Here is a 282,957-nt window from a genome sequence, read left to right on the forward strand (position 1 = left end):
CACGTCTAAACAAGGACAAATCTCTGGGGATATGGTGCGGTCAATGGGGAACAGCCCCGGAATTCTTTTGTGGCGTTCAGTGGCAAACCCGTGGTCCTTGCTACCTTGGGGTCCCGTTAGACAAAAGTTGTAACACGACCTCCTTGTGGTCGGAGCGATTACAAAACATTAGGACACATGCTTCGACCTGGAAAAAACAAGATCTCTCAATGTTTCAACGAGCTTCTGTGTGCAATGTTTTTCTGGCCGCTAAGCTGATTTACCTCTTGCAAGTCCTGCAATGCTCCCGCAAAATTATACATCGTTGTCATCGCATATTTGCCACCACAATATGGTGTTCAACGTTCGAAAGGATGCGAAGACAAAACCTGTTCAAGAAAGTCAAGGACGGCGGACTAGGCTTACAGCATCTCTACATCAAGCAACTCGTCATGAGACTGTTTTTTTATAGGCAGAGTTCACACCCGATTCTGGAAACCATCAAGCGGGCCCTTGCGTACAACTACATTCCCGATATATATGTTGGGTTCCACGAAGAAAGTCTACGCTTAAGCGGGTTCTACAAAGAGGTTGTCGAGAGCCTAAACTTCTTGAAGGCTAGATTCAGCTTAGAGTACCTCTTTTCTGTCGCCAAGAAAACGTTGGTAGCTCATCTTCTCGATGTACTCTTTCCTGTGCCCATCTACCGTCAAATCCCCTCCGGATGGCACGGCACGGATGTATTGTGCAGAGTCAGGAAGATGCCGGTCAAGCCCAACATGAAGTCATTTTTCTTTAAATTACACACGTCCACACTGCCCGTGAAAGCTTGGCTTCAACAGAAGGGATTCTGTGTTCCGTGGTCCGTGAATTGCAGATTTTGCAACACGCCCGAGACTGTCGATCACCTTTTTCTGGACTGCACAGAAGCTTTATTCTTTTGGGATGACTTACAGTTCAAAGTCCTTAAGCGCCGTCTTTCGCTTAATCCTCACACTATCCGCTTCCTCCCATTACGCCCCGGTGAAAATGTGATATACGATATCGTTCTTCTTGTCGCCATGTACTGTTTGTGGAAGCTTCGTATGGCCGATAGGAACGAAGAGCCCTTGTGTCCTCCTATGAAATATTTCAAAGCCGAACTACTGCAGGTAAAGTTAGCTTGTACTCAGCTCTTAGAAGTGCCTGAGTGGTTAGATACAGTCTGCGAAAGGCTGAATGTTTTGTAGAAATTGTGTTATTAACGTGTCCGGTATAGAGGAGAAACATCGTATTCTCTCTCTGTGATTTTGTCGTATTGTGTATGGTATTGTGAGGTATTGAGTCGACGTGACTCAGAGTAGTAAGCTCTGAAAAATAAAGGTGGAAAAGAAAAAAAAGTTAAAGCTATTTTCGAGTGTTACAGAATGGAATGGTACTCACACGATGTGTTCATAAGGGAACACTGATTATGTCTTTCCTATACCCATGTATACCATGCCGTAGATGCAGATGGTAGGTCAGCAATGCTAGATGTAGACATTAGGGGGGAACTTTGGAGGTTTTTAGTCGTATATGCTCCAAATGATAAGAATCAACGCTGTGCGTTCTTCGAATCGACCAGACAATATTTTGATGACCAATATAACATGGTGTTTCTGGGAGATTTTAATTGCGTCCTCTCAGCGAGTGACAGAACCACATTCCGAAATCTTGAAGATGATAGTGCCGAGTGTCTGCAATACATTGTAGAAACTCATAATTTGATTGATGCTGCAGAATATAGTACACAAGACACAATTAAATACACACATTTTCAAAGGAACTCACACGCTAGATTGGATCGCATATACTATTCCGCTAACAAACTCAGAGAGGTGATGAAATACCAAGTCTTCCCAGTCCACTTCAGCGATCATTGTCTCGTAGTGGCAACAATTGGAAATCCCGAAACGGCAAAACGCACTCCAAAGACGTGGAAGCTATGGAAAATGAATTCGAAGCTTTTACAGGACTCTGTTTTTGATGATTACATACGACGAAAGCTTGCACGTCTTGCCGAGAACCCCTTAGGCTGGGCCGAAAAGTGGGAAATCTTCAAGCAGGAGGTTAGAGGTTACGCGATTGAGAGGAGTAATATAATAGCATATCAAGGAATGTGTGAAGAAACCAAATTGAAAGAAGCTCATCGCAGTCTGGTACAGCTTGAGGCGAAAAACCCAGGCACATGTTTTGACGATATAAAGGAAATCGAGCTCCGGCTCGACCTTTTCAGCGAACATAGGTATGAAGGCGCAAGAGTTAGATGTCGAACAAAGAGATATCTGCCGGATAAAACGCCAAACAAAAGCTATTTGGCAACAGAGAGGAAGCAGACGCGTAGTAGGCGCATTGAAAGTTTAGAGCACGGGGGTAAAGTAGTGGGTGACTCTGAGAAAGTGAGGGAGATATTCGTCGATTACTATAAGAGTTTGTTTGGACAAACAGCACGAAAAGTTGACAAGGGTTTGATAAATAGGTGCATTGCAACCATGCCAAAGCTAAGTGAGGAGGAGAAAGAAATGTTAGGGTCGGACATTGCAGCAACAGAAATACAGTGTGCAATCAAAGAGTTAGCTTTCAACCGCACTCCCGGGCCGGATGGCTTGGGAGCAGAGTTCTACAAGAAGTACGTAGAGCTGCTCACGCCTGTTTTACTTAATCTTTATGCAGAAGCGGAGGAAAAGGGCATTTTTTCTCTTAGTTTTCGGAGGTCGCACACTGTATTAATCCCGAAGAAAATAGCTGAGGGGTCCACTCCGAAAGTGACTGACTATAGGCCTATTACCCTATGCAATGTGGACTACAAAATTTTCGCTAAAGTGCTTGCTGCACGTCTGCAATTTGTGTTGCCCCATCTAGTAGGGGAACATCAAACGTGTGCCATCAAGAATAGAAGAATACAAACCAATATACATATAGTTCGTACGGTGCTGGACTGGTGCAGATATGAGGGTGGGCATGTGGCGATGCTACAGTTGGATCTTTCGAAAGCTTTCGATAGAGTTTGTCATACATACCTGTTCGCATTGCTGCGTCATGTCAACATGGGAGATAGGTTTGTAAATCGCATCCAGTTGTGCTACAAACTAGTTGCAACGAGCCTTGTGGTGAATAGATTCATTGCCACCCCGATTGCGCTTGGAGCTTCGGTCCGGCAAGGTTGTCCTTTATCGCCTTTACTTTTCGATTTGTACTTAGAACCGTTGTGTAGACACGTAATCTGTCAGTATGACGTTCATGGCTTTCAGCTGGGTGGTGTTGAAGTTAAAGTTGTGGCGTATGCAGATGACGTTGCGTTCTTGGTGAAAGATAAGAGAAGTGTCCAAAAAATAATGGAGCAGGTCGACTTGTTTTGTGCAGCTTCTGGAGCTCAAGTAAACAAAGAGAAGTCTTTAGGAGTATGGTGTGGGCTTTGGGGTTCAACTCCAGAAATATTTTGCGATATCAAGTGGCAGACGAGCAACCCGGACTACCTGGGGGTGCCATTACACGCAAGTAGAAACACAAACAGGATGTGGTCAGAAAGAATTGATAAGATGAAAAAGCATGCATTCACTTGGAGAGGCAAGGAACTGTCAATATTCCAGCAGGCTTCAGTTTGCAATGTGTTTTTGGTGGCGAAAATGGTATACATTTTGCAAGTACTTCAGTGTTCCCGTAAAATCGTACATGCATGCCATCGCGTGTTTGCCACCACGATATGGTGCTCAACATTTGAAAGAATGCGCCGAGAAAACCTTTTCAAGAAAGTCAAGGATGGAGGTTTAGGTCTACAGCACTTGTTTGTAAAGCAGCTAATCATGAGAATCTGGTTTTATAGGCAGTCTGTGCACCCCCTATTAGACGCCGTGAAGAGAGCAGTAGCCTACAACTATATGCCTGATATATATGTTGGCTTCCACGAGCATGGCTTGCAGTTGACAGGGTTTTATCAGGAGGTCGTGGACTGCGTCAACTTTCTAAAAGTCAGGTTTACCCCAGATTACCTCTTTTCGGTTTCAAAGAAAGTGTTGGCAGCCCATTTGATAGATACCTTGTTTCCCGTGCCAATTTACAGGCAAATTCCGTCTGAGTGGCCTGGAGCGGACGTTTTACACAGGGTCAAACGCATGCACATAAAGCCGAATATGAAAACATGTCCGTTTTGTTGCTTTCTACTACATGCAGTTGAAAAAATAGCTCAATGGAGTCCACCATATGTGTAGAATACACTAAATAAACGAAAAGAGTGCGGTCGTGGCCGAGTGGTTAAGGCGATGGACTAGAAATCCATTGGGGTTCCCCCGCACACGTTCGAATCCTGTCGACCGCGTCAGAGTTTAGATGCTCATGTCCGTTTTGTTGCTTTCTACTACATGCAGTTGAAAAAATGGCTCAATGGAGTCCACCATATCTGTAGAATACACTAAATAAACGAAAAGAGTGCGGTCGTGGCCGAGTGGTTAAGGCTATGGACTAGAAATCCATTGGGGCACAGGTTCGAATCCTGTCGACCGCGTCACAGTTGAGGCGCTCATGTCCGTTTCGTTGCTTTGTACTACATGCAGTTGAAAAAATAGCTCAATGGAGTCCACCATATCTGTAGAGTACACTAAATAAACGAAAACAGTGCGGTCGTGGCCGAGTGGTTAAGGGGATGGACTAGAAATCCATTGGGGTTCCCCGCGCAGGTTCGAATCCTGTCGACCGCGTCAGAGTTGAGACGCTCATGTCCGTTTTGTTGCTTTCTACTACATGCAGTTGAAAAAATAGCTCAATGGAATCCACCAAATCTGTAGAATACACTAAATAAACGAAAAGAGTGCAGTGGTGGCCGAGTGGTTAAGGCGATGGACTCGCAATCCATTAATCCATTGGGGTTCCACCACACAGGTTCGAATCTTGTCGACCGCTTCAGAGTTGAGACGCTCATGTCCGTTTTGTTGCTTTCTACTACGTGCAGTTGAAAAAATAGCTCAATGGAGTCCACCATATGTGTAGAATGCACTAAATAAACGAAAAGAGTGCGGTCGTGGCCGAGTGGTTAAGGCGATGGACTAGAAATCCATTGGAGTTCCCCCGCACAGGTTCGAATCCTGTCGACCGCGTCAGAGTTGAGACGCTCATGTCCGTTTTGTTGCTTTCTACTACATGCAGTTGAAAAAATAGCTCAATGGAGTCCACCATATGTGTAGAATGCACTAAATAAACGAAAAGAGTGCGGTCGTGGCCGAGTGGTTAAGGCGATGGACTAGAAATCCATTGGGGTTCCCCGCGCAGGTTCGAATCCTGTCGACCGCGTCAGAGTTGAGACGCTCATGTCCGTTTTGTTGCTTTCTACTACATGCAGTTGAAAAAATAGCTCAATGGATCCACCAAATCTGTAGAATACACTAAATAAACGAAAAGAGTGCAGTGGTGGCCGAGTGGTTAAGGCGATGGACTCGCAATCCATTGGGGTTCCACCACACAGGTTCGAATCTTGTCGACCGCTTCAGAGTTGAGACGCTCATGTCCGTTTTGTTGCTTTCTACTACGTGCAGTTGAAAAAATGGCTCAATGGAGTCCACCATATCTGTAGAATACACTAAATAAACGAAAAGAGTGCGGTCGTGGCCGAGTGGTTAAGGCGATGGACTAGAAATCCATTGGGGTTCCCCCAGCACAGGTTCGAATCTTGTCGACCGCTTCAGAGTTGAGACGCTCATGTCCGTTTTGTTGCTTTCTACTACGTGCAGTTGAAAAAATGGCTCAATGGAGTCCACCATATCTGTAGAATACACTAAATAAACGAAAAGAGTGCGGTCGTGGCCGAGTGGTTAAGGCGATGGACTAGAAATCCATTGGAGTTCCCCCGCACAGGTTCGAATCCTGTCGACCGCGTCAGAGTTGAGACGCTCATGTCCGTTTTGTTGCTTTCTACTACATGCAGTTGAAAAAATAGCTCAATGGAGTCCACCATATGTGTAGAATACACTAAATAAACGAAAAGAGTGCGGTCGTGGCCGAGTGGTTAAGGCGATGGACTAGAAATCCATTGGGGTTCCCCCGCATACGTTCGAATCCTGTCGACCGCGTCAGAGTTTAGATGCTCATGTCCGTTTTGTTGCTTTCTACTACATGCAGTTGAAAAAATGGCTCAATGGAATCCACCATATCTGTAGAATACACTAAATAAACGAAAAGAGTGCGGTGGTGGCCGAGTGGTTCATTCTACTTCCGGCTGTTGTGCTAGCAGGACGTAGGAAGGATGAGCTCCGAGCGAGCGTTGCTTACGGCTAACCCTAGCCGGGATATCACCGTCGATTCTGCAGGAAAGGCTTCGACCGAGAACTACAGAATGTTACTTTCTACATTGCTCACGGGTAACATATCCTTGAACACCATCTTCTTGCATGCGGACCCAAGTGGCAGGCCTTATCGCGCAGACGATTTTGCGGATGGAGTGTTGGGAATTATTGATAAAGAAGACGTGGCCCAGTTCGGAGCATATATCTACAATCATGTCTGGGCATTGACATTGCATTCAAGATTGCCAAAAGAAAAGCTTGTCACAAAGGGCGAAATTGTCGTGAAGAACAAGAAATGTGTAATCTTGGACCCGAACAAAAAGGAGGTCGACATATCGCTGCACTGGCTTCCCATGCATGTGCCGAACGACGCCGTGGTTAATGTTTTCAACACCTTCGGTAAAACTGACCAGATTGAGAGAGAGAAATGGAGGTCAACTGCCTTCTCGGGAGCAGAGACAACGACACGCAGGCTCAAGTTAGTGTTGCACAATGGAATCTCAGTTGAAACGATTCCGCATATGACAAAAATCATGGGCTGTCAAGTTCTGATAGATATCCCTGGCAGACCGCCACTATGCCTGCGGTGCAAAAGAGTCGGCCATCTCAGGAGGCAATGCAAGGCGCGTGGTGTAAATCCTGCAAGAGATTCGGTCACGAGCAAGAGGACTGCGTCAGTACGTATGCATCCAAGACGAGAGCCCAAGGCGTGGACGCTGGGGCAGGGGATATGATGGACGTGGATGATTGTACTCAAGCAGGAGAAAGGTCGGGGGACAGCAACGGAACGCGGCACCAACTGCCTCTTCAGCAAAACAGTTTTTCTGCTCACAAAGAAGATGAAGACAATGCCATGCCAGGTGGAATGAACGACGCAGACGGGCCAACGGAGTACGTGCAGCCGAGGGAAGGGGCGGAGAGCAAAGGTAGCCTTTCGGCAGTACAGGAGACAACAGAACCAAAAGACAGGGAGGACCCCGAAATCAGGCGAGGAAAAACAACGGATAGGGAGGTCCCCTCGCAGCCCATCAACTTAGAGTCACAAGAGTACAGAGAAGCCGGCCATGCGCAAGCAGTTGCAGACACCGGAACTGAAGAGCCCCCAGAAAGCGGGAGACCAGACCGAAAATGGAAAGACACGGTTAGCAACTGGAAGAAATCGAGGTATTCACCAGCACCCCTCGTCACTCCGGAAGAAAGAAGACGGCTCCAAAAAGACCAGAAGAAGAAAACATGAAAAGGAAAAACACGCTGAAAATAGCCACCATTAATGCTAACAGCCTACTTCGGAAGGAAAGAAAGGACAGCTTCATCAGCTTAGTGCTCAGCGAGAGATTTGACATTGTTTGTGTTCAAGAAACAAAAATATCATCAAGGGAGCAAGAAATCGAAATGGTCAAAGCCTTCCAAAAGTGGTTCTTTACCTTTCACGCTACTGGTGTCAGCGGGAGTGCGGGTACCGCCGTAATGGTGAAAAGAGACAGTGAGGCAACTATAGTTGACTATGAGCTAGAGCAAAATGGGAGGGTCGTCAGTGTAGACTGTGTGTGGGGCGGAGAAATTGTGCGGCTAATAAGTGTGTACGCTCCAAACGAAACTGCGGAACGCAGGGCCTTCTTCGAAACTAGTGTGGACCACTTCTTGGACACAGACAGCAAAGTAATAATTGCGGGGGATTTCAACTGCGTCACTCGGAAAGAAGATAGCACATATAAAAGAGAGAAGAAGGACTGCAGTGCGACGGAGCTTAAAAAGCTACTGCGTAATCAGGACTTGCACGACGTAGCTATCGGGAACGACACAGCGCTGAAGTTCACGCACTGGCAGGGCATGTCACACGCTAGATTGGACAGAATCTATATACCCGGAGAGTGGGCGTCGCGCCAAGCGGGCTACAATGTCATGCCGGTAGCTTTCACGGACCATGCTTGTGTGAGTGTCCTGTTGAGTTTTGATAATCAAGGGCCGAACCAGTCCCGCAACACAACATGGAAGCTGAATGAGAACGTCCTTGAAGACGACAAGTTTACTGGTGAGATAAGGAGTATGATAGGCGCTTTGCATGAGCGCGGGGCAAACGCCCCAGCGTGGGAATTTTTCAAGGAAGAAGTGCGAGCGAAGGCTATTGAATACAGTCAAAGACGAGCAGAAGAGAAAAGGCAGGAAATGAAGGCCTTAATGAAAAGTCTGCTCATCATTGTAAAAGAGGAGGAGAAAAGTCCTGGGACATTCACAGAGGACATTAAACAAATCAAAAATATGATAACAGAGAGGCTACGGGAAAGGTTTGCTGGCGCCCAGGTGCGTAGCCGAATACAAACTGTAGAACGGGACGAAGTGCCGACCAAGGTGTTCTTGGCACACGAAAGGGAGAAAGTAAAAAAGAACGAGGTCACGACACTAATGTATAATGGAATTGTAGTGGAAGGAGCAGAAGCTGTTGAGGAAGCGTTTCATGAACACTACAGAAGGCTGTTTAACTCTACGCAAGACGGGCCACTAAAGCCCACTGCCCTCTTTCGGAACGTTCCGACACTAACAGACGAAGACCATTCCTCGGGCGAAGGGAAGATAACAAAAAAGGAAATTCGCAGCGTAATCCGAAAGCTGTCCAAGAACAAAGCGCCCGGCCCAGACGGCCTCGGGTCAGCCTTCTATAAGAAATTCGAAGAGGAGTTGAGTGCTGTCCTGGAGGTAGTTTTTGAAGACATCAAAATTCGTCAGCTAATAACCCCTACCATGAGGAAAAGTCATACTATCCTGATACCGAAGAGGGGGAGCTCGGAAGAAGTGCCCTCTACGTCGGACTTTCGTCCCATTTCATTGTTATGCACTGACTACAAGATACTCGCAAAGGTTCTAGCGCGGCGATTGGACAGCGTTCTGTGGAAAGTAATAGGAGCGCACCAAACCTACGGAATAAAGAAGAGGTCCATCGCCACCGACATACATGTGATGCGCACTATTGTCGAGGCAGCAAAATCGGCGGGCGCTAGGACAGCAGTGTTTCAGGCCGATCTTAAACAGGCCTTCGACAGGATGCGTCAACAGTTCCTATTTCAGCTTCTGAGCCACGTGAACATAGGGCAAGACCTGAAAGCGTGGATTACTATCTGTTATCGGGACATCACCGCTCAGCTACTTATCAACGGAAGGATAGGCCTTCGCTTCCCCATAAGGAACTCAGTGCGGCAAGGTTGCCCCATGTCTCCGACGCTCTTCGCTCTTTACCTGGAGCCGCTATGCCGCGCGATTGTAAACAATCAAGAGATCAAGGGTCTCACACTAGCCAAGGAAGAACTGAAAGTGCTCGCCTTCGCCGACGACCTTGCAATCATCTGCAACGACCAGAAGCAGGTCTCGGCCGCTCTAGAAACAGTTCATGACTTCTGCGAGTCATCAGGGGCTTTGCTAAACCTGAAGAAGTCGAAGGGTACCTGGCTAGGCGACTGGGACACGCAGCCTCACATCTACATGGGGATCCAGTGCACTCAAGTGATAGGGAGGTACCTTGGGGTTTTTCTGGATGATACCTCAGCGGCGGTAGAAAAATGGCAGCTAAAGTTGCAGTCAGTTAACGGGAGGTTGCAACCGTACAAAGGAAGATACCTTTCTATTCTTCACCGCAGCTTCATCTGCAACGCAGTCCTATATCCGTCCATCCTCTATTCGGCCCAAGTCATCCCCATCGACTCCGGGACTATGCAGCGTTTCCATAGAATCTGTGCTACTTTTCTGTGGGATTCAAAGTTCGAAAAGATGCGCCGTACGAACATTTTTTGGCCGCTGCAGGCGGGTGGTCTAAATGTCGTAAACCTCGGTATCAAGGTACAAGTGCAGCGTTTTTTCTACTTTAGGGACATCAAAGCGCCGGTACTGCGAGAGGCGCTGCAAATTCTCGGAGCGAGGTCACTGTGCAAGTGGGTGATAAGTACCGCAGTTCCTTCCCTGGGAGCACCCGAGTCACAATTCTACAAAGAAGTGGCCAACAGCATCAGGTTCTTTCTTGAAAGATACTCGTGGGAGCACCTAACAGTGGTGAAAAAGAAGACACTCTACTGGGATACGGTGATGAGCGTGTTTCCCCCTCCGCTCTACCGGCAAAGTTTCGCCGCATCCGACGGACAAGACGTGTTGAAGCGGGTCGCAAAGCTTCCGATGCCGACGGGCACGAAATATTTCTTCGTGAGATTCCACACCGAAGTGCTCCCCGTCAAGAAATGGATGGAAGCCAAAGGCTTCTTTGTGCCATTAGAAGGAAATTGCCACATATGCGGGACAGCGGAAACCCTGAGGCACGTTTTCTACGAGTGCAGAAATGCAGTGCTCTTCTGGTCGGACCTCCGAGCTTCGCTGCTACTTGGCGATGACATTTCGTATGAAAGCCTAAAATTCCTAAAGTTTGTGAACAAGCAGCATGAAGAGTTCATGAGCGTGGTGACTGCTACAGCTCTACAGGCCCTTTGGAAAGCAAGGACGGCCAGAGTGGAATGCGATGCGAAAGCAAAACCACCAGTTACCTATATGAAGGAAAAGCTGATGTGGACGATATCACTGATCGGAACAAAAAAACTCCGTGAAGAAGAGAAATGGAAAGAACTTGCATCCGTAATCATGGCTCTGGAACCAAAACATTTCGGCCGTCACCCGAAACTGCGAGGTAATCAGGGTCTTTCAAACAGCTGCCGCTCATGAAGAGATGGGAAGACAGGGCGACGTCTAGTACTTAGGTTTTAGCAGGCAGTGCACTAGTCGTGCACAGCACTTTTATACTTCTTCAAATCCTTGCCTTCATGTCAATAAAGGTTTTACATAAAAAAAAAAGAAAAAAAAAGGTGGCCGAGTGGTTAAGGCGATGGACTCGCAATCCATTGGGGTTCCACCACACAGGTTCGAATCTTGTCGACCGCTTCAGAGTTGAGACGCTCATGTCCGTTTTGTTGCTTTCTACTACGTGCAGTTGAAAAAATGGCTTAATGGAGTCCACCATATCTGTAGAATACACTAAATAAACGAAAAGAGTGCGGTCGTGGCCGAGTGGTTAAGGCGATGGACTAGAAATCCATTGGGGTTCCCCCGCACAGGTTCGAATCCTGTCGACCGCGTCAGAGTTGAGACGCTCATGTCCGTTTTGTTGCTTTCTACTACATGCAGTTGAAAAAATAGCTCAATGGAGTCCACCATATCTGTAGAATACACTAAGTAAACGAAAAGAGTGCGGTCGTGGCCGAGTGGTTAAGGCGATGGACTCGAAATCCATTGGGGTTCCCCCGCACAGGTTCGAATCTTGTCGACCGCATCAGAGTTGAGACGCTCATGTCCGTTTTGTTGCTTTCTACTACGTGCAGTTGAAAAAATGGCTCAATGGAGTCCACCATATCTGTAGAATACACTAAATAAACGAAAAGAGTGCGGTCGTGGCGATTCTACTTCCGGCAGCGTTAGCGATCGGTCGCAGAAACGATGAGCTCCGTGGGAGCGGCGAATATGGCTAGGCCTAGTTGCCGTCAAGTTGCACTGGATGCCGAGAAATATCCCGGACGTCTCAGTTGTTAGGGCGTTATCAGCGTTTGGTGCAGTAAAGGATATCGTTCGCCAGAAATGGAAGTCGTCATTCTTCGAGGGCGTGGAATCTACTACAAGAGAAATAGTTTTTGAAGTCAAAGATAAAGTGTCTGTGGACGATATCCCGCACCTGATGTTCATCGACGGTTGTCAGGTTCTGTTGGACGTACAAGGTCGCGCTCCGCTTTGCCTACGTTGCAAGATGGCGGGCCACATCAGGAAGTCCTGCAATACGCCCTGGTGTAAAAAATGTAAGAGATTCGGGCACGACGAAGAGGAGTGTGTATCGACGTATGCGTCACGTGTAAAGCGGACGGACGAGCCAGCCAGGGAGATGTTCGCCGACCGCACAGATGACGTCACAATGGTGGAAGCCTGCGAGAACGAAAGGGAAGGAACAAAGGAGGCCTTTCACAACGCTGATCGCCCAGAGGAGTCGACCGTTGGCAAAGGAGATATGCACGGCCAGGACGCCCCCAAAGACTATGACCCGGCAGCAAGAAGGAAAGAGAGAAGTTCCTCAGTTGATGGCAGCGATGACGAACTTCTTAAACAGGATATGCGAATGACTACTGCTGCAGCAAAGAGACTCAGACAGACAGATTCAACAGGTTTTCCTCCATTAACGCCGCAGGAAAGTGCTGGTTCCTGCCTCAACGACATCAATTTTGGAACTCTTTAATGTGACTTGGCATGCACTCAGCTGATCGTCCGCTATGGCAATGGAGATAAGTATGAACCGCTCTTGGCTTTTATTGATTGACGCGGCCGTTCCATGAGAGGCACATCAATCAGTGTAGGGACGATAAATGTGAGGGGACTCAACTCAAGAAAGAAACAGTATCAACTTAAACGTTATCTTCAAGACCACGACGATATTGATGTGCTAGCAGTTCAGGAAACGAAGATCTGCTCTGAAGAAAAGACGACGGAATTGATATCGTATGTGTTTGCATCTGACTTCGATGTTGTCGTCAGCCACGCGGTTGGGTGTTCGGCCGGAACTTTGCTGTGTTTAAGAAAGAGACAAAACATGCTTCCGCTGCAGTACTCTACTGATGATCAAGGTCGAATAGCGAAATTAGACGCCCTTGTAGACAACGAGATATGGCGCTTTATCGGTGTGTATGCGCCCAACGACATGTTAGAAACGGTCGCTTTTTTCAACTCCGTGGGTGACGTAGCAGAGGAAGTGGACAACACAGTTCTGCTGGGCGACTTCAACTGTACGTTAAGCGATAACGATCGGAATAGAATCAAAAACACTGCCGACAAGAGCGAAGTAGCCTTGAAAGCTTTAATAACAAATTGCAGCATGACGGATGCATTTGAGTGTATGAAAGGAACGCCTCCCGTATTTACACACTTTCAAGGGAATTCCCACGGCAGATTAGATAGAGTATACATATCAACACTGTGCAAGAAGAAGTTCACGAGATACGGTGTGAGGCCTGCATATTTTAGTGACCACTGTTTAGTAAAGGCGACCCTCGGTCAAGACAGAAAGATGGCCAGAAGCGATGGATGGTCGTTGTGGAAGATGAATGTGAGTATACTCGATGATGAGAGCTTCGTTGGATTGGTAAAGGATGAGATTGCAGGACTCATAACAACTGACAGAACGTGGAGCTCAGCGTGGGATCTCTTTAAACAACGTGTACGTTTTATAGCAATCGAGAGGAGCAGTGTGCTGGCATACCGTGAAAAATGGCGAGAGGAAGAACTAAAGAAGAACCTGAGCATTATTATCAAGGCTGAGTCCAAAAACCCGGGATCGTTAAGTAAAGAAATGGAGGACACAAAATGTGAGCTGGAACTAATCAATCAAACGAGATATGAGGGGGCAAGAATACGGTCCAGATCCAGACAATATTTACCGGACGAGTTGCCCAGTAAGAGACACGTCCGACATGAGCTGGAACATGTCGGGTGAAAGCTATAGAAGAGATTGAACAGGAGGGGGCAATAATTAGTGATGAAGGAATGATACAAAAATGTTTCTACGAGTACTTCGAAAATTTGATTGGGAAACCAAGGAAACCGCAACCGAACGTCGCTGAGATAACGCAGTGGGCGGATGTGGCCAAGTTGACAGAGGAGGAAAAAAGAACACTGGGTGCTCCGCTTGAGCTAGCTGAGATAAAACTTGCGATACAATCACTCGGGAAAAACAAGACGCCTGGTCCTGATGGCTGAGTGGGGGAGTTCTATCAGATGTTTGCTGACTTCATCGCTCCCGTTTTGTTAGAAGTGTACAAGGAGTCAGAAAGACAAGGCACCTTCCCTGCATCTTTTCGGCGTTCTCACACAGTTTTCATCCCTAAGAAGATACCCGCGGGGATTGTCCCTCAAGTGACAGATTTTAGACCAATCACCCTATGCAACCTGGATTACAAGCTATTTGCGAAAGTACTCGCGGCTCGTCTACAGAAGAGTAATATGGGATCAGCTCAAGAAGCCGGCAAGTCACACAGTCGCCTGGACGCCATTAATTAGCAATTAGAGCTAATTGGGACCCCCCACATTAATCAGGACCCACCAGGGAGTCATCACACTAATTGGGGAGCATCTAGGAATAGGGGAGCGCAGAACGATGCGACTGCTCCATCCGAGAGGCAGGCAGAAACTGACTCGTAATGGTTTTTTTCTCCTGTATAAAGCCCCGCAGCTGCATCCCCTAGCGGGTACTTACTCAACTAATCTCACAACAAAATTATTAAAAATCACGCTAGCGCTACTCCGGTTCCCAAGGTAGAAGATGATAGAAAATGCCGGGGGATGCCCGGACAACAGCAACCAGCACCCGACGTGCACGGGCACGAAAATCGCAAACAAAGCGGGAAGAAAGCTGGCGAAAGCATTAGTTGCACAACAAATCACCTCACCACAGTAGGAGCGCAGACCGATGCGACTGCTCTCCATGACAGCCAGCCAGAAATTGAGCGAGCGCGGGGAGCGCACGTCTGCTTTCCGCGACAGCCAGGGAGAAACTGACTGGGGCGCCGCTCCGCGGCCGCTACGCATACACGCTCCTAGCGCCCTCTGGAGCGACCACCTCCGAGAGGCTAAGAGTGAAGAGCATTCCTGCGCCCCCTGCTGGCCGTTCTCATTGGTCGTGACGTCATCCTATTGTCTCAGGGCTACGCTGTTTTTTTCCACTAATGCTCCTTTGGTCAATCTACAATGAAGCCACAGTATGACGTCATCATGCACCTGCGTGGCTCAAGGACGCGTACGCTCGAGACAGGGGACCTATTATTTATTGAATCACTATCCCATGATTATTTCCTTTATTTTTCTATAACGATTGAATAGGAAACTATTGCAGAAGAGCACCATGCATGAAAGCTGATCGTAGGAATTCCAAAGTCTTACTAAATGAGACTTGCAAATGAACAAAATATCCTAACACGTAACTCCATCAACGACAAATAAGAGGACTAGGCACTCAACAAATCAACACAGAGTACGGGTAACCAGGAGCGCAGAACTCAGGGCAGCACTATCGTCAAGACAACAATGTTCATGTCAGGACACGTTCATGCATGTCAGGACACGTCAGGACAAATCGTACGACTGCTTGGCAACAGAGGAAAACAAACACTTGAACAGAGTGAAAAAGGCACTCACCATCATTTTTCCCGTTCACAGCATCCCCTCATTGTAAATCCGCTCGTCACAAAATCCACTTGCATCGTCGAACACCATTCACCAGTGACGAACCACACATCCGCACCCCATCAGAGGCAGACAGAACCCCACCGAAGCTACGCTTTTCCACTGACGACCAACGCCAGGAGCAGAATTTGCGTGTCGAGACCCGTCAGTGTCCAAGAGAGAAGTGAATCCTTGCGCCCCCTGCAGGCCGTTCTCATTGGTCGTGACGTCATCCTATTGTCTCAGGGCTACACAGTTTTTTTCCACTAACGCTCCTCTAGACAAGGTCAACCTGGAACAATAGTCTCTCGGTATGACGTCATCATGCAGGTGCGTGGCTCAAGGACGCGTACGCTCTATGATATACTATCCCTAGATTATTTCCTTTATTCTACTATAATGATTGCATAGGGAACTATTCCAGAAAAACACCATAGACAAGAGGAGATTGTAGCATTTCATTCCCAAAGTCTTACTGTACAGGAAAAAAATGGTTCAGCAAGACATAAAGTCACACACCTGTCCCAATCGCGGTTACTCTCTGAACTAAATGAATCGCAAAATTATTAAGAATAGCTCTACTCCCATTCAAGGCAGCACTATCGTCAAGAATATTCCTTGTACAAAAAGAAAAAAACTACATGTAGAAGGAAAGCATGTCAGAACAAGCCCAGGCATGTCAGCACATGTTTGTCAGACAAGGGGGGGGGGGGGAAAGCGAAAAGAAACAAAGAAGGAAACCAGCATCAAACTATTTCTAAGCACACGCACTCCTCTTATTCAAAAACAGTGCTCATCATAAATCTGCCCAGGACAATACACACTATTTTTCGGTTGCCACACTTTTTTCCAGTAACGGTCAATGCATTGCTACAGACTGCGTGACGTCATCACATCCTGTCTGAAGAAGAAGACACCGGCAAAGACTCCTATTATTTATTGAATCGCAAGATTATTTCCTTTGTCCTACTCTTAATGACATTGATTCTCTCATTAAAATTCAACAAAAAAGCACCCCGCATATTAACGATTTTCACCCCAAAGGCTCATCATGGTCATTAGAATTACAGTAAACTGTCACTGCTCTTTTAAAATAATAAGTGAGACCACTCAACATCACCTCCAGGCTTATGTAATACATGACCCTTTCTATGCTCATACATTCGTTGTCTGAGGCTACACCTGCGAGCAAAAAAGGCGCGAAAGCCGGGGGCAAAGTTCCATTCGCGCATTGCGAGCAAAAAGGCGCGAAAGCACAAGACAGAACGCCTTTACGGGAACACGATGGCATTCCTATACTATATTAATGATTATTGCATTGCAGTTTAGAAAAACTACAACTAAACTATAATTTTAGGAGCCCATTAAAATTCTACTTTCTATGGAAACTATAATTGCCCTATTACTTGGATCGCTATTAATGAAGCGCTCCAATTTTTTCTCTCTTCCCATTTCAGCTTTGTCATGCAGGGAAGCAGACTCATATCCAAAATAATTAATTTACACTGAGGGTGCAGTGCTTCAGGAATTCCTATCCTGCGCTCAGATGCAAGCATTTCTTCACGGATACCTTTAACAGCTGACTTCCTCAACATATCGAACACCCAACAAAATCAAACAAACAATCAGAGAAACCCTCTTCTCAGCTGTACCATGCGACTGTCTTCTTCGTAAAATCGGTGATCTGAGGAAGAGAGCAGCGAAAAATTGCGCGCACTTGTGCTTGACTTAAAAAACCTGAAGCATATGCCAATAAACCAAGAAAAAGGCACTCATGTCTGGTATCTGATAGTGCCACATACACAGACGCATTGCCCTTGCGTAAAGAAAGCACAGGACAGGGATACACAAATATCCTTAGGTGAGCAGGGAAAAGGCTTAAGACATCAGGTCACCACACATCGCCACGCGGCTAGCACAACATGACACCAACAACATACTAGCGGCGGGAAGAACTGCAACACTGCTAAACAAGTCCAGACATGCCACGATGACGTCACAAATCAGGGGAAAAAGCACACGCATGCACGCACAGAGGACAACGCATTAAACACACGGAGCGCTCTGGAATAATCGTAGCGTTACCGCACATCGCTACGAAGCTCAACGTCTAACACAAGACGGCAGCAACAAGATATTAGCGAAGGGTAAAAATTGCAACACTACTGAACAAGTCTAGACATGCGACATCGAATGCGAAAACACTGGTGATCGGGGAAAAGGCCTAAGCCTGCGGCGGATCATCATAGAGCATACACAACTTCATTTTTCTATTTTGCGTAAACTAAACGCGGTCTGCTTGGAAAACGACGTACAAATTTCCTTAGGGAGCAGAGAAATATATAAATTTGTACTCCGTGCTCAGATACCAGCATTTCTGCTCAAAAACCTGCAAAATTAAGCTCTGCTTACTTCGTCAAGATATCGAACACCCTACAAAATCAAACAAACAACCCCACTTCCACTGGTAGAACACTATTCAGCTTTTACGCAGGAGGCTTTCTTCTACATAAAAAGTAGAGAAAATAAGAAAAGAGCAGCGAAATATTACACGCACTTTTGCTCGCATAGCTATAAGAGAAAAAAATAAATAAAAGAACGACGCACACGCTAATAAACCGTGACAAAGACACCCTTTTCTGCTATCAGATAATTATTGCATAATGCTAAATACTCATTTGCATTGGCCCTGCGTGAAGAAAGCACAGGACAGGGATACACAATCTATCTTAACAGAAAGTCACTTCTACTCGAACAGCTTAATACCATAAAGTCTGAATTTTTGCAAAGAAAATAAAGCCTGAACAGCGCTACGAAGGTGACAGACACATACTAACAAACAAACAGACACTTCTTCGAGTCTGTATTATCTTTTAAAAAATAACGAAAGCACACATAAAAAAAAATCAAATCGGCTAGGTAGCCTACCAGACGTTGCGCCTTAAAGTTGGCTGCACGCAATGCGCGGAAGCATGCTGTGAAGCCAACTTGCGGTTTTGCTGGATGCACATGAAGTTCGATTCCAATTGGAAATCGCGCTAAGGACGTGCCAAACGTGGACTTTTCGGAAGATTAATCCCAATACCTGGAATTCTGTTCATTTTAGCGGGAATGCTGGCGCTTGTGCTCCATTATTCGAAATTTTTGAATATTCGAATTTCTCGATTATCAAATTTTCGAATACGAATAGGGTTCGAATATCAACAATATTCGAACAATATTCGAAATTTCGAATATTCGCACACCTCTAGTGAATACTGACACTCAACGATATATAACAAAAAACAAACAAATTCCATTCTCATGAACTCTCCTCTGCCGAGCGGCTTTCTCCTGATCTACCTGGATGCTGACTTTTCCCCCCCTCACCTACATTCTGAGTAAAAGCAGTGACAGAAGAAAAGATCCGCGAAAAATTACACGCATTTGTGTCACAGGACAGGGATACACAAATTTCCTTAAGTGAGCAGGGAAAAGGCTTAAGTCGTACCGCTCAGGAATAATCGGAGAATCACCGCTTATCGCTACGCGGCTAGCGCTTGAACAGCGCTACGAACGTGACACAAACAAACAAACAAACAAACAAACAAACAAACAAACAAACAAACAAACAAACAAACAAACAAACAAACAAACAAACAAACAAACAAACAAACAAACAAACAAACAAACAAACAAACAAACAAACAAACAAACAAACAAACAAACAAACAAACAAACAAACAAACAAACAAACAAACAAACAAACAAACAAACAAACAAACAAACAAACAAACAAACAAACAAAAAACAAACAAACAAACACTTCTATTCATTTCTATTGATAAAGGCGTAAACCACACTACAAGAACAAAGCACGCTGCTTCAGGAAAGCGTATCAAATGCATCGCAACAGGACCGGCTCTCATAAAATAGCCTGCCCAAAACGAAGACTTCACCAGGTTCGCGAGGTAATTCCATTAAAAACGCTCTCGCTCTATCCTACAGATAGCAATGCAAGCGCTGCTACCCTTATTTTTTAAAGGTCAGCTATGCCGATATCCCAAATAGTCGAAACGGTTGTGATATTCTAAAAGCCCACATCCAGCTGTCCCCAAAATACACCTTCATTCTCTCAGTTCGGTACAGTACCATGTCAAAAAAATAGGTAATTCATTCCGAAACACACATGGGCGCAGCCATTTTTATGACGTAAATGCGCCCGAACGGGCATTGTGACGTGTACGCGCCTTCGTACTTGTCAGTGGATTTCAGCTACGGCTTCTCGCGGCTTCACGTATCTGTGCTTGAAGATGGCGGACAGCCGGGTTCCACCGTTCCGCGATAAGTAAACAGTGCAGCAGCTGCGAACTCATTCGCGAACCAACCTCTGTGCGATGTTGTGACTGGAATTCGTCGTTTGTGTTTTGTGAGCACGTACAATTTGTATCAAGGCGCGTCTGCGTTAGCCCCTTTACAGCACTTGCCCATTGTAGAGGCTGACGTTTCGACAGCCGTGTCAGCAAGAAAATGCCGACAGCGTTTTATTACTGCAGGAAAATTGTGCTATGTATTTGAGAAACCGCATACTGCTATGGGACAAGTTTTACGTACGATTTATCAATGTGCAACAGCGTCGACGACGGTATGTAACGACGAAAGACATAAAATGAAATACAAATCACATTTTAAACTTTTTGTGAGTTTCTGTGCATTTTCCAGAAGCTTTCTTTGAATCACGCACTCCCATGTCACGCTGCGTTGTGTGGTACGCTACAAACTACTGCATTTTATGTCTAACATCTGGATATTGTTTGTAATGAACACCGTCGCACAAAAACATGCACACGAAAGCTCCAGTAGCCATGTGGTTGCACACTATGCAGACGCAAAAGAAGTACCAGAGCACATATTGCCACTTAGAAATGTGGTGCCTGAAGAGTTAGGGCATAGCATAGATCCTAGAAATCAGGTGCACCTTATCCTTCTGTAGAGTGCGCTTTCAATTCACAACTCAGCCCATGGGGTGTAAAAGTACTAAAGGCAATTATGTGACTTGTCGTCGTGGGTGACATCACTGGCCAGCCTCGGGATTAATTCCGTGCTCAGGAATTATTGTACAAATCACTTTGTATGTAGGACGTGATAAGCAATATGTAAGTTGCAACCTTGTCTGCAGCATTCTCAATGGCCTCTTACCTTTACAGTGAGAGACACGTTACCAAACCATTTAAAAAGGGCAGTGTAACTTGAGTTTTTAATTTATAAAAATATAAGTATACAATATGTAATATGAAATAAAAAATAACATTTATAAAAATAATTTATAAAAAATAAATAAAAAGGCTTCATGGAAGCAATCCGTTAGCATACCCATTGCACATGAAGCACAATTATATATGCTTGGACATCATCTAATTAATCTTCTGAACCATATGTGTGGCTGCATACGAAATTTTTTATGCGCATCCTCTACCTTCCTATTCCTACATGTGCACACGAATAACAGTGCATATATATGAAGTGGCAAAAAGCAACGCTAGACTCTACCATCATTGTGCCCCTTTAACTTTTCCACATTTATGTCTGGTGAACAGGGAATATCTCACTAGAAAAGAAGACATTTGCGCATTGTTTGGCAAGCAAATAAATATATTTATTTACATTTTCCATAAATCAACAATGTTGTGACCTGGTGCAAATATTAATGTCAACAAGTAAAGTACTTGCAAATTATTCCTATGTGCTCAAATGCAGATATGACAATTCTGTTTTTGTACCTCAGCACAGTACAGTTTCAAAATTAACAAACTGCACAGCATCAGCAATCTTAAAGTATCTCAAGAGGGGAATCACATAAAGCTCCAATAATAGACTGTGCAAACAAAGCTAAAAAAAAAAAAAGTACTTCAAGAAAAATCTGAATAATCGGTTGCCGTTGTGATATGTACTACTATGCACAGTTCATTAATGGAACATGTTACCTCATTGCATTGCCTCCATGTCAGCTCTAGAACAGGCAGCTTTTTAGGTCGCTCTTTTCGTGTTTTTCTATTGTCTTTTTTTCTTTTCTGTTTTTGCATTAGCAAGCATGGCCATAGTGAATCACAAGCAACCAAGGGCAGTATGAGACATCTACAATGAGACTGCTAGCTCTAAACTGATATATTTATTAGCAGACTCTGGAATATACACATATGCTGCTAAGAAAATGACAATTTAACCAATAGAATAACAGACAAGAAAAAGGGTTATATATCTTCCCCTCTCCTCATTCTATTTCACACGCAGCCCTAGTATCATTCTGAGTGTGTCCGTGCGTTCCCTTTGAGATAACGTATCTCTGACAGAAGCAAATCCAACAGCGGACTGCTTACGGATGCAACTATCTTGGATTTCTCTAACCACTTGTTATTTAACCGCTGCCTTGAGCTGTGTGTTCTGGAAATTTAGGCAGCATCCAGAGCCCCTGCTGTGTTGCCATGTTTCTCGAGAGCCTGTGTTTCACTATGGCTCTCAGATACAAACTACCCAATTTCAACACAGTAGAAAACACAGATTTGTAAATAGCATCTGTTGATTGCACCGTACATACCCCCCACATAAAGGATCATAGTGGATACTACATCTTGTGCGATAATGTCAGGAACACAAAAAATATAGATTTTAAACCACTCTTACGTCGTAGTAGTAGTATTTGTGTGAAGCTGCGCAATTCCTGTCCTGCAAATCATTTCAACCATATGTTTCATCTGCCAGCGTGATGATCCCCTGAAAAGCAATTCACACTTGGCGGGAACTACCGGTTCTGAAACCTATCCCTGACATGTGTAGCCATCAGGGAGGAAACCCAAGGGCTGCGGTGGAAAAGACAAACACACACGGGCTATGTTCTCTCTGTGTATCAGCTGCTCTGGCTAGGTTTCTATTCACGCTTAATGGCCGTAGCAGTATTGCATGAAGACCACTGCTAAGTTGTGTTGAGAAACACCACTTTATGTTTGCCATGTCTAAATGAAACGTACCTGACCAGATCCAAATTAACCGTTCTGAGTCTGGAACACACAAAGAGAAAAACGCAACACACGCCACAACATTAACAGATAGCAAATGAGCTGTAGTGAGCTCCACCTTGGGACAAAGTCAACAAGTAATTCACCAAAAGTCAATGAGCGCCTGAAATGTAACATCTCCAGTGGCATAGCCCGACCTCAAAGGTAGGGGGGGGGGGAGCTCGATACGAAAACTCCCCCCCTCGCTGATCCTGTGTCGACAACACACACATACTTGTGCACACTTCAAACTGAGGATTAAAAAAAGGGAACGAAATAGTTGATTTAGACGTTCACAGTACGATTACATGTATAGGCTGTCATGACCAATGAAGTGGTGTCACGAGATTGGAAGTATTTTGAAAAGCTCATACTTTGAAAACCATTCAAGAATGCTTCTTAGATAGACGCCAAAAACTGCAAGAACTTTCGGGATAGGGACACTGGTCCCCCCCCCTCCCCATATATTATGTTCTCGGATTTGCACGATTTGTGTGGGTCGGTCCGTGGCAGGTAGGGGGGGCTCGAGCCCCCCCTAGCCCCGCCATGGCTACACCACTGAACATCTCTGACTGGTAGCAGGATGGCCCACGTTCAATTCCTGGTGCTAGCACTGACTGGCTTTTTCATGAATTATTTGTTTGAAGTTTCGATGTGCTTGAGAACCATTCGTCAACCATTGTATCCTCATGAGGTGATGAGGGTTTGTCATCCCAAAGAGACTCCCTTTCTGGCATGTGTCCTTATGGATGCTCATCACTGCAGAAAAAAAGAAAGAAAGAAAGGAAAAGCATTTAATGACAAGAAATGGATAGTCGCATTTACTGCATAATGATTGTGCACAACAGAAAGAATACTTTTGCACAGAAGGCTGTACTTCTTGATGTCTAACATCAAGTTACAAAATTCCAGAATATATGACATGTTGTAAGGTAGAGAATAAGTAGAGTTATTGAGTTGTCGAGTTGAGTTGAGGGGGCAGTTGTACCCCCTTTTTATTTTATTATATATGATTATATAATTATCTTTATGTCTGTACCACCCCTCGCTCTCTACATTACAACATGTTTTATATATTCTGGGATTTTGTAACTTCATGTTAGACATTAACAAGAGCAGCCTTGTGCACGAAAGTCTCGTCTCATTAAAATTTAGATGCTCTCAACAGTCTTCTTTCTGTTGTGAATCTCTATCGCAGCATACCTGCACATTGCTGTTCTACGTACTGTGACTTTGCAGTAAGAGTATGGACTTTGGGTAAAAAGACTACACAGCACTGCTCAGGTATTTTTGCCTATCGAACAGTATGTATGTATGCAGTATGCACACAGTATTTGTGCACCGGAACCACTAAAAATGTAGTGAATGTGGCATTGCCCACGGTAATGCACCAAGTTGAACACAATTATTGTAGAATCCAGGTATTTTAGCTTACATGACAAGCCAGTACCACACCAGTATCCAGTGTGAAGTTGTGACAAATAAATAGTTTCCATTTTTCTTAGCTCTCAGAAAACAGACAGTGAATTAATAAGAGTAGACAATGCTAACATGAATTCTGGGCTATTCTTCAGATGAAGATTCACAGATAGTAAAGGCACCTTCCTCAATGGACGTTGATGACACTGAAAATTCTAAAATGTTATCAGAGGCGACATCAGCTTCGGTGTGTCAAAGAATTGTATGTCCAACAGTAATCCAGCTAACAGTAACAAAAATGTGCAAAAGACAAATTAACTGAACTAATGTAACGTACCTTCTATATCAGACAGTAAAGCTTGTAACACCCCATCCACAGGAACCAGTGTCCAGACACAAAAGTGCTTGAACTGGGAGATAGCAGCTAATCGGAATTGCGATCTGTTTTCCACCCTCGAAGCACAGGTTGTAACTTTGAGGGCAGATTTAAAAGTGGTGTCAAAATGTCTGCATGCGAATGCACATGAAAAGTTGAACATAGATGAATACTCAAATTATAACATCACATTGTCATACCTGTTGGTGGAGGTGGATTGCAACTAACGTGTCAGCAATTTCTTCATGACCAGATGCAAGCCAGATCGTGCTTCATTTCCGCCTTCAGCGTGCACCTGTGATAATTCAGAAGTTAGATTATCAATGGTACTATTGTGTTGTTAATCGTGGTTATATCAGAGTAAGCGCAGTGGGACAGCTGCACAATCGATTCATTAAGCTTGCTATTTTTTTATATCTGAACCTCGACTTACCATTTTTTGCTCTCGTTTTTTGCCTTGATCCTCCGTGGCACGTTCAAAATGTTATGCGTCGGGCACCTCGGATTTTCATCAGACGATTTCGTGCCAAGATTCCAAATTGCCTCTGGAGTCGCGCGTAACCTATGATAACATTCGTGGACGAAATCCTTGCAGTGGAAATTAGCAGGCACCACTGTCAGCCAAGAGCTTCGCACTGCTTGGTCTTTTGGCAGCTTATAATAGGTAACACTTGAATGCACCGATGAATTGTTCTAACAGCGTAGCACTCTCGCATCTTCGACAACTTCGCCGTGGCATATTTACGAATCATATCGCTCCAGCCCATAAAAGGCAAGGTCAGAACAAGGAAGTGCACTTTCCAAACGACGCTGTGCCAAAAAAAAAAAAACATTCACATGCTTTGTTTCCGGCTTAGCAACAACATAACAGCTGTTCGCTTATGTACGATGCACAGAGGAGGAAACGAAAGAAGCCAAGCAGCCAAGCCAAGAGTCCATGCCAAGCCAAAGACAGATAAACCGAGAGCAGTGACGTCGGTGCGCCCGTGCGCAGGGTTTGCCGACGGTCTGACGGCCGGGCGTGGGAACTAAAAAAACTGTTTTCTAAAAAACTGCTAACAGTTGGAGCAAGATATTTCGCACACATATTCAGTGTTCGGTAATGAACACGCAGCGCGAGTATCGCTCAGTTCTGCGGCACTTCAAAATCGGCATATCTGACCTTTAAGCCACTATTCCACGCAATAGTACATAAATGTATCACTCGTGTCACATGAAAAGGCACACACAAAGAACTTACTTGTCAAGTGGGATCCCTGGTTCAGGAAAGCGCGCGCGCCCGCGCGCACACATACACAGACACACACTCACATTTTCACACTCACAAACACAAAGTCTATTCTCACAACCACATAAATTCATATTATTCCTCAGGTCAATAATTATCCTACCATCGTCAAAAGATGGATCACTCTTGTATGCGATCGCAAAGCAATAGGTCCTCGTTCCGGATGTAATAGGAAAACAACAACAACAACTTTATTTTCGGCCTTGGAGAGTGGGGAGTTTCATCGCAACAGGCGATGCTCTACCCCAGTGCTTGGTGGAATGGGGGGAATAAAATAAACAGACTTCTTCCCAAGGATAATAGGGTAATAGGATATCGCCAAGGTAATAGGATATCGCCACTCGGCCGACGCGAACCAAAAAAGAAAGAAAGGAATGCGCGTTCGCTATACCTCCACAAAGAAAACGGTGCCGTGCTTGTACGCAGCGCTCATCATACAGGAGTGAATTGTCTTCTTCGTTTTCCTTTTATTTTCTTGCACCCATATATTTTGCAAGAATACTATAGAGCAGAACGGACAAATGTGAACATCATTCGCTACACACTGTAGCTCTCATCATTTTTAAACCAAACCACTTAACATGTGTTCATAGGTCTTCACTAAATAGGTGAGCCGATAATGACTCAAAATGAAATGAAATCCAATAAAATAATCATTCCAGCATCGCTGGCTGCAAGCTTGGGTACCCTGCTTGGGTCTGCTGGCGCTGGAATAAAAGATTTATCGCGAGGGCACTACAATGGTGAGCTCTGCTGAAATTCGAATATTCGAAAATTTCGAATAATGGAGCACAAGCGCCAGCATTCCCGCTAAAATGAACAGAATTCCAGGTATTGGGATTAATCTTGTGAAAATTCCACGTTTGGCACGTCCTTAGCGCGATTTCCAATTGGAATCGCGATCTCAGTTGTCTCGCGACGTAAACACCCAATTATTATTATTGGAATCGGACTTCATGTGCATCCAGCAAAACCGCAAGTTGGCTTCACAGCGTGCTTTTGCGCATTGCGTGCAGCCAACTTTAAGGCACAACGTCTGGTAGGCTACCTAACCGATTAGATTTTTTTATGTGTGCTTTCGTTATTTTTTTTAAAGATAATACAGACTCGAAGAAGTGTTTGTTTGTTTGTTAGTATGTGTCTGTCACCTTCGTAGCGCTGTTCAGGCTTTATTTTCATTGCAAAAATTCAGACTTTATGGTATTAAGCTGTTCGAGTAGAAGTGACTCTCCGTGCTCGCTTAAGATAGATTGTGTATCCCTGTCCTGTGCTTTCTTCACGCAGGGCCAATGCAAATGAGTATTTAGCATTATGCAATAATTATCTGATAGCAGAAATGGGTGTCTTTGTCACAGTTTATTAGCGTGTGCGTCGTTCTTTTATTTATTTTTTTCTCTTATAGCTATGAGAGCAAAAGTGCGTGTAATATTTCGCTGCTCTTTTCTTATTTTCTCTACTTTTTATGTAGAAGAAAGCCTCCTGCGTAAAAGCTGAATAGTGTTCTACCAGTGGAAGTGGAGTTGTTTGTTTGATTTTGTTGGGTGTTCGATATCTTGACGAAGTAAGCAGAGCTTAATTTTGCAGGTTTTTGAGCAGAAATGCTGGTATCTGAGCACGGAGTACAAATTTATATATTTCTCTGCTCCCTAAGAAAATGTGTACGTCGTTTTCCAAGCAGACCCCGTTTAGTTTACGCAAAATACAAAAATGAAGTTGTGTATGCTCTATGATGATCCGCCGCAGGCTTAGGCCTTTTCCCCGATCACCAGTGTTTTCGCATTCGATGTCGCATGTCTAGACTTGTTGTTGCGCTAGACGATGTTGCATGTCTAGACACTAGTGTTGCAATTTTTACCCTTCGCTAATATCTTGTTGCTGCCGTCTTGTGTTAGACGTTGAGCTTCGTAGCGATGTGTGGTAACGCTACGATTATTCCAGAGCGCTCCGTGTGTTTAATGCGTTGTCCTCTGTGCGTGCATGCGTGTGCTTTTTCCCCTGATTTGTGACGTCATCGTGGCATGTCTGGACTTGTTTAGCAGTGTTGCAGTTCTTACCGCCGCTAGTATGTTGTTGGTGTCGTGTTGTGCTAGCCGCGTGGCGATGTGTGGTGACCTGAGGTCTTAAAGGGACAGTCGCATCGACCACAGATCGATTCCGAAACCACAGTGAAATGAGATTCCCCGTCCTTCACTGACCATGACTCCGAAAGTCCCGTTCCGATCGACGGAATACTTTTTGCATAATTCGTGTGTAAGCGGCGCTACAGCAGACGACGGAAGCGGGCGTCAAGCGGAACTCCCTGCTGAGAATCTTTAGCAACGTCACATGGAATCTGACCAATAAGAACGCGGCGAGCCAGAGGAGTCCCCGCGGCTTGCAGCTTGCATGAGCAAGGTCAGGGAGACGAAGGCGAAGGCACATACGGAGATGGCGGACTCGGAACGCGGAAGTGGCGAATCGTGCTGTTCAAATGCCTTTAGTAATAGCTCCCGTGACGAATATGCATGTTTGATGACGGCCAATATTCGACGGATCCGCTTATTCTGCAAGTCGCTGGTGATGTACGTGCCGCAGCTGCGTTAGCGCAACAGAACGAGCCTCAGGACCACTGCTTTAGGTACGTTCATGATCGGAGTGCTCAATACTTAGTCCCGTGACATTCACACTACGACGCAGGAAACAATCCAAGTGTTTGTGCGGCGTCTGTGTTCCTCAGGAACTGGATGAGTACCTATATGCTGCAGTGCTGGTGAAGTGGTAGAGTTGTGCAATGACGGCACGCACCACACGCACGCATCACACTTTGTTGCCAGCTCCCTGTCATCGGCCAGAACTTCTAGTGGTGTATCTACCGCAGTATTGCAGCGACGATCACAGTCTTCGCCTACTGTGCCCACGATAGATAGGCACGTCGAGCAATCCTTATTTTCGTAGTTGTCGTTGTTTGCACACACGACGAATGCCCCATGAAAGTTACGAAGGCTCTAACCAACTGTGCAACTCAAGGGCCGGGTTAGAATTAGAATGATTGTCAGGAAATTACTATGCTACGTGTTTAGGAAAGTGTCCTTTCTTTTTACAGCTACGTCAGGTTCACTGCTTATTGTGTGTTTACAAGCTGAGTTTGGAGATTCCTTGGACCGAAAAACAGACGACAGATACCTGGGTGTGTCGTCCGCATGATTCGCCAACGTTTTTCCATCCTGGTCCTATCAGGACTATCATCTTTAGTGTGCCTCATTTCCTGTTCACACCTACACCATAATAGACTTGCCCAATTGAGAAGTGTGAAACAGAATCTGTGTTACCACAGTAATCCCGAGAAGTGCAAAGGAATAGGCAGGAGCAATAAACTACCTGGCCATAAGTGACAGTTATACTTTTAATGATAGTGTAATGCTTCTTGTCGTTGGCAGTATTATAGCTTGTGAGGGATATAAGACGTGAAATAATTTCAGGTAACGTTTCATAACTCACTAATGGTACAGTTACACCTCATTATCATAGTAAGTGATACATCTGTCTGGGAATGTCCAAAATTTGTCATTCCCACGGAAGATTGTTCTGCCTTGATACAGCAAAACAAATTTTGATACCTGCCATTGATCCAATTTTTTAGCACCACTGTCTTGAAAACAGCTTTCAAGACTGTAACTTCAGAGATCCTTGGCAGAGCATTACCTCTTGTCTATGTATTATAATAATTATTATAATGACAGGCAATAAGCTACGCAAATGTGAATAAATCTTTGTGTTGACTGAGTGTTGTCCATTCAAGAGCCATTGCACAAGTCCACATCCAACTCTTCACGCACAGATATTTATTATTTGCTATGCACAGACAGTTATCAGCGTGCACCACACTGGCAATGTCCCTTGGGATCTGAAGCGGGGACTCACAAAAATAAAAAATAAAATAAACGGTTTTGTAAGTACTTCAATTGCAATGAAAACGGGACGATTGGACAGTAAATTGGACGGTTTCATTATAACAGTGGTACACAGGAAAAAAAACTCGGGGTGTTGGGGGGGATCTGGATCGATCTCTGGGCATAACCAAGTGTAAAATTTTAGAAGGGCTAGTACATCCTGAAATGGCCCTCATGCCTCAGACCCCACTACTCGATTAATGCACCTCCCTTTTACAGTAAGAGGCCTCTTATTATCTACGGCATATCCTATCAAAGCTCACAGGACAGCAAATTTGGCCAATGCTTATGTGACAGTGCCTCGTAGAACATGCAGGTTTTCTGTTGAATTGACACTACATCTCTGGTAGCCCCTTTAATGTCTGGAGGTAGGTGCATCATTTTACATTTAACCAGCAGTAATGTATAGCATTGCAAAAAAGGAAACAAGGGCTTAATCTCAACGCTGCATCAGCATCATTCATCATCCCATAATAGCGTTGTTGTTGTCAGCCTCTGCACAAAGATTTGGGTGGACCTGAAACGGACCTTTTTTTTTTCTTTTCATTTCCTGCTGTCAAGTTATTTTGTCTTGGCATGTAGCTGTGAGATGTCAGTAGAAGCCATGAAGTCATTCTCTTTACTTCTTGAACTTGGATGAAGAAAGCACTGTTCTGGAAGATCCTAATTTGTCAGAGGCGTCGTAAAGGCATTAGTGTAAAAACCAGGTCTCTCAGCAAAATTGCCGTGCACACACGTACATTGTTTGATGCCGTTTCATGGATGGATGGGACTTGATCAGCAGCACCTGGTCCTTCTATAACACAGAACGTCAAAAGTGCACCTCAAGTTGGCTATACGACAACCGCAAAAACCGCCGCCCTACAGCACACAAACAGTTCACAAACAGAGAGATAAAAGGTAACTGGGAAGTGGGTTATGGCGCTTATGTTACGGACAGAGGTACTGTTTGTATAGTGCCTGTTTCTAACACCAGCACACAAACAGCGTCAGTTCTTCCTTTTAGTGATCGGGGTTCATAGTTTGCGAATTGTTCTGTGTCCAAAAATTGTAAACACATTATATGTATTTAAGTAATATACGTACCACTTCCGCTTGACCCTGTCCAACTGCCTGCAGCTGTAACACACATGAAAACCAATCATGTCTACCACATTCCACAAAAGTTACAGGTTCAGTAACAGTGAAAGTTTCATGATAACGCGTCCGACAACGAGAAAAGTCAATCACGTTCATATGAATGACATCACTTGAACTTGTTTATTGTATTTTATTTATCTAGTTATTAATCATAGGTTAGGGGATACCTTACGTTGTACCGATTTCGTCTTTTGCTGCTAAGTTACTCACGCGCAAGAGTGACAGACCCGATTGGGAAACTACATAGACATTGTGACTTACTGTCGAAGTTGCTGGCTCGCTTTGTTCGTGGAACACTGTCGGAACGGCGTCAAGTTTCAATTCGTTCCTTTTTTGTGTCAATCCAAGTTACACTTCCATGATGTTCTCATCCAGGTACACATTATCGGTGAAATGCGAGGAGCATACACGGACAGCATGAACACTCCTTGCTTCATCTGGATACCCGCTAGTGATGTAGCTGCTTCCAACTTTCGCTTCGTCTGGGGTCGGGCTGTAGCTGTATCCTTGCCGTGCGAAATCAAACATCGAGGTTTTCGAAGGAAGTTTTCCTGGAGTGGGGAACGCTGCGTCGGTTTCCAAACGACATCCCACGCGAAGGATGCAAGCGTAGCGATAGTATCCGAGTCACTAGAAAGTGTCACATGTGAATACGGGCGACGTGCCGGAAAAAAACAAAGCAGCCCCAGACTTGGCGGCAGACGACAGCGTCCTTCACAGCGGATTAGCCAGATTCGACCTTGCGTCACGCGATGTTGTTGGCGCTGGCGCTTTCGAGGATCAAAACGAAACCGGATCTTTTAAATTCGATTCCTCATCACCCGGTCCGTTTTGGAAGGAGAAAATTTGGCAAATAGCTCGTGGTAGTGTACCGAATTCATTGGTATTGGATTCGTAACCACGGTTCCGGATGCGACAGTCCCTTTAAGCCTTTTCCCTGCTCACCTAAGGATATTTGTGTATCCCTGTCCTGTGCTTTCTTTACACAAGGGCAATGCGTCTGTGTATGCGGCACTATCAGATACCAGACATGAGTGTCTTTTTCTTGGTTTATTGGCATATGCTTCAGGTTTTTTAAGTCAAGCACAAGTGCGCGCAATTTTTCGCTGCTCTCTTCCTCAGATCACCGATTTTACGAAGAAGACAGTCGCATGGTACAGCTGAGAAGAGGGTTTCTCTGATTGCTTGTTTGTTTGATTTTGTTGGGTGTTCGATATGTTGAGGAAGTCAGCTGTTAAAGGTATCCGTGAAGAAATGCTTGCATCTGAGCGCAGGATAGGAATTCCTGAAGCACGGCACCCTCAGTGTAAATTAATTATTTTGGCTATGAGTCTGCTTCCCTGCATGACAAGGCTGAAATGGGAAGAGAGAAAAAATTGGAGCGCTTCATTAATAGCGATCCAAGTAATAGGGCAATTATAGTTTCCATAGAAAGTAGAATTTTAATGGGCTCCTAAAATTATAGTTTAGTTGTAGTTTTTCTAAACTGCAATGCAATAATCATTAATATAGTATAGGAATGCTATCGTGTTCTCGTAAAGGCGTTCTGCCTTGTGCTTTCGCGCCTTTTCGCTCGCAATGCGCGAATGGAACTTTGCCCCCGGCTTTCGCGCCTTTTTTGCTCGCAGGTGTAGCCTCAGACAACGAATGTATGAGCATAGAAAGGGTCATGTATTACATAAGCCTGGAGGTGATGTTGGGTGGTCTCACTTATTATTTTAAAAGAGCAGTGGCAGTTTACTGTAATTCTAATGACCATGATGAGCCTTTGGGGTGAAAATCGTTAATATGCGGGGTGCTTTTTTGTTGAATTTTAATGAGAGAATCAATGTCATTAAGAGTAGGACAAAGGAAATAATCTTGCGATTCAATAAATAATAGGAGTCTTTGCCGGTGTCTTCTTCTTCAGACAGGATGTGATGACGTCACGCAGTGTGTAGCAATGCATTGACCGTTACTGGAAAAAAGTGTGGCAACCAAAAAATAGTGTGTATTGTCCTGGGCAGATTTATGATGAGCACTGTTTTTGAATAAGAGGAGTGCGTGCTCTTAGAAATAGTTTGATGCTGGTTTCCTTCTTTGTTTCTTTTCGCTTTTCCCCCCCTTGTCTGACAAACATGTGCTGACATGCCTGGGCTTGTTCTGACATGCTTTCCTTCTACATGTAGTTTTTTCTTTTTGTACAAGGAATATTCTTGACGATAGTGCTGCCTTGAATGGGAGTAGAGCTATTCTTAATAATTTTGCGATTCATTTAGTTCAGAGAGTAACCGCGAGGGGGACAGGTGTGTGACTTTATGTCTTGCTGAACCATTTTTTTTTCCTGTACAGTAAGACTTTGGGAATGAAATGCTACAATCTCCTCTTGTCTATGGTGTTTTTCTGCAATAGTTCCCTATGCAATCATTATAGTAGAATAAAGGAAATAATCTAGGGATAGTGATTCAATAAATAACAGGTGCCCTGTCTAGAGCGTACGCGTCCTTGAGCCATGCACCTGCATGATGACGTCATACCGAGAGACTATTGTTTCAGGTTGACCTTGTCTAGAGGAGCATTAGTGGAAAAAAACTGTGTAGCCCTGAGACAATAGGATGACGTCACGACCAATGAGAACGGCCTGCAGGGGGCGCAAGGATTCACTTCTCTCTTGGACACTGACGGGTCTCGACACGCAAATTCTGCTCCTGGCGTTGGTCGTCAGTGGAAGAGCGTAGCTTCGGTGGGGTTCTGTCTGCCTCTGATGGGGTGCGGATGTGTGGTTCGTCACTGGTGAATGGTGTTCGACGATGCAAGTGGATTTTGTGACGAGCGGGTTTACAATGAGGGAATGCTGTGAACGGGAAAAATGATGGTGAGTGCCTTTTTCACTCTGTTCAAGTGTTTGTTTTCCTCTGTTGCCAAGCAGTCGTACGATTTGTCCTGACGTGTCCTGACATGCCACGATATGCATGCTTTCCTTTGTTGACGCTTAGTATTTTTTTCTCTTTTGACAAGGAACATTGTTGTCTTGACGATAGTGCTCCCCTGAGTTCTGCGCTCCTGGTCACCCGTACTCTGTGTTGATTTGTTGAGTGCCTAGTCCTCTTATTTGTCGTTGATGGAGTTACGTGTTAGGATATTTTGTTCTTTTGCAAGTCTCATTTAGTAAGACTTTGGAATTCCTACGATCAGCTTTCATGCATGGTGCTCTTCTGCAATAGTTTCCTATTCAATCGTTATAGAATAATAAAAGAAATAATCATGGGATAGTGATTCAATAAATAATAGGTCCCCTGTCTAGAGCGTACGCGTCCTTGAGCCTCGCAGGTGCATGATGACGTCATACTGTGGCTTCATTGTAGATTGACCAAAGGAGCATTAGTGGAAAAAAACAGGGTAGCCCTAAGACAATAGGATGACGTCACGACCAATGAGAACGGCCAGAAGGAGGCGCAGGAATGCTCTTCTCTCTTAGCCTCACGACCAATGAGAACGGCCAGCAGGGGGCGCAGGAATGCTCTTCACTCTTAGCCTCTCGGAGGTGGTCGCCCCAGAGGGCGCTAGGAGCGCGTATGCGTAGCGGCCGCGGAGCGGCGCTCCAGTCAGTTTCTCTCCGGCTGTCGCAGAAAGCAGACGTGCGCTCTCCGCGCACGCTCAGTTTCTGGCTGGTTGTCACGGAGAGCAGTCGCATGGGTCTGCGCTCCTGCTGTGGTGAGGTGATTTGTTGTGTAACTAATGCTTTTGCCAACTTTGTTCCCGCTTTGTTTGCGATTTTCGTGCCCGTGCACGTCGGGTGCTGGTTGCTGTTGTCCGGGCATCCCTGGCATTTTCTATCATCTTCTGCCTTGGGAACGGGAGTATCGCTGGCGTGATTATTAATAATTTTGTTGTAAGATTAGTTGAGAAAGTAACCGCTAGGGGATGCAGCTGCGGGGCTTTATACAGGAGAAAAACCATTACGAGTCAGTTCTCTGCCTGCCTCTCGGATGGAGCAGTCGCATGGTTCTGCGCTCCTGTTCTGGTGGGCTCATTTGTTGTGTAACTAATTGTTTTTTCTTGTTAGCTAATGATGGTTTGCATACTCTTGCTTTCCCAGCCTCTGTATTACGAGTGTTTTTCTCCTTGCATGTCCAGAGCTGTCCTAACTTGCCCAGACATGCCATGATGACGTCACAGCTGACGTCACAGGATGTGCGGAACTGGTGCTGCGATGCTTTGCAACCTGCCTCTGTGCTCCGTCGCCCAGCGACGGTCAGCGACCGTTCCGGGCCGCTTTCTTCAAGATGACGTCGTTGATCTTCAACTAAACTCCTTCTTTCCACTCTATTTCTATCTTTTCATTTTATTTTCTACCTATTTTTTATTTTTTATCAGCTCAAGTAGCCGGCAACTCACACAGTGGTCTGGACACGTCCTAGATGCTCCCCAATTAGTGTAATGACTCATTGGATGATGCTGATTAATGTGTGGGGGTCCGAATTAGCTCTAATTGCTAATTAATGGCGTCCAGGCGACTGTGTGACTTGCCGGCTTCTTGAGCTGATCCCATACTACTCAGAAGGTGATTCCGATCCTGATAGGTCAGCATCAAACGTGCGCAATCAGAGGCAGGAGCATTCAGACCAACGTGCATGTGTTGCGAACAGTCGTCGACGTGTGTGCCCAAGAAGGAGATCAGGCGGCAGTGCTTCAAGGAGACCTCTCGAAAGCTTTTGATAAGGTTTGCCACGACTTCTTATTTTCCATATTGAACTTGATGAACCTGGGCCAAGAGTTTATAGACCGTGTGCGTCTGTGTTATAGAGACGCGTCAACGAAGCTTGTTCTCAACAAAACCTGTTCAGAAAGCATTATTCTCCGTTCATCAGTGAGGCAGGGATGTCCGTTGTCGCCTCTATTGTTCAATCTTTATATAGAACCACTGTGTAGAAGGATTATTAGCAACCCCAGCATAGAAGGGTTTCATCTCGGCACCTGCGAGGTGAAAGTGTTGGGCTATGCAGATGATCTAACTTTTGTTGTTTCCGAGAAAAAAAGTGTTGTTGGTGTCATAAACGAGATTGAACAATACTGCAAGTTATCGGGTGCTAGCCTCAACAGGAACAAATCTGTCGGAATGTGGGTAGGTCAATGGGGGACAACCCCCGAAGTATTTCAAGGCGTCAAGTGGCAGTGCGTACCAGGGAACTACTTAGGTGTCTCACTACATGGGGGCAGAAGCATCAGTGGCACATGGACGAAACTTTGTGGGAAAGTGAGAACGCATGCCAACATATGGAAAGCACGGGAGCTTTCCATCTTCCAAAGAGCAGAAGTATGCAACACGTTCTTGGTCGCCAGGGTTGTATACTGGTTGCAAGTGCTACACTGCATGCGAAGCAATATACAACATTTTCATCGTGTGTTCGCTACGCTTATCTGGAAGTCGAGCTTCGAGGCAATGCGAAGAGATAATCTCTTCAGATCGGTCCGTAAAGGGGGCGTAGGCCTCCTACATTTGTTTGTGATGAAACTAAGTATGAGACTGTTCTTTTTTCGAAAATGCAATCATCCGGTGATTAGAACCATGCTACAGAACATTGGTCACGTCTATCTTCCTGATATTGTGGTGTCGAGTGTAGGTCGAATGTTTACTGTGTCCCCCTTCTATGTGGAAGTAATCCAGAGCATGCGAGTTTTACTGGTAAGGTTTTCACGTGAATGCATCTTCAATGTGTCCAAATCTAGGCTGAAGGCTGATCTTGTAGACGCGCTTTTTCCAGTGCCACTTTACCGAGGTATTCCGGAAGACTCAACAGGATCTGATATCCTGTGCAGAGTCAAAAAAATGCCCATCAAAGCCAGAATCAAAACATTTTTCTTCAAGCTGCACACAAATACTTTGCCAGTAAAGACGTGGTTAGCGGCTAAAGGGATATTTGTGCCCTGGTCTACTAACTGTAGATATTGTAACGAGGCCGAAACGATTGAACACGTGTTTATACATTGTACCGAGGCGCAGTTTTTATGGGATGACTTAAGCAGGGCTGTTGACAAGCGAATCCGTCTCAATCCGCATACCATAAGATATTTGCCACTTGCTGACAAGCATGGACCCAGGTATGATGTATTGTGTGTGTTGGCAATGTTCAGCTTATGGAAAGTTCTAATAGCTGGTAGGAACGAAGAACATAGGAATCCGCCAATGGTGTATTTAGCGGAGGAATTGCTGCAAACACAGCGGTTTGCTGAGCACGCAGGTGACGTGCCCGAGTGGCTGCAACTTTTCTGTTCTAAAGTGGCTCCGAGACGGGGTTCACTCTTTTAACTGTTTTAATACTGTTTGACATGTATGTACTGTGATCAATAAAGAATATCTGAAGAAAAAAAAAAGTGCGGTCGTGGCCGAGTGGTTAAGGCTATGGACTAGAAATCCATTGGGGCACAGGTTCGAATCCTGTCGACCGCGTCACAGTTGAGGCGCTCATGTCCGTTTCGTTGCTTTCTACTACATGCAGTTGAAAAAATAGCTCAATGGAGTCCACCATATCTGTAGAGTACACTAAATAAACGAAAAGAGTGCGGTCGTGGCCGAGTGGTTAAGGCGATGGACTAGAAATCCATTGGGGTTCCCCCGCACAGGTTCGAATCCTGTCGACCGCGTCAGAGTTGAGACGCTCATGTCCGTTTTGTTGCTTTCTACTACATGCAGTTGAAAAAATAGCTCAATGGAGTCCACCATATCTGTAGAATACACTAAGTAAACGAAAAGAGTGCGGTCGTGGCCGAGTGGTTAAGGCGATGGACTCGAAATCCATTGGGGTACCCCCAGCACAGCTTCGGATCCTGTCGACCGCGTCAGAGTTGAGACGCTCATGTCCGTTTTGTTGCTTTCTACTACATGCAGTTGAAAAAATAGCTCAATGGAGTCCACCATATGTGTAGAATACACTAAATAAACAAAAAGAGTGCGGTCGTGGCCGAGTGGTTAAGGCGATGGACTAGAAATCCATTGGAGTTCCCCCGCACAGCTTCGAATCCTGTCGACCGCGTCAGAGTTGAGACGCTCATGTCCGTTTTGTTGCATTCTACTACATGCAGTTGAAAAAATAGCTCAGTGGAGTCCATCATATCTGTAGAATACACTAAATAAACGGAAAGAGTGCGGTCGTGGCCGAGTGGTTAAGGCGATGGACTAGAAATCCATTGGGGTTCCCCGCGCAGGTTCGAATCCTGTCGACCGCGTCAGAGTTGAGACGCTCATGTCCGTTTTGTTGCTTTCTACTACATGCAGTTGAAAAAATAGCTCAATGGAATCCACCATATCTGTAGAATACACTAAATAAACGAAAAGAGTGCGGTGGTGGCCGAGTGGTTCATTCTACTTCCGGCTGTTGTGCTAGCAGGACGTAGGAAGGATGAGCTCCGAGCGAGCGTTGCTTACGGCTAACCCTAGCCGGGATATCACCGTCGATTCTGCAGGAAAGGCTTCGACCGAGAACTACAGAATGTTACTTTCTACATTGCCCACGGGTAACATATCCTTGAACACCATCTTCTTGCATGCGGACCCAAGTGGCAGGCCTTATCGCGCAGACGATTTTGCGGATGGAGTGTTGGGAATTATTGATAAAGAAGACGTGGCCCAGTTCGGAGCATACATCTACAATCATGTCTGGGCATTGACATCGCATTCAAGATTGCCAAAAGAAAAGCTTGTCACAAAGGGCGAAATTGTCGTGAAGAACAAGAAATGTGTAATCTTGGACCCGAACAAAAAGGAGGTCGACATATCGCTGCACTGGCTTCCCATGCATGTGCCGAACGACGCCGTGGTTAATGTTTTCAACACCTTCGGTAAAACTGACCAGATTGAGAGAGAGAAATGGAGGTCAACTGCCTTCTCGGGAGCAGAGACAACGACACGCAGGCTCAAGTTAGTGTTGCACAATGGAATCTCAGTTGAAACGATTCCGCATATGACAAAAATCATGGGCTGTCAAGTTCTGATAGATATCCCTGGCAGACCGCCACTATGCCTGCGGTGCAAAAGAGTCGGCCATCTCAGGAGGCAATGCAAGGCGCGTGGTGTAAATCCTGCAAGAGATTCGGTCACGGGCAAGAGGACTGCGTCAGTACGTATGCATCCAAGACGAGAGCCCAAGGCGTGGACGCTGGGGCAGGGGATATGATGGACGTGGATGATTGTACTCAAGCAGGAGAAAGGTCGGGGGACAGCAACGGAACGCGGCACCAACTGCCTCTTCAGCAAAACAGTTTTTCTGCTCACAAAGAAGATGAAGACAATGCCATGCCAGGTGGAATGAACGACGCAGACGGGCCAACGGAGTACGTGCAGCCGAGGGAAGGGGCGGAGAGCAAAGGTAGCCTCTCGGCAGTACAGGAGACAACAGAACCAAAAGACAGGGAGGACCCCGAAATCAGGCGAGGAAAAACAACGGATAGGGAGGTCCCCTCGCAGCCCATCAACTTAGAGTCACAAGAGTACAGAGAAGCCGGCCATGCGCAAGCAGTTGCAGACACCGGAACTGAAGAGCCCCCAGAAAGCGGGAGACCAGACCGAAAATGGAAAGACACGGTTAGCAACTGGAAGAAATCGAGGTATTCACCAGCACCCCTCGTCACTCCGGAAGAAAGAAGACGGCTCCAAAAAGACCAGAAGAAGAAAACATGAAAAGGAAAAACACGCTGAAAATAGCCACCATTAATGCTAACAGCCTACTTCGGAAGGAAAGAAAGGACAGCTTCATCAGCTTAGTGCTCAGCGAGAGATTTGACATTGTTTGTGTTCAAGAAACAAAAATATCATAAAGGGAGCAAGAAATCGAAATGGTCAAAGCCTTCCAAAAGTGGTTCTTTACCTTTCACGCTACTGGTGTCAGCGGGAGTGCGGGTACCGCCGTAATGGTGAAAAGAGACAGTGAGGCAACTATAGTTGACTATGAGCTAGAGCAAAATGGGAGGGTCGTCAGTGTAGACTGTGTGTGGGGCGGAGAAATTGTGCGGCTAATAAGTGTGTACGCTCCAAACGAAACTGCGGAACGCAGGGCCTTCTTCGAAACTAGTGTGGACCACTTCTTGGACACAGACAGCAAAGTAATAATTGCGGGGGATTTCAACTGCGTCACTCGGAAAGAAGATAGCACATATAAAAGAGAGAAGAAGGACTGCAGTGCGACGGAGCTTAAAAAGCTACTGCGTAATCAGGACTTGCACGACGTAGCTATCGGGAACGACACAGCGCTGAAGTTCACGCACTGGCAGGGCATGTCACACGCTAGATTGGACAGAATCTATATACCCGGAGAGTGGGCGTCGCGCCAAGCGGGCTACAATGTCATGCCGGTAGCATTCACGGACCATGCTTGTGTGAGTGTCCTGTTGAGTTTTGATAATCAAGGGCCGAACCAGTCCCGCAACACAACATGGAAGCTGAATGAGAACGTCCTTGAAGACGACAAGTTTACTGGTGAGATAAGGAGTATGATAGGCGCTTTGCATGAGCGCGGGGCAAACGCCCCAGCGTGGGAATTTTTCAAGGAAGAAGTGCGAGCGAAGGCTATTGAATACAGTCAAAGACGAGCAGAAGAGAAAAGGCAGGAAATGAAGGCCTTAATGAAAAGTCTGCTCATCATTGTAAAAGAGGAGGAGAAAAGTCCTGGGACATTCACAGAGGACATTAAACAAATCAAAAATATGATAACAGAGAGGCTACGGGAAAGGTTTGCTGGCGCCCAGGTGCGTAGCCGAATACAAACTGTAGAACGGGACGAAGTGCCGACCAAGGTGTTCTTGGCACACGAAAGGGAGAAAGTAAAAAAGAACGAGGTCACGACACTAATGTATAATGGAATTGTAGTGGAAGGAGCAGAAGCTGTTGAGGAAGCGTTTCATGAACACTACAGAAGGCTGTTTAACTCTACGCAAGACGGGCCACTAAAGCCCACTGCCCTCTTTCGGAACGTTCCGACACTAACAGACGAAGACCATTCCTCGGGCGAAGGGAAGATAACAAAAAAGGAAATTCGCAGCGTAATCCGAAAGCTGTCCAAGAACAAAGCGCCCGGCCCAGACGGCCTCAGGTCAGCCTTCTATAAGAAATTCGAAGAGGAGTTGAGTGCTGTCCTGGAGGTAGTTTTTGAAGACATCAAAATTCGTCAGCTAATGACCCCTACCATGAGGAAAAGTCATACTATCCTGATACCGAAGAGGGGGAGCTCGGAAGAAGTGCCCTCTACGTCGGACTTTCGTCCCATTTCATTGTTATGCACTGACTACAAGATACTCGCAAAGGTTCTAGCGCGGCGATTGGACAGCGTTCTGTGGAAAGTAATAGGAGCGCACCAAACCTACGGAATAAAGAAGAGGTCCATCGCCACCAACCTACATGTGATGCGCACTATTGTCGAGGCAGCAAAATCGGCGGGCGCTAGGACAGCAGTGTTTCAGGCCGATCTTAAACAGGCCTTCGACAGGATGCGTCAACAGTTCCTATTTCAGCTTCTGAGCCACGTGAACATAGGGCAAGACCTGAAAGCGTGGATTACTATCTGTTATCGGGACATCACCGCTCAGCTACTTATCAACGGAAGGATAGGCCTTCGCTTCCCCATAAGGAACTCAGTGCGGCAAGGTTGCCCCATGTCTCCGACGCTCTTCGCTCTTTACCTGGAGCCGCTATGCCGCGCGATTGTAAACAATCAAGAGATCAAGGGTCTCACACTAGCCAAGGAAGAACTGAAAGTGCTCGCCTTCGCCGACGACCTTGCAATCATCTGCAACGACCAGAAGCAGGTCTCGGCCGCTCTAGAAACAGTTCATGACTTCTGCGAGTCATCAGGGGCTTTGCTAAACCTGAAGAAGTCGAAGGGTACCTGGCTAGGCGACTGGGACACGCAGCCTCACATCTACATGGGGATCCAGTGCACTCAAGTGATAGGGAGGTACCTTGGGGTTTTTCTGGATGATACCTCAGCGGCGGTAGAAAAATGGCAGCTAAAGTTGCAGTCAGTTAACGGGAGGTTGCAACCGTACAAAGGAAGATACCTTTCTATTCTTCACCGCAGCTTCATCTGCAACACAGTCCTATATCCGTCCATCGTCTATTCGGCCCAAGTCATCCCCATCGACTCCGGGACTATGCAGCGTTTCCATAGAATCTGTGCTACTTTTCTGTGGGATTCAAAGTTCGAAAAGATGCGCCGTACGAACATTTTTTGGCCGCTGCAGGCGGGTGGTCTAAATGTCGTAAACCTCGGTATCAAGGTACAAGTGCAGCGTTTTTTCTACTTTAGGGACATCAAAGCGCCGGTACTGCGAGAGGCGCTGCAAATTCTCGGAGCGAGGTCACTGTGCAAGTGGGTGATAAGTACCGCAGTTCCTTCCCTGGGAGCACCCGAGTCACAATTCTACAAAGAAGTGGCCAACAGCATCAGGTTCTTTCTTGAAAGATACTCGTGGGAGCACCTAACAGTGGTGAAAAAGAAGACACTCTACTGGGATACGGTGATGAGCGTGTTTCCCCCTCCGCTCTACCGGCAAAGTTTCGCCGCATCCGACGGACAAGACGTGTTGAAGCGGGTCGCAAAGCTTCCGATGCCGACGGGCACGAAAGATTTCTTCGTGAGATTCCACACCGAAGTGCTCCCCGTCAAGAAATGGATGGAAGCCAAAGGCTTCTTTGTGCCATTAGAAGGAAATTGCCACATATGCGGGACAGCGGAAACCCTGAGGCACGTTTTCTACGAGTGCAGAAATGCAGTGCTCTTCTGGTCGGACCTCCGAGCTTCGCTGCTACTTGGCGATGACATTTCGTATGAAAGCCTAAAATTCCTAAAGTTTGTGAACAAGCAGCATGAAGAGTTCATGAGCGTGGTGACTGCTACAGCTCTACAGGCCCTTTGGAAAGCAAGGACGGCCAGAGTGGAATGCGATGCGAAAGCAAAACCACCAGTTACCTATATGAAGGAAAAGCTGATGTGGACGATATCACTGATCGGAACAAAAAAACTCCGTGAAGAAGAGAAATGGAAAGAACTTGCATCCGTAATCATGGCTCTGGAACCAAAACATTTCGGCCGTCACCCGAAACTGCGAGGTAATCAGGGTCTTTCAAACAGCTGCCGCTCATGAAGAGATGGGAAGACAGGGCGACGTCTAGTACTTAGGTTTTAGCAGGCAGTGCACTAGTCGTGCACAGCACTTTTATACTTCTTCAAATCCTTGCCTTCATGTCAATAAAGGTTTTACATAAAAAAAAAAAAAAGGTGGCCGAGTGGTTAAGGCGATGGACTCGCAATCCATTGGGGTTCCACCACACAGGTTCGAATCCTGTCGACCGCGTCAGAGTTGAGACGCTCATGTCCGTTTTGTTGCTTTCTACTACATGCAGTTGAAAAAATAGCTCAATGGAGTCCACCATATGTGTAGAATACACTAAATAAACGAAAAGAGTGCGGTCGTGTTCGAGTGGTTAAGGCGATGGACTAGAAATCCATTGGGGTTCCCCCGCACACGTTCGAATCCTGTCGACCGCGTCAGAGTTTAGATGCTCATGTCCGTTTTGTTGCTTTCTACTACATGCAGTTGAAAAAATGGCTCAATGGAGTCCACCATATCTGTAGAATACACTAAATAAACGAAAAGAGTGCGGTCGTGGCCGAGTGGTTAAGGCTATGGACTAGAAATCCATTGGGGCACAGGTTCGAATCCTGTCGACCGCGTCACAGTTGAGGCGCTCATGTCCGTTTTGTTGCTTTCTACTACATGCAGTTGAAAAAATAGCTCAATGGAGTCCACCATATCTGTAGAGTACACTAAATAAACGAAAAGAGTGCGGTCGTGGCCGAGTGGTTAAGGCGATGGACTAGAAATCCATTGGGGTTCCCCCGCACAGGTTCGAATCCTGTCAACCGCGTCAGAGTTGAGACGCTCATGTCCGTTTTGTTGCTTTCTACTACATGCAGTTGAAAAAATAGCTCAATGGAGTCCACCATATCTGTAGAATACACTAAGTAAAAGAAAAGAGTGCGGTCGTGGCCGAGTGGTTAAGGCGATGGACTCGAAATCCATTGGGGTTCCCCCGCACAGGTTCGAATCTTGTCGACCGCTTCAGAGTTGAGACGCTCATGTCCGTTTTGTTGCTTTCTACTACATGCAGTTGAAAAAATAGCTCAATTGAGTCCACCATATCTGTAGAATACACTAAATAAACGAAATGAGTGCGGTCGTGGCCGAGTGGTTAAGGCGATGGACTCGAAATCCATTGGGGTTCCCCCGCACAGGTTCGAATCTTGTCGACCGCATCAGAGTTGAGACGCTCATGTCCGTTTTGTTGCTTTCTACTACGTGCAGTTGAAAAAATGGCTCAATGGAGTCCACCATATCTGTAGAATACACTAAATAAACGAAAAGAGTGCGGTCGTGGCGATTCTACTTCCGGCAGCGTTAGCGATCGGTCGCAGAAACGATGAGCTCCGTGGGAGCGGCGAATATGGCTAGGCCTAGTTGCCGTCAAGTTGCACTGGATGCCGAGAAATATCCCGGACGTCTCAGTTGTTAGGGCGTTATCAGCGTTTGGTGCAGTAAAGGATATCGTTCGCCAGAAATGGAAGTCGTCATTCTTCGAGGGCGTGGAATCTACTACAAGAGAAATAGTTTTTGAAGTCAAAGATAAAGTGTCTGTGGACGATATCCCGCACCTGATGTTCATCGACGGTTGTCACCCTTACAAAAATCGATATTGAGTTTCTTGTATGATCTTGATGAGTTTGTAATGAGTCAACAGAAACTCATCAGACACTCAACGTTTAATGTGATTCCACATTACGTTCCTATCAGGAACTCCATTGAGTTTTGACATTAATTTTTCTCATGAAAAATTTCCATATTTTTTCTGCAGAGTTTTTAATGTATGAAATCATCAGGACATACCACTCGTGCTGTTCAAGACAAATATCCTTGAACTGACCGTTGATATGTTTTTATACTAATAACGGTGCAGTGCGGTGACATTTACCATGTCTCACACCAGCCGCAGATACCAGGAGGGGGACGGGCGATAACGTAGTTTTATACATGGGATTTTCCTCTGTCCCCTCTCCCACTACGCGCTCCGACAAAGAAACCATCCCATATCCCCCTTAAAAAAAAAATAAAAAAAATAAAAAAATAAACGAAAAAATAAAAAATAAATAAATAAAATAAAATAAAGAATAATAGTAATAAATAAATAAGAGAGAGGGAGATAAAGCCAGTCTCTGGGTCCGACCTTGGCTAGTGCTACTGTGCTACTAAAACTTACAAGAACAGTCTATAAGAAAGAAGCTGCGCTCACGTACGGGGTATAGCTGCAAGACGTCTTTCTCTTCTGTCCTAAACTGAGTACACGAGCTGCGCGCGCCATACGCATTTGGATCTAGCAGATAGCAACCCTTGTTTGATGCAGAATTCACTGCCTGCTGTCAAAAAAAAAAAAAAAAAGAGAGAAATAAGAAAAAAAGGTCTCCACAGTGCTCCGGCTGGCCCTGACCCCTCGGGTAATCAGACAATATACTACAGCCGACTAAGTCACAAGTCTCGTGAGGAGTAGAAAAATCGCGGGAAAGTGAGTCTTCGCTCCTCCGTCGAACATGGAAGTTCGAAAATATCCTTATCTTTGTCGGATTCGCAACACTTCTGTCACTCGCACGGCCTGTAGCTTGACCTCGAGCTTGTAGTCTGTGTTTAGTTCGAATCGGTACAGTACAAACACCATTATAATGACACTGCTTGTATCTTCTCATTTTTGGCATTTTACCAGCAACATGCAGAACACATTAGAAGAAACAACACACAATAGCGACTTTGCTATTAATTAGCGGGCTTCAGTTGTCCAAGCATACAGTTTTTATTTGAAAGCTTTGAAGGATATTTCGGCGTATGAAAAATAGGCAAAAATGCTGAGAGGGAAAGTAGTCGGGTAAAAGATCACGAAATTCGCACAGCACCGGATAGTTCGTTCTCTTCGTCTTACGCACATTTCGACATCCAACGTATTTACTGATAATTAAAGTGCATAATCATTTATAAATTAATTTTTTAGGCTACGACATGTTTAATTATAATAATAATTATTATTATTACATTAATGGCAACAGTAAGATGCTGATATTATATGGATTATAAAAGGTGTTGTCTTGTAGCGCCCCCCTCGCTATGTCGGAAAATGTCACTGTATCCTCGGCCTGTGTTCCCGTTTGGTATGTCTTCCGCCGTTGCACGTGTGTTTTTACGCTTCGTTATTTTGCTATAATTTAATGATTTTACACGTCCTGCGCGTGTTACTTGTGTCATTTGGAAGGAAGGAACCGCTGGCTATAATCGAACTGCTATGGTAAGTGTTCATACTGCTGGAAGCAAGTTTGTGTACCTGAATTGAGCCATAACTTCCCGCTTTGTGTGTAACGTATCACAGGTGAGGAAAAAGTTACGGAACGAAGTCATGCGAGATACGCTAAACAGGGTGCACGAGGCGACACGGAGGAAGCGTTAAAAGTAACGAAAGCCACAAAAAGCCCGCTGAGCAGCTTTGGAAAAGACGAAAGGTACGTTTTGCACCACTGTGTCGTAATTGCACGAAAACATGCATTGTTGAGCTTTCTCTGTGTGACGCTACGGTGTGTTCCTGTTTTGTTTTTATAGCATGCTCGCATAATTCCTGTTGTAGCATAATTTCTGCGCTAGAGATAATTTGACACGGAATGTTGTTTAATGCCCCAGGCCTCCGGATAAGCGAGACATGACTACATTCTTATGCTTCACGTTCGATGTCTACCAGATATTTATCTCCTGATTTTTCAGACTGCATTGGTATGTTGTGGAAGCCACGAAAATTACGAAGAGCCCCGAGTCGTTCAAGGGGGTGGCAACAGCCGAGGATTAAAAGGTAATGTGTCTCATCTTGGAAATAGCAGTAATTATATATAATTGGGTTTGGTTAGACTCTGCTTTACTGACACTGTTCATCAACATGGCATGCTTTGAGAAAGTAAGGTTGTACCACCATCACATGGGGATCTCAACGCCATCAAACACATTGTCTTTATCGCTGGCCAATTTCATGCTGCCATACTGTGCTTTACAAATGGCTTCAGTTCAAGGAAGCGGCTGGAAGAAGCTGCAGCAGCTCTGTGGGTACTGTGATCATATTAGTGTAGAAATTATTAGGTATACACTAACGTAATGTTGCTTGAGCTTTTATTTTGTGCTAAGGAGCATTTCCATGTTTCGACTCTGCGAGACAGTTGAGAACTTTCGGGTAATGGCCTTATCGTCCATAAAGCACACACTTCAAGATGTGTTGTCAACAGTTTCGACACGAAATATAGCTCCACTGGTGTCTACACGTCTGACCCCTTTACAGATATTGCAATTTTACTGCTGTAGTTTTTTTTTTTTTATGTAAATCAGACTATAGGGCAGCTAATATATGGAGCCATTTTTCACTTCATGTTTGACTAAAGTTGAAGCAACCATAGACAGTCTTTGTGCAGCACCACATAACTCCCTTAGTTCAATGATGTTCAACGGCCATCGACTTGATGTCTGCTCATCCTTGCCAGTGTGGAATGAGTATTTGAACAGATTTTATATTGAAGTGCCTAAGTTATTTCAGTAACATAGATCGCTTTTATGGTTGAGAATTTCCAATCTTTACTGGCAAAAGTTAGTGTCACGACTAAATGGGAATTGAAGCTGTAATGCAAATGTGTATAATAATTTTTTAAACTTATTTATTCGCTGTAGTGGTGAATATCAGTGCAGGTGCTCTTGTCGAAAAAGCAATTTTAGGCAGATTGTACTGCAAAGGTTACAAAACCTGTTCTCCGTTTAAGAACATAGGTAAATGGTCAAATGCGAATAAATTGCTCTGAAAGTTATGAATGTTGTGAAAGAAGCTATGAATCCAACAGGGGTCAGTGCACTAACCGGCAGGTGCTTTGGTGGATTGGGGTATTGCACACAACACATTTGTCTGAAATCATAACTCGTTGTGAACAACAGTGTGTAAAATTTCCATCTGCTGCAAGATTGCAAGGGCAGCTGGCCATTTCCAATATTGTTGTTCACACGTGCTGTGTATGCTGAAATCGTGATTTTACTGATGGTTCCGCATGCTACCTTTTCAGATCAGGTGATGAAAATATGAAAAATGATTTGAGAAGAATATGTAGTGCTTTACAAGCAATTATGACATTATTCAAGAGCACCGATATTTTCACCAATATACGCACTGTATTGTTGCCTTTGCTCACAGTTTCAACTTCGAAAATAGAGATAGGAATATCAGGGAAACAGCCAGCTGACATTATTAATTGTCGGTTTCTTTGAGTCTGAGCTTAATTTCTTTTGAGGTGGCTTCCTTATATTTGGTGGCCAAAATAGGCCACCGTGGGCCACATGCGCACCATGTGTTTGTGATACCCTCGTTCTACTGTATTGGAGTTCTTGCTTGTGATATGTTGCATTAAGTTTGTGTACTATGGTACTTATCAATTTGCAACTTTTTGTCGTTTTACAGACTGTGTGTAGCAAGTTCGACAACACCGTTATTCAGCTGAAGAACAGTTTGTCCTCGATGGTGTAAAGAGAGCTCAAATAAATGTTCTGTGGTGGTATATTTTTGTGGTTTTGTAGTGCAAACACTCTTGTATAATACTGCAGGAGCACGTCAAAAACTCTACACGCACATCAGGTACCTATCAGAAATTCAGTGCCCAATTTTCAACAAAAACACCTCATAAATTCAACAGAAACTGTCAAGAAACACATTATAAACTCTACAGTAACTGTCAAGAAACATGCCAGAAACTCAACAGAAATGTACTCATCAGATACTAATCAGAAACGCGGTGGCCAATTTTCAACAGAAATACATCAGAAACTCATTAAAAAAGTCATCAGAAATTCTGATGAGTGTGATGTCAAAAGTCATTGACTTTTCTTTAGAAACTCATTAAGATTTTTTGTAAGGGCAGGTTCTGTTGGACGTACAAGGTCGCGCTCCGCTTTGCCTACGTTGCAAGATGGCGGGCCACATCAGGAAGTCCTGCAATACGCCCTGGTGTAAAAAATGTAAGAGATTCGGGCACGACGAAGAGGAGTGTGTATCGACGTATGCGTCACGTGTAAAGCGGACGGACGAGCCAGCCAGGGAGATGTTCGCCGACCGCACAGATGACGTCACAATGGTGGAAGCCTGCGAGAACGAAAGGGAAGGAACAAAGGAGGCCTTTCACAACGCTGATCGCCCAGAGGAGTCGACCGTTGGCAAAGGAGATGTGCACGGCCAGGACGCCCCGAAAGACTATGACCCGGCAGCAAGAAGGAAAGAGAGAAGTTCCTCAGTTGATGGCAGCGATGACGAACTTCTTAAACAGGATATGCGAATGACTACTGCTGCAGCAAAGAGACTCAGACAGACAGATTCAACAGGTTTTCCTCCATTAACGCCGCAGGAAAGTGCTGGTTCCTGCCTCAACGACATCAATTTTGGAACTCTTTAATGTGACTTGGCATGCACTCAGCTGATCGTCCGCTATGGCAATGGAGATAAGTATGAACCGCTCTTGGCTTTTATTGATTGACGCGGCCGTTCCATGAGAGGCACATCAATCAGTGTAGGGACGATAAATGTGAGGGGACTCAACTCAAGAAAGAAACAGTATCAACTTAAACGTTATCTTCAAGACCACGACGATATTGATGTGCTAGCAGTTCAGGAAACGAAGATCTGCTCTGAAGAAAAGACGACGGAATTGATATCGTATGTGTTTGCATCTGACTTCGATGTTGTCGTCAGCCACGCGGTTGGGTGTTCGGCCGGAACTTTGCTGTGTTTAAGAAAGAGACAAAACATGCTTCCGCTGCAGTACTCTACTGATGATCAAGGTCGAATAGCGAAATTAGACGCCCTTGTAGACAACGAGATATGGCGCTTTATCGGTGTGTATGCGCCCAACGACATGTTAGAAAGGGTCGCTTTTTTCAACTCCGTGGGTGACGTAGCAGAGGAAGTGGACAACACAGTTCTGCTGGGCGACTTCAACTGTACGTTAAGCGATAACGATCGGAATAGAATCAAAAACACTGCCGACAAGAGCGAAGTAGCCTTGAAAGCTTTAATAACAAATTGCAGCATGACGGATGCATTTGAGTGTATGAAAGGAACGCCTCCCGTATTTACACACTTTCAAGGGAATTCCCACGGCAGATTAGATAGAGTATACATATCAACACTGTGCAAGAAGAAGTTCACGAGATACGGTGTGAGGCCTGCATATTTTAGTGACCACTGTTTAGTAAAGGCGACCCTCGGTCAAGACAGAAAGATGGCCAGAAGCGATGGATGGTCGTTGTGGAAGATGAATGTGAGTATACTCGATGATGAGAGCTTCGTTGGATTGGTAAAGGATGAGATTGCAGGACTCATAACAACTGACAGAACGTGGAGCTCAGCGTGGGATCTCTTTAAACAACGTGTACGTTTTATAGCAATCGAGAGGAGCAGTGTGCTGGCATACCGTGAAAAATGGCGAGAGGAAGAACTAAAGAAGAACCTGAGCATTATTATCAAGGCTGAGTCCAAAAACCCGGGATCGTTAAGTAAAGAAATGGAGGACACAAAATGTGAGCTGGAACTAATCAATCAAACGAGATATGAGGGGGCAAGAATACGGTCCAGATCCAGACAATATTTACCGGACGAGTTGCCCAGTAAGAGACACGTCCGACATGAGCTGGAACATGTCGGGTGAAAGCTATAGAAGAGATTGAACAGGAGGGGGCAATAATTAGTGATGAAGGAATGATACAAAAATGTTTCTACGAGTACTTCGAAAATTTGATTGGGAAACCAAGGAAACCGCAACCGAACGTCGCTGAGATAACGCAGTGGGCGGATGTGGCCAAGTTGACAGAGGAGGAAAAAAGAACACTGGGTGCTCCGCTTGAGCTAGCTGAGATAAAACTTGCGATACAATCACTCGGGAAAAACAAGACGCCTGGTCCTGATGGCTGAGTGGGGGAGTTCTATCAGATGTTTGCTGACTTCATCGCTCCCGTTTTGTTAGAAGTGTACAAGGAGTCAGAAAGACAAGGCACCTTCCCTGCATCTTTTCGGCGTTCTCACACAGTTTTCATCCCTAAGAAGATACCCGCGGGGATTGTCCCTCAAGTGACAGATTTTAGACCAATCACCCTATGCAACCTGGATTACAAGCTATTTGCGAAAGTACTCGCGGCTCGTCTACAGAAGAGTAATATGGGATCAGCTCAAGAAGCCGGCAAGTCACACAGTCGCCTGGACGCCATTAATTAGCAATTAGAGCTAATTGGGACCCCCCACATTAATCAGGACCCACCAGGGAGTCATCACACTAATTGGGGAGCATCTAGGAATTGTCCAGACCACTGTGTGAGTTGCCGGCTACTTGAGCTGATAAAAAATAAAAAAATAGGTAAAAATAAAATGAAAAGATAGAAATAGAGTGGAGAGAAGGAGTTTAGTTGAACATCAACGACGTCATCTTGAAGAAAGCGGCCCGGAACGGCCGCTGACCGTCGCTGGGCGACGGAGCACAGAGGCAGGTTGCAAAGCATCGCAGCACCAGTTCCGGACATCCTGTGACGTCAGCTGTGGCGTCATCATGACATGTCTGGGCAGGTTAGGACAGCTCTGGACATGCAAGGAGAAAAACACTCGTAATACAGAGGCTGGGAAAGCAAGAGTGTGCAAACCATCAATAGCTAACAAGAAAATAGAATTAGTTACACAACAAACGATCCCACCACAACAGGACCGCAGAACGATGCGACTGCTCCATCCGAGAGGCAGGCAGAAACTGACTCGTAATGGTTTTTTTCTCCTGTATAAAGCCCCGCAGCTGCATCCCCTAGCGGGTACTTACTCAACTAATCTCACAACAAAATTATTAAAAATCACGCTAGCGCTACTCCGGTTCCCAAGGTAGAAGATGATAGAAAATGCCGGGGGATGCCCGGACAACAGCAACCAGCACCCGACGTGCACGGGCACGAAAATCGCAAACAAAGCGGGAAGAAAGCTGGCGAAAGCATTAGTTGCACAACAAATCACCTCACCACAGTAGGAGCGCAGACCGATGCGACTGCTCTCCATGACAGCCAGCCAGAAATTGAGCGAGCGCGGGGAGCGCACGTCTGCTTTCCGCGACAGCCAGGGAGAAACTGACTGGGGCGCCGCTCCGCGGCCGCTACGCATACACGCTCCTAGCGCCCTCTGGAGCGACCACCTCCGAGAGGCTAAGAGTGAAGAGCATTCCTGCGCCCCCTGCTGGCCGTTCTCATTGGTCGTGACGTCATCCTATTGTCTCAGGGCTACGCTGTTTTTTTCCACTAATGCTCCTTTGGTCAAGCCACAGTATGACGTCATCATGCACCTGCGTGGCTCAAGGACGCGTACGCTCGAGACAGGGGACCTATTATTTATTGAATCACTATCCCATGATTATTTCCTTTATTTTTCTATAACGATTGAATAGGAAACTATTGCAGAAGAGCACCATGCATGAAAGCTGATCGTAGGAATTCCAAAGTCTTACTAAATGAGACTTGCAAATGAACAAAATATCCTAACACGTAACTCCATCAACGACAAATAAGAGGACTAGGCACTCAACAAATCAACACAGAGTACGGGTAACCAGGAGCGCAGAACTCAGGGCAGCACTATCGTCAAGACAACAATGTTCCTTGTCAAAAGAGAAAAAAATACTAAGCGTCAACAAAGGAAAGCATGCATATCGGGGGCATGTCAGGACACGTCAGGACAAATCGTACGACTGCTTGGCAACAGAGGAAAACAAACACTTGAACAGAGTGAAAAAGGCACTCACCATCATTTTTCCCGTTCACAGCATCCCCTCATTGTAAATCCGCTCGTCACAAAATCCACTTGCATCGTCGAACACCATTCACCAGTGACGAACCACACATCCGCACCCCATCAGAGGCAGACAGAACCCCACCGAAGCTACGCTCTTCCACTGACGACCAACGCCAGGAGCAGAATTTGCGTGTCGAGACCCGTCAGTGTCCAAGAGAGAAGTGAATCCTTGCGCCCCCTGCAGGCCGTTCTCATTGGTCGTGACGTCATCCTATTGTCTCAGGGCTACACAGTTTTTTTCCACTAACGCTCCTCTAGACAAGGTCAACCTGGAACAATAGTCTCTCGGTATGACGTCATCATGCAGGTGCGTGGCTCAAGGACGCGTACGCTCTATGATATACTATCCCTAGATTATTTCCTTTATTCTACTATAATGATTGCATAGGGAACTATTCCAGAAAAACACCATAGACAAGAGGAGATTGTAGCATTTCATTCCCAAAGTCTTACTGTACAGGAAAAAAATGGTTCAGCAAGACATAAAGTCACACACCTGTCCCAATCGCGGTTACTCTCTGAACTAAATGAATCGCAAAATTATTAAGAATAGCTCTACTCCCATTCAAGGCAGCACTATCGTCAAGAATATTCCTTGTACAAAAAGAAAAAAACTGCATGTAGAAGGAAAGCATGTCAGAACAAGCCCAGGCATGTCAGCACATGTTTGTCAGACAAGGGGGGGGGGAAAGCGAAAAGAAACAAAGAAGGAAACCAGCATCAAACTATTTCTAAGCACACGCACTCCTCTTATTCAAAAACAGTGCTCATCATAAATCTGCCCAGGACAATACACACTATTTTTCGGTTGCCACACTTTTTTCCAGTAACGGTCAATGCATTGCTACAGACTGCGTGACGTCATCACATCCTGTCTGAAGAAGAAGACACCGGCAAAGACTCCTATTATTTATTGAATCGCAAGATTATTTCCTTTGTCCTACTCTTAATGACATTGATTCTCTCATTAAAATTCAACAAAAAAGCACCCCGCATATTAACGATTTTCACCCCAAAGGCTCATCATGGTCATTAGAATTACAGTAAACTGTCACTGCTCTTTTAAAATAATAAGTGAGACCACTCAACATCACCTCCAGGCTTATGTAATACATGACCCTTTCTATGCTCATACATTCGTTGTCTGAGGCTACACCTGCGAGCAAAAAAGGCGCGAAAGCCGGGGGCAAAGTTCCATTCGCGCATTGCGAGCAAAAAGGCGCGAAAGCACAAGACAGAACGCCTTTACGGGAACACGATGGCATTCCTATACTATATTAATGATTATTGCATTGCAGTTTAGAAAAACTACAACTAAACTATAATTTTAGGAGCCCATTAAAATTCTACTTTCTATGGAAACTATAATTGCCCTATTACTTGGATCGCTATTAATGAAGCGCTCCAATTTTTTCTCTCTTCCCATTTCAGCTTTGTCATGCAGGGAAGCAGACTCATATCCAAAATAATTAATTTACACTGAGGGTGCAGTGCTTCAGGAATTCCTATCCTGCGCTCAGATGCAAGCATTTCTTCACGGATACCTTTAACAGCTGACTTCCTCAACATATCGAACACCCAACAAAATCAAACAAACAATCAGAGAAACCCTCTTCTCAGCTGTACCATGCGACTGTCTTCTTCGTAAAATCGGTGATCTGAGGAAGAGAGCAGCGAAAAATTGCGCGCACTTGTGCTTGACTTAAAAAACCTGAAGCATATGCCAATAAACCAAGAAAAAGGCACTCATGTCTGGTATCTGATAGTGCCACATACACAGACGCATTGCCCTTGCGTAAAGAAAGCACAGGACAGGGATACACAAATATCCTTAGGTGAGCAGGGAAAAGGCTTAAGACATCAGGTCACCACACATCGCCACGCGGCTAGCACAACATGACACCAACAACATACTAGCGGCGGGAAGAACTGCAACACTGCTAAACAAGTCCAGACATGCCACGATGATGTCACAAATCAGGGGAAAAAGCACACGCATGCACGCACAGAGGACAACGCATTAAACACACGGAGCGCTCTGGAATAATCGTAGCGTTACCGCACATCGCTACGAAGCTCAACGTCTAACACAAGACGGCAGCAACAAGATATTAGCGAAGGGTAAAAATTGCAACACTACTGAACAAGTCTAGACATGCGACATCGAATGCGAAAACACTGGTGATCGGGGAAAAGGCCTAAGCCTGCGGCGGATCATCATAGAGCATACACAACTTCATTTTTCTATTTTGCGTAAACTAAACGCGGTCTGCTTGGAAAACGACGTACAAATTTCCTTAGGGAGCAGAGAAATATATAAATTTGTACTCCGTGCTCAGATACCAGCATTTCTGCTCAAAAACCTGCAAAATTAAGCTCTGCTTACTTCGTCAAGATATCGAACACCCTACAAAATCAAACAAACAACCCCACTTCCACTGGTAGAACACTATTCAGCTTTTACGCAGGAGGCTTTCTTCTACATAAAAAGTAGAGAAAATAAGAAAAGAGCAGCGAAATATTACACGCACTTTTGCTCGCATAGCTATAAGAGAAAAAAATAAATAAAAGAACGACGCACACGCTAATAAACCGTGACAAAGACACCCTTTTCTGCTATCAGATAATTATTGCATAATGCTAAATACTCATTTGCATTGGCCCTGCGTGAAGAAAGCACAGGACAGGGATACACAATCTATCTTAACAGAAAGTCACTTCTACTCGAACAGCTTAATACCATAAAGTCTGAATTTTTGCAAAGAAAATAAAGCCTGAACAGCGCTACGAAGGTGACAGACACATACTAACAAACAAACAGACACTTCTTCGAGTCTGTATTATCTTTTAAAAAATAACGAAAGCACACATAAAAAAAAATCAAATCGGCTAGGTAGCCTACCAGACGTTGCGCCTTAAAGTTGGCTGCACGCAATGCGCGGAAGCATGCTGTGAAGCCAACTTGCGGTTTTGCTGGATGCACATGAAGTTCGATTCCAATTGGAAATCGCGCTAAGGACGTGCCAAACGTGGACTTTTCGGAAGATTAATCCCAATACCTGGAATTCTGTTCATTTTAGCGGGAATGCTGGCGCTTGTGCTCCATTATTCGAAATTTTTGAATATTCGAATTTCTCGATTATCAAATTTTCGAATACGAATAGGGTTCGAATATCAACAATATTCGAACAATATTCGAAATTTCGAATATTCGCACACCTCTAGTGAATACTGACACTCAACGATATATAACAAAAAACAAACAAATTCCATTCTCATGAACTCTCCTCTGCCGAGCGGCTTTCTCCTGATCTACCTGGATGCTGACTTTTCCCCCCCTCACCTACATTCTGAGTAAAAGCAGTGACAGAAGAAAAGATCCGCGAAAAATTACACGCATTTGTGTCACAGGACAGGGATACACAAATTTCCTTAAGTGAGCAGGGAAAAGGCTTAAGTCGTACCGCTCAGGAATAATCGGAGAATCACCGCTTATCGCTACGCGGCTAGCGCTTGAACAGCGCTACGAACGTGACAGAAACAAACAAACAAACAAACAAACAAACAAACAAACAAACAAACAAACAAACAAACAAACAAACAAACAAACAAACAAACAAACAAACAAACAAACAAACAAACAAACAAACAAACAAACAAACAAACAAACAAACAAACAAACAAACAAACAAACAAACAAACACTTCTATTCATTTCTATTGATAAAGGCGTAAACCACACTACAAGAACAAAGCACGCTGCTTCAGGAAAGCGTATCAAATGCATCGCAACAGGACCGGCTCTCATAAAATAGCCTGCCCAAAACGAAGACTTCACCAGGTTCGCGAGGTAATTCCATTAAAAACGCTCTCGCTCTATCCTACAGATAGCAATGCAAGCGCTGCTACCCTTATTTTTTAAAGGTCAGCTATGCCGATATCCCAAATAGTCGAAACGGTTGTGATATTCTAAAAGCCCACATCCAGCTGTCCCCAAAATACACCTTCATTCTCTCAGTTCGGTACAGTACCATGTCAAAAAAATAGGTAATTCATTCCGAAACACACATGGGCGCAGCCATTTTTATGACGTAAATGCGCCCGAACGGGCATTGTGACGTGTACGCGCCTTCGTACTTGTCAGTGGATTTCAGCTACGGCTTCTCGCGGCTTCACGTATCTGTGCTTGAAGATGGCGGACAGCCGGGTTCCACCGTTCCGCGATAAGTAAACAGTGCAGCAGCTGCGAACTCATTCGCGAACCAACCTCTGTGCGATGTTGTGACTGGAATTCGTCGTTTGTGTTTTGTGAGCACGTACAATTTGTATCAAGTCGCGTCTGCGTTAGCCCCTTTACAGCACTTGCCCATTGTAGAGGCTGACGTTTCGACAGCCGTGTCAGCAAGAAAATGCCGACAGCGTTTTATTACTGCAGGAAAATTGTGCTATGTATTTGAGAAACCGCATACTGCTATGGGACAAGTTTTACGTACGATTTATCAATGTGCAACAGCGTCGACGACGGTATGTAACGACGAAAGACGTAAAATGAAATACAAATCACATTTTAAACTTTTTGTGAGTTTCTGTGCATTTTCCAGAAGCTTTCTTTGAATCACGCACTCCCATGTCACGCTGCGTTGTGTGGTACGCTACAAACTACTGCATTTTATGTCTAACATCTGGATATTGTTTGTAATGAACACCGTCGCACAAAAACATGCACACGAAAGCTCCAGTAGCCATGTGGTTGCACACTATGCAGACGCAAAAGAAGTACCAGAGCACATATTGCCACTTAGAAATGTGGTGCCTGAAGAGTTAGGGCATAGCATAGATCCTAGAAATCAGGTGCACCTTATCCTTCTGTAGAGTGCGCTTTCAATTCACAACTCAGCCCATGGGGTGTAAAAGTACTAAAGGCAATTATGTGACTTGTCGTCGTGGGTGACATCACTGGCCAGCCTCGGGATTAATTCCGTGCTCAGGAATTATTGTACAAATCACTTTGTATGTAGGACGTGATAAGCAATATGTAAGTTGCAACCTTGTCTGCAGCATTCTCAATGGCCTCTTACCTTTACAGTGAGAGACACGTTACCAAACCATTTAAAAAGGGCAGTGTAACTTGAGTTTTTAATTTATAAAAATATAAGTATACAATATGTAATATGAAATAAAAAATAACATTTATAAAAATAATTTATAAAAAATAAATAAAAAGGCTTCATGGAAGCAATCCGTTAGCATACCCATTGCACATGAAGCACAATTATATATGCTTGGACATCATCTAATTAATCTTCTGAACCATATGTGTGGCTGCATACGAAATTTTTTATGCGCATCCTCTACCTTCCTATTCCTACATGTGCACACGAATAACAGTGCATATATATGAAGTGGCAAAAAGCAACGCTAGACTCTACCATCATTGTGCCCCTTTAACTTTTCCACATTTATGTCTGGTGAACAGGGAATATCTCACTAGAAAAGAAGACATTTGCGCATCGTTTGGCAAGCAAATAAATATATTTATTTACATTTTCCATAAATCAACAATGTTGTGACCTGGTGCAAATATTAATGTCAACAAGTAAAGTACTTGCAAATTATTCCTATGTGCTCAAATGCAGATATGACAATTCTGTTTTTGTACCTCAGCACAGTACAGTTTCAAAATTAACAAACTGCACAGCATCAGCAATCTTAAAGTATCTCAAGAGGGGAATCACATAAAGCTCCAATAATAGACTGTGCGAACAAAGCTAAAAAAAAAAAGTACTTCAAGAAAAATCTGAATAATCGGTTGCCGTTGTGATATGTACTACTATCCCCAAGAACACAATCACCTCCTAGGTACGTCCGAGGAAAGTCATCAGCGGACAGGGATAACATCCCCAGGACTTCTCTACCAGGTCCTCAATTTGTTAGAAATGTGACAAAGTGAGACTCCCCGTCATATCCTCAGGACCTCCTATGGGAGCTACCAAATGATGCGGCTAGTACAGTTCTGGGAGCAAGCAGATACCAATTAGTGAATTATTTATTTTGGGAAGTGAGGGCACATTTGTAGCACCCAGTCAGCGTGTGTGTGCTTTTTATATATTTTCAACCTCGGTCACCAGCTATCATTCGTGGTTTCTCATCTGTATTCCGTTCAGCGTATTTCTCACCACAAACAATGAGTGTCACAGTTTAAAAGGCAAAAAGAAGAGAGATATATAAAAGGCCCCTAGGTCACTAAAACCTGCGAAACCACTTAGAAAGGCATATGATCTGTATTGGCATCGGAGCGGAAGACCAGCCACACAGACTGGCTCCCTCTAACGTTTCACACGGACTAAACTAAGGCTACGTAGATGCGAACTCTAGAGCAATATGATGAAAGGCATATGATGCAGCAGCATTTCCTTTCCAAGACAGAACAGATACAAGTTATTGCTTGTCTTCCGAACTTCAGCAGATTCGGGAGTCCTCTTCGCATCTCAGTCAAAACAAAGGGTGAGGTATCTAAGTTTAACTTGATTTCGCACATAACCAACAATGAAGTGAGAAATTCCTTGGAGTATTAAATCGCTATTAAGGTAGTGTCCGTGTTTCTTACTGCTTTGGTTTGATGCATGCATAGTAAGCGAAGCTTGGGCAGTGAAACGCTATTATTTTTTGTCTCTTCGGAAATAAAAGGCTCCGCGCAACCTCCTGCCAGAGACCCTTTGCGGACACTCATGCAACAAGACCGCAGTGAAAGGTCTAGCAAACTGTATTTTAGTGCACGTCAAACGCTGCACATGGACGGATTCCGACGATCGGTATTTGAGCCCCTATATCTCTTTTTATTTTATATTTTTGTTCGTTTTTTTAAATTTATGCATGAGCACTCCTTCTTTGATTGTATTGGGTAATGAGAAATAAATCGGGAAGTTGATTACTGGCTAGCAGGTATTAAAATGCACAACGGAGTCTTAAAATAATTTACTTCTCCTGTGCTTGACCTCCGGTTGACGACCGCAGGATGTACGCAAATGACAATCACTGGAAGCTCCTATGATGACAGCCTGTGGACCTCCTCCGTTCATCCCATCACGGACGAGGACGTGATGACACTTTGAGGACATCCTGAGGACCGCGTGTGTTCTTGGGGATGCACAGTTCATTAATGGAACATGTTACCTCATTGCATTGCCTCCATGTCAGCTCTAGAACAGGCAGCTTTTTAGGTCGCTCTTTTCGTGTTTTTCTATTGTCTTTTTTTCTTTTCTGTTTTTGCATTAGCAAGCATGGCCATAGTGAATCACAAGCAACCAAGGGCAGTATGAGACATCTACAATGAGACTGCTAGCTCTAAACTGATATATTTATTAGCAGACTCTGGAATATACACATATGCTGCTAAGAAAATGACAATTTAACCAATAGAATAACAGACAAGAAAAAGGGTTATATATCTTCCCCTCTCCTCATTCTATTTCACACGCAGCCCTAGTATCATTCTGAGTGTGTCCGTGCGTTCCCTTTGAGATAACGTATCTCTGACAGAAGCAAATCCAACAGCGGACTGCTTACGGATGCAACTATCTTGGATTTCTCTAACCACTTGTCATTTAACCGCTGCCTTGAGCTGTGTGTTCTGGAAATTTAGGCAGCATCCAGAGCCCCTGCTGTGTTGCCATGTTTCTCGAGAGCCTGTGTTTCACTATGGCTCTCAGATACAAACTACCCAATTTCAACACAGTAGAAAACACAGATTTGTAAATAGCATCTGTTGATTGCACCGTACATACCCCCCACATAAAGGATCATAGTGGATACTACATCTTGTGCGATAATGTCAGGAACACAAAAAATATAGATTTTAAACCACTCTTACGTCGTAGTAGTAGTATTTGTGTGAAGCTGCGCAATTCCTGTCCTGCAAATAATTTCAACCATATGTTTCACCTGCCAGCGTGATGATCCCCTGAAAAGCAATTCACACTTGGCGGGAACTACCGGTTCTGAAACCTATCCCTGACATGTGTAGCCATCAGGGAGGAAACCCAAGGGCTGCGGTGGAAAAGACAAACACACACGGGCTATGTTCTCTCTGTGTATCAGCTGCTCTGGCTAGGTTTCTATTCACGCTTAATGGCCGTAGCAGTATTGCATGAAGACCACTGCTAAGTTGTGTTGAGAAACACCACTTTATGTTTGCCATGTCTAAATGAAACGTACCTGACCAGATCCAAATTAACCGTTCTGAGTCTGGAACACACAAAGAGAAAAACGCAACACACGCCACAACATTAACAGATAGCAAATGAGCTGTAGTGAGCTCCACCTTGGGACAAAGTCAACAAGTAATTCACCAAAAGTCAATGAGCGCCTGAAATGTAACATCTCCAGTGGCATAGCCCGACCTCAAAGGTAGGGGGGGGGGCTCGATACGAAAACTCCCCCCCCCCTCGCTGATCCTGTGTCGACAACACACACATACTTGTGCACACTTCAAACTGAGGATTAAAAAAAGGGAACGAAATAGTTGATTTAGACGTTCACAGTACGATTACATGTATAGGCTGTCATGACCAATGAAGTGGTGTCACGAGATTGTATTTTGGAAAGCTCATACTTTGAAAACCATTCAAGAATGCTTCTTAGATAGACGCCAAAAACTGCAAGAACTTTCGCGATAGGGACACTGGTCCCCCCCCCCTCCCCATATATTATGTTCTCGGATTTGCACGATTTGTGTGGGTCGGTCCGTGGCAGGTAGGGGGGGCTCGAGCCCCCCCTAGCCCCGCCGTGGCTACACCACTGAACATCTCTGACTGGTAGCAGGATGGCCCACGTTCAATTCCTGGTGCTAGCACTGACTGGCTTTTTCATGAATTATTTGTTTGAAGTTTCGATGTGCTTGAGAACCATTCGTCAACCATTGTATCCTCATGAGGTGATGAGGGTTTGTCATCCCAAAGAGACTCCCTTTCTGGCATGTGTCCTTATGGATGCTCATCACTGCAGAAAAAAAGAAAGAAAGAAAGGAAAAGCATTTAATGATAAGAAATGGATAGTCGCATTTACTGCATAATGATTGTGCACAACAGAAAGAATACTTTTGCACAGAAGGCTGTACTTCTTGATGTCTAACATCAAGTTACAAAATTCCAGAATATATGACATGTTGTAAGGTAGAGAATAAGTAGAGTTATTGAGTTGTCGAGTTGAGTTGAGGGGGCAGTTGTACCCCCTTTTTATTTTATTATATATGATTATATAATTATCTTTATGTCTGTACCACCCCTCGCTCTCTACATTACAACATGTTTTATATATTCTGGGATTTTGTAACTTCATGTTAGACATTAACAAGAGCAGCCTTGTGCACGAAAGTCTCGTCTCATTAAAATTTAGATGCTCTCAACAGTCTTCTTTCTGTTGTGAATCTCTATCGCAGCATACCTGCACATTGCTGTTCTACGTACTGTGACTTTGCAGTAAGAGTATGGACTTTGGGTAAAAAGACTACACAGCACTGCTCAGGTATTTTTGCCTATCGAACAGTATGTATGTATGCAGTATGCACACAGTATTTGTGCACCGCAACCACTAAAAATGTAGTGAATGTGGCATTGCCCACGGTAATGCACCAAGTTGAACACAATTATTGTAGAATCCAGGTATTTTAGCTTACATGACAAGCCAGTACCACACCAGTATCCAGTGTGAAGTTGTGACAAATAAATAGTTTCCATTTTTCTTAGCTCTCAGAAAACAGACAGTGAATTAATAAGAGTAGACAATGCTAACATGAATTCTGGGCTATTCTTCAGATGAAGATTCACAGATAGTAAAGGCACCTTCCTCAATGGACGTTGATGACACTGAAAATTCTAAAATGTTATCAGAGGCGACATCAGCTTCGGTGTGTCAAAGGATTGTATGTCCAACAGTAATCCAGCTAACAGTAACAAAAATGTGCAAAAGACAAATTAACTGAACTAATGTAACGTACCTTCTATATCAGACAGTAAAGCTTGTAACACCCCATCCACAGGAACCAGTGTCCAGACACAAAAGTGCTTGAACTGGGAGATAGCAGCTAATCGGAATGGCGATCTTTGTTTTCCACCCTCGAAGCACAGGTTGTAACTTTGAGGGCAGATTTAAAAGTGGTGTCAAAATGTCTGCATGCGAATGCGCATGAAAAGTTGAACATAGATGAATACTCAAATTATAACATCACATTGTCATACCTGTTGGTGGAGGTGGATTGCAACTAACGTGTCAGCAATTTCTTCATGACCAGATGCAAGCCAGATCATGCTTCATTTCCGCCTTCAGCGTGCACCTGTGATAATTCAGAAGTTAGATTATCAATAGTACTATTGTGTTGTTAATCGTGGTTATATCAGAGTAAGCGCAGTGGGACAGCTGCACAATCGATTCATTAAGCTTGCTATTTTTTTATATCTGAACCTCGACTTACCATTTTTTGCTCTCGTTTTTTGCCTTGATCCTCCGTGGCACGTTCAAAATGTTATGCGTCGGGCACCTCGGATTTTCATCAGACGATTTCGTGCCAAGATTCCAAATTGCCTCTGGAGTCGCGCGTAACCTATGATAACATTCGTGGACGAAATCCTTGCAGTGGAAATTAGCAGGCACCACTGTCAGCCAAGAGCTTCGCACTGCTTGGTCTTTTGGCAGCTTATAATAGGTAACACTTGAATGCACCGATGAATTGTTCTAACAGCGTAGTACTCTCGCATCTTCGACAACTTCGCCGTGGCATATTTACGAATCATATCGCTCCAGCCCATAAAAGGCAAGGTCAGAACAAGGAAGTGCACTTTCCAAACGACGCTGTGCCAAAAAAAAAAAAACATTCACATGCTTTGTTTCCGGCTTAGCAACAACATAACAGCTGTTCGCTTATGTACGATGCACAGAGGAGGAAACGAAAGAAGCCAAGCAGCCAAGCCAAGAGTCCATGCCAAGCCAAAGACAGATAAACCGAGAGCAGTGACGTCGGTGCGCCCGTGCGCAGGGTTTGCCGACGGTCTGACGGCCGGGCGTGGGAACTAAAAAAACTGTTTTCTAAAAAACTGCTAACAGTTGGAGCAAGATATTTCGCACACATATTCAGTGTTCGGTAATGAACACGCAGCGCGAGTATCGCTCAGTTCTGCGGCACTTCAAAATCGGCATATCTGACCTTTAAGCCACTATTCCACGCAATAGTACATAAATGTATCACTCGTGTCACATGAAAAGGCACACACAAAGAACTTACTTGTCAAGTGGGATCCCTGGTTCAGGAAAGCGCGCGCGCCTGCGCGCACACATACACAGACACACACTCACATTTTCACACTCACAAACACAAAGTCTATTCTCACAACCACATAAATTCATATTATTCCTCAGGTCAATAATTATCCTACCATCGTCAAAAGATGGATCACTCTTGTATGCGATCGCAAAGCAATAGGTCCTCGTTCCGGATGTAATAGGAAAACAACAACAACAACTTTATTTTCGGCCTTGGAGAGTGGGGAGTTTCATCGCAACAGGCGATGCTCTACCCCAGTGCTTGGTGGAATGGGGGGAATAAAATAAACAGACTTCTTCCCAAGGATAATAGGGTAATAGGATATCGCCAAGGTAATAGGATATCGCCACTCGGCCGACGCGAACCAAAAAAGAAAGAAAGGAATGCGCGTTCGCTATACCTCCACAAAGAAAACGGTGCCGTGCTTGTACGCAGCGCTCATCATACAGGAGTGAATTGTCTTCTTCGTTTTCCTTTTATTTTCTTGCACCCATATATTTTGCAAGAATACTATAGAGCAGAACGGACAAATGTGAACATCATTCGCTACACACTGTAGCTCTCATCATTTTTAAACCAAACCACTTAACATGTGTTCATAGGTCTTCACTAAATAGGTGAGCCGATAATGACTCAAAATGAAATGAAATCAAATAAAATAATCATTCCAGCATCGCTGGCTGCAAGCTTGGGTACCCTGCTTGGGTCTGCTGGCGCTGGAATAAAAGATTTATCGCGAGGGCACTACAATGGTGAGCTCTGCTGAAATTCGAATATTCGAAAATTTCGAATAATGGAGCACAAGCGCCAGCATTCCCGCTAAAATGAACAGAATTCCAGGTATTGGGATTAATCTTGTGAAAATTCCACGTTTGGCACGTCCTTAGCGCGATTTCCAATTGGAATCGGACTTCATGTGCATCCAGCAAAACCGCAAGTTGGCTTCACAGCGTGCTTTTGCGCATTGCGTGCAGCCAACTTTAAGGCACAACGTCTGGTAGGCTACCTAACCGATTAGATTTTTTTATGTGTGCTTTCGTTATTTTTTTTAAAGATAATACAGACTCGAAGAAGTGTTTGTTTGTTTGTTAGTATGTGTCTGTCACCTTCGTAGCGCTGTTCAGGCTTTATTTTCATTGCAAAAATTCAGACTTTATGGTATTAAGCTGTTCGAGTAGAAGTGACTCTCCGTGCTCGCTTAAGATAGATTGTGTATCCCTGTCCTGTGCTTTCTTCACGCAGGGCCAATGCAAATGAGTATTTAGCATTATGCAATAATTATCTGATAGCAGAAATGGGTGTCTTTGTCACAGTTTATTAGCGTGTGCGTCGTTCTTTTATTTATTTTTTTCTCTTATAGCTATGAGAGCAAAAGTGTGTGTAATATTTCGCTGCTCTTTTCTTATTTTCTCTACTTTTTATGTAGAAGAAAGCCTCCTGCGTAAAAGCTGAATAGTGTTCTACCAGTGGAAGTGGAGTTGTTTGTTTGATTTTGTTGGGTGTTCGATATCTTGACGAAGTAAGCAGAGCTTAATTTTGCAGGTTTTTGAGCAGAAATGCTGGTATCTGAGCACGGAGTACAAATTTATATATTTCTCTGCTCCCTAAGAGAATGTGTACGTCGTTTTCCAAGCAGACCGCGTTTAGTTTACGCAAAATACAAAAATGAAGTTGTGTATGCTCTATGATGATCCGCCGCAGGCTTAGGCCTTTTCCCCGATCACCAGTGTTTTCGCATCCGATGTCGCATGTCTAGACTTGTTGTTGCGCTAGACGATGTTGCATGTCTAGACACTAGTGTTGCAATTTTTACCCTTCGCTAATATCTTGTTGCTGCCGTCTTGTGTTAGACGTTGAGCTTCGTAGCGATGTGTGGTAACGCTACGATTATTCCAGAGCGCTCCGTGTGTTTAATGCGTTGTCCTCTGTGCGTGCATGCGTGTGCTTTTTCCCCTGATTTGTGACGTCATCGTGGCATGTCTGGACTTGTTTAGCAGTGTTGCAGTTCTTACCGCCGCTAGTATGTTGTTGGTGTCGTGTTGTGCTAGCCGCGTGGCGATGTGTGGTGACCTGAGGTCTTAAAGGGACAGTCGCATCGACCACAGATCGATTCCGAAACCACAGTGAAATGAGATTCCCCGTCCTTCACTGACCATGACTCCGAAAGTCCCGTTCCGATCGACGGAATACTTTTTGCATAATTCGTGTGTAAGCGGCGCTACAGCAGACGACGGAAGCGGGCGTCAAGCGGAACTCCCTGCTGAGAATCTTTAGCAACGTCACATGGAATCTGACCAATAAGAACGCGGCGAGCCAGAGGAGTCCCCGCGGCTTGCAGCTTGCATGAGCAAGGTCAGGGAGACGAAGGCGAAGGCACATACGGAGATGGCGGACTCGGAACGCGGAAGTGGCGAATCGTGCTGTTCAAATGCCTTTAGTAATAGCTCCCGTGACGAATATGCATGTTTGATGACGGCCAATATTCGACGGATCCGCTTATTCTGCAAGTCGCTGGTGATGTACGTGCCGCAGCTGCGTTAGCGCAACAGAACGAGCCTCAGGACCACTGCTTTAGGTACGTTCATGATCGGAGTGCTCAATACTTAGTCCCGTGACATTCACACTACGACGCAGGAAACAATCCAAGTGTTTGTGCGGCGTCTGTGTTCCTCAGGAACTGGATGAGTACCTATATGCTGCAGTGCTGGTGAAGTGGTAGAGTTGTGCAATGACGGCACGCACCACACGCACGCATCACACTTTGTTGCCAGCTCCCTGTCATCGGCCAGAACTTCTAGTGGTGTATCTACCGCAGTATTGCAGCGACGATCACAGTCTTCGCCTACTGTGCCCACGATAGATAGGCACGTCGAGCAATCCTTATTTTCGTAGTTGTCGTTGTTTGCACACACGACGAATGCCCCATGAAAGTTACGAAGGCTCTAACCAACTGTGCAACTCAAGGGCCGGGTTAGAATTAGAATGATTGTCAGGAAATTACTATGCTACGTGTTTAGGAAAGTGTCCTTTCTTTTTACAGCTACGTCAGGTTCACTGCTTATTGTGTGTTTACAAGCTGAGTTTGGAGATTCCTTGGACCGAAAAACAGACGACAGATACCTGGGTGTGTCGTCCGCATGATTCGCCAACGTTTTTCCATCCTGGTCCTATCAGGACTATCATCTTTAGTGTGCCTCATTTCCTGTTCACACCTACACCATAATAGACTTGCCCAATTGAGAAGTGTGAAACAGAATCTGTGTTACCACAGTAATCCCGAGAAGTGCAAAGGAATAGGCAGGAGCAATAAACTACCTGGCCATAAGTGACAGTTATACTTTTAATGATAGTGTAATGCTTCTTGTCGTTGGCAGTATTATAGCTTGTGAGGGATATAAGACGTGAAATAATTTCAGGTAACGTTTCATAACTCACTAATGGTACAGTTACACCTCATTATCATAGTAAGTGATACATCTGTCTGGGAATGTCCAAAATTTGTCATTCCCACGGAAGATTGTTCTGCCTTGATACAGCAAAACAAATTTTGATACCTGCCATTGATCCAATTTTTTAGCACCACTGTCTTGAAAACAGCTTTCAAGACTGTAACTTCAGAGATCCTTGGCAGAGCATTACCTCTTGTCTATGTATTATAATAATTATTATAATGACAGGCAATAAGCTACGCAAATGTGAATAAATCTTTGTGTTGACTGAGTGTTGTCCATTCAAGAGCCATTGCACAAGTCCACATCCAACTCTTCACGCACAGATATTTATTATTTGCTATGCACAGACAGTTATCAGCGTGCACCACACTGGCAATGTCCCTTGGGATCTGAAGCGGGGACTCACAAAAATAAAAAATAAAATAAACGGTTTTGTAAGTACTTCAATTGCAATGAAAACGGGACGATTGGACAGTAACTTGGACGGTTTCATTATAACAGTGGTACACAGGAAAAAAAACTCGGGGTGTTGGGGGGGATCTGGATCGATCTCTGGGCATAACCAAGTGTAAAATTTTAGAAGGGCTAGTACATCCTGAAATGGCCCTCATGCCTCAGACCCCACTACTCGATTAATGCACCTCCCTTTTACAGTAAGAGGCCTCTTACTATCTACGGCATATCCTATCAAAGCTCACAGGACAGCAAATTTGGCCAATGCTTATGTGACAGTGCCTCGTAGAACATGCAGGTTTTCTGTTGAATTGACACTACATCTCTGGTAGCCCCTTTAATGTCTGGAGGTAGGTGCATCATTTTACATTTAACCAGCAGTAATGTATAGCATTGCAAAAAAGGAAACAAGGGCTTAATCTCAACGCTGCATCAGCATCATTCATCATCCCATAATAGCGTTGTTGTTGTCAGCCTCTGCACAAAGATTTGGGTGGACCTGAAACGGACCTTTTTTTTTTCTGTTCATTTCCTGCTGTCAAGTTATTTTGTCTTGGCATGTAGCTGTGAGATGTCAGTAGAAGCCATGAAGTCATTCTCTTTACTTCTTGAACTTGGATGAAGAAAGCACTGTTCTGGAAGATCCTAATTTGTCAGAGGCGTCGTAAAGGCATTAGTGTAAAAACCAGGTCTCTCAGCAAAATTGCCGTGCACACACGTACATTGTTTGATGCCGTTTCATGGATGGATGGGACTTGATCAGCAGCACCTGGTCCTTCTATAACACAGAACGTCAAAAGTGCACCTCAAGTTGGCTATACGACAACCGCAAAAACCGCCGCCCTACAGCACACAAACAGTTCACAAACAGAGAGATAAAAGGTAACTGGGAAGTGGGTTATGGCGCTTATGTTACGGACAGAGGTACTGTTTGTATAGTGCCTGTTTCTAACACCAGCACACAAACAGCGTCAGTTCTTCCTTTTAGTGATCGGGGTTCATAGTTTGCGAATTGTTCTGTGTCCAAAAATTGTAAACACATTATATGTATTTAAGTAATATACGTACCACTTCCGCTTGACCCTGTCCAACTGCCTGCAGCTGTAACACACATGAAAACCAATCATGTCTACCACATTCCACAAAAGTCACAGGTTCAGTAACAGTGAAAGTTTCATGATAACGCGTCCGACAACGAGAAAAGTCAATCACGTTCATATGAATGACATCACTTGAACTTGTTTATTGTATTTTATTTATCTAGTTATTAATCATAGGTTAGGGGATACCTTACGTTGTACCGATTTCGTCTTTTGCTGCTAAGTTACTCACGCGCAAGAGTGACAGACCCGATTGGGAAACTACATAGACATTGTGACTTACTGTCGAAGTTGCTGGCTCGCTTTGTTCGTGGAACACTGTCGGAACGGCGTCAAGTTTCAATTCGTTCCTTTTTTGTGTCAATCCAAGTTACACTTCCATGATGTTCTCATCCAGGTACACATTATCGGTGAAATGCGAGGAGCATACACGGACAGCATGAACACTCCTTGCTTCATCTGGATACCCGCTAGTGATGTAGCTGCTTCCAACTTTCGCTTCGTCTGGGGTCGGGCTGTAGCTGTATCCTTGCCGTGCGAAATCAAACATCGAGGTTTTCGAAGGAAGTTTTCCTGGAGTGGGGAACGCTGCGTCGGTTTCCAAACGACATCCCACGCGAAGGATGCAAGCGTAGCGATAGTATCCGAGTCACTAGAAAGTGTCACATGTGAATACGGGCGACGTGCCGGAAAAAAACAAAGCAGCCCCAGACTTGGCGGCAGACGACAGCGTCCTTCACAGCGGATTAGCCAGATTCGACCTTGCGTCACGCGATGTTGTTGGCGCTGGCGCTTTCGAGGATCAAAACGAAACCGGATCTTTTAAATTCGATTCCTCATCACCCGGTCCGTTTTGGAAGGAGAAAATTTGGCAAATAGCTCGTGGTAGTGTACCGAATTCATTGGTATTGGATTCGTAACCACGGTTCCGGATGCGACAGTCCCTTTAAGCCTTTTCCCTGCTCACCTAAGGATATTTGTGTATCCCTGTCCTGTGCTTTCTTTACACAAGGGCAATGCGTCTGTGTATGCGGCACTATCAGATACCAGACATGAGTGTCTTTTTCTTGGTTTATTGGCATACGCTTCAGGTTTTTTAAGTCAAGCACAAGTGCGCGCAATTTTTCGCTGCTCTCTTCCTCAGATCACCGATTTTACGAAGAAGACAGTCGCATGGTACAGCTGAGAAGAGGGTTTCTCTGATTGCTTGTTTGTTTGATTTTGTTGGGTGTTCGATATGTTGAGGAAGTCAGCTGTTAAAGGTATCCGTGAAGAAACGCTTGCATCTGAGCGCAGGATAGGAATTCCTGAAGCACGGCACCCTCAGTGTAAATTAATTATTTTGGATATGAGTCTGCTTCCCTGCATGACAAGGCTGAAATGGGAAGAGAGAAAAAATTGGAGCGCTTCATTAATAGCGATCCAAGTAATAGGGCAATTATAGTTTCCATAGAAAGTAGAATTTTAATGGGCTCCTAAAATTATAGTTTAGTTGTAGTTTTTCTAAACTGCAATGCAATAATCATTAATATAGTATAGGAATGCTATCGTGTTCCCGTAAAGGCGTTCTGCCTTGTGCTTTCGCGCCTTTTCGCTCGCAATGCGCGAATGGAACTTTGCCCCCGGCTTTCGCGCCTTTTTTGCTCGCAGGTGTAGCCTCAGACAACGAATGTATGAGCATAGAAAGGGTCATGTATTACATAAGCCTGGAGGTGATGTTGGGTGGTCTCGATTATTATTTTAAAAGAGCAGTGGCAGTTTACTGTAATTCTAATGACCATGATGAGCCTTTGGGGTGAAAATCGTTAATATGCGGGGTGCTTTTTTGTTGAATTTTAATGAGAGAATCAATGTCATTAAGAGTAGGACAAAGGAAATAATCTTGCGATTCAATAAATAATAGGAGTCTTTGCCGGTGTCTTCTTCTTCAGACAGGATGTGATGACGTCACGCAGTCTGTAGCAATGCATTGACCGTTACTGGAAAAAAGTGTGGCAACCGAAAAATAGTGTGTATTGTCCTGGGCAGATTTATGATGAGCACTGTTTTTGAATAAGAGGAGTGCGTGCTCTTAGAAATAGTTTGATGCTGGTTTCCTTCTTTGTTTCTTTTCGCTTTTCCCCCCCTTGTCTGACAAACATGTGCTGACATGCCTGGGCTTGTTCTGACATGCTTTCCTTCTACATGTAGTTTTTTCTTTTTGTACAAGGAATATTCTTGACGATAGTGCTGCCTTGAATGGGAGTAGAGCTATTCTTAATAATTTTGCGATTCATTTAGTTCAGAGAGTAACCGCGAGGGGGACAGGTGTGTGACTTTATGTCTTGCTGAACCATTTTTTTTTCCTGTACAGTAAGACTTTGGGAATGAAATGCTACAATCTCCTCTTGTCTATGGTGTTTTTCTGCAATAGTTCCCTATGCAATCATTATAGTAGAATAAAGGAAATAATCTAGGGATAGTGATTCAATAAATAACAGGTGCCCTGTCTAGAGCGTACGCGTCCTTGAGCCATGCACCTGCATGATGACGTCATACCGAGAGACTATTGTTTCAGGTTGACCTTGTCTAGAGGAGCATTAGTGGAAAAAAACTGTGTAGCCCTGAGACAATAGGATGACGTCACGACCAATGAGAACGGCCTGCAGGGGGCGCAAGGATTCACTTCTCTCTTGGACACTGACGGGTCTCGACACGCAAATTCTGCTCCTGGCGTTGGTCGTCAGTGGAAGAGCGTAGCTTCGGTGGGGTTCTGTCTGCCTCTGATGGGGTGCGGATGTGTGGTTCGTCACTGGTGAATGGTGTTCGACGATGCAAGTGGATTTTGTGACGAGCGGATTTACAATGAGGGAATGCTGTGAACGGGAAAAATGATGGTGAGTGCCTTTTTCACTCTGTTCAAGTGTTTGTTTTCCTCCGTTGCCCAGCAGTCGTACGATTTGTCCTGACGTGTCCTGACATGCCACGATATGCATGCTTTCCTTTGTTGACGCTTAGTATTTTTTTCTCTTTTGACAAGGAACATTGTTGTCTTGACGATAGTGCTCCCCTGAGTTCTGCGCTCCTGGTCACCCGTACTCTGTGTTGATTTGTTGAGTGCCTAGTCCTCTTATTTGTCGTTGATGGAGTTACGTGTTAGGATATTTTGTTCTTTTGCAAGTCTCATTTAGTAAGACTTTGGAATTCCTACGATCAGCTTTCATGCATGGTGCTCTTCTGCAATAGTTTCCTATTCAATCGTTATAGAATAATAAAAGAAATAATCATGGGATAGTGATTCAATAAATAATAGGTCCCCTGTCTAGAGCGTACGCGTCCTTGAGCCTCGCAGGTGCATGATAGTAGTAATGTATCAGCTCAAGAAGCCGGCAAGACACATCTTCGTCTGGACGCCATTAATTAGCAATTAGAGCTAATTGGGACCCCCCACATTAATCAGGACCCTCCAGAGAGTCATTACACTAATTGGGGACCATCTAAGACACGTCCAGACGAAGATGTGAGTTGCCGGCTACTTGAGCTGATAAAAAATAAAAAATAGGTAGAAAATAAAATGAAAAGATAGAAATAGAGTGGAGAGAAACAATTTATTCGAAAATCAACGATGCCGCGGCGAAGAAACGGCTCCGGGGTGACCAGTGCTTGTTGACGTCGGGTAGTTGCAGAGATCGACGACAGGTGGCCACTTAGTTGCAAGGCATCACACCAGATGGCGCCACCATCATAGCTCTAGAGGAGAGAGACAGAGAACAAGATACTAGCGGCAGGTAAAAATGACAGCACTGCTAAACAAGTCTAGGCATGCGAGAGAAAAGGTCTAACCGCTACTGCTACACAGAAAACAGTACACATCGGGGGAAAAAGGCTTACGGGGGGGCGATCGCTTAGGCCTAACCCCAACACTACGCAGCTAACACAAGGCGGGAACCACACATCGCTAAACATGCGAGAAAAGGCTTAACACGAGCGCGGTCACCGCTAAACACGGCAAACATACGAGTAAAGAGGCTTACGGGGGCGATCGCTTAGCCCTAACCACAACACTATGCAGCTAACACAAGGCGGGAACCACACATCGCTAAACATGCGTCAACAGGCTTGGACACCGCAAAACAAGTCTAAACATGCGAGAAAAGGCTTAACACGAGCGCGGTCACCGCTAAACACGGCAAACATACGAGAAAAGGAGCGCGTCAAATCACTCACTCACCTTTTCCCCCGCGGCAACTTCCAGGCAGAAACTGAGCGAGCGCGCGGAGCGCACGTCCGCCTTCCGCGACGGTCCGAGAGAAACTGAGAGAGGCGACGCGCAGCGGCCGCTATGGATGCGCGCGCGCCCTCTGCTCCACCCGTCCGCGCATGCGCGCGCGCGCGCTGCTAGCTCCCTCTGCGCCGGCCGCGGGTGTTTTCGGTTTCGGCTCTCTGCTGCGCGCGCGCGCGCTCCTAGCGGCGACGGGTGGCTTTTCAGTTTCGCTTTCATTCTCCGTTCTTTGCGCGCGCGCGCGTTTATCTCTATAAAGGCAGCGCGCACCGCGCTCGCGTCATCACTACGTGAAGATGTTCAGCTACCACTCTTTACAAAATTGTTCCCGTACCCACGCTTCTTGGGAAGAAGTGGAGAAGGAATGTTTCAACGGCGAAAGTCCCCGCAACGAGCTCGTCATCACTGCTTTTCGCTACGTGATAGACATGGTAGGCTTTGGCAATATAGGAGAGATCTCGCTGGGGCCGCTGCAGGAGATGGTGCGTCGAATTTACGCCCGTTACAAGAACGTCTGCATAACGGTTCCTGACGGACCCCTGGGACTGATGAGCGAATTTGTGAGCTTGGCCAACGCAGAATTCAACTACATCGCTGCAAACATCGTGGACCTTCTCGTCGTGCCATCGCTCATATTAAGCACGCCCTACGGAAGCAGCGACATTTGCAAGCAGTCTACATCGTCAACTTTGTCACTGATTTATTGAAATACCGATTGGTTATTGACATGCAACGCATTAAACAGACCGAATAACTTTGACGAGACTCTGCGTGTTCTTTCACTGAAACATCTTTATTGAATACATACAAAGGACTTGGTCGATAGATGCCTGCACCCTCCCTGACTTGCCTCAAGAGAAAGGATATGGGGTATCTTCATCGCAGCGTCGTCATTGCGCGGGTCACTGCGTCAGCACGATGACGGAATGGTAATTCTTTTCGTACACCCATTCCGCTACCACACTGCCACGATGTCCCGTGCTGCTCCTGTCTGCGAGAGAGAGAGAGAGAGAGAGGGATGTCTCGACTAGAACTTTTATTCTCGATTACATGCGCGTGCAGCTCTTTGTTCCGCGGTTACTCGATGCCTGACGTCGACGGTCTCGGGCTCTCTTCCGGGTTTTCCGGTGCTGCACAAAGAGGGAGTACTATCGTAATCCTATACGCGTCAAAACACTAGGAAAGCTTACCGTATTCGCAGCTCCCATAAGGGAAGGAGTGTACGGCATCCACGAGATAGCGTTTGTCGTCGTAGGGGACCAAGCTCTTCTTGAGTCTCGAAATGGTGTACATCGTTTGCTTTATACTCTGGATGGTGCACTGCTTCTGAGAGACCGCCTTTTCATTGAACAGAGAATCTCGGTACACTTCGTGCAATAAATGTTTCCTCACCACGTCTTTCTTAACTCCTTTGGCTCTCGCGATCTGTTTGTGTGTCCCAGCCAAGAGAATGCTGTACATTTTCGCTCGGATGGCTACGACTTCCTGAATAACTCCGCCTCCCGTCTCGTCTTTGAAGTACCCCATCTGATTCGCGTGCTCGTCGTTGAAAAGTGGGTGGTCCGGCGGATAGGAAGACAGATCTAACTCACTCTCAATCTTCATCAGCTGCTCTTCCAGGCTTTCACACGTGAGAGAAAAAATTACGCTGTCCGTGTCGCTATAGATCAATTGCACTGGACATGTCAAGCGAGAAAAGAGCGACTCGTAGATGAAGCTGTACATTCGGACTTTGGATATTTCAAGAATGGCAAAGCCCACGTAAAGGGGGTGCGTGCATTTGATGCGGCGTTGTTTCATCTCGTACAAGATGCACTTATCACTCAGAATGTGAAAATGCTGACTGTCGACGGAGCTAGCTTTTCGGAGCGCGCTTTCTTTGTCGTAGGCTAGGGCATACTTTTTCATCCGTCTCACATTTTGTATCGACTTACCGAACGTGCTGTTCGACATGGTTTTGTACAGAAGTCGCTCGAATTTCGTGCTCGCGGCATTCCTCAACGCGACGTTTCTCTGCACGAAGGTTCGCAAAAAGTTGTCTTGGCGGAACGAGAGGATGCTGTGAACACGTTTTATTTTCATGCCCAACCTCACGTACAGAGCGAGCAGTGCATAATGAACGACGTAGCATTCTTTGTCGTAGCACGTCAGCAAGAGTTTCGTTGTGGAAGGGGCGTTCAGCGCCAACGCATCTTTCAGGTGGCGTTGGTAGGGGGAGAGTTCGTTCTCGTCCACGCACCTGTGTTCGGGTGCCAGGGGAAAATCCCTAGTGAGCGCGTGCAGTTCTTCGGGATATGACAAGTCTACCACGTACACGTAACCCACTTCCGAATCGTGAGGAATGTTGAGAAAATCGATCTCGCTCCACCTCGAAGGATCGACCCACTCAAAACCACCTGTCGGGAGATGGAAAGTCATCGCGTACGGGTACAAACTGTTCACTCGAGGTACTGGATAAAAGTCTTTTCTTGCTGGGGATCGTAATCGTCGCACCACTCGTGATTAGCCCGACAGTATCTGTGGAAGCTGTTACAAATGCCTCCCCTGATTCCCTTCTCGATCGTTTCGTACATCTCGCGATCGCTCATGAGCTCGAGTTTGACTTTGGTGAGCTTCAGAGCGCTGCTCCACGCGTAACTGGCGAGGGACACTGTGCGTAGGATATCTAACCCATCCGTCTCTAGCGCAATCTTCCTGAAATACAGTACGACGTCGCAGAGCTGACAGGCGTCGAGCGTGACGTAGAGACGCGTGTAACCGCCGAGGTTCTTACATTCGAACAATTCGAAAATCTCGAGGGCGTACTGATAGTCCTCGTCCGTGATCTCTTGGTCGTTCAGGTCGCTTTTGAAAGCTTCCTTTGGCGGTAGTGCGGGCAAATTGTACGCTTCGAAACTGTCGACGAAGGTGTACGGGTAAATGCCCTTCCTGAGGAGGCGTCGGAAACGGTCACCAAACATTTGACGGGTACAATGAAACGCGCTTTCACCACCGCTGGCGAGCAGGGTTTCCACCAGGTTCGACAAGGAGAGGTTGAAAAACTGCGTGGTATCGCGGAAATGGAGATCGCCAATGTTGAACCCTCTTATCTTTTCCGAGCTCGAAGCTAAGATCCACGGCTCGCCCAGATTTAGAACGTGCATGTGGCGGAGAAGGGAGCTCAAATCGTACTGCAGGTTGTGCACGCACACGACGAGTTCTTTGGTATTACGACACGTAAGGTTACACGTATCACACAGCGTCGCGACAAAATTCGAAGAACCGGACTCTACGAAGCGGGTGTGGTCGTGATGCGATACCTTCCGCGTATGTCGGTTAAATTCGATTCCACAAAATTCGCAGTGTGTAGCGCTCGCGTGCCGAAAGTGGTCTTCCATACTCATGACCAACGGCGTGGGACAACTGTTCAACCTATCGATTTGATCACTAAATCGCTTGAGCGAGAGCAAGCATTTCTCTGCCGCGTTGGGTCCCAAATAGCCATCTACGTCCATTATTTTCCCATCACAACTTCTCACTAGCACAATGCTGTACGAGCTCATCCTGTGCACACTCGAGGCGTCCTTCACGAGCGCGTTTTTTTCCAAAACGCTCTCCGTGTCCAACACCGCGAAATAGGGGTAGGGATGCATGTACTGTATCTTGTTGAAGGAGACACACTCCCCCGCTTTTGGCATTTCGAGAATCACTTCGTTTACGTCTCGACACAGACGTTCGTGTTGCTGCAATGCCTCTCTCGTTCCGTAACCGGACGTGCATTTCTCGCAATAAAAGTAGTCACTTCGTCCCACGAAAGTGCTAAATTTTCGGATCCCATAGAAATGCTCCCTAACCTCGAGCAGGTGGACTTTATCCTTATAGAGCGTGCAGGGAACCCGTCCGGTAGATATCGAACTCGTCTGCTCGTCGAACACGTAGATGTAGACGGAGATTTTGTTTTTTCTCTCCCACAGGGTAATGTCTTCGTAAGTGACTGGGAAGCAGGGCGGCCAGTACGTTACGCGCGTCTCCGGATGGGAAGGATTCATGTACTTGTGGTATCTTACATGCAGGTTTGGTTTGCTCCTCAAAGGATGTAAGAGTGCCAGCACGCTATACTTGAAACACTCGTTTTCGTGATTCGGCGGAAGTTTGACGTTTGTGAGAGTCTTTGTTTTTCTCTTTAGCAGCTCGGGAAGCTCGATCGTGCATCCTATCCGCTTCGGTTTTAAGCGCGTTAGTTTTAAGTCGACACATTGGACGTCGTTCGAGGTGAAACCAGACCCTTCTCTCGCATAGTTTTCAACGCGTTGCGAGGACTCTGCGATGGCAGCATTTATCGCGCCTTCGATTTCTTGGCGGTTATGAACGACTCTCATGTGAAGGTTCACGTGAAGGAGATGCGAAGTCAACCCGTCGGCTCCGTCCTTAACCATGAGCGCCTTCGAGCACAGACAAAATTTGAAAGGCATGGGATAAGCTTCGAGGACGCGCGTGATTACTGGAGCTATGCTCGGTAGATAGAGTCGCAAATCGTCGACGTTGTCGTCGTGCGGGGAACAGAGAAGCGTGTACCTAGTAGCCGTTCCGTCAAATGCCTCGTCTGTGACAAAAAAAGGAAGGAATCGTCTCTCCGTGACGGAGGGATGATTCTCTACGACGTGTTCTCTCAATTCAACGATTCTACGACCCTGGACAGGCTCAGCTTCGTTTCGAAATTCTGGGCTTGCATCTGGTGATTCATCTCGAACCCTACCAGACAGAGGAATGAAATCTGCATACGACTGATCCCCTTCCCACATGAGCAATTCGTCGTCGTCGTCGTCCGTTTCAGGTATTACGAAAGGCGGACTACTGACTCTGTCGTCGTCGTCGTCATCTGAAAGGACGACTGGGCTATTACCGAGATTCTCTATTCTAGCTTCGTGCTCTCTTTCTACGGCCACGAGCATGGCATCGATGGGGTCGTACTGACATACGAGACAGCGCGGCACTGCGGTCAAACAAAATCAGTACGAGATTCCCCCTCACGAAACAATGCTCACTTTTCCCTTCAGTTGAGGAACGCTTGAGATTGATGATGATGATGAGAGAGGATGGGATGAGTCCCTGTGGTCAGTGTCATGCGGTGACAGCGGCTATTGGTTCCTGAAAAACAATGTCATACATAGAATACACTCTCACAGCAGAGACGGTCAACTTACATTTTGGTCCACGAAACGACTCACGTCGTGGATGGATGGATGGATGGATGGATGCCCCTCGTGGGCTGTCGATCAATCGTCGTAGCACCAGCGCACCTTTTATAGTCGCTACACCGCTCTCCTCCTCCTCGCATTGCGACGGTGTCGTCTGTACTTTGACCACCCCGCCTTCCGTCTTTCGCGCCTTTTTGCGATGTCGCATATGACAATGATACTATCGACGTTGAATAAAACATTACACTAATTTCTAGCTAACACTCTGGGACGACTTGTACATGACGACGAGAAGACCCAGAGTGGGATTCGAACCCAGGATCCTTCTACACTGGGCGCGACACACTAACCACCAATCTAATTTGTACTGCGTGACGTTTTTCGTATTGCGGGGTTCGTGTCTACACACGTCACAACATGTTCAAACACGTCCAAACATGTTCAGACATGTTCAGTGACGTCACAACATGTTCAAACACGTCCAAACATGTTCAGACACGTTCAATGACGTCATAAGAGGAAGAGAGAGGAACGAGTGTGTCCAGGGGCGACTTCGACGGTTCGCCGCCCGTGTCCGAACATGTTCAAACATGTTCAAACACGTCTTAACATGCCCAAACACGTTCAATGACGTCATAGAGAGTGAGAGGCAAAGCTTTACTATAAATGTCGAAGCGAATGGCCGATCGTCATTCCATCATGATCAGCTTGGTAGATCCTCGTAAGTAATACCCATGACGTCATCATCATCGCCGAAATGTTTGAAGAGTTTCGTTTCCAGTGTACAACACTTTTGCTGCGCGTGAAGTCGGTTTTTTCCCGCCTCACATATTTCGGGAGATTGGCAGGGCCCGCTTCTTCTGCACCAATTGCGGTGGATTGTGGTCCAAAGGTACGCTTCCTCGTTTTTTTTTTGTTTTTTTTTTAATACGTTCTATAATCGTTCACATTTTTTTTTCCAGAGCAAAAGCATTGGACGGACCGATTGATTCGCCCGTTTCTCGGCTGTCGGACGGTACCGTTCGACGTACGTTGCGAAGGACTTCGACTATTGAAGGAAGATGGAGAAGATGGACCATCAGTGTCACTCTGTGACTGAAGAAGATTGTACGTGCGTGTGTGTTTGAGATATAAAAACATGCGTTTCTCACACTCCTTTCGTTGCAGATTACGAATGGCTACTGACGGGAGATCTACCCCTGGTCCTAACCTTCAAGCCTCCTCCAAAGACCTTCTTTTTGCGAATCGGCGATCAACTGACTACCTGTCGCTGCGGTGGGCTCTGGTCGAGAAACCCCAGCCATTGGTTAGACTCGAGCCTTCGTCCGTATTTGGGCTGCCTTCCCGGCTACGAAACCAAAGCTGGAGCCTAATTCGTGTGTAACGAGAAATAAAAAAAGGTTGTCTACTCTCATTCCGTCTCAGTCATGATGACGCCCGAGCAGAGGTTTGCCACCTTTGTGCAAACACGAATGTATCGGGACTTGCTGCGATTACGCGATTATATTCACGGCGATAGCTGCGAGGGAGACTTTCGCTCGATTCTCAAGACGATACCCTTACGTCTGTTCACCGTCAGTGGGAAGATTGCAAAGAAAATGAAGCGTTTCGTAGATTACAAGCTCGAGCTGTTGGAAAAGTATAGACGAGGAGAGACAGTCGACCCGTGTCTCATCAACGCGGGTTTCAACCGACCTATCGTCCGTCGCTACTGGCTTCTCCACACATCCCTCGACGTCACGGTGCAGACCGGCGACGACGGCGGTGAGCGTCGGGTCAGCACGTTGGAAGATCGTCTCGCAAGGGTCTTGTGTATGTCGTGAATAAATAAATAGTCTATTTTTACGAAACGAGTTCGCTCACGAGGAGACGTTTTATTGTTTCGTCATTCTCTTCGAGGTTACAGGAAAACATGGATACACAACTTTTCAAGCTGTAGCGTTTCGACATGCGCGTGGCTACGTAGATACAAAAAAGCCCGCAGTAAGGCGAAAAAGGTGATTGAATACACTTGTCGTTATACTCGTCCACTACAGGTAAAGTCCTTCGAAGGTTTGCTTCGATGGGGGGAAGTCCGTAGCTGTCGAAAAACACGGCAGACCCGTCGTAGTTTTTCAGGTAGAGCACCCAGTGCTGCCCGCGTCTTCTTTGCTCTTCCGTATTGATGATTAAATAACCGGGCTTGCGTAAAACGAAGGCTTCGTTTGAAGCGCAAATGCCTCTCAGCATGGAGGAAGCGAGGGGGTTCAGGGACACGAGTTCCAAGATGTCGCTCTCGTACATCATTTTTTTTTTTTTTTTATGGGAAGGTGACCGTACGGTCCTTGTCGACGTACATGAGCTTGGGACACTCGGAAATCAAGAGGACGGTGACCGCGTGTGGAAGGGCTTTAGCGAAGCGTAATTGCAGGCGAACGTTTCCTTTTCGCCACTCGTTCAAATGCGAAGGAGAAGAACACTTGTCCACGTCCAAGTTAAAGTAGAGGAGGAACCCGTTCGTTTTAAATCGCTCGTAGCTATACTTGAAATGTTTCTCTCCCAGTTCTTGCAAGAAGTTAAAGTAGGGAATTTTGACGAGGTCGTTCTGAAAGTCGTACTCGGCTCGCACTTGCTGGCCGTCCACGGAGAGCATCGAATGAGACAGGTCGTAATGACGGAATTTGTAGGGGTTCGATTGGATGTCGCCGAGAAAGTCGGACGTGGCGAGCAGGGCGACGCATAATTTGGAAGGCACCCTTTCGGGGAAAACGTTTTCAAAGTGAGCGTCCAAGCTCCCGGCACTCAAGCTCCGCACCTTGGTTTCCAATCCGCGTAACACGTAGATGGCCGGCGTGGTCTGAAGCCGCCGCTCGTATTCCAAAAACAGGGAAGGTGCCAGCGTCACCTTTTTCAAGTGTAACGTCATTTCTTTAATGTCCACCTCGTAATTGTACGTTTTCTTGTCTTTGGGGACCGATACGAGTTTAAATTCGTCGTTGTTTAACAGGAAAACGACACGAATTTCGACGGCAGGTACCATCAGGCGCGGCTGTTGAAACAGGTCGGTATTGATCTGACCGACCAGGTTAAAGTATTTTCCACCCTTCGTCGCTTCGTAACGTAACCGCGAGACGAGACGTCGTAATCGTCCTTTAAATGTTCGTCGTCCTCGACATAAAGTCCAGCCGCGTGCACTGTTTCTTGAGCCGCGGGCGTGGAATGAAGCACGACGTCCAAAATACTCCTGTAGGCGTACAACTCGTTGGAACTGACGAGCTTGTTGTTCGCATAAACGGTGACCGTCTTAAACATGCCGCTCAACAGGTGGTTTATTGGGAAAACGACATCTTTCTCGTCCATTTCTTCCCCGTCGTCGCGAACAATGCGCACGGTCAAAGACACGAAACTGCCGTAGAGATCCAAGTGTGCCCTTTGCAAATTTTGAATACAAAACTCGATCACGGAATTATTTACTCCGTTGACCGGATAAAAAAGTTGGTACGAAGTATCTTCCACGCCGTATTGAATGGAAGGGGGTTCGAATATCATCACGTCACTCGTTAGACAGATCGGCGTCTGTATTTTTCCTTTCGTTGACGTCATGACGGAGCGCGCGCAGCGGATGTGTGACCTTCACGGCGTACCAAAGATATCTGCAGGTGCGTCGTGTGTCGGCGCCTTTTGTTGTCGTTTGCGGCGTTTCTTTCCATTGTTGTTGTTTCCAGAGCCCTCCATGGAATCCAGCACGTCTCTCCCCGTTGCTATGGCCGTCTTTTTTACTGCGCGCGATATTCCTTCGCCATCGGCCAAATTCCGCGCCAAGCGCTTCAACGTTCTCTTGGCGATCGGTTTTATTTGCTGCCAGATGGGAACGATAAACTTGGATATGTTGCTCAACACACCGCCCCCTCGTTGGAAAAGGGGTCCCGTGTACACGGTAATTATTTTGGGGGAATTACGGTACATATTTGAAATGCAACGTTAGATTGGTTCTGCCTTTGGACCGCAACGGCAAACGTCTTCCCGTTTCGTCCGCGAGAACGATCGTCACTGAAGGAATTTCGAATTGAGACAGGTTAAAATACTGGATGTTATCTAACGTGTAGGTGACGACGTGCTTGTCTTTCTCGTAATAAAAGGGTAGTATTTTTAATATCGGTTTTTTCCCGCTCCCCACGTACGTGGGTTCCACGATATCCGTGTACACGATTATGTTGTGAAACGGGGGTTCCAGGAGTACCTCGACGGAGCTCGTGGCATCCTCATCCCCCGTGAACACGGTACGCGATTCGAAGCCCAAAAGCACGGCCAGGTACTCGGAAAGTCTTAGGGTGGAGGTGCCCTCGGAAAGCCGAATTTTACATTTCTGTTCGGTTCCGTCGAAGCTGAAGCGCGCGCGTTCGCCTACGCGCTGATTAATCGCATTTAGAAGTGCTTGCGGCGTCGCATAATAGCCGGGAGGCAGATGTACTTGCAAAGATCGAGGAATTTTCGTCTTGATCGTGAAAGAAAATTGACGCGCTACGGGGAGAGAGACGCGTAGCGTTTCTTCGTGTCCCTCGACGGGTGTGAGATGTAGCAGCTTGACAAAGGGTTCCGGTACGTGCAACCCTTTCGGTGTTTTCAGAGAGTACACGTTATCCGCGAATTCTAGCGAGGCGTCCAGCTTGTGCGTCTGGAAATACTTGTTGAGTGTGTTCCGTAGGGACGTGGTTTCCGAATTCAGAGTGACGTCGCCGAAAGCGACGGGTGCGGCGTGCTCCAATAAGATGGAGGTGGCTTCGCGTTCGCTCAATTTGGGGGGTTTCACCGCACGACCTGCTTCGCGGGACGCTAGCGAGGCGTCGAGCGCCTGTGCGAGCCGAGGGTCCAATTCCACGGCTTTCACGTCCACGGGTAAGACGAAGTCGTATCGCGATTTATTGTACGCGAAAGAAACGTCGAATTCCGAAAGGGCTTTTCCCAAATCCCTCTCGAGATCCGAGGTGACACGAAAAGTTCTGCCGGCTTCCACCGTGTCCTCGAAAGAAACCTCGATTTTCGCATCTTGCCTTTCGTACCCGATATTTAAAAAATCGTTACTTATGCTGAGATCCATCAGACCGACTTTATACCGATTCGAGAGCTGAAGCGGGCCATCGAAAGCTACCGTGAAGGCGTTGAGTTTATTCGAGGGAAACTTATCCATGCTGGCGTTCGAGAGCAGGTGGACGTAGATGTCTGACATCATTTCCCAATCTTGACCACGTCGCTGCTCGGAACCCAACTGTCGTGTTCTTTGTCGTAACCGAACCAGCGAACCAAGGAGAAGCTCTGACCGTTCACCTGCTTCTTCCTCAGCACTTTCGTTACTGGCCAAGGCTGATTGGCGTCTCGGGTTACGACGAGTACCTCCTCCGGGTAGAAAGATCCGTCCACTTCCTTACCCCGGTAATCTTCCAGGTGTACGACGGGAGGAGAGGTGTCTCTCAGGCGGGAGACGGTGAAAATCTGAGGCGACCAACTCCCTTCCGAGCTCTTATGAAAACCTTTTCTGTGAAGTAGGACCCTCACTTTATCCCCCAGTTTGAGCTTCTTTTTCACGGAGGGTACGACGGGCTTCCCATTTATCTTATTGAACAGCTCCAATTCGTTTTCGGGCGTGACTTCGGACGGGCTGATGCCCAAAGTCCTGTGTTTGGTGGTGGTGTAGACGCGCACGATCTTGGGAAGCGCGGAAACGAAGTGGTATTTTCCCGTTACTCTAAAATAACGGAATATTCTGTCGCGTAAAGTGCGTATGACGCGCTCTGCCTGCGACGCTTTGATTACTGGAGAGAAGGTAGAATACATCTGTACCTTCTTTCGTGAGAGATACTCCTTGACGGTCTTGTTGTAGAATTCCCCGCCTCTGTCGCAAAAGATGCGTGTAGGTACGTTACCTCCCCGAAAAAGTCTTATCATGGCCCTTTTCATTTCGGCGGGGCGCTTCGTCTTTAGCGGGAGGGTGCGCAGAAAGCGGGAGAGGGAATCGATTGCCACGAGAATGTAGCGGTAGCCACCGTTGAATCTCTTGTATTTTGAAAAATCGGCGAGGTCCATTTGCCACACGTCGTTGATCTTGAGCGCGATGATGCGTCTCCTATTAAACTTTCTTCTGACCGGATGGTGGAGCGTGTAGGCATCCAGCTTTCTGAGAATGGCGAGAGCCTTCTTTTTGCTCAAGTGATGCGCTTTTCTATAGCGTTCCACACCCCCCAAACCACCCTCTGGTTTCTCATATCCCTCCATAAGTCGTCCACGCAATGGAGGCCTGCTGCTGCTGCTGTTGTTGAGGCTCGCGAGATTTGGGTAGAGAAATCAGACGCAATAGTTTCGAGATTTTGGGGAACCAGGAAGGTTTCTTTCCCGTCTTACGTTGCAACAAATAATTGACGAGTTCGTAAACGGAGGAGTGTCTGATGGGCTTGCCCGACACGGAGACACAACCCTCGCGATCCCAGGAAAGAACCTTCTTTAATTCCGAGACGACCCTTTCCGCTTCCTCTTCGTCCACCTCTGGAGAGAGGAGCGAATAGTCAAAGTCATTTGTAGCGTCGGACGCCTTGTTTTTATTGTCGTAGGGGTCAAATCCGTACTGCTTGAGTATGCGATACAGTGCTTGCAGTATGAGTTTCACTTTGACGTCGTCACTCTCCTTCGAAGAAAGAATGTTTCCGATGGAGGAGGAGGTGGTCACTTCAATTCTCTTGGCCATTGGCGAAAAGGTTCAACACGGCGGAAAGCAGGAGAGGAACCACCGACGAAAGCACGCCCTGTCCTCGCTGCTGAGACAGATAGCGCTTCAAACGTTGCGGATTCTTGTGAATTTTTTTGTAGGCGAGCCGTCGTAAAAAGCGTTTGTGCTTCTTCAAACGCGCGAACGTATCTGGAGCTAGAGCCACCTTTCCGTTCAATACATTGAGGCAAATTTCGGAGAGGTGTTTCATGTCGGACGAGGACGAACGTCTCAAGACGTCGCGGCGGCGTGGAGGGGGTAGAGTGGAGAGTACTTTGAGTAATGTGAGGTGAGGGCGGAGATTCATTTCGGAGCGTAGATATATTGACGTTCTCCCGGAAAGATATTGCTACGCAACCTGTGATCCTCGTGCGTGTAGTTGTGAAGATCCACGAGTAAATATGCGTGGGGCGACGACATCGCTTGTTTATATGCGTCCAGAAAATACTCCAATCTTTTTCTGCCAAATAGCTGTTGGCCGAAATGTTCCATCTGGTGCACGCTGCGCACGGTGCGCCACAGGACGACGTAACTGGCGTTGTAGGATATTGTTCTAAAATGGCTACTGTCGAAAAAGATGTTTTGAACGAGTAAGAAGATCGAGGCGTTGGCGTGGTGAGAACCCCGAATGAAAAGATCGGTCACCTCCTTCAAGGAAACGGCGTCGGTCATGTGATCGTCGACGACGATCAGCGTAGCGCGCGACGTGTCCCACTCTCGCGGTAGCTCCTTGGTAAATTTTACGGAGTCCCCGAATTCGTCCTGCATGCTCGGCGAAGCATATTTCTGCACGTAGAATATTTGTGACGGAGGCTTGTCTACCACGTCGTTCAGGTTCCTCAACACGTTAGCAACGAAAGTAGATTTGCCGCACATGGAGGGGCCGCTTAAGATACAGCGAAAGGGATGACGGAAACGAAAAGGTTCGGGGGAAGACATGTTGCGTGCGTACACGTTGCACGAAGAAAAAGAAGAGACTGAGACTCGAAGAGAAATGTATCGCTTTTATTTACACATCCTCGTCGTCGTCCTCTACATCGGAACTGCGTTCCCAATACAGATTGTCCAGGCTAAAGTTGGACTTCTTTTTCGCCAGTCTGTCCGCCGCTAAGATGCGGTCGAGCGTCTTCATCTTGTCCTGACACATTTCTTGACGCGCTTGCAACCATTCCAGGCGGTGGACTTGAAAGGCTTCCTCCACGATGCCGCGAATAAATTCGCGAAGTTCTTCGTTTTTTGTCTTTTCCTTGCGACGACGAGAAGCGCAGGAGAATAAACCACACATGGCGTTTTTCACGTATCGGTCAGAATGATGACTCGAGCGCGGTGCGCGCTGCCTTTATAGAGATAAACGCGCGCGCGCAAAGAACGGAGAATGAAAGCGAAACTGAAAAGCCACCCGTCGCCGCTAGGAGCGCGCGCGCAGCAGAGAGCCGAAACCGAAAACACCCGCGGCCGGCACAGAGGGAGCTAGCAGCGCGCGCGTGCATGCGCGGACGGGTGGAGCAGAGGGCGCGCGCGCATCCATAGCAGCCGCTGCGCGTCGCCTCTCTCAGTTTCTCTCGGACCGTCGCGGAATACGGACGTGCGCTCCGCGCGCTCGCTCAGTTTCTGGCTGCCTCTCGTAGAGAGCAGACGTGTGTGTTCTCCGCGCTCGCTCAGTTTCTGCCTGGAAGTTGCCGCGGGGGAAAAGGTGAGTGATTTGACGCGCTTCTTTTCTCGTATGTTTGCCGTGTTTAGCGGTGACCGCGCTCGTGCTAAGCCTTTTCTCGCATGTTTAGACTTGTTTTGCGGTGTCCAAGCCTGTTGACGCATGTTTAGCGATGTGTGGTTCCCGCCTTGTGTTAGCTGCGTAGTGTTGAGGTTATGCCCAAGCGCGCTCCTTTTCTCGTATGTTTGCCGTGTTTAGCGGTGACCGCGCTCGTGTTAAGCCTTTTCTCGCATGTTTAGCGATGTGTGGTTCCCGCCTTGTGTTAGCTGCGTAGTGTTGAGGTTAGGCCTAAGCGATCGTCCCCCCGTAAGCCTTTTTCCCCCGATGTGTACTGTTTTCTGTGTAGCAGTAGCGGTTAGACCTTTTCTCTCGCATGCCTAGACTTGTTTAGCAGTGCTGTCATTTTTACCTGCCGCTAGTATCTTGTTCTCTGTCTCTCTCCTCTAGAGCTATGATGGTGGCGCCATCTGGTGTGATGCCTTGCAACTAAGTGGCCACCTGTCGTCGATCTCTGCAACTACCCGACGTCAACAAGCACTGGTCACCCCGGAGCCGTTTCTTCGCCGCGGCATCGTTGATTTTCGAATAAATTGTTTCTCTCCACTCTATTTCTATCTTTTCATTTTATTTTCTACCTATTTTTTATTTTTTATCAGCTCAAGTAGCCGGCAACTCACATCTTCGTCTGGACGTGTCTTAGATGGTCCCCAATTAGTGTAATGACTCTCTGGAGGGTCCTGATTAATGTGGGGGGTCCCAATTAGCTCTAATTGCTAATTAATGGCGTCCAGACGAAGATGTGTCTTGCCGGCTTCTTGAGCTGATACATTACTACTCATGATGACGTCATACTGTGGCTTCATTGTAGATTGACCAAAGGAGCATTAGTGGAAAAAAACAGGGTAGCCCTAAGACAATAGGATGACGTCACGACCAATGAGAACGGCCAGAAGGAGGCGCAGGAATGCTCTTCTCTCTTAGCCTCACGACCAATGAGAACGGCCAGCAGGGGGCGCAGGAATGCTCTTCACTCTTAGCCTCTCGGAGGTGGTCGCCCCAGAGGGCGCTAGGAGCGCGTATGCGTAGCGGCCGCGGAGCGGCGCTCCAGTCAGTTTCTCTCCGGCTGTCGCAGAAAGCAGACGTGCGCTCTCCGCGCGCGCTCAGTTTCTGGCTGGTTGTCACGGAGAGCAGTCGCATGGGTCTGCGCTCCTGCTGTGGTGAGGTGATTTGTTGTGTAACTAATGCTTTTGCCAACTTTGTTCCCGCTTTGTTTGCGATTTTCGTGCCCGTGCACGTCGGGTGCTGGTTGCTGTTGTCCGGGCATCCCTGGCATTTTCTATCATCTTCTGCCTTGGGAACGGGAGTATCGCTGGCGTGATTATTAATAATTTTGTTGTAAGATTAGTTGAGAAAGTAACCGCTAGGGGATGCAGCTGCGGCACTTTATACAGGAGAAAAACCATTACGAGTCAGTTCTCTGCCTGCCTCTCGGATGGAGCAGACGCATGGTTCTGCGCTCCTGTTCTGGTGGGCTCATTTGTTGTGTAACTAATTGTTTTTTCTTGTTAGCTAATGATGGTTTGCATACTCTTGCTTTCCCAGCCTCTGTATTACGAGTGTTTTTCTCCTTGCATGTCCAGAGCTGTCCTAACTTGCCCAGACATGCCATGATGACGTCACAGCTGACGTCACAGGATGTGCGGAACTGGTGCTGCGATGCTTTGCAACCTGCCTCTGTGCTCCGTCGCCCAGCGACGGTCAGCGACCGTTCCGGGCCGCTTTCTTCAAGATGACGTCGTTGATCTTCAACTAAACTCCTTCTCTCCACTCTATTTCTATCTTTTCATTTTATTTTCTACCTATTTTTTATTTTTTATCAGCTCAAGTAGCCGGCAACTCACACAGTGGTCTGGACACGTCCTAGATGCTCCCCAATTAGTGTAATGACTCATTGGATGATGCTGATTAATGTGTGGGGGTCCCAATTAGCTCTAATTGCTAATTAATGGCGTCCAGGCGACTGTGTGACTTGCCGGCTTCTTGAGCTGATCCCATACTACTCAGAAGGTGATTCCGATCCTGATAGGTCAGCATCAAACGTGCGCAATCAGAGGCAGGAGCATTCAGACCAACGTGCATGTGTTGCGAACAGTCGTCGACGTGTGTGCCCAAGAAGGAGATCAGGCGGCAGTGCTTCAAGGAGACCTCTCGAAAGCTTTTGATAAGGTTTGCCACGACTTCTTATTTTCCATATTGAACTTGATGAACCTGGGCCAAGAGTTTATAGACCGTGTGCGTCTGTGTTATAGAGACGCGTCAACGAAGCTTGTTCTCAACAAAACCTGTTCAGAAAGCATTATTCTCCGTTCATCAGTGAGGCAGGGATGTCCGTTGTCGCCTCTATTGTTCAATCTTTATATAGAACCACTGTGTAGAAGGATTATTAGCAACCCCAGCATAGAAGGGTTTCATCTCGGCACCTGCGAGGTGAAAGTGTTGGGCTATGCAGATGATCTAACTTTTGTTGTTTCCCAGAAAAAAGTGTTGTTGGTGTCATAAACGAGATTGAACAATACTGCAAGCTATCGGGTGCTAGCCTCAACAGGAACAAATCTGTCGGAATGTGGGTAGGTCAATGGGGGACAACCCCCGAAGAATTTCAAGGCATCAAGTGGCAGTGCGTACCAGGGAACTACTTAGGTGTCCCACTACAGGGGGGCAGAAGCATCAGTGGCACATGGACGAAACTTTGTGGGAAAGTGAGAACGCATGCCAACATATGGAAAGCACGGGAGCTTTCCATCTTCCAAAGAGCAGAAGTATGCAACACGTTCTTGGTCGCCAGGGCTGTATACTGGTTGCAAGTGCTACACTGCATGCGAAGCAATATACAACATTTTCATCGTGTGTTCGCTATGCTTATCTGGAAGTCGAGCTTCGAGGCAATGCGAAGAGATAATCTATTCAGATCGGTCCGTAAAGAGGGCGTAGGCCTCCTACATTTGTTTGTGATGAAACTAAGTATGAGACTGTTCTTTTTTCGAAAATGGTGATTAGAACCATGCTACAGAACATTTGTCATGTCTATCTTCCTGATATTGTGGTGTCGAGTGTAGGTCGAATGTTTACTGTGTCCCCCTTCTATGTGGAAGTAATCCAGAGCATGCGATTTTTACTGGCAAGGTTTTCACGTGAATACATCTTCAATCTGTCCAAATCTAGGCTGAAGGCTGATCTTGTAGACGCGCTTTTTCCAGTGCCACTTTACCGAGATATTCCGGAAGACTCAACAGGATCTGATATCCTGTGCAGAGTCAAAAAAATGCCCATCAAAGCCAGAATCAAAACATTTTTCTTCAAGCTGCACACAAACACTTTGCCAGTAAAGACGTGGTTAGCGGCTAAAGGGATATTTGTGCCCTGGTCTACTAACTGTAGATATTGTAACGAGGCTGGAACTATTGAACACGTGTTTATACATTGTACCGAGGCGCAGTTTTAATGGGATGACGTAAGCAGGGCTGTTGATAAGCGAATCCGTCTCAATCCGCATACCATAAGATATTTGCCACTTGCTGACAAGCATGGACCCAGGTATGATATATCGTGTGTGTTGGCAATGTTCAGCTTATGGAAAGTTGTAATAGCTGGTAGGAACGAAGAACATAGGAAGCCGCCTATGGTGTATTTAGCGGAGGAATTGCTTCAAACACAGCGGTTTGCTGAGCACGCAGGTGACGTGCCCGAGTGGCTGCAACTCTTCTGTTCTAAAGTGGCTCCGAGACGGGGTTCACTCTTTTAACTGTTTTAATACTGTTTGAGATGTGTATACTGTGATTAATAAAGAATATCTGGAAAAAAAAGGAAAAAAAGAAAGTGCGGTCGTGGCCGAGTGGTTAAGGCGATGGACTAGAAATCCATTGGGGTTCCCCCGCACAGGTTCGAATCCTGTCGACCGCGTCAGAGTTGAGACGCTCATGTCCGTTTTGTTGCTTTCTACTACATGCAGTTGAAAAAATAGCTCAATGGAGTCCCCCATATCTGTAGAATACACTAAATAAACGAAAAGAGTGCGGTCGTGGCCGAGTGGCTAAGGCGATGGACTAGAAATCCATTGGGGTTCCCCCGCACAGGTTCGAATCCTGTCGACCGCGTCAGAGTTGAGACGCTCATGTCCGTTTTGTTGCTTTCTACTACATGCAATTGAAAAAATAGCTCAATGGAGTCCACCATATCTGTAGAATACACTAAATAAACGAAAAGAGTGCGGTCGTGGCCGATCAACTTGGAAGACTTCGGAAAGAGAGGGAAAAGGGGACGATGGTGCTGGATCTACAAATCAACTGCCGCTGATCTGCAATGAGGACAGCGGACGATGTGCAGATAGTGGCCGAAATGATCTGAAATGGAAGGACGCCATCTCAAACTTAAGGAAATCGAGGTACACACCTGCCCCGCTAATAACCCCAGAAGAACGAAGGCAACGACTTCAGCTTCTCAAAGGCCAAAAGTAAGCATCTTATTTAAGACCATGCACCATGAAAGCCAAGTTAAAGATAGCGACGTTGAACGTAGGCAGTCTGATACGGAAAGAAAGGAAAGCCTGGCTGAAGACTGCAATTTTTAAAAACAGCCTCGACATAATTTGCATACAAGAAACAAAGATATCGTCGAAGTAGCAAGAGGTCGAGTTTGTAGAATATTTTAAACAGCAATTCATCGTGTTGCATGCATCGGCTGTAAATGGAAGCGCAGGGACAGGGATCATGATCAAAAAGAGAAGCGGTGTCACCGTCATCGATTATGAATTGGAGCAGAACGGGCGTGTGGTGTGTGTGGACTGCGTTTGGAATGAAGAGATCATACGCGTGATAAGCATATATGCCCCGAATGAAGATAACGAACGGAAACTTTTCTTCGAAACCAGCGTGTCTCATTTTCTAGACACAAGAAGTAAACTGATAATAGCCGGAGACTCCAACTGTTTCTGCCGACCTCAAGATTGCACCTACAAAAATCTGAAGAAGCAGAACAGCGTGAAAGAGCTAAAAAGGTTGCTGCAGGAACATGACCTTCAAGATGTAGCAATTGGAAATGAAGATGCCGCGGCAAAATTTACGCACTGGCAAGGCAGCTCACATGCCAGGCTGGACCGTATCTACCTCTCCTGTGAAATTAAGCTGCGCACAACCATGTACAGAGTCGTACCAATGGCTTTCACAGATCACGGATTAGTAATCGCTTATCTTAAATGGGACAACAAGGGCAATCGGCACCGCAACTTACCCTGGAAGCTAAACGAAAAAATTCTCGAAGATGAAAAGTTCAAGAAGGAGATAAGGGACCTGATTAACAGTATGAAGGGGGATGGAGTGAACGCCGCTTCCTGGGAAATCTTCAAGGAGCAAGTGCGGCTGAAGGCCATTGAGCGCTCAGAAGCAAGAGCTTTTGAAACCAGAAGCGAAATGAAAACATTATATGGAAGCCTGATGACGATATTAAAAGAAGAGGAGGCATGTCCTGGAAGATTTACAGCAGATATTAAAGAAATCAAGAAGCGCATACTGGAGCGGATGCGGGAGCGCTACGTCGGAGCACAGATACGAAGCCGTGTGGAAGTCATTCAACGCGATGAAGCACCAAGTAAAGTATTTCACGCACGTGAACGGGAAAGAGTTATGAAGGATGAGATAAAAAGCTTAAAGACAGAAAGTGGACTATTGAAGGGCAGTGAGGCGGTGGAGGTAGCACTGTACAACCACTACAAAGACCTGTTCGAGAAGCAGGATAACGCACCAGGATTGAATGCAGAACTCTTCAAGCACATGCCAAAGCTCACAGATGCTGACAGAGAAAAAGTGGACGGGAGAATAACGCAAAGTGAGATCAGCCGTGTGATCAAAAAGCTTCCAAGAAACAAAGCTCCGGGTCCTGACGGCCTAGGCTCAGCGTTCTACAAGGCTTTCCAGGAAGATCTAACGCCGATCCTCGAAACAGTCTTCGAGGACATTAAATGCCGGCAGTTGATGCCACCGTCCATGCGGAAGAGCCATACCGTGCTAATACCGAAAAAGTCGACTCCGGACGGCGCCTTCTCAGCGTCAGATCTGCGCCCTATAAGTTTACTGTGCACAGATTATAAAATCCTGACTAGGGTGCTCGCTCGACGACTTGACAGTCTACTCGACAAGATCATCGGTGGACATCAGAGCTACGGAGTCAAGGGTCGAACAATCGCGGTCAACCTCCATACCATGAGAACGGCATGCGAAATAGCAAGAGTGACGGGTTGCCCGTTGCCTGCCTTCCAAGTAGACTTAAGACAGGCATTCGACCGAGTGTGCCACGAGTTTTTGTTCCACCTCTTACAGTGGATCGGCGTAGGAGGAAACCTGGAGCAGTGGATTCGAATCTGCTACACAGAGATCTCAGCACAGCTGATTGTAAACGGGAACATAGGGCGAAGGTTCGCCGTCAACAGTTCCGTTCGGCAAGGTTGTCCAATGTCACCGGCCTTGTTTTCACTTTACCTCGAGCCACTCTGTCGCCTGATTATGAACAACAAAGAAATCAGCGGACTCAATCTAGCCCAACAGGAGATCAAGGTCCTGGCGTACGCAGACGACGTGGCTATCATCTGCATGGATGAAGAACATGTGAAGAGTGCGCTGCAAACGTTGCTATCCTTCTGTGAAGCATCAGGAGCTAAAATAAACACTGCGAAGTCGAAAGTCTCCCTGCTGGGAGAGTGGCAAAGCAAGCCCACAAACATCATGGGTATTGAGTGCTCGCCGGAGCTGGGAAAGTACCTGGGAGTGAACATGGACACGACAAATGAGGATTCTGGACCATGGCCAGTAAAGCTCAACGCGCTACACGGGAAATTGCAGTCTTACAATGGAAGAGAGTTATCCCTGCTACACCGAAGCCATATATGCAACAGAGTCCTTTATCCTACTGTGCTGTACACGGCCCAGGTTGTTCATGTCGATACGAAGACTGTGCAGCGCTCCCACAGAATCTGCGCCACATATCTATGGAAATCTACTTTCGAGCGCATGCGTAGGACGAATCTGTTTCTGCCCCTGCAGGCTGGAGGACCTAATTTGGTGAACTTGGAGATAAAACTGAAAGTTCAGCGCTTTATATACTTCCGCGATCAGCGCGCACCGGAGCTTCGAGCTGGGCTACGAAAGCTGGGCACGCGGAACCTGATAAAGTGGATTGCAACCACCGAAGCTTCTATAGGAGTAGCAGGCGGTCTGACGTTCTACATGGACATCGAGCACAGCATAGACTTCTTCCTGGAGAAATTCTCGTGGGAATACCTTGCAACGGTTAAAAAGAAGACGCTCTATTGGGACACTGTTACCAGTTCCTTCCCGCCACCTCTCTACAGGCAGCAGTATACAGCGCTCAGTCAGCAAGATGTGCTAAAGAGGGTCCGGAAATTGCCTGTTCCCACCGGAACCAAGGATTTTTATATCCGGTTTCACATTGAAGTGCTCCCAGCAAACCAGTGGCTTAGGGACAAAGGCTTCTTCGTGCCTCAGAACGCAAGATGCGATGTATGTGGCCAAGAGGAGACAATTCGTCACATAGTTTATGAATGCAGGAACGCCATACTTTTTTGGAGCGACTTGAGGGCAACTCTGCGTGTGAATGAAGTTTTTACGTACCAAAGCCTGAAGTTCCTTGTCTTTGCAGACACCAACTACATTGAAACGCTAAGTGTGATAGCAATGGCAGGGCTACAAGCTCTTTGGAAAGCAAGAACAGCACGCGTTCAATGCGATGTTCGCCGAAAGTCATCCGAGAAAATATTCAGACGATTGAGACCATTGACATCTCTGATCATAAGGGAGTTTTAGTTGAATTGACAAAAGTGGGTTTTCCAGGCTCCCGACACCCCTGGCGCATGAACACCAAATTACTGCAGTGTCCAGAAATTCATGCGGACATACAGACCTTAATTGAGAGAGCGGTCCGGGGGAGTGACAGTACATTTGCTTGGTGGGTAAAACTCAAAGATGACATCAGGAACTGTCTGAGAGCCTGGGGCCGGAAAAAGGCCCATGAGAAGCGTGCTTTGACATGCAGACTTCAGGCACATCTGCGCCAACTTCAACAAACTGGCACTGGGTTTCTTTCCGGTGTGACATTTTCTTCTGCCAACGATCACCTGGCACTCCTGAGGGAGGAGCGGTGGGAGGCAGTAAGGTATTTGGCGGCGGAAAATAAAATTGAGAAGGAAGCCTGGTGCTCCTGAAGGCTCCTCTCCAAACATCTTTCTTCAGCTCAGCCACCAATGGAGGCTCTAATGAAAAACGGCAGCAGAATCACTGGTCAGAGACAAATAGCTGAAATGGTCAGAGAGTTCTTCTCAGACTTGTACGGGGGAGACCTCACAGAGTCGGACTGTTTCAGTTCCGATTACACCCGCAGGGGAGTTGAACTGAACTGCGAGGAGGTTGTTCAGGTTGTCCGTAGCCTGAAAAACAGAAAAGCACCTGGACCCGATGGGTTGCCTGCTGAGTTCTACAAGCAGTATTGGAACCTCCTGGGTCCCTCTCTGGTTAAGGTGCTTAATTACTCTCTAAAACAGGGATCACTACCAGACGAGTTTATGGAGGGAACCGTTACTTTGTTATGCAAGGACCCCCAGCGAAAGGAGCAGTTGGGAGCCTGGAGGCCGATAACACTTTTAAACGTAGACTACAAAATTCTAGCAAAGGCTCTAGTAAAGAGGCTACAAAAAAACATGAAAAACTGGATATCGCCATTTCAGGGGGCAGCAGTCGGTGGTCGAAAAATACAGGACAAACTTTGGGAAATCAGGGATGTAATACAGTGGTTAGCGGAGAGGGACGTACGAAGTATTTTAATGGCATTTGATCAAGAAAAGGCCTTTGATAGGTTGAAACATGCGTTTTTGAGGGAAACGCTAGAACAAGTCGAAGCAGAAAATGAAATAGTAAGCACTATAGGAGCGATGTATAGAGGATGCAAGAGCAGGTTGCTCATCAACGGTTGTCTAGCGAAGGAATTTACTATTCGAAGAAGTGTAAGGCAGGGTTGCCCTCTTTCTCCTCTTTTGTACGTCCTGGCATTTGATCGCCTCTTGCGAGAACTTTATCAGTGTTCATCAATCAAGGGAGTGGGAATACCTGGCTCAGCACAGACAAAGACAATAGTCGCCTATGCAGACGACTTGTCAATGATTGTTCAGAGCGAAAAGGACGTGGAGAACACATTGCAGGTTTTAGAAGAATATGGGACAAGAAGTGGAGCGAAAATTAACAAAGAGAAATCGAAAATGCTGTACATGGGGGGCGAGTACCCAAGGAGAGATCTAGGGCTCAGAGTTGTTGATGAAGTAAAAATTTTAGGTATCCTATTTGATAAGCATGGAGCGTCTTGCAAGAATTGGTCCTACTTGAAGGCAGCAGTCGAAAAGATTATGAACGATCACGACGAGCCTGCAATGTCACTGATGGCTAGAGCACAGGTCATTAAAGCGATCGTGGTGCCAAAGTACACATACTTGTTCTCGGTCATTCACCCATCTCGGGATGTATGCCGAGGAATAGAGAAATGTTGTTTTAGCTTCATTTGGAGTGGAAAGACTCAGTGGGTGGCTCAAGAAAGATTAAAGCTTCCAATAGAGGATGGTGGCCTGCAAATTCCGGACTTTCGACATTTAGCACAGGCATACGCGGTACATGGAGCTTACAGGATGCTAACTCAGGAAGGTTCCGGGAAACTTTTATCGAGGTTTTGGCTGGGCACTAACATAAAACTTTTTAGGCAAGAAAGCATTGATCATAGAGTCCCAATGTCTGAAAACCAGCCAAGACTATACAAAGTAGCGAAACAGGCTCTTGTACAGCTTAAAAAGTTGAACAATAATAAGGACTATGGCGATTGCAAGGTCGTGGAAATCTACAAAGACTTGAGGAAAGAATTTGTTGAGAACTCCTCTTCCCAGATAACACGAGAGGGATGGAGAAGACTGAATAGCTTCTGGTTGGATAGTAAAAGGAAATCGCTGTTGTGGAGAATAGGGCATGGAGTACTACCTGTGAAAGACAGATTCTATTTATGGGGTAAGACCAGTAGACGGAACTGCGCGCTTTGTAGTCGCACAGAAACAGTAAAACATGCAATTTTTGAGTGTAAAGTGCCTGCATACCTGTGGTTATGCTTCAAAAAATATTTTGGATTAAGTAGTCTTACGTTTGAACAAGCTGTGGGGATCCATATCGGGCAAGTAGTTAAGAAGCAGCAGAGCTTCTATCTATTGGTCGCCGCAGAAATTGTCTATCAAGTGTGGCTTAATAGGTGTAGGGTTGTTCATGGAGGTGATTGTTGGAGCAAGGCGAAATTTAGAAATATTGTGAGCTATTATGTCCGCATGTGGCTTGGGAGGGAAAGGTTACCTTTGGGGCAGCGAAATTTCTTCAAACAGTGGCAGTGCAAAGGCTTCAGAGTGGTGGACGGGATCATCAAGTTCCACTTCAGCGAGTAAGTATGAATGAAATTATGTTTCCCGAGCATTTGAAAGCTTTCCAGGGGAGGGAATTGGTAAGATATGCGGGGCGGTTTAAATGTGAAGCACAGTGGTGTTGGCACTCCTCGAGAGCATACGATGGGATGCTGCACTTCAGTACGATAGCAATGTGGCAATGTTTTAGAACTTGTCTCAGTTGTTGACTCAAGGATAGAAATAGGCGAGATACGAATAACAAGTGTGGTAACAAGCGGGATAAATGGTTAAGGAAAGCTTAGGAAGATGAGTACACAATCTTCTGTGGCTCATCTCATAGAGTCAACAATACAAGTCATCCGTGGAATACCTCAAACATACGCTCATGTGGACGATATCCCTAATTGGGACAAATAACTTGCGAGACGAGGAAAAATGGACTGAGCTAGCCCCTACGATAAAGCGACTTGAACCAAGGACATTCGGGTGCAAAATAAAACTGTAAGGCCGACAGTGGAACAGACAGGACGGAATGTGGGCAAGCATGTACGAGGCGGTGATTTTAGTGATGTAGTACAAAAGGGATGTACGAAATAGTGGTTTTATAGAAACGCAATAAAAAAAAAGTGCGGTCGTGGCCGAGTGGTTAAGGCGATGGACTAGAAATACATTGGGGTTCCCCCGCACAGGTTCGAATCCTGTCGATCGCGTCAGAGTTGAGACGCTCATGTCCGTTTTGTTGCTTTCTACTACATGCAGTTGAAAAAATAGCTCAATGGAGTCCACCATATCTGTAGAATACACTAAATAAACGAAAAGAGTGCGGTCGTGGCCGAGTGGTTAAGGCGATGGACTAGAAATCCATTGGGGTTCCCCCGCACAGGTTCCAATCCTGTTGACCGCATCAGAGTTGAGACGCTCATGTCCGTTTTGTTGCTTTCTACTACATGCAGTTGAAAAAATAGCTCAATGGAGTCCATCATATCTGTAGAATACACGAAATGAACGAAAAGAGTGCGGTCGTGGCCGAGTGGTTAAGGCGATGGACTAGAAATCCATTGGGGTTCCCCCGCACAGGTTCCAATCCTGTTGACCGCATCAGAGTTGAGACGCTCATGTCCGTTTTGTTGCTTTCTACTACATGCAGTTGAAAAAATAGCTCAATGGAGTCCATCATATCTGTAGAATACACGAAATGAACGAAAAGAGTGCGGTCGTGGCCGAGTGGTTAAGGCGATGGACTAGAAATCCATTGGGGTTCTCCCGCACAGGTTCGAATCCTGTCGACCGCGTCATTGTTAAGACGCTCATGTCCGTTTTGTTGCTTTCTACTACAAGCAGTTGAAAAAATAGCTCAATGGAGTCCACCATATCTGTAGAATACACTAAATTAGCAAAAAGAGTGCGGTCGTGGTTAAGGCGATGGACTCGAAATCTATTGAGGTTCCCCCGCACAGGTTCGAATCCTGTCGACCGCGTCAGAGTTGAGACGTTCATGTCCGTTTTGTTGCTTTCTACTACATGCAGTTGAAAAATAGCTCAATGGAGTCCACCATATCTGTAGAATACACTAAGTAAACGAAAAGAGTGCGGTTGTGGCCGAGTGCGATTCTACTTCCTGCCACGCTAGCGTGCGGACGTGGAACGATGGGCTCCGTCGGAGCTGCGACAACAACGGCTAACCCTAGCCGGGACCACGGTACAGACTCTGCTGCCAAAGATTCTACAAACGGATACCGCCTGATTCTACCGACGCTTCCAACAGGTAGCACATTGCTCAACACCCTTTTTTTGCACGCGGACCCATCTGGCAGGCCGTACAAGGCGGACGATTTTGCAGAAGGTGTGTTGTCGGTCATTGAGAAAGAGGACGTGGCACAGTTTGGGGCGTACATGTACAACCACGTGTGGGCATTAACACTTCACACGAGGCTGGCCAAGGACAAGTTGGTGCAGAAGAAAGAAATCGTGGTTAAGCGAAAAAAATGTGTTATCTTGGACCCCAACAAAAAGCACCTTGAAATGTCTCTGCATTGGCTTCCAATGTACGTATCCGATAATGCCGTGAGAAATGTTCTCTGCGCATTTGGCAAAGTGGAAGAGATAGAAAGGGAAAAGTGGAAATCAACGGCGTTCGCGGGCGCGGAGACGACGACACGAAAGGTGAAATTGACTCTTCGCGACGGGCTGACAGTAGACGCTATTCCACACATAATCAACATCCTTGGAGGTCAAGTGCTCATCGACATACCAGGAAGATCGCCACTGTGCCTGCGTTGCAAGAAGGTGGGACACTTAAGGAAGCAGTGCAACTCACCGTGGTGTCGGTCGTGTCGAAGGTTCGGTCATGAGACAGAAGACTGCATTAGCACGTACGCGTCGAAAACAAAGGCTTCGGTAGAAGACACAATTGCTGGTGATCTTATGGACGTGAATGAGATGTCAGTGGCCAGCAGCGTCAAAGCGGCGGAGGACGGCGGTGCATCTCATGCAGAAGTTACAGCCGGCAAGCAACAGAAGGACCAGCTGCAAGCAACAGGGAACGAAAAGGATCGAGGTCAACCTCGGACCGATTCCGTCTGTACTCATGAAGACGCTCTCTCAAGTACGCCGCATTCCAACGACTCAGGAGACATGGCCATCGACCAGACCGGTGGTAACTACTCGGAAAACGGCAGGCGTTTCTTGGAGGGAAAAAATAAGGTGGTGCCACGAATAGAGCACGACCATGAAAATGACGTCGCCCAACCAAGTAGTGAGATGACTCCGTCGGACGTCGGCGCTGGAAGAAATGAATTAAAATGGAAAGAGGTCGGGGCCAGTCATAGGAAATCTAGGTACACGCCAGCTCCGGTCATCACACCTGAAGAAAGAAGGCGTCGCCTCAAAAAGGACCATTCGGTGTAAGTGATCGAAGTATAAAATCATTAGCGATAATGAAAAGTACGACACTCAAGATTGCTACTTTGAACGTAAACAGTCTAGTGAGGAGAGAAAGGAAAGAGTGGCTTAGAACTGTTCTGCGAGAGGAAAACATTGATATAATCTGCCTGCAGGAGACCAAAATTTCGAGCCCCGAGGAAGAGATTGAATTTGCTGATGTCTTCAAAAAGTCGTATCTTGTGTTTCAAGCATGCGGAGTAAATAGAAGCGCTGGCATGGCCGTGATGATAAGGAAATCTCAAAACATTGTTGTCATCGACTGCGACCTTGAGCAAAATGGGCGCCTAGTATCTGTTGACATGATGTGGGACGCTGAAGTTCTGAGGGTGATAAGTCTGTATGCACCCAATGAGTCCGCAGAGCGCAAGCTCTTTTTCGACACCAGTGTAAAACAGTTTGCCAACACATCGAGTACACTAATTATGGCGGGAGACTTTAACTGCGTGGAGCGCCAGTCAGACAGCACCTACAGGAAGGAAATTAAAGACAGCAGCGTATCCGTCCTTAAAAGGATAATCGAGGAAAATAATTTGGAAGACGTGGCGACCGGAAAACTATGTGATAAGATCAGATTCACTCATTGGCAAGGTACATCCCATGCCAGGTTGGATCGCATATATTGCTCCGGTGAAGTGAACCCAAGCATTGCGGAGTACCAAGCTAAGCCACTCTTCTTCACCGACCACGCTTTAGTAACGGCGCTGCTAAATGCAAACAGGACGTCGAACGTCAGAAAATGCCAATTGCCATGGAAGATGAATGAAAGTATATTAAGAGATGAAAACTTCGTGTCCGAATTGAAGCTTAGGATTGGTGATCTACGCAAGACGCACATGAATGCTCCGGCTTGGGAAACGTTTAAAGGAGCATAGAAATCATTTGGAACATATATTTTTTCACCGCTTGATATGAACATACTACCTTCATAAACTGTTACGGAAAATATTTCCTTCGAAAAGCGCGAATTTCCCGAGAAAATTAGTTTGGAAGAATGCGCTCTGCGGCGACAGTCTCCCCCAAGCCGAGTCTGGCGTGTGGTGACGTCAGGCGTCCGAGCACTTCATTGGCTGCCGGAAGCGTCCGCTCCCCGCCAGAATCGTCTGCTAGCTCAGGAATCGTGGCAACTTACCGACTGAGACGCTGGTGCTATTTATTTGCGTTTGACATTCACTTGCGTTCTTACAAGATTTGTCTCGTAAGTTTTGCATAAAACAAGACTGCGGGCAGTGTAAAAGGTGTAGCCAGGCCTCTGTGTTGCGGTGACGGCCCGGGTTGAGGTGGATCGTACGCGGTTGTGATTTCTGTTCCGATTGTGCTGAGGTGTCGTTCATTAGTGAACAGTATTGTGCCTGTGTGTGCAGCATATATATATATATATATATATATATATATATATGTGATACGACTAAATACGTTCCTGTCAGTTGGAGATTTATTCCATGTGCCAGTGTTGTATTCTGCGTGTGACCATTCAAAAAAGAAAATGATTATTTGACCATGTATTTTGGGGTTTCCCACAGATCGCTAGCAGATGAACTTTACTAACTTTATTTTGGTATTCATGTTGTAGTGTTTGTGGAGACGTTACGCTCCTGGTATCACTAAGATATGGTAAGCGCAATGTTACACAGCTATGCGTTCATCGGTCCGCTCTTTCGCCTCAGAGATGCCAGTGTCCATGCGGTTCAGAGCCCATAGTGTTGACCACAACACGGAGAAGTCATGATGGTCGGCAACATCTTCAAGTGAAAACACTGGTCACTGCGCCGCGTCTTCATGACTATGCATTTGTAAATAAGAAGAAGCACTATATTTCAATCCGAATGTTCGTTCACACTTAGCAGCATCACTTACCAGCCTCCGGTACATTCGTGTGGCGAAATCGAAGCTCGAGGAACTTAGCCTCCAACTCCATAAAACGTTTCGTCGAGAAGAGCAGACGTGTCGCCTAAAGAGTTCAATTCATCACCTGTCCTTCGCACGGCGTCCGATGAGCAACAACGCTTCCTTCCCGGTCGGCTTGCCAGCGCGCGCCGGAGAAATCGCAAAAAATAAAGAAAAAGACGGCGCGGTCACATGACGTCAGCGGCTGACAGCCGAGTGAGGGGGCATTTCTGCCGCGAGATTCAAAGCTCCCTCGCGCTCCAGGATTGCGCGCTACGCTCAAACTTTTTGTGCGAATATGTATCACAGGGCTCAGAATCATAATTTCTACTTCTCCCGTCATATTTTATTCCGATCATTTCCATGCTCCTTTAAAGAAGCAGTTCGGGAAAAAGCGATTGAGTACGGGCAGAAAAAGGCCAAGGAAAGAAAGAATGAAATGAAAGCTCTACTGGGGAGTCTTGTAACCATCGTAAGAGAAGAAGAAAAAACGCCCGGGATGTTTGCAGAAGACGTGAAAGAAATTAAGAAGAAAATACATGAACAAATGCGTGCGAAGTGGCGAGGGGCACAGGTTCGCAGTCGTCTGCAAGTCATCGAAAGGGATGAAATTCCCACAAGGGTCTTTTCTTTGCGAGAACGAGAAAGAAGGTGTCAAAACAAAATAGAGAGAGTTCGCACTGAAAGCACGGATCAGAAGGGGACTGGGGCAGTAGCTGATGCTTTCTATCAGCACTATCGTGAGCTGTTTGGAAAAGGAGAGACGTCACACGCTGAAACCGGAGACATATTCAAGAACGTTCCAAAGGTGGGCCCGGAAGACAGGGAGAAAGGGACAGGAAAAATCAAACAGAAGGAAATTAGAGCCGCCATAAGAAAGTTGTCTCGAAATAAGGCACCTGGTCCAGATGGGCTTGGCGCTGCTTTTTACAAAACTTTTGAAGAAGATCTCTCTTATATCCTGGAAGACGTGTTTGACGATATCAGAACAAGAGGAATGATGACCCCATCTATGAGAAGATGCCACACGGTACTCATCCCAAAGAAGACCAAGGAGGCGGGAATACCCAGTACATCAGACTATCGCCCAATAAGCCTTTTATGTGTGGACTACAAGATTCTCGCAAAGGTGCTAGCAAGACGGTTGGACTCTGTGTTATGGAGGGTAGTAGGAAACCACCAGGCCTACGGAATCAAAGGAAGGAAGATCACTGACAATCTCCACATCATGAGGACTGCGTGCGAGGTAGCGAAAACTACTGGGACACCTCTAGCCGTCTTCCAGGCTGATCTCAGTCAGGCTTTTGACCGCGTAAGTCATGAATTTCTTGATGACCTCCTGCGCTGGATTGATGTCGGAAAGGACCTGCTCGAGTGGGTGAAGATCTGCTATAAAGGCATATCTTCGCAACTCATTATCAACGGAAAAATTGGAGCTAGGTTCCCAGTTGAAAAGTCCGTCCGGCAGGGCTGCCCTATGTCACCGGTTCTCTTTGCCGTATATATTGAGCCGCTATGTCGTGCAATTATCAACAATGAAAAAATCGAGGGCCTGCAGTTGGCGCAGACAGAAGTGAAGCTGCTGGCTTACGCTGACGATGTGGCATTTATCTGCACTAGCAGGGAGGGACTGGAGGAGGCTTTTGCTGTCTTGCAATTGTTTTGCGTCTGCTCGGGAGCCAAACTAAATGTGAAGAAGTCTCAAGGCACGTGTTTGGGAGACTGGGACGACAGGTCAACAGTGTTCATGCAGATGAAATGCACGTCAGAAGTTGGAACTTATCTAGGAGTCAATCTGGACTGGTGCACTCCGGACGCCACGAAGTGGCAGCGGAAGATTAACTCCCTTCACGCAAAGCAAAAGCCCTACATGGGAAGAGGTACATCACTAATTAACCGAAGCTATATATGCAACACCGTGCTGTTCCCAGCGGTTTTGTACTCTGCACAGGCAACCACCATCGACACACTGTCAATGCGTCGATTTGAAAGGATATGCGCCGTCTTCTTGTGGCAATCCAAGTTCGAGAGGATGCTTCGGTCAAACCTGTTCTGGCCTCTCGAAGCAGGAGGTTTGAGCCTGGTCAACCTGGCAATCAAGATCAAGGTTCAAAGGTTCATGTTCTTTAGAGATGAGGCAAGGTCAGAACTCAGGGTCGCCATGCAGACGCTGGGAGCGCACCATCTCCTGCCATGGATCGTCACCACAGAAGACGGGGTGAATAATCATCGAGTCTTGGGCTTCTATAAGGAGGTTAATCAAAGTGTCCAGTTCTTCACAGAAAGGTTTTCGTGGGAATACCTCTCAAGCGTGAAAAGGAAAACGCTTTACTGGGACACGATATCCAGTACATTTGCTCCTCCACTATATCGCCAATTAGGCGGGAACACGGTAAGGATGGATACATTGAAGCGAATTCGCCAGCTGCCAGTAGCTACGGGGACAAAGGACTTCTTTGTCCGTTTCCATTGTGAAGTCCTCCCAGTGAGAAAGTGGATGATGGGGAAAGGCTTCTTTGTGCCGAACAATGGGAAATGCGATGTCTGTGGCCACGACGAAACACTAAGGCATGTTTTCTCCGATTGCAGAACGGCGCTGCTCTTCTGGAGTGACCTCCGTGTGTCGCTGGAGATTACGGCGGACTTCACGTACGAAAACCTCAAATTTCTTATGTTCACCAATGACCCAAGCGCCGAACTTCTCAGTGTGATCGCAATGACAGGACTACACGCGTTGTGGAAGGCACGCACAGCACGAGTCGAGTGCGACGTAAGAGCGGCGCCACCGGTTACGTACCTGAAAGAGAAGTTACTGTGGACGGCATCACTAGCTGGGCACAACAAGCTAAAGGACGAGCATCGCTGGATCAGGCTCGCCAACATCGTCAGAAACCTCAAACCAGAGACATTTGGAACCGTGTGCAAGCTACTGATGATAAACAAAGCGTCTCGAGAGTGATTGGAAAATTCTACAGCGCGCAACACGGAATATGTCTAGTGATGTAACTTTGATGCATACAATATATGTAGCACATCTTAGGGAATGAGGGCCCTCACCCACTAACTGACGTACCCAATGATGTCGCAGTGCTGATCGTGGGCTTTGGCTTTTTGGAGTGAAGCTCCCTACCCCGCCACAATGGGGAGTGTTGCGATGAACTTAGGTGGAAAAGAAGGGCCAAAGTAGGCCTAGTTTTGACTGCGTTTTTATCGAACTGTGACGAGAAACAATATGTTTTCGAACATTTGTTGCCAATAAAAAAAAAAAAAAGAAAAAAAGCGGTTGTGGCCGAGTGGTTAAGGCAATGGACTAGAAATCCATTGGGGTTCCCCCGCACAGGTTCGAATCCTGTCGACCGCGTCAGAGTTGAGACGCCCATGTCCGTTTTGTTGCTTTGTACTACATGCAATTGAAAAAATAGCTCAGTGGAGCCCATCATTTCTGTAGAATACACTAAATAAACGAGAAGGGTGCGGTAGTGGCCGAGTGGTTAAGGCGATGGACTTGAAATCCATTGGGGTTCCCCCGCACAGGTTCGAATCCTGTCGACCGCGTCAGAGTTGAGACGCTCGTGTCCATTTTGTTGCTTTCTACTACATGCAGTTGAAAAAACAGCTCAATGGAGTCCACCATATCTGTAGAATACACTAAATAAGCGAAAAGAGTGCGGTCGTGGCCGGGGATTCTGCTTCCGGCTGTGAAAGTGTACGGACGCAGGAAAATGAGCTCCACGGGGGCGGGTGTTACGGCTAGGCCTAGCCGGGTGAACGACGTACAGGCAAGTGCTCAGGATACCTCCGAATATCGTCTTATTATGCCAACTGTACCAGCCGGAAAACTGTCCTATAACACGATTTTCCTACACGCGGACCCACGAGGAAGACCCTACAACGTGCACCACTTCGGTGATGCATTACGTGATAAAGTCAAGAAGGAAGACGTCGCAGGCTTCGGTGTATACCAATTCAACCATGTGTGGACGCTAAGCTTTCATCATGGCGTGGCGAAGGACAAGCTACTTGCACTAAAAGAACGGCAGGTAAAAGGGAAAGTGTGCAAGATCATCGACCCGAATGCGAAAAGTGTTTGTGTCAAGATACACTGGATCTCGAGGAATATTCCTGACGAGGATGTGAGGCGTGCGTTGTCAGTCTACGGTAAAGTAAAAGAGGTGAGTCGGCAAAAATGGAGAACTTCGTTCTTTGAAGGCATTGAGTCGACTACGAGGGAAGTAACGCTAGAAATGAAGGAAAATATTACTGTAGATGACATGCCTCATTTGACGTTTATTGCGGGTTGCCAAGTCCTTTTAGAAGTTCAAGGTCGTCCCCCATTGTGCTTACGCTGTAAGCAGGCAGGGCACATTAGGAAGGCATGCAACACACCATGGTGCAGGAAATGCAGGCGATTCGGCCATGAAGAAGACGAGTGTGTCACTACCTACGCGTCGAGGACTAGGGAGCCAGATGAACCAGGGAGGGAGATGTTCACGGATGGCTCAGAAAGTGACATGGTGGTGGACGCTTTGACAGAGGAAAAGCAGGAGGAAAAAATCGTGTTGAGGACACGGAGGCTCCGAATGGAGCACATGAATGCACTGATAAGAGAGAGAAAGAAAAAGGCAACGTGGGCAATCAAGTGGTGGACATTAAAGTGTCTGGTGAAAACGCCCGCGTCAGTGAAGCACAGATCGTGAAAACCAAAGGACGAGGGATTATCCCAGTTTCCAAAAGACTAAAGCAGGACAACCCTACTCCGCTTTCTGTTTTGACACCGCAAGAAACCGGGGCAACGTCCTTAGATGACGTGCCATTCGGGATGACTTAAAAGCCAAGTAACGTAACGCCGAAGGCACGACTGCGTACAGCGAACAAGCTAATTATTAACTCCACTTCAAGACAGAACTTCAACTAGGTAAGAACACTTTTCAATGACTGGAAAACCTATTCAAGTTGCTACCTTAAATGTAAGGGGACTAAACTCCCGAAAGAAGCAATATCAGCTTAAACGCTACCTGCAAAACTACCCCAACATTGATCTACTCGCCATTCAAGAGACAAAAATAAGCACAGAAGAAGGCACTGCAGAACTAATGTCAAATGTGTTCGCAAAGGAATTCGACGTTGTCGTTAGCCACGCAGTCGGGCACTCAGCAGGAACGTTACTCTGTTTACGGAAAAAGCCAAACATGATCCCGATTCACCATGCAACCGATAATCAAGGAAGAGCAGCGAAGCTTGATGTCCTCATTGATAATGAAATGTGGCGCTTTATCGCCGTGTATGCCCCAAATAACGTACAAGAAAGAATTACGTTCTTCGAGGCCTTGAACAGTTATGTAGACGGATGCAATAACATAGTTTTGGTTGGCGATTTTAACTGCACCTTAATGGATAAAGACAGAAGCAAAGTAGGGCAGTGCGCCGATAAAAGCGGGGAAGCCCTCCTGGCCTTAACAGTGAACAACAGCATGATAGATGCATATGAAAGAACGGCAAGCAAGGCCCAACGATATACGCATTTCCAAAATGGCACAAATGCTAGGTTGGACCGGGTGTACACAACAGCGAAATCTACGAAGACTGTGACGAAGTATGAAGTGCACGCGGCATATTTCACGGATCATTGTTTAGTAAAGGTAACTCTAGGAAATCAAGACCATTCAACATCCAAGCGGCAAGGATGGACGTTGTGGAAGTTGAACGTCAAGCTGTTAGAAGACCAACCATTTATTGGCGCAGTTAAAGACGAGATAGCAGAGCTAATATCAAGCAAGGAGTCTTGGGTTTCATCTTGGGAACAGTTTAAACAACGTGTTCGGTTTATTGCGATAGAAAGAAGCAGTGTGCTAGCATATCATGAAAAAAGGAGAGAGAACGAATTAAAGAAGCAGCTAAGCAACGTCATGAAACTGGAGTGTGAAAATCCCGGCACGTACTATAAGGAGATGGAAGATTTCAAGTATGAACTGGAAATTGTAAACCATACAAAGTACGAAGGAGCACGAATACGGTCTAGATCTCAGCAGTATTTGCCGGATAAGGTACCGAACAAAGCATATTTTCGACAGGAATTGGACCACGTGAAAAGAAAGGCAATACAGGAAATCCAAAAAAATGGAATTGTTCTACACGAGGAATCGGAGATACATAAATGCTTCGAAGAATATTATGCGGACTTAATAGGCAAGGAAAATAAAATGCTACCCAAAGCAGCAAGCAAAAGAATGTGTAATCTGCCACAACTGACAGGGGAAGACCAACAGACATTAGACAGGCCGCTTGATCTGGAAGAAATAAAGGAAGCCGTGGTGTCCCTAGGAAGAAACAAGACACCAGGCCCAGACGGACTAGGTGGTGAATTTTACCAGATGTTCGGCGATTTTTTATCTCCTGTACTTCTGCAAGTTTTCAAGGAAGCTGAAGAAGAAGGGGTGCTCCCCAGATCGTTTAGACATTCGCATACTATACTAATACCTAAGAAGATTTCAGAAGGAGCGGTGCCACAAGTCACAGATTATAGGCCAATTACGTTGTGCAATGCGGACTATAAAATCTACGCGAAAGTGCTGGCAGCTAGGTTGCAGAAGGTTATCCCAAACCTTGTTGGGGACCACCAGATGTGCGCGATCAAAGGCAGAAATATTCAAGCAAACATTCATGTTATGCGAACAGTGTTGGACATATGTACGCAAGAAGGAGATCAAGCAGCAGTGTTGCAGGCCGACCTTATGAAAGCTTTCGACAGGGTCAGACATGATTTTCTGTTTAATACGCTTCACCAAATGAACATTGGGAGACGTTTCATTGATCGTGTTAGATTGTGCTACAAAGAAGTGGCAACAAAGTTGGTGATCAATAATATGTGTACACGCGCGATTCAGCTGCGTTCATCTGTTCGCCAGGGATGTCCGTTATCACCCCTACTCTTTGACCTTTATATAGAGCCGTTATGTCGCAACGTTCTACATAATACGAACATCAGAGGCTTTAATTTGGAAAACTGTGAAGTGAAAGTCCTAGGGTACGCGGATGACCTGACGTTTGTAGTTTCAGATAAGAACAGTGTTCAACACGTGGTCAAGGAAATTGAAGAATACTGTGAATTATCAGGAGCATCCCTAAACAAAGAAAAGTCGATAGGAATATGGGCCGGTCAATGGGGAACAACACCGGAAGAGTTTATGGGCATAAAGTGGCAATGCAAACCAACCGTTTATTTGGGGGTCCCACTGCAAGAATCTAGAAACACCAACAGGATATGGACAGAATTGTGTAGAAAAGTAAGAACACATGCGAATATATGTAAAGGAAGGGAACTGTCTATTTTTCAGCGTACCAGTGTATGCAATGTGTTTTTGGTGGCAAAACTGATGTATTGGCTTCAGGTGCTACAGTGTTCGAGGAAACAGATCCAGCAATTTCATAGAGTCTTTGCAACAATGATATGGAAGTCGAACTTCGAAGCGATGCGAAGGGACAATTTGTTTAGGGCTGTATCTCAAGGAGGAGTTGGACTGCGACATCTGTTTGTCACGCAAGTGATTATGAGACTGTTCTTCTACCGCAAATGCAAGACACCCAGTGATACGAACAATGTTGCAGAGCATAGGATACTTGTACCTACCAGAAATTGTTGTTGCTACAAACAGGCGGGTCTTTGCACTAAATGGGTTTGATAAGGAAGTTGTGGGAAGTATACGTTTTTTGTTGGCAAGGTTTTCGGCAGACTACCTTTTCAGTGTGAAGAAGACTAAGCTTCGAGCGGATCTGATTGAGTGTGTGTTTCCCGAGCCCACCTACAGACAAATAGCTGCGAATAGTCCAGGAGCTGACATCTTATGCCGGGTAAAGAAGATGGCAATCAAGCCAAGGATTAAAACGTTTTTCTTCAAAGTCCACACGAACACCTTGCCAGTAAAAACATGGTTGCAATCAAAAGGCATATTTGTCCCATGGTCCGTCAACTGTAGGTATTGCAAAGAACCTGAGACCATCGAACATGTGTTTATGTACTGTACGGAGGCCCAGTTTTTCTGGGACGATATAGGCAGAGCAATCAGGAAACGACTGAAGCTAAATCCGCACACCATTCGTTATTTGCCACTAGAGGAAGAAACAGGCCCACGATACGACGTTCTATGTGTAGTAGCAATGTTCTGTTTGTGGAAAGTTGTGGTTGCCTTAAGAAACGAAGAGCCGGTCAACGCTCCGATGATTTACTTAACGCAAGAACTGTTAGAGATGAAACGCTATTCTGAGTTCAAGGGCCAGGTGCCCAGGTGGTTAGAAGAATTTTGTTGTCAACTGGCTCCAAGCCGGAGCTCAGTCTTTTAAAGAGATATGTACTTTTAATCATTGTTGCATGTCACCTCTGAAATAAAAAGGTTTAAAAAAAAAAAAAAAGTGCGGTCGTGGCCGAGTGGTTAAGGCGATGGACTTGAAATCCATTGGGGTTCCCCCGCACAGGTTCGAATCCTGTCGACCGCGTCAGAGTTGAGACGCTCATGTCCATTTTGTTGCTTTCTACTACATGCAGTTGAAAAAATAGCTCAATGGAGTCCACCATATCTGTAGAATACACTAAATACGCGAAAAGAGTGCGGTCGTGGCCGAGTGGTTAAGGCGATGGACTTGAAAACCATTGGGGTTCCCCCGCAGCGGTTCGAACCTTGTCGACCGCTTCAGAGTTGAGACCCTCATGTCCTTTTTGTTGCTTTCTACTACATGCAGTTGAAAAAATAGCTCAATGGAGTCCACCATATCTGTAGAATACACTAAATAAACGAAAAGAGTGCGGTCGTGGCCGAGTGGTTAAGGCGATGGACTCGAAATCCATTGGGGTTCCCCCGCACAGGTTCGAATCCTGTCGACCGCGTCAGAGTTGAGACGCTCATGTCCGTTTTGTTGCTTTCTACTACCTGCAGTTGAAAAAATAGCTCAATGGAGTCCACCATATCTGCAGAATACAATAAATAAACGAAAAGAGTGCGGTCGTGGCCGAGTGGTTAAGGCGATGGACTGGAAATCCATTGGGGTTCCCCCGCACAGGTTCGAATCCTGTCGACCGCGTCAGAGTTGAGACGCTCACGTCCGTTTTGTTGCTTTCTACTACCTGCAGTTGAAAAAATAGCTCAATGGAGTCCACCATATCTGCAGAATACAATAAATAAACGAAAAGAGTGCGGTCGTGGCCGAGTGGTTAAGGCGATGGACTAGAAATCCATTGGGGTTCCCCCGCACAGGTTCGAATCCTGTCGACCGCGTCAGAGTTGCGACGCTCATGTCCGTTTTGTTGCTTTCTACTACATGCAGTTGAAAAAATAGCTCAATGGAGTCCACCATATCTGTAGAATACACTAAATAAACGAAAAGAGTGCGGTCGTGGCCGAGTGGGAAGGTGAAGAAAAAAACGCTGTACTGGGACACCGTGACCAGTCTGTTCCTTCCACCACTGTACAGACAGGACTTTGGTGCTTCAGCTGCAAATGACGTGCTTAAGCGCGTGAGAAGCCTACCGGTACCCGTGGGAACAAGGGATTTCTTCGTACGGTTCCATATTGAAGTACTCGCTGTAAAGGTCTGGCTCCAAGGAAAAGGATTCTTTATGCCACAGGAACCAAGATGCCATATTTGTGGAGAAACGGAGACCCTTCGACATGTATTCTGGGATTGCAGAAACGCTGTACTGTTTTGGGGTGACCTTCGAGCCTCGCTGGAACTAACAGACGATTTTTCGTTTGAGACTCTCAAGTTGTTGGACTTCAGAGGACAAGTTCACGACGAAATGAGGAGCGTCATCGTCGCTGTGGGACTGCATGCCGTTTGGAGAGCACGTACGGCAAGAGTTGAGTGTGATGTTAATGCCAAGTCGCCAGTAGTTTAGATGAAGAACAAGCTCGGGTGGACACTGTCCCTGATAGGCACCGGAAGGCTTAGGGATGAAGAAAAGTGGAAAGACCTAGCCCCTGTGATCATGGCGCTGCAACCCGAATCCTTTGGACAACGCTTTAGGTGTCGTAGAAACCGTGGGATAAGCAGAAACAGCAAGTGGTAGGAAAGAAAGTGGGCGACAGAACGCCACTGTAGTGTTTTAAATATCCAATACACAAGTTGTGTATGAGACGTTTTTATGAACAATAAAATGGCGGAAAAGAAAGGTCGTGGCCGAGTGGTTAAGGCGATGGACTCGAAATCCATTGGGGTTCCCCCGCACAGGTTCGAATCCCGTCGACCGCGTCAGAGTTGAGACGCTCATGTCCGTTTTGTTGCTTTCTACTACATGCAGTTGAAAAAATAGCTCAATGGAGTCCACCATATCTGTAGAATACACTAAATAAGCGAAAAGAGTGCGGTCGTGGCCGAGTGGTTAAGGCGATGGACTTGAAATCCATTGGGGTTCCCCCGCACAGGTTCGAATCCTGTCGACCGCGTCACAGTTGAGACGCTCATGTCCGTTTTGTTGCTTTCTACTACATGCAGTTGAAAAAACAGCTCAATGGAGTCCACCATGTCTGTAGAATACACTAAATTAATGAAAAGAGTGCGGTCGTGGCCGAGTGGTTAAGGCGATGGACTCGAAATCCATTGGGGTTCCCCCGCACAGGTTCGAATCCTGTCGACCGCGTCAGAGTTGAGACGCTCATGTCCGTTTTGTTGCTTTCTACTACATGCAGTCGAAAAAATAGCTCAATGGAGTCCACCATATCTGTAGAATACACTAAATAAGCGAATAGAGTGCGGTCGTGGCCGAGTGGTTAAGGCGATGGACATGAAATCCATTGGGGTTCCCCCGCACACGTTCGAATCCTGTCGACCGCGTCAGAGTTGAGACGCTCATGTCCGTTTTGTTGCTTTCTACTACATGCAGTTGAAAAAATAGCTCAATGGAGTCCACCATATCTGTAGAATACACTATATAAGCGAAAAGAGTGCGGTCGTGGCCGAGTGGTTAAGGCGATGGACTTGAAATCCATAGGGGTTCCCCCGCACAGGTTCGAATCCTGTCGACCGCGTCAGAGTTGAGACGCTCATGTCCGTTTTGTTGCTTTCTACTACATGCAGTTGAAAAAATAGCTCAATGGAGTCCACCATATCTGTAGAATACACTAAATAAACGAAAAGAGTGCGGTCGTGGCCGAGTGGTTAAGGCGATGGAATTGAAATCCATTGGGGTTCCCCCGCACAGGTTCGAATCCTGTCGACTGCGTCAGAGTTGAGACGCTTATGTCCGTTTTGTTGCTTTCTACTACATGCAGTTGAAAAAATAGCTCAATGGAGTCCACCATATCTGTAGAATACACTAAATAAGCGAAAACAGTGCGGTCGTGGCCGAGTGGTTAAGGCGATGGACTAGAAATCCATTGGAGTTCCCCCGCACAGCTTCGAATCCTGTCGACCGCGTCAGAGTTGAGAGGCTCATGTCCGTTTTGTTGCATTCTACTACGTGCAGTTGAAAAAATAGCTCAGTGGAGTCCACCATATCTGTAGAATACACTAAATAAACGGAAAGAGTGCGGTCGTGGCCGAGTGGTTAAGGCGATGGACTAGAAATCCATTGGGGTTCCCCCGCACAGGTTCGAATCCTGTCGACCGCGTCGGAGTTGAGACGCTCATGTCCGTTTTGTTGCTTTCTACTACATGCAGTTGAAAAGATAGCTCAATGGAATCCACCATATCTGTAGAATACACTAAATAAAAAAAAAAGTGCGGTCGTGACCGAGTGGTTAAGGCGATGGGCTAGAAATTCATTGGGGTTCCCCCGCACAGGTTCGAATTCTGTCGACCGCGTCAGAGTTGAGACGCTCATGTCCGTTTTGTTGCTTTCTACTACATGCAGTCGAAAAAACAGATCAATGGAGTCCACCATATCTGTAGAATACACTAAATTAATGAAAAGAGTGCGGTCGTGGCCGAGTGGTTAAAGGGACTCTGACCAGAAGTTCGACAAATCTTTCGTTTGCATCTATTACGAAGGTATAATATGCCTCCAAGCCACACGCGAAATATTTTGGCTGCGCGCGGAGGCAAAGTTTGCCAAACGGGGAGCTGAAAACCGGCTTCGCTTTCCCCCCCTCAACTCGCGCAATCGGGGCAGAAATCTAGCCTCTTTGCAGTGGACATCCGCCAATTTCCGTGTGCGTGACGAAATCACGAGGGCCACGTTTCGCCCGGACCGGAAGTTCTGTTATTAGTGAGTTTGTGAGAGCGCCGGCATCCGTCCGGAAAGCGATCTTCAATATGGACGTCGAGGGAAGAAATGCGGAGACTTCGAGCCCGGAACTTCTTTCTGACCTTTCCGCGATCGAGAAGAAAATTCTGCGTGCTGAACAGCTCGGTAGGCTTTCGAAACGTCGCCGATGCCGCGAATGCGAGACGAAGTTAGAGCTCTACGAACATCAGTCACAGATGAAGCAAACAGCATGAGTCGCCTGCCTTCAGGTAAGCGATGAGCTTTTTAACGCACACTGTGATCGAACATGTAAACGTTCTCAGAAATTTCGTGTTCTGATATCTAATGCGCACTTGCTGTTCATGATGCCGGTGTGGCTGGTGTGTCATAATGCCGAAGGAGATCGAATGCTTGTGCTGCAAGGAGCTCGAAAACACTGCCGAATGACTGCAGTATGAGTGCATTACAACCCACAAAGATTTCCAACTTCTATTCTTCAATATGACTGTCCTGAAGGTTGCATATTGAACTCCGTGGGCAGCGCGAACCTATGAGCGACTATATTCACAAGTAAGTCACATGTGTCCTTGTCGAACGATGTTAAAATTTGGGCGCCCCAAACTGGTTTGGTCCTGCAATAAAGTCGTTAAAAACTCAAGTACAGGGCGCAGCACATAAAAAGGCTATACAGTACACGACTCTGAACTAGAGAAAACCAATATAGGCAATTTTGTAATTGTCAGTGTGCTGTGTCCTGAGTCACGTTTTTATGTATTGCCCTGTGCATAAGGTTTTAGCGTAGGTTTTTAGCGATATTGAGTGTTCTTGATTGTCGATTCAGTGAAAAGTAAAACAATGTTGAGTTCTAAAAGAACACAGCATGTGTAGTAATGTACAAGGTGTGGGCAGGTAAACTGCGGTTGCTCTCAGGTACATGGTGACATTGCACACACACTGTACTGTAACCGGTTACCTATTTGTCTAAACTATATTTTATGTACATCTGTGTAGACGATGCAGATACACTGCGTATCGCCAGTTTGCAAGGTGAGTATGGCACAAGCTTGGGAAAAACAAGATCATGGTCATCCCAGCCTGTGCAGTGAAGAGGGTCTGGCAAGCCTTTCCCACAGAAAATGCCACAGGCTTCAAGAACCCAAGATCCTAACTGGGGGTACCTCTTCGCACAGCTCGTCTATCACATTTAAAATAATTCAGCATCTGTATTTAGGATGATCTATAGCTCGTGTGATTGAAACACAACACTAGTCCTTTTTCATGAGTCTTGCGGAACGATAGATGAGCACTCCTTTCGTGACATTGTGTACCATTGCTACAGTGAACAATTTCTTGAGCAAGACTGATGAACGAACGAAAAATAGAGTCTTGTCTTCCAAATATGTATGTTCCTTGTAACTTCCGTATTTGTTAAGTGACCCATGTTGATGTCCCCCCTCATGTAATGCCTGCAATGGCCTTTGAGATATATTCATAAATAAATAAATATCAAAACCGGAAAAAGATGTAACACGTATCCTCTCTTTGTGTGAATGATGCATAAACATTCTCAGAAGATTTGTACATAGTCACACTTTGCCTCATTTTGCATAAAGTCTAGTTCCACCTCTTACATCATCTCCACATCTTCAATCTCCAAAGCAGTACAAGGCTAAAGTAATCAGCTACTACATAAAAAGAAGGAGGGGAGGAAAACAAACGCTGGCACATCTAAAATTCGAAGAAACCCTGGTACTTTCACGGGGCTACTCACGGCTTAGTGCTGGATCAGATCTCGATGGAAAACAGCTTTTCTGAGCCTCAGTGATAGATTCCCTTGATTGCACTGACTGTGAGGCACAAATTGCTTGGTGGCAAGTGGGCTTGCGTCTGATAGTAAGATTTGGAAGAAAGGGAGCAAGGAACATCTCTCTATGGTCTTAAGAAGGATATCAACATTACCTGTCAAGGTACAGCATTTCATGTTGCTTTCAGTAAGTACAACACTCCTCATAGCAGTTACCATTCGTGTTGGGAAAGCATGCTGAAGTTAACTCAGGCAGTGCATCCAGAACTGTGAATCGGGTTCATAGAGAGCACCTGGTGAGAGGGACAGCAACAGTGTCCAGTTAAGACTCTCCAGGAATTTTGTGCCCGTTTGGGGGACACAGCTTTTAATAGTGTTGATGGAAAGCAGGGTGTGTGAAACATTGACTTCCGGCAGGTGAATTCTTGTTATTTATAACCAGGTACCCATGTTCTAGTAATCTAGAAAAAGCCTTGGCTCTCTTGGAGGAAATTGCTAATGAATCTGAGTGTCTTTTGTGGAAACAGGTTGTAACTGCCTTTCTATCCACCCTTCTTAGTTGCCCTAGCAAAAGCAAATATGTAATGCTGTACACCATATCTGATGCTAGCACACTAATTGCTTTGAGTGTTCTCAGGCTTCTGAACTGGAGCTACCCCGTACATACGCTGTGCCATGTCGGCAAGACCATAAATCAGACTGCCTTTACTTTTTAAATTGGCCCTTCAGTGCTTCATGTGACTGCAAGAATGGCACCCCCAAAACGATAGGCAACAAGAATGATTTCTGCAATGTATTGAGCTTTGTAAAACAACAATTTTATTTGAAAATATATTCCAAAAGCCGGATGACAACCTCATAATGTAGCGTCCTTTACTGCAAACACCGCTCAACACAACGAATAAAAACAGAGCGTAAACGTTTTGTCGCCTATCCGGGTGGCATCATCAGTACAACAGAGGCCAAAGATGAGCATATCAGCCTATCTAAGAGGGAATCTTACACATCCGATAGGGGGCCACGGTATGTATTACAGGCTGAAGCATCACGCCTGATAAAGCAGGATTCTAAGAACTTTCTAGGGCCCCATCGCTAGTCATGAGCAAAGGTTACTGCACCATCAAAATATATGTCCCTTAGGACAGCAGTGGTAGACTGATTCGGTCCTGTTTAGTTAAGCTAAGCATTAGTAGCCCTGGCAACTGGCTCTTTTAGTCTTGTCCCACGTCTTTTTTCTATCTCGCCAATGTAGGTTGCATCACATTCTATGCACTCAACTTGATATGCACAGTCAAAATGCCTGATGGGCACAGTGCCCTCCAAACAGCGTATGAAATACGTTGGCTGAAAGGAATGCGGACCACCGATTTGACTCCTTTGATGTTGTTTTTGATTGTTCTCTGTTGGAGGGATGATGCCACCTGGATAGGCAATGAAACGTTTACTCTCTTTATTCTTAATTGTTGTGTTAAGCCAGTGTTCTGAGTAAAGGATTTTACATTATGAACTTTGTTTGAATGATGATTAGTGACGAGCTTCATACCCTGGGCCACTACTCTAACAACTGCTTGTGGTAGTGTGGCGAAATGGAATAACGAGCCTTGTAGACAATTTACTTGGCAATATATTTATTTATCTCTCATAGGTTGAAGAACCCAGTGTGGTGTTACATAACGGAGGGGCACGTAATCATACAAGACCGATCACCAAAAGGCCTTGCTTTTGACTAGATTAAAATGTGAAGCAATTGTAACGTAACAAATGCTGCATGGTGGCGATATGATTAGTTGAGTTACCACGGTTACGGTTAGTTGAGAAACTGCATATCCAGGTAGCAGGATCAAATTTTAATTAGGCTACTTTGGCCAACACGCGAGCATAGAGCACAGTGTCAAAAGCCCTTACAAAATAAAAACAATACTACATCTACGTGGACCCAGAAATCAAGAGAGTTTGAAATGCTGTGAACGAATTCCACTACGTTAGTTTTGCCTGAATACCCTTTTTTAAAGCCATGCTGGAATTTAAAAAAAGAAATCGACAGACTCAAATTGGTTGACAACGTGGTAGTACATGATGTGCTCCATTAGTTTACAGGGAACCCTAAAAAGTGGAGCTGGTTAATAGATAGAAGGAGCATAGTTGTCACCTCCTCTGAAGACAGGAATAAGCTTGAGACCTATGTCCTCGGCTCGCACACATACTAAGAACTTTTGACACAGATTAACGTATATTCATTCCAACTCTTTCACTTTCAGATGTTTATCTCTGTTGAGTGGTCTGTCATTCTTGTAATACAGATTGGAATTGAAATGCAGGTGCATAAGGGATGCTCCGAAAGAAAAGTGTTTGCTTTTAGTCCTCTTAATGTTTCTGAAAACGAAAACAAACTTCACAGTGACTATTCTTCTGAAATGAGCAATTCCAGGATGACAGCAAAAAAATATATCTCGCCATATCATTATATCCCCCTGGCACTTCAATTGAATAATGGCAGTTGAAGATGATGATGATTCAATTTAATGACACATAAGCAACTCGGGCTATAGTGCGCCAAAACCATGGTAAAACTGTGACTTGTTAAATATCAGACGATTATACTAAAATAATATACTTTGTTGCCTGCTAAATTGACATATAGACAAAAACATGATATGATAAAAATAAGCAATTGAAGAAAAGGCTATTGTTGGCTTTGTGTGACTGATGTCGAGTTTGCCACACTACGTGTTGAATAATAAGGTACGCTGATACGCTGTAGCATATAAAGTACAATCATACACACGCTCAATATGTGGTGGATATGTGAAACCAATATACACATACTTACATTTCAAACTTTCTTGAAAAAGGCAGTCCAAGTCTGTCGGATTTGCCAGACTCTATACAGCCAGTAAGCACAGTGTGGAATGACTGATTCATCTTTCGAAGGCGTTGAGGTGCAGCTACCACGACGCTTCGTCATCTCAATGCTTCGGAGCGGCATAGCCTAGTAAGAAGCCATCAGAAGGATCTCATAAAGATAACTTGGTTGAAAAAGTGGAGGGTTCTGTGGGATATGTAAGAAAGCATACGCGTTACACAACAGCTACGAGAATGATCGACTGCACCTGCATGGTTTTCAGTACGTAGACTTGGAACTGAAAAATAAATGTGCTAACCTTGTTGATACTACTTTTCCGTCAGGACCACACGAGAGCACATTTGGTTTCTTTAGTTGAAGGTATCATCAGGTCACCATGCTCCTTTGAGATGCAGCAGACAGAAGTTCGCTGAGTCGAGTGACTGCCGTTGCCATTCGTCACTTCGCAGCAGATCAAGAACAGTACACCGCAACGATAGGTGAAACGTTCAGAATATGGTGACCAACTCCAACACCAACCCAATGACACGAACAAAGAGGATGAACCGGGAGTCACACAAGTTCGCAGTTCGTAAGCTCGGCATACGGCATCCATTACAGCTGACCGGATACGGAAGCATATATCGAACGCCGTGTACAGATTGAAAAGAAAATCGTAGAAACTGTTGCAGGTGATAAATGCAGGGTATATTTTTCTTTTTGAGGTTCTGGAACAAAAACATTAACGTAGAAATGCCATTGCATGAAGGAAATTGACAGATATTGCGTGTCCACGTGACGCGTTTGAGCCAATTGCGGGTGTTGCGAGTGGCCCCCGTGTTGACGTCATCTTGATGGTGGGCCGGGGTGGATATTCTATATAAACGTATGTTTTCTCGGTTTGACGCTAGGCGTGCTGCACTCGGATGAAGTCGAATGTTTAAAATTCGAGTTTAGAGAAACTGTGGGGTTTCGATGCGTGAATTTTCGCATGGAGAGTCCTTGTTGGGTGCTTTATCGACTACAAGTACGAAAGAGCTCCCACAGTTTCTGGTCAGAGTCCCTTTAAGGCGATGGACTCGAAATCCATTGGGGTTCCCCCGCACAGGTTCGAATCCTGTCGACCGCGTCAGAGTTGAGACGCTCATGTCCGTTTTGTTGCTTTCTACTACATGCAGTTGAAAAAATGGCTCAATGGAGTCCACCATATCTGTAGAATACACTAAATAAACGAAAAGAGTGCGGTCATGGCCGAGTGGTTAAGGCGATGGACTAGAAATCCATTGGGGTTCCCCGCACAGATTCGAATCCTGTCGACCGCGTCAGAGTTGAGACGCTCATGTCCGTTTTGTTGCTTTCTACTACATGCAGTTGAAAAATAGCTGAATGGAGTCCACCATATCTGTAGAATACACTAAATAAGCGAAAAGAGTGCGGTCGCGGCCGAGTGGTTAAGGCGATGGACTCGAAATCTGTTGGGGTTCCCCCGCACAGGTTCGAATCCTGTCGACCGCGTCAGAGTTGAGACGCTCATGTCCGTTTTGTTGCTTTCTACTACATGCAGTTGAAAAAATGGCTCAATGGAGTCCACCATACCTGTAGAATACACTAAATAAACGGAAAGAGTGCGGTCGTGGCCGAGTGGTTAAGACAATGGACTAGAAATCCATTGAGGTTCCCCCGCACAGGTTCAAATCCTGTCGACCGCGTCAGAGTTGAGACGCTCGTGTCCGTTTTGTTGATTTCTACTACATGCAGTTGAAAAATAGCTCAATGGAGTCCACCATATCTGTAGAATACACTAAATAAGCGAAAAGAGTGCGGTCGTGGCCGAGTGGTTAAGGCGATGGACTCGAAATCCATTGGGGTTCCCCCGCACAGGTTCGAATCCTGTCGACCGCGTCAGAGTTGAGACGCTCATATCCGTTTTGTTGCTTTCTACTACATGCAGTTGAAAAAATGGCTCAATGGAGTCCACCATATCTGTAGAATACACTAAATAAACGAAAAGAGTGCGGTCGTGGCCGAGTGGTTAAAGCTGAGCTCAGCTCAGCGTTGTCATCGCATATTTGCCACCACAATATGGTGTTCAACGTTCGAAAGGATGCGAAGACAAAACCTGTTCAAGAAAGTCAAGGACGGCGGACTAGGCTTACAGCATCTCTACATCAAGCAACTCGTCATGAGACTGTTTTTTTATAGGCAGAGTTCACACCCGATTCTGGAAACCATCAAGCGGGCCCTTGCGTACAACTACATTCCCGATATATATGTTGGGTTCCACGAAGAAAGTCTACGCTTAAGCGGGTTCTACAAAGAGGTTGTCGAGAGCCTAAACTTCTTGAAGGCTAGATTCAGCTTAGAGTACCTCTTTTCTGTCGCCAAGAAAACGTTGGTAGCTCATCTTCTCGATGTACTCTTTCCTGTGCCCATCTACCGTCAAATCCCCTCCGGATGGCACGGCACGGATGTATTGTGCAGAGTCAGGAAGATGCCGGTCAAGCCCAACATGAAGTCATTTTTCTTTAAATTACACACGTCCACACTGCCCGTGAAAGCTTGGCTTCAACAGAAGGGATTCTGTGTTCCGTGGTCCGTGAATTGCAGATTTTGCAACACGCCCGAGACTGTCGATCACCTTTTTCTGGACTGCACAGAAGCTTTATTCTTTTGGGATGACTTACAGTTCAAAGTCCTTAAGCGCCGTCTTTCGCTTAATCCTCACACTATCCGCTTCCTCCCATTACGCCCCGGTGAAAATGTGAGATACGATATCGTTCTTCTTGTCGCCATGTACTGTTTGTGGAAGCTTCGTATGGCCGATAGGAACGAAGAGCCCTTGTGTCCTCCTATGAAATATTTCAAAGCCGAACTACTGCAGGTAAAGTTAGCTTGTACTCAGCTCTTAGAAGTGCCTGAGTGGTTAGATACAGTCTGCGAAAGGCTGAATGTTTTGTAGAAATTGTGTTATTAACGTGTCCGGTATAGAGGAGAAACATCGTATTCTCTCTCTGTGATTTTGTCGTATTGTGTATGGTATTGTGAGGTATTGAGTCGACGTGACTCAGAGTAGTAAGCTCTGAAAAATAAAGGTGGAAAAGAAAAAAAAGTTAAAGCTATTTTCGAGTGTTACAGAATGGAATGGTACTCACACGATGTGTTCATAAGGGAACACTGATTATGTATGCAAAACAGTTATCCCAAACTCCTCGCGGTTTTCCGAAAAAGTGAATTTTTAGTTTCACTGACATCCCGTCTTGTGGCCCGCAAACCCTGTGTCGACGACACATTCGTGGTCTGCCCGCGCTCCGGCTTGGCATGACTTTTGGCTTGATTTCTTCCGCCAAGCCGGCCAGTTTCTCCTGCCGAGCCGTCTGCAGCGCAGATTCACATTGGGGAAGTGATAAACAGTTCGCTATTAGGGAGCCAGTATATTTCTGGACTTCACTAAACCCACGAGGAACGTGAGTTTTGCTTCCTTCGACTGCAAAGCATTTGCTAGGCCAGTACAGACTTCCTGGTGTGATTCGTGTTCTGTGCTGCCTGCCGAGAATGCGTGAGCGTTTTGCTCCCGTCTGCAAGAACACTTCAGCATGCAGTTCCAATGTTTCAAACCACAATTTTCCGAAAGGTGAAAGAGAAATCTATTGACTGCAACAATCGGTTACAACTCCGACTGGGTGCCACCTTCGAAAGCAGCGATCTGTTCATCTGGCTCATACGAATGTTACGGTAGCAATGCGCAACTTGTTTCACATGAAGCCGAAGATGTCTCGTCCGGGATGCCGTGGCAACCTTATCTGCAGCAGGAGATTGCAGGGGCAGGACTAGGCAGCAGATAAAGGTAAGACGCGTAAATGCTAGACAAGTCAGTCATGCGGTGCAAATTGCATCACGTAGAGGAGAAAAATACGCTATCTGTCAGTTACTGCTTCATCCTTTGAGATTACGCCCCAGCGGGTGTATTCTCAGTACAGATTTGGAATTGCCTTATTTGTTAAATGATTTCGCAGGCATTCTGGCACCACTGAAAAGCTTGCACTCCACGTCTCAACTATCACCGTCTGGGTTTCAATCTGAAGGCTGTCACCAGTGCCAACCAGACGCCCCTTCAAAGTTCATCTGTTTTTGTTGACGGAACAGTGACACCTGGTACTGAGACATTTCATTTTCTGATTAATCAAGTGCATTCCACCACTTGTGCTCGACTTCTTGTGTTCGTATACCCTTGCTGTTGCTCGCTAGCTTAGGGAAACCATGCCTGAGGTGCAGCACTTTCAGAGTACATTTAAGCAGTATCATCGTATCACATGCACGGCAGCACATCTTGTGTATTTTGAGTAAGGTATAAATTCAATGTTCGCTCAGCTGTTGTATTTTGGTCACAAATAAGGTGTTCTTCCAGAGCGCTCAAGGGCAGTTCAAGCAGTTTCATGTGTGCAACAGCACATACTTTTTCTCAGTTTTGACTAAGGTAAATCGAAATCTTCCAGTTGATGTCTTTCGGTCATAAATTATGTTTTTCGAGACATTCAGACAGCATCATGTGTGCAACAGTACATACTTTTTCTCAGGTGCAGCAGAAGCTTGTGTTGCATTCAAGTGGTATCATGTATACAAAAACTAGTTTTACGCCTTTCTGTAGCTGCTGTACAGAGAGCTGCTGTGTATTGTGAGTACAGAGACATTCCTGCATAGCATATCGGAGCATCTTGTGTGCTATTGTTGGTATGATCTGCAGCAGTATATTGATAATGTTAATTATTCAATGACTTTAGCTAACATTTACATTCTTACTTCCAGGTAAACCTGTCACGCAGATGCCCTACCCCTTGGTATGCATAGTTCAAGATTGTACCGAAACAATCCACCTGGAGCATTATTCTTCAATTGGCAGTGGCATTACTATCACAACACACCACATACTTCATGTGTATGGTGCGTGTACAATGCATCAAACCTATTCTCATGTACAGACCAGCTGGTACGCAACTACAACATGAAACAACTGACACAGAGACCGTAAAGTCATGCCTTTTCCTCCACGCCTCGGGTTTCATGTTATTATCCTCACATGCAGCTCAATTCGCCTGTGCTGTGCAGCATGAGCAAAAGCATATATTGTTTGTGGTCACATGACACGGAACATAAATACAGTGAAACCTTCCTATGTTGGACACCCGCAGTGCAGCCGAAGCGTCTCCTACGTATAGAGGTGTCCGAGTTACAGAATATGACGGCAACAAAAAATTGAAGAGATCACAGCTGTGAGAAATGTCGCCCTTCTTCAATTTAAGGTCCTTAGTGGTACCTGGTGGTGGTGCCTGGTAGTGGTACCTCTACCCACTCTTCACTGATAATTATTACTGATTTTACTATATTCAATTCCGTTCAGATTCTACTCAATGGCATTACATCCGGAGCTTTTCGAGCAGCAAGGACTTGTCTCTGAAGCGTCAGCCTACTTCTCATAGCTTTGGTGCAGTGCTCGTTCAAAGGCTCTAGACAAACTGAAGACAAGTGCTCACGTAAAGAATTACAATGTAGACTGACAGCACTTGTTTTTGGACCCGAAAAACTATAGTAAGGTATAAAAGTATAGTAAAAGGTATAAAAGTAAGGTCAAAAAAGGAATGTGTACGTTTCTTGTACTAACTTCCCATTATGCAAAATAGTAGAAAAACGTTCTCAGCCAATGGGGAGGGAAAGGACATCATTCTGGAGTCTCGTTGACCTACAATGTGTCGTGTGTGAATGTCATTTTGAAGAGTGTAGGTGGTACAAGACTGTGTTCCCACATTCTTGGCAGTGTTGACTAATAACCATAATAAAGTAGAGGGTACATTTGTTGCTTCATATATTTGTGTCATGGCAAAGCATGTAGAGATACATCTTCCTCAACATGCAGGTGACAAAACTGCTTTTTATGCCTAAACTATGACAAATAGTTGTGTGTTCAGCACCACTAATCATGTGCTGGCCTCCATGACATGTCTGTGACATTCCAAAGTGATTAACATGTCCCATATATGTGTGCAATGCTGAAGATGACTGTGTACCTTCCATGGATTCTTGATTCAAGGAAAGTACTGTGTGATTTGCTAACAGCGCCTGGCTGTACCTTCACAATTCTACATAAAAATATGTAAAGTTTGCCGAAGGAAACATCATGAAGGTCCATAGCGAAAAACCCTGAGACAAGGGATAGGAAGGGACATACACAATGTCTCAACATAGCGTGTTTATGTCCCTTCTTGTATCTCCTCTTCAGGTCTCGCCATTATGGACACTATCACCAGCTCGCTTGCTGTTGAACCGTTCTTTCAACGATAAGGGTCACTTTCATGAACTGGATGGCAGCCAACATGCTGTCAATAAAAAGAATAATAGAAGGAGCTCAATATGATCCTTAGGCTGTGTGTGGTCATTGCTTTCTGACAAATGGTGACTTAGAATTTCAGGACAGTGCTTGCAGTGGTAGTATTCTTGTGTTCTCACCCTTGACGCCCATTGTGTGTCATCGGTCACACGTAATCTGCTAATATGCACATAGCTCAAACAAAGTATATTTGTATTTCTTTGAATACAGTTGGTAAGGCACATTGTTTTTTACATGTTCTTTGGAAAATATAAATAAATTCTCTACTCTGCAAGTCTCCTGTCAGCTCTACAGAGCAGCTTCGAATTTCACTAGAAGCCACGTGTGAAGCCTAGACCAAACTAGTGGTGAAGGTCCATATAGGTCATAGATAGATACTATTATTATTATAAGATCATATGTCAGGCTTAGGTCCTGGTTGTTAGCAACGCATTTGAATCTTATTAAAAATTGGTGCAGGAGGCGACCAACATAACTAAATACACCAACTGCCTCTCACAAATTTTGTGGTGTTATACTTTTGAAACAACATTAATATGCCGCAGTGGTCTTTTCTCTTTTGTTCCTTTTAACCTAGAAATATTAGGTCTTCGGCATCACCAGCCTTAGTTGCTGAGCATGGAGTTATTTACGTTGAGCACTGCAGTTTCATATTTGTTTCTCTGGACAAGCAAGCCCGCTTCCCCATTCTTGATAAGAGTCTTTCAGCTTTGACAGGGCATTTGTGGACAAGGAAAACATTTGGACTATTGTGTATTTTGCTATGAAGTGCACCGTACCAGGCAGAGGACACCATCCACCATTTCCACTAAGGTTATTAAATTTGTGATAAAGTACATGTACCTTTTGTCACTGACTAATTTGGTGGCAAAGTTACTTGAGTGGCAGTTGTGCAGTTTTAAGCACATGTTTTAAAAAAATAGGATATGGGAAGTGCTGACTTGGTGAACATGTGGAGTACCCAATATAATAATTGGGGGTTTTACGTCGCGAGACAACTGAGTGTGGAATACACAACACAGTGTAATGTTCCTTATTCTGGTAATGTTAGCATGGTTCAAGAAGTGGGAAATGTTGCACTACCCTTAATAACATCTGTTGGGCCCAGCAAACAGGGTACACATACCCTGATTTGAAGACACTATGCCTAACTCAAAAGCAATATGAGATCGACCCGTACGTGTTTATTTGCGAAACTATTATGAATGAAATATGGCCTGTGTGGTATAGAACAATGCGCACACTCAAGTAAACATGCAAAAAATACGTGCCTACATGCCGCGATGCGCTCTACGAGATAAACAACACACTACAAAACTACATCCAACAGTTTTTGTGCGGGGCAACTCTAATGAGCACTTTTATATAACCGACGAATGGTTCAACGAATGCAGTTCGAGTGGTCACGATACATTCCTACGTCGTTCATTGCAGTCGCGCTATGATGCTGCACAATATATGTATCTCGTGTAACAAGCCTGGCAATCGCACGATGTGCATGGGCAGAAATAAGGCCTTCTTTCTTTGAAGACCAGTCCTCTGCAGGTGTGTCTTCAAACGATCACAAAGTCTCACGTTGTTGCTCAATCGCTCCCATTCCTGCACTCGTAGTAAAAGCAGCAAACGGGTTGACGTGAATGGCAGCTCAACGGTTGAACTGCGAAGTTCTCGAGCACAGAATCACAATTTCACGCTGAAAATGATGTTGAGGTGAGTTCGCGGTTGTTGTTTCCATCGTTCAATAGTTCTCGGGATTACCTCGGACGAAACGCTCATCGTAGCCGGCGGCCATAACTGGATTTCCTCGCAAACGGGAGAAGACGCCAGGGAAGTCAGAGAAAGCCTCAGCTTTCATCCAATCAGACGCACGATTCTCTATCTACGTAGATGGAGCAGGTTTATCCCATCTACGTCACAAAAATGGCTTCGCCCATGGCTTGTTTTGGTTTCTTTGATGAATTAATTTTCGTAATAGGAAGACAAAATTGAGAAACGAAGGTGTGTATCGGAGGCAGTTGGATGTGCTCGTTCTGAATATCACAACCGATTCAACACATCGGGAAATCGGCGTAGCTGACCTTTAAGGCGATGGACTAGAAATCCATTGGGGTTCCCCCGCACAGGTTCGAATCCTGTCGACCGCGTCAGAGTTGAGACGCTCATGTCCGTTTTGTTGCTTTCTACTACATGCAGTTGAAAAATAGCTCAATGGAGTCCACCATATCTGTAGAATACACTAAATAAGCGAAAAGAGTGCGGTCGTGGCCGAGTGGTTAAGGCGATGGACTCGAAATCCATTGGGGTTCCCCCGCACAGGTTCGAATCCTGTCGACCTCGTCAGAGTTGAGACGCTCATGTCCGTTTTGTTGCTTTCTACTACATGCAGTTGAAAAAATACTTAGTTCAATGGAGTCCACCAGAGTTCAACCATATCTGTAGAAAACACTAAATAGACGAAAAGAGTGCCTGATAGGGTTTTACACGTGGCGTTGGTAATGGCGAGGGTAGCTCTTCCTTGTGTTCCAGATACGCTCCATATGTGGACGAGGTGGCCGAGTGGTTAGGGCGTTGGACTGCTAATCCAATGGGCTCTGCCTGCGTGGGTTCGAATCCCATCCTCGTCGAAGAACTGTTGCGAACCTTTTGTAGGACTACGATAGGGGAAAGTGCAGGCTTATCCGTTTCATGCCTGACAGGGTTTTACACGTGGCGTTGGTAATGGCGAGGGTAGCTCTTCCTTGTGTTCCAGATATGCTCCATATGTGGACGAGGTGGCCGAGTGGTTAGGGCGTTGGACTGCTAATCCAATGGGCTCTGCCTGCGTGGGTTCGAATCCCATCCTCGTCGAAGAACTGTTGCGAACCTTTTGTAGGACTTCGATAGGGGAAAGTGCAGGCTTATCCGTTTCATGGCTGACAGGGTTTTACACGTGGCGTTGGTAATGGCGAGGGTAGCTCTTCCTTGTGTTCCAGATACGCTCCATATGTGGACGAGGTGGCCGAGTGGTTAGGGCGTTGGACTGCTAATCCAATGGGCTCTGCCTGCGTGGGTTCGAATCCCATCCTCGTCGAAGAACTGTTGCGAACCTTTTGTAGGACTACGATAGGGGAAAGTGCAGGCTTATCCGTTTCATGCCTGACAGGGTTTTACACGTGGCGTTGGTAATGGCGAGGGTAGCTCTTCCTTGTGTTCCAGATACGCTCCATATGTGGACGAGGTGGCCGAGTGGTTAGGGCGTTGGACTGCTAATCCAATGGGCTCTGCCTGCGTGGGTTCGAATCCCATCCTCGTCGAAGAACTGTTGCGAGCCTTTTGTAGGACTACGATAGGGGAAAGTGCAGGCTTATCCGTTTCATGCCTGACAGGGTTTTACACTTGGCGTTGGTAATGGCGAGGGTAGCTCTTCCTTGTGTTCCAGATACGCTCCATATGTGGACGAGGTGGCCGAGTGGTTAGGGCGTTGGACTGCTAATCCAATGGGCTCTGCCTGCGTGGGTTCGAATCCCATCCTCGTCGAAGAACTGTTGCGAACCTTTTGTAGGACTACGATAGGGGAAAGTGCAGGCTTATCCGTTTCATGCCTGACAGGGTTTTACACGTGGCGTTGGTAATGGCGAGGGTAGCTCTTCCTTATGTTCCAGATACGCTCCACATGTGGACGAGGTGGCCGAGGAATTCTGCTTCCGGACTTCAACAGTGTCGGACGCGTAAACATGAGCTCTGCTGGAGTAGGGCTAACGGCTAGGCCTAGCCGAGTGACAGAGAACAAAGGATCTTCATCAGGATACTTGACTATACTACCTACCTTACCAACAGGTATCTCTTCTTTGAATACTTTATTTCTACACGCTGATCCAAAAGCAAGGCCGTACAACGTGGATCATTTTGGTGAAGCACTGAAAGACATAGTAAAGAAAGAAGACGTGGCTACGTTCGGCGTGTTTCAGTATAACCATGTTTGGATGATACGGTTTCACAACGGAGCGGAGAAGGAGAGACTGCTGTCGAGAAAAGAACTGGTAGTGAAAGAAAAGCGCTGTGTCATCATCGACCCGAACAAAAGGGATGTATGTATCAAGTTGCGCTGGGTCTCTGGTAATACCAGCGATGAAGAAATTCGCAAAGCAATGACAACATATGGACACGTAACGGAAATAATAAGAGAGAAGTGGAAGAGTTCGTTTTTTGAAGGAGTAGAATCAACAACCAGATTGATAACGCTCCGACTGAAAGACGGTGGAACCGTAGATGGATTGCCCCACCTGATGCAAATTGCCGGATCCCGAGTGTTGCTGGCTGTCAGTGGCAGACCACCCTTGTGCTTGAAATGCAAGCAGCTAGGACACATCCGAAGGCAGTGTCACACTCCTTGGTGTAGGACGTGCAGGAAGTACGGGCACGAAGATGAGGAATGCGTAGCCACATATGCATCGAGAGTGAGGCAACCGCAACCAGAGCAGATTGAAGAGCACATAATGGACGTGGAGGAAACAGAAAGAACAAGTCAATTGACGGAGACAGATAAAAAGGGCGAGCAGCAACAATCAGGCGTCGGAAGCGCTGAAACACCGCAGAAAAAATCGAACGAAGGTTCGACCGATGTGTACAGCCCCAAGGTTATCTCTTCTGGTTCACCGGAAGGGTCGAATGGCATGCTAGCTGGTGGTTCTCAAGAAACAGAAACATGGGTATGGTGGCGGCGAAAGAAAGAAAGAAAAGAAAAACAGAAGGTCAAGTTGCCAGTATGCCGCAGCTGGACGAAGTGGGAGCATCGAGACTTGAGGATATGGACTTTTTGACTGCTAAATAGCCGACGGGTAAAAAGTGATGCAAGTGTAGAACGAGTAAGTCGGCTGCTTTCTTCACAATTAGATGAGTGCAAATAACATAACCGTGGCTACACTAAATGTAAGGGGGTTGAATGCAAGGAAAAAACAGTACCAACTGAAGCGTTTCTTGGAACAATATTCATATATTGATGTCCTTGCTATTCAAGAAACTAAAATAAGCACAGAAGAAGAAACCACAAGATTGGTCAATTACTTGTTTCATAAAGACTACGACGTAGTAGTCAGCCACGCCGTGGGACATTCAGCCGGGTGCATCCTATTGTTGAAGAAAAGCGAACGTCTTATCCCTGTATCGTACATTACTGATAATGCAGGGAGAATAGCTTGTCTTGATATTCAAATTGACCGGTGTGCTTGGAGGATTGTATGCCTTTATGCACCTAATGATGTGCGCGAAAGGAAAGTGTTCTTCGAAGAGATGGCGCAACTCATCAACAGTACAGGAAATATCATGTTATTAGGGGATTTTAACTGTACGCTAAAGGACTCTGACAGAAGTGGTAATCGCATCCAAGTCGACGCAAGTACTCTCACGCTAGCGGGCATTTTGGAGAGCCATAACATGAGAGATGTTTTCGATGACGTTGAAAATAAGGACACCCTCTTTACGCACTTCCAGAATGGCTCACATTCTAGATTGGACCGGATATATATGAAGTGGGAACGAAGGACGACCGTAACCAGATATGAAACACACTCGGTTTACTTTAGTGACCACTGCATGGTTCTAGCCACTTTAGGGGAAGTGCGGAAACCCTCCGGGACAGGTAGTAACCGATGGCAATTGTGGAAGCTGAATTGTAGACTATTGGAAGACGACGGATTCGTAAATTTCGTAAAGGACGGAATTGTGGACATTGTGACTGCAGGGACTTCTTGGTCTTCAGCGTGGGAAGCCTTCAAGCTGAAACTGCGAGCTTTCGCTGTGGAAAGATCCAATGTAATCTCATATGCACGTAAAGGGCGCGAGGAAGAATTGAAGAAGCGGATGAACGAAGTGGTTAAGCTGGAATCTCTAAAGCCAGGAGAATTTCAACAAGAGATGGAAGAAATTAAATTGGAACTAAATCTCCTTAACGAAAGGAAATATGAAGGTGCTCGGATCAGGTCGAGAATGCGCCTGTTTGCACCGGACGAAATCCCCCGCAAGACGTATGTTTATAAAGAGAGGCAACAAGGAAAACTTAAGAAGATAGAGGCTATAGAGCATGAAGGAAATTTAATAACAGGCGAAAGTGAAATAGAACGAATTTTTGTACGCCACTATAAGGACCTCATAGGCACGGCACACGCAACGCAAATAAATGCGGAGGACAAATTAAAAACTCTTCAACTGCCTGCCCTCACTGAGGGCCAACGTCAATCACTTGAAGGACCCATCACCAGGGACGAAGTACTCAGCGCCATTCGATCACTATCCAAGAATAAGACACCAGGACCAGATGGCATCGGTGGCGAATTTTATCACAAGTTCAGCGAACATATGGCGTCTATTCTTTGGAATGTGTTCCTGGAAGCCGAAGAAAATGGAACCTTTTCGCCTTCCTTTCATCGAACTCACACTGTGTTAATTCCCAAGAAGATAACGGCAGGGAAGACACCGGGAGTAACAGACTACCGCCCAATAACACTTTGTAGTGTTGATTACAAAGTGTACTCGAAAGTACTTGCTGCAAGGATTCAAACAGTGATAAAGACCGTTGTTGGAGAGCATCAGGTGTGTGCGATAAAGGGCCGGAACATCCAAACGAACATTCATGTGCTACGCACTATCCTAGATATTGCAAGGACAGATGGGGATCAAGTAGGTGTAGTTCAAATAGACTTATCTCAAGCGTTCGACAGAGTGGATCATACTTATCTGTTTTGTACATTGAAAGAAGTAGGGTTTGGTGAAATGTTTATGAGAAGACTAAAATTATGTTATCAGAACGTGTCAACTAAGCTAATTTTAAATGGTCATTGTTCAGGCCCAATACTCTTGAGATCCTCGGTAAGGCAGGGATGCCCCCTATCTCCATTACTGTTTGCCGTATACCTAGAACCCCTTTGCAAGGCTATTGTGGGTTGTAAAAATATTAGAGGATTTACAATGGACAATGCAGAAGTAAAAGTGCTAGCGTACGCGGACGATATTGCTGTTGTGGTGGAGAACAAGCAAAGTGTTAATGCATTGTTTAGCATTATTGAGGACTTCTGTCGCATATCTGGTGCGCGTATCAATAAGAAAAAATCTCTTGGGATATGGGGAGGTCAATGGGGCAGCACCCCAACTACGTACGCAGGCATATCGTGGGATACTGTGCCAGGAATGTACCTCGGAGCTCCACTGGGAGACAGTAAAAATACGAATTCTATGTGGTCTCAAGTTGCCGGCAAGCTCCGCAAGCAAACCTCTGTGTTGAAGCAAAGTGTGTTTTCTGTCTTCCAGCGTAGTAGTATATGCAGTGTTTTCATGTTGGCACGGATTGTGTACCTCTTGCATGTACTGCAGTGTTCGCGTGCCAATATTCAAAGGATCCACAGGATTTTTGCAACGTTTGTGTGGAATTCTTCTATTGAATCGATGACGCGTGACAACTTGTTTAAAGCGGTGCAGGATGGTGGGTTAGGGCTACCACATATGTTTGTGAAGCAGCTTGTCATGAGAATCGTATTCTACAGAACAAAAACGCACGCGCTACTGGAGCATGTAAAACAATGCATAGCATTAGAACACTTACCATACATAACAGTGGCAACAAAAACCAGACATGTTTCATTGAATGGTTTTTACAGAGAGGTTGTCGAGAGTGTTAAGTTTTGCTTAGTTCGATTCTCAATCGATTATGTGTATTCAGTGCATAGATCACGCTTATATTGGGACCTTATTGACACATTGTTCCCTGTTCCAATTTATCGAGTCTTATCGCAGGAATGGCCCGGAAAAGATATTTTATGTAGAGTTAAGAGAATGCCCATCAGACCCAATCTTAAAACTTTCTTCTTTAAACTGCATACAGGTACGCTGCCTGTCAAAACATGGCTTGAAAGAAAAGGTTTCTTTGTACCTTGGAGTACCAGTTGCAGGTTTTGCAAGGTGGCGGAAACTATTGATCATATTTTTATTGACTGCACTGAGGCGGCATTCCTGTGGGATGACATAAGTCAAGCATTGGGGGTTACCTTCACACTGAACCCACACACCATTCGGTTCCTGCCATTAATTGACCGTAACGGTCCTAGGTTTGATGTCCTCTGTGTTATAGCAATGTACTCTTTGTGGAAGGTGCGCATGCTGGACAGGCACGAAGAGCCGCTAAGTCCACCGATGGTCTTTCTCCGAAAAGAACTGTCGAACATGAAACTGGCCGCGAAGTATCGCGGATACACTCCACCGTGGCTCACGCTTTTCTGTGAAAAGCTTCTTCTCTGTGTTCATATCCCACGCGTTGTATAAATTCACATTGTCATCTTCATAGAAGTGTTATTTTGAAATGAATGAAATAAAAGTTCAAAAAAAAAAAGACGAGGTGGCCGAGTGGTTAAGGCGTTGGACTGCTAATCCAATGGGCTCTGCCCGTGTGGGTTCGAATCCCATCCTCGTCGAAGAACTGTTGCGAACCTTTTGTAGGACTACGAGGGGGGAAAGTGCAGGCTTATCCGTTTCATGCCTGACAGGGTTTTACACCTGGCGTTGGTAATGGCGAGGGTAGCTCTTCCTTATGTTCCAGATACGCTCCACATGTGGACGAGGTGGCCGAGTGGTTAAGGCGTTGGACTGCTAATCCAATGGGCTCTGCCCGCGTGGGTTCGAATCCCATCCTCGTCGAAGAACTGTTGCGAACCTTTTGTAGGACTACGAGGGGGGAAAGTGCAGGCTTATCCGTTTCATGCCTGACAGGGTTTTACACCTGGCGTTGGTAATGGCGAGGGTAGCTCTTCCTTATGTTCCAGATACGCTCCACATGTGGACGAGGTGGCCGAGTGGTTAAGGCGTTGGACTGCTAATCCAATGGGCTCTGCCCGCGTGGGTTCGAATCCCATCCTCGTCGAAGAACTGTTGCGAACCTTTTGTAGGACTACGAGGGGGGAAAGTGCAGGCTTATCCGTTTCATGCCTGACAGGGTTTTACACCTGGCGTTGGTAATGGCGAGGGTAGCTCTTCCTTATGTTCCAGATACGCTCCACATGTGGACGAGGTGGCCGAGTGGTTAAGGCGTTGGACTGCTAATCCAATGGGCTCTGCCCGCGTGGGTTCGAATCCCATCCTCGTCGAAGAACTGTTGCGAACCTTTTGTAGGACTACGAGGGGGGAAAGTGCAGGCTTATCCGTTTCATGCCTGACAGGGTTTTACACCTGGCGTTGGTAATGGCGAGGGTAGCTCTTCCTTATGTTCCAGATACGCTCCACATGTGGACGAGGTGGCCGAGTGGTTAAGGTGTTGGCATTCCAGTTCCTGGCACCGAGGTCAACGGACGCGGAATGAGCTCCCTGCGAGCGGCGGCAACGGCTCCGAGCCGGGATGAAGTTAGGCCTAGTGCTTCCCAGACAGAGTACAAGACCATCCTACCTACTATTACGCCAGGTAACTTATCGCCTAACAGGGTCATCATGCATGCGGATCCCTCCGCTAAACCGTACAAAGTGCTGGACTTTGATGCCCCACTGAGAGACGTTGTTGATAGACGAGAGATCTGTGCATTCGGGGCTTACCGCTATAACCACGTGTGGGCCATAATGTTCAGGAGCGAGACAGAGAAGGCGAAGCTGCTGAAGCAAAAGGAGATGCTTGTGAAAGACAAACGGTGCATCGTAATCGACCCAAACGCAAAAGAAATAACTGTGAAGCTTCACTGGGTCTCTACGATTTTAGCTGATGACGTAATCCGCAACGCTATGACAGAGTATGGTGACGTCCTGGATACGGCAAGAGAGACGTGGAAGTGCGCTGAATTTGCTGGCATAGAAACGACGACTCGGATAGTCAAGCTGCGGCTACGCGAAGGATCCACCGTCGACCAAATTCCATACATGATCCATATCAGGGGCGACCCGTTACTTGTTTCGGTGCCGGGGAAGCCGCCATTGTGCCTGCGGTGCAAACAGGTAGGGCACATACGCAATCAGTGTACGGCGACATGGTGCAAGAAATGTAAATCGTTTGGTCATGACCCAGAAGACTGTGTGCAAACCTACGCCAGCAAGATTCGGGGGCAAGGTAGCGACACGATTACAGAAAATCTAATGGACCAGGAAGAAGCGGATAAAACTGAAGATAGTACCCAGGAAAACAAGGACGTTGAAAAAGTTCCATCCCAAGAAGAGGGCACGAGCAAGAAGCGAACACAGATAGCAAATGATGAATGTGATAACAAAGACACAGAAGACAGCGACGCAGATATGGCCGAAGTAGAGGAAAATTCAATGAAAAGGAAAAGAGAGTCAGAGAGGCATGCCACCACTGTAAAGGACTATCTAAGAGAACAGAGAAAGGACGCAAGGTTTGAAAGTAGATGGAAGAAAGGGGACGCCCCGATGCCGGTAGTCCCGCTGGAGGAAGCTGGTGCATCACAGCTGAACGACCTTCACTTCACGGTCACCCAGTAACCAGCGGTCGCTTTCCAAACTCGTTCCATGTCAAGAAAAAAAATAAGAGTGGCAACTTTTAACACGTTCAGTCTGATTCGGCAAAACAGAAAGCACTGGCTCATGGAAATGATAAAGGAACACAAACTAGACATTATCTGCCTCCAGGAAACGAAGATCTCTACCGCGGAACAAGAGAAGGACATTGTTAATTTCTTTAAACGTAACTACTACTGCTACCACTCCGCAGGCACTGGTCACAGTGCGGGGACAGCGATATTTGTGAAGAAGGACAATATCGTCACCGTCGTCGACACCATCCTTGACCAAACCGGCCGATTTACCTGTGTCGATCTGCTCATCGCCAACCAGTTAGCGCGAGTAATTTGTGTCTACGCGCCAAATATAAGGGACGACAGGAAAATCTTCTTCTCTGAGCTGAGAGCTTTCGTGGACACACCGGCAAAAGTTGTATTCTGTGGCGACTTCAACATGGTAACCAGCAAGTATGACTGCAGCTAACCCCTTCAGGAGGGACGCTAGTGTGACGGAATTCAAGAAGCTGGTGACAGATTTCAGTTTGGTCGACGTTGCTGCGGTAGGAACGGAACCCAGTCAGCGGTACACTCACTGGCAAGATGCGTCCCATGCAAGACTCGACAGAATCTATTTCTCCGCTGACTGGGACAAGACGGCCTGCAACTACACCGTCACGCCAGGTACCTTTCTCGGACCACGGACTCGTCAGCGTCGACATCGATCTCAGCGCTCAGGCCACAAGTTGCATCAGCAAGGCAAGGTCTTATTCGTGGAAGCCCAACGAAAGCATCCTGGAAGAAGAGACTTTCTGTCAGGAAGTGGAAAACATGATCACAGAATACAAGAGCGGAAACAGTATCAACGCCGTTACGTGGGAGATCTTCAAGACAAACTTCAAAAACAAAGCAATATCCTATAGTCAGTCAAGAAGCTTCAAGGAGAGGGAACAGGCCCGGTCACTTACCAAAGACCTCCGTGTGTTAGTCGCAGAAGAAGACCACACCCCCGGACGGTATACACAGGAAATTGGAGAAGTGAAAAAGCAGCTTCTTGAAATTTTGGAGAAACGATACAGGGGTGCAGGAATTCGGAGCCGGCTAAACACGGTGTCGCGTGAGGAAACGCCCAGCAAAGTATTCCTCCCACGGGAAAGAGAAAGGGGATCGTTCAACGCCATTACATGTTTGAACAGTCCAGACGGCACTGCGACATCGCAAGAGGAAATCGAAGGACTGTTCTACGAGAAGTTCCGCGGTCTGTTCTCGTCATCAACTGGGACAAACGTTACCGATGCTATAACCGGCCTCGACTTGCCGGCAGTAAAGACAGAAGTAGCAGAGGCAGCGAACGGCGAAATAACAACGGGGGAGATAGAGAGAGTTATCCGAAAGCTGGGAAGAAACAAAGCTCCGGGCCCGGATGGAATTGGATCAGCATTCTATAAAAGGTTCGCTACCTTACTCTCCCAATCTTGAAGTTGGTGTTCGACGACATCGCTTCGAGAATGTTGCTTCCGCCATCAATGCGTCGATCCTTCACCGTCCTTATCCCTAAAAAGAACCCCAAGAACAGCGGAGCTCCAACAGTTAACGATTTTCGACCAATCAGCCTTCTCTGCGCTGATTACAAGATATTTGCCAAGGTTCTCAATAACAGATTAGAGGGTTGCCTGCGGGCTGCCATTGGTCAGCATCAAGTCTACGGAGTCAAGGGCAGGTCGATCGCACGAAACTTACACGTGATGCGGGCGGTGTGCGAGGCTGCCGAAACACTACCTGCCCGGCTGTGCGTTCTCCAGGTTGACCTGCGGCAAGCGTTCGATAGAGTCAGTCACCAGTACCTCTGGGCGGTTCTTGAAAAACTGAAGGTCGGGAGCTCCCTAATGGCCTGGATAAAGCTCTGCTACGAAGACATCAGCACCAGATTAGTAGTGAACGGGAGGTTAAGCAAACCCATACGGATTCATTCATCAGTAAGGCAGGGGTGTCCACTTTCACCGCTTCTGTTCGCTGCATACCTGGAACCGCTATGTCGCATGATCAATTCCAACGAAAGTATTCAAGGGCTCAAGATAGGCACGGAAAGCATCGAGCTTCTCGCGTATGCCGATGACCTAACCGCAGTGTGCACCACTGTTGCGGGAGTAAAACAAGCACTAGACACCATTCAGGAATTCTCGAAGCACTCCGGAGCAGAGCTCAACCTCAGCAAGACATTAGGCAGCTGGCTTGGACCGTGGGAAGAAACTCCAACCAATCTTCTTGGCTTGCAGTGGACAAACAAGGTTGACAAGTACCTCGGAGTCGAGTTCGACTTAAGAAAGCAAGCAGCACACGTATGGAACCCCAAATTGAACCGGCTCAGGTATTCGCTGACTCCCTGGCATGGACGGTTCCTCACGCTCTTCAACAAGGCGTATGTATGCAATTCCTGCTTGTACCCAGCAGTGCTGTATACCGCCCAATGCACGAAATACAACAATGCAGTTGTCAACAAGTTCCACCGACTGTGTGCCACCTTTGTGTGGAATTCTCCAATGGAAAAGATGCGACGATCGAACCTCTTCTTGAGCCCAAGCAAAGGTGGATTTGGACTTGTGAACCTCGACATTAAGCTCAAAGTACAGAGGTTCCTCTACTTCAGGGACCAGGACGATCCATTCCTCAGAAGCTGCACACAGACACTTGGAGCACAACACCTCCATAGGTGGACATTGCCACTAGAAAATCAAGGGCAAAGGAGACCAGGGCGTTCTACAGGGAGATCGGAGCGGCTATTGCCTTCTTTGAAATGCGGTTCTCTTGGGACTACCTCAGCAAGGTTAAACGGAGAAAGCTCTACTGGGATACTGTAGACAGCGTGACATCAGAACCGCTCTATCGGAAGTTCCTTCGCACAACAGAAGCCCAGAACGTCTTCAAAAGGCTACGCAAGCTCTGCGTACCATCCGGCACGAAGGACCTCTTCACAAGGTTCCACTGCGAAGTGTTGCCGGTCAAAGTCTGGCTGCAGAGAAAAGGATTCTTTGTCCCGTGGTCAGTGAGGTGTGACCTGTGCAGCGCTGAAGAAGACCTGTTTCATGTGTTTGTAAACTGCAAACGAGCTCGAGATTTTTGGGAGCAGTTCAGAGCGTGCACCGGTCTGGACATCAACATTGACTGGTTTTCGCTAAAGTTCCTCGTGTTCGACGGCTGCGAAGACAACAACACGTCGGCCGCTCTGGTGGTCATCGGTCTCCACTCCTTATGGCGGTACAGGATGGCCATTTCCGAAGGCAAAGCCAAGCCGAAGACACCATGGAACCACTTCCTCACCAGCCTTGAATGGGTGCTCACAGTGGTGACAGCACGGGAAGACGATATCACTTGCAGCGGACTTAGGAGCCTGCTGCAGACCATCAAAGCAAGGAACAAGTACGCCAGCTGGTGAAAGACAGCGATGTAAAGGCACCTGCTTCGAGCAACAAGAGGGTACGGAAGAGTACCACAGTGAAGACGCCGCAGAGCAAGCTGAAGACGAACAAAATTAGGAAACGGCACACCCTATTAACTTACAGAATGGCGAAGTAGCCATTGAGGTTTTATGTACGTTTTAGCATGGAATAAAGGTTTTAAAAAAAGAAAAAAAAATCGGATAGCGCGTTTACCTGTTAACCGAAAGGTTGAAAAAAAGAAAAAAAACAAAAAGGTCGTGGCCGAGTGGTTACGGCGATGGACTAGAAATCCATTGGGGTTCCCCCGCACAGGTTCGAATCCTGTCGACCGCGTCAGAGTTGAGACGCTCATGTCCGTTTTGTTGCTTTCTACTACACGCAAAAAATACTTAGTGCAATGGAGACCACCACAGTTAAACTATATCTGTAGAAAACACCAAATAGACGAGAAGAGTGCGGTCCTGGCCGAGTGGTTAAGGCGATGGACTAGAAATCCGTTGGGGTTCCCCCGTGCAGGTTCGAATCCTGTCGACCGCGTTAGAGTGGAGACGCTCATGTCCGTTTTGTTGCTTTCTACTACACGCAGTTGAAAAAATACTTAGTGCAATGGAGACCACCACAGTTAAACTATATCTGTAGAAAACACTAAATAGACGAAAAGAGTGCGGTCGTGGCCGAGTGGTTAAGGCGATGGACCAGAAATCCATTGGGGTTCCCCCGCACAGGTTCGAATCCTGTCGACCGCGTCAGAGTTGAGACGCTCATGTCCGTTTTGTTGCTTTCCGATAATAATCAAACAGCACCAGTCGCGGATGATTCTGACAACCAGTTTATAGAAAAAGAGGATATGGACTCTGAGGAAGGGTGGGAAAAAGTGAGCAAACGTAAACGGCTTGATAAGCAACACACAAAAGGGAAAGAATACATGAAGGAACAAAGGCGCGACGCAAGGCTGGAAAGTCGGTGGAAAAAAACCGAGTTGTTGAGATCCGCGGTGTCTTTAGAAGAGATCGGCGCATCGCAACTGGATGACCCCAACTACACGGAAACAGTACACATATAACACAACAGATAATGCGAGTACAGAAAATTAGAGTTGGAACGCTGAATGTATATAGTCTTATTCGGTATCAGAAAGCAATGGCTAATGGAAGTAATAAACAAGCACCAGCTGGACATAATCTGCCTGCAGGAAACCAAAATCTCTTCTGTTGAGCAAGAACGAGAACTAGTGAATTTCTTCAAGCACAGCTTTTTCTGTTATCACTCAGCGGGATCTGGTCAAAGCGCAGGAACAGCAATTCTAATCAGGAAAAAGCAGGATATCACCGTGGTAGATACTGTTTTAGACCAAGCAGGACGCTTCACCAGTCTAGATATCCTTCTGCACAATAACTTGGTACGTGTGATTGGGGTTTATGCCCCATGTAATAAGGACCAACGAAAGGTTTTCTTCGAGGAGCTTCGCGCGTTTGTTGACACTCCAGCAAGAGCGCTGCTATGGGGCGACTTTAATGTGGTGACTAGTAAACAAGACTGCAGTTACCCCTACAGAAGCGATTGCAGTGTGACGGTGCCCAAAAAGATATTGGCAGACTTCAGCTTGGTAGATGCTGCTCAAGCACAACCTAAGGGAGACATCTGGTACACCCATTGGCAAGGTGCATCTCACGCAAGACTTGACCGGGTATACCTTTCCGCAGACTGGGATAGGACAGCAGGATACTACTCTGTAACACCAGTAGCTTTTACAGACCATGGGTTAGTGAGAATTCAAGTGAGCTCAAATCAATAAGCTACCCCCGACAGTCCGAAAGATAACGCCATGAGGTCAATATGGAAGCTGAATGAGAGTATTCTCGAAGATGAGAACTTCGTTCAACAGGTGGAAGATCAGCTAGACGAGTATCTGAATAGAGCAGAAGTCGATGCAGCTTCGTGGGAAACCTTTAAAGCAAACATCAAGGTCAAGGCAATATCCTATTATCAAGTGAAAAAATACCAAGAGCGTGCAAAAGTGGCGTGCTTGACTCGTGATCTGCGTGTTCTAGTTGCAGAAGAGAATGATAATCCTGGCCGTTATATGGAGGAAATTCGACACGTCAAGAACGAAATACTTAATATTGTGAAGGAACGATATAAAGGAGCGGCGGTTCGCAGCAGGGTCAACGCGGTCGCACGTGAAGAGGAGCCATCAAAGGTATTTCTAATCCGAGAAAGGGAGAGCGCCTCTAGGAACGCCATCTCTTCCCTCGCAGTCCCCAACGGTACGGTGGAAAGAGGGAATTGAAGAAGCTTTTCACAAGATGTACACCGAACTGCTCTCATCGGAATCTGCAGCAGAGGCGCCTGAAATGCTACATGAAATGGGTGACCTTCCCACGGCGAATGAAGAATTAGCTGAGACAATGAATGTTCCGATATCGGTGGAAGAAATAGCGAAAGCCATCAAGAAGCTTGGGCGAAACAAAGCACCCGGACCGGATGGATTGGGATTCGTCTCCTACAAAAAATACGCTGCACGGCTGTGTCCCATTCTTCAGACTGTCTTCAATGATATCGCTAGCCGGAAACTACTACCACCGTCGATGCGTCAGTCCATTACTGTGCTCATTCCGAAGAAAAACAGCAAAGATGGCAAAACTCCCACGGTGAATGACTTTCGTCCCATCAGTCTACTCTGCACCGATTACAAAATCCTTGCAAAAGTCATCACCGCTCGACTGGAACCGCTTCTGAGAACCGTTATTGGTACCCACCAGACGTATGGAACCAAGGGAAGATCCATTGAAAGAAACTTACATATCATGCGGTCAGTGTGTGAGGCTGCAGAGGTCATCCCAGCCCGGCTTTCTGTAGTACAGGTCGATCTGAAGCAGGCCTTTGACCGGGTGATCCATCATTACTTGTGGGCAGTGCTGAAAAAGATGGGTGTAGGTAGCTACCTGGAGAACTGGATTAAGGTTTCTGACACCGACATCCGCACTAGGCTGGTGGTGAACGGCAAGTTGAGTAGACCAATAAAAATCCGCTCATCTGTAAGAAAAGGCTGCCCCCTGGACTTGAAATACATTGGGGTTCCCCACACAGGTTCGAATCATATCGACCGCGTCGGAGTTGCGGCGCTCATGATTGTTTTGCTGCTTTCGACTACAAACAGTTGAAAATATACTTAGCCCTTTCGCGTCCACCGCAGTTACGCCACATCTGTAGAAAAACATTAAATGGGCCAAACACATGCGGTCGTGGCCGAGTGGTTAAGGCGATGGACTTGAAATCCATTGGGGTTCCCCCGCACAGGTTCGAATCCTGTCGGCCGCGTCAGAGTTGCGACGCTCATGATTGTTTAGCTGCTTTCGACTACTAACAGTTGAAAAGATACTTAGGCCTTTGGCGTCCACCGCAGTTACACCACATCTGGAGAAAAACATTACATGGGCCAAACACATGTGGTTGTGGCCGAGTGGTTAAGGCGATGAACTTCAAATCGATTGGGGTTCCCCCGCACAGGTTCGAAACCTATCGACCGCGTCGGAGTTGCGACGCTCATGATTGTTTTGCTGCTTTCGACTACAAACAGTTGAAAATATACTTAGCCCTTTCGCGTCCACCGCAGTTACGCCACATCTGTAGAAAAACATTAAATGGGCCAAACACATGCGGTCGTGGCCGAGTGGTTAAGGCGATGGACTTGAAATCCATTGGGGTTCCCCCGCACAGGTTCGAATCCTGTCGGCCGCGTCAGAGTTGCGACGCTCATGATTGTTTAGCTGCTTTCGACTACTAACAGTTGAAAAGATACTTAGGCCTTTGGCGTCCACCGCAGTTACACCACATCTGGAGAAAAACATTACATGGGCCAAACACATGTGGTTGTGGCCGAGTGGTTAAGGCGATGAACTTCAAATCGATTGGGGTTCCCCCGCACAGGTTCGAAACCTATCGACCGCGTCGGAGTTGCGACGCTCATGATTGTTTTGCTGCTTTCGACTACAAACAGTTGAAAAGATACTTAGACCTTTGGCGTCCACCGCAGTTACACCACATCTTTAGAAAAACATTAAATGGGCCAAACACATGCGGTCGTGGCCGAGTGGTTAAGGCGATGGACTTGAAATACGTTGGGGTTCCCCCGCACAGGTTCGAATCCTATCGGTCGCGTCAGAGTTGCTACGATCATGATTGTTTAGCTGCTTTCGGTACTAACAGTTGAAAAGATACTTAGACCTTTGGCGTCCACCCCAGTTACACCACATCTGTAGAAAAACATTAAATGGGCCAAAACACAGGCGGTCGTGGCCGAGTGGTTAAGGCGATGGACTTGAAATCCATTGGGGTTCCCCCGCACAGGTTCGAATCCTGTCGGCCGCGTCAGAGTTGCGACGCTCATGATTGTTTAGCTGCTTTCGACTACTAACAGATGAAAAGATACTTAGACCTTTGGCGTCCACCGCAGTTACACCACATCTGTAGAAAAACATTAAATGGGCCAAACACATGCGGTCGTGGCCGAGTGGTTAAGGCGATGGACTTGAAATGCTTTGGGGTTCCCCCGCACAGGTTCGTATCCTGTCGACCTCGTCAGAGTTGCGACGCTCATGATTGTTTTGCTGCCTTCGACTACAAACAGTTGAAAAGATACTTAGCCCTTTGGCGTCCACCGCAGTTACACCACATCTGGAGAAAAACATTAAATAGGCCAAACACATGCGGTCGTGGCCGAGTGGTTAAGGCGATGGACTTGAAATCCATTGGGGTTCCCCCGCACAGGTTCGAATCCTGTCGGCCGCGTCAGAGTTGCGACGCTCATGATTGTTTAGCTGCTTTCGACTACTAACAGTTGAAAAGATACTTAGACCTTAGGCGTCCACCGCAGTTACACCACATCTGGAGAAAAACATTACATGGGCCAAACACATGCGGTCGTGGCCGAGTGGTTAAGGCGATGGACTTGAAATCCATTGGGGTTCCCCCGCACAGGCTCGAATCCTGTCGGCCGCGTCAGAGTTGCGACGCTCATGATTGTTTAGCTGCTTTCGACTACTAACAGTTGAAAAGATACTTAGACCTTTGGCGTCCACCGCAGTTACACCACATCTGGAGAAAAACATTAAATAGGCCAAACACATGCGGTCGTGGCCGAGTGGTTAAGGCGATGGACTTGAAATCCATTGGGGTTCCCCCGCACAGGTTCGAATCCTGTCGGCCGCGTCAGAGTTGCGACGCTCATGATTGTTTAGCTGCTTTCGACTACTAACAGTTGAAAAGATACTTAGACCTTAGGCGTCCACCGCAGTTACACCACATCTGGAGAAAAACATTACATGGGCCAAACACATGCGGTCGTGGCCGAGTGGTTAAGGCGATGGACTTGAAATCCATTGGGGTTCCCCCGCACAGGCTCGAATCCTGTCGGCCGCGTCAGAGTTGCGACGCTCATGATTGTTTAGCTGCTTTCGACTACTAACAGTTGAAAAGATACTTAGACCTTTGGCGTCCACCGCAGTTACACCACATCTGGAGAAAAACATTAAATAGGCCAAACACATGCGGTCGTGGCCGAGTGGTTAAGGCGATGGACTTGAAATCCATTGGGGTTCCCCCGCACAGGTTCGAATCCTGTCGGCCGCGTCAGAGTTGCGACGCTCATGATTGTTTAGCTGCTTTCGACTACTAACAGTTGAAAAGATACTTAGACCTTAGGCGTCCACCGCAGTTACACCACATCTGGAGAAAAACATTACATGGGCCAAACACATGCGGTCGTGGCCGAGTGGTTAAGGCGATGGACTTGAAATCCATTGGGGTTCCCCCGCACAGGCTCGAATCCTGTCGGCCGCGTCAGAGTTGCGACGCTCATGATTGTTTAGCTGCTTTCGACTACTAACAGTTGAAAAGATACTTAGACCTTTGGCGTCCACCGCAGTTACACCACATCTGGAGAAAAACATTACATGGGCCAAACACATGCGGTCGTGGCCGAGTGGTTAAGGCGATGGACTTGAAATCCATTGGGGTTCCCCCGCACAGGTTCGAATCCTGTCGGCCGCGTCAGAGTTGCGACGCTCATGATTGTTTAGCTGCTTTCGACTACTAACAGTTGAAAAGATACTTAGACCTTTGGCGTCCACCGCAGTTACACCACATCTGGAGAAAAACATTACATGGGCCAAACACATGCGGTCGTGGCCGAGTGGTTAAGGCGATGGACTTGAAATGCTTTGGGGTTCCCCCGCACAGGTTCGTATCCTGTCGACCTCGTCAGAGTTGCGACGCTCATGATTGTTTTGCTGCCTTCGACTACAAACAGTTGAAAAGATACTTAGCCCTTTGGCGTCCACCGCAGTTACACCACATCTGGAGAAAAACATTAAATAGGCCAAACACATGCGGTCGTGGCCGAGTGGTTAAGGCGATGGACTTGAAATCCATTGGGGTTCCCCCGCACAGGTTCGAATCCTGTCGGCCGCGTCAGAGTTGCGACGCTCATGATTGTTTAGCTGCTTTCGACTACTAACAGTTGAAAAGATACTTAGACCTTAGGCGTCCACCGCAGTTACACCACATCTGGAGAAAAACATTACATGGGCCAAACACATGCGGTCGTGGCCGAGTGGTTAAGGCGATGGACTTGAAATCCATTGGGGTTCCCCCGCACAGGCTCGAATCCTGTCGGCCGCGTCAGAGTTGCGACGCTCATGATTGTTTAGCTGCTTTCGACTACTAACAGTTGAAAAGATACTTAGACCTTTGGCGTCCACCGCAGTTACACCACATCTGGAGAAAAACATTACATGGGCCAAACACATGCGGTCGTGGCCGAGCGGTTAAGGCGATGGACTTGAAATCCATTGGGGTTCCCCCGCACAGGTTCGAATCCTGTCGGCCGCGTCAGAGTTGCGACGCTCATGATTGTTTAGCTGCTTTCGACTACTAACAGTTGAAAAGATACTTAGACCTTTGGCGTCCACCGCAGTTACACCACATCTGGAGAAAAACATTACATGGGCCAAACACATGCGGTCGTGGCCGAGTGGTTAAGGCGATGGACTTGAAATCCATTGGGGTTCCCCCGCACAGGTTCGAATCCTGTCGGCCGCGTCAGAGTTGCGACGCTCATGATTGTTTAGCTGCTTTCGACTACTAACAGTTGAAAAGATACTTAGACCTTTGGCGTCCACCGCAGTTACACCACATCTGGAGAAAAACATTACATGGGCCAAACACATGCGGTCGTGGCCGAGTGGTTAAGGCGATGGACTTGAAATCCATTGGGGTTCCCCCGCACAGGTTCGAATCCTGTCGGCCGCGTCAGAGTTGCGACGCTCATGATTGTTTAGCTGCTTTCGACTACTAACAGTTGAAAAGATACTTAGACCTTTGGCGTCCACCGCAGTTACACCACATCTGGAGAAAAACATTACATGGCCCAAACACATGCGGTTGTGGCCGAGTGGTTAAGGCGATGAACTTCAAATCGATTGGGGTTCACCCGCACAGGTTCGAAACCTATCGACCGCGTCGGAGTTGCGACGCTCATGATTGTTTTGCTGCTTTCAACTACAAACAGTTGAAAAGATACTTAGACCTTTGGCGTCCACCGCAGTTACACCACATCTGTAGAAAAACATTAAATGGGCCAAACACATGCGGTCGTGGCCGAGTGGTTAAGGCGATGGACTTGAAATCCATTGGGGTTCCCCCGCACAGGTTCGAATCCTGTCGACCGCGTTAGAGTTGAGACGCTCATGTCCTTTTTGTTGCTTTCTACTACACGCAGTTGAAAAAAATCTTAGTGCGATGGAGACCACCACAGTTAAACTATATCTGTAGAAAACACTAAAAAGACGAAAGGAGTGCGGTCGTGGCCGTGCGGTAGCTCATCTTCTCGGTGTACTCTTTCCCGTGCCCATCTACCGTCAAATCCCCTCCGGATGGCATGGCACGGATGTATTGTGCAGAGTCAGGAAGATGCCGGTCAAGCCCAACATCAAGTCATTTTTCTTTAAATTACACACGTCCACACTGCCCGTGAAAGCTTGGCTTCAACAGAAGGGATTCTATGTTCCGTGGTCCCTGAATTGCAGATTTCGCAATATGCCCGAGACTGTCGATCACCTTTTTCTTGACTGCACAGAAGCTTTATTCTTTTGGGATGACTTACAGTTCAAAGTCCTTAAGCGCCGTCTTTCGCTTAATCCTCACACTATCCGCTTCCTCCCATTACGCCCCGGTGAAAAAGTGAGATACGATATCGTTCTTCTTGTTGCCATGTGCTGTTTGTGGAAGCTTCGTATGGCTGATAGGAACGAAGAGCCCTTGTGTCCTCCTATGAAATATTTCAAAGCCGAACTACTGCAGGTAAAGTTAGCTTGTACTCAGCTGTGCCTGAGTGGTTAGATACAGTCTGCGAAAGGCTGAATGTTTTGTAGAAGTTGTGTTATTGGCGTGCCCGGTATAGAGGAGAAACACCGTATTCTCTTTCTGTGATTGTGTCGTATTGTGTATGGTATTGTGAGTTATTGAGTCGTACGTGACTCAGAGTAGTAAGCTCTGAAAAATAAAGGTGGAAAAGAAAAAAAAAGTGCGGTCGTGGCCGAGTGGTTAAGGCGATGGACTCGAAATCCATTGGGGTTCCCCCGCACAGGTTCGAATCCTGTCGACCGCGTCAGAGTTGAGACGCTCATGTCCGTTTTGTTGCTTTCTACTACACGCAGTTGAAAAAATACTTAGTGCGATGGAGACCACCACAGTTAAACTATATCTGTAGAAAACACTAAATAGACAAAAGGAGTGCGGTCGTGGCCAAATCCCTGATTTTGAGTACCTGTCTGGTCTTGTCTCCGTTGTCTCCAGGATGGTTGGTCTCCGGGACGATAGCCTTGAAACGAGGCTTGGTTCGATGGACCCGATGGTGCGTGCAGCGCTGATCGGTGGTCGACGCACAGTTCCTTGCAACAGAGGAGAAGGTCTTCCACCGTTGCCGGGCTCTTCACCTGCAGCTGCCTTTGCAAATCTCGAGACATTCCGTGTATCACCAACGGCACAATGGAAGAGTCAGGTAGATTGGGATCTGCCATCTGTAACAACTTCCTCTTCTCAAAGAAATACTCTAAGGGGCTTCCGGATTGATACTTCAAGGAAATAGACCGGTCCCACCTGCCGACAGCGTTTTCTTGAAAAGATACCAAAAAGCTCTCCCGCCATGATTTCCATGTATCTGTGGCATGGTCCATGATCCGGAGTTCGTACCATGACTTCGCCATCTTTGTGAGGAAAAGTCGAAGGTTCTTGATCTTGTCCTCCTCTTCGGACCACCGGTTCTTTTCACAGGCGTACTCGTAGAAATTGATCCACGCTTGGGGACTGGAGGAAGTTCCGTCAAACAAATCAGGTTTTACCAGTTCGAACCGCGGTCGTGGGGATATGGATTGGGTCATCACCTGAAGAAATTCTTGCTGCTGCCGTGTCTGCTGACTCTGCAGTAGTACCAGCTGGGCCATCATCTCTTGAATCCCTTTTGATGCCCCTGAGTCACCTGCGTCCTGGAAAGAATCCGTGTGTGCCCTCGGCAAAAAGCGAGCCTGGAACTCTGCTCTTTTGAAATTCATCTTAATGCTACCTCGCTTCAATAGGTCCTCTTGGCAGATCCATCAAGCAAGCGATCGGAAAACGATCGGAAGAAGGTTCCTTGAGTTCGACGAGGTGGCGACTATACTTACGGAAGTGGAGGCGGTCATAAATTCGAGACCACTGACATATACTTACAGTGAGTTCAACGAGCCAACCCCTTTGTCACCTGCGTTGTTTCTAACAGGCCGACGGCTGACAGCACTTCCGCCAGTGGAAAACCGAGGCACAGCGCATCTCACTGATGTATGGAAGACCCGACAGGAGATGTTACGAGAACTATGGCTTGCCTGGAGAAAAGAGTACCTCGGTGAACTTCGATCAGCGCATCTGACATCATCCCGACGTGGGAAAGAGTTCGAGGTTGGCGAGATAGTACTGGTGGGCAGCAAGAAGCCTCGACTGCTATGGAAGATGGGGCAAGTAGAGGCCATAAACCGAGGAAACGATGGCGGCGTTAGATCCTGCACAGTCAGGACTACAAAGGGCGTCATCAAAGGAATAGCAACGAGGAACCTGCCGGACGTTTCGACGTGACTCAGAGTAGTAAGCTCTGAAAAATAAAGGTGGAAAAGAAAAAAAAAAAGTGCGGTCGTGGCCGAGTGGTTAAGGCGATGGACTAGAAATCCATTGGGGTTCCCCCGCACAGGTTCGAATCCTGTCGACCGCGTCAGAGTTGAGACGCTCATGTCCGTTTTGTTGCTTTCTACTACACGCAATTGAAAAAATACTTAGTGCGATGGAGACCACCACAGTTAAACCATATCTGTAGAAAACACTAAATAGACGCAAGGAGTGCGGTCGTGGCCGAATGGTTAAGGCGATGGACTCGAAATCCATTGGGGTTCCACCGCACAGGTTCGAATCCTGTCGACCGCGTCAGAGTTGAGACGCTCATGTCCGTTTTGTTGCTTTCTACTACACGCAGTTGAAAAAATACTTAGTGCGATGGAGACCACCACAGTTAAACTATATCTGTAGAAAACACTAAATAAACGAAAGGAGTGCGGTCGTGGCCGAGTGGTTAAGGCGATGGACTAGAAATCCATTGGGGTTCCCCCGCACAGGTTCGAATCCTGTCGACCGCGTCAGAGTTGAGACGCTCATGTCCGTTTTGTTGCTTTCTACTACACGCAGTTGAAAAAATACTTAGTGCGATGGAGACCACCACAGTTAAACTATATCGGTAGAAAACACTAAATAGACGAAAGGAGTGCGGTCGTGGCCGAGTGGTTAAGGCGATAGACTAGAAATCCATTGGGGTTCCCCCGCACAGGTTCGAATCCTGTCGACCGCGTCAGAGTTGAGACGCTGATGTCCGTTTTGTTGCTTCCGGCTTTCAGCGAGAACGGTTGTGGGATGATGCGCTCCTCGGAGCAGGTTACACCAGCTAAGCCTAGCTGGCGAGAACAAGTTGTGAATGCGGCTACGCAGGAATACAAGATGATTCTACCGAAAATACCAATGGGAAACTTTATGATGGGTACAGTTGTTCTGCATTGTGATCCGGCGGGACGTCCCTATAAGGAAGAGGATGTGTGTGAAGCACTGAGGCAGTGGGTGGACAGTGATGACATCGTCTCGCTGGGTGTGTTTCAGATGAATCACGTGTGGCTTGTCACTCTGAAATCGGCGGCATCAAAACAACGACTTCGAAGCAAAAGTGAGATCAGCGTAAGAGGCAAGCGCTGCATTATTATTGATCCCAACGACCGCGAAGTGACTGTAAAGCTGCACTGGATCCCGTATCATGTGCCCGACGATCTCGTTCGTAACGAACTCAAAGCGTATGGGAAGGTCAACGATGTCATTAGGGAAAAAAATTGCGTGGTAATGAGAAGGTGGAAACTACCACAAGACAGGTTAAACTGTCGCTGGTTGACGGTGTGGCGGTGGACAATGTCCCCCATCTCATGATATTATGGGGATGCCGGGTTCTACTCTCGATTGCGGGCCGTACTGCTCTGTGTCTGCGTTGCAGGCAAAAGGGCCACATCAGAAAGCATTGTAAGGCACCATGTTGCGAAGATTGCAAGAGGTACGGCCATAAAACAGAAGATTGCGTAAAGTCGTATGCGCAAATTACTAGACCATCGACAGAACACGACACTTTAGAAAATACACTAGACGAGGCTGAAATGGACGACATCACAAAGAACGGGGAAGAAACTGTGCCTACCATGGAAACAGAAGAAAACAGCGCACCAAATTATTCCACCAGGCAAGGAGGAGCAGCAAAGGTCAACGGGTTCCGAAACGGACTCGCTTGTGGGGAAGAAGGAAGAGGCATCTGAGAGCGAACAGGATGATGATGTTCAGGATAACGTTGAAGGAACATGGAAATCGACATTAAGAAAGAAGCGGAAGTACACCCCGACTATCCCTGTAGATTCAAGGGACAGAGCCCAACAAACAGGACAGCAGTGATGGCCAGAGTCATTAAGGTTGCAGTTTTCATTATTTATTTTATGCCCCGGGTTACATTTGCGACACTGAATTGTTGTAGTTTGGTGACCTGGGAAAGAAAAAAAATGGCTGCTAGGAAAAGCACTGGAGGAAAACATCGATATTCTGTGCGTTCAAGAGACTAGGTTATCATCAGAAGAAGAAGAAGACGCTTTGACTCAGGTTTTCAAACAACATTACCAGGTATTCCACTCGAAAGCAATCGGAAATAGTGCAGGGACGGGGATTCTTATCAGACGAAGACCACATATTCGAGTGGTGCCAGATATCGGGAACGATTGTAGCGGACGCGTGGCCTTTGTAGATTGCCTGATGGGAAAGGAACTGTCACGTGTGCTTTCGGTGTATGCTCCGAACGTGGCCTCAGAAAGAAAAGACTTCTTTCAATCTTTATGTGAACTCATAGACGTCCCTGGGAGTATTTTTATGGCTGGAGACTTCAATTGCGTGCTAGAACCAAAGGACTGCACGTATTCCACCTTCAGATGTGATCCAAGTGTACGTCAGCTTAAGTGGTTACTGAGAGAAGCCGACCTTGTGGATGCACAAAAAACGGCAAAACATGAAGAATGCCGGTTCACTCACTGACAGGGCAATTCCCACGCGCGGCTTGACCGAATATATATCCCAGGGGAAATGTCGATACCTCGTGTCAAATACAAAGTGAAACCAGTTGCTTATTCAGACCATACACTGGTTAAGGCAACGATAAATGTAGGGCCTCCGCAGAAAAGGACTGACAGCGGCAGTGCAGTATGGAAACTGAATGAAAGTACCAGTCGACCCCCGCTTATCCGGACTTCATTTATCCGGATCCCGCGGTATCCGGACAAAAGACGCGGGAACGGATTTTCCTCCATGTATTTTGTTCTCGTTTATCCGGACTTCAGCTTCCGGACTCGGACAAGAATTCAAGGGAACGAAAGTCGAAAATTCTTGTAATCCAGCTTCAGTTATCCGGACTACCGTGAGTAAGAGGAGACGCTGACCCCACTTCGTCACCCTTTTCACCTGTTTCGGGGTTATTCCCGTCACACGTCAGGGACCTACATTCCTCCGTAGGGGAGACAACCGTACACGATGACCCCCTTTTCTATTGGTGTGCGTTGGGGCACGTTGACCAATCGAGTCATTTGGAAATATCTCAAGGAACTGTCCGGTTCTAGAGGGGAAAACTCCAACACGAGGGCCTGCTGCTTACGGCCCGTTGAGCTGCGATTCCTGATGCAGAGGCTCACTGCGACTGCCGTAGATGATGCTGCGGTTTCTGACTACGTTGACGTTGATAAGGATGATGACGCGTGTGCAGCTATGACTGATGACGGTGTGATTGCTGCTGTTGCCTCCTATCATGTGCAGCAAGACGGTGCCGATGACGCCGGTGAGAAACAAGGCTCGAACATTGACACTTTGCGACCGCACTGACATTCTTCGAACAGCGCAAGAGCGTGTCTCAACTCTATGCAATTAGCAAAAGTTTGCAGGAATCGAGTGCCTACACTACTATGTAACAGCTGTCATTGACGAGATTTCTGTGTTTTAATTCAACCTTGCTCTGTAGGTCGTCTCTATTCGGTCGTTTCATTTATCCGGATGCCCCGGTATCCGGACGATTTCGCCGGGAACGGCACCGTCCGGATAAACGGGGGTCGACTGTATTCTGGACAATGATGATTTTATCAAAAGGTTAAATCAGACCGCATCACTCTATTGGTCAAGGAATACGCCGGATGCATGTACGTGGGAGAATTTCAAAGAAATCGTTAAAACAGAAGCGATATATTTCACACGAGAGGTCGTTAATCAAAGGAAACAAGAAAAGGACGCATTAAGAGAGACATTGGTCGTTCTCGTTAAAGAAGAAGAGAATGATCCCGGAAGATTCATTCAAGATATCAAGCAGTGTAGAGACCAACTAAGGGAATTTTACAAAAACGAGTATAAAGGGGCCCTCATCCGAGGCCGAATTCAAGCAATGGAAAGAGACGAGGAACCTTCGAAAATTTTCAAGTTGATCGAGCGAGAAAGGAAGAAAGAGAAGATGACAGCAAGAGTCAAGATAAACGGTGAAATTGTTGAAGAGCAAAAAGACATGGAAAGGGTGTTCGTTGACGCATACAAACAACTTTTTGGCAGAAAAGAAACGGCGCAACGTGGGACATGCAGCAAATATCTGCGAAGCGTTCCGAAAGTTACACCAGCAGCGCGAGAAAGGGAGAACGCCTCCATAACAATAGCAGAAATAGAAAGGCAAATTAGAAAACTTCCCAATAATAAATCTCCGGGACCGGACGAAATAGGGACGCCGTTCTACAAGAGATTTGCGTCGGAACTCAGTCCAATACTGCAACAGGTTTTTGAAGACGTGAAGAAGAGAGGCCTACTTCCACCAACCATGAGAAGATCACTAACAGTTCTGATACCCAAAAACGCAATGGTGGGTTCGGAGCCGTCAGATGTGGGAAACTACCGACCAATTTCTCTTCTCTGTACAGACTACAAGATTTTAGGCAAGATACTCGCCGTACGGTTAAGCAGAGTGCTTCAAGATGTTATCGGGGAGCACCAAGTGTATGGTGTAAAAGGAAGGAGGATATCGTCCCACTTGCACGTCATGAGGTGCATGGTGGAAACAGCGCAAGTCCTCGGCAGTCCCCTTGCTGTTTTTCAACTCGATTTAAGTAAAGCGTTCGATCGAGTTAGTCACCGTTATCTGCTTGCTTTGTTAGAAGAATGCAATGTAGGAGAATACCTCCTCAGCTGGCTCAAGATTTGCTACAGGGAGATCACCACTGAACTACTCGTCAACGGAGTACTGACAGACAGAATAAAAATCCAGTCATCCGTCCGACAAGGGTGCCCTCTTTCACCGGTATTATTCGCGCTGTATTTGGAACCTCTCTGCAGAAATATTATACAAGACAAAAGACTAACTGGTTTTAATGTGCATTCAAGCAATGTGAAGGTCTTGGCCTATGCCGACGATGTTGCGTTAGTAGCCTCCTCCCGACCGGACCTCAGTATGATGCTTGAACATGTAACGTTGTTTACGGAGATGTCGGGGGCCCAACTGAACATTAAGAAGTCATCGGGAACATGGCTTGGACTGTGGACAGAGACGCCCAGTAAATACTTGGGGGCGGAATGGGGCGAAAGGCTGACCAAATACTTGGGAATCAACATGGAGGTTGAGAACAAGATGGAGGACCGGTGGTCTAATGTGGTACAAGGGCTAAATGGGAAGTTACAAGTGTGGCGTGGAAGAACTCTCACTATCCTGAATCGAACAATGGTCTGCAACACTGTTCTTTACCCGGCTGTATTATACAGAGCACAAATGATGCCACTCCACTCTCAGACGATACAGAGAATTCATAGGATCTTTGCGACTTTTGTATGGGGCTCAACAATGGAACGTATGCGCCGCACGAACCTGCACTTGCCTGTTAAAAGAGGAGGCTTCGGCCTTATCAATGTCATGGTTAAAACCCTTGTTCACCGATTTTTGCTATTCCGCGACGAAAATAACGCACACGTAAGAGAGGCGATACAGACATTAGGAACATCTTATCTCGCGCCATGGGTTGTCTCGACAGCACAACAGAGGAAGAAAACAGCGGAGCTAAGCTGCTACAAAGAGATAGCTGATGCAGTGAATTTTTTCACTGGGAAGTACTCCTGGGATTACCTTATGACGGTTAAAAGGAAGAAATTGTACTGGAACACGGTTAACAGCATCTTCCCTACACCACTCTATAGAATAAATGAGCATATGGAAGAAAATGCGGTTCTACTTAAAGTGAGGAAAATGCCAGTGAGCACAGCTTCGAAGAATTTTTATACCAAGTTTTATACAGAAACGCTTCCAGTGAACCTGTGGTTGAAAAAAAAAGAAATTCCACGTCCCACAGGGAAGCCAGTGTGTGATGCGCAATGAGGAAGAGACATTGGCACATGTATTTCAGGAGTGCAAAATATCGTACTTCTTCTGGGGGGACCTCGGTGATGCATTAGGAAGGACAATGAGACCAGACTGGATGCAACTTAAAACTTTGAGTGGTGACTGCATGGCGAATGAGTCTGAACAAATCATAGTTTTGTTAAGTCTACAGGCAATCTGGTACACACGAACAGCAGTATCTGAGAGAGACCTTCAGATTGCCGATGCATGGGATAGGTTCTACTTCCAGCTACAGAAAGTACAAGAAGTTTTGACCGAGTACCCAGGCAGGGAACAACAAGGCTGGAAAAACGCGATTAACCAAGTGGAGCAATATCAACGTGTGCGAGCAAAGAGAGAAGAAAGAAGGAAAGTAAGGAAAAGCAAACAAACAAGTACTGTCCTACTAACGCACGACAAGAGGAGAGCTCTCGTGGGCTGTTGAAAAGGGAAAAAAATGCTGGCATGATGCTGTCTGAAGTACTTCCAGAGTTTAACTATCGTTCACAGTTCACAAAGGTAAGTGATATGGCTTTGAAGAAACCTGCATTGTAAATGTACCGTAGAGGGCACCCACGAGGATGTCTGGACAAGAAAGTCCATGGCGTTTTTGTATATATGTAAATAAGTAAAGAAATAAAATGAAAAAAAAAGGTCGTGGCCGAGTGGTTAAGGCGATGGACTTGAAATCCATTGGGGTTCCCCCGCACAGGTTCGAATCCTGTCGGCCGCGTCAGAGTGGCGACGCTCATGATTGTTTAGCTGCTTTCGACTACTAACAGTTGAAAAGATACTTAGACCTTTGGCGTCCACCGCAGTTACACCACATCTGGAGAAAAACATTACATGGGGCAAACGCATGCGGTTGTGGCCGAGTGGTTAAGGCGATGAACTTCAAATCGATTGGGGTTCCCCCGCACAGGTTCGAAACCTATCGACCGCGTCGGAGTTGCGACGCTCATGATTGTTTTGCTGCTTTCGACTACAAACAGTTGAAAAGATACTTAGACCTTTGGCGTCCACCGCAGTTACACCACATCTTTAGAAAAACATTAAATGGGCCAAACACATGCCGAGTGGTTAAGGCGATGGACTTGAAATCCATTGGGGTTCCCCCGCACAGGTTCGAATCCTGTCGGCCGCGTCAGAGTTGCGACGATCATGATTGTTTAGCTGCTTTCGACTACTAACAGTTGAAAAGATACATAAGAAAAACATTACATGGGCCAAACACATTTGGTGGCGAAAATGGTATACATTTTGCAAGTACTTCAGTGTTCCCGTAAAATCGTACATGCATGCCATCGCGTGTTTGCCACCACGATATGGTGCTCAACATTTGAAAGAATGCGCCGAGAAAACCTTTTCAAGAAAGTCAAGGATGGAGGTTTAGGTCTACAGCACTTGTTTGTAAAGCAGCTAATTATGAGACACTGGTTTTATAGGCAGTCTGTGCACCCCCTATTAGACGCCGTGAAGAGAGCAGTAGCCTACAACTATATGCCTGATATATATGTTGGCTTCCACGAGCAAGGCTTGCAGTTGACAGGGTTTTATCAGGAGGTCGTGGACTGCGTCAACTTTCTAAAAGTCAGGTTTACCCCAGATTACCTCTTTTCGGTTTCAAAGAAAGTGTTGGCAGCCCATTTGATAGATACCTTGTTTCCCGTGCCAATTTACAGGCAAATTCCGTCTGAGTGGCCTGGAGCCGAAGTTTTACACAGGGTCAAACGCATGCACATAAAGCCGAATATGAAAACATTTTTTTTCAAGCTTCATACATCAACGCTCTCTGTGAAAGCATGGTTGGAACAGAAAGGCATATATGTTTCATGGTCTGCCAACTGCAGGTTTTGCAAAGTTCCTGAAACCGTTGACCACATCTTTCTTGATTGTACGGAAGCACAGTTTTTTTGGGACGACATACAGATTAAACTACTGAATAAACGCCTCTCTATGAACCCACATACAATCAGATTCCTACCTTTACATCCGAATGAAGATATACGCTACGATATTATCATGCTGATAGCTATGTATTGCTTGTGGAAGCTGCGTATGGCAGACAGAAATGAAGAGCCATTGGCGTGGCCCATGCAGTATTTTAAAGTAGAAATAACGCAGCTGAAGCTATGCTGCATGCAGCATTTGGAAGCACCACCGTGGTTAGAGCATCTGTGTGAATCGCTGTCCTCTATGTAAATTATTACTCTCTGTGTGTGACGTGTTTAACATGTGCGTTGTGTACCATGAATTTTTTTCGATCCTTTGTGTATGTAAATTTTTACTCTCTGTATGTGACCTGTGTAACCTGTGTGTTGTGTACAATGTATTTTTTTGTATCCTGTGTATTTGGATGCTACGGTGTGCATCATTCATTCGTCATACATCACTCATTAGCACTGTACAGTCATAGCTTCTTTTAATGTTTGTAAATAAACGTGAGTACCTGGTGGAAAAAAAAAGCAGTCGTGGCCGAGTGGTTAAGGCGATGGACTTGAAATCCATTGGGGTTCCCCCGCGCAGGTTCGAATCCTGTCGGCCGCGTCAGAGTTGCGACGCTCATGATTGTTTAGCTGCTTTCGACTACTAACAGTTGAAAAGATACTCAGACCTTTGGCGTCCACCGCAGTTACACCACATCTGGAGAAAAACATTACATGGGCCAAGCACATGCGGTTGTGGCCGAGTGGTTAAGGCGATGAACTTCAAATCGATTGGGGTTCCCTCGCACAGGTTCGGAACCTATCGACCGCGTCGGAGTTGCGACGCTCATGATTGTTTTGCTGCTTTCGACCACAAACAGTTGAAAAGATACTTAGACCTTTGGCGTCCACCGCAGTTACACCACATCTTTAGAAAAACATTAAATGGGCCAAACACATGCGGTCGTGTAAATATTGTTATTCATTCACTCATGTCATTCTTGTACGGAGCGCCATGAACCATAATAAACGGTTAAAAAAAAACATGCGGTCGTGGCCGAGTGGTTAAGGCGATGGACTTGAAATCCATTGGGGTTCCCCCGCACAGGTTCGAATCCTGTCGGCCGCGTCAGAGTTGCGACGATCATGATTGTTTTGCTGCTTTCGACTACAAACACTTGAAAAGATACTTAGACCTTTGGCGTCCACCGCAGTTACACCACATCTGTAGAAAAACATTAAATGGGCCAAACACATGCGGTCGTGGCCGAGCGGTTAAGGCGATGGACTTGAAATCCATTAGGGTTCCCCCGCACAGGTTCGAATCCTATCGACCGCGTCGGAGTTGCGACGCTCATGATTTGCTGCTTTCGACTACAAACAGTTTAAAAGATACTTAGCCCTTTGGTGTCCGCCGCAGTTACACCACATCTGTAGAAAAACATTAAATGAGCCAAGCACCTGCGGTCGTGGCCGAGTGGGACCATGAAACGATATTTGACAAGCCCATAAACTTTTTAATTAGTTCCCCTGTAATAAAACATTCACTCTGTGAAGTATGAAGTTGAAAATCGTACAAATAGTGAAAATATTCTATATTTCCCACAGGCGTGAACGGTGGCTGCTACGGCCCGCCTCCGAGGCGAACTGGCCGTGACATCGTACACAGAACATGTTGCCGATTCGCGGGCGGGCTTTTGCGAGCAAAGTGCAAAATTTTCAAACAAGCTTGCATACTTCATCATGAAATATGTTTTAATTTCACTTGGAGATAAGACTGTAACTAACCGTTTACACAGAATCCTATGAGAAATGTAATATAGCCGTTGACTGTCAGCATGGTTACCGGAGCACGTTTTCCCCTTTGAACTTCTTCTTCGTCGGAACATACCTTCGTCGGTGACATTTTACGAGGTGCTGCGTACCGAACGATCCATAGACGCTGTGTGTGTCGCATAACCTCTTCCTCCATTGCTGATAATTTGCCTTTCGCCATATTTTAAGTGATTTCGACGGGAGATATACAACGCCGTTGTTGTCCAAACCGAAACCATGCACCCAAGTGGTCCGGCGGGGTGCGTCTTCCTCGTCGTTCACAGTTGGCTGAGAGGATTGGATGGCGATGACGTAAGCCCACTTCGAAGGCATATATCCAGCGGTCACGCCCTGTTATTTTTGTCTGACAACTGCGCCCCCGTTGTACTGAATACAGTTAAAAGTCGATGTGTGTACGATAGTGATGGATCATGCGAACGGTTTCCTGCAGAGTACTCGGAATTCTCGAAAATCATTTCATGGTCCCTTTAAGGCGATGGACTTGAAATCCATTGGGGTTCCCCAACACAGGTTCGAATCCTATCGACCGCGTCGGAGTTGCGACGCTCGTAATTGTTTTGCTGCTTTCGACTACAAACAGTGGAAAAGATACTCACCGCCGTATTCTTGAACGAGCCTCGACTCGAAACTCGACTCGAGCTGCTCCTCGAGGCCGGTTGTGCGCTTCATAAATCAACCTTGACTCGAAACGCTCCTCGAGTGGAGGAATTCCTCCGTGCATTCCTCGAAAATCTCGAGGTAGCATCGGTGCTACCTCGAGAACGCTCCTCAATGCGAGTTTGGCTGGTGTCATGGCGGAAGACAGGTCGTTCGCTACGTCCATCGACTGCGTTTTGTGCCACGGTGGTCTTTAACTGGGTGCTGACTACATTACCACTGAGCGACAACGTTCAATAAGGGGCCATCAAACTCCTTTTGACCATTTTGATGATCAGGAGTTCCTCATATGGTATACGGTACCGCTTCATGAAGACAACCGTACGAAGCCTTTTGGATATATTGCCGCTGGAGGAAAATGTGTGCAATCGTGGGCTGCCTCTACCTCCTGTGCTACAGCTGCCCGTCGACATGTGATTTTATGGCGTTAGGACTTTTCGAACTGCCACGGGAGACATTATGAATGTGTCAGAAACGACGGTGTGCCGAGTTGTGGACAAAATCCCATACCTTCTCGCAAGCACACGTTTCAAGACAAGGTGTAATAAATTTTTCTTCTGTCGCGCTATTTAGCACAAAGAAGGTGTGTTTGAAGGATGTTTTCACGCAAAAAGTGGTGCAAAAAAAGAAAGTGGATTGACTGGACATCTAAAAAAAATAAGCACCTGAACTGCCTCCTCAATGTTTTTGCGTAATCTTTATACTGTATCAAGCTGGCCCAACCCCTGCTCCAGCTATCACCGAAACGGCTCAACAAATCTTCCATTCATGTTTTTTTTTTTCTCGTTCTTTTTTTTTTGCAGTCGAAAACAAACCGGCAAAGCGTCCATCTTTCGTCTCAAACGGTCGCGAGAGTTCTGTCGCATCCCTCCCCCTTTTTTTAGGCTATTTGGGAGATGTCGCAATTGTGTCACCCCAGGTCATAGTCATGATTTTTTTTTTGTAATTGTTGTTGCAATAGTACGAATTCCGTTTGTTGGGTGGGATAACAGGCTCCACCGTTTAGGCAGAGCGCGAATGAGGGCCATAAAAGTTCGTACGACGTGCTCGCGGTGACTCCCCAAGAATGGTCTCCCCGATTCTTTGCTCGGGATGTTGTTGTAAAATCTGTTTTGTTTGTTTGATTGTTTATAGCTACCCTCAAGGCGTTGGGTAAACGTACCCATCCGCTAACAAACAGTCATTCACGCCACATATTGTAACGTAATTGAACAGTGACAAGCAGTGACATCATCTTTCATATCATTTGATACGAGGTGACCATGCCATTGAGCTAGCTGCTGCCGTTGTGGTTGTAATTGCCAGACCAGAAAACTAGGAAACCTATCAGTCTGTTTCCCTGTTCGAAACACCTGCACCCTTCTTCAAACACTTGCAGACCTTTGTGTTTGCATTTGTAATGCACGTTGGTCGAAATAAAGTAAAGAATTACATTTATTTTTCATGCCATAAGTGTGTTTTAAGCACGATAATTAACATTTTCGAGTGGTCCCGAAAGACAGCTGGGGACGAGACAGCTTTATTCGAGGAACGGGAAAACAAAGTGTTGTTGGTGTCATAAACGAGATTGAACAATACTGCAAGTTATCGGGTGCTAGCCTCAACAAATCTGTCGGAATGTGGGTAGGTCAATGGGGGACAACCCCCGAAGTATTTCAAGGCATCAAGTGGCAGTGCGCACCAGGGAACTACTTAGGTGTCCCACTACAGGGGGGCAGAAGAATCAGTGGCACATGGACGAAACTTTGTGGGAAAGTGAGAACGCATGCTAACATATGGAAAGCACGGGAGCTTTCCATCTTCCAAAGAGCAGAAGTGTGCAACACGTTCTTGGTCGCCAGGGTTGTATTCTGGCTGCAAGTGCTACACTGCATGCGAAGCAATATACAACATTTTCATCGTGTGTTCGCTACGCTTATCTGGAAGTCGAGCTTCGAGGCAATGCGAAGAGATAATCTCTTCAGATCGGTCCGTAAAGGGGGCGTTGGCCTCCTACATTTGTTTGTGATGAAACTAAGTATGAGACTGTTCTTTTTTCGAAAATGCAATCATCCGGTGATTAGAACCATGCTACAGAACATTGGTCATGTCTATCTTCCTGATATTGTGGTGTCGAGTGTAGGTCGAATGTTTACTGTACCCCCCTTCTATGTGGAAGTAATCCAGAGCATGCGATTTTTACTGGCAATGTTTTCACGTGAATACATCTTCAATGTGTCCAAATCTAGGCTGAAGGCTGATCTTGTAGACGCGCTTTTTCCTGTGCCACTTAACCGAGATATTCCGGAAGACTCAACAGGATCTGATATCCTGTGCAGAGTCAAAAAAATGCCCATCAAAGCCAGAATCAAAACATTTTTCTTCAAGCTGCACACAAATACTTTGCCAGTAAAGACGTGGTTAGCGGCTAAAGGGATATTTGTGCCCTGGTCTACTAACTGTAGATATTGTAACGAGGCTGAAACGATTGAACACGTGTTTATACATTGTACCGAGGCGCAGTTTTTATGGGATGACTTAAGCAGGGCTGTTGATAAGCGAATCCATCTCAATCCGCATACCATAAGATATTTGCCACTTGCTGACAAGCATGGACCCAGGTATGATATATTGTGTGTGTTGGCAATGTTCAGCTTATGGAAAGTTGTAATAGCTGGTAGGAACGAAGAACATAGGAAGCCGCCAATGGTGTATTTAGCGGAGGAATTGCTGCAAACACAGCTGTTTGCTGAGCACGCAGGTGACGTGCCCGAGTGGCTGCAACTCTTCCGTTCTAAAGTGGCTCCGAGACGGGGTTCACTCTTTTAACTGTTTTAATACTGTTTGACGTGTATATACTGTGTTCAATAAAGAATACCTGAACAAAAAAAAGTGGTCGTGGCAGAGTGGTTAAGGCGATGAACTAGAAATCCATTGGGGTTCCCCCGCAAGGGTTCGAATCCTGTCGACCACGTCTGAGTTAGGACGCTCATGATTGTTTTGCTGCTTTCGACTACAAACAGTTGAAAAGATACTTAGCCCTTTGGCGTCCACCGCAGTTACACCACATGTGTAGCACGTCAGCAGCCGCGACGTGACAGCGACGGGACTGCGATAGATTTCACTTTATTCGCGCAAGCGTATCGGCAAGAACACACCTCCAGCCGAATGAGACTAACTGAATTACTAACAAAGCAGGCAATCGAAGCGGTGGGCGAATTAGTGATCATATTGATGCTTCGACCACTTGGAAGCGTGACCGGTACTTTGCGTTGAGTTTATACTCACTGCCGCCACACTAAAGAACAACAGTAACAATAATCATGATAAGGAATGCGATAGAAAACACAGACACGGAATGAACAGGGTTGAACTGGCAACTGAGGTTCATTTGCTAAATTGACCGACTCAGGTAGGTCATGCGAGACAAAGGCGGGTGTGAGCGGGGACAGGTTGACTGTTTTAATGGATTAAGAGTGCATACCAGCTCACCGTCCCCATGTATCCTCTATGAGGAGCAATTTATGCCGTTTCTCTAAATGCAGCCGACAGATATTAACACTGGCGGTCTCATTGGAAAGAGGAAGCCGAGATGGGTCGGTTCTTAACTCCGGAACTCCCAAGTTTGCTTTATTTATTTAGTTATTTATTTGACAATGATCCCGTAAAAATAAAAAATCCTGTATTTCAATACGTACTTTTCCATTTCTACTGCCAGCAGGGAAGAACCGTTGGTCAGAACCGACCCCAAAAAATATTAAAAACTGTTACTATAGGAAATGGTAGACACCACAATTACATGACTACGACTTTCATCTTTCAGGCAAAAATATTTGTTTGTTTGTTTATTTTTTACAACAAACATAGCGAGGAAGCTACAGGCTAAAGGTAGGATAGGTACCTTACGTAAAAACTACTTAAAGGTCCTCTAACGCAACCACTAAACGCCGTTGGGACCATGTCGCCATCTAGTGTTGCATAGGGAAAGCTGTACTTGGCAGTATCCTTCTGCGGAATGCGCCTTGCACAGGCGCACTCTGGACTGGAGGTGTCTGGTTCCTGCATCCTCTATCTCACTCCCCGTTACTTTCATAGGCCTGTTCCACTAAAGTTTCGCTCGGCGAACTCAGCGCCAATCAGGCCCGTGTTGTACAGCTGCCGTAGTAGTGGGTCGTGTGGGTCGTATTTCGCGCCGTTCCGCTGGACTGCGACGGCATCTGTACCAAAGAAAAAGCTGGGTACACAAGACTGTTATATTGTAAACTGTTCTCACAATAAAAAAGATGAAAGTCACTGAAAAGGTTAGCCAGCTATAGGACTCGAACCCACATCTTCTGGATTATCGGTCCAGGGCTCTACGAATTGAGCTAAGCTAAAGTCGTAACGTTTCCCTGCAAACCATACCATAACGGCAGGCGAGAAGCGTGGGTGCCAACAGCATATCCCGCTTTACCCTGTTTTTTTTAATGCATTCATGTGATTCCATGGTGCGCGAACTGTCGTCACTTTCGTTCACGTAGCATGAAACAGCTGCAGAATACCTACTTTTTTCAATTGTTCCAGCTTTTGAGGTGTAACTGGCGGAATGCACCTTACGAGAGGCTTGTGAGACCCCAAACGTTGAGTCATTACGTGGCAAGGAACAGAGGCGTAGTCGCGCATTGTGTTGCTGGAGGGTAACGATTCAGGAATTATGAGGGTGACTAGAAATCAGAATGCTACGTTTTTGTGTGATTCATTCACTCACGCTGCCATTTATCTGTATGCTGTCGCAGGAACTTGCTCAATTTAGTTTGTGCTGTGACGCTTGACGCTATGGGCATTGGGCGTGCCGAGAGGGGGCTAGGGGGTTGTCCCCTCCCGGCGGGGTTCCAAGGTCGCTTGTGAAAATTGTGGCACTTTAGACATTGGTCGTCATGATTATTCTCTGATGTCATAATATGAACCTCTGAACACCGGCACAGTTTGCAGTGCCCTCGCTTTGCCCCCCCCCCCCCCCCTTGGAAAAAAATCCCGGGAGCGCCCATGCTGTGAACTGAGTCGAAAGCCCCAAGCGCCAGAGGCGTTTGTATTTACGTGTGAATGCACGTGCAGTATGTAGAGAGGTGCGCTACACTCTAACGGAATACGGATTTACGACTTTCCAAAGTGCTTTTTATCGATCACGCGTTCAAGGGCACGTTGTAGCTGCACTGTCTTTCTTTTACCAGATGTATTTCCCCTTGATTAGTGTCACGTCACCCTCAATTTCTTCATCTAACTCGTGGACGTGCTCAACTGGCGCCTCTCCTTTCCGTGAGTTCGAGTCCCTAAACAATTTACTCAATGATTTTATTTCCAGAAACCGCAGCACAGACGCAACATGATTCTGAAACTCATCTGTTTGCGCGGGTAATGGTACGCTACCGAGTTGCGCGCTTTCGGCATTATCTGGCGCTGAAGGACATCGTTCGGAGAGCCCCCAAACGTCGTGCAACTGGCCTATGGCCCACTGACTTACGACATGGCCTTGGAGACCAGCACAAAAGGTTGCTTAGCCGCTCGTAAAGGGATTATCCTCTGAGCCTGCATAGTCGTGGCCCATGTACACTGACACCAATAACCCTCTTCGGTTTTTTAATCGCTCTCTCTCTCTCTGTGCACGGTGCGTAAAGGAAGTGAGATGAATTTATGAGCTTCACATGAAACGTCGATAATGCCGGTTCGAGTTTGCTCCGACTCAGACAACCGTCACAAAAATAAGTTCGCCATTTCTGTAGACATCGGGTGTACTTCCTGTATTCGCGTTTTGCGCGACGTGTAGGTAGCGCATCTAACCTCCAGTAGTATATGATCAGCTCAAGAAGCCGGCAACTCACACAGTGATCTGGACGCCATTAATTAGCAATTAGAGCAATTTGGAACCCCCACAGTAATTAGGATTATTCAGGGAGTCATTACACTAATTAGTGAGCATCTAAGACGTGTCCAGACCACTGTGTGAGTTTCCGGGTACTTGAGCCGATAAAAAATAAAAAATGGGTAGAAAATAAAATAAAAAGATAGAAATAGAGTGGAGAGAAATAATTTATTTGAAAATCAACAATGCCGTGGCGAAGAAACCGCTCCGGGGTGACCAGCGCTTGTTGGCGTCGGGTAGTTGCAGAGATTGACGACAGGTGGCCACCTGGTTGCAATGCATCACATCAGATGGCGCCACCATCATAGCTCCATGCGAGAAAGACAGAGAACAACAAAATACTAGCGGCAGGTAAAATTGCAACACTGCTCAACAAGTCTAGGCATGCGGGGGAAAAGGCCTAACCGCTACTGTGGAGAAAACAGTACTCATCGAGGGAGAAGGCAACCGGCTAGGCCTAACCACAGCGTCAACGCACACCAACACTGCTCAACAAGTCTAGGCATGCGAGAGAAAAGGCCTAACCACAGCGTCACCGCTCAAAGCTACGCCCCTAACACAGGGCGGGAACCACTAGCCACAAGACGCTAAACTTGCGTCAACAGGCTTGGTGTGGGACACCGCTAAGTAAGTCTAAACATGTGCATACAGGGTATGGCAAACAGGTGAGAAAAGGCTTAACACGAGCACAGCAAAACAACGTGCAAACATCGAGCACAGTAAATCACTCAGCTTTTTCCCCTGCGGCGACGGTGCGTCAGATCCTGACGACGGACCAAGGCTCAACTGAAGCGGCGCGAGAACTGCGGAGCGACCGAGCGTACGTCTGCACTCCAGGAGAGCCAGAGAGGAAGTGACTGGGGCGCCTCCCTGCGAGCGCTACGCATGCGCGCGCGCCCCTAGCGCCCTCTGCGCCGCTCCTTCCACTGCGCGCGCGCTCCTAGCGCTCTCTGCGCCGCCTGCCCGCCCGCGAGTGGTTTTGGTTTCACCCTCCGCTCCTTCCACTGCGCGCGCTCCTACGGCGGCTGGTGGCTTCTTCGTTTTGGTTTCGCTCTCGTTTTTTTGCGCGTGTTTATCTGTATAAAGGCAGCGCGCACTGCGCTTGCGTCATCAATACGTGAAGATGTTCAGCTACCACTCGTTACAAAATTGTTCGTGCACACATGCTTCTTGAGAAGATATGGAGAATGAATGTTTCAAGAATGAAAGTCCCCGCAACGAGCTCGTCATCACTGCTTTTCGCTACGTGATAGACATGGTAGGCTTTGGCAATATAGGAGAGATCTCGCCGGGGCCGCTGCAGGAGATGGTGCGTCGGATCTACGCCCGTTACAAGAACGTCTGTATACGGACCCCTGGGACCGATGAGCGAATAAGTGAGCTTGGCCAACACAGAATTCAACTACATCGCTTCTCCTTCTCGCTCGTGCCATTGCTCATATTAAGTACGCCCTGCAGAAGCAGCAACATTTGCAAGCAGTCTACATCGCAAACTTTGTCATTGATTTATTGAAATACCATTTGGTTATCAACATGAAACGCATTAAACAGTCTGAATAACTTTGACGAGACTCTGTGTTTTCTTTCACTGAGACATCTTTATTGAACACAAACGAGGGAGTTGGACGATGGATGCCTGCACCCTCCCTAACTTGTCTGAGCTCACAAACAGAACATTACGAGATGATCAGACGTGCCAGAAAAGGGGAATCTTTATTGTGGTGTCGTCATTGCGCAGGTCACGGTACCAGCACGATGACAGAATTGTCATTCTTTCTATACACCCATTCCGTTACCACACTGCCATGACGACCCGTGCTTCTCCTGTCTGAGGGCGAAAGAGAAAGAGAGAGAGAAGCATATCTGGGCTGGAACTTTTATTCTCGATTATATGCGCGTGCCCGAAGGGCTTGCTCTTTGTTCCACGGTCACTCGATGCCTGACGATGCCATTGGGCTTTCTTCCGGCACAAATGCTGCACAAAGAAAGAGAACTATCGTAATCACGCGTCAAATCACCATCACAGCCTACTGTATTTGCAGCTTCCGTAAGGGAAGGAATGTACGGCATCCACTAGATAGCGCTTGTCGTCGTAGGGGACCAAGCTCTTTTTGAGTCTCAAAATAACTAACCCACGTCCGAATCATGAGGAATCTTGAGAAAATCGATCTCGCTCCACCTCAAAGGATCGACCCAATCAAAGTCCCCTGCCGGGAGATGGAAAGTCATCGTGTACGGGTAGAAACTGTTCACGTCGAAGTACTGGTCTTTTCTTGCTGGGGGTCGTAATCGTCGCACCCCTCGTGATTAGCCCGACAGTATCTGTGGAAGCTGCTACAAATGCCTCCCCTGATTCCCTTCTCGATCGTTTCGTACATCTCGCGATCGCTTATGAGCTCGAGTTTGACTTTGGTGAGCTTCAGAGCGTTGCTCCACGAGTAACTGGCGAGGGACGTGGTGCTTAAGATATCTATCTCATCCGTCTCTAGCACAATCTTTCTGAAATACAGTACGACGTCGCACAGCTGACAGGTGTCGAGCGTGACGTAGACACGCGTGCAATCTCCTAGGTCCTTGCATTTGAACAATTCGAAAATCTCAAGGGTGTACTGATAGTCCTCGCCCGTGATCTCTTGGTCGTTCAGGTCACTTTTGAAAGCTTCTTTTTGTGGTAGCGTGGGTAAATTGTAGGCTTCGAAACAGTCGACGAAGGTGTACGGGTAAATTGTCTTCTTGAGAAGCCGACGGAAACGGTCTCCAAACATTTGACAGGAGCAATGAAACGCGCTCTCACCACCGCTGGCGAGCAGTGTTTCTACCAGGTTACACAACAAGAGCTTGAAAAACTGCGTGGTATCGCCAATATTGAAGCCTCATATTTTTTCTGTGGTAGACGCTAAGATCCACGGTTCACCCGACACACATGAGCTTGGGACACTCGGAAAACAAGAGGACGGTGAGCGCGTGTGGAAGGGCTTTAGCGAAGCGTAATTGCAGGCGAACGTTTCCTTTTCGCCACTCGTTCAAATGTGAAGAAGAAGAGCACTTGTCCAGATCCAAGTTGAAGTAGAGAAGGAAGCCATTCGTTTTAAATCGGTCGTAGCTGTACTTGAAATGTTTTTCACCCAGTTCTTGCAAGAAGTTAAAGTAGGGAATTTTGGCGAAGTCGTTCTTAAAGTCGTACTCAGCTCGCACTTGCTGGCCGTCCACGGAGAGCATCGAATGCGACAGGTCGTAATAACGGAATTTGTAGGGGTTCGACTGAATGTCGCCGAGAAAGTCGGACGTTACGAGCAGGGCGATGCATAATTTGGAAGGCACCCTTTTGGGGTAAACGTTTCAAAGTGGGCGTCCAAGCTCCCGGCACTCAAGCTCCACACTTTGGTTTCCAATCCCCGTAACACGTATTCCAAAAACAGGGAAGGTGCAAGCGTCACCTTTTTCAAGTGTAACGTCATTTCTTTAATGTCCACCTCGTAATTGTACGTTTTCTTATCGTTGGAGCCGATATGAGTTTAAGTTTGTCGTTGTTTAACAGGAAAACGACGCGAGTTTCGACGGCAGGTACCATCAGGCGCGGCTGTTGAAACAGGTCGGTATTGATCTGTCATACCAGGTTAAAGTATTTTCCACCCCCCTTCGTCGCTTCGTAACGTTGTTTCGGTCCGCGAGACGAGACGTCGTAATCGTTCTTTAAATGTTCGTCGTCCTTTACATAGAGTCCAGCCGCGTGCCCTGTTTCTTGAGCCAGGGATGTGGAATGAAGCACAACGTCCAAAATACTCCTGTAGGCGTACAACTCGTTGGAACTGACGAGCTTGTTGTTTGCATAAACGCTGACCATCTTAAACATGCCACTCAACAGGTGGTTTATTGGGAAAATGACATCTTTCTCGTCCATTTCTTCCCCGTCATCGCGAACAATGCGCGCGGTCAAAGACACAAAGCTACTGTAGAGATCCAAGTGTGCCCTTTGTAACTTTTGAATACAAAACTCGATCACGGAATTATTTACTCCGTTGACGGGATAAAAAAGTTGGTGCGAAGTATCTCCCACTCCGTATTGAACAGAAGGGGGTCGAATATCATCACGTCACTCGTCAGACAGAGCGGCGACTGTTTTTTGTCTTTCGTTGACGTCATGATGGACGGAGCGCACAGCGGATGTGTGACCTTCACGGCGTACCAAATGTATCTGCAGGTGCGTCGTGCGTGGGCGCCTTTTGTTGTCTTTTGCGACGTTCCTTTCCATTGTTGTTTCCAGAGCCCTCCATGGAATCCAGCACGTCTCTCCCCATTGCTATGGCAGTCTTTTTTACTGCGCGCGATATTCCTTCACCATCGGCCAAATTCCGCGCCAAGCGCTTCTCTTGGCGATCGGTTTTATTTGTTGCCAGATGGGAACGATAAATTTGGATATGTTGCTCAACACGCCGCCCCCTCATTGGAAAAGAGGTCCCGTGTACACGGGAATTATTTTGGGGGAATTACGGTACATATTTGAAATGCAACGCTAAGTTGGTTCTGTCTTTGGACCGCAACGGTAAACGTCTTCCCGTTTCGTCCGCGAGAACGATCGTCACTGAGGGAATTTCGAATTGAGACAGGTCAAAATACTGGATGTTCACTAACGTGTAGGTGACGACGTGCTTGTCTTTCTCGTAATAAAAGGGTAGTATTTTTAATATCGTTTTTTTCCCACTCCCCACGTACGTGGGTTCCACGATATCCGTGTAGACGATTACGTTGTGAAACGGGGGTTCCAGGAGTACCTCGACGGAGCTCGTGGCATCCTCCTCTCCCGTGAACAGAGTACTCGATTCGAAGCCCAAAAGCACGGCCAGGTAGTCAGAAAGTCTTAAGGAGGTGGTGCCCTCGGAAAGCCGAATTTTACATTTCTGTTCGGTTCCGTCGAAGCTGAAGTGCGCGCGTTCGCCTACGCGCTGGTTAATCGGATCCAGAAGTGCTTGGGGTGTAGCATACTAGCCGGGAGGCAGATGTACTTGCAAAGATCGAGGAATTTTCGCCTTATTCTTGAAAGAAAATTGGCGTGCTACGGGAAGAGAGACGCGTAGCGTTTCTCCGTGTCCCTCGGCGGGTGTGAGCTTAAAGCAGGTTTAAAAGGGGTTCCGGTACGTGCAACCCTTTCGACGTTTTCAGAGAGTAGACTTTATCCGCGAATTCTAGCGAGGCGTCCAGCTTGTGCGTCTGGAAATACTTGTTGAGTGTGCTACGTAGGGACGTCGTTTCTGAATTCAAAGTGACATCGCCGAAACTGACGGGTGCGGCGTGCTCCAATAAGACGGAGGTGGCTTCGCGTTCGCTCAATTTGGGACGCTTGACCGCACGGCACGCTTCGCGCGATGCTAGCGAGGCGTCGAACGCCTGTGCGAGCCGAGGGTCCAATTCCACGGCCTTCACATCAACGGGTAAGACGAAGTCGTATCGCGATTTATTGTACGCGAAAGAAACGTTAAATTCTGAAAGGGCTTTTCCCAAATCCCTCTTGAGATCCGAGCTGCCATGAAAATTTCTCCCGGCTTCGACGGTGTCTTCGAAAGAAACCTCGATTTTTGCACCTTGCCTTTCGTATCCGATATCTAAAAAATCGTTGCTTATGCTAAGATCCATCAGACTTACTTTATAGCGATTCGAGAGCTGAAGCGGACTACCGAAAGCTACTGTGAAGGCGTTGAGTTTATTCGAGGGAAACTTATCCATCCTGGCGTTCGAGAGGAGGTGGGCGTAGATGTCTGACGTCATTTCCCAATCTTGACCACGTCGCTGCTCGGAACCAAACTGTCGGTTCTTTGTCGTAACCGAACCAGCGAACCAAGGAGAAGCTCTGGCCGTTCACTTTCTTCTTTCTCAGCACTTTCGTTACTGGCCAAGGCTGATTGGTGTCTCGGGTTACGACGAGTAACTCCTGCGGGTAGAAAGATCCGTCCACTTTCTTACCCCTGTAATCTTCCAGATGCACGACGGGAGGGGAGGTGTCTCTCAGGTGGGAGACGATGAAAATCTGAGGCGACCAACTTCCTTCCGAGCTCTTATGAAAACCCTTTTTGTGTAGTAGGACCCTCTTCTTTATCCCCCAATTTGAGCTTCTTTTTCACGGAGGGTACGACGAGCTTCCCACTTATCTTATTGAACAGCTCCAATTCGTTTTCGGGCGTGACTTCGGACGGGCTGATGCCCAACGTCCTGTTTTTGGTGTTGTTGTAGTCGCGCACGATCCTGGGAAGCACGGAAACGAAGTGGTGGTTTCCGGTTAGTGTAAAATAGCGAAACATTCTGTCGCGTAAAGTGTGTATCACCCGTTCCGCCTGCGATGCCTTGATTTCGGGAGAGAAGGTGGAATTCATGTGGACCTTATTTCGTGACAGGTAATCCTTGACGATCTTGTTGTAGAATTCCCCTCTTCTGTCGCAAAAGATGCGAGTAGGCACGTTACCTCCCCGAAAAGGTCTTATCATGGCCCTTTTCATTTCGGTGGGGCGCTTCGTTTTTAGTGGGAGAAATCGATCGCCACGAGAATGTAGCGGTAGCCACCGTTGAATCTCTTGTATTTTGGAAAGTCGGCGAGGTCTATTTACCACACGTTGTTGATCTTGAGCGCGATGATGCGTCTCCTATTAAACTTTCTTCTGACCGGATGGTGTAGCATGTAGGCGTCCAGCTTTCTGAGAATGGTGAGAGCCTTGTTTTTGCTCATGTGACGCGCTTTTCTATAGCGGTCCACTCCCCCAAACCACCCTCTGGTTTCTCATATCCCTCCATAAGTCGTTCACGCAATGGAGGCTTGCTGCTGCTGCTGTTGATTCTCGCGAGATTTGGGTAGAGAAATCAGGCGCGATAGTTTCGAGACCTTGGGGAACCAGGAAGGTTTGTTTCCCGCCCTACGTTGCAACAAATAATCGACGAGTTCGTAAACGGAGGAGTGCCTGATGGGCATGCCCGAGACGGAGACACAACCCTCGCGATCCCAGGAAATAACCTTCTTTAATTCCGAGATGACCCATTTCCGCTTCCTTTTCGTCCCCCTCTGGACAGAGGAGCGAATAGTCAAAGTCATTTGTAGCATCGGACGCCTTGTTTTTATTGTCGTAGGGGTCGAGTCCGTACTGCTTGAGTATGCGATACAGTGCTTGCAGTATGAGTTTCACTTTGACGTCGTGACTCTCCTTCGAGGAAAGAATGTTCCCGGTGGAGGAGGTGGTCACTTCAATTTTCTTGGCCATTAGCGAAAAGATTCAACACGGGGGAAGGTAGAAGAGGAACCACCAACGAAAGAATGGTCCTGTCCTCGCTGCTGAGACAGATAGTGCTTCAAACGCTGTGGATTCTTGTGAATCTTTTTGTAGGCGAGCCGACGTAAGAAGCGTTTGTGCTTCTTCAAACGCGCGAACGTGTCTGGAGCTAGAGCCACCTTTCAGTTCAATATATTGAGGCAAATTTCGGAGAGGTGTTTCATGTCGGACGAAGAAGAACGTCTGAAGACGTCACGACGGCGCGGAGGGGGTAGGAGACGTTCTCCCGGAAAGATATTGCTACGCAACCTGTGATCCTCGTGCGTATAGTTGTGAGGATCCACGAGTAAATAAGCGTGGGGCGACGACATCGCTTGTTTATATGCGTCCAGAAAATACTCTAATCTTTTTCTGCCACATAGCTACTGCCCGAAATGTTCCATCTGGTGCACGCTGCGCACGACGCGCCACAGGACGACGTAACTGGCGTTGTAGGATATAGTTCTAAAATGTCTACTGTCGAAAAAGATGTTTTGGACGAGTAAGAAGATCGACGCGTTGGCGTGGTGAGAACGCCGAGTGAAAAGATTGGTCACCTCCTTTAAGGAACCGGCGTCGGCATGTGATCGTCGACAACGATCAGGATAGCGCCCGACGTGTCCCACTCTCGCAGTAGCTCCTTGGTAAATTTTACGGAGTCCCCGAATTCGTCCTGCATGCTCGGCGAAGCATATTTCTGTACGTAGAATATTTGTGACGGAGGTTTGTCCACCACGTAGTTCAGGTTCCTCAGCACGTTCGCAACGAAAGTAGATTTGCCGCACATGGAGGGGCCGCTTAAGATACAGTAAAAAGGATTACAGAAATGAAAAGGTTCGAGGGTAGACATGTTGCGTGCATACAGATTAGGTTAAGGCTAACGGCCCCATTGAGTTGCACGAAGAAAAAGAAGAGACTGAGACTCGTAGAGAAAATGCATCGCTTTCATTTACACGACGTTGTCGTCCTCTAGATTGGAACTGCGTTCCCAATACAGATTATCCAGGCTAAAATTGGACTTCTTTTTCGTCAGTCTGTCCGCCGCTAAGATGCGGCCGAGTGTCCTGACACATTTCTTGACGTGCTTGCAACCATTCCAGGCAGTGGACTTGAAAGGCTTCCTCCACGATGCCGCGAATAAATTCGCGAAGTTCTTCGTTTTTTGTCTTTTCCTGGCGACGACGACGAGAAATGCAGAAGAATAATCCACATATGGCGTTTACCACGTATCGGTCAGAATGATGACGCGAGTGCAGTGCATGCTGCCTTTATACAGATAAACGTGCGCAAAGAAACGAGAGCGAAACCAAAACGAAGAAGCCAGCTGTCACCGCTAGCAGCGCGAGCGCGCGCAGTGGAAGGAGCAGAGAGGAAACCGAAACCACCCGCGGGCGGTGCAGAGGGCGCTAGGAGCGCGCGCGCATGCGTAGCTGCCGCGGAGAGACGCTTCAGTCACTTTCTTGCTGGCTGTCGTGGAGAGCAGACGTGCGCTTGGTTGCTCCGCAGTCCCCGCGCCCGCTCGGTTGCTGCCTGGCTCTCGAATGGAGCAGTCGCACCGTCGCCGCGGGGGAAAAGCTGAGTGATTTCCCGTGCTCGATGTTTGCGCGTTGTTTTACCGCGCTCGTGTCAAGCCTTTTCTCGCCTGTTTGTCGTACCCCGTACGTGCATGTTTAGACTTGTTTAGCAGTGTCCCGTACCAAGCCTGTTGACGCACGTTTAGTGTCGTGTGGCTAGTGGTTCAGGCCCTGTGTTAAGCACGTAGTTAGGCCTTTCCTCTCACATGCCTAGACTTGTTGAGCAGTGTTGTTGTGCGTTGACGCTGTGGTTAGGCCTGGCCGGTCGCTTTCTCCCCGATGAGTACTGTTTTCTCCGCAGTAGCGGTTAGGCCTTTTCTCCCGCATGTCTAGACTTGTTGGGCAGTGTTGCAATTTTACCTGCCGCTAGTATTTTGTTGTTCTCTGCCTTTCTCGCATAGAGCTATGATGGTGGCGCCACCTGGTGTGATGCCTTGCAACCAGGTGGCCACCTGTCATCGATCTCTGCAACTACCCGACGCCAACAAGCGCTGGTCACCCTGGAGCGGTTTCTTCGCCACGGCATCGTTGATTTTGAAATAAATTGTTTCTCTCCACTATATTTCTATCTTTCTATTTTATTTTCTACCTATTTTTATTTTTTATCAGCTCAAGTAGCCGGCAACTTACACAGTGGTCTGGACACGTCTTTGATGCTCCCCAATTAGTGTAATGACTTCCTGAATGATCCTAATTACTGTTGGGGGTTCCAAATTGCCTTAATTGCTAATTAATGGCGTCCAGATGACTGTGTGAGTTGCCAGCTTCTTGAGCTGATCATATACTACCAACTCCAACATGGCGGACGTAACAAGGTAGTCACTTAGTTTCGATTTCGAGATTTCTGAACTGCAATGTTGATTTTCGATGCGTTGAAGGCGAGCGTGTATTAAACGCTGCTCATATACTTCTGGCTGGCGTAACCGAGTTGTCCAAAGAGAAGGCTATAGTTGTAGCATATTATTTGCGAAGTTCTGGCGTGTTTGATGAGACACACTTCGTGAAGGTGAATTTCACATTTACTGGTTGCGAGGCCAAAATAGCAAGTAGTGGGTATCCTCCGCTGCAGGAATGTCAGAGACATGCAAGCACACCATGTCTGCGCTGATGCTCTGTTACAGATAAGATCTTCTAAGTGTGTAGCGCGTGTAGGAATTTAGTTTAGAATTTACAGGGTAATGTTGCCACACCCGTGTGTCACTGGTGCGCATGTTTTTGGGAAACCTTAACGAAACGTCGCATTCTTTCTGAATGCTTTCCCCAAGTGATTTGAAGCGCTGATTCAAAAGCACAGTTACAAAACTGACTTCGTATACGTTTTCGCGCTATCCCCTGCACTTTCCTGCACATAATGGCTACTCAAGTTTGAAAAAAAATGTTCTGTTTTGCCTAGACAAGGTTTTGCTTCCCTTCCTGACATGAGTTGCACAGAAGTGTGCTTCAGAAAAATAAAAATAAGGACGTTCATCGGGTATGTAGGCAGTACCGCTCCAAGAGCTTTGCCATATATACACAACCATTGATGATGTTGTAGGGGCTAAGCTAAAGAAGTGCTCGCTACAACAGCTGAATCGAAACTGAAGGTTTATTCGGCCGGGCAAGGCCCCTGGTAAACGGAAGAGCGTGATAACGCGTCACGAGAAGGCGTCCAGCCAACTACGTCGAAGCGGGGCGCCACAGGGCCTGCCCCCTAGATTCCGAAGGAGCGATCGGCCCAGGAGACACGCTTACAGACTTTTGGGTGCGGCTTGGCTTGAGCGATGGATTCGGGTGCTGCGAGGCAGAAGGAAACCGGAAGCTGGGGCTCGACGAAAGCGGATTTGACTCGGTTAAGGCTAACAGTGTCCGGCTTGCTGTTAACGGCCTTATTGAAAATTTTTCTGATGGACCATCAAATCTGGTAGGTTTTTTGACCCTGATGGCTTGATGGACCAATAGGTTGATGGTCCATCAGTCTAATGGTCCATCAAGCCATCAGGGTAAAAAAAACTACCAGATTTGATGCCCATTGATTCTGATGGTTGATCCAGCAATGGCATCATAGTTGATGGTCCACCAGGCCTGAGGTGGCTGCACAGTTGTGTACCTCAAAAAGCAAGGCCACACAGATTCAGTCACATGTGGAAAGGACATAGTTTTAATGATAGAGTACTGAAAATCCAGGTGTCAAGATTGAGCTGCGCTCTTTCGTAATGCATCACAGATCAACGGCCAATCTCGACGGCGCGGAACTGCAAGAAAGATAGACACACGTCGTCAACGACTCATTGCAGACTCAATAACATGAGCTCACCTGTGTTTCGGACGGAGGAATTGATCGATCCTACTTGTTCCACTTCTCATTACTAGTCAAGATGGAATGCAGACTGAAAATAGTACACAATTAAATCAGCCGACTCCCTCAAACAAAGGTTATGAGTGACTGCGAAGCGGTTGTGTTAAAGGTCTGCTACGACGATTTCCCGATGTGTTAAAACGGTTGTGATATTCAGAATAAGCACGTCCAACTGCCCCCGAAACGTACCTTCGTTTCTCAATTTTGTCTTCTTATTACGGAAATTAATTAATCAAAGAAACCAAAACAAGCCATGGGCGCAGCCATTTTTGTGACGTAGATGGGATAAACCTGCTCCATCAACGTAGATAGGGAATCGTGGTTCTGATTGGATAAAAGCTGAGGCTTTTTCCTCTGACTTCCCAGGCGGCTTCTCCCGTTTGCGAGGAAATCCAGTTATGGCGGTCGTCTACGATTAGCGTTTCGTCCGAGGTAATCCCGAGAACTATTGAACGATGGAAACAACAACTGCGAACTCACCTCAACAACATTTTCGACGTGAAATTGTGCTTATGTGCTCAAGAACTTCGCAGTTCAACCGTTCAGCTGCATTCACGTCGACCAGTTTGCTGCTTTTACTGCAAGTGCAGGAATGGGAGCGATTGAGCAACAACGTGAGATTTGGTGGTCGTTTGAGCATATACCTGCAGACGGCAGGTCTTCAAAGAAAGAAGACCGTATTTCTGCCCGTGTGCACATCGTGCGATTGCCAGGCTCGTTACACGAGATACATATATTGTGCAGCATCATAGCGTGACCGCAATGAACGACGTAGGAATGTATCGTGACTATTCGAACTGCATCCGTTGAACCATTCGTCGGTTATATGAAAGTGGTCAGAGTTGCCCCGGACAAAAAGTGTTGGATGTAGTTTTGTAGTGTGTTGTTTATCTCGTAGAGCGCACCGCGGCATGTAGATCGAGAGCCCTTATACGTATTTTTGCATGTTTACTTAAGTGTGCGCATTGCTCTATACCACACAGGCCATATTTCATTCATAATAGTTTCGCAAATAAACCCGTACGGGTCGATCTCATAGTGCTTTTGAGTTAGGCATAGTGTCTTCAAATCAGGGTATATGTATCCTGTTTGCTGGGCCGAACAGATGTTATTAAGGGTAGTGCAACATTTTCCACTTCTTGAACCGTGATAACATTTCCAGAATAAGGAACATTACACTGCGCTGTGTATTCCACACTCGGTTGTCTCGCGACGTAAACCCCCCATTTATTATACTGTGCACCCCATACGTTCAACTAGGCAGCACTTCCCATACCCGAATTTTTTTTTTTGAACATGTGTTTAAATTGCACAACTGCCACTCAAGTAACTTTGCCACGAAATTAGTCAGTGACAAAAGGTATATGTACTTTATCACAAATTTAATAACCTTGGTGGAAATGGTTGATGCTGTCCTCTGCCTTGTACGGTGCACTTCGTAGCAAAATACAGAGAGTCCAAATGTTTTCCTTGTCCACAAGTGCCCTGTCAAAACTGAAATACCCTTATCAAAATGGGGAAGCCCGGGTTTGCTTGTCCAGAGAAACAAATATGAAACTGCAGCGCTCAACGTAAATAACTGCATGGTCAGCAACTAAGGCTGGTGATGCCGAAGACCTAATATTTCTAGGTTAAAAGGAACAAAGGAGAAAAGACCACTGCGACGTATTCATGTTGTTTTAAAAGTATAACACCACAAAATTTGTGAGAGTCAGTTGGTGTATTTAGTTATGTTGGTCACCTCCTGCACCAATCTTTAATAAGCTTCAACTGCGTTGCTACCAACCAGGACCTAAGCCTGACCTATGATCTAATAATAATAATAGTATCCATATATGACCTATATGGACTTTCAACACTAGTTCGGTCTAGGTTTCACACGTGGCTTCTAGTGAAATTCGAAGCTGCTCTGTAGAGCTGACAGGAGACTTGCAGAGTAGATATTTTTTTATTTATATTTCCCAAAGAACAGGTAAAAAACAATGTGCTGTACCAACTGCATTCAAAGAAATACAAATACACTTTGTTTTAGCTATGTGCATGTTACCAGCTTACAGGTGACCGATGACACACAATGGGCGTCAAAGGTGAGAACACAAGAGAACACACTACCACTGCAGGCACTCTCCTGAAATTCTAAGTCACCATTTGTCAGAAAGCAATGACCACGCAGAGCCTAAGGATCATATTGAGCTCCTTCCATCATTATTTTTATTGACAGCATGTTGGCTGCCATCCAGTTCATGAGAGTGACCGGTATCGTTGAAAGAATGGTTCAACAGTAAGCGAGCTGGTGATAGTGTCCATGATGGCGAGACCTGAAGAGGTGATACAAGAAGGGACATACACACACTATGTTGTGACATTGTGTATGTCCTTTCCTATCCCTCGTCTCAGGGTTTTTCGCTATGGACCTTCATGATGTTTCCTTCTGGAAACTTTACATATTTTTATGTAGAATTGTGAAGGTACAGCCAGGCGCTGTTAGCAAATCACACAGTACTTTCCTTGAAACAAGAATCCATGGTAAGGTATACAATCATCTTCAGCATTGCACACATCTATGGGACATGTTAATCACTTTGGAATGTCACAGACATGTCATGGCGGCCGGCACATAATTAGTGGTGTTGAACAGACAACTATTTGTCATATTTTAGGCACAAAAAGCAGTTTTGGCGCCTGCATGTTGAGACACATGTATCTCTACATGCTTTTCCATGACACAAATATATGGAACAACAAATGTACTCTCTACTTTATTATGGTTATTAGTCAACACTGCCAAGAATGTGGGAACACAGTCTTGTACTACCTACACTCCTCAAAATGGCCTTCACACACGACACATTGTAGGTAAACGAAACTCCAGAATGATGTCCCTCCAGAATGATGTCCTCCTCCCCATTGGCTGAAAACATTTTTCTACTACTTTGCATAAGGGGAAGCTAGTACAAGAAACGCACACATTCCATTTTTGAGCAAATCCGTATTCAGAGCGTTACCATACTGTGGTGGGCCTGCAGTGGATTACGTGGTACAGCACACACTGTAAAAAATTTCACCGTAGAACATGTCCCCCGTTCTAATCACAGTCTTCTCCAGTTTTTCAAACTGCCATTTCCCACAGTACTTTATGGTATGACACAGTATTTCTAAATATTTACTGTAGTTTACCGGCTGTAGCAGAAAAAGATACCCCAAACTCTCCTCAACTAAACAGCGACCCAAGGGGGCTGCATAACGGCTTCTCTATCGGTAATGTCGCGCAACGCGTCCCTTGTTTGAAAGCAGCTAAGTTGAATACGTTTACGTATACGCGAAGGCAAGCCCGTGCGAAGTGGCAACTCTTTTGTGGACAGGACACGAAGAAAATAAAACGGAGCCGTCGAGCGCGTTTGTGAGTGAAGGTGTTCCTCGATTTGTGTCGTACTCGTGCGATGGTGCTTGCTGGCTAGGGAGCAGCAACAGACATTCAGATGGGACGTGATCGCTCCAACCCAGCAAGAAAGTACTTTACGTATGACATCACGCCAAACAAGTCCGTCTGTAGCATGTGCTTCAAGAAAGGAAAAGGTCTATTTGAACAGACAGTAACCTACAGCAACAAGGAGCTACCAATTTCGCAGAGCTGTGAAATCCACGCCAAGTGATCCAATGATGTTGCTCGACCATCACGGATTTCAATTAAAATACTCTGGGTGATTGGTGGGGTCTCTGATAGATAGGTCACTAAATATCAATCCAAAATTCTGAAGAGTTTCGCCGCTAGAGGGCTCCAAATATCTCGCCGTGACCAAAAACCATGTTGACTTTGGTAGCCTAGTGCTCCGCTTCTACTAGGCGTAGAAAGCTGAAATTTGGAAGTAATGGCTCCGAAACGGGTCTCCTCGAAATGAACTAATCGTCGATGATGTAGAGCAAGCGGTGGCAACAGTAGCGTCTTTCCAAGCGAAGCGAGAACTTAAAAACTTCGACAATTTTTATTTAAAAATTCGCTGCGGCTAGAGACGCGAAATTTTACAGAGGGACAGTGCACGGAAAGAACTTCATGGAGAAAAATTATGATCGCCATCCTCAGCAATTTTAGACCAGTAAAAATTGCGTAAATCTACGAAAAAACTAAAAGAACTCATATTTCAGGACGATTTTTCTCCATGTCCTTAACGAGGTAGGAGAACGCGGGTTTCACAGAAATGTAGACGATGATGTCCGGAATGCGTATACCAAAAATTAGAAAAGTGCTTTTTGTTAAAACGAAATTATGATTTTTTTTTGGACGACGTACTTTGCACATAGAGTCCGCACCGCGATCACGACTGGTTGCTACGGGGCAGCGCTGAAGAAGGAAATAGCAAAGATTCTGGCAATTATCGAAACAAAGGGACGAATTATCTTTGTTAATAAGCATTTATTAAGCACTCTTCAGGGCATTAAACATTTCCGTAGATTCGTGCGAGGTACTTTGCACAGAGTCCACACCGCGATCGGGACTCGTAATGACTCCACACGGCAGCACTGATGCAGAGATAGTAAAACAACCGACAATTTTCTTTTATCATGAGGGGAAAGGAACACTGATAGAATACTTTAAGCGAAGGAAAGACCCTGCTGCTATTTTCCCACCACTGCCCTGTTTGAGCCGAAGGACAGTAGCGGCTAAGCGCATTAAGTTGCGACACGGGGAAGCAAGAATAGACTGTCAGATATGTTTATCCTGTGCTTTTCCAGTAAAGATTTCTGCAACAACAAGTTTTAATGACACTAAGACGTCAACACACTCACTGGTCCACAATATTGTCTTTTGCAAAGCATGATCTATCCGTCGAAAACGCGGAAGACTGTTTTTTCAACTGAGAAGGACGTTGCCATTGCAGCGATGCTGGACCGTGTTAAAGGAACAGAGCAGTGAAATTTTCTTGTGCCTGGCACAGTGATGGCCTTGCTGTACCTCCATGAAAGAACCTCGCCTTCCGCTTCGATTTCGTTCTTCGGCACCCATACCAGAATCACGTTCTTCATGTTCTCCTTTGCCCACATGTACAAATCGTGAGGAGTCGAAATCTGGTTCTCAAACCGTCTCTGCAAGCTTGCTTTGGCTGCAAGTCTTTTCAGTGTTCCACCGATGCCATCGCATGGTCCCTTTCCATGCGAAGTCGCGAAAAAGTGCCATGAGGCGCGAATACCGAAGTCACCTTGGTGATGGCAAAGATTGACAAAATTCTTTTTGTTTTTGTACTGTGATGCCGCACCGTCCGTAAAGTAGGATACTGCTTCAATACGCGGAAAGTCCTTTGTGAAACTTTGTAGGAAGATCTTCTGGAAGGTGTGTACCGTAGAATTTTCGTGAGAAAGTGAATCCGATAGCATGACGTACGTCTTGTGCTGTAACCCCTCATCTCCCTTTTGCTGGTCTCGGTAGTAAACGATTATTGGATGAATCGTAGCTTGACTGTCGTGCCAATAAAATGACTGGGGGGAGTCTTGAACCACAAAACTGTAATTTTCGGAGAAGTCCATCAAGACAATAGCTCCGTCCTGACGAAGCGTGTATTTCAGATGTGATGTGCATGTTTCGACACAAAGTGATGGATTTTGAGGTCTTTTATGTCTTTTACTAGACGATCTAGGAGATCCTCATATGGAAGTATCATAGTCTCCAGTCTTGTGTGAAAACCAGGCACCCACTGTTTGAACGCAACGTCCCCTATTAGGTCCTCATCACATTCGACGTTCGCCTCAAAATAGTCTCGCAAAGTGTCAACGCCAGGGCACATACTGCACGATCCATATATACACTCTTCTTTTTGCATGTCGCAAACCACCATACTAAGCAACTGTTTACTCCGAGGGCATGCAGGATCAGCTTGACGTTTTGGTGGTAGGCGCACACGCAAACGCTGTGTGTTCCTGGACCCTCTGCTAGTACGCACCACGGTGGACGTAATTGTGCAAATGTTGAGAAGCCAGCATTGAGACCCGGATTCTCTTGCTTCCAAATCTCGTAAGCCTCCCGCAAATTCGAGAGCAGCATTCTCTTTTGATGTCCGTGTTTTGTGTCCTTCTTTCCAGGAAAGCTGTGAGATATTCTGTCATCCTCGTAGAAGGATGCTATGGATGCTCGCACATCTTCACTAATTCTCCTGCCGAGCTTCACACCAGGCTCCGAGAGAACGCCTTCTTCCTTGCGTAGCTTCTTGGCGACTCTAACCATTCTCTCACTGGCACCGAAGTACTTGGCAACCTTTTGGCGGCTCCATGAATGTGGCGCTACAGTAAGGATGGCTACTTGCTTGGACCGAGACTTCTCCTTCTGGAACTTTTCCTTCAGTTCACGTAGCAGTGCCCCGTAATCAGATGAGACACCTTGCTCAGCGCTCACGTCGGAAATGTTGACCCTTAGGGAAGACTGAAGTCTTGCTTGAAGTGTCTTACCGGCTTGTTCCAATTTCCTTTTCGCGTACGCCTACCTTCTGCTCAATGCAAGTTTCCGTGTGACCGGACTTTCACCTAAGGCAGCGAATGAAGCATTGAGAGGGCTAAGGTGTTCAAGCTCTTCAACAGCAGATGATGCTACAGGTGGAACGGCGCACTCTGGGCTTGCTTGTGCCGGGTCCAGACGCGAGGAGTTGGTTTTCATGTAGCACTTGGTGCACAATCTGTCGCCAGGAACCAGGCTTAGGCCAGCAGCTGAACTCGCAAGGTTGTTGGTGATCACGTTTGTTCCCCTGGCTTTCTTTTTTTTTTTTTTTGTGGACGTCAAACGGATCGACGCAGTTTTTCGACGCGAGCATGATTGTATACCCCTTCGTATACAGGTAGAGGTGGCGACTACAGATAGTCCTCTCTCTTTGCACTTTGACCGAAGGCACACTATCCTTCGCGTCCTGCTGCTCAGGTCTCCGAAATCCTGCAGACTGGCCGATGCTACGAAACTGCCCTTGGACAGCGAAGGGGTCCGAAGCTACATGGCGACAGAACGTTGCTACTTTGCCTGCATGAAAAATATGTTGCCGTGTAGCACACTGTACACAAAACTGCAGAATATTGTGACGTCGCCGACAGTTGCGAAAGAGAGAGAAAAAAAAAAAAAATAAAACAAACCGCGAAGTGGTAGTGGGATGGTGAGACGCTGCATAATACAGTATGGCATGTTACCAAACACGGCGGAAAGGATGAACAATATATTACATTAAACAACAGTAAGCTAGGAAAAAACGTACGGAAACTGAGACAATACTTGCCTTTGGGGACATTCGCCACTCGGACCTGGTGCAGACATCGCATCCTGTTCCATGTCGTGATTGACACTACCGAAAAAGAAAGCTTGCTTCGCCTGTCGCAAGGCCGCGGTCATAAACCAGACAAGGTCAACCTGCCTTATCTCAACCATCCCTTGACAAAACAATGACCCTTCCCTATCATAGGTGTGCGCCATAAACCACGAAGATCGGAGAGCTGAGGACGGCGGAAACGCAGCCCTTCCATACCACGCTGTCTGCGAAGCACTGCGTCTATTCTTAACAGCCCAACATCGACAGTCATATGTGTATTCCAGAATATTTATACTCTATAGGTCACATGTCACGACAGCTCAAAGACTTACGTCGGTGACATTTTGGCAAGCAGCAAGACAGGGCTCTACGGAAACGTTTAACGCCCTGAATAGGGTAGACTGAAACTGTGCAACGCTCGTCGTGCTTAATTAATGCTTAATAACAAAGATAATTCGTCCCTTTGTTTCGATAATTGCCAGAATCTTTGCTATTTCCTTCTTCAGCGCTGCCCCGTAGCGACCAGTCGTGATCGCGGTGCGGACTCTATGTGCAAAGTACGTCGTCCAAAAAAAAAATCATAATTTCGTTTTAACACAAAGTACTTTTCTAATTTTTGGTATACGCATTCCGGACATCATCGTCTACATTTCTGTGAAACCCGCGTTCTCCTACCTCGTTAGGGACATGGAGAAAAATCGTCCTGAAATATGAGTTTTTTAGTTTTTTCGTAGATTTACGCAATTTTTACTGGTCTAAAAATGCTGAGGATGGCGATCATAATTTTTCTCCATGAAGTTCTTTCCGTGCACTGTCCCTCTCTAAAATTTCGCGTCTCTAGCCGCAGCGAATTTTTAAATAAAAATTGTCGAAGTTTGTAAGTTCTCGCTTCGCTTGCAAAGACGCTACTGTTGCCACCGCTTGCTCCACAACATCGACGATTAGTTCATTTCGAGGAGACCTGTTTCGGAGCCATTACTTCCAAATTTCAGCTTTCTACGCCTAGTAGAAGCGGAGCACTAGGCTACCAAAGTCAACATGGTTTTTGGTCACGGCAAGATATTTGGAGCCCTCTAGCGGCGAAACTCTTCAGAATTTTGGATTGATATTTAGTGACGTATCTATCAGAGACCCCACCAATCACCCAGAATTTTTTAATTGAAATCCGTGATGGTCGAGCAACATCATTGGATCACTTGGCGTGGATTGACTCTGTCTATTAATACTAAATACCATGTATGCGGAATAAACGGGTTTACATTTTGTAAGCTTTTTTTTTATGGGCATGAATATTCCCAGCAGAAGCGGAACCGGTTCGAACCGATATGAGCCGTTATTTTTTTGCTGAGGAGCAGAACCGGTACCGGATCATTTATGATGTAACCGGAATGAAAAACGTTTCGGTTCGACACCCTGTTCGGTACAATCTTGAACTAAGCATACCAAAGGGTAGGGCATCTCCGTGACAGGTTTACCTGGATGTAAGAATGTAAACGTTAGCTGAAGTCATTGAATAATTAACATTATCAATATACTGCTGCAGATCATACCAACAACAGCACACAAGATGCTCCGATATGTTCTGCAGGAATGTCTCTGTACTCACAATATAAACACAGGAGCTACAGAAAGGCATAAAACAAGTTTTTGTGTACATGATACCACTTGAATGCAACACAAGCTTCTGCTGCATTGCCAGAACACAACAGCGGACAGATTTACCTTACTTCACCTGAGAAAAAAATGTACTGTCGCACACATGATGCTGTTTGAATGTAATCCTGAAACGTCTCGAAAAAGATAATTTATGACCGAAACACATCAACTGGAAGATTTCAATTTACCTTACTCAAAACTGGGAAAAGGTATGTGCTGTTGCACACATGAAACTGCTTGAACTGCCCTTGAGCGCTCTGGAAGAACACCTTATTTGTGACCAAAATACAACAGCTGAGCCAACATTTTAATTTATACCTTACTCAAAATACACAAGATGTGCTGCCGTGCATATGATACGATGATACTGCTTAAATGTAATTTGAAAGCGCTGGAGTAAGAACACAAACACCTCAGGCATGGTTTCTCTAAGCTAGCGAGCAACAGCAAGGGTATACGAATAAAAGCAGTCGAGCACAAGTAATGCAATGCACTTGATTCATCAGAAAATGAAATGTCTCAGTACCAGGCGTCACTGTTCCGTCAACAAAACAGATGAACTTTGAAGGGGCGTCTAGTTGGCACTGGTGACAGCCTTCAGCTTGAAACCCCGACGGTGGAAGTTGAGACGTGGAGTGCAAGCTTTTCGGTGGTGCAATAATGCCTGCGAAATCATTTAACAAATAAGGCAATTCCAAATCTCCTAATCTCTAAGGCCTAATCTCTAAAGGATGAAGCAGTAACTGACAGATAGCGTATTTTTCTTTTCTATGTGATGGCATTTGCACCGCATGACTGACTTGTCTAACATTACGCGTTTTACCTTTATCTGCTGCCTAGTACTGCCCCTGCAATCTCCTGTTGCAGATAAGATTAGCACAGTATCCCGCACGAGACATCTTCGGCTTCTTGTGAGACAAGTGGCGCATTTATTCCGTAACATTCGTATGAGCCAAACGAACAGATCAAATCGCTGCTCTCGAAGGTGGCACCCAGTCGGAGTTGTAACCGACTGTTGCAGTCAATAGCTTTTTCTTTCGCCTTCCGGAAAGTTGTGGTTTGAAACATTGGAACTGCATGCTGAAGTGTGGAAGTGTTCTTGCAGACGGGAGCAAAACGCTCACTCGTTCTCGGCACGCAGCACAGAACACGAAACACACCAGGAAGTCTTTACTGGCTTTCAAATGCTTTGCAGTCGAAGGAAGCAAAACTCACGTTCCTCGTGGGTTCAGTGAAGTCAAGAAATGTACTGGCTCCCTAATAGCGAACTGTTTATCACTTCTCGAATGTCAATCTGCACAGCAGACAGCTCGGCAGAAGAAACTGGCCGGCTTGGCCGAAGAAACCAAGCCAAATGTCATGCCAAGCCGGAGCACGGACAGAGCACGAATTTGTCGTCAACACAGGGTTTGCGGGCCACAAGACGGAATGTCAGGGAAACTAAAAATTCACTTTTTCGAAAAACCGCGAGGAGTTTAGGATAACTATTTTGCGCACATAATCAGTGGTCCCTTATGAACACATCGTGTGACTACCATTCCATTCTGTAACACTCGAAAATCGGCGTAGCTGAGCTTTAAGCCTTACCGCATTCAGAAACATCTCTCGCGTCCGTGTGGATTTGTTTTCTCGTCGCGTCTAATGCGTTCAGCCCGAAGAACCTTCCAAAAAGTATAAACACCTTTGGACACCGAGTATCACATATTCCATCCGCAACGTCTCAGCCAACTTGACAACTTGCAACCACATGTGTCGCCAACGGGCGAACGCCGTCGTGAAAGAGGAAATAGCGTAAGGGTACAAGGGTCCGGCAGAATCAAATATGTTCACATATAAAATGCAAGTGCTGGTTGAGGACGAATGCGTTAGAGAGTGCACCTATTTTACGTCATCATGGAGTTGTGTATTTCAGCTTTGAACATGTATAAATATTTAAAAATCCCGGGAACTACTTGGTCCTATATACGCGGATGAACGTGCAAGGCGGCGGCGCAAAGTGGCAAAAGGAGCTCACCAGCATCATCAGATGCAAGTTGTCCACCAGACATCACCAACGAAAATTTGACGGTCCATTAGGTACCACAAATGACAGTCTGCTGGTGCATTAGGCACCAACAGGGACGGTCTGCTGGTCTCTCAGGTGCCACCAAGGACGATTTGGTGGTCCACCAGGAAGCATCAAGGTGGATTTGATGGTCCATCAGATGTCATCAGAATATTTCGATGGTCCATCAAATTTTCTGGTGGTCCATCAGAAAAATTTGCAATCGGGGGAGATCGTCAGGAACTTCTCCGTGCGTCGTAGGATGGGATGCGGACCAGAATAGGGCTCTTCGAGGGGCCTGCGTACCTTGTCCCGACGGAGGAGGACGTGCGTAGCAGAGAGCAGCTGCCGCGGGACGAAGAATGACCGTGACGAGGGGGTGCGTGGCGAAACTAGACGGAGGTCTTGAAAGACGCGACGGAGAGCGTCGGCGTAAAGCTTGATTCACAGATGCGTTTTTTGAACGCGTTTCGCGTTCGCGGCGCCGCGAAACGCGAGCCGCGGAGCGTTTCCAGCCGCTTTTCGAGAATCGCTCTGTGCTGCAGCTTCGGAGGGCATCCAGCCAATCGGAGCGCTCGGAGGGGTGGAGGCGGCTCCCTTTTGGCGCCGGCGGGCAATGGCGGGCCTCCCGATACCGTGCTGGTACCTTTTGTCATTTGTGCGTGTGTATGTGTTTGGTGCTTCCGCGTGAGTAAATTCCTTGTCACCAATAGTTGTTTGGTGTCTGAGCTGTCAACGATGAACTGGGAATTTGCGCATACCACGGAATCGACGAAAATAAATACGACTTGCGTGTAACCATGTGTTGGTTGTCACTTGGTAAACATGTGTCTCGCTATTGTGTCGCGTTTGTCGTTCCAACGATTGATGATTCCAGCAGAAATGTTTCACGATAATTTTAAATTGGAGAACATGCTTCACAATGTAAATTTTGAGGAAGAGAGCTGGAAGTGTCAGTACGATCTTGACGTAGCGACAACAACGAAGCGCGTTTTCAGGATGGCGGCTCGGCTATGTGTGACAGGCCCCTCTCGGCGGCGCCGCGAACGCTGAGGCGGCGCCGCTTTTTGAAACGCATGTGTGAATGAGCCTTAAGTGTAAGGGGCCAGGAGGAACGGTGGGTACCTCGAAGATATCGGCGGGCAGACGGAGGGTGGTACCGTAGACTAGCTCTGCGGAGCTGCATCCGAGATCGGCCTTGATGGACGCACGGATGCCCAGGAGGACAACCGAAAGTATCGATGGCCAGTTGGTGGGTTCTTGATGTGCCATGATGGCGGCTCTAAGCTGGCGATGGACGCGCTCAGCCATACCGTTGGGTGCCGTATGGTACGATGTGGTGCGGATGCGCCGTGTTCCCAGAAGCTTAAGGAATTCAGAGGAAAGCTTCGCTTCAAACTGGGCACCGCGGTCTGTGGTCACCACCGAAGCTACGCCAAAACGGGAAATCGAAGTGGATAGAAAAGTTGCGGCGACGGTGGTGGCGGTGGCGTCAGACATGGCGGCCGCCTCGGGCCAACGGGTGAATCGGTCAATAGCAGTTAGGAGATAACGCTGACCACAGGATACAGGCAGCGGCCCGACAATATCCACGTGGACGTGGTCAAAACGGGAGTCGGGCGGTAAAATGCGTCCAAATGGTGCAGATGTGTGCCTCGTAACCTTGGACCTCCCCAGTAAACCACAAACATCTATTAGACATACCAGAAAGATCCAAACATCTATGACATTTGGGATGTCTAGTAGACATCCGGATATGTCCAGCTAACGTGGAATGGATGTACTATGGATCGTCGGAAGCTCATCCATAACTGTATGAATGGATATCCTCTGGATGTAACAGCTGGACATTTGTCACATCCGGTGGACGTGCCTGTGAGGCATTGTGACATCTAATATACGTCCAATCGATGTTCCTACCGGATTAACATACGATAATATAGACGTGTGTTTACGAAACGTTGTTTCGACTATCAATTCAATAGTAATTTTTACGTATAGCGCTAGAAGAAAACGAATATATCTTGCGAGAACGTGAGAAATTGGAGAACAAGTAAAAGCAAGTTTTTCCATTTGTTCGCGTCCTGCACTCTGCAAAGTATCTACGTAGCACTCTTCCACCAACACAGGAAACCTGTCAGTTTGACAGCTCCACTCAGTAGGTAACCTCATCATAGACAATAGCCTGAATTACAAACACAATATTTGTTAGCAAGTAATATCAGAAATGTTAGCGGGCAGTTTGACTCATTGCAGACGTACGAATTAATTGCAGAAACACATCCTCGTCACCGTTAGAAACGTTTTCGGCCCTACTACACTTAACAAACATCCCGCAACTATTGGTATTTTAGTATATGTTCCATCCAGTACGCCAATGGAGGCTACTGAGAAATGCCCAAGCCGTGTCGTGTGGGGTACGGTCACGGTTACGGCATTTGCGCTGTTCACGCACATAAAATAGCTGAAAAAGTTGATTTGCAATCTGATCTATATGTTGGTTGTCGTATGTTAATCCTGCAGGAACTTCGATACGACGTATATTAGACGTCGCAATGCCTCACAAGCACGTCCACTGGATGTGCAAATGTCCAGCTGTTACATCCAGAAGATATCTATCTATACAGTTATGGATGAGCTTCCGACGATCCATAGTACATCCATTCCACGTTAGCTGGACATATCCGGATGTCTACTAGATATCCAGATATCCACGGTGTACCATCCTCTAGATGTCCATTAGACGTTCGTGGTTTACTGGGTCTGGCATGCAGAACAGGAGGAGACCCCCGAGCGGATGTCTGTTGCGCATCTTCGGCCAGATGAAACGGGCTGCTACGAGCCGTTGAGTTGGTCGTACTCCGGGGTGAGACAACCCGTGCAGAGAGTCGAAGATGGCGCGACGAAAAGCAGGAGGGACGTACGGTCATGGTGGCGATGCGCTGCCGTCACAGCAAAGAAATAGGCCCGTGCCAGGTATGCCGACATCTTGCAGGTGCAGGGAAGTGGAGGAAGACCCAAGGGCTTCAAGTTCGGAATCGTCCAACAGGGCTCGAGCCAGGGCTTCAGCAGTCAACAGCACGTCAACAGCCGCGATGCGACTTAGGGCATCAGCTGGACCATTCTGCGATGCGGGTACATGCTCGATGCGAGAGGTAAATTAAGCCAAAAAGCTAGATGACATGTCTCTCGAGGTGAATAGCGGCTACGAGCCGAAAGCAACGCATATGTCAGGGGCTTGTCATCCGTCAGGATGGTGAAATCGCTGCCCTCCAAGAAATAGCGGAAATGCTTGACGGCAAGATACGCAGGAAGGAGCTCTCGGCCGAAGGTACTATACCGGCTTTCAGCGGGCTTGAGGGCCTTCGAAAAGAAGGCAAGAGGCCGCCATTCTGGCCGAACTTGCTGCTGGAGCGCCGCGCCGACAGCCGTGGCAGAGGCGTCAACCATAAGGGCGGTGACGGCTCCAGGGGTGGGATGAACGACGAGTGTTGCAGAGGACAACAGCAACTTCACGGATCGGAAAGCGTCCATAGCAGTGTCCGTCCAAACGATGGTGGGAGACGAGTCGGCGGACTTCGAAGAGGGCTTTGAGCGCTTGCCCTGGCGGGAAGACAGCAGGGCTTCAAGAGGGTGGAGGACGCTCGCACAGTGAGGAATGAAGCGGCGATAAAAGTTGACGAGTCCCAAAAAGCGTCGAAGCTGGCGCACGACTGCTCCGCTGCGTGCTCTCGTCGACGAGCAGACGGCGGGCGACATTAATTAAAAGGCCGAAGTGGTGCAAGAAGTCTGCCCCGAGAATCGGCTGCGTGACATTGGCGACGAGGAACACCCAGGAGAATATTCTTCGTAGGCCGAGGTTTACGCGGATGAATTCTTCCTTGTAAATGGGAATGGCGGTGTTGTTGACTGCCATCAAATGGAACAACGGCTCATACCGCCGATCACTGGAAGACGCAGGTATGACACTGACGGCAGCCCCGGCGTCAACAAGAAACCTTGTCTTGGTGGTGCAGTCGACAACAAAGAATAGGCGACTTGCTGCTTGGGCCGGGGAAACGCTGGCTGTCATCAACGGCTCCCGGGGGCATTTCCCGACCAGCCACATGGACGTGTGCATCGGATAGCCGCGTCGCCGAAGCGCTCGTGATACTAACACGGAGGTGGGTTGGCACTGTCGTCTGGTGATGGGCTTTGTCGCCGTCGGGAGAACTGCCGGGAGCGGCGTGAGCGAGAAGATCTGCGGGGAGATCGTGGACAGTTGTCAGGAGAGGCAGAGAAGCCACAGTCTTGGAAAGACGCTGAGACTCAGTCCGCAGGGCAGCTACCTCTGCCACGAGCTCAGCTGGGGAGGGTGAGGGTGGGTGGCAGTCGTGCAAACGGGGATCCGGATCGCGAGACGGTCTGCGGGTGCCGGAGACTGCGGCTATGCTTTATCCAGGGTGAGCAAGCTCCATCACCTTGTCTGCATGCTCAGCCAGCTGGGCAAGTGGCAAACCGCCGGCAGTAGAGAGAACCATCTGGACAGCAGCCGGAAACCTCTTCAGGAACAATTCCCGGAACAGGGATTCATCAAAAGTGGCTGCTCTGTCAGCGAGAAGATTTTGCATGGCTCTGAGCAGCTGAGACGTTGTTCGGTCGCCGAGCTCTTCAGCCGTTAACAATTGCTGAAGCCGCTTGCGCTCAGATAGCGTCGTTCGTTGGAGAATGGCTGCCTTGAGGCGGTCGTATGGAGTGGTGCCGGGCGGGCCCGATATGACGTCGTAGACATCCATGGCGATCTCAGGCGGCAGAGCAGCGACGATGTGCCTGTCAACTGGTTGGTGATGCCAGCGAGGAGAAATTGAGCCTCAACTTGCTGAAACCAGATGAAGGGGTTCCGGTGCCAAAATGGCTGCAGCCGAAAGGCGATGTGGCCAATCGCTGGTGGTGTTGGCTGGATGGCTTGGGCAGGTGCGGGAGAGCTGGCAAGAGGTAAATGAGGTTCCTCAGATGTGCCGGAGGGATAGCCGGGGTGCTCCATGGGCGAATTCTTTTCGGGTCACCAGATTGCAGAGGCTAAGCTAAAGAACTGCTCGCTTCAACAGCTGAATCAGAACTGAAAGTTTATTCGGCCGGGCAAGGCCCGTGGAAAAAGGAAGAGCGTGATAACGTGCCACGAGAAGGCGTGGAGCCAACTTCGTCGAAGCAGCTCGCCACAATGTAACAGGTTTGCTGATTTGGAATCGCTCAATCCATCCCTTCCGAAGATGCGTCAAAGTATGCGGTATTCCATGTGTGGAAAGAAGAAAACGCGGAAAGAGAAACTGGCTGTCCCCTATGCGGTGGGGCGCAGATTCGCATTGCTGCACAGAACAAAAGAAGTTTGGTTTAATTTGCTGGTCGTTCTCTGCACTGTTCCCTTCATCCATGATTTCAACAGCAAATTACAGGTGCAGGTCGGCGACCCATGCGAAAAGGAGGAACTTCTCCGCAATAGAACGCGGGGTCGGCCGTGTGTACCTGGATCAGCTAGTCCCGAGTTTCACCGCTGTGCGGCGTCGATTTGTAGACTCTTCCTTTCTGTATACCAAGCGCACAGGCTTTCTGCATATCTCTTATAGACCTCCTGATCTGCATGCCTCCTCTACTTTCTGTATACCAAGTGCACAGGCTTTCTGTAAAACTTCTCATAGACGTTCTGTATGTCCCGTCAGAAAAAATGGTGCACACTTTCTGTGGCACTGTGTGTAGATTTTCTGGTTGTGTATTTTCTAGCTATAAATTATGCTGTCATGACAGCTATCAAGTCCCACTCCGTCCACGAAGTCTAGTATCACGGTACCGCTTCTGCTATCTACACTACTGTATTTAATTTCCAATATTAGCAAACAACACAACAGCAGACATACACAATCAATAACAGAAAGAGCATGCATATTCACATAATTTGATGGATGAAAAAAGAAAACAATAAAGAAAATTGATAAAAGGAGAGAAAAAAAAAGAAAAGTAGACAAATAGATTTGTCCTTTCTGTAGACATCCTGTATACCTTGTCTACTCTTCCACCAAGACTGGCCCCGTCCACCAGCGGTTATGGACCGCGAATTTACTCTAATTGAGCTACAGACTGTGTTGAAACTCCCCAGGACCAGATAAAATCACTTACGCCGCACTGCAAAACCTTGACGAGCCATCACTCCTAGCTCTCCTTCATGCTTATAATGCGTCTTGGCGACAGGAATCCGTACCATCTACTTGGAAGGAGGCTTTATTTGTTCCAATCCTGAAACCAGGCAAACCCCCAAATGACCTATCCTGCTTTTGCCCCGTGAGCCTGACAAGCTGTGTGGGAAAACTGATGCAGAGAATGGTTTTGCATCGCCTCGACTGGTGGCTCGAAAAACAGGGTGCGTTCCCTCAGAAAATGGTTGGATTTAGCCACCACCGAAGTTCTATGGCTCCCGTTCTCGATCTGGTCTCTACAGTCCAACATGCTCGTGCTCATCGGCGGATCGTTGTATCGGTCTTCCTGGACATTAAGCGCGCATATGATACGGTCTCGCACATCTGTGTCCTCCACGGGTTGCGGCCTTTTGGAGTCTCTGGTCGACTTTTTAGCTGGCTTCACGATTTCCTTACCCACCTTTCACCTACAAGGCTATGAGTAATTTCCCTCTTTGGGTTGGTGCACGGAAGCTCGATCCTGTGCGTTCCCATCGCTTCCTTGGTGTGGTCCTGGACTCCCACCTGCACTGGGCTTGCCAAATTAAGCACCTTGAAACCAAAGTGCAGCGATGGCTTCCTGCCATTCAACATCTTTCTGGCTTGGGTTGGGCTTTGATCAACGCTCGCTCTTAGCCGTTCACGCGGCTTTGGTGAGGGCGACTGTGCTTTACAGCCTTCCGTCTTGTATAGGGTTTTTACAACATCATTAAATACCCTTCGATCCCTGTTCGCCCGAAGCCTTCGTCGCTGCCTTGGAGTTCCACGAATGACTGAAACACGGCAAGTCCTAACTGAAGCTGGAGAACTCCCGGTGGAGGTCCTCCTTGAGAGGGAAATGGCTCGCCACTTCCTACGTTTGCGTGCGAACGTTCCTCGTCAACCACTGCTCCGGAAAATTCGATACCGTCCTGAAAGTGATTTCCATCGCGTGGCGCAGAGGACACGGCACGCTCTCACCGGCTTCACATCTAGGACTGTCAAACCGCCGAACGCCCCCTGGTCTCTGCCTGCGCCACCCACCTCTGCACGTCGTCCTGACCTCCAGGGCCGCAGAGCTCAGGTGCCCCCTCAAGTCCTTCGAACCCATTTTAATGCTCTCTAGACGCGCAGTTTTCCACCTCTACCGCCGCTTACACCGATGGCGCATCTCGGAATGGCAAGTCCGTGTCAGCATCTGTCATCCCCGACGAAGGCGTAGTTCAAGGACGTCGCCTTTGGCATTGTACATCATCCACAGCTGCGGAACTCTACGCCACATTTTTCTTTTTGCAGCACATCGTTCCACCCCCCCCCCCCCCCGGAATTGGGTGGTCGTCATCTGCGAGGCAAGCAATTGAAACTTCTGGCATCCGAGTCTCCTCCGCCCCGTTGGTCATGGATCTGTTAACCACTTACAAATTTATCTACGATGCAGGACATAGGCTCCCTCTCCAATGGGTTCCCGCCCTTTGCGGTGTCGATGGCAATGAACTGGCGGACAGCGCCGCCGAAGCAGCTCTCTCGTCTCGGACACGGACGCGCATTGCACTACTGAGAGGGGATCGGCGGTCCATACTTCGAATCGTTGTGACTCCTCTGGCTACCCGCCAACGGACCGCCGACATACTACCCCCCGCCATGCTGAGCAGCGTTGACCCAGCGCTCGCTTTCCGCATGCCAGCACATATCTCTCGTCAAGATGCCGCATTAGTTCATCGAATGCGCCTCGACGTGGCCTTCACAGCACACTGGCGCTACCACTCGAGACAAGTTAACACTCCCCACTGCAGTCAGTGCCGTGCTGTTGAAGATCTCGAGCACATTATTCTCCATTGCCCACACTACCACCCTTCCCGCTCCGTACTCTCCGCCTCCCTCAACGAGCTAGACTCCCGTCCCCTCTCCCTCACAAAATTGCTTGGCCCCTGGCCGCATCCACCTCGCCAACGCTCTGTCCTCAAGGGTCTCTTCACCTTTTTGGACGTCACAGGACTTCGATCCTCATTGTAACGGGACCTATTCCTTCGTTCCCTGCTTCACCTCCAGCAATGGGGTAGAGTATCGCCCCCGGCGATGAAACTCCCCGTCCATTACCCTGAAATAGCGTTGTTGTTGTTTGTCTACTCTTGCATACTTCTCGTTGAGAACAGCATGCACACTATTCAATGTGGATAGGTGGCGTGCACGTGAAGTAACACCAAAGCTTTACTCGTGCTTTTTCCTTTTTTCTGAAGAACCAGCGCACGCCAAACATGGACTTGCTACATACTAGCTGTTGCCATTCATGGTTACGGTAATCCTGCCTTCACTCAAAGTGTAGCAGTGTGCCTAAAGAAGGGTTAGGGTGCCTGAGCAATTTTACACACAACTTGGACACATCTTGTACAACCCTCAAAATTACGTCCAATGAAGGGTGCAGAGGTGAAGCGGGTGACGTAATGGGTGGGAGTATCGTAAAGCAAATACGCTACTTTCTTTCGAGAAACGAATAAGGAACGCATTATATCAGACTGTGTACAAAATATTGTAACGCACATAAAACTCTACTGCGCTGAAGCTGCAACAAACTAACACAGAAACAAAATTGCGGCTACCGATTGGCATCACCATGGACAACAACATCATCAGCCCCCTTATCCGGTTCCTGCTGAAAGTGCGACATGGCGCATGTCACGTGGTGCACGTCTTCTCCGTCGGATGTTTCAATAAATTGTGTACGCTGGTGAACACTGTTGACCGTCGTTCATTGTTTCTACCCACGTTAGCCGCAAAAAAAAAGAGAGACAGCTAGTGATAAGATCTTGTGCTTCGTTGGACATGGTGGGCCGAAAGTGATTATAATTGGTGGAGGTAGCACACGAAACCGACGGGCGTGAGGAAGTTGAAGGACCGCAAGGATTGTAGGTAGATATCGGGTTTGACCCGGATACTTCAAAACTTGTTCAGGGGGGAACTATCGTGAAAAATCGGGTTTCACACAAAGACGAAGAACCCTAAGCATAACGTACCAACTATCCCAGAGTTATTCCTGCCTCACAGACTTGCTCACGCATGCATGCATAAGACGGGCCAAAGCTCCATTCTTCAGTAAGGGACTTGAAAGGATGAGTTTCCGCATTGCAGTGTTGGTAAGGCTAATCCTAAAAATAGATTGTCAAAAACGAATGTTGAAGGAAGTACAGGCAACAAGCGGGAACTGAGGCACCGCAGTGCAAACATGCTGTTTGCACGCATTAATCAAGTTAAGTTGCATAATGAATCTCTAAACATTGCTCAGAAAAGGCAGCATTTTTTTCCCCTGAATTCAGAAGCTTCTGGGGACAACATTCTATAGACCTCTACCAAAGAAGCGTCAGCGTGATGCAATCATGACGCTGATAGACATAGTGAAACCGAAACGGCGCTGGCGGAGAACACCGCCGTTTCACGAAGCCATATTCCTTCATGAAGGTCACTGGTGGCTTGTTGTATTTGTGGTACACAAAAATGGGGTGACGTCTTTAGTCGCTTTCTTGTCTTCATTCGCATTCCCAGTCCACCGTGGAAAGAAAAGACGGCTTCATCCCAAGAGTTGCATCGTCTGAAAGACAATCTCATAATCCTGTGCTGAATGTTTTTTGTTTTTTGTTATTACGACTTAGTTCGCACTTGCTTTGTATAGAGACACCACGTGCACTCCGAGAGAAACTCGTGCCCCTCCTGCTCAAGAGAATGGAAGAGCCCGGTTGCCAACTTTAGAAAGGGCTACCGAAAAGACAGGGCTTCCGGTAGAATGGTAGAAAGGCCATACAACTAATAATATGTAAAGAATTGCAAAAAAATCTTACAGTATCAGAAGCCACGTTTAAACGTGACGTTCATGTGACTTATTGATTTTTTCCTATAGTAGTTCCACTCTACCAAGTTCGCTGCATTATTGTACCATCTGATGTCATTTATTTGTAAACGGGGACAGGTCTATTCCGATCAAAACCACACGGTTTTCCACAACATTTCGACAAAAAAATTTAAAAGCTGAAATTCAGTCTCTGGGCAACAACAACAACTTTATTTGCGACCTTGCCTTTGAGCAAAAATGTGTTGCTACCCTCCAAATACACTTCCTCATGTGTAAAGAGAAAACAAAAGATGCCCCAGTCATACCTTTCGCCTTTATCAGTGTGCAGAGTTGTGCCTAGCTCGTTACAAGTAACTCGTTACTTGGTAACGGAAACTTTTTTGGGTAATGAAGTGACGATTCATTTACTTTTTAAAAAATTTTAATAGAAACGGAATCAGTTACAAAAATTGGTAACTCGTTACTGACGTTACTCGTTCCTTTTCTTGAGCACGGGGAACGCGTTTCGGCATTCCGTGTGGCGCAATGCCTGCAGATTTGACCTGCGTGACGTGTGACTCAAAGTATTATTGCAGTCCCTCACTGGATGTGTTGTTGTCCTTTCTCTTGTTTCCGTAATCTCCGACCATCACTCCTTCCCAAGAATGGCCACCAATTGTGCTATGGCTATAAAAAACGCGTTTCGACTTTTCTTATCTTTGCTGAGCTTCTGAGCGCTCTAAATTATAACGCAGCCCCTCGTCTGTTTTGGGCAACCGTTGGTGATCTGTGGCACGAAAAGCAGTGTTTTTTCTTGTGTTTTGTGCTCCGATCACCCCCACTTCGGAAACAAGGAAGAAGGTCCAGGCAAACTGATATAGATTCATGGTAACGGGCCGAGAGACACGGAACACGAAGGACGGACGACAAATTTCGAGTATCAGCTTCTCCTGAAGTGCAATTTCTCATTAATAAAGAGTTGAAGGCAAGTGACGGCGTGTTTGTTGTCTCCTTGCTGCGGTAACGTAAAAGTAACTCGTTACCTGTGAGTAAAGAGAACTCGTTACTTTTGTATGTTGGTAACGATACGGTATTTAGTTCCTTTTTTTCGGTAACGGGCACAAGTCTGTCAGTGTGTCTGTTATCAGAAGTCAGACACTGATAATGATGGGCTGTGTCCCTTGGAGCAGATCTTGATCATTCCTTTCCGCTTTGTCTAAAGTAAAGGTGGACCCAAGAGCAAAGTAATAAAGGTGGAGCAAATATTTTCGCAAACGCAAATTTCACCAGACATGCTTTATCCAGCGACATATTTTCGGCTGTCTTCAGGTCCTATTTGGGTAGCTTTTTTTTTCACTAGCAGCTTGCATGCGGCGATAAATTGCTGCATTATTCTCTTTCGGTAAATCAGCTCTTAAAAATCTAACAATTTTAAGAGGTGATTTATCGAATTTTGGAAGCGTTTCATAATTTTCTGATGCAAAATTTATATTTAGGAATTTAGTTACATCATCTCGTCGAACACCCTGTACACAGGGTCTACGTTTTTAGTTGCTACAGAATTTTTATAAACTAGCAGAACAAAATAGATACTGTTTTTGTAGCCGAGTTCTACGGCCTGGCTGACATCCTCTCGAAGAAAGCATGTGACTACAAGATGACTAAATACCTAAATTCATCAATGAACTCTAATTAGGGGATTTCCTTCAAACGAGGGCGATCAGAATGAGAGACCATCCTAGTTGAAAGTCATTCGACGTTTAAAAAATCCTGAAACATGCATGTGTGTGAAGATATCCACCCCTGAATGAACCGGCAACAGGCCATTAGCAACAAAATCAAGTTCACTTGCAGATAACAACATTCACCGGAAGGAAGGCATATGGGTGTTGGAATATCAGTTTGTGGACCTATATGCTCCGCATTGCACATTGAGTGCAGATGCAAGCACAATGAAGTCACACTGTGCAGCGAGGTATCCGTTGCTCCCCTAGAGATGTAGATGCTCACCTCCTTGAATTCCAGGGCGTAAATTATCAATGTATTCAACTATACAGCAGCCCACAGGGTTTCAAAATAGCAAGTTGCTGAGAAACGATGACCATTTTAGTCCATTCATCTGTGTTTGTAGCCTCAGTGTGAGCTCCATTTCCATGTTAACACCTCCGAAGTCTGCTCCACTGATATCTCAGTACATATATCGGTCTTTCTGCAATGCAAATGTATGTGAACAACAACAACAACAATAAAAGAAAAAAGAAAGAAAGATAGGTTCGAGGCAATCTTTGTTACCGTCCTAAAGATTTCTCTATGTGAGGCACCAGGGGCAGCCGAACAGGCCACTAATATGTCCGTGACTCCCAACCCCAACACAAATGGAATGTTCTTTGCGGCCCACAGGGAATGTAGTCACGTTGCCACACGAATTCGCCGACATTCTTAATTGCTGAACTTCCACACGAATATCACCATGTCGGTACCTCTTCGGGTGTTCTTCTGGTTGGCGTTGGCATTCCGCAAGTTGGATCCACCGGCTTCATCTCATTATCGAAACAGATTTAGTGGGGCAAGGCAAGTTGCCATGTCCTACAAACTAAGCAGCTCACTGCGTAATATCATAAACACATAGTTTGAGGTACGTCATAGGCTGGATTAAGATGATGGCTGTAGGTAGCTTGAATTCCACTACCATCACCATCACAGTTTTTGGTAGCGTGGATCTTCCTATAATGCCGTCGGCTGTCGTCACATGAATCTTGAACAATCAGGTTGCAGTGCAAAAGGATTGGCGGCTCGAACTGTCGCCTGTTCTACAGTAATGTAGATCGTGGTACGACAAATGGCTCGTTGACTTCTAAGTTTGCCTACAGTGCACTAGAATACATATTCTAGTTTACCATGGTTTACAAAACGGAACACCTTTCGATCCTTTTGATTCCAATAAACCACCATTACGCGTCGCTGAGTCGCCCGCCATTGGCGGAGTCCGCTAGTTCTGGCGAAAGAAATTTCAATAATATGACGGTTCCTGTTCCAAATTTTAATTAACATTTTATGGCAATGCTGAGAGTGGATTTAAAAATTATATTAATGTTGTGTCCACTCAGCCAGACGTCCCATTCCAGAATGTTTTATTGATTGCCATCATCATAGTGCTTCTTACACTCGCGCGCTATCGGCTCTGCGCGGCACCACAATTACTTCAGTTGGTTCAGTGCCCACAGAACCAGTAACCGCCCCTGCACAGCTGACAAGGATCCAAGCATCCGCAGCCTAAAGTGAACATCGATTGAACGCCTCCAGGACGCGTTAAATGGGATGCTCCAATGAGTATACATCAGCAGACGTCCCACGTATATTAACCTGTGGACACCGTGCGCACCCCATCCGCAGTGTGTCCACAAAGAGCCGTTTGAGCACCCCTTTTCGCTCTTCACACCCCAGCTCGTTCTTCTTTCCCAGTCTGTCGTCTGACTGCGTCGCCGCCAAAGGAGAAATCTGCGCAGAAGGCTTGTTTTTTCCGCAACGCGCAGAAGAGACAGTCATGTGATGCCATAGCCCGTTGAGCGGATGATTTCAAACGCCGCTGGAGACGCTGGAGAAACATGGCGGCGTCTGCAATGGCTCGGAGTAATACGGTAATTTTCAACGCGAACAGCACCAGTACAACTTGAATTTTGTGAAGAGTTAGGTGCATATGCCTTGTAGGTAACGGATTCTCCATCGGGGGCTACTATCTATGACCCAAATTCAAGTAAACGGCCGTGGTGCCTTTGTTTCCTAACGCTCGCGTTTAAGACTCATTTGTTCTTCAAGTCGCTTTAGCCCCCTGGCTAGTGAAAAAAAAAATGCAATCGATCCTAGCTGAGCTTGTAACATAGGCATATTAGTATTGCGTGCTACTTTTATTTTGTGGTTCACTCACTGTGTTCTTGATGATCTTTCAGGAATAAAGGGCTATGCCACTTAGCATCGGTCATTCATTGCTGCGTGCGTCTCAGCGTCTTCCAGAGAGTGCGGGGTGTTTTCTCTATGAGCAGTCTTGGAATTATTTACTGATGCGTTACAGGTAAGAATGTTAGGTAAACGAGAAGTACGGCCAAACGCTGGTGTGCGTATGTGCCATAGGCAGAGACCGATGATGCCTGATTATGTCTGTTGTTTTTATCAGTGTGCCTTGGTGGAAGAACTCGGCCAGTGAGTTCCAGAGGCCGGAAGACACAGAAAGGAACAATATCAAGACACCGGTAGCCATTCATAAGACGTGAAGGAGTGTGAGGATACAGTTGCGTCGGTTTCATGCAAGATGCCAACTAATTATACGGCGAGTAACATTGATGTTTTTTTTCTTGTCTTCATAACGTGGTGATATGGTGATCACGATCTGTATGAACTGGAATGATCTGGATATGGCACCTTGTCACGTGCTTTCATTATTTGTACTGCTTATGTGCCGGCAGGCATGTACGAATGCACATGTAAATAAAGTCCACATAGAAATAAAGTATTTTGGGTGCACACTTGCGTCCTTCTGTTTATCTCATGATTAAAATTACGATATTTCCATAGCCGCGCTATACCTATAGGGCCGGAATAGAGATGCTCCACAGGTCCCTCGAAGATTTGCATCGGCGGTCCTACGACGTCCATTTCGCATAATTTTCTCTTGAATTTTCTCTGGGCGTAGTTAAAACGTAACCGGGAGCAAATGTGTACGTTCGTGAGACGTACCCAACATCCACAACCCGACGTTCGCTGGATGTTGATGGGCGGTTAATGGTTCTGTGGGTGGTGGTTGCAGTTGTTCAGAGCGATGAAAAAGCCGTGTGTAGACAAGGTAATCCAATCCATATCCGTAATCTCCTTTTGAAACCGCGTATCCGTTAACCGTTTTCAAAGTTTCAAAGCGGACAAAGCGGTTCTAGGCGATGCGATGCGCGATGCCAGGCCAGCTCCAAGGCATTTCGTGATTACATTTCATTTCTACCTCGCCGACGTTGTGCAACTAGAAGGTGAGTACTTTATTTTACAACATAAGTTCCTGTATGATATCAGTGGAGTGTGGAATATCAAATATGGTGGTGACTGCTAATCAGTATCCGTTACGTAGGCTAGGTACGCGACAGGGTAAATGAACTTCATCAAGTGGTTTCCTTAGGAGACAACGTAGCGTGCTATGCCAACGAATTAAATCTGCTTTCGGCGCACTCATATCAAAATGATACGACGGTATATGCAATCACCATGCCCGCCTTTCTTTGTTCCCCGTTTCCGAAACTACGACTCCCGCATTGGGCGTTTACTACCCGCCGAGCAAAATGTTAACCGCATTATATATGTCGTGTTGGTGGAACATTTATCAAGAATCCTGTAGAAGAGTATAGTGGTTTTCTCTGGCATTACTCATTCGTAGTTCGCGATCTTTTTTGCTATGTAATACATGCTTTTGATTCTCTTCCTTATGCTTGCAGTTGCACAGGCCGGCCTTACTCATTCATACAGTTGTACCTGTAACACGCAGCAGAAATAAAGAGGTGTGCATGTTCAAAAGATGCCATTTTGCCACAGGTAAGAGCAGTCATGATAGACGGAGCAGCTATATTGACCCTAAGGGAATTCACTTTTTTTTCAGCAAAATCTAACAGGGCTGAGTTACCCCCTGTGCTAGTTTCTGCTGGAATGATAGTGTGCAATATGGCTAGCTGCTGAGTACTGTCTTAAACTGACTTGTTCTACAGCTTCACCTGAGTAAGTGTCCATGTGCTATAAAAGCGGTTGTTATGGTACAAGAGGGAATTCATATTCTGCAAAGAAGTTACAAGACTTGATTGAAGGTCCGCAATACACCGTTGATGCTGCAGTAGTGGTGCTTCCTGACATCTGAGAAAGCTTTCAGGGATTCGTTTTACTAACAGCGGGCTAATTCTCGAGTACACAAGTGCATACATTTTATTCAGTTACTCTCTTTCTTTTCAGTGAAATCTAAAGGGTCTAGCAATGCCCCTGGCTGGTATCGGCTGGAATGCTTGTGTGCAATATGACTAGCTGCTTAGTGCTCCTTAAAATTGTTTCTGCAGGAAAACTGGGTAACAGCACCCATGTGAATGAAGACCACCTGCTGGGATGCAAGAGGGAATCCTCCATTTACCAGACTTGTTCAAGGATCTGCTTCACTCTCTAGCTGCAGACGCGTTCTAACAGCTGACGCTACAAATGTACTGGACAAATGGGCCTTTGTCCCATAAAACTGGAACCAGTAAGTGCCTTATTCACACTTGTATAGCTATCCTTGAGTTGTGGGGACGGGATGCATCTGTGAGGGGGATGATCTTGGGCAGTGCTGCCGAGGCAGAACAGCCTTTGTTTATCAAGGTAAAATAAATCATTTTATGTTTGATTGACTTGCTTTGTGTTCCCCCGGTTGAATAATTCATGAATAGGTGGCACCATCAAAGAACGTTTTTGGAAGGATCCTAGGGACATAAGAAATCTAAGAGGGTGGAGCCACAACTCTGTCTCGTTTTAACTAGAATGGTTACGTGTAACATGGCTAGCTGCGTCATGCTCTCTAAACTGACTTCTTGTTGTGCAGGTTTGTCTGGAGCCGAAGAACCAGGGGTGCAAGGGGGGTGCTTATTCTACAAGTACCGCCCTTTTTCGAGGACCCACACCATTTGGTCACTCCAGCGCCAGTGGTGCTTCCTGCCAACACTTTCAAGCTAGTGACACTACAAATGGGTAGATTAGCGTGTCTTTAACCACCAAAGCTAATCACATTTTTGCACAATATTTGTGCTTCACTGTAACAAAGAGATCTGAAGGGTTCCCCCCTGTGACTAGTTTTGCATACTTTGTGTACAGTTTTTGGTTGAAATAAATTAATTACAAAAAGTGTGCTTTCAGACTGAAGTACTCACAAAGGGTTATACACAGACAGAAAATTCACATTAATATGCACGGGTGGTACGATAGACAAGACGTCTAACCTACGGATAAGGGCAGCAAAAGTGAGACATAACAAAGGTCTAATCCTAGACCTACTTCCGAAATGGAGGTATAAAGCAGATCTAAATCTGAACTTCTGAACTGAAGAGCCATGACTAATTTTAGGCATCATGTCTGGAAAAGGGGTAAATCATGTGTACGTACGTAGACATTCAATGTCTAAGCTTAGACGGCTATTAGTGTCGCATTAGCACGTCTACTGCTATGCTAGTGGACGTCTACTTGACATTCGGTCTAGTCTTAGACATTCTATAGTTATCCCAGGTGTCTAAGGTTAGACATCATATAGCCATCTATTATCCCACCATGTGCTGCATGGGAAAATGTGATGCGTGCTTACACTGTACTTCGCCGTCATTGCACAACTCTGCCACTTCACCAGCACTGCAGCATATAGGTACTTATCCGGTTCCTGGGGAGCACAGACGCCGTACAAACACTTGGATTGTTTCCTGCGTCGTAGTGAATGTCACGGGATCAAGTATTGAGCACTCCGATCGTGAACGTACCAAAAGCAATGGTCCTGAGGCTCGTTCTGTTGCGCTAACGCAGCTGCGACACGTACATCACCAGCGACTTGCAGAGGAAGCGGATCCGTCGAATATGGGTCGTCGTCAAACATGTATGTTCGTCACGGGAGCTATTACTAAAGGCATTTGAACAGCACGATTCACCAGTTCCGCGTTCCGAGTCCGCCATCTCCGTATGTGCCTTCGCCTTCGTCTCCCTGACCTTGCTCATGCAAGCTGCAAGCCGCGGGGACTCCTCTGGCTCACCGCGTTCTTATTGGTCAGATTCCTTGTGACGTTCCTAAAGGTTCTCAGTCAGCAGGGAGTTCCGCTTGACACCCGCATCCGTCGTCTGCTGTAGCGCCGCTTACACACGAATTATGCACAAAGTATTCCGTCGATCGGGATGGGACTTCGGAGTCATGGTCAGTGAAGGACGGGGAATCTCATTTCACTGTGGTTTCGGAATCGATCTGTGGTCGATGCAACTGCCCCTTTAAGTACATCGCATCGGCTCAGCGAGTCTTAAGTGAGACGCGCGGTCCTCGTCACATCTTTGGAAGTCGTCAGCAATATACGAAGTCTTATGTGCAAAACAGCGCGTTTTACTGAGAGATTATCGGGTCAAAATAATTACCGTGGTCGGAAGACATCAAAAACGTCGCGCAGAAACAATAACTGCATTGTTTACAAACGCTTTGGCTACCGATCGCAGGCGCCGCCGTCTTGAAGGTCACGTGTGCCTCGACGTTTGCTGTGACGTGCGACCAGGACCTGTGCAGGATGCATTGTGTTCGCCCAGCACGCTTTCGTCTACGGAGCAATATACATATTGAATGCCACCCCTGTGTTTTAGTCCATGCTGCGCGTGCCTCCCCATTGAACAGTAGTGTTGCAAGTCCGCTATACTTCCCCAACGAGTAATGCCACCCTAGTAGCACAAAAAGTCTAGAAAACGTTTTATTTTGGTTAAACTGGGATAGAAGACGTTCGATATGTTATAGAGACATTTCGAAGATGTCATTAACAGTACGTTTATAAGACGTGCTGATATAACGTTTAAAAGACAGCTTAGTAATACCACTGTAAGAGCTATCCTAAATTACGACGTTTCTAAAACTGCTTCCTGTCGCATCTGAAAGACGTATTTTGACACCGGTTTTAAAGACGGAAAGTTCAAGTTCAACAGAATATTCAAATTTCACACATTTTTCTCGCATGCGTTCGCTTGACGCTGTCTTGTTTGAAGATTGTTAGTAGCAATTGTCGAAAGATCCAACATTTATCGATCTCTAAGACATGTGAAGCCTAGGCAGTTACCGGATTCTTCGACATATCATTTGAAGGAATCTTCTTGAGCCCCGGTGAACATGTTAATTCGTACCACGGACAGGCGACGAAGGATGAAAGTTTTTCGTCTTTCCTTGTGATTTCTATGTACTGTACCATTTCCGATCGCACCCTATTCAAGGCGCCCACCGCTATCACAGTGACGGCCGCAGCCGTCTTTAAACGTCCAACATGTTGCATTACCGCCACTACAATAATTCAGAAGCTAATGCAACGAGTGTAATGGTGACCAACGGTACATCATCACTCTCAAATTAATATATCATTAGGAAGAACACTGTACGTTCGTGTTGAGGATGAACTAATTCTAACGAATTCAAACAAAAGAAATTCCAGGACACGAACCGTATCGAAAATATTGCAAGTGAAATTTTAATGAAAATTTGAAATTAGAATTCATTCCCAACAAGTCGACTGAGTAGGCGAACAGACCGTCGGCCACGACATCGCCAAGAGGGCGCGTCGTTATACCCCTAGTAGCACAAAACGTTTTGTAAACGTCGAGGAAAGGTCTAGCCACAACCACCTTTTCATCTAGGAGACGTCTTCAAACTGATCTACATAACATCTTCTATCCCAGGATAAGTTGACGCTTTCCCGAGTCTTGAAGATGTGTTTGTGGCCGTCTTGAAGACGTTCAAATAAGTTTAAAACACATATTTGAATGTGAGAAAATTCAGCCTTGTGGATATCCACCGGGTACAGTTTTGCGGATATCTGCCTCTTTTTTTCATTTTTCAACCTCAGTCACCGTCACCCCACGTTCCATTTTCTGTTCCTGTTTCTGTTTCTCTAAGCAGAACTGCAAGCAACACTGCCACGTGACCTTTCGACCATAAGAACAGCAGGCTCCCTCCACGGCGTTACACGTAGGGGAACCAGAGCGTAGAGGTGACCATAGACCATGGTATATTCCCATGCAAAGGGAAAACATATACTATACATTGCTCGTCTTAGGAACTCCCGCAAACTCGATAGTCGTTCTCGCCTCTGAGTCAAAATGGGGGGTGAGGTGTCTAAGTGTATTTCAATTACGCACACAAACAACACTGAATTGGAAAATTTCTGGGAGTATTAGCTCACCGTCAACTCAACGCCTGTGTTTCCTACTGCTTTTGATTTGAGACAGTCAGTAGAAGTCCACCGAAAGTAAACTTACTCAGTGCACACAAATCGTCCTCGTCTAAGATACGTCTTGAACACAGATGGCGAAGACGTATTATAAATGGAAAGTTGGTACGTCTTGCAAACGTGAACTGAAAATATTTACAGGATGTCTTCCTTAAGGATACCTCTTCAACAGATATGGCGAAGACGTATTACAAATGTAAACTCGTAGATGGGTAGAAATCCAGCGAACCGGTAGAGATGTAGGAAGGGAGTTGCATCAGGACAGAAGCCGCCGATATTTCGAACAGAGACTGTTCTTCTTCTGGGCAGAAGAACAGTCTCTGTTCGAAATATTGGCGGCTTCTGTCCTGAGGCAACTCCCTTCCTAAATGTAAACTCGGTACGTCTTGCAAACGTGAACGGAAGACGTTTACAGGTGGTCTCCCTTTAGGATATCTCTTCAGCAGAGATGGCGAAGACGTATTATAAACGTTAAATCGGCGCGTTCTATAAACATACTATAAATTACGGCTTCTAGACGTTGCGTTGACGTCCTGATCGTCTTCTATCCTAATTTGACCAAATAAAGACGTTTCTGCGACGTTTTGTGCAGGGACATACGTTTCCGTGCCGCACCACATAGTGGCTCGTGCGAGTTGAAAATAGTTCGCGTTATTTCAAATGTTTGTGAACATATTATCCTCAAAAGTAGATGTGGTATGGTACCTTGGTATTACACCTCGTACTGTAAGCTATTTTTAGTGCATTGCGTACAAGATTCAGTGGATATATGTGGACGCGTTCCCCAGCAGCGCCGGGACCACCAGCAGCAACGGTCAACGGATTAATCAATGTTGGCGCGGTAGGATATGCGCGGTCGCTCGCAAGCAGTCGGCGTCATTTGTGTTTGATTTCGAGGTTTCTATCTGTGTCTAAGGTCAGTAGTCGATTTGTCAAGCATTCCCGTTTTTCATCGCCGCTTTGCATGTTTCTACCCCAGCTCCCAGGCACTACGGCCGTTGATGGGGGGATCGTGCAGTCAGTGTGTTGCCACCTGCGCTGTGTGCAACGGTATGTAATATATTTTTATGTTTACTTACGTTGACGTGCGGCTGTTCCAGTACCTTTTGCATTATCTTTCGAAATGTTATTACTTGAAGGTTTCCCTGGTACGACGCGGCTGGCATAGGGGCGTCGGCATTTGTCAGCAGGTGGTCAAAACGGAATCTCAACGAAGCTGAATGCCCTTAATTTTCACGCAAGAAGGCAAGCTGGACGGGCATTAGAAATCTCCTACGAAACACAGAAGTGCGTCATGCATGTTTTTTTTTTTTTCGTCGGCACTGTCCGGACATGTGGATACATCTCTATGAACTTACTCATTGTGGATTTACGTTGTGTGTGTTGATGATGGACAGAATGCTTTCACAACATGTAAGTGCTTATTAAGGTTTCTGTTCTTGGTGTTTACTTTGCCTTGCTAGCGATTTTCAACCGCTTGGTGAATATTCGCTCTTATAAAAAACATCACAAATAACTTTCACCATTGTGTGTGCCACACGCAAAATTTTCAGATCTTCTGTATTTTTATGTCTGGGAATAAATGTTCACGCAGGAACGGTATTTTGTGTAATTCATTTTTACAGCGAAAACATGCTTTCTGATGCAACAGAATAGTCACTTCCCACTAAAAAAGTGCGTCGGCAATGAGAATTTCAATGTGACTTCAATGGAAAAATTATTGCTGCTGTAAATTTGGCCACTGGGAAACTAGGCTGGTCTCCAATGGGTGCCACCGAGCGCGGTTCCACTTCGTTCACATTGATGTTTACAGTGATTTCTCATTGAAACCCACTAAATTCTTGTTGTTTTCAATATGGTATTTGTCCAAAATTGTCGATTCGGAATGAGGAATTTTGGTCACTTTCAGTGAGAATTGTGAATTCACTTAAACCGAATGAGATTTCTGGTCTATTTTGAATTGGACAATTTCCAGCAGAGCTGTATTACAATCATATAGCGTGCTTCGGCCTGCTCTCCTAATTGCATCTGACATTTAAGTAGTATTGTAAATACCGAAATGAACAAGGAGGCGTTAGTCACAAGTGCTGGGGTAATTTCTATTTCATTTACAGATTGGTGCTCATGGTAGGACCCAAAAGGATAAACCAGACCCATAAATTCATGGGTCAACAGCAAGATGCAGACATTAGAAATTGTCTGATCTGCAATAGTATTCAGTGGGTGAAAGCAGGTAACTCACTGAGTATTGTTGAGAATGGATCCTCCATCCCTGGATGCACTGCCTCTTAGGACGGTAGCATGCATCAAGCATGCATGCTACCGTCCTAAGAGGCAGTGCATCCAGGGATGCTACCGTCCTAAGAGGGAACAGAAAATGCACAAAAAGGGCAGTATATTTAATCATTCTTCGAAACGTCTATTAAACGTTTTATATGTACCTTGACAAGGTGTCTTGGATACCTTGCATAGCCGTCTTCAAGACGTCTGCAATGACGTCTTTGAGAGAAAAACGAGCGTCACGTTATCACACGTTACAAAACGTTACGTAGACCAAAAACAAAACGTTTTCTAGAAGAAAAACTAGTTTTTTGTCCACCATTTTTCGACGTTTTTAAAACGTTTTATGCTACTAGGGCACATTAATAAAGCCTATACCTGTCGGAGACGCCGCATAACTCTCTCTTCGGTTTCGACTGCTTTTTCCAGGCAAGAGGATGCCTCCTGTCTTCCTCCCTCCCAGCCGCTCCAAGCCTTTAGCCTCCTACATTCAACCCCCATCACATTTGTATGCCATCTGGTAGCATGTGCCGGAACGCGTATCTAAGAACCACCTCACTAAGGCTGACAGCACCGCCCTACGGCGAGAAACTGCAAACCGCTTACGCTTGTCCCATCCTACAGTTGGCAATTGGCGGCGAGCGCGACCTACAGGGGGCGCTCTAAAAGTCACGTGATCCGCACGCGTGTCTGCTGTAGTGACCGCGCTTGGTCGTGTTTATACGGCATTGCGCTGTTTTTAATTGCAAATCATCATCAGCTACACTTGGAATGAACTTCCAGAACTAGCCGAAACATGAAAAGTTTATAATACTATGATTATCTTGATAATCAAGCTGCGAAACGGAAAGCAAGCGCCAGAAAAATTGGTGCACTATGAGGCATGCTCGGAGCGTTTCGCCGAAACGTACGTCGGAATGAAATAAAAGGGTAAGGGACTACTGGGTGGACAGGAAACTGCAACAGTACGGTGCTCTTGGTTTCCCGTCCAGATCCGAAACGTTGTTTTCAGGAACGAAATATTGTGCCGTCAAGAAATCTACCCACGAATGCTCGACAAGCCTCCATCAAAAAGCCGACTTGAGAAAATCGTCATCGCGCTGCACTCAGATATGTTTTTGGGCGATTTCGTTTATTGTGCTATCGATCTTCGTAGTGCTTTGCCGTTGTCGCAGGATATACAGATTAGGTCTCACATTTGAAGAAAACTTGTATCACATCAGCCACATGTCTCCAGCTAGTTATGTAGGAATAAAGGTGTTACACTGCTGTATGGTTTCCACTGTAGAGTAGTTCATGGACTTGGACATCGCACTGTACAATATAACAATAATAATATTAATGAAACAAACAAACACGAATACATACAAGTTCCTGTTGGCGGCCGGAACGAAACTACTACGCACACACAAGATAGCCACATATTATCACTGATGACAGCGTTCAATGTATGCAATATGCAGCTCCTTGAGGACTGTCACTATAGTGCTAAAGGGGGCGATCAAGCTCGCACCTCACACAATTGCAGACCTGTCATTATTTGTTTAAATGAAAAATTATGAAAACTGTTAACACCTATTATTACCATTCGAAAGTTTATCTGTATTGAATAACTCTATACTAGCTGCTAATGTACACGATCCTCAAATGTATTGTTACACCTTGCACTCATTCTATGACGCCCCGCTTTTTATCTTTCAATTCAGTTCAAACTTTACGGTGCCCATGAGCAACCGGATTGGTCTGAGTAATTCTGCACTACACCAAATAATTGTAATAAAACATAATACACTGACGGTAACCAAGCACGGCAAACAAATAATTGTGACACGGCGCTCAAGACCGATAAGTAGGCTGTTTTTACACAAAAATATCCGCATCTGTAAGCTGGTGTGGGCATCGATAGGGAAACTGGAAGGCAAAGTTCGTCCGTAACAGCACTTCATCACACGCGCACCTTTCTAGCGCGCATAAATTTAAACAGGAACGTACTCATTACGAATTTAATATTCATTTGACACTGTCTAGCCACGCTTCAGGACAGGCAACATTCATGGGGCTGTCCCTCCGCTGAACACCGTTATGAAACTCAACTAAACGTGCGTTGGCAAGCTGGCGAACGGCGTTGCATCCACACTACGCAGTTCGCTCCGCCGCCGCGAGAGGGGCGCCACCGTTCGCGCTCGTCCCCAATACAACCAATATACCGCCGAGTAGTGCCTCTACGCCTTCAACGATGGCGCTGCGAGCCAAGGTTTAGCTGGAAACGCTTCCAGGAACACACGTGCGCAGCCAGGTCGACCTTCGCTCCCAGTCGCTGCGATTATAACATGCTAAGAGAGTGAAAGTGACACAACAATAACGTAGAAAAGCAGCTGCAGCTCACGAGAAAATAACAATGATGTATCTCTATATGTGTAGTTTTATACGAGGATAACATAGCTTCGTCTAATAGGTGACAGGTACTTTCTGAGGATCATGGGGAAAAGGTCGACTTCCGTGTCTACGCTAGCAGACGACGCACGCCATGGGTGCTGAAGGTGGATGTGCCTGGCTCTAGAAACATCTTTAGAAAGCAGTAAAGTGCCACTGTCAGAACCTAATAGACTGTGTTTTTCTGTGTGTGTACATAAACTATTTTGCCAACGGTAAACACGCACATAATGTAACTTTGAGTACAACGGCTGCAACAAGCAAACTTCAAGGTGCGTCACGTGTGTAAGCAGCGATTTTGAGCTGCAGCTGAAAAAAATATATATATATAATGTTTAAAATGTTTTAAATGTTAAAAATTCGTTTTTAATGTAGGTTTCGTATTCTTCCATACATTCATATGTAGGAGAAGTACGCAGCATTACCGTCGCTGTGCCAATAATTAGCATTCTAGTCCTGAAGGGAATGGTCAGCCCTTCACAACCGCACAACAGCCACACATACTGCTTCAGAAGCGACTGGGGAACCCAATTTCAAACACGCAACGATCACAAAGCACCTTGCCTCTCGGAACCTGTGGCGCTTGACACGGACTCATTAGACAGACGTCACGGACATCATGAGAGGACTCAGACCTTATTTCCGCACGATATTACCGGTGAACTATTGCGACCATCGCACAGGTAGGTGCTGCAGGAGGTGAAAAAATGGTCACTACAGGTGAAGAAACGACGAACATACCGGCCCTCCTGTGTGATCTAAGAACCATCTCCTTATTCCTTTCATCAATGCTACTACGAGTCAGCTTATCCCGTCCTACAGTACTATAGCCACCTCCACTTTGAGAAGTATCGTATCCCACATAAGAGAACGCTGGAAACGCCCATCTACAGAAGATCACGTTTTAAACATTGTTCTTTCAATGAACATACCTTAAAATGTTCCGTCCCAAGTTCTTGTACAAAGTTACGGACTTCGCCTATGGCTTTAAAGGGACTATGAGATTTCCCGAACCCCCATACTTTTTTTCGATGGAAACTGTTCTTCCCGCAGAGAAACTAATATGCCACAAATTTTTCCGGACGAAATCGCTCCACTCTGCGAGGAGCGCGTGCTGGAAATGTCTCTTCCGCGTTCCTCCTCTCCCGCGCATATTTCCCTGCCGATGGAGTAACCGTACGGACCGCTCTTCGGTTCCCCGTTACGTCACCGGTGTTGCACAATGGCAAGTAATGCCGCGAGCTCGCGCTGTGGCTGCCGCCACTGCCGAAATCTACCGATCGCGCGAATGCTGCTGTCATGGAGATTTCCACTCCCGATACCAGCTCCGGTGGCGCAGCGGTAACGCGTGCACTTGGAGACTGGGAGGTCCGCGGTTCGAATCCGCGGGCCGGCTGTGCCGTCTGGGGTTTTTCCTGGGTTTCCCTCAGATGTGTAATAGGCGTATGCCGGCACAGTTCCCCTGAAGTCGGCCCATGGACGCAGCTATCCTCCCCCCGAGCGGATTCCGCTCGGTCTTCCACTTCACCCTTTCCTCTCCTCCTCTCCACCACCTTTCCCTTCCCGAGAAACATGCCGCTTAATCAGGCAGGCAGACCTCTCGGGTTCCTCCCAAACGACACTCCTCCTCCTCCTCTCCTCCTCCACTCCCGATGAACGCATACGCGGGATCCTACGGCGCATGCTCCTGGCGGAATTCCTCGGCTCGGCAACACGTCACGATGACGTGTTGCTGAGCCGGCCGTGGTCGCGTCAAGTTACCCGTTGTGTATCCGCTCGGCAGCTCGTCACGGCGCGGCGCCAGCTGTCCTCCCTTCGCCGCTCCGTTTAAATTCGCTCCCGAGAAATCCGCTCGCGCGACGAAAGTAAAATTCCGGTTCTAGACTCAGAAAAATGTCTTCTTTCGAACGAAACGAAGAAAAAAATCGTTTCATAGTCCCTTTAAGTTCGTGCGTGCCCCGTCTGTCCGTTGCGTTTTCGCCCCCGGTCTCCCAGTGCCTCTTCTTGAACTGTCAATATCCAAACGGATTATGCAACTGGGCGTTATGAGTCACATGCTTTCATCGTCCTACTATGTTTGTTTGCTCGTCTACTACTACGTTGTACTCCTGTCATACAGGCAATCTTCAGTTATCATTGGGACCAATGACAACCGAACATGTGCTTAGCGCCACCAAGGGTGTAATATGTGTCAACCTGGATGCGAACATTGGACCTAATGATATTTGAGAAGTTGACACGTTACGCTCTTGGTGGCGCTAAGCATTTGTTCAATGGCGATTCGTTTTAATGATCATTGAAGACTGCCCATTCGAGCGAAATTGTTATGAAAGTACGGTAAAAAACGGCTTTGTAGGAATGAGGAGGGTTTATTGCCCACGTTTCACGACGAGCGCAAGTAAAACAGTGGAACAGTGACCACACAGAAACAAGAAAAGACACGAGTGCAGGGGGGACACGACATGATAGGAAGAAGAATACCTTAGTGCACTACTCCAATTTCTTACACTCCGCGGGGTGGAGGTGGAGAACGGTGATGTGTCTGCCAGCGGTGGTAGAGCCAGACCTCCAGCTTTTGCAGGTGGTGGACTGGTGGACGTACTTAACCCGACTTATGGCTGCGATAGCAGCGACCTCCTAACTGCTTTGTTAGCTGTTGTGTTCGGGTACGTACGATTCTCTCACGTTGACATTTACCAGTGATTTCCTAAAACTCTATATATTACCTTTGTCTGGTTAAAACCACATAGACTGTACTACGTAGACTACGCATGCAGTGCTGTCCCTGGAGGAGACGACTGAAGCCACTTTTTCGTTACGGAAGTTTCTTCCAGTTGGTCGACAACGCTGGGACGTCACAACATGGTACACATATCGTCTGCTCTGGCTTCAGCATCAGCTGGGCCTCACACGAACAGGGCCATCTAATTGCTATTTCCGGCGGCAATGCTTTCGATTATTAGAAAGAGTGCATCTTAGAATTCCGTGTTCCCTTCTAGTCATCTGCTGTCAAGACCCTTTGTTTTCGCTCCTAATATTCCACACCGCTATAGCGTCTTGTACCCGGACAGGTTCGTCGTACCGAGGGAAGTGACGATAGACCTTGTATCGCCAACTGTATCGCCAACGATAGACCTTTTTAGAAAATCAAGCGCCACCTGTAGCACGCAAGGGCTCATGGGAACTTCGAACGCCTTCCAGCATCCGTCAGGGGCGGAGGTAGAAGAAGTACAACAACATTCCCGGTGTGCGCAGCAGGAGCGACCTTTTCGCTACCGTATCCCTGGACAGACGCACATGCGCAAATCAGCACTTCGAAAAGTTTTTCTTTTTTTAAACTTCGTGTTAGCGCCGCGAAGCAACTCCGGCGATGGGCGGCGTGCAGCAGGAAGTACAGCAGGAAGGAGTAGTAGGCGTCCTCAGCCGACTTCGGTGGGAACTGTGCCGATATTCTCCCGGAAAGTCTTAGGAAACCCAGGGAAAACCTCAGACAACACTGCTGGTGATAGGATTCGAACGCGTGTCACCTTCCAGTCTCGGTGTGGAAAGCGATCATCTTGACCACTATGCCACGGGAGCTGGTGCTTCGAAATGTCCTTAGTGGATTTCGGGTGACGTGTGTGATGGTTGGAGCAAAGCCCTGAAGTCGGGAGCGACCGGTATTTCAAACAGACGCTCACGGTGCACAGGGTAGACTGGTAGAAGAACAGTCTGTGCGCGAAATATTCGCATCGCCAGATCCTCAAGTTTTCGACGTAACCTGATGACCTAAGGGTAATTCCAGTAGCAGAACTGTATCAAAATGCGAGAATTGTTCTGTTGGTACCACCACGTCAGGCGTGGAACACCATTTAAGGAGGGGTGGCAAAGCCCAAAGAGGGGAAACCTTTAGACCCTCCAATTTGAGTTGGTTTGCATGGGACAAAACAAGCGGAACGGGATGAAAGAGAACAGGTATGTGTGCGACAAGGAGGGGAGGGGGAGGGACGCCGATGTTGCAGTGTTTGTCGGGTTCTCTGTTGCGACCAGAGCGAAGGTCAGTGCCGCACGAACAAACGGTAACTATTATCCTTAGTAGGTTGACAGGCGAAGATTGGTAAAATTACTCTCATGAAGTTCTTGGGTTCTCAGATAAGTTAGCGCCATCCCCTAACACTGAGCACTGACATGGGTACATAGGGTAAGGTGGGACAAGATGAGACAGAAATTTGCAATTGAATATGGTGAATTGAAGAAGGTGCTTATAAGCACCTGTCTAGAGCTTCTGACCTGTAAATGCGGAACGGGTGTAGCCGGTTTAAAATTAAAATAAGCACGGAAGGAGAAATTTAGAAATGTAGACTGTCTCATCTTGTCCGAACCCTCGGGGAAAGAGGAGACATCGCGTGGGACAAGATGAAACTCGCCGCGCTAATGAACTATAAAAAATAGTTTCTGCAATCCAAGCAGACAAAGTAAAACCCGTAGGCCGCTACGCAACCCCCTTGAGCCCACCGTCCAAATGATGTGCAATAAGACCACAGAGAACCCGGTACTGTTTTGCTCCACCGTTCTTTGCAAACAAGGCACCGGCTGTCTAATGTGTCACTGGTCGATCGCTTTTGCGTGCACTTCTGCTTTGCTGGAGATGTCATAGGAAACAGGAAAATTTGCTGGAAAATCCTAGGCAATATGCAAAAAAGGAATTCCTGTGCAACAACCATAAGGCCACCTAATAGCTGCCTATCAGTTTCTAAATTACACTAAATTTTAATTGCATTAAATTGTCACGTCTTGCCCCGCGCATATCATTGATTGAATTCTTTTTTCCGTTGAACACTGGATAACCAAGAGTGTCCTGTCCTGAGACAACTCCCTTCCCACATCTCTACCGGTTAGCTGGATTTCTACCCATCTACAAGAGTGCCCATGTTTTGCATAGATCTAGATGAATGAAGGAAGAAATAGGATATGAAAGAAGTGATGTTCTGAGGCTGGAACAACATAGAAGGGACAAATACATACAAAGCTCAATTTGCCTACGAAATTAACGATTAAGGATGAAAGTCACTGAAAACGTTAGCCAGCTGTAGGACTCGAACCCACACCTTCTGGATTGCCCTGGACCGGCAATCCAGAAGGTGTGGGTTCGAATCCTACAGCTGGCTAACCTTTTCAGTGACTTTCATCCTTCAAGAAATAGGATGTGGACTTACATTAAGAGAACAAGCCTGCGACACGCTGCTGCACAGATGACAAGAACAAGTACTGCAGAAAACCGCGCTTGTAATCGCGAGTGTAACCTTGGCGCGTTACTCTCGCACCACCGGTCTCCGTGCGCTCCCTAGCCTTGTTCCCAGCGACGACACAACATGGGTGGTCTACCAAAATTGTTCTTCCCATTGGGATGAATACTGGTGCCTGCCGTCTTAATGAGTGCGACTGACGATAATGCAACATTGCCATCCGTTACCAATTTAAAATGTAGCGGGATCCTTAATCCGCTACTGAGACACGTAGCAAATACGGTAGTTATATAGAACACTGCATTATACTGCTGTGTTCGTGTTTGTGTCCACTATGTGACGCCATCGCCTAGCGGAAACAAAACGCCTTTCACACAGTGCACTCCGAGGCTGCGTTTCAATACCTCGCGCCCGCGAAGTCGCCTGACTAGGCCGCTGAGTAGACCCCTTTGCTTGTCACTATTGGAACAGGCGTGCCTAGCCGAGGCGCCTGTGGCGCCATCTCGTTGCTCACGCAAGAAATGCGCAAGCGCAGCAGGACTCTAATGCGCTAAGTTTGCAGGACATCGTGCTTAACTGTCACCTTCACGACTAAACATGTGTTGCAACTCTCTACGCAGTTTTAAAAAACATACCACTATGTGCAACTTTACATTTAAAGCCAGCTGAAACAGCGGGCACGCTGGTACCGTCAACATCGCGCGTCTCCATTCCGGCTGTCAGATGGTCAGGCGTATAACTAGACTGCATCGATGCGCACTAGGCGGTAGCCGACTGAATAGCGGTCTTGGCGAGATTTGGAACGAGACTTAACATGGCGGCACTTCCGGTTAGACCGCTAGGCAGTCGACTAACTGGGGTATTGGAACGCAGCCCGAGTCTCTTTCCTTTTATCGGATTGACGACATTCTGTAACTAGCGACGTCGCCACTTATGGTTTCCTCGGGACCTTGTCTAGACAGTATATTACTCATGTCTGCGCAGACGACTCATGACGACTCAAACCCAGAAAAAGTGACCAAGATTACCGTCTTCCTCGACCGAACTGTTATGACTCAAGGTCAAGTTCCGAGAATTGGCAATGTGGGACGACCTAGTTGAGAAGTCTTTTGGGAGCAGCTACCCCAGGAGAGAAGAGGAGCCATCCTGAAAACAGACCTGCGTCCTCCTTCGGGCAATAAAGCTGGGACGCAGCTAAGAGGTCGAACAAAGCAGGGGATGTATTCCTGGAATAGAGAATGCGAGACACTCTCGCCTTCGTAATTTTTAAAAAGCATCCGACATCGGGTGCTCATGGCCTTTCTGTACTTTGGACGTATGTCCGTCACCAGTCTGTATAAATGATGTAAATATATACTGTGTCGTCTTCCCCCGTATCCTGCCTACCGGCGTCTGTCTCCATTTCCCTGCATAGCTTGGTTGAGTCCGTCTTCACGCTACCCAAACGGGGGAGTTGCAACAGTACCCGTTCTCTTCTGTACCCTTCCATTGGTTTGCGTACACGTTAATTGGTATAGGGTAAAAGGGAAAAAAAGCATTTTGGAGCAAATATTTTGCCTCTGGTCCCACAAGGGGACAATACGCTCTGCAAGTAACCCAGCATTCTGCGCATATCTCCTCTCCCGGTTACTCCACTCGGGAAGCCCCATTGGCTACGGCGGCGCCCTCCCTCTTCCCTCTCACTGCCTCCTCTCATGCGCAGAGACGCACTTGCAGAGCGTATTCTACTCGTCACCTGTTGTGCCAACGCAACAATATTTTGGACTTTCCCAGAACGAAGCCTTGACCAATGCAACAGCAACAACACATGATGATGATGACGGCGACGATGATGATGATGTCAGCGAATGTAGGTCGCCACATTTCCCTGTGAAGTCTGCCCATGACTTGTAATCCCTCACCTCTCGATCAACGTTCCGTCACATCGCGTAACTTCGCAATACGACGACACCTACTACACGAATGACGATGGGATGAGGTACGCTCCGCATAAGTCGGTAATCGAACTCCACATTCTACACTTAAGCACTCAACTCCCGTGTGCGATGAAATATACAGGGTGTCCCAGAAAACGTGTCATTGAATTCTGATAAAAACTACGCTACCTAGAATCATGCGGTCAACGGCATTTGTTCTTATTAGGTTTTTGCGATCTCCTGATGTGAATGTCACGTACCCCAAGTTTAATGATGTAAATATTTGCGAACTGAACCCTGAAATTTGCCAAGTAAAGGTCACTTTTTTACCCCACCAATATGATTAGTGTGCCGAATTCACTCAAATTCATGATAATTGACAGTGATATTCACGAGCTATCCCATCGGAAAAAATAGCCGAATATCGTGCTTTTCGGACCACCGGACCATAACGCGCGATGACTTTTTGAGCGCAATCGCTCTCCGTCCGACGAAAGGAGGTTCCAAAGCCAGCCCACAGAGTGATAGTAGAAAAGTCGAAAGTCGTAGGTAGCAGCGAAAGTCGGACCTGATAAGCCGTGCCTGTGTTATCTCTTTCTGCGACGCCGGGGTGGGCTGGGTTTCCAACCTCCTTTCGTCGGACTGACTGCGCTGAAAAAATCATCTTGCGCTATTCTGTTTGAGCTCCGTTGAGCATGATGTTCGGCTATTTTTTCCGACGGGAGAGCTCCTGAATATCCCTGTCAATTATCATTATAAAAAGTGACCTTTACTAGGCAAATGTCCGACTTAAGCTCGCAAAAATTTGCATAATTAAACTTACGTTACATGACATTCACATCAGGAGGTGGCAAAAACCCAGTAAGAACAAATGCCATTGACCGCATGACCCTAGGTGGTGTAGTTTTTTTTTATTATAATTCAATGACACGTTTTCTAGGACACCCTGTATACAAATCATTTGAGCTCGCACAGCAATCTCTCTTCCACGCGGTTTACCCAGAGACAATCAAGCGCACTAAGTTATTCTGCACGTTTCATTCAAAAGAGGAGCGTAAGCGCCAGGGCGGATTACAGCATCGCTGCTTCAGTACACATGGCCGCGAGTCATCGAATATAAACGAATAAAAAGAGCTCTTTTGCGCGCCCCGTTGTCTTCACAATCGACAGAGAAGCTCCGGCTCGCAGAAAATGACATTGTAACGCAAATATACCATACTTAACGAGAGCGAAAATAAAAGGCAGCGAAATATCTGGTCGTGCGACGGATTTATTTTAGTTTGTGCGCTTGTTTGGAGCGCCATAGCCGCGTTCGGGAGCACGTGCGTGTCCTTTTCCCCTCTTGTCTTTCAATCTCCGGGCAAACACGTTTTCGTTCGGGTGAACTTTTCAGTGTTTTCGTTTACCGGCGATTAATTGGAACTTAAAACGTCACAGATGTGTTCCGCGAACTTGAACAATATACAACAGGGTGTCTGGGTTTGCTCTGCTGGCGCTGACGACGCTGCTGGGAAAATGTCGGCCAGCGGTGAACAATTGGCAAGCTCTCACGGCCCATGATCGATTCTTTATACTCTCGATAATGGCTTGACAATTCCAGCGGTTTGTGCGCTGGTTCATTAACATTTAATTGCGATTTACTGCACTTTCTACTACGCTGAAGCTAACCGATTAGGATAGCAGCAGCGTTTCAGCTTCAGTGGTTTTGCGATAACATGGGTTTGAATCTCACCCCCAGCCCTGCGCTTTGAAGCCGAGAGCACCCATTCTCGATTTTATTTTTCATCTTGACACCTTTCCAGATGTTCTGGTCTGTACACCGTTGGTACACTTTTAAACAAAACTATACAACATAACACCGCACACAGGCAACAGTGTCAGTTGGAACGACATCGATAGCTCGGATAACTTCCTGATAATCCGAGGCTTGACGTAAAATGACAACCGTGACCTTTAGTGACACCACAGTGTTCGGTCTGTGGATTATTTAACGTGCACTGAAACCTTAAAACATGGCACACCGTATATAACTAGAGTCACTAAGAAAGCTTTGCTTCACATAGCGACACTGAGTTCCACGGGCGAGCAGGAGAGGCAAGAATAGGCCGTTTTGTTTCCGGTCCACGCCAGCGTCACCTATCGGCGCTCGCGACGCCATCTGTTGAGCGTGCTCCAAAATGTTGCTCCTGTTGCCAGTAGCCCACCAAGGTTGTTACCCCAACAGCCTTGAAATCACCTTGGCCTCCAGCCGATAATGCATAGATAATGCCGGACGACAATCATGCGCGCTTCCCTTACCCACAACCTCCACGGCGAGCATTGTTATATTAGCTGTCTTTGCTCCACTAGAGTTGACGCTGGTGTGGAGCCGAAACAAAATGGCTTCTCTCCTCCCGCACGCATGTGGAGCTTACTGTCGCTACTTTGAAGCTAAGCTTATTTAGTGGCCCTATATTTAACGTCCCTCGCAGAAGGCTACGTGTCTAAGGCAGCGTTCACACGAGGCAACTTTTTACAGCAACTCGAAGCAACTCGAATCAAGGTCTTACCAGAAAACCGATGCAGTGTTCCCGGCTGCAGGAAAACTTCCTTCGAAAACCTCGACGTTGATTTCGCACGCCTAGGGACAGCCAGACGAAGCGAAAATGGGAAGCAGCTATATCACTAGCAGGTATCCGGATGAAGCAAGGAGTATTTATGCTGTCCGCATATGCTCCTCGCATTTCGCCGATGATGCGTACCTCGATGAGAACATCATGCAAGTGCAACTTGGATTGAAACAGAGAAGGAAATAACAGAAACTTGACGCCGTTCCGACAGTGTTCCATGAACAAAGGAAGCCCCCAGCAACTTCGACAGTAAGGCACAATGCCTACGTACTTTCCCAATCGGATCTGTCACTGTTGCGCATGAGCATTACATAGGAGCAAACGACGAAATCGGTACAATATGACGTATAATATTTGGGGGTTTACGTCGCGAGACAACGGAGATCGTATCCCCCAACCTATCATTAATATAGATAAATAAAATAGAAAATATAAGTAAAAGAACGTGATGTCATACATATGAAAGTGATTGGCTTTTCTCGTTATCGGACGCGTTATCATGAAACTTGCCCTGTTACTGAACCTGTGACTTTCCTCTCCTTTTGTGGAAACTGGTAGATATGATTGCTTTTCATCTCTATTAGGAGGAACGCGCAGGTAGCTCGACAGAGTCAAGCACAAGTGGTAGGTATATTATACTAAATTACATATACTGTAGAACGACGATAAAACCTGAGACACGGAACAGACAAAAAAAAAAAAAACACGACACGTTCCGTGTCACGACTGTTCTGTGTGTCAGGTTTTATCGGCGTTTTACAAACTACCTGCTCGTCTTCACCTTCGCACTTCTACATATGCTGTGTTTACAATTTTTGGACACAGAACAATTCACAAACCTGATACCCAGAGCACTAAAAGGAAGAACTGACGCTTCTTCTGTGCTTGTGTTAGAAACAGGCACTATATACAAGCAGTATCGTCGGTTCATGACATAAGCGCCATAAAACCACTTCCCAGTTTCCTTTTATCTCGCTGTTTGTGAACTGTTTGTGTGCTGTAAGGAGGCGGTTTTTGTGGTTGTCGTGGCCAACTTCAGGTCCACTTTTGACGTTCCGTACTATAGAAGGATCTGGTGCAGCTGATCCAAGCCCCATCTATCCATGAAACGGCATCAAACAAGGCACGTGTGTGCACGACAATTTTTCTGAGAGACCCGGCTTGTACATTAAGGCCTGTACGATGCCTTTGACAAATTAGGATCTTCCAGAACGGTGCTTTCTTCATCCAGGTTCAAGAGGTAAATAGAATGGGGAATGACTTGAAGGCTTCCACTGACATCCATTCACATCTCACAGCTACATGCCAGGACAAAATAACTTGAAGGAAGGAAACGAAAACCAACAAGAAAAAAATGCCCTTTTCAGGTCCACCAAAATGTTTGTGCAGAGGCTGACAACAACCACTTTATTGTGAGATGATGAATGATGCTGATGCAGCGTTGAGATTAAGCCCTTGTTTCCTTTTTCGCAATGCTATACGTTACTGCTGGTTAAATGTAAAATGATGCACCTATTTTCAAACATTTAGGGGACATGCATTAGGGCACTACTTGAGATGCTGTGTCAATTCACCAGAAAAGCTGCATGTTCTACGAGGCACCGTCACATAGGCATTGGCCAAATTTGCACTTCCGTGAGCTTTGACAGGATATGCCGTAGATAGTATAGAGGCTTCTTACTGTAACGGGGGTGGTGGTGCAGTGTTCGAGCAGTGGGGGCTGAGGCATGGGGGTCGTTTCAGGATGTACTAACCCTTCCAAAATTTTACACATGGTTGTGCCCAGATCCCCCCAACACCACCATTTTTTTTCCTGTGCACCACCGTTATAATGTAACTGCACCCCCAATTTTTTTGCAACACTCCGCAAGCTTGCGGTTCTGGATAAACTACTGATTGTGCGTTTGGGAAAGGTAAGTTAAACTGGAACTTGTCTACCCCATGTTAATTATCCGAGGTTTATGCAACCGTCCAGAAATGTAAGGAACACAAAATTCTAGGTTTTCATTGCAGTACAAGTTCCATTGCAGTTGAAGCCTTTACGAAGATGTTTTTTGTGAGTCCCCGCTTCAGATGCAAAGGGACATTGCCAGTGTGGGGCAGGGAAATTTGGGAAATCAAGCTGAGATTTGTCTGTGCATAGCAAATAATAACTAATAATAAATATCTGTGTGCATAAATAGTTGGATGTGGACCTATGCAATGACTCTTGAATGGACAACACTCGGTCAACACAGACAAAGATTTATTCACATTCGCGTAACTTAGTGGCTGCTATTATAATATTTATTATCATACATAGACAAGAGGTAATGCTCTGTCAAGGGGGGGGATATGTTTAATGATAACAAAGAAGAGGAACGAGGGAAAGGTCAGCCAGACAGAGTGTCTCTGACAAGGATCTCTGAAGTTACATCCTTGCAAACTGTTTTCAAAAGAGTGGCGCTAAAAAAATTAGATCAAAATTTGTTTTGCTGTATCAAGGCAGAAGGATCTTCCATGGGAGTGACAGATTGTGAACATTCCCAGACAGATGTATCATTTACTATGATAACGATGTGTAACTGAACCATTAGTGAAGCTATGAAACGTTACCCTAAATTATTTGACAGGCTATGTCCCTGAGATGCTATAATACTGTCAACGACAAGAAGCATCACACTACCACTAACTCCTCTTATTACCAGGTATTTTATTGCTTCCGCATATTTCTTTGCACTTCTGAGGATTACAGTGCTAGCACAGAATCTACTTCTCACTTCTCAATTAGAAACTGCACAAACTTATTATGTCGTAGGTGTGTACAGGAAATGAGGCACACAAACGATGATAGCTCTGATAGGACGGGGATGGAAAACGTTGGCGAATCATGCGGATGACACAGCCTGGTATCTGTTGTCTGTTCCTGGGTCCAAGGAATCCCCAAACCCAGCTTGTAAACACACAATAAGCAGTGAACCTGAGGTAGGTGTAAAAAGAAAGGACACTTTCCTAAACACGTCATACAGTAATTTCCTGACAATAATTCTACCTCAAAGCCCCCTAACCAGGCCCTTGAGTTGCACAGTTGGTTAGAGTCTTCGTAACTTCCATGGGGCATTCGTCGTGTGTGCAGACGACGACGAAAATAAGGATTGCTCAACGTTGGAGTTGGAGTTGGACGGACTAAAAATAATACCTGTACCTGTAACGTACCCATTCTCTCGTGTGTGCAGTAGGCGAACAGTGTGATCATCGCTGCAGTACTGCGGTGGATACACCACCAGAAGTTCTGGCCTAATGCAGAGATCTAGGAACAGAGTGTGCTGCGTGCTACACTGTACTTCGCCGTCATTGCACAACTCTGCCACTTTACCAACACTGCAGCATAGGTACTCATCCGGTTCCTGGGGAGCACAGCCGCCGCACAAACATTTGTATTGTTTCCGGCGTTGTAGCGAATGTCACGGGATCAAGTATTGAGTTCTCCCATCATGAACCCTAAATCCGTGGCCCTGAGGCTCGTTCTGTTGCGCTAACGCAGCTGCGGCACGTACATCACCAGCGACTTGCAGAGGAAGCGGATCAGTCGAATATGGCTCGTCATCAAACATGTATTCGTCACCGGAGCTATTACTAAATGCGTTTGAAAAGCACGATTCGCCACTTCCGCTGTCCGAGTCTTCTTTGTGCGTTCGCCTCCCTGACCTTGCTCATACAAGCTGCAAGCCGCGCGGACGACTTTGGCTCGCCGCGTCCTTATTGGTCGGGTTCATTATGACGCTGCTAAAGATTCTCAGCAGGGAGTTCCGCTTGACGCCCACATCCGTCGTCTGCTCTAGTGCCGCTTACACACGAATTCAGCAAAAAGTATTCCGTCGATCGGGATGGGACTTTCGGAGTCATAGTCAGCAAAGGGCGGGGAATCGCATTTCACTGTCGTTTCGGACTCGATCTGTGGTCGATGCGACTGTCTCTTTAAGTTTTCGGTCGGGGAGCGATTCCGAGCAACTTGAGTTGCTGGAGGTTCCCCGTGTCAGCCGACTGCCAGCAACTCTTAAATTGCTCGTAGTTGCTGGGAAAAGTTGCCCCGTGTGAACGTTGCCAGAGCAACCTGTAACCCGCCGCCAAGTGGCTCGCGTCCACGACCGAGATCGAACCCGTAATCTATAGAATGATATCATTCTGTCTCGTGACTTGTAGAAAGCACGAAGTGTACGCCTCTTTTGGACTTATTATGCAAAATGCAAACTGTCCAAAACGGACAAATCCATTCAATTTTAGCAAATGAGGAGATTGAATGAAAAATTCAGAGAATTGTTGGATAGGAGCCCCTCAAGTGGGCGAAGTTCTGTGAAGTTTAACCGTGCAGCCACAGTTGCATAGCGGCGTGTCGCAAACACAACAACCAGAACACATAAGAGAAAACGGATAATGCGAACATACTGTAAAATCTGAGACTAAATTGCCAACGGAGAATATGAGGTCGCATATTTGTTCCATTTGCGTTCCTTCTTTCTCGCCGGGCATTCTTCATAAACGCAGGTTCATTATCGGGGATCTTCGACAATGCAAAACGGAAATACAGAAAATCATTCTGGCTTCATATTACCGGAGAATTTTTCGAGACTGTTGGATTAACGCTACGGATTGAAAACAGTTGGACCGTTGAGACGGAAAGAAAAGAAAAGGAAAAAGAGAAGCACTGATGAGTTTAGCCTTCATCAAGATGAAACCCGCAAGACAAGATTATGTTCCGGCTTTGATGTCTTTTCGCTCTAAACGCACGTGCCCCGATGAACCTTAATGATCATACATGGCTGAATCTGGTGCTTCAACGTATCGGGCGGTGATTGATTTGTTCTTAACGTAACGCTGACATCTCATCTACGGCACATGTATAACGAGCCTTGCCAACGCCATCTAAATAAAGAAGTCCGCTTAATGTTCCACTACGGGACTAAATGTCGTGTCTTCAGAATTTTACCAAATTTTATCGATTGCATACAACATGTTTCATCGTATTTTCCGTAAATATTATTTCTCCACGTGAGCTGGAGGTATCACCTCACCTCACCTCATGTTGAGAATTTTCCCATTCCTCATAATTAATTTACCTGTTGTTCTTGTTGAAGTGTCATAAAATTAATTTCTACAGGGTGTTCCCCTTTAAAAGTCTACCAGTGCCGGCATGTTGTCCTCCCCTATTACTGAATGCAGATGCAGAATCTTGTTTTTTACATCAATCCTGGTAAATGTAATAACAATTGAGCACCGCTGCGCAAGGTTATAACGCGAAACGTGCAATCGCCGTAATGGAAACAATCATGATGGCGGTGCTGCGAAGTGCGGTTCAGCGGCAGCTCCCCAGAGTGCGAAGTAGCTACCGGAACCGGGAATGGCACTGCGGTCACGTCACCGCTATTCTTTAAAACCTTTCCAAAGGCGAATAAATGTTTTGAAGCTTACATGTTTTGTTCGTACTCAGAATTCTCAGTTGAAATGTAGTAGAACGCCTTCACATTTTACCAGCTTTTGTTATGGCATTAGAGGGCTTTATGTAACTCAACATCCATGAGCTTCATTTTCGTTTGTGAGTTTATTGTTTTGTTTATTCTTTTTCTATATTGCTTGGGCTAGTGTCTTTGGCGTATGCAAGAACTGCAGGTTCTGTTTTCACTTTATTTGTGTTTCACATTGCAGCTACTGTACTTAATATTTACTGCAGTTAATATGTGTGTACTCTCCTCTTATGACTCGTCAAGGGCGAACAGTATTTATAAATAAAAATAAATAAAAACGCAGAGGTTCCTTGTGGTTTTCATTTCATTTTCGTCGAACTGTCGCATTTTGCTAGCAAGATGAGCAACGTCAGGAACGAAATCGCCGGCGTAATCAGCGGACGACAACCGAAACTCATACCGACTGCCTACTGAAAGACAGGGAAATAACACGTCGCCGTCTCTGCTACACTCTCACAAAGTAACCGGGTAGTGAGCGTCAAAAATCGTCAAATTTTTTACACATGTTCTAAGGGTCAACACCTTACGCATACAAGGATGGCGGATAGTAAGCGTAAAAAATCGTCAAATTTTTTACCCTTATTCTAAGCGGCGTTTGATACCGGTTATTCTATAGGCTGTTTGACCTTATAATACCGCTTACTGCACCCAAATATACCACATAGTATGCGTCAAACCTGAGCACCTTAGACGTCACGTGACCTCACGGTCCTTGTACAGGCAATGGCTGCAATTGTGAAACGGCCCGCAATGCTGTTTTCCGGCGGCTGTTCTGGCAACGGGTATGTGGTTCCCGATTGCCAAAAGCATCAGAAAGCAGTTTCCAGAACAGTAGTGGGAAAATCGGATTACCTGTCAATTTTGCATTGCAGCTATTGCCTGCCCAAGGGACGCTGACATCACGCGGCGGCTGAGGTTCCCAGATATGATGCGTACTGTGCAGCATTCTGGGGGTGCAATTCTCTGTGCAAAGACGGCATACGATGCGAGATCGTTTGATACAAAAAAAAAAAAAAAAGGACAGCTGCTACAGCAGGATCTCGATGATACGAATCTCACAGGGCATGAAAAAGGAGTTCGTATCATCCGAGACTCGTCAGCAGCACCAAATAGGTGCACGAAGCATGTATACGGACGGAAGCTCGTTCACTTTTATATGCCATCGCTAAAAAGATATCCATGGTATAGGCATAGCTTGTTGCTCATCGAGAAGACGTGGCAGTTGACAGTCACGAACGCCACAATAGCTAGCCGTACTGCACTACAAAATTGTATGACACAGACAAACGCATCCATCACGTGAATGACATATATAGAAAGCACGTTCTTGGGCAAAGCAAGCAATATACAGGAGTTCTTGCGACGGTCAAAAGAAAAGTAAGAAGCACGAGTGCATCACTTGAACCGGGTTGATCTTCTCACCATAGCCCGCGTACGCCGCTATCTCATTTAAACCAGAACATCTGAATGCACGCATCTAAACCGTAATGCAACAAAAATTCACCAAATAATACCACTTTATTGGAAGAAAGAGCCCAGGTATAATACATACATCTGTTTATAGAATACTGCACCTGGCCTGATGATGAGGCATAAGGCGCACGTGACCGAACATAAATTTAAAAAAAAAGAGAAGAGCATACTAGCCATGATCCAACAGATTACAATACCTGCAATATTTTAGACTAATATGAAATAACATTTCTGCATCTTCACAACACTTCAACACAACAAAATATAAATTGTAGACTTGCTATATGAGCTAGTAATTGGATTAAATTACGTTTAGAATGTAAAAAAAACATTTATTGAGCGTTATATCACAGGATGAGGCATCGAGGTACACAGAATGTGAGACATATACAAAAAGAAATCCATAGCAGACAGGTTATAAACTAATTATCTATAGGGTGATTTCACGCCGGATCAGGCAGGGTGGTCCGGTCGACCTCTTCAATTTTTTTTCTTTGAAACATATATTAAAGCCTTTTCATAGGGAGGCATATTGGCGCTGAAAGTGGTTGAAAATAATTGGTGGTTATTTTTTAATGAATTATTCACATGTGCGCATTTCGACCATTGCGCTTCCTACGCAGTTTGAGGCCACGTATTTTCATAACTATTTGGCATATTCAGCAGATTTTTTTTACGCATACTCTGAGTTGGGTAGCATTGCATCCTAAGCTCTTAAGATCCTAAGGTTTGCCTTTGAGGCGCAAATTTGGCTGATTTGTAAAATATGGTACATTTTGGGAACCTCATAACTCGTCCCCCTGTTGTGATACCCGAAAGTAATCTACATCATTGTGTTCGTCTCGAAATGCCATTTCTTCGCATAGCGAGTACATCGCATTGTGAATTAGGACAACGCCCCGAACAGTCTTTCTGTGAGGGGTGTCTACGGAAAATGCTTAAATTCAACAGCGCGCATCCCATATATTCCCACTCGTGACATCGTTCATTTTACTCACAAACGTTCATCATGACGACTCAAAAGAGCACATAAAAAAAATGCTTCAGAGATGGTCAAAGTTACGTTCGTAACTCAACGTCGTTCGCAACGTAAGTTCTACCATCGGTGAAGCATTCTTTTTTTTTTATGTGCTCTCTTTAGTCGTCATGAAGAGCGTTTGTCCGTAAACTGAACGATGTCACGAGTTGCTGTTGAATTTGCTGTTGCTGAGTTGCGCTGTTGAATTTACGCGTTTTCCGTAAACACCCTTCACAAAAAGACTGTTGGGGGCCCTAATTCGCAATACGATGTACTCGCTATGCGAAGAAAAGGCATTTCGAGACGAACAAAATTATTCAATCCAATTCAATTTTATTTCATCCTTAGGATGTGGAGATAGGAGAAAACGCTGTACGACAGCTTGACAGGTTCCCATCCTCAAAGTTTACACTTGGAACTTGCACAATAACAAATAATGCCAAAGTTTAGGCTTCAAACTAGCGCAATAACAAGAAAACAATGCCCAGTAATCATACCACACTACACATATAAAACACACTATCACAGTTCCAGAGGTGACTGCAACCCGAGAAAATGAGATGGCTCAACTTCAATGCCATGTTCAAAGAATCTATTTAAGATAAAAGCTACACTGTATAAGAGTGATTGCTGATCCTAATTTGTTCGTAAACGCGGAAGCTTCTATTTTTGTTTTTGCCGAACATTACAAGGGAAATCATTTGCCTGTAATGTAAACAGATAAGAAAATTTAGGCATTTTTTGTACATACATATTAGGCGATAGTTATATAGATTTAGTACACTTACAAGATTACACTTTTTAGAATATGATTTCACAGAGTCACAATAACCAATATAACCGGTATTGTTGGAACGGTAATCCAGAAGATGTGGGTTCGAGCCCTACAGCTGGCTAACCTTTTCAGTGACTTCCATCTTTCATCGTTAATTTCTTAGGCAACTTGAGGCCTTGTATGTGATTGTCCTTTCTATGTTGTTCCAGTCTCAGTTCTCTCTTGTTCAACACTTGTATCGTCCGCATACGAAATAAATTCACAATTGACATCAATGTTAATTATGTCATTCAGATATCGTGTATCAGGTTCGGGTATCACAACAGGGGGCCGAGTTGTGAGGTTCCCAAAACGTACGATATTTTACAGATGAGGCAACTGAGATTTTTTATCTCCTGGCCTCAAAGACAAACCTTAGGATCTTCAGAACTTAAGACGCAATGGTATATACCCCAGACAATACGTGGGGAAAAAATTCAGATGAATATGTCAAATAGTTATGAAGATACGTGGCGTCAAACATGAAGCGCAATGGTCGACATGCCCACATGTGAATAATTCATTAAAAAATAACCACCAATTATTTTCAACTACTTTCAGCGCCAATATGCGTCCTAGGGACGAGGCTTTAATATATGTTTGAAAGCAAAAAATTGGAGAGGTCGACCGGACCACCCTGCCTGATCCGGCCTGCCTATAACACCTGAAGTATACAGGATGTTCAAAATTAAGCTTTCACTAGCACTTTATAAATAGGCGAACAAAAGGAAAACTGGTGCTACTTTTCTGTTCCTTGAGTAAGGAACAGGTGCTACATAATTAGCATTGTAATTTGTTACACAAGTAGTGTAAAGTTATCATCCGGTTTCCTGTCATCGCTGTGTTTGCGTAGCGCTCGTGAAACCTTAATTTCAATGAGAAAGCTAATCTCGAAAATATGCTATCGCCATAATAAATGATGCAGATAAGGTGTTCTTCGCCAAATGTGAGTCATCTCCACAGAGACCTCCTACATGAAATGGTCACAGACGTAACATGGACTGCCAAACATACCAATCTTTCCGTCCTTTACATAACACACAACAGAATTTTGTTAGACGCGTAAATCATTTTATCGTGTCATTCATGTGCCCTGTGGTATTGTCAAATGGGTGCTCGTGTCTGTGCAGCAGTATATACTGCGGAACTGATAATGTTTCTAGTGTTTAAATGGGAAAGCTAATCTCGTAAATATGGTAACGCCGAAATAGATCATGCGGATAAGGTGCTCTTTGCCAGACCTGAGTCCATCTCCGTAGAGACCGCTTACATGAAATAGTCATAAACGTAACATGGACATCAAAAACCACTTACTATACTGGAAACACTCTGCTCCTTGAAAATAGCATTTAACTGAGTATTTTTAAACGCACAAATCATTGCAGCTCTCCAAGAAGTGGCGTTAAACATGTGTTTTGCAGCAGCACCACCACCACCTGCACCACGTTATCAAAAATCGTGACCGCTTTTTACAAGTCAGAAAATCCATTTGCTTCCTGTGAACAAATCGTGCTGCGCTATAATCAGCAATAACTCAACGAACTCAGCAATAACTAACTCCTACTAAAAGAACAGATTGAGGAATCGTTAACACAGATGCTTCAACGGCGAGAAACGCTCATCCGAGAAAAACAAGAGCGAAAAGAGTCTCACCTACAGCAAGTTGATCTGCTCGTAGATGGCCACCACGCATAAGGCACCAGCACGGTAGACAACGGGCGTACGCATATGGATTTGTAGTGCTGAGATAGCTTGGAGAATCACAACTGTTCAAGCAGCGTCCGCGTGCCCTGCCCACTACACCGTGCGACGTTGCCTCATTCGATACCACTTCTTCCTATAATACGTATGACACAAATGAAATATAAAATTAAATTTAAAAAAACTACAGACACCCAGCCCAAAATGTGACAACTTACATTGCTAGACCGTGCATGATGTGAGACCATGAGACGCCAGAAGCCAGAGTGACCGTTAACTAGCGAAAGAAAAGACGCTTTGCACACGGAACCATGCACGTGTTCTCAGAAGGCAGGGCCCGTATAACTATTGAGAAACAATACGCGTCAATATAGGCGTAAACGGCTAATACTCCAACGCATAGCCTTTGTTTATCCGTCAAGCGAAATCTTATGCGTCAGGATAAGAGTAAATCTTCGGTGCCAATTACGCATAACACTCCGCCCTTTACGCTTACAGCGGGAGCGTTTACGTGTACTAGAAATAAAAGAGAGCTAGACGAATGCGGCGTCAGCCATTTTGTCAAAATTTACGCTTAGGGCCAGTTCTCACTTGGCGACGCCCGACGCGGCGTCGTGAGCGGGCGGCGGAAGTAGAGGCGCATTTTTGCCGCCCCGTCAGCGCGCACGATTTTCATGTTTCCACCACAGTGGCCTTGCGTCGTTCAAAGCAGACGAAAAATCAGGGGGCGTGGCCTTTCTGTGTCACCTAATTGGTCGCCAGCTGTCGTTCTCGGCAGCTCTCGCCTGCGTCGTGAAATAAGTTCGGCATGGCAGTTGTTTTGGCTCGACGTCTCTCCTCAGCCGACACCGGAAATGCGCGTCTATTTCCGCCGCCCGCTCACGACTCCGCGTCGGGCGTAAGTATGGCTAAGATTGGACGTAAGCGTAAATTTATTCGTTTCTTTCGCGACACGTCGTCCTCTGGGGGAGCAGCTTATCAAGTGCCCTTCGCAACACCGCCATCTTGATTGTTTTGATTACTGGAATCTCACATTTTTGCGTTATAACTTTGTGGTACGCTGGTCAATCGCTCTGAAATTTAGCAGCATTGAATGCCCTTCAGAGCTTTATACAGTGTATCTCAGAAAACGTGTCATCTAATTAAAAAAAAACTATGCCACCTAGAATCATGCGGTCAACGGGATTTGTGAAAAACCTTACTAGGTTTTTGCCACCTCCAGATGTGAATGTCATGTATCTTAAGTTTAATTATTCAAATATTTGCGAACTGAACTCCGAAATTTGCCAAGTAAAGGTCACTTTTTTACCCCACCAATATGAAGAGCATGCGGAATTCACTCAAATTCAAGATAATTGACAGGGATATTCACGAGCTATCCCATCGGAAAAAATAGCCGATCATCATGCTTTTCGGAGCATCGGACCATAACGCGCTACAACTTTTTGAGTGCAATTGCTCTGAGTCCGTCGAAAGGAAGTTCCAAACCCAGTCCACAGAGTGACAGCAAAAAAAGTGACAGTTCCTGAAATTGGGAGAGGGAAAGCATGATCCCAGCGAAAGTCGCACGTGATAAGCCATGCGTGTGTTATCTCTTTCTGCTATGCCGGTGTGGCCTGGGTTTCTAACCTCCTTTCGTCAGACTGACAACGATTGCGCTGAAAATTTCTTCTGTGGGAGCCCCGTAGAGCATGATGTTCGCCTATTTTTTTCCCATGGGATAGCTTCTCAATATCCCTGCCAATTATCATAAATTTGAGTAATTTAGGTACGCTGTTCACATTGGTGGGGTAAAAAAGTAACATTTACTTGACAAATGTCCAAGTTCGAGGTGGCAAAAACCTAGTAAGAACAAATGCCGTTGACTGCACAATTCCAGGTGGCGTAGTTTTTTTTTATTATAACTGAATGACACGTTTTCTGGGACACCTTGTATGTAGACAACAAAGTGTTCCACCTGCATTGAGTAATAGGCGAGGGTAGACTCTTAGAGGACAGCACCCTGCAGTTTTGATGAGTACGACGTCGTAGGATGCGCAATCTGCCAGGCGTCTGTCAACATTGCTCCCCGAAGGTCGACATCCATCCCCTCACCACAGCTGCTCGCAGACTTCCAACGTTGAGTGAAGAGACGCTTGCGCGGTTGCTAGGAGAGAGACGTCAACTCTCTCTGACGACACTCAATCTTCGAGAGCTGGAAATCCATGCAGTTTTGCGAATTATTTATAAAGTTTGTGGAAGTGCGTAATATACAGGGTGTTTGCTCTAACATATCCAGAAACTTTATTTAAAGCGAGCGATAAAAGCGAAACAAGTGCTACTTTTCAGTTACTTGACTAAGGAACAGGTGCTACTAGTGAAGTAGTACCTGTTTCTTTCTCAAGTAGCAGAAAACTCCCACTTGCTTTTCTTTTATCGCTCGCTTTATATCTAATTTATGGGCACGTTAGAGCAACCACCCTGTATATCCACTGACGGCGACTAAATATCATTTTCAATCCGCTGGTGGCACTTTAATGCCTCCTGTTTCTTGCTCGCCACTTCGACGTACACTGTCGGGTCGTCGGCTGCTTCAGTCAGCAACGATGCAACGAGTCTGGAAAGTCTGCAACGATATGCAACACAGGCTTTCTCTGGCTTCACGTGTGGCTGATACTGGCTCATCTCTGTAGCTACGGTGACACCACCTAGGGACAGCCTCATGCGTCATGTCCTTTCGCGCTCTGCTAACCGAGCGGAATATGGTGCAGCTCAGCCAGAAGGCATTCTATAGAAGACGACAGCACCAATGGTGTCGTTCGCTGTACCCCTGCTACAACTCCCAATATCTTGGCACCGCGCGAATGCTCAACAAAGGACGTGGCAGAACTTCAGTCACATCAGCCGTTCTCTCTTTTTTCTTTCCTTTTCCTTCCACTAGCGTATTATGCGATGATGCCCTCGTGCGAATATACAGTTATAGTGCTTAAAAAAACACCATGAATTATTTCAGATGACACCCGGATTAAATCAGACGGCACTTGAACTAAAATGGGCGGGAAAACCTGCAGTTGTATGGAACGTTACGTTATTGTCAGTCATACTCATTAAGGACGGCGGCCACCAACATTCATCCCAATGAGAAGCGCGATTTTGGCAGTCCACCCCTGTTGTGTCGTCGCTGGGAAAGAGGGTAAGGAGCGCACGGAGAATGGTTTGACAGTAACGTGAGAAGGTCTACTTGGTAACTTCGCCGATAAGTTACCGGGCACCAATGACGGAGTGCGTAACCCAGAATCTTATCTGTTGATGGGTGCGGCAGACTCGGTAGTCGCATTATTCTTCTTCCAATCCCATTTCGTCACCCAAATTTTATTGGGGGATATATAACGACTGTGGGGGTGACGCAGATCTTTACGCGATCTAATATAGTCGAGGCGAAACCGTGATTAACTGTGCTCGGTGTGTTTTGCGCAATTCGAGCATAAGTGGTCAGGAAGGGCCGCTTTCTTCTTTCGTCTTTCCTGCAATCAGTATGACTTCGAAAATTACGAAAATACCCGAAACGCAAGCCCCGACAACACGGTAATAATATCGGTAAGCGGAACTTCTTTTAATACCTCTGCCAGAGGGGGCACACATACGGCCTTTAAGGCAATGGCACTAAGAAAAGGCCGTAGCTGAAATATGGTCCTCATGTTTTATTTCACCTGCGTGCCGCAAGGACGCTCATTCGATCGTCACTGGAAACAGCGTACCGTGTAGTACAATGACAACTTCGCACTAGGGATGATGGTTATTGTTGATGTGTGTTTCATCGCGGGAGGTGCTGACATCGATCCTACATACGCCTACGAACCTACATCGAACCTATCGAACCTACATACGCGGCTCCAGTAGTACTTAGTCATGTCGTAGGAGGCGAGAGGCGAAACTACAACGTGGCCACCAGGGCAGCGACACCGTCGCGTCTGGTTCGATCGCGTATTTTTCCCCGCGCGGCGCGTGTCCGGAGTGTTGTCAGCGCGCTTATCGGCAGGGGGAGGGCTGCCTGCGCGCTTACCCGCTCACATTTTTCAGCCTGGGCCGACTTATTTCGTCATTTTTTAATCTGTGCCGACTTCAATCGCAATTTTTTTTTCAGCTACAACAGCTGGGCAGTAGGCGGTATACATGCAAAGGATAGCCATACACAAAAGTACAAGTGAAAATATATTTATTAGTGTCAGGAATTATGTTATGACTGTGTGAATGAGAAAAACTTAACCAAAACTCTGATGTAATAGCATTGAAGGGGTATCACGATTTTTTATTAGTGATAATCACGCAAGTTTTCAATTGAACAGAAGGAGTAGCACATTTTAATCAAATAAGATATTTGTAATCAATACACCATGACCACCATTGCGGAGTTTTAATTACAAAGTTCGAATACATGTATGTAATTTCATGCACAACAGCTAATATTTCACTATGACACATTTAATCAAAGAAGATATTTTTAATCAACATGATTACAATCAAAATTAAAAGTTTTATTATAAAAAGTCTAACATTATTATATGTGAGCACCATAGTGGAGTTTTAATTACAAAGTTCTAACAGATGTATGTAACTTCAACAAAAGCTGGGCCGACTTCTCTAGCGATTTTTTATTATTTTTTTCCAGCGCGCGGTGGCTGCCGCGCAGGTGAGGGGCTGTCCGGATGCTTACCAGCAGGCCGAAGAGCTGAGCGTACATTTATGGTTGTGCACCCTGGGCCGACTTCGCTCGCAATTTTTCATGCGGCGCGTAGGCACTTTACATGCAAGTAGGGGCATGCACACTGACAACACCGGGCCGACTTCTTTGGCGATTTTTTACCCGGGCCGACTTCCATCGTCATTTTTCAATCTTGGCCGACGTGAATCGCTAATTTTCCCCCGCTACAACAGGTGTGCAGTAGGCGGTTTACATGCAAAGTATAGCAAAGCCAAATAGTGGCAGGAATTATGTTGTAACTCTGCGTGAAGGCGAAAAATCCAGCCAGAAAAAGAAAGCAGAAGGAATGCAATACACATAATAAAAAATATGGGAAGCTAAGTTGAATATTCGAACACGACACAATTAATCAATTTCTTATGATGTGAATAGCACACACGCAAGGAAATAACGAGAAATACGATCAACAGCTAATAGAGAAGCAAAACCCATCATGTAAACAAGAGGTACACAAAGGATAAATAATTGAAAAAGAATCTATCAAAACGAGAAACATGACGAATTTAATACAGCACAGAGCTAACGCTGAATAGCAGACAAACAATTTGGACGGTGCATCATCCACACGTAAACAATAGACAGGAAAATATTATCGAAACAAGATCAACAGCTAATAGAGAGCCAAAACAATGCACAATCCAACACGTAAACAAGAGGTACACAAAGGATAAATAGTTGAAGAACAATCTATCAAAACGAGAAACATGCACGCACTTAACACTGAATAGCAGAGAAACACTCTAAACGGCGGATCTGCTAACGTGTAAACAACAGACACAAGCAGAAAAATAATTGAAAAAGAATCTATCAAAACGAGAAACATGCACGGAGCTATCACTGAATAGCAGAGAAACACTTTGAATGGCACATCAGACACACGTAAACAATAGCTATATGCAATGAAATAATGAGGAATACAATCAACAGCTAATAGGGAACCAAATAAATGCACCAAAGCAAACAAGAGGTACACAAAAGAAAATAATTAAAAAACAATCTATCAAAACGATAAACAGGCAGGGATGAATAGCAGACAAACGCTTTGAACGATGCATCTGCCAACATGTAAACAACAGACAGGAAAATAATAGCGAAACGAACTATCAAACATTGTAAATTTAATAAATTGAAATGGAAATAATATATCTTTTGAACTATCATAAAATCATGCTTGCGGCCTAACAATATACAATTTTCGTCCTACTCGGGCACTATAAACATTACCTTGATGGAGATATCCAACACATGCAGTACAGACAAGCTTTACACAGTACAGCCAATCTTTGCTACTTGAGCCCGGTGTGGCCACTCTCTCCCTCTATACAGCCCAAAGCGAAGAATCCGCACATCTGTTGTCAGTCTACTGGGTAGGGAAACCCTCTCTCTTTCTCACATTCTTTCCTCCAAAACGAAATATTCTTAAGCCCGGTGTGCAGAGACGAATTTTTTTATTGATCGCAAATAGACATTGGAATTATTCGATTCTCAAGAACACAATAAGAATTCTATCAACAAACAATAGCACGCAAAAAGAAAAAAATCTAAGATTAGACTTTTATGTCAGTGCATTATCTATTATCATCATAACATTATCTAAGCAAATGAGAAATATTATCGGCGCAAACAATACTCAACCAAAACGAGAAACGCTGCATTTTAATGTATTTCAGATCTGACACAACTATTATGCATACATTATTCTTAACTCACAAAATATCAGTCGAGTGAATATCTGAAACAAAAAGAGAAAGTCAAATTTATTCAATGATAGAAACAATACTCATTCGAAAACGAGAATCAAATTTAATTACATCGTTTGTGACAACTTTGCAATAGTAATTTCTACACGCAGAGGCCGCAAACAAACAACTCATCTGAAATGCAAATTAATGTAAAAGTTTGCTACAGTAAAAATCAACGCACACAACTTAAAGATACTTTCCGAACTAGTAGAATATCTTTATTAATATCACTTGAGCGATCATCTGAAGCAAACTCAAAGCAGTAATTAATTTAAGGAAACACTTTGTGAACAAGCAGGGCGATACATCAGAGGAACACATCTTTTTCATTCAAAGCCCACTAACAAAAAAAAAAGATAGAATGAGTGAGAGAGGGAAGCTGAGCTCCCATGCACTTTCGCCAAGGTTATGCCCCGCAGGGAGTAGGGGATCCCACAATGGTCGTGGTCAATGTCATAAACTATCTCCAACAACTCAAGCCGGGAATTGAGGATTCTAGTGCGTTTAAAGCTCGCGTTTTATCGCTCATCACATCTTTTTTGTAAATTGACTTACATAATTCTCATGACAGGTGGATATTAATAACATTCCAAACAAGATAACATAATAAATTTTTAATAAACAAAATTAGCACCGATATGATTTAATTAAGTGTCGAGGCACACTACAAAACAGAACAGACAATTGCTATACATTGAAGAGATGGTCGGATTTTGTACTCGTTACCATAGGTCATGGGAGGACCTGATAAAAAGCTGCTTCGAAAAGGAGGAGCCTCGAAACGATTCAATTATCGATACATTTCAATACGTCCTAGACATGGTCGTATTCGGAGTATGGTGCAAATTATGGAATTCAAGATGCGAGAACTTGTATGCCGAATCTACAATAGTTATAAAAATATTTGCACGTCAACATCGGAAGGACCACTGGGATTGATGGTGAAGTTTTTGAGGTTTGCTAACGAAGAATTGAAATACACTAGGCCAAACGTAATTGGAATCATTGCAATCGGCATTGTATTAATCAAGAAAGCAATCAGATCTAATTATCATATACAAGCAGTCTATATCGCACGATTCATTACGGATTTGTTGAAACTTTTCTTTAAAAAACAACGGTTGAAATGGAGAGTACATAAAAAATCTTATCACGTGATATATTCCACCCTAGAGCCTTTACACATTTATTTTATTCTACCAGTCAATGATGTCGAATGAACAGAAGTTCAATATTGTCGTGCAAGGTCTGATGTATCATCACTTATTGAAACTCAACGAACATATCAATTGCAGTGGACCACCGGACGATTTTCATCTAATACTCTCTTGTACGCCATTCAAGAATCTTCATACAAAGAAAGGAAACATCAATAAGAGACTGTGCAAGTTCATCGCAACGAAGTGCAAGTTGTTGAAGCAATACAAACACGGCGACAACATATCACCTGCATTAATCAACGCTTGATTCAAGCGCCCAATAATCAGAATAAACTACTTGATGTCATCGGAAATCATCAATCAAGACAACAAACGGAAACTTCAGAGTTTGGAATAGAACTGTAATTTATCGAAATAAACTAGTGTATAACTGAAATAATAAATGTGTTCTTTGTCGTCATTGTAATGTATTCTGCACATCGCAACGAAAACAGCTTATGATTAGATTAAAGATTGCTAAGGAGACTTTTATTCCACACTATGTACAAGGATCTTCGCATGGAATCAGTGCTGGCAGTCAAAGAGATTTTACAGGCCCACACTCTATACAACAGCGACAACCGAAGGAAAGAATTGTAGAAGAATCGTTAATTGAAATTTAGAGGTATGTTACATCAATCTTTGTTTACAAAGAGGATCACTAATATTTAGTGAAAGCTAGCACAGTGTATATTGCACAGTGTATATATTTTCTCAGACGACTGGACAGTTCACAATAATATATTGAAAGGAATCTATTATCAAATGACGCGCAGGCGGAGTCTACAATTCTAATCATCATAACATGCGGCACACAGTTCCAATAAGATTTTTTTGAGAACCGAATCACACAACTGTCATCAGAAATGTTTAACCACGATACAATGAAGACGAGCACTATGCATAAGATATGTCATTATAATAAGTAAATATTCCTTTTGCAAACTTGACCAAAGCAGGACACATAATCGTAACTCCAATTCACAGAATGTACCCGAGATTTTTCATTAGCAATACTGAAAAACTATGAGTCTATTCATTATGTCACGGCATATGAGGCACTACAAATGGGAAGGGCATACTTAAATTTTACAAGATTTTAGCTCATAATGAAACAAAACGCAAACTCCAACACCAAAGGTTCTTGTTTAAATTTTCAAAGTCAAAACTGTACCCTCCATCTTAAATTTTTTTTAAATATATGGATTAAAAAGCTGTCTATATAGTCACACATTGTATACAAGATATTTGTTTGTACATGAATTGCTACAATTTATCAGATCACATTCCGGAGCAGCGGTGACTATCACGCATCAGTTAGTGTTTAATTAAAATTTGAACTGCTGCCGCAATTTACGAACTGAGTTGTAGAAAGTGTAATTTCATAGCTTTAGCTTGCTCAATTTGATACGCGAAGGTTTTAAGAACTCTTTCACGATGACAAAAAATTTAATCGAGTGTATTCATATTTTCTATATACTCTATAACGTAATGTGAATTCTCCATGACGCGCATAGTAAAAGTTACGAATATTTTTGAACTAAATTTACTTAAAACTCGAAGAAATTGTCATCCGCGTTTACTTATAGGAATATTTACTTATTATAATTACATATCTTATATATATATTGCTTGAGGAATATTTACTTATTATAATTACATATCTTATGCATAGTGCTCGTCTTCATTGTATCGTGGTTAAGCATTTCTGATGACAGTTGTGTGATTCGGTTCTCAAAAAATCTTATTGGAACTGTGTGCCGTATGTTATGATGATTAGAATTGTAGACGCCGCCTGCGCGTCATTTGATAATAGATTCCTTTCAATATATTATTGTCAACTGTCCAATCGTCTGAGAAAATATATACACTGTGCAACATACACTGTGCTAGCTTTCGCAAAATATTAGTGATCCTCTTTGTAAACAAAGATAGATGTAACATAACTCTAAATTTCAATTAGCGATTTTTCTACAATTCTTTCCTTCGGGTGTCGGTGTTGTATAGAGCGTGGTCGTGTAAAATCTCTTTGATTGCCAACACTGATTCCATGCGAAGATCCTTGTACATACTGTGGAATAAACGTCTCCTTAGCAAACTTCAATCTAATCATAGGCTGTTTTCGTTGCGATGTGTAGAATACATTACAATGACGACAAAGAATACATTTATTATTTCAGTTATACACTTGTTTATTTCGATAAATTACAGTTCTATTCCAAACTCTGAAGTTTTCGTTTGTTGTCGTGATTGATGAATTTCGAAGACATCAAGTAGCTTATTCTGATTATTGGGCGCTTGAATCCAGCGTTGATTAACGAGGGTGATATGTTGTCGCCGTGTTTGTACTGCTTCAACAACTTGCACTTTGTTGCGATGAACTTGCACAGTCTCTTATTGATGGTTCCTTTCTTTGTATGAAGATTCTTGAATGGCGGGCAAGAGAGTAATAGATGAGAATCGTCCGGTGGTCCACCGCAATTGATATGTTTGTTGAGTTTCAATAAGTGATGATACATCAGACCTTGCACGACAATATTGAACTTCTGTTCATTCGACATCATTGACTGGTCGAATAAAATGAATGTGTAGAGGCTCTAGGGTGGAATATATCACGTGATAAGATATTTTATGTACTTTCCATTTCAACCGTTAGCTGTAATTTCAACAAATCCATAATGAATCCTTCGATATAGACTGCTGGTATATGATAATTTGATCTGATTGCACTCTTGATTTATGCAATTCCCATTGCAATGATTACAATTACGTTTGGTCTAGTGTATTTCAATTCTTCGTTAGCAAACCTCAAAAACTCCACCATCTATCCCAGTGGTCCTTCCGATGTTGACGTGCAAATATTTTTATAACTATTGTAGATTCGGCATACATGTTCTCGCATCTTGAATTCCATAATTTGCACCATATCTCCGAATACGATCATGTCTAGGACGTATTGAAATGTAGCGATAATTGAATCGTTTCGAGGCTCCTCCTTTTCAAAGCAGCTTTTTATCAGGGCCTCCCATGACCTATAGTAACGAGTACAAAATCCGACCATCTCTTCAATATATAGCAATTGTCTGTTCTGTTTTGTAGTGTGCCTCGACACTTAATTAAATCATATCGGTGCTAATTTTGTTTATTAAAAATTTATTATGTTATCGTGGTTAGAGTGTTATTAATATCCACCTGTCGTGAGAATTATGTAAGTCAATTTACAAAAAAGATGTGATGAGCGAGAAAACGCGAGCTTTAAACGAACTAGAATCCTCAATTCCCAGCTTGACTTGTTGGAGATAGATTTTGACTTTGACCACGACCATTGTGGGATCCCCCTACCCCCTGCAGGGCGTAATCTTGGCGAAAGTGCGTGGGAGCTCAGCTTCCCTCTGTTACTCTTTTTTTTTGGGGGGGGGGGGGGCTCTGAATGAAAAAGATGTGTTCCTGTGATGTATCGCCCTGCTTGGTCAGAAACTGTTTCCCTAAATTAATTACTGCGTTGAGTTTGCTACAGATGATCGCTCGATTGATATTAATAAAAATATTCTACTAGTTGGGAAAGTATTTTTAAGTTATGTGCGTTGACTTTCACTGTAGCAAACTTTTACGTTAATTTGCGTTTCAGATGAGTTGTTTCTTTGTGGCTTCTGCGTGTAGAAATTACTATTGCAAAGTTGTCATAAAACGATGTAATTAAATTTGATTCTCATTTTTGAATGAGTATTGTTTCTATCATTGAATAAATTTGACTTTCTCTTTTTGTTTCAGATATTCACTCGATTGATATTTTGTGAGTTGAGAATAATGTACGCATAATAGTTGTGTCAGATCTGAAATATATTAAAATGCAGCGTTTCTCGTTTTGGTTGAGTATTGTTTGCGCCGATAATATTTCTCATTTGCTTAGATAATGTTTCTCTATGAAACCACTTTGCACTGACATAAAAGTCTATTCTTAGGTTTTTTTGTTCTTTTTGCTTGCTATTGTTTGTTGATAGAATTCTTATTGTGTTCTTGAGAATCGAATAATTCCAATGTCTATTTGCGATCAATAAAAAATTTCGTCTCTGTACACCGGTCCCAAGAATATTTCCTTTTGGAAGAAAGAATGTGCAAAAGAGAGAGGGTTTCCTCACCCCGTTGATTGACAACGGATGTGCGGATTCTTCGCTTTGGGCTGTATAGAGGGAGAGAGTGACCCCACCGGCCTCAAGTAGCAAAGATTGGCTGTACTGTGTAAAGCTTGTCTGTACTGCATGTGTTGGATATCTCCGTCAAGGTAATGTTTATTGTGCCCGAGTAGAACGAAAATTGTATATTGTTAGGTCGCAAGGATGATTTTATGATAGTTCAAAAGATATATTATTTCCATTTCAATTTATTAAATTTGCAATGTTTGATAGTTTGTTTCGCTATTATTTTCCTGTGTTTTTTCAATTATTTTCTTTTGTGTACCTCTTGTTTGCTTTGATGCATTTGTTTGGTTCTCTATTAGCTGTTGATTGTATTTCTCATTATTTCGTTGCATGTACCTATTGTTTACGTGTGGATGGTGTGCCGTTCAAAGTGTTTCTCTGCTATTGAGTGCTAGCTCCGTGCATGTTTCTCGTTTTGATAGATTCTTTATCAATTATTTTTCTGCTTCTGTCTGTTGTTTACACGTTGGCAGATGTGCCGTTTAGAGTGTTTCTCTGCTATTCATCCGTGCATGTTTCTCGTTTTGATAGATTCTTTTTCAATTATCTTCCTGCATGTGTCTGTTGTTTATACGTTGGCAGATGCGCCGTTTAGAGTGTTTCTCTGCTATTCACTGTTAAGTGCGTGCATGTTTCTCGTTTTGATAGATTGTTCTTCAACTATTTATCCTTTGTGTACCTCTTGTTTTCGTGTTGGATTGTGCATTGTTTTGGCTCTCTATTAGCTGTTGATCTTGTTTCGATAATATTTTCCTGTCTATTGTTTACGTGTGGATGATGCACCGTTCAAATTGTTTACCTTTGTGTACCTCTTGTTTACATGATGGGTTTTGGTTCTCTATTAGCTGTTGATCGTATTTCTCGTTATTTCCTTGCGTGTGTGCTATTCACATCATAAGAAATTGATTAATTGTGTCATGTTGGAATATTCAACTTAGCTTCCCATATTTTTATTATGTGTATTGCATTCCTTCTGCTTTCTTTTTTTGGCTGGATTTTTCGCCTTCACGCAGAGTTACAACATAATTCCTGACACTATTTGGCTTTACTACGGATTTGGCTTTACTTTGCATGTAAACCGCCTACAGCACACCTGTTGTAGCGGGAAAAAATTAGCGATCCAAGTCGGCCCAGATTGAAAAATGACGATGGAAGTCGGCCCAGGTGTGACGTATCGTCGCCTGGATGGGATGAGAGTGTGCATGTCCCTACTTACATGTAAGGCACTCACGCGCCGCCTAGAAAAAAAATTGCGAACGAAGTCGGCCCGGGTGAAAAACCGCCAAAGAAGTCGGCCCGGTGTTGTCAGTGTGCATGCCCCTACTTGCATGTAAAGCGCCCACGCGCCGCATGAAAAAAATGCGAGCGAAGTCGGCCCAGGGTGCACAACCATAAGTGTACGCTCAGCTCTTCGGCCCGCTGGTAAGCACACGGACAGCCCCTCACCTGCGCGCCAGCCACCGCGCGCTGGAAAAAATAAAAAATCGCTAGAGAAATCGGCCCAGCTATTGTTCTTGAAGTTACATACATCCTATTAGAACTTTGTAATTAAAACTCCACTATGGTGCTCACGTATAATAATGTTAGACTTTTTATAATAAAACTTTTAATTTTGATTGTAATCATATTGATTAAAAATATCTTCTTTGATTAAATGTGTCATAATGGAATATTAGCTGTTGTGCATGAAATTACATACATCAATTAGAACTTTGTAATTAAAACTCTGCTATGGTGGTCATGTTAGACTTTTTGTAATGAAACTTCTAATTTTGATTGTAATCGTATTGATTAAAAATATCTTATTTGACTAAAATGTGCTACTCCTTCTGCTCAATTGAAAACTTGCGTGATTATCACTAATAAAAAATTGTGATACCCCTTCAATGCTATTGTATCAGATTTTTGGTTAAGTTCTTCTCCCTCACACAGAGTCATAACATAATTCCTGACACTAATGACTTTAATAAATATATTTTCACTTGTACTTCTGTGTATGGCTATCCTTTGCATGTAAACCGCCTACTGCACGCCTGTTGTAGCTGGAAAAAAATTGCGATTGAAGTCGGCACAGATTGAAAAATCACGAAAGAAGTCGGCCCAGGCTGAAAAATGTGAGCGGGTAGTAATGTGCGCGCACGCAGCCCTCCGGCCACGCTCCGCCCACCACACCAGCCCTCCACCCGAGCAACGCCCGCCGGGCGCGGGAAAAAATATGCGAACGAAGTCGGCCAAGGCTCGAAAATGTCGAAAGAAATCGGCCCAGGCTGAAAAATGTGAGAGGGTAAGCGCGCACGCAGCCCTTCCCCCGCCGAAATGCGCGCTGGCAACCCTCCGCACACGCGCCGCGCGGGGAAAAATACGCGAACGAACTAGACGCGACGGTGTCGCTGCCCTGGTGGCCATGTTGTAGTTTCGCCTCTGGCCTCCTGCGACATCACTAAGTACTACTGACTCCACCTTTAGGGTGGTGACGTCTCCAGTCGATGTCCCTGAGGCGGCCGCCCTGCTTTGACAGAATCACGAAAAGTGTAGCAGAAATGAACGTCACCGCATAACACGCTCCCAGCCAACCATCATCCGGAATCATCTCGGGAGGCGTGTACGCCGTTTTACTGTCAATTATGTACAGCATAAGTGTCACACACACACACAAAAGATGTACGCCTCTCGTTTTAACAAATCAGGGCAGATAACGATATCATTCCAGATGATGCTTGGCTAGAAGCGTGCTATGCGGTGAAAAAATGGCTAGGAAGCAAGCGAGCTGGTGAAGATGATGCATGATGTAAAACCCCCGAGGCTAGGGAACACAAAGGGACCAGACACAGACACGAAGTCTCAAACACAGCTCTTGTATGTGAAGTAAATTTTTTCAGCTCTGTTTGAGATTTCATGTTTGTGTCTGTCCCTTCGTGTTCCGTAGTGTCGGGGTTTTACATCATACATCCTAGCCATTTTTTCACCACATAGCACGCTGCTAGCCAAGCATCATCTGGAATGATATCCTTATCTACCCTGATTTGTTAAAAGGAGAGGCGTACATCATATGCGGTGAAGTTCGTTTCTAGGAGTGTATGCTCGCGATACCACGCCGTCTAGGCAATTGGGACCAAGATGGCGTGCGGCGACAAGGGGTGTGTAAAAGGCTAACACCACCCTAACACAGAGTCGCTTATGGAGGCTATCCCTATCCCGCTGCTCGCGATGTTTAGATTATGGAGCCTCACAACAAAGACGAAAGCCCTAGAGAGCGTTGGTAAGCGCAACGTGCAACTTGCGTCGCGATTTCTTTTACTTTTTCGTAGATTTTCTTCAAAAGCTCCAAGCTAAATATCGTCACAGTCGAAAGGGGGCTCACGATTCGCCGAACAGCGAGCAGCCCTATCATTGAAGTACAGCTTCGGATAAAAGTTTATGGAGCAAAGAGGTGACGCATTTCTCCATTGGGGAGACACCCAAGCAGACAACAGGAGCGGGTAGACATACTGGGAGATGGATAGAATAACCGGTTTCTTATTCGACCTCTTCCTATAGTAACTAGGAGGGGGCCGCTTCAATTAAAAAATACGCCATTGCCGTGTTACGTAAATTTGTGTCCCAAGCTGTACCCAACACGGTACTGCTTATCCCGCCGCCATCACCACAACTGTTTCGTTGCAAAAATTAAAATAAAACTACCCATGGAATGGGGTTATGTCAACACCACTTCGGGTGCTTTCCTAAACAATAAATGTTTCGATTGGTGATTCCAAGGCCGAGGTTTAGAACACCAGGAAAATGGCCGTTCAGCAGCTTGTTGAACTGCGCCACTCTGGGATACGGGACATCATGCACCATCATCGCCCCTTCTTTCATTGAAAAATCTTCCTCGAAGCATACTGACCATGCTCCATAGGCATCGCACTGGGATTCCGTTCACCAACTCTCAACTATCCGAGATCGCCTCTAGGGGTGACGCCTGCTGTGGCCACTGTCAACAACCTGAAACAATGGAACACATCCTGCGAGACTGCCGAGCATACCATTCTGCGCGCGACGCCCATCTCCCTCGCTCCAGCTTGCTCACGCTAGCGGACATCCTCTACCCCGGTGGTTCTTCAGCCGAACGTTCCGCTAAAGCAAGAAATGCTCTCCCCGACGAACTCATGCATCCTCTACGCATCTCCACTCTTCATCCTCTATCTTCCCTCCGTCTTTCTTTCTTTTCCTTTTTTTTTCTACTATAGTCGTGACGACGCCCACTTCTGTGTGGCGAACAACGGCGAGCCGATCCTGCCATTACCTCCCCCCCCCCCCCGTCCATTCTTGCGAACGCCAGGAAATCCCAGCATGGTATACGCTGCTTGCTCTCCGCCGTCATCTGTGTTATTTCAGTGGATTTCAGTCCCCGGTCATTTGAAGCACCGTCAAAGGTGCAAAATTATTCCACGGACTGTCCACCGTGATGCCCGTTGTCTCGCGACGTAAAGCCCCGAGTTCTTCGATTATAGTTTAAAGTTATGACAACCACATCGTAATTACAAGACGGTGCATGTAAGCTGTTTTAAATACCTCGTGCTACATTCTCATCTCCACTGTAGCCCTGTTGATCTCCGACTTTATGATCGATCACACGATTTCCATCCCAGACCGGTGATGATAAAAGAGAGCAGACAGGCGGAGATTATCTGGGGGAGGCCTCGGTGAAAGGGAGAGCAGTTCTTCGGCGCAGTTTCACGTCGACCCTCTATCTGCGTATTCACGCGAGTTACATCCTCACAGAGCATTCTAGCAAAAACTGTGCTCACAGAGACGAAGTTCCGTCTCGTGTTATGTTGAGCATTCACACCACAGGAGTGGCATCCAATGTATAGCTCCGTAGACGAAAGCGTGCTGGGCGAACACAATGCATCCTGGACAGGTCCTGGTCGCACGTCACTGCAAACGTCCAGGCACACGTGACCTTAAAGATGGCGGCGCCCGTGATTGGCGGCCAAACCGTTTGTAAACAATGCGGTTGTTGTTTCTGCGCGATGTTTTGGACGTCTTTCGATCACGGTAATTATTTTCATCTGATAACCTCGCAGTAAAACGCGCAGTTTTGCACATAACGCCTCGCGCTGTTGACGACTTCCAAAGATGTGATAACGACCGCGCGTTAAAACTCACTGAGCCGATGCGATGTGTAATTAAACAAAGAAGAAATGGGCGACCATGTTGCGGAAGAAGCACCGCATATAGTTTACGCTGGCAACATACGTTCATCTCTTGGCGTTATGACGACGGAAATATGTCGGTAAGCGGCAAAACGACATGTAAACAAAGTCACATGACCTCAAAATGACGTTTCCTATGACGTGCGACCAGGACAAGATGGCAGTTTTGCAACAAGCACCCGCTAGAGGGTAGTTACAACACTGGCGGGTTTGTGTCACCCCTGTGATTCACAGGGTGCGGAATATCGGGGGAGTGCACTGATCTCGATTGTAAAAGGCTGGATCGCGGATAGGGAGCGCGAGCGTGAAGAAACCGGCCGCCATCTTAGTGTACCCACAACAGTCGCCACAGCGATCATGGCAACTTCTTGCAATTACGGTCGTACCAACCGTACACTCTTAAAAATGAACTTCACCACATTGCACTCTCCTAGCCAACCATCATCCCGAATGACAACGTTCTCGCCCCTGATTTGCTGAAAACGGGAGGAGGAGCCTATTTTGTGCCGTGCATAATGGCACTAAATAGGCTCCTCCTCCCGTTTTCAACAAATCAGGGGCGAGAACGTTGTCATTCGGGATGATGGTTGGCTAGGAGCGTGCTATTTGGTGAAGTTCATTTCTGAGAGTGTACTGGCAAGGATACAGGGCCTAAATTTCTACAGGTGAGTCATTCTTCACCGAGGAATAAATAGGCGTCCATTCTGTATATTTAGTTGACAATTATGAAGTGTTTTTTGCCCAATACGAGCACTGGATGCAGGTTGCTTGATCGGTCTTCCGAGGTTCAATCAAGCACACTTGCATTTTACCCGGCGGCAAATACAGTTTGGGTGCATAATACGCTTGAAAGAACATGTTACACAACACTGGTAGTGTTGTCATCAATATATGTGCGAGCACTCGAGCACTTTTTGCATGCATTGCTAGCATGGTACACGGTGTTCTCTACGGAAGCAAGTGCCACATTCATTTCTTTGAATTACCTTCGCGCACAAGTTTGGTACTACGTGATAACGAGACCGAGATTGTCATCCTTTTTCTTGTATTGGTATTGTTTGCCTTGGTTTGATTTGTGACGAATCAATTGATTTGTGACGAAAGAATCCTACGTAACGGTGGTGTGGTGCGACTTGAATAACGCCTTTGTGTCTGAGCTATATCGTCAGCTTGTTACAATAATTTGTAGCGTGTCGTGCTATTTCTAACAGTTTTTAAGGCAAAAGTGATCTCTCAATACAGATTTCCTCATGGGGCTACCCAGAGGATCGTCTATGCAGTGTGATGCGACTGGGTGTACAGGTAAGTATCATGTCCCTCATCCACTGGTTTCTACTTCGCAGGAAGGAACCACCTCAGTGCACGCACTGTGGTTAGCCTCTCTCAATTTTGCACATTTTCTTACATGTTCACACCAGAAACACACCTTACACCTTAGGCTCCACCATATTCTTTTTAGAATAGTTTCTAATCTTTTCAATTTTTAGAAGATACTGGGATTGTAAACCCTGTTTTAAACTGATGTTTTAACATTTGTCCAATGCATTTATTAAACAACATATTTATTTTTAATTAGTTGCATCAAAACCAATGTTCTAATGTATTATGACCTTTGTTGTCAATGCACCATAAAGATTAGAATAATCATAATCAATACAGGTTACTTCACAGCTGCCTCGACATTCTTAAGAAATGGGTGCAGAACCTGCGTAATGCCCATAACCTTTCACTACCACAGCACCTCCAGAAAGTAAAGGCATATCTGTCACATGGTGTTTTTAAAGGCATTCACAGTATATAATACCTTGTATGAACTGTTGTAGATCTAAGCCGCCTCTACAGTACACTCTCAGAAATTAAAACTTGTCAGGGAACTGTGATAATTGTTTCAGTTAATAGGCATGCACATATACGCTATCAGAAGAAATTTTTTTCTTGAGAATGCACTTCTCTGGCTACTGATGTTGTTTACATCTACTGTTGATCACATTCATTTATCACATATTATATTCTTATATATTATTATTATATTATCACATATTTGATCACATTAAATTTAAAATTCAACATATATGAGAAAATATCAGGAGGATGTTGCTATTCATTGCTCATTCTAACCTAAAATTGAGTGCTACAAATTTAGAAAGTGTACCTGTCCATTGTCATTTTTTTTTTAATTCCGTGTTAGCGCCGCGAAGCAACTGTGGCTATGAGCGGCGTACAGATGTGGACAGATGGAGAGAGGACAGCAGGAAGGAGTGGGGGACAGGGGTGTTAGTATGCGTCCTGGGCCGACTTCAAGGGGAACTGTGCCGACATTCGTCTAGAAAGTCTTCGGAAAACCCAGGGAAAACCTCAGACAGCACAGCCGGTGACAGGATTCGAACCCGTGTCACCTCCCAGTCTCGACGTGGAAAGCGATCACTCTAACCACTATGCCACGGGAGCTGGTCCCATTGTCATTCCTAAAATATATATTGTCATTGTAGGAAGGTCACAAAACAATAAATGTAGTCTTTTGCGACCTCCCTGCACGTTCATTGTATCCTCAAACGCATAAGTGCAGGAAATAAATGTTGAACTTGAAAAATGTATATTCTCATTACTCATCATCAGTGATCTCCTTCACAAAAGCACATCGTGTTAAGACGTTTTTGTTTACGTTTCACAGATGGGGTACACGAGGGCCAAAATGACAAAAACACAACTGTTTCAAGCTCCAAATCGTCCTGTTGCAATTTGCATACCATACGTGTGTAGTGCAAGAGGGCCCTTGCACATCAAAATGCAAGATGGGAGTCACAGTTAATGCAAAGTGTTCTGAATGAGAGACATCGGTGCTAAACAAAACTGTGCAAACTGCGGAAGGTGCCATAGAAGATCTTCAGAAAGCGTGTCTGGTCTCACAATGGTGCTGCGACGCTCCCTTTTAGATGACGATGATACTCATTGGAGTTTCAGATGTGCAGCTGCATTTTTTTGGAACGTGCTCCACATAACAAGCATGACAAAGCAGCATAACATACATGGACAGCAGCATAGCATGGATAACAGGACCCCGTTCATAAGCAGCTTTGCTCACGCTGCAGTTGCATTCAGTAAAAGTATGTGAGTACTCGAGAAGGACATTCAGTTTGGCACAACCGCGCCTACAAATAATCAGAACAAATGTAGGAAGAAACAAGACAAACATAGAAGGGCTGTACCTCAAAAAGAGATAAGTCCTGTGTCTCAAGGAGGTGTTACCACTTTCTAAGTAACTTAATTGATTAAGCTTACATCACTATCTGATTAACTGTCCTAACGAGCGTGATCTAATTGCGTGAAGTAATTATTTGGGCTACTTCAGTGTGTCCATAGTTGCGAGGCAAGGCACCGCTGTCGTTCACTAGAAGACTCTTTCTGCGGCGACTCTTCATATAAATCATACTAAACGCATACACGGCTAAAACAACGGCTGACAGAACGATCTCTTTCGGCCATGCGAGTATATCTTTTCCCGGACCGTTCGTTATGGAACAATTTTTGTCCCGAACGCAGCACGGGATATTATATACATTGTTGTTGTTAACCCCACATTGTTTCTTATTGAAATATTCGCTGGGAAACGTGCTGTAGTACAATCCCCAGCGCTGCACTGCAGTGACGGTCTAGTTTCGGAATGCAAAACATTACTTTAATAATTGGGTGTTTACGTCGCGAGACAACTGAGATCATGAGCGACTAAAACATTACGTAATTAAGAATCGAACGGCAGGGCACCTGTGAAACACTGTTTGGATACATCAGTATACTAGCACTTTACAAAATTGTGTGATGACAAACAACGATCAACGCCCGCAGCGCAATAAATACTCACAATTCCGCAACCTCCCATTGTTTTCTATGGGCACACACAGCGCTTTAGGGCCTCCTAACATGGTGGTCCGAATGCACGCCTCTCCCCCACGAGCCTCTCTCCCATGCGTGATCCAGCCTTTATACATAGAGATCGGTGGGTGAGTGGCGTACTGCGCACTTAGCAAACGACACTTAGCAGACCACACCGTCAGCGTCTTTTCCTGTCGTCTGCTACGGAATATATTGTGGCTGCGTCGCAGGATATTCCCCACGGTTAGCAGTGTACGTGAACACTGGTCGTTGAGCGCTCGCGATCAGATAGCTATGACGTTTTTGCCGTCTTCCGCTTCTGCGGGAAATGTCGCTCGTGTGAATACACCGCGTGGGGAACAACGCGGAAGTGAGAAAAACGCATGAACGTGTTTTTCACACGCCTTCTGCAAGGTGGTGGCACCTGGATGAACTTATGGGAACTACGCGTCTCACGGCTTGTTGAGCGGACGTGTCATTTTCGAATTGGAGCTGGTATTTTGTCACATCGCGAGAAAATAAACATCGCGTTATCATTCATGAGGCCTCTGCGTGTTTTAAAAAAGTGGTTGATACGCAACCTGAATTTTTTGGCTATGCTACTTTGCTTTGTGGAATAGCCATAACCTTGTGACGTGAGATCTATTAACCCGTACAATTTAACTGCATTTGTGATGCTTCCACCTTAGCTACACTAGAAGGAGATTGCAGAGGTTGAGTGGGATAAATTCGTTGTCACTTGGGGTCATGGTGGGCTAGGAGCGTGCTATGTGGTGAAGCTCATTTCTAAAAGTGTGGGGCTCAGCGCTTGAAAGGTTGCCTGAAAAAGATGTCGAAACGGTCAAGGTCTGAAGCGGGTGATGTTAAGATGTGCGATGTTAGCAGATTGTACAGCTCGCAGCAGAGTTAACTTGAACGCGCCTCCGACCTGCGGAGCGGAAAAAGAGCCACCCTAGCGGCGCTTAGGAGAAATAGAAGGAAATAACGTTTCGACTGCCCCTCTTGCGCTCCAGGGGTGTCCACCTCGCCACGAGCTGTTGACTCGGCATTGCCCTCAGGTGTGGTTAGCATCGTGACGTTTCTTTGGGTTTGCGGCGATTATGCAACGCGTGAATGCAATGACGTTATCGAAATGATACACGTGAAGGCAACGCGCCAGCATACACCTTTACATAATCGCCGCAAACCCAAATAAAAGTCGCGATGATAACAGCTGAGGTAATGCCGAGTGAACAGCTCGTGCCGAGGAGGACACCCGAGCAGCACACGTGGGTCACTCGAAACACTCCTCTTTATTTCTCCTAAGCGCCGCTAAGTGGCTTTCTTCCCGTTCCGCAGATCGGAGGCGCGTTCAAATAGCTCAGCTTCAAGCTGTACCGCTCCAAGGTCGTTCTCGACTGCCGCGGAATATATTCGCGAGGATCTCGTGCCGCGTTCCCACATGCGGCAAAAGGCGTGCTAACGCGTATGCGGAGCGGAAATTCTTGCCGCAGTGCGGGAGAAGTCACCTCCGCATTCGCTTTACCTCGACAGCGCAATGCTTGATTTTTAGCGGCATGCCGCGCATCTTCATCCAATCAGGTGCTCAACAGAGACTTTAAATTATTTCAATGATAGGGAATGGCGATTACGGAGTAATAATTGTGGATGTGGACATCAGTGATAGGAGATCCCTTTGATCTGTCTGTTTAAAATTAAGTAAACTTGTTTCGATCTGTCCTTCAAGCTGCGCACTTCAATGAATACTAGACGACCTGCACCCCTACCTCATTTGAATTTTTTGAATTTTGAATTCGAATTTATTTTTCTTTCCTGCTCCTGTACATATACATAGGTTCTTAGCTGGATTGCGAGGACTAGCCTGTGGGTGCAATCCTTAGCCAGCGTGAATGTACAAATCATGTTAAGTTTATACACACACCGGCAGCACATTCAAGGGCACGACACAGCAGAGCACTGTGGCAATACATTATAATACACAACACACAAACAAAAAATGAAAACTTTGTACCCACTATTCAGTCAATATTCAAAAACACAACGCATCAGAGTGCAATACATTATAATATACAACACATTCAATTACTTTCAATCTGAGTACCATGTTAGCTAATATTGAGACAAGAAAGAAGAGAAAGAATCTATCCTGTAAGTTGTGCACTTACATGTTTTGAAGAAAATATTTTTTCAGGATGTGTTTCGTCGAGTTATGATTGCCATTTGCCCTAATCGATAGCGGTAGGGTGTTCCAGATTTTACACCCGAAGTATTCTAATTTAAATTTCCCAAAGTTTGTACGAGTCGGTGGCAAACTTAACATCCACTCGTCTCTTCTTAAGTTGTACCCTGAGGAGAGTTTGCAGAAGGAAATTGTTTGGATGTTGCTGTCGCAGTGAACTAATTTGTGTATGAGTATGCTCACTTTATATTTTATGAGGGTGAAGATATTCATTGCGGGGAGGTCGTGAAAAGCTTGTAGGATAGAGTTTCTTGGCGGGACTCGGAGTATTAGTCGCAAGGCCCTCTTTTGTATAGTATGGAGTGGTTGTAGGACAGTATTGTACGTTAGCCCATACACCTCTAAGGCGTACTGGAGGTGGGAATGTATTAATGCGTAGTATATCCTCAAAAGTATATTAGTTGAAAAGTAGGGCTGCATCCTTGATAGAGCATATAAACCTTTGCGAGCCTTACTTCTAATCACGTGGATATGAGGCTGCCAGTTGAGATGCTCCTCGAGTGTTACACCTAGAAATTTGGTTTGTTGTACTCTTGGGAGGGATTGTGACAGAAAATAAAGACGGTCGTCTTTGAGCTCAAGACGAGCCTGTGGCGCGTGAAAGACAATATGGTTTGATTTTGCAAGATTAGGGACAAGTTTATTGAGAGAAAGCCATTCAGTAAGTTCGCGAAGTAGTTTGCTAGCTCGCTGAAATAATTATTTTATGTTGTAAGCCTCAACGCAGATATTTGTGTCGTCAGCGTACAGTATGCATTTTTCATGTAAGTAATTCGGTAGATCGTTTGTATAGACCAGAAAGAGGAACGGCCCTAGAATATATCCCTGTGGAACGCCGATCATACAAGGTTCATGGTAAGATTCATAACTTCCAAGAGAAACAAATTGCAGTCTGTTATGTAAGTAGCTTTTAATTAATTTTAACACGACACCACGCACACCGTACTTTTCAAGTTTGAATAGTAATCGATCATGGTCTATCAAATGAAAGCTTCCGTGAGGTCAACGAACATCCCCATAGTAAGGCGTTTAGAAGCTATGTTATGTTTAATCTTTTCTATTACGTTGCTAAGCGCATGTACGGTTGAAGAACCCTTCCTAAATCCGAATTGGGATGGACTTAAGAGGTTGCTATTCTCGAAAAAGGCCTCGAGTCTCCGCAGTATCAGCTTTTCAAATATTTTACTGAGCGACGATAGGACGGCGATTGGCCTGTAGTTTGCAGTATGGATTTTGCTGCCTTTCTTATGCACAGGCGTAATGCGGGAAATTTTTAGCTCTTGAGGGAACACGCCTTCCAGAAACATCTCGTTTGCAATAGCGGAGATGATACCTGATAGTGTGCATTGAAAGCGTTTCAGAAATGCCACGGGTATCTTATCATGACCGGGTGCTTTCTTAATTGAGAATGTATTTATCACCGACGAGACTTCGTCAGGGGTTGTTGGGCCTAGAAAGCATGTAGCAGGGTTGGGGGCTGGAGGATGACAAAGTGTGTCAGTTCGAGGCAAGAACGTTACGTGAGTGACGATATCGGCAAAGTAATTGTTAAAAACATTTGGTTTCTCTTGCATATCGTTTGTGATCTTACCATTTTCACCTGTGATGGATACGATATCTGAAGTTTTATTGGACCGTTTCAATGCCTCGTTGATCACTTTCCAAACTTTTCTTTGGTCTCCCGCACACTCAGTGAGGCGATCAGAATAATATTTTTCCTTCGCAGCTTTTAAAACTTTTTTTAAGGTGTTTTTATATGTGGCGTACCGAGCGCGCAGCTCTTCATTGTTTGGGTGCGCTTTACATTTTCTGTACATATTATTTTATGGATCTTAGTAGTCCTCTTGTAACCCACGTTTTGCCGGGAGTGTTGCGTCGACTAGGCCAGTAGTTTCTGCTGGCTTTGGAAATGATGTTTTGTAAGACAGTAATGAAGTGGTTTAGCTTGTCTTGAGCATTGCTATAGTTATCCAGTTCCAGTTCTTGTAGGTAACGACCAGCAAGATTATAGTCTAATATTTCCTTTTGCTCCATACTAGGACTGTAGGGACCCACATTCTTGCACGTTAAATAAACCAAGTCATGGTCACTTATGTCACATGACAGAACTCCGTGATTCAGGTGGTCGCTGTCGAGGTTAGTAACAATGTGGTCAATCAGCGTACCTGATCCCGTCGGCCCGACCCTAGTTGCTTCACTAAGCAATTGACACATAGTTGGCACATATCTCCTTATACTCGGTTGTCGCAGAGAAGCTGCTCATCATGTTAATATTGATATCACCCAGTATGATTACATTAAAGCCAGTAGTGCCCTCTGCAGAGGGTCCTTTCGAGCTCCGCGAGAAAGGTAGGGATGGCACTCAATGGTGATCTATACACCACGCCTACTATGAGTGGACGGTTCGGGGATGCTAGACCATGACTAATACCCCCGTCACACGGGCATTTCGATCCTTCTCGAATCCGATCTGCATCGAACTTCCCGAGCACGCTCGAGTTTTGACGCTGCTACACGGCCACTTTCGATGCGCATTGAATGGTTGACCTGTGCAAATGAATAAACGGAACTCATTAATTTCGCGTTTCCTATATAACAGCTATATTAGTGGTAATTTATCGTATAGCGATGTAAGCATCATTTGTAGCTTCGCGCGCATGTCCGTCTTAAGTTATGACAGTTCACCGGGATCGAGGACGCAAATGGCGTCCGTCGAGCCGTCTTGAAGTTCTCAATCCTGTTATGGGAACTGTCTTGAGCCAAGCAGGATCAAAGTTCGGTCCTGCTTGGAAGTGGCCGTGTAGCACCGACCAGACAAACCAGACAAACATTATCGTACGGTGCTCCTGAGGCCATTACATTGAACGGAGCGAGCATACAATATTAATAGAATCAGGTGCAGTCAGCGGCCAGGTGTACAATTCAAAGTGCTAATTTCTCACCTGAATCGTGTGATTACACTGTTTCAGCAAAAGGCCGCTGACTGAAGTTGGTGTTTGGAGCGTCGAATCTTTTGTGCTGTTCTAGGTCGACTTGAACGCCCCTGCCGGTGACCGCTTCTCACAGACTCAACGTTATCACTGCAGCTCGTCATTATCGCTGAACATGGTCCTGTTTCCTTGCGGATGCGACCCCGTTTTTCGCTGCGTTATGCATATCGTCTGAAAGAACAAATTGTGTGATTACAAAGTTTCAGCAAAAGGCCGCTGACTTCATTGATTACGTAACGCCACCGCGCAGCGCATGCTGGTGGCCACTATCAGCTTTATCAGCCTATAAGCAAACGCGTTTTTCCCGCTTCTTGCCAACCACTGCAAAATATAATTTCGAACTGGTCTTCTCGTGATGCCACATGTATGTAAACAGAAAGCCGTCCCTAAGTCAGCTTCGCGACACACCACTGATGGGGACACATCTCTCTGGCAACGATTAAAAATGAACCTAACAGCATAGCGTTAAATGTTTTCTATTTCTGATTTAAAGGGCCTATGAACTCTACCAAAGTAGCCCGTTGACTGTGTCGGCACCAAACGGCGATTTTAACTTGTTGGCTGTGCCTGTGACAGCTTTTGTATAGATGAATCCGATAGGTACAGGTTGGGACAAAAGTTTACGGAACACGCGAGCGGCGTATTTTTTCTTCGGTGTGACACCCTAGCGGCTGGCGGAAGCGGGTGAGTTCACTGTTTCAGAGGGGTGGAAGCGTGCGCTGTTAGCGACACACAGCGGTAGCTTCCAGTTCCCGGACACACCCGAGCGACACCGGAACCCCCACTGTGTGTCGCTAACAGCGCATGCTTCCACCCCTCCGAAGCAGTGAACTCACCCGCTTCCGCCAGCCGCTAGGGTGTCGCACCGAAGAAAAAATACGCCGCTCGCTTGTTCCGTAAACTTTTGTCCTAACCTGTACGTATCCAACCAATGTGATCCCACTCACTTCCGCGGTCGGTCGGTCCGCCACTGTTTTCCAACGTGCGCACGCATTTATCTTCATATTCAGGGCTTTATTGCAGAAAGCATGCGCAGAAAGAAAGAAAGGTGCCCGCGTGCTTTGTGGAAGCAACGCTTACGCTGTGTGCTGTCCTCGTCGTCGTCACAGAGAGAAAGAAAGTCAATTGCACGATGTGGTAGAAAACAAGGCGCGTCAAACGTATGCCGCGGATAAGTATATTGCACGGTCACATATTTATTCTCCAACATTTTATGCCATATTAGCAACTCGCCTAAGTTCGCCACATTTTATAGGTGCTTTTTGACTGCTCTTCGACCTAGAGCAGACGACGTTATGTGTACTTCCGCAATGGTGTCAAATGGACCACTTCTGGGTGCGCGTATGCGCTTGCCCAGCCGCCTCTGGTGGTGGCCGCCATTTTTTTTTTTTTTTTTGCATGAAAGCATCATGGCTGCTTGTGTACGGTGTAGGCTGTGATGCGACATGATGAAGCCTTTTTTCGCAATGCGTGTAATGTGAGACAACTGATGTTCTGAGGCTGGAACACATATAGAAAGGACAAATGCATACAAAGCCTCAAATGCCTAAGAAATTAAGGATGAAAGATGGAAGTCACTGAAAAGGTTAGTCAAATGGACCACTTCTGTGTGCGCGTATGCGTTTGCCCAGCCACCTCTGGCGGCGGCCGCCATGTTTTTTTTTGTTTTTTTTTTGCATGAAAGCATCATGGCTGCTTGTGTACGGTGTAGGCTGTGATGCGACATGATGAAGGCTTTTTTCGCAATGCCTGTAATGTGAGACAACTGATGTTCTGAGGCTGGAACACATATAGAAAGGACAAATGCATACAAAGCCTCAAATGCCTAAGAAATTAAGGATGAAAGATGGAAGTCACTGAAAAGGTTAGTCAAATGGACCACTTCTGTGTGCGCGTATGCGTTTGCCCAGCCACCTCTGGTGGCGGCCGCCATGTTTTTTTTTTTTTTTTTGCATGAAAGCATCATGGCTGCTTGTGTACGGTGTAGGCTGTGATGCGACATGATGAAGCCTTTTTTCGCAATGCCTGTAATGTGAGACAACTGATGTTCTGAGGCTGGAACACATATAGAAAGGACAAATGCATACAAAGCCTCAAATGCCTAAGAAATTAAGGATGAAAGATGGAAGTCACTGAAAAGGTTAGTCAAATGGACCACTTCTGTGTGCGCGTATGCGTTTGCCCAGCCACCTCTGGTGGCGGCCGCCATGTTTTTTTTTTTTTTTTTTGATGAAAGCATTGTGGCTGCTTGTGTACGGTGTAGGCTGTGATGCGACATGATGAAGCCTTTTTTCGCAATGCCTGTAATGTGAGACAACTGATGTTCTGAGGCTGGAACACATATAGAAAGGACAAATGCATACAAAGCCTCAAATGCCTAAGAAATTAAGGATGAAAGATGGAAGTCACTGAAAAGGTTAGCCAAATGGACCACTTCTGTGTGCGCGTATGCGCTTGCCCAGCCACCTCTGGTGGCGGGCGCCATGTGTTTTTTTTTTTTTTTTTTGGCATGAAAGCATCATGGCTGCTTGTGTACGGTGTAGGCTGTGATGCGACATGATGAAGCCTTGTTTCGCAATGCCTGTAATGTGAGACAACTGATGTTCTGAGGCTGGAACACATATAGAAAGGACAAATGCATACAAAGCCTCAAATGCCTAAGCAATTAAGGATGAAAGATGGAAGTCACTGAAAAGGTTAGCCAGCTGCAAAACTCGAACCCACATCTTCTGGATTACCAGAGTCCTACAGCTGGCTAACCTTTTCAGTGACTTCCGTCTTTCACCTGCAATGCGTTCCGTCGTCGACTGCCGAATCTACGAAACATTCAAGCCTCTTTTTTTTTTCCCGGTGTTGGCACATACGCTTTGAAGCTGTGTGCTTACCTTGTTGCGGCTTCTCAGCACAGCAGATGGAAATGGTGTTGAGCGTCACCATGACAGTTGGCATGAAAACATGGCATGTTATGAATATGTCTTAACGAGTTTTCGTGTGCTTTTTGGGGGTGTATCACGTCCTGTGTGCTTCCACACAAGCAGGCTATACCATTCAAAAGAAATGTTATCATGCTATGTTATCGAAAAATGCTAGCTACGCCCACGTTGTGTTAATGTGTCATCATTGCTTCTTCGTCTTCTCATCATGAAGTCTCTCGCCGCCAGGAGCGACGCGTACATAGAAATGGTCCATTGGCTGCTACAATTCTACAAATGACATAAACTATGGATATAGGTATCTGGGTGGCGGTACTTCTACTCGCCCGTATCCGAAAAAGTGCGTTTTTGTGTTAACGCTGCACCCGTTATGAACGAGAAGTATTGAAAAAGAACTTGTAGATAGAATTACGAAGCGCCGAAGAACTATATTGGACCCCTGACTCAATAGCTGCAGATAAGAGTTGCCACCTCCTTTAAGATCCGCAGTATAGTGGGGTCCCAAATCGCCTTCACGTACGGGAAGATCAGTAGCACAAGTTTTCTATATTCTGGTTGTCTCACCTCAGCAGTAGCGTACACAACTAAAAAAACGTGGACCTTGTTATGCCTTTTATGGTGGGAGTTGCTTGTCACAAATGTTAGCCCATAGATGTGTCAAGTTTAATTCTTTTGGCAGCGTGGTACTGTTCAACCGAGGACGTAGGTCCTAACTCTACCGCACTGGGTGCCAAATTTATACCTTTCAAGTGTACAAACGAATCGCAAGAGGGCCTATAGCGTTTGAACTGCCAACAGTACGACTCCCTGTATGCTAATAGTGTTTGTGTCATTGTTGCAGCCTTATTTTTGTTTTGTTTTACGTTTTTAATGTGATACACGCATGCGAAATTCATGATTTTTTCTTGCAAAATTCGATCCATATAGCAGTCGGAACTTCTCAGTTAAATTTTGGTATACAGGTTAATACGGATCGTAAAACGAGAACTCAAGAATTTTTGATTTCCCGTTTTATATATTTGCTTTTGCCTTACACGCTTTGCTTTTACATATTCGCCGTTGCCGCTGGCTTCGTACATGAGTCTCTTTAGATAACTAGTGGTCCTCCCAAGGCGCAGTGCGCTGAATCTTTGATTGCATCAGCATTTAAAGTATAGAACGTATACGTCGCTATATTCCTCACATGAAGAATATGCCACTGATACACTTCATATGCAGTGTACACATGAAACGAATATGCACCAGCATATGTGGTTCATATTATTTTTTATTTTATTTATTTATTTATTTTACCCTCAAGGCCCGTTGGGCATTACAGAGGGGAGTGGGAAAAGAAAATACAAAACAGTAATAAATAACAGTGAACAAATTCAGTAAATCAAGATGCTAAGTTAAAACGTAACAAATTGATGATGAAGTGTATAATACAAAAGCCAGTGAGTTGTGAGAGCTTATATTAAGATGTACAGGTTGATATGACACTAAGTGGTGTTATTGTGAGTCAAAAAAAGGAACATAATGCAGAGCGAAATCGGGAGTGATCGCGAATGTGTATGATGTCACTAGGAAGGTGGTTCCACTCAGCAGATGTGCGGGGGACGAAAGACTGCAGGCACGTGTTGGTGTGGTATGACGTTAGGCCTATCTTATGTTGATGATCAATCCGAGATGAAATGTAAGTGGGCGGAGGTAGAAGTTCACCACGCAAACCACCCAAAGCAGCACAATGTACTGAAAGTCGAGTGCAATAGGGGTGGGCGGGTAGGTGGAAGGCCTTGAACAGACTCGTGAAACTAAATAACATTGATAAGACACATACCGTCCACCCCTATTGCACTCAACTTTCGGTACATTGTGCTGCTTGGGCAGGCAGGTCATAGTAAAGTTTGTGAAGTAAAGATAAACGAAAAATTTTACGACGTGAAGCAAGGGAAGGTAAATCAAGAATGTTCTTTATCGTACTAATACTCGCTGTGCGAGAATAATTACTAGTAATGAAACGCGCAGAATTATTTTGGACAAGTACGATTGCATTAATTAGTGTCGCTGAGCTAGGATCCCATATGGTGGCGGAGTATTCTAATTTTGAACGCACAAGAGACTTATAGAGCAATGTTTTTAGGGATAGGGGGGCTGAAGAGAAGTTGCGACGAAGGTAGCCTAACATGCGGTTTGCGTTGTTAATTATGCTCTTTATGTGAAACGACCAGGATAGAGTTGAAGTTATATGAAGACCAAGGTACTTGTATGATGAAACATTTTCAAGAGTAATATCGTTAAGATAGTAAGTAGAAGGAGGTAACATATTTGTTCGAGATATGCGCAAGACTTTACATTTAGTAATATTTAATTGCATTAACCAAGTGTCACACCATTCAGAGATAGCAGTTAAATCTTGTTGCAACAAAAAAATATCGTTAGGATTAGTGATTCGACGAAAAATTACACAATCATCCGCGAATAAATGAATGTTACAGGAAACGCAGTTAGGTAGATCGTTGATATAGATTAAGAACAAAAGGGGACCAAGGACGGAACCTTGTGGGACACCTGAGTGGACTGGGCTAGGCGTGGAGTCATAGCCGTTAGCTGTGACGTACTGTGAACGGTTAGACAGGTAATAATGCAACCAAGAGAGAAGATTATGGTCAACATTTAGTTTACTTAGTTTAAGTAATAGAAGTTTATGACATACTTTATCAAAGGCTTTAGAGAAATCGAGAAATATACAGTCAGCAGATGAATTACGATCCAAAATTAGGTGAAGTTTGTGAGTGAAAGAAAGAAGTTGTGTTTCACAGGAAAATTTTTTGCGAAACCCATGTTGTGCGTGAGAGAAAAAACGAGTTTGTTTCAAGAAAAGACGCTAAATGTGAGAATAAAACGTGTTCTAACAATTTGCAGGGGATGCTGGTGAGGGAAATAGGACGATAATTAGATGGCGAAGATTTACTCCCGGATTTGTGTATTGGAACCACCTTCCCGTCTTTCCAATCATTAGGAATTGTATGCGTATTGAGTGACTGCTGGAACAGTTTGGAAAGTATGATTGACGTGTATTGTACAGTGCTCTTCAAAAACTTCGTATTGATTCCATCAAAACCACAGCTTGACGAAACCTTCAGATTACTGATTAGTTTGATGATGCCACAAGGTTCAACGATTATGGGCTGCATTGGAAAATAGTCATATGTTCGTAGGATAGGGAGTGAAGATGTAGTAGTTAGAACAAAATTATTGGGAAAAAACATATTTAGCATGGATGAACACTCGGAGTCCGGCACAAATGATCCATTCGAGTCAGCGAGTGCAATACGACTGATTTTCGCTGGGCTGACCACACGCCAAAATTTGCGGGGGTCGCTGGTAAGCATGGATGGCAAGGAATGTTGGAAAAAAATTAGTCTTGGCGAGCTTTAGGGCGGCTAAGTAAGCAGTGTTCGCTTCCTTATATGATTGCCAGTGTGCAGAAGATTGAGAAGATTTCTTCTTCTATTGCTTGTAAGTTATCATATCAGAGTGCACATGATATATGGCCGAATGAAGGCTTATTCGCATATCAAAATTCGGAGAATTCAGGATTTCTTAAACGTGGAATAATGTACAACGAGGATAGTCTCTGAATCTGCTATATCGCTTTTGCCCGAAATTCTCTAATCAAAAATTTAATGACAGAATTTCAGGTAATTAGTCACTTGGTAGTTACGTGCTCTCTTCCAGAGGATGTTCGCCTGGATGTAGAACTGAACTGCAGAAACGACATCTATGCTGCTCCCGTAGCTTGCTTATAAATATTTTGGGGAGTCTTACGTGACGCACACTGTGTATGCACTTTTCAGGAAGTCATGATTTGGGATTTTTTTTTGCGCAAAAGCTATAATGCGCATGCAGCAAGGTAATGTGTTGACCTAGTTAAAAGCTGAAATGATCATGTTAAAACAACTTTGTGTAGCGGCGGCTTTAAAGCAACGAATGGGTTGGAAAGGAGCGCACGGAAAATTCACAGATGACTAAGACAGCCAGTGTCCTGAAAAAGATATAATCTTTTCGGGAGGGAAACTTGGCTAAAATGACTGTCCAACAATGCCAACCTTTTTGGTACTTGTTTCATACACGCGCTTCCGGAGGACAATGTCGCTTATAAACGTCGATCCAATTCGCCTGCAGGCGTTCCACAGAACTTCACCACATGGCACGCTCCTGGCCAACGGTCATACCGAATGATATCATTACGTGTGCTGATTTGTTGAAAATGGGGGGAAGCGATCCCTACTTGGACATGCTTAATGTGTCCCGGATAGGCGCCTCCTCCCATTTTCAACGAAGCAGGACACAAAATGATATCATTCAGAATTATGGTTGGCTAGGAGCATGCTATGTGGTAAAGTTCTGTGATAAGAGTGCACTGTTTGTGTTTTGTTTTTGGACTAAGCTGCTACGCGTATAGACTTTCGGTAGAGCAAGCAACGCAACAGAAGGCGTAGGTGCAATACAGTTGGAATGGAAGCTGTAGTTGTTGATCGCGCTGGTCGACTCATACTATACTGTGTTCTCGGAAAGCTCGTACGACTTCACTCTCTGTTTCCGCGAATTATTTCTTAACTGAACAATAGAATCAGGCCACACAGCGCTTGACACGTAGGGGAATAATCGTCTTTGAAGTTCATCTGTCCTTCAAAACCGTATTGAGACCTCTAAGATCACAGCTGTCTCAAGTTAAGGCGGAACTCCATGTGCGTACACTGCCCTTTCGATGCCTCCACACGCCCTAACGCTCTCACCCTAAAAAAACGCTCAAGAGTGAGAATGAGAGATGTTCGATTGGCGAACGAGGGTCTTAAGAGAGAGTCTTAAAGGGGTTATGAATTCTACCAAGCTAGCCCGCCGACTGTGTCTGCTCCAAGCGGCGATTTTAACTTGTTGACTGTGACACCTTTTGTACGAGGGGTGTTCGAGTCAAACTGGGACTTTCTGTCTTCTTCTTCAGCCAGGGGGGCAGTGGCCGCTAGCCACAAAGGGCGATTGGCCAGGGCAAGTGATGGTGTTGCAGTGCGTGTGGTAATGCTTAACGGGGCTAGCGGCGAGTCAATCGGCTAGAGCACGACATCCTAGATAAATGGGAGGAAGGCACGCGCAAAACAACAACAACTTTATTTCGGGATGATGGATGGACGCGACAGGCCACCGCGTTCATCACGTGGTGGTTCAAAGTTTGTGGAAAACAGAAGACGCGTGCTGGACACGCTGGCCGACAATGAGGTGAGCGCGCACATCGAACAGCGAATTGTCATGAAGTCCTTCGTGAATGAAGGCGTAAAGTAATCTGAAATTCACTGAAGACTTCAGGCTCAATATGGCCACGATACACTTAGCCACAGCAAAGCGTTTGAGTGGTGCAAACGGTTCCGAGACGGCCGTACATCAGTGCAGGATGGCTCAGAGCCCAGTCCCAAGCAGCACACAATATTCGGCCCATATTGGCTGGTCATTGGCGCTACGGGTCCAATGTGGGGCCCGTTTCGCCATGATTTCCCCCATATTGGCTGAAAATGGGCAATATGGGCCCCATATTGCCCAGTTTGACCAATATTGGGAAAAGCTTGGCAATATGGGCCCCATATCGCCACGTAATATGGTGGGTGACGGGGAACGTGACATCTTGAGCCTTATGCCGGATGCGAACAACAGGAGGATGCATGGTGGATTGCGTGGTGCGGGATGATGGTTAGCTAGGAGCGTGCAATGTGGTGAAGTTCATTTTTAAGTGCAAGGAGGATGAATCTGAAAGAGAAATTGGGCCCCATATTGCGCGTGTACACCCCATATTGACTGAAAATACAGAAAATGTTACGTGCCCGTGTTGCACAAAGGCCCAAGCAGCACGGCAAGATTGGACGTTGAAGCGTGTGAAATGCCCAATTCAATACGCCGTTACATCCAACAACTTCCCGCAGATGATACACATTGTTGGAAACAGTTACCATGCGTGGCAATCCCAATGTAACATTCACTAGAACTCGACAACTCAACTTTCCACATTCTGGAACATGGAGGAAGGAAACACAGGAGCGGTCCTTCCAATGTTTTGCCATTGGGACGGGCGTGCCAGCCTTCACATTGCATTCTGGGGTGCTCCTGCCTACCATGTGAGCGCTCACGTGACCCCAAGAGCATGCGTAGGCCAGCTCCTAAAGCAGACGACGGGAGTTGTGATTGTCTTGCAGTTCAGATATCTGCATTGTGATGAACACCGCGCGTCCAGTTTTATTTGTGTGTTTGGATGCTTACTCTTGATTTACCCTTCTACTACAAGACCGACCACGGTCAGCTGGACAAGCACGCAGGACTGGAAATATCATTCGTGGCAGCGACGTTTGTGTGACGACGTGGCCACGTTTTGTGTGTTTGTTACTGAAGTGATAAAGCATGCCAGTAATCAAACTTGTATAACAATGGAGGAAATCAAATGAATCTGCAGCTGTAGCTCAGCGCCAGCTTGTAAACGAACGATTCCAGATGACTCTCTCACAGACAGGGGTAGGAAACAACCGATCAAGTACGTACTTACGTATGAAACGCTATTCCCGTGACAGAGCTGCTTTCTGTTGAACGACAGCCGCAACCGGGGTAAGAACACGTTAAAGGGACGGTCTCGTACAGCCGGGGCGATTCCGAAACTTAGCCAAAACTAGTTTCACGAGTACTGTACACAAACAACCGTCAAAATTTCATTCGGAATAACCAAGTCATTTTCGAGGAATTTGTCGAAACGTGCCGTAAGAGCAGACGACGAAAGCTGCGCTTCTCTCATGCATACGTCACGCATGACGTCGGGCTGTGGGTGCGTCGTCGTTGTCATGGTAATTGTAACTTGCAGAAGCACCTTGGGTTGAGTAATCCCCTTTGCTCTCGACATGGGGACACTCAGGCATATACCTCCGCGAGCGGAGAATGTAGTCCGAGCATTGACTGTGGGGTCTCCCATAATGTGGCGCACAATCGGATACGTGGAAGCTAAGTTACGTGTTTTCTTTCCGCGAGTATTTAATGCGGTTTTTAAATAAACAAGTACTCCTTCTCCATGTACGTCGTCAGCGGCACTTCATTTCGAAGCATGATCAGTGTACAACGGGGAGTGTAATGGAAGCGCGCGTAATATATTTTTGGACGGTGTTGTAATGCGACCGCGCGCGCGGATGGCCAGCGACTTCAGATTTGTGATTGTGGATGGGGTTGTTCTGCGACTTTTAACTTTTCTCTGAGGATTAACATAGTTGTTCTGAACCACCATGCTTGCCACTACTTAGAATGTGCGTTTTTCACCTGAGAACTGAAATAAAATGTACGAGAGTTGCCGCGATGCCTAGTAACTTCTGAAAGTCGTCTGCTCACGCCGATGCACTAGCGCGCGCAAAAGCAGACGATTTCTGTATCCTATCACAGACTTACCCGCAGGGCGACGTGGCCGTTCTTATTCTTGCCAACACAGATCGCGGCATGCTCCGCAATATTTATTAATTTAATTCGGTTATTTAATAACTGTGGCGTGTTTTGTCGGGTAAATTAGCAGTACTCCATTTTCAACAAAGGGCAATCGAATGGTACACTTTATGAAAGGGACAAAGGCCGAGAGTCCAGCTGACGAAGAGACTCGGACAGTGTGGTTCGGGAAGGTTGGTAGTGAGGGCAATGAAGATTGCTTCTATCGAAATTGCTTGGTCCCTGGCCCAATCCAGCCCAGCAACGCTCTGCGCTCAAAGCTCTTCTGACATTTCTGGACACCATCGGACTTCGATCGTTATTGTGAAGGGGCTCGTTATTTTATTCCCCCCATCCCAACCAGCAATTGGTTAGAGTATCGCCTGTGGCGATGAAACTCCCCACTCTCCAAGGTCGAAAATAAAGTTGTTGTTGTTGTTTATGAAAGGGGCAGGGGGTACGAGACCGTCCCTTTAACAAAACGTTGTTTCCGCAGTGATGCTCACATTTTAAGACTAAATGACTTTGGAAGAGCACGGAAAGCTGCGCGAGCAACAAAGCGTTGATAATCTGGAACTCTAGAGAGGACAACGTGGTGGACAGGAAGTAAACCAGTGATCCGGGATTCAGTTAGCGGTAATAAACAGTCTGAGTGCTTTACAGAATCATATGCTTTCTCCACATCTAAGAGCAGGGCAAGGGCGAACCCATTTGACTATCTCGCCCGCCGTAGTCCTGTGGCCACTTCAGCAATTGCGTCCGATGTACCTGTGTCTTTCCTGAAGACTGCAATATGTTCAGGGAAACTGTAACCTTGCTCTAAAGCCCATGACAGTATCTTCTGAACAATTATTTCCAGTAGCTTGCCAACAGACGAAATGAGGGCGATGGGACGATATGATGACAATTGATCTGGCGGTCTCCCTTTCTTTAATATAGGAATGGCTCGGGCCTGTTTCCAATCAGGGGGTATGCTTCCCGAACACCAGACCTTGTTGAATAGCTGCTGGAGGGAGACAAGTTGTTCATCGCCTTTCTTCACGGCCTGATTCGATATTCCGTCTGGTGCAACGGCGCTGCGTCGTTTCAAACCCTTGACAGCCTCACGTAACTCAGTCATGGTAGTGTCAGCATCCATTGGGGGACCATCGGAAGCTGAGTCCCTTAGCGATGGCCGATGGTCATTACAGCTGGCCACTCGCGCTAGTTCTGTGGCAAACTCCTCAGCAAGATCCTTAGGCTCTCTTTTGGATGAAACGGACAGCGTAATGAACGGGTGTGACGGTTGGGGGAGGCCTTCAATGGCTCTCAGAGTACTCCATACTTTGGTGACAGGGGTGTAAGCATTAAGGGACTCACTAAACTGCTTCCACTGTGTGCGCCTCAGTTGTAATACATGTCTTCTATGTGCAGCCGAGATTCGCTTGTACGCGATCCAGTCGACCTCAAGCCCAGTTCTTATTGCTCTCCTCTGTGCCCGACGTCGCACGACTCCGGGATTGAGATACTTAAGGTCAGGGACACGCATTGATGCGGGGTAAAAAACTGTCTTCGTGCTATATGCCAAGGACGTCTTTCTGCCTGGGCACATTATTCCGACGTGGGGGCGATAGCACTATGTATTGGGAAGTTGTCCGAACCCCATTTGTCGGGCTCAGTTCCCCACTTTAAGGTGATATCCGGGGCAATCAGGGTGAGATCAATAGCATTCATATATCGAGGCGACCTCATATACGTCGGATTACCGCTGCTGATCACAACTAGGTCACTCGTAGACAGGTAGTTAGCAATGGCGTAACCTCTTCTGCAATTTCTGTGACTGCCCCACAGAGTGTGGCTGGCATTGAAGTCTCCGTAGATGACCAAAGGTCCAGAACAAAAAGCACGGAGCTTCTAAAGGGATTCGACACTTGGTTGAATATACCCCAGTGGTACACCGAGATAACCTATAGAGTTTTAGAGCCGGCCTTCAACAGGCAGCCTATACGTATTCCTCCGTGTGTGAGCATCAACTAGAAAGGTCGACCTCAGCCTGAGCAACAGTGCGTTTCACAAATAGTGATGTCCTTGGGAGGCCATCAGCTTGAAGACGTCTAGCGTGGGATGACACATCTTACACGTGACACACGCGGAGTCTTAAAGGTACTGTAAAGCAGCACCGATCAAATGTCATTTAGTGTGGCTATTCGATAGTCCAAGCCACCAGGACAAAAACTGCGCAAGTTTCATTCCAATCCACGGTGCAATTAATTAGACAATTACAATTAAAGATTACGGGCAACACTGTACTAGCTATTCGAAATGAATCCGTACCCCTGACACATACGGCGGCAACCACATTGCATGCGTATAACACTGGGCCCGACATAACAATCCACCACAATCCACTATAAAATCCGCCTCTGCAATCCACACAACGATCCACATCTGAGGGTAAACGGATAAGCGAACTGATATCAAATGCTGAGCCTTTGAAAAAAATGTGTCAGACGTTGAAGAAGCCAGACAGCGTCGGGACTTGTTTGTTCACAGAGGCTCACGGATAGAGTTTGTTCGTTCGAAAGAGGCCGCGAACAGAAGGAGCGCGCAAGCGCAGCAGAGAAGTACGGAGAGTCTCCATCGAACAGCGGTGGGTTACTTCGCAAAAATCACTGTTAACAGGGGTTTTAAAATGCATAGGTAAACAGAAAAACTAATAATATGGTTACTAAAATAACGAAGTTCAGATGTAATAGTGTGTAATACCAATTTTCAGTGTTGCCCGCTGTACAGGGGGTTGTTTGACACCAGGCGTCGCACCGCCCCACCACGTCGCATCTTACATGGCAAATTAAAAATATTTATAGCGCGTTGTCGGTCGTATGGTTCCGCATATGGTATTTAGAAGCAACAAAGTCTCTAGTCACATCACCGGCATATCATGCTTGTCTACTGCTTTACAGTACCTTTAAAATATACGACTGAGTGAGGCTTTCTTGAATGACCAAGACATCAAAGTCATCCCTCCGCAAGAGTAACTTGAGGTCGGCCTGTTTGTGTACGAGGCTTCCGGCGTTCCACTGTAGAATACGAGGCAGGAATGCTCTACTGTTTCTTCTTCCCGTCATAATGATTATCTCCTGACCGGTTTCATTTAGGACGATGAAAAATTGAGACTACAGTTAGTTTCTACTTCGGTCAACTAGAAATAGAGGAACGATTACAATTTACAGTTGTAATATCGATTGGATTTCGGCAAGGGCGGTGACCTCAGGACAGGTAGAGATGATGGCCTTGAGTGCTGCAAAGAGCAGCCGCGCTATCACTTCAGGCATATCAGTACCCGGCGATCGGTCCAGTGCTGTGCGGTGAGCAGCCTGAGAGTATATTGGCGGGGAGCCGCTGTTGCTTTCTAATGGCTTCTTGGGTGTAGCACGCCTTTGCACCTCTTGATGCCCTTTAAGTGGTAGCGAAGGAAAATCGCCTCCTGTCCAGGGGGCTTGTCGCTGGGTCGCCGGAGCAATCCCAGCAGGGGACCTAGCTTCAGTTTTTACAGAAGTAGCAGCTTGAGGCTTCAGCACATTTCTATGCTTGAGGTGTCTACGGTGCCCTATCTTTCTGACCCTTTCTTTCTGAGCCTGACTTCGGTGCCTTTTGTTTTGCCTCTCTGTATGTACTGTTGGAGCGCGATCGTTCCCGGGTGACGCGCCATTGCTCTCTTATTTTCGGGCACTCCCTGGATGTGGCTGTATGTTTCCCTTTGCAATGTCACATCCTGTCATGCGAATGGGCTGGCAGCAGTACAAAGCAGCCATCGACTCGGTCTCTCCTAGCGGCACGCTGGAAGACGAGCGCATTTTCCCGCACACCGTGCCAACGCTGTACAGGCGGCCACGATGGCGTTTTGTATACCTGCGCAGTTATCTGCGCTGGACAGCGAATGCGCTAGGGTCCGTGCTCTACGTCGCCGTGCTGAGAGACGAGCCTGTCACACCCAACTCCCTGCACACCAGCAAGACGCGCGTCGAATCCAGAAGGCCGTCCAGCACCATATACGTAAGCTTGCGCGTGACCGCTGGCGAAGTTTTGCGTCATCTCTCTCTCCCTGCAGTCCCATGACCCGGATAATCTGGAACGTGATGAAGGGACTCTCTTCTCATGTCACGCTCCGGCACCCATTCCGTGTCCTGTCCCTAACCACCGCACGGACCGAGCTGGTTATTGCTACGGAGTATTGCCCTCGCCCTCTTAGCCGGAGTTATCTTAGGCTTTCGGAAGGGTCGGTCGGCGACAGATAATGTTATCAACATAGTGGCCGAGACGCAGCAGGCAAGAGCTGAAGATCGTTTGACAGGCGCGGTCTTCCTGGACGTAAAGAAAGCGTACGACAGTGTTTTCCATAGCGCCATCATCGCGACCCTGCAAGCAATTGGTGTCGGAGGCGCTCCCCTTCTTTGGGTCCAGGACTTCTTGGGTAAGTACTTCTTGTTTGTTCGGTCCACTGAGGGGTACACTGACCCCCACCCTGTTAGCCGCGGCGTCTCTCAAGGGAGTGTGCTCAGCCCCCTGCTCTTCAGTGTCATCATGGCCTCTCTTCCTGCACTGCGGCCCCACCACACGCGCCTCACGTTATATGCCGACGACAGCTGCTGGACATTTGCCGCTCGCCGCGACACCATTCAGCATCGACTGCAGGGAGGTTTAGATATCATCGTCGCGTACCTCCCCGACAGCGGCCTCTTTGTTTCACCCAGCAAGACTGTGGCTATGGTGTTCACTAGTCGATCATTCAAGCAGATCCCGCTCGTCATTGAAGGCTCACCCCTGCCATTTGTCCCGTACTGCAAGTATCTGGACGTTGTACTCGACGGTGACCTTTCCTGGTCTCGCCACATTAAGATTCTCACCACAAAGATTAACAGTTACGTGGCGGTTCTCCGTTGCCTTGATGGTTCGCGATGAGGCCCGTCCTTCTCCGACCTCCGCAGTGTCCACCAGTCCCTCGTGCTGGGTTTTATCCGTATAGCCTTCCCATCTTGCATGGCCTCAACAGAAGCAGAAATCGAAATTTCCTCTTTATCCAAGCCAGGAGCCTCCGCGTCTGCTTGGGAGTCCCTTCGACCACCGAGACATATTGTGTCTTAGCCGTGGCACGCGAACCGCCGATCGTCGTCCTGTGGGACGGCGCAACCCTCCGGGTTCTCGCACATACCTTACTCGGCACCCTCTTCACTACCTTCGACACGTCGATGAAGACGGCTTCAGACTTGGGTCATGCTACCGTTCGCCTGAAACGGTCCGTTCGTGCACAGTTCTCCCTGCCCTTGCACGCCCCGGAGATGTGGACCCTTGAAAGACCACAGGTCTGTGCCAGTGTCCCCGACCTCCAGAGGAAGAACGATGTTCCCGTGTCAGTTGCCCGCCAGCTCGCGCTCGAGCATCTCAGTTCGGCCTATCCGCAGTGCCGCGCCTTACATACTCGCCTTATATACAGCGCCGGTCCCGTCTTCTCTTCTTCCGTAGTGTCTTTTCACGCTTTGTTTTTGATCTTCATGCCTTATATATTGACCGGTTGGTAGAGAATGAATCATCAGCGGCGGCCTTCTATACGACTCGCGGGAAAACCATATGACCTCGCCCTACGACTTCCCTACACAGTGTCCTCCACGGATGCGGAGCTGTTCGGTCTGCTCGCCCTCTGCGGAATATCGCAGGATCTGTGCCTGATGCGTGTGTCGTCCTCACAAACACAAGGTGTCTTTGGCACTCCTGTCAGCATACCACCCGAGCGTCGTGAGTGATCTAAGTACCATGGTACTGCCTGAGTACGCCCACCTCTCCTCGGTCGGCCACCGTATCTACCTTCAGTAGGTACCCGGGCATACAGGGTTAAACAGAAATACCTGTGCTAACGCGGCTGCGCGACGTGACGCGCTTGATGCGGCCACGCCAGTGCCCCTACTGCCGCTACCGGTGTCTGCGTGTCACCTGCTAGTACGGCGCCTGTGCGGCGACGGCACCCGGCACATTTCTTGTAGATGCTGCCCGACCTTATGCATTCCAGCAGTCCATCGACCCCTCACTGGAGTTTGTCATCGGCTGCCGCTGTACCCGCGAAGAAGAGTCCCTTTTACATCGTCTTCTTCTGGACGTTGCCCTCACCCGTTCACTCCTGTTCAAAATGAGCCACGCCCCAACTTCCAATTGTCCCTATACACTCTACACTCTAAAAACAGAGCTTCACCGCATAGCACGTAGTACGCTAATCATTGCCGCTAACGATAGGGTTATCTGTTTTGATTCGAGGAGAGAGAGAGGCGTATGCCTTTTTGTGGCAATTACTATATACCCAAATTGACACAAAAAGGCGTACGCCCTCTTCTCTCCTCGAATCGGAAGCGATAACCCATTCATTCGTGGCAATGGTTGGCGCACAGCGTACTATGCGGTGAAGCTCTGTTTTTAGAGTGTAAGAAAAAAGGGTGCGAAAACGTGGTAACTGCTATAGTTACCACATAGGTCAACAAAGCGTTTATAAAGGGTGGTAAAAGTAATTATCATACATCTAAATTGCTACAAAAAGGCGTACGCCCCCTCGCTCACAGAATCCGAAGCTCTAACTGTATCATTCGTAGCTAGCAGGTAGAACTTTGCAACCTTTTAGGCATAACATATGCGGCAACTATTATCTCCTTAAAAGGTGTAACTACTCCACCATTTTCTCTAAGAGTGTACTGCGCATTAAGACGATATCTCCCATCAGCTCCTCCACAGTCAGCGTCACCTTCACCATCGGGCCGTGCTCTGGCAACGCCTCTCAGAGCTTGGGTGCACGAACGTTTCCCTCGCAACCCTCCTTGGCCCCGTGCAGCGAGCTATCCAGTGGAGTGTCATAGAGGCGGTGCTCCGCTTTCTCCATGATACGGGCTTCCTGGGCTCCTTGTGAGGTTTCTGTTTTGTCGTTTTTATTTATTACTTTATTTAGTTTTATTTGTATCCTTTAGGGAATAGCAAGCCGGCGTGCTGCATGGCTGACCTTTCCCTTTTATCTTTCCTTTTCCTTTTTTGTTCTGCCAATAAATACCCCTCCCCCATGCAATCTTCCTGATGCAGTACAGTCTTAAAAAAAAGGGTGGAGTAGTTACACCTTTGGGGAGGTAATAGTTGTCGCATATGTTGTGCCTAAAACGTTGCAAAGTACTATACCTGCTACCTTCGAATGATAGGGTCACCGCTTCTGATTCGGTGAGCTAGGGGGGGCGTGCGCCTTTTTGTGGCAATTTGGATATACGATAATTGCTTTTACCACCCTTTTACACCCTTTATCAGACGCTATGTTGACCTATGTGGTAACCATAGAAGTTGCCATGTTTTCATACCCTTTATTCTTAGAGTGCATGAAGAGTGCAGTGAAAGTAATCCACCTCGATAACTTTGTGTCTCGTATGTTTCTTAGCAAATAAAAAGGGAGGGGAAGAATCGCCTGCGCCACTGCGGCTAGATATTCCCAGAAAAATAAAAATAAAACATAAATACAAAAGGGTTGAAGAAGAACGCACGGAGTGAGTACTTTGGAAGGTGACAACGGGCGAGCCGTGGAAACAATTCATGAAGATGTCGTTCTTGAAGAGGTCATTCCTTGTAACCTTAATCTGCAGCAGCGCAGCAATATAGCCGAGCCGATACAACATCCGATGTATTGTAATAACTCCAAGATCACATGAAATCAGTGCTCAGGTGTGTGTGTGGGGGGGGGGGGCGCCTCCGTTATTTTTGTTTTTGGCCGTGGCGTCTTCTGCAACAAATAATATCATCATCTGGAAAAGTTCGATGAAGGCAGGTGACGTCCATGGCGCGCAGGAGGCCCTAATTGTTCCGCATATGTTTACAAACTAGAATTCTCCATCCTGTGAAAGGACATGTAAGAGAAGGACGGAAGAGAGGAAAAAGACGAGTGCGTAGTGAAGTCAGCTCTCCCCCTGGCACGCGTGTCGGCTCGAAACGGCAGTTTTAACTGGTTGACTGTGACACCTTTTGTGTAGATGAATACGATAGGTCCGTATCTTCACCACACATACCACGCTCCTAGGCAACCGTCATACCGAATGACAACGTTCTCGCCCCTGATTTGTTCATAACGGGTGGTGGGCCTGTAATGGTATCACTATGTACGGCATAATGCTACAAAATAGGCTCCGTCTCCCTCCCGTTTTCAACAAATCAGGGACGAGGAATTTGTCCGAGAGATGATGGTTGGCTAGGAGTGTGCCATATGTGGTGAAGATACGGACATATCGGATTCATCTACACAAGAGGTGTCACAGTCAACAAGTTAAAACCGTCGTTTCGAGCCGACACAGTCGGCAGGCTAGCTTGGTAGAGCTCTATAGCCCCTTTAACACTGCACCCAGGAGAGATCTGTGTTTCGAGGCGTGCGTGTTCGATCAAAGGAATAGACATTCTTTCAGAGTTTGTGAACACAAACTATTCTGTGACTTTGGAATCTCCCGTTACATTTGCCTCAGATTATTTCCACGTGTCCTACATCTAAATTCTTTGAACTAGTGCAAACTGAAAATATTGCGTTCAGCGGTCACTGTGGTCACTGCGAAACTATCTGGAACACATCGACCTCCTTTGTCTGCACTACCGACATTTTAAGACTGAAGTTAGAGGGGCACTAAAATGCAAATACAACTCGTTCTCAAATGAAAGTCCGTGTTTCAATTAGTATAATACAAGCAAAATTAGTTCACACAGCACTATCGTTTAGAATAAAAACGCAATGAAAAGAGAGTCGTCTTTGGCGGCAAAGAGTGGTATCCCCAGGAGGCAAAGATTGGCGGCATCCAATGAGACAGCAGGAGAAGCGCGCGCATGCCTGTCGCGAGTGTGTGGACTTGGAACGGGTCCGATCCTAATATTCCGTAAGTGAGCGGCATGACGCGCGCTGCTGCATTTTTCAATACCGATTAACTGAATTGTAGCCCACAACAGTTTTCTCGAATGTTCCACTCATAACATTTATCTTCCTGTCCTTCGAACAGCGACGCCAGACCGCTTCATAACGCGCACTATGTTTTTCACCGGGACCGCTCCATGGCGTGGCACGCGCGTGCACGCACGGCCTGGACTAAAAGCACAGATGCACGAGCTGAAACGACGTTCACTGCCTAGCGCCGAAGCAAGAAAGAGTCCGTTATAATTTTAATTGTAGCTCCGTAACGGAATCAAAGTTTTGAATTATGATAACAACTACGAAATTAACAGAGCGTGTAGCGTAATTTGAAGTAAACTTGTTTTTGCATTTTTGTGCTCCTTTAAGGAGAGCCGTATATTAAAAGGGACTCTCGCCATTAATGGGTCATGCCTATATACCTGAAGCTCCACCAACTTTTTCAGCTTTCCGGCCAATGAAGTCTTAAAATATCGGGCGCTATCAATCAACCTATCCTCACCATTTGCCCCCGTATGCAACATGGGCAGCGCCATTTAGGGTGGCAAGTGGATTAGATGGGAATGAAATGGATACCTCTCGCAACCTGCAAAACTAGTGGATTTTTGGTGAAAATTTGATGAACGCCACCTTGGGAGCGTAAAGCACGTCGGGATTTGTCGTCTGCTCCCGTCGTTGTACCGCTGCCGCCAGAACCACCTGCTGGAACACATCCTGTTGTCGGTATGAGTCTTAAACAAATCTACATGAGTAGTTGGAATATAAAAGGCAAGAGTGTTTATATCCATGAAATCCAGTAATTAAATATAAGATTGTACAGCACAGTGCCGTTTTCGTTATAATTTCATTATGATCGCCATGTTCACTAGGCCTAACACCGGCGACAAAACGTATTATTTTCTTATATAATTGGGGGTTTACGTCGCGAGACAACTGAGATCATGAGCGACGCCACAGCGGTCGGTCTGTGGATTGCTTTTGCCCACCTGAGGGTTCTTTAACGTGCGATGAAAGCTCATCACACGGCACCCCGTATTTAACGTCCCTCGCGGAAGACGGCGTGTCTAAGCAACTTGTACCCTGCCACCAAGTTGCTGGCGTCCTCGGCCGGGTTCGAACCCGCGATCTCGGGATCAGAAGGCGAACACGCGTATTATTTTCAGTTAGATATCCGTGGATGAGCATAAGTTGAAACTGATTTCCGAGAAACGTATATGAGGATGTACATTTGCAGCGTAAAATCAGAGTAGTCTGTGAAACATTTTTGTCACGAAATCCCCGCTTCACTGCGTTTGTTTTCGTCGCCATTTTGGATGGCAGTAAGGTGTCATGGCGACCCCCTTGGTAAAAAGCAAACCAATCAGAGGACCGAAACTGTGACTGACAGGTCGAGCTTCTTTTTGTGGCTCCTTACAATGGCCAGACTCCCTTATACGGCTCTGCAAGGGGACTATTGCACCCCTCCCAGTGGATCCCGAAACTTTAGTGTTGTTTTACTCCTCGTTCAATACCAATAATAACGCCGAAAATCCTACGCGAATTAGTGGTGTAGTTTTTGTGCAATTTGTTTATAACGCACGGCAAGAACAGGAGACGGATGTTGTGAAGCATGCCGGAATTTCCATTGTGGAAAACGGGGGAAACGTCACTCGTACAACACCAATCAGGGATCACTTTTTAACGCGGACAAGTGTAATCAGAGAGACCTAGCCTTGCCAACTTTGGCAAGCGCAATGCTTGTCCGGGTAACGCTTAAAGAATAGCAGTGCCCTCGCACGGCAAACGAAGAGCAGGCGGCACTACTTTGTCTCCCTCTACGGCGATCATTAGAACGTCGATCTGAAGAGGGACGACCTTCAGTTGACCTCTGACATGAATGTCGCTTCTGGGCAGATAACGCTTCAGAGATCTGAAATGAGGACGTGCGCGGTGGTGCGCTCGCCCCGTGTCACATGGCACAGCTTCGGGTTTCTCGGGGCTAGAAAAAGAAAACGCCACACAAGGACAATACCTAATGTCATTTAAAGGACAATGGAAGCGAAATTTGTCCATTGCAAAAAAAGGGCCCGAACAAGGTGTAAATATTATGTAGAATTATGGTGCCACTAGTATTTTGCGAGTACGCTGTACGGATGGGCATATTTTTGACGATTACGAGCGCGCTGGGTCGCCCACCCGACACGATCGCCCATGGAGCGTGCGCTGCCGCAAAGCATTGCGGGAAAATCTCAGGAGCGCGTGACGTCAAATATCTCTCGAGCTCCATGTGCGGCTGCCCGATGAACGGGATAAACACGGCGACTTTCGAATAACGCCTGAAGATGTTCGATTCGGAGATCTCGTGGAAGTCTGAAGGCGATATCTCCTATGAGAGATGGGTTCGTACATGCTTCTTCGTCTCCGTTTTTTTCCCCGTCGGGAATCAGACGTACGCCGAAACGCCAAGTGGAGGTAAAGATTTGTGCCTTCCGTTTTCGTCAAAATACCGAAGGGGCCGCTCCTTCTTTCAGCCTGCTGTACTTCGTTGACAAGTCAAGGCTAATGAGTACCTCTGAATTTGTTCTGAACCATTCGTCAACAATATGTCTGCGCACTACATGTCTTGTTTCACCTGTCTGCAAGTAGGCATAGACGGATTCGCGGCGAGAATAAGATTCCTGTCTTTCGGAAACAATTGAAATATGACAGTCATTGAAAAAAGTCAGACGTCGGCAGAATTTGAACTTCGCATCTCTCGATTGCCAGTCGAGCGCCAATGGCGAATACGGCCACGGAAACAACCAGAGACTGGTAGAGCGTGTTTGTTCTGAAACATATCCTAGCCGAACGCAAGGTAAGACAGACAGCAATGTAAGCAGCAAGACTCTCACCCCGAGAGAGAATGAGATCCCCTTCCTTCGGATGGATTTTGGGGGCCAGCCTCGGTAGTGTTGTCTTTGTAATAAACGTCACTCGATGTTTGACGCTGTGTTTGTGATGTCTATCCGTGTGTCGTTCGTGCAAGGAACGCTATGTCCTCCGGTTGCCGAAAGGAAGTCGGCAACATGCTGTAGCACAGCCAGGAAAGACTTCACAAGCATGTACAATTTTTCTTGCCGCGAAAATCAACCTCCGATCGCAAAACAACCGCAAAATGAAAGTCAGGAACTCAAACAGGAGAGACAACGTGCGTCACTTCCATGGTCTGCTACGGCGGCGCGGCGACGCTCGAGAGGGGCTCAGAGTGCTCTGCGGCCGAATTTTATATCGCGATTCTGGCGGCATTTCAAATAATATACGTAAATCTCAGTCGAATTCCGGATTGTTTTGGTACACATCGCAATATGAGGCAAACAGCTTTGTAGCTTATTTTCGCTTCCGTTGTCCTTTAATATGCACAGTAGAACTAATGCTAACTGTAGGATGGGACAAGCGTAAGCTTGTCCTCATCACGCTTTAAAGATAAAGCGCCACATAGACCTTTTTGTATTGTTGACTGACTAGATGAGTCACATAATTAGTGAGCCCATCTTCGTTATCGTTTTAGCCTACCATTCCCTATATCCTTAATTTACGTTTGATTCGCTTTATTTACAGAAGCAAGCGCCACCTGTGGAACGCAAGGGCTCATGGGAACTGAGAGGGGGTATTACAAGACGGCTAGAGGCGGACGAAGTCGTAGAAAAACAACAACATTCCCGGTGTGTGCAGCAGCAGTGTCACCCGGTGTAAACCATAACCGAAGCAGACTACGGAGCAATGTCCCTCAAAGTTCCCATGCTGCTTTGCACCGCGCGCTTAGTGGAGCGCGCATCTTTGTAAAATCGTCTATCAACTATACAAAGCAAGATTAGGGAAAATCTTTCCAGAATTAATACTGCCCCATAATAAATAGCCTGTTTGCAGCCGCATTGCCAAGTGTACAGAATAGGACAAGCACAAGCTTGTGCCCACAGCACGCCTAAAAAGTGGCACGGTTCACGTCACTTAACGGGACACTAAAATGCCCGCACAAGTACACTTCAAATTACGTTACTCGCTATGTTAATTACGCCATTGTTGTCGTAAATGCAAAATTTGATTCCGTTACGAAGCTACAATCAGAATTATATCGGACTCTCTCTTGCCTCGGCACTAAGCAGTGAACGACGCTTCGTCTCGTGCGTCGGTGCTTTTAGTCCGCAGGGGTGACACAAACCCCCATTGTTGTAACTACCCTCAAGCGGGTGCTTTTGGCAAAACTGCCACCTTGTCCTAGTGGCACGTCATAGAAAACGTCATTTTGAGGTCATGTGACTTTGTTTACATGTTATTTCGCCGCTTACCGACATATTTCCGTCGTCATAAAGCCAAGAGATGAACGTGTTTTGCCAGCGTAAACTATGCGGTGCTTCTTCGGCAACATCGTAGCCCATTTCTCCTTAGTTTAAGTACGTACATCGCATCGGCTCATTCGGCCTTAACGCTCGGTCGTCATCACATCTTTGAAAGTCGTCAACAGTACGAGGCCTTATGTGCAAAACTGCGCGTTTTACCGCGAGATTATCGGATAAAAATAATTACCGTGATCGAAAGACGTCCAAAACGTCGCGCAGAAACTACAACCGCATTGTTTACAAACGGTTTGGCCGCCGATCACGGGCGCCGTGTGTTTTTAAGGTCACGTGTGCCTTGACGTTTGCTGTGACGTCCGACCAGAATCGGTTCAGGATGCATTGCGTTCGCCCAGCACTCTTTCGTCTACGGAGCAATACA

The 282,957-nt window shown here is 46.1% G+C and overlaps 1 protein-coding gene, 3 long non-coding RNA genes and 86 other non-coding genes across 90 annotated transcripts; 88 read left to right on the forward strand and 2 right to left on the reverse strand.

Annotated features, from left to right (window-relative positions):
• Positions 1-4,230: 4,230 nt before the first annotated feature.
• On the forward strand, positions 4,231-4,312 carry Trnas-aga (transfer RNA serine (anticodon AGA)). Its single transcript has one exon. It is a non-coding gene; the product is annotated as a tRNA-Ser (tRNA).
• Positions 4,313-4,424: 112 nt separating this feature from the next.
• Positions 4,425-4,498, forward strand: Trnas-aga (transfer RNA serine (anticodon AGA)). Its single transcript has one exon. It is a non-coding gene; the product is annotated as a tRNA-Ser (tRNA).
• A 112-nt stretch (positions 4,499-4,610) lies between these two features.
• Positions 4,611-4,691, forward strand: Trnas-aga (transfer RNA serine (anticodon AGA)). The gene has a single exon. It is a non-coding gene; the product is annotated as a tRNA-Ser (tRNA).
• Positions 4,692-5,005: 314 nt separating this feature from the next.
• Trnas-aga (transfer RNA serine (anticodon AGA)) lies at positions 5,006-5,087 on the forward strand. The gene has a single exon. It is a non-coding gene; the product is annotated as a tRNA-Ser (tRNA).
• Positions 5,088-5,199: 112 nt separating this feature from the next.
• Trnas-aga (transfer RNA serine (anticodon AGA)) lies at positions 5,200-5,280 on the forward strand. Its single transcript has one exon. It is a non-coding gene; the product is annotated as a tRNA-Ser (tRNA).
• Positions 5,281-5,391: 111 nt separating this feature from the next.
• Trnaa-cgc (transfer RNA alanine (anticodon CGC)) lies at positions 5,392-5,473 on the forward strand. The gene has a single exon. It is a non-coding gene; the product is annotated as a tRNA-Ala (tRNA).
• A 112-nt stretch (positions 5,474-5,585) lies between these two features.
• Positions 5,586-5,668, forward strand: Trnas-aga (transfer RNA serine (anticodon AGA)). Its single transcript has one exon. It is a non-coding gene; the product is annotated as a tRNA-Ser (tRNA).
• Positions 5,669-5,780: 112 nt separating this feature from the next.
• On the forward strand, positions 5,781-5,862 carry Trnas-aga (transfer RNA serine (anticodon AGA)). Its single transcript has one exon. It is a non-coding gene; the product is annotated as a tRNA-Ser (tRNA).
• A 112-nt stretch (positions 5,863-5,974) lies between these two features.
• On the forward strand, positions 5,975-6,056 carry Trnas-aga (transfer RNA serine (anticodon AGA)). Its single transcript has one exon. It is a non-coding gene; the product is annotated as a tRNA-Ser (tRNA).
• Positions 6,057-11,292: 5,236 nt separating this feature from the next.
• On the forward strand, positions 11,293-11,374 carry Trnas-aga (transfer RNA serine (anticodon AGA)). The gene has a single exon. It is a non-coding gene; the product is annotated as a tRNA-Ser (tRNA).
• Positions 11,375-11,486: 112 nt separating this feature from the next.
• Positions 11,487-11,568, forward strand: Trnas-cga (transfer RNA serine (anticodon CGA)). The gene has a single exon. It is a non-coding gene; the product is annotated as a tRNA-Ser (tRNA).
• Positions 11,569-37,030: 25,462 nt separating this feature from the next.
• Trnas-aga (transfer RNA serine (anticodon AGA)) lies at positions 37,031-37,104 on the forward strand. Its single transcript has one exon. It is a non-coding gene; the product is annotated as a tRNA-Ser (tRNA).
• A 112-nt stretch (positions 37,105-37,216) lies between these two features.
• On the forward strand, positions 37,217-37,298 carry Trnas-aga (transfer RNA serine (anticodon AGA)). The gene has a single exon. It is a non-coding gene; the product is annotated as a tRNA-Ser (tRNA).
• A 112-nt stretch (positions 37,299-37,410) lies between these two features.
• Positions 37,411-37,493, forward strand: Trnas-cga (transfer RNA serine (anticodon CGA)). The gene has a single exon. It is a non-coding gene; the product is annotated as a tRNA-Ser (tRNA).
• A 112-nt stretch (positions 37,494-37,605) lies between these two features.
• Positions 37,606-37,687, forward strand: Trnas-aga (transfer RNA serine (anticodon AGA)). The gene has a single exon. It is a non-coding gene; the product is annotated as a tRNA-Ser (tRNA).
• Positions 37,688-37,799: 112 nt separating this feature from the next.
• On the forward strand, positions 37,800-37,880 carry Trnas-aga (transfer RNA serine (anticodon AGA)). The gene has a single exon. It is a non-coding gene; the product is annotated as a tRNA-Ser (tRNA).
• Positions 37,881-43,110: 5,230 nt separating this feature from the next.
• Trnas-aga (transfer RNA serine (anticodon AGA)) lies at positions 43,111-43,192 on the forward strand. Its single transcript has one exon. It is a non-coding gene; the product is annotated as a tRNA-Ser (tRNA).
• A 112-nt stretch (positions 43,193-43,304) lies between these two features.
• Trnas-aga (transfer RNA serine (anticodon AGA)) lies at positions 43,305-43,378 on the forward strand. Its single transcript has one exon. It is a non-coding gene; the product is annotated as a tRNA-Ser (tRNA).
• A 112-nt stretch (positions 43,379-43,490) lies between these two features.
• On the forward strand, positions 43,491-43,572 carry Trnas-aga (transfer RNA serine (anticodon AGA)). The gene has a single exon. It is a non-coding gene; the product is annotated as a tRNA-Ser (tRNA).
• Positions 43,573-43,684: 112 nt separating this feature from the next.
• Positions 43,685-43,766, forward strand: Trnas-cga (transfer RNA serine (anticodon CGA)). The gene has a single exon. It is a non-coding gene; the product is annotated as a tRNA-Ser (tRNA).
• Positions 43,767-43,878: 112 nt separating this feature from the next.
• On the forward strand, positions 43,879-43,960 carry Trnas-cga (transfer RNA serine (anticodon CGA)). The gene has a single exon. It is a non-coding gene; the product is annotated as a tRNA-Ser (tRNA).
• Positions 43,961-45,905: 1,945 nt separating this feature from the next.
• Positions 45,906-48,315, forward strand: LOC135371307 (uncharacterized). Its single transcript, XR_010415560.1, has 4 exons — positions 45,906-46,029; positions 46,111-46,240; positions 46,497-46,581; positions 48,217-48,315. It is a non-coding gene; the product is annotated as an uncharacterized LOC135371307 (long non-coding RNA).
• Positions 48,316-61,403: 13,088 nt separating this feature from the next.
• On the reverse strand, positions 61,404-63,606 carry LOC135371318 (uncharacterized). The gene is made up of 4 exons (XR_010415561.1): positions 63,088-63,606; positions 62,855-62,949; positions 62,614-62,785; positions 61,404-61,616 (listed from the first exon to the last, which is right to left on the reverse strand). It is a non-coding gene; the product is annotated as an uncharacterized LOC135371318 (long non-coding RNA).
• A 10,572-nt stretch (positions 63,607-74,178) lies between these two features.
• Positions 74,179-75,314, reverse strand: LOC135371329 (uncharacterized). The gene is made up of 2 exons (XM_064605405.1): positions 74,390-75,314; positions 74,179-74,329 (listed from the first exon to the last, which is right to left on the reverse strand). The coding sequence occupies exons 1-2, from the start codon at positions 75,279-75,281 to the stop codon at positions 74,277-74,279; spliced, it is 945 nt and encodes a 314-aa protein (XP_064461475.1). The 5' UTR covers positions 75,282-75,314; the 3' UTR covers positions 74,179-74,276.
• An 11,383-nt stretch (positions 75,315-86,697) lies between these two features.
• LOC135371345 (uncharacterized) lies at positions 86,698-87,426 on the forward strand. The gene is made up of 2 exons (XR_010415562.1): positions 86,698-86,805; positions 87,271-87,426. It is a non-coding gene; the product is annotated as an uncharacterized LOC135371345 (long non-coding RNA).
• A 3,275-nt stretch (positions 87,427-90,701) lies between these two features.
• Trnas-aga (transfer RNA serine (anticodon AGA)) lies at positions 90,702-90,783 on the forward strand. Its single transcript has one exon. It is a non-coding gene; the product is annotated as a tRNA-Ser (tRNA).
• Positions 90,784-90,895: 112 nt separating this feature from the next.
• Positions 90,896-90,977, forward strand: Trnas-aga (transfer RNA serine (anticodon AGA)). The gene has a single exon. It is a non-coding gene; the product is annotated as a tRNA-Ser (tRNA).
• A 6,960-nt stretch (positions 90,978-97,937) lies between these two features.
• On the forward strand, positions 97,938-98,019 carry Trnas-aga (transfer RNA serine (anticodon AGA)). Its single transcript has one exon. It is a non-coding gene; the product is annotated as a tRNA-Ser (tRNA).
• Positions 98,020-98,131: 112 nt separating this feature from the next.
• Positions 98,132-98,213, forward strand: Trnas-aga (transfer RNA serine (anticodon AGA)). Its single transcript has one exon. It is a non-coding gene; the product is annotated as a tRNA-Ser (tRNA).
• Positions 98,214-98,325: 112 nt separating this feature from the next.
• Trnas-aga (transfer RNA serine (anticodon AGA)) lies at positions 98,326-98,407 on the forward strand. Its single transcript has one exon. It is a non-coding gene; the product is annotated as a tRNA-Ser (tRNA).
• A 112-nt stretch (positions 98,408-98,519) lies between these two features.
• On the forward strand, positions 98,520-98,601 carry Trnas-aga (transfer RNA serine (anticodon AGA)). The gene has a single exon. It is a non-coding gene; the product is annotated as a tRNA-Ser (tRNA).
• A 6,814-nt stretch (positions 98,602-105,415) lies between these two features.
• Trnas-aga (transfer RNA serine (anticodon AGA)) lies at positions 105,416-105,497 on the forward strand. Its single transcript has one exon. It is a non-coding gene; the product is annotated as a tRNA-Ser (tRNA).
• Positions 105,498-105,609: 112 nt separating this feature from the next.
• On the forward strand, positions 105,610-105,691 carry Trnas-uga (transfer RNA serine (anticodon UGA)). Its single transcript has one exon. It is a non-coding gene; the product is annotated as a tRNA-Ser (tRNA).
• A 4,853-nt stretch (positions 105,692-110,544) lies between these two features.
• On the forward strand, positions 110,545-110,626 carry Trnas-uga (transfer RNA serine (anticodon UGA)). Its single transcript has one exon. It is a non-coding gene; the product is annotated as a tRNA-Ser (tRNA).
• A 306-nt stretch (positions 110,627-110,932) lies between these two features.
• Trnas-cga (transfer RNA serine (anticodon CGA)) lies at positions 110,933-111,014 on the forward strand. Its single transcript has one exon. It is a non-coding gene; the product is annotated as a tRNA-Ser (tRNA).
• Positions 111,015-111,126: 112 nt separating this feature from the next.
• Trnas-gga (transfer RNA serine (anticodon GGA)) lies at positions 111,127-111,208 on the forward strand. The gene has a single exon. It is a non-coding gene; the product is annotated as a tRNA-Ser (tRNA).
• A 112-nt stretch (positions 111,209-111,320) lies between these two features.
• Trnas-aga (transfer RNA serine (anticodon AGA)) lies at positions 111,321-111,402 on the forward strand. The gene has a single exon. It is a non-coding gene; the product is annotated as a tRNA-Ser (tRNA).
• An 891-nt stretch (positions 111,403-112,293) lies between these two features.
• Trnas-cga (transfer RNA serine (anticodon CGA)) lies at positions 112,294-112,375 on the forward strand. Its single transcript has one exon. It is a non-coding gene; the product is annotated as a tRNA-Ser (tRNA).
• A 112-nt stretch (positions 112,376-112,487) lies between these two features.
• Positions 112,488-112,569, forward strand: Trnas-uga (transfer RNA serine (anticodon UGA)). Its single transcript has one exon. It is a non-coding gene; the product is annotated as a tRNA-Ser (tRNA).
• A 112-nt stretch (positions 112,570-112,681) lies between these two features.
• Trnas-cga (transfer RNA serine (anticodon CGA)) lies at positions 112,682-112,763 on the forward strand. The gene has a single exon. It is a non-coding gene; the product is annotated as a tRNA-Ser (tRNA).
• A 112-nt stretch (positions 112,764-112,875) lies between these two features.
• Positions 112,876-112,957, forward strand: Trnas-uga (transfer RNA serine (anticodon UGA)). Its single transcript has one exon. It is a non-coding gene; the product is annotated as a tRNA-Ser (tRNA).
• Positions 112,958-113,069: 112 nt separating this feature from the next.
• Trnas-uga (transfer RNA serine (anticodon UGA)) lies at positions 113,070-113,151 on the forward strand. The gene has a single exon. It is a non-coding gene; the product is annotated as a tRNA-Ser (tRNA).
• Positions 113,152-113,263: 112 nt separating this feature from the next.
• Trnas-uga (transfer RNA serine (anticodon UGA)) lies at positions 113,264-113,345 on the forward strand. The gene has a single exon. It is a non-coding gene; the product is annotated as a tRNA-Ser (tRNA).
• Positions 113,346-113,457: 112 nt separating this feature from the next.
• On the forward strand, positions 113,458-113,539 carry Trnas-aga (transfer RNA serine (anticodon AGA)). The gene has a single exon. It is a non-coding gene; the product is annotated as a tRNA-Ser (tRNA).
• A 112-nt stretch (positions 113,540-113,651) lies between these two features.
• Positions 113,652-113,733, forward strand: Trnas-aga (transfer RNA serine (anticodon AGA)). The gene has a single exon. It is a non-coding gene; the product is annotated as a tRNA-Ser (tRNA).
• Positions 113,734-113,844: 111 nt separating this feature from the next.
• Trnas-aga (transfer RNA serine (anticodon AGA)) lies at positions 113,845-113,926 on the forward strand. Its single transcript has one exon. It is a non-coding gene; the product is annotated as a tRNA-Ser (tRNA).
• A 6,269-nt stretch (positions 113,927-120,195) lies between these two features.
• On the forward strand, positions 120,196-120,276 carry Trnas-aga (transfer RNA serine (anticodon AGA)). Its single transcript has one exon. It is a non-coding gene; the product is annotated as a tRNA-Ser (tRNA).
• Positions 120,277-120,387: 111 nt separating this feature from the next.
• Trnas-cga (transfer RNA serine (anticodon CGA)) lies at positions 120,388-120,469 on the forward strand. Its single transcript has one exon. It is a non-coding gene; the product is annotated as a tRNA-Ser (tRNA).
• A 112-nt stretch (positions 120,470-120,581) lies between these two features.
• Trnas-aga (transfer RNA serine (anticodon AGA)) lies at positions 120,582-120,663 on the forward strand. Its single transcript has one exon. It is a non-coding gene; the product is annotated as a tRNA-Ser (tRNA).
• A 111-nt stretch (positions 120,664-120,774) lies between these two features.
• Positions 120,775-120,856, forward strand: Trnas-cga (transfer RNA serine (anticodon CGA)). The gene has a single exon. It is a non-coding gene; the product is annotated as a tRNA-Ser (tRNA).
• A 6,732-nt stretch (positions 120,857-127,588) lies between these two features.
• Positions 127,589-127,670, forward strand: Trnas-cga (transfer RNA serine (anticodon CGA)). Its single transcript has one exon. It is a non-coding gene; the product is annotated as a tRNA-Ser (tRNA).
• Positions 127,671-127,875: 205 nt separating this feature from the next.
• On the forward strand, positions 127,876-127,957 carry Trnas-gcu (transfer RNA serine (anticodon GCU)). The gene has a single exon. It is a non-coding gene; the product is annotated as a tRNA-Ser (tRNA).
• Positions 127,958-128,098: 141 nt separating this feature from the next.
• On the forward strand, positions 128,099-128,180 carry Trnas-gcu (transfer RNA serine (anticodon GCU)). The gene has a single exon. It is a non-coding gene; the product is annotated as a tRNA-Ser (tRNA).
• A 141-nt stretch (positions 128,181-128,321) lies between these two features.
• Trnas-gcu (transfer RNA serine (anticodon GCU)) lies at positions 128,322-128,403 on the forward strand. Its single transcript has one exon. It is a non-coding gene; the product is annotated as a tRNA-Ser (tRNA).
• A 141-nt stretch (positions 128,404-128,544) lies between these two features.
• On the forward strand, positions 128,545-128,626 carry Trnas-gcu (transfer RNA serine (anticodon GCU)). Its single transcript has one exon. It is a non-coding gene; the product is annotated as a tRNA-Ser (tRNA).
• Positions 128,627-128,767: 141 nt separating this feature from the next.
• On the forward strand, positions 128,768-128,849 carry Trnas-gcu (transfer RNA serine (anticodon GCU)). Its single transcript has one exon. It is a non-coding gene; the product is annotated as a tRNA-Ser (tRNA).
• A 4,840-nt stretch (positions 128,850-133,689) lies between these two features.
• On the forward strand, positions 133,690-133,771 carry Trnas-gcu (transfer RNA serine (anticodon GCU)). The gene has a single exon. It is a non-coding gene; the product is annotated as a tRNA-Ser (tRNA).
• Positions 133,772-133,912: 141 nt separating this feature from the next.
• Trnas-gcu (transfer RNA serine (anticodon GCU)) lies at positions 133,913-133,994 on the forward strand. Its single transcript has one exon. It is a non-coding gene; the product is annotated as a tRNA-Ser (tRNA).
• Positions 133,995-134,135: 141 nt separating this feature from the next.
• Trnas-gcu (transfer RNA serine (anticodon GCU)) lies at positions 134,136-134,217 on the forward strand. Its single transcript has one exon. It is a non-coding gene; the product is annotated as a tRNA-Ser (tRNA).
• A 141-nt stretch (positions 134,218-134,358) lies between these two features.
• Trnas-gcu (transfer RNA serine (anticodon GCU)) lies at positions 134,359-134,440 on the forward strand. Its single transcript has one exon. It is a non-coding gene; the product is annotated as a tRNA-Ser (tRNA).
• A 5,035-nt stretch (positions 134,441-139,475) lies between these two features.
• Positions 139,476-139,557, forward strand: Trnas-aga (transfer RNA serine (anticodon AGA)). The gene has a single exon. It is a non-coding gene; the product is annotated as a tRNA-Ser (tRNA).
• Positions 139,558-139,679: 122 nt separating this feature from the next.
• Positions 139,680-139,761, forward strand: Trnas-aga (transfer RNA serine (anticodon AGA)). The gene has a single exon. It is a non-coding gene; the product is annotated as a tRNA-Ser (tRNA).
• Positions 139,762-139,888: 127 nt separating this feature from the next.
• Positions 139,889-139,970, forward strand: Trnas-aga (transfer RNA serine (anticodon AGA)). Its single transcript has one exon. It is a non-coding gene; the product is annotated as a tRNA-Ser (tRNA).
• A 2,493-nt stretch (positions 139,971-142,463) lies between these two features.
• On the forward strand, positions 142,464-142,545 carry Trnas-uga (transfer RNA serine (anticodon UGA)). The gene has a single exon. It is a non-coding gene; the product is annotated as a tRNA-Ser (tRNA).
• A 338-nt stretch (positions 142,546-142,883) lies between these two features.
• Trnas-uga (transfer RNA serine (anticodon UGA)) lies at positions 142,884-142,965 on the forward strand. The gene has a single exon. It is a non-coding gene; the product is annotated as a tRNA-Ser (tRNA).
• A 338-nt stretch (positions 142,966-143,303) lies between these two features.
• Positions 143,304-143,385, forward strand: Trnas-uga (transfer RNA serine (anticodon UGA)). Its single transcript has one exon. It is a non-coding gene; the product is annotated as a tRNA-Ser (tRNA).
• Positions 143,386-143,513: 128 nt separating this feature from the next.
• Positions 143,514-143,595, forward strand: Trnas-uga (transfer RNA serine (anticodon UGA)). Its single transcript has one exon. It is a non-coding gene; the product is annotated as a tRNA-Ser (tRNA).
• Positions 143,596-143,933: 338 nt separating this feature from the next.
• Positions 143,934-144,015, forward strand: Trnas-uga (transfer RNA serine (anticodon UGA)). Its single transcript has one exon. It is a non-coding gene; the product is annotated as a tRNA-Ser (tRNA).
• Positions 144,016-144,143: 128 nt separating this feature from the next.
• On the forward strand, positions 144,144-144,225 carry Trnas-uga (transfer RNA serine (anticodon UGA)). The gene has a single exon. It is a non-coding gene; the product is annotated as a tRNA-Ser (tRNA).
• A 128-nt stretch (positions 144,226-144,353) lies between these two features.
• On the forward strand, positions 144,354-144,435 carry Trnas-uga (transfer RNA serine (anticodon UGA)). The gene has a single exon. It is a non-coding gene; the product is annotated as a tRNA-Ser (tRNA).
• Positions 144,436-144,563: 128 nt separating this feature from the next.
• Trnas-uga (transfer RNA serine (anticodon UGA)) lies at positions 144,564-144,645 on the forward strand. Its single transcript has one exon. It is a non-coding gene; the product is annotated as a tRNA-Ser (tRNA).
• Positions 144,646-144,773: 128 nt separating this feature from the next.
• Trnas-uga (transfer RNA serine (anticodon UGA)) lies at positions 144,774-144,855 on the forward strand. The gene has a single exon. It is a non-coding gene; the product is annotated as a tRNA-Ser (tRNA).
• Positions 144,856-144,983: 128 nt separating this feature from the next.
• On the forward strand, positions 144,984-145,065 carry Trnas-uga (transfer RNA serine (anticodon UGA)). Its single transcript has one exon. It is a non-coding gene; the product is annotated as a tRNA-Ser (tRNA).
• Positions 145,066-145,193: 128 nt separating this feature from the next.
• Positions 145,194-145,275, forward strand: Trnas-uga (transfer RNA serine (anticodon UGA)). The gene has a single exon. It is a non-coding gene; the product is annotated as a tRNA-Ser (tRNA).
• Positions 145,276-145,613: 338 nt separating this feature from the next.
• Positions 145,614-145,695, forward strand: Trnas-uga (transfer RNA serine (anticodon UGA)). The gene has a single exon. It is a non-coding gene; the product is annotated as a tRNA-Ser (tRNA).
• Positions 145,696-145,823: 128 nt separating this feature from the next.
• On the forward strand, positions 145,824-145,905 carry Trnas-uga (transfer RNA serine (anticodon UGA)). Its single transcript has one exon. It is a non-coding gene; the product is annotated as a tRNA-Ser (tRNA).
• Positions 145,906-146,033: 128 nt separating this feature from the next.
• Trnas-uga (transfer RNA serine (anticodon UGA)) lies at positions 146,034-146,115 on the forward strand. Its single transcript has one exon. It is a non-coding gene; the product is annotated as a tRNA-Ser (tRNA).
• Positions 146,116-146,243: 128 nt separating this feature from the next.
• Positions 146,244-146,325, forward strand: Trnas-uga (transfer RNA serine (anticodon UGA)). The gene has a single exon. It is a non-coding gene; the product is annotated as a tRNA-Ser (tRNA).
• Positions 146,326-146,453: 128 nt separating this feature from the next.
• On the forward strand, positions 146,454-146,535 carry Trnas-uga (transfer RNA serine (anticodon UGA)). Its single transcript has one exon. It is a non-coding gene; the product is annotated as a tRNA-Ser (tRNA).
• Positions 146,536-146,873: 338 nt separating this feature from the next.
• Trnas-uga (transfer RNA serine (anticodon UGA)) lies at positions 146,874-146,955 on the forward strand. The gene has a single exon. It is a non-coding gene; the product is annotated as a tRNA-Ser (tRNA).
• An 855-nt stretch (positions 146,956-147,810) lies between these two features.
• Trnas-cga (transfer RNA serine (anticodon CGA)) lies at positions 147,811-147,892 on the forward strand. Its single transcript has one exon. It is a non-coding gene; the product is annotated as a tRNA-Ser (tRNA).
• A 1,550-nt stretch (positions 147,893-149,442) lies between these two features.
• On the forward strand, positions 149,443-149,524 carry Trnas-aga (transfer RNA serine (anticodon AGA)). Its single transcript has one exon. It is a non-coding gene; the product is annotated as a tRNA-Ser (tRNA).
• A 127-nt stretch (positions 149,525-149,651) lies between these two features.
• Positions 149,652-149,733, forward strand: Trnas-cga (transfer RNA serine (anticodon CGA)). Its single transcript has one exon. It is a non-coding gene; the product is annotated as a tRNA-Ser (tRNA).
• A 127-nt stretch (positions 149,734-149,860) lies between these two features.
• On the forward strand, positions 149,861-149,942 carry Trnas-aga (transfer RNA serine (anticodon AGA)). The gene has a single exon. It is a non-coding gene; the product is annotated as a tRNA-Ser (tRNA).
• A 127-nt stretch (positions 149,943-150,069) lies between these two features.
• Trnas-aga (transfer RNA serine (anticodon AGA)) lies at positions 150,070-150,151 on the forward strand. Its single transcript has one exon. It is a non-coding gene; the product is annotated as a tRNA-Ser (tRNA).
• A 5,760-nt stretch (positions 150,152-155,911) lies between these two features.
• Trnas-uga (transfer RNA serine (anticodon UGA)) lies at positions 155,912-155,993 on the forward strand. Its single transcript has one exon. It is a non-coding gene; the product is annotated as a tRNA-Ser (tRNA).
• A 1,732-nt stretch (positions 155,994-157,725) lies between these two features.
• On the forward strand, positions 157,726-157,807 carry Trnas-uga (transfer RNA serine (anticodon UGA)). Its single transcript has one exon. It is a non-coding gene; the product is annotated as a tRNA-Ser (tRNA).
• Positions 157,808-158,232: 425 nt separating this feature from the next.
• Positions 158,233-158,314, forward strand: Trnas-uga (transfer RNA serine (anticodon UGA)). The gene has a single exon. It is a non-coding gene; the product is annotated as a tRNA-Ser (tRNA).
• Positions 158,315-158,442: 128 nt separating this feature from the next.
• On the forward strand, positions 158,443-158,524 carry Trnas-uga (transfer RNA serine (anticodon UGA)). The gene has a single exon. It is a non-coding gene; the product is annotated as a tRNA-Ser (tRNA).
• Positions 158,525-162,549: 4,025 nt separating this feature from the next.
• On the forward strand, positions 162,550-162,631 carry Trnas-aga (transfer RNA serine (anticodon AGA)). Its single transcript has one exon. It is a non-coding gene; the product is annotated as a tRNA-Ser (tRNA).
• Positions 162,632-282,957: the final 120,326 nt, after the last annotated feature.

The sequence above is a fragment of the Ornithodoros turicata genome, chromosome 1 (genome assembly GCF_037126465.1).
Source record: "Ornithodoros turicata isolate Travis chromosome 1, ASM3712646v1, whole genome shotgun sequence".
Lineage (NCBI taxonomy): Eukaryota > Metazoa > Arthropoda > Arachnida > Ixodida > Argasidae > Ornithodoros > Ornithodoros turicata.

Coding starts and splice junctions, on each gene's coding strand:
- LOC135371329 (XM_064605405.1), bottom strand. CDS start 75,281: ATGAAAATAAAACGTGTTCACAGCATCCTCTCGTTCCGCCAAGACAAC. Junction 74,330..74,389: donor TTATGGGAGCTGCGAATACG/GTAAGCTTTCCT, acceptor CTCTTTGTGCAG/CACCGGAAAACCCGGAAGAG.